Source organism: Somniosus microcephalus, chromosome 16 (genome assembly GCF_052327205.1).
Source record: "Somniosus microcephalus isolate GS21.2 chromosome 16, FLI_Smic_1.0, whole genome shotgun sequence".
Lineage (NCBI taxonomy): Eukaryota > Metazoa > Chordata > Chondrichthyes > Squaliformes > Somniosidae > Somniosus > Somniosus microcephalus.
The window spans coordinates 50510189-50798546 of record NC_141002.1 but is presented as its reverse complement, the minus strand read 5'-3'; the positions used below and the strand labels follow the sequence as shown (position 1 = coordinate 50798546).

The following is a 288358-nucleotide window of genomic DNA, read 5'->3' as shown; positions in this document are numbered from 1 at the left end:
TGTGCACAGGCCTGTTGGCCCTCCCCCCTCTGGCCATGTTTGCCACTCTCTCCCTGCGTCTCTGATGCCTCCGATTCTGCAGGTGCAGGACGATGCCCCAAATCAGTGCAGCCCCCATAGTCTCTTCTAAATCGATGCAAGGAAGGTCAAATCAAAATGAACCAGCAAAGTACTGCTCAGTGCCCAAAACTACTTCACACAACGTTGAATCTCTCCAGAAGTCTCTCTCGCTCTCTCTCTCTCTCTCTCTCAGAATGCGTGGTGCAAAAATGTCGCTGACAAAAAAAGGCAGGAAGCGGCTGCCTTTAAATAGCGCTCCCCCAGTCCCTTCCCGACTGCAAAACGTTCCCCTCTACCTGTCGTTCCTAGCGGCAGGTGGAAAGGCAGGGGGCACCACTCAATATCCGGTCCTGGGAGCTACCAGGGTGTTGCACGCTTGACTGTGGGCGCAGGAGATCGTGGCGGTAATGTTTAGCGCTGCCACAAAATGTCTGGTCAATTTTGCGAGCAGCGCAAACATCGCCGTGCCCGGGCGCTAACGGGAGGAGCTAATCAACTGAATTTTCCCCCCTGTATCTTTAGTCATGCAGGGAGCTCTAGCTTTGGATGCCCTTCATTTCACCCTCATGGGAATGTGTCTCGTCTGTACCTAAACTATCTCCTCTTTGATGGCCTCCTATTGTTCATTTACTGTTTTACCTGCCAATCTTTGATTCCAATCCAGCTGGGCCAGATATCTTGAAATTAACCTTCCTCCAGTCCAATATTTTCACATTTGATTTTCATGTTACAGCATTTAGAAAAGGAAGAGGAGGTGGCCAGGGATAGATCTCTAGGGGTTTCCAGAGATGACAGTGCAGGAGATGGAAGAAAGGCCATTGCTGGAGATGCACTGTAAGAATTTAAATAGATAGGAATGAAATCAAGCAACTGCAGTCCCACGGAACTGCATGATGGTGCAGAGGCATTCAAGGTGAACGGTATGGTCAGCCATATCGAGCATTGCAGAAAGAGGGATAAATACACTATGGTCACAGTCACAGAGAACATCATTCATGACGTTGGTTAAGGCATTTTCAGTGTTGTGAGAAAGGCGGAAGCTGGACCTACCAACGTCACCAATTCATGCTATCTACATTCACAACTGCCACTGTCATCAATTTCTCCTGCTCACATTTGTAGCTTTTACTGTTACTAAGTCACGCTACCTGCATGTATTTTCTACCGTCACAATTTCACACTACCCACGTTTGGATTTCTGAGACAGCTGCTCTGAAAGCTGACTTTTATGCCTCTTCTTTGCAAATTATAATAAACTTACGCCGCAGCAGTCACACTAACTGATTCAAATTAGTTTAATTTTTAAACTAAATTGATAAATTTACAATCACAGGTGTGATCAACCACGTCAGAGCATTACCAAATAGCATCAATACATTTGCCTCACTTTCTAAACAGGGTACATAGCTTGCAAGATGTGTTACCACGACAACACCACACCTCTCAGAATCTACAGATGACGGATTTGTTAAAGTCAACGATTTTAACACTAAATTATTCAAAGCCATAACGCCTCAGCAATATGGAGTGTGACTGACTCACCCGTTTAAAGACAAGTCTCACTGTATCACCATCAAACAGTTCGAGCCTCATAAAGGGCAATGGTCAGAAGCTGTCTGGCAATTTTGTTCCTGCAACATGCATTCTGGGCTTTGGTGAACGTCATGCTGCATTTGCCACAGTGCAAGCTAAGTGAAATGGTTTTCAGTCAGTTATATCTTTATGCAGTGTCTTTTTTTTCAGTACAGACAACTAATAAAACCTCAATCGCTCTACCAGTACAATGCCCTTTAATATTGTGCAATTCCAAGCCAATTTGGGATTCCTGTCTCTTTTCACTGCATGATGAATCTGCAGATTCTTAATAGCTGAACTTCATAGTCACACCCTGTAATATCAGTATTTTCACTAGCTTCTAATTTCAATAGTTTAATCCTAACACTCCACTCCTTCAATTAGTTATGTGCTTTTAGCTTATCCGATAACTTTTTTATGTTTATTTGAACCAAGTACATTTGTGCTTTTTTTATGCTCCAGCACATTATTTCCTTCTTTTTCTGGATCAGCGAGGCCACCTGGTCATTTCACTTTACCTATCTTTTACTCTCAATTCCTGACAATTCCAGTTTACATTCATCACAATTCCTGTTTCTATTCTAAGCAAACAGCTTAACCCTCTGTCTGATCAGTCCTGTACAATTTCCTCTCATCCCAAAAGTATCCAGTTATCTAGAAGGTCAAATTCTCCTGTCTGTAACGTTTTAGCAACCACTTAGTATTGAAGTTAGTTATCTTTCTCATCCCCTCATCGCATATAAATAACATTCAAAGCAATCTAAGCAGACTCAAATCAGACCTATTTTAACTACAGGCAGAGAACAGGCAGGCAGCAGGCAGAGCACACTTGCTGCCCGCCCGTTCTCGCCAGGTTGAGGCCCAAGCCATTTTGAGGCCTGAGCCTCAGTTGCATGCCGCCAATCTGCGGGCACTAGGTGGGAGCCTGTCTGCAGCTCGCCAGCTGGGGGAGGGCAGGAAATCGGTGGCTTACAGGCTCAGCCAACTGACAGTCGGAGCCTGGGGAGGAGGTGGTGCTGGGGGACGGCCTTTGATGGGCCAGCAGCAGCCTGGAGTTTTTTCGTTGCCCCACACAACCTGGGCTGTTTGTGAGCAGCCTCCAGCGACCCCTTTATGGACTTCTGGTTCAGCCACTCACTGTTTAGTACAAATGGGAAGAGCAAAACATACAAACAATGTGGGACAGGTAAAGACCATCTGGTCCACACAATTGCGCTACCTTGTGTGTCACAATATATACACTCCACCCTACCCGTGATCTCCTGGGAGAGGCAAAAAACCAGATCAAAAAACCCAGGCCAATTTGGAGGAAAAAAATCTGGGAAATTCCTCTCCAACTCATCTAAGCAATCAAAACTAGTCCAGGAGATAACCCCAATCACTACTTCTGAACACAGCGGCCTAGATTTTCAGTGTGCCATGAGGCGGGCTTCTAGGCGGGCGGGGGGGCAAAAATCCCGAATTCGGGGGTCCCGACACCATCCTGCCCAAAACCCGCCTCCACGTAAGTTTCAGAGGAGGCGGGTACCCTCCCCGCACTGGGACCCACCGACCCGAGGCGGGAAGGGATTAGTGCCAATTAACTGCCTGTTAACAGGCAGTTTTTAGCCTAATCCCTATTTTGAGGGGTGTCGTGTGGGATTCCCGATGGCTCCAAACCACGCCAGGTTAGAGCAGGTGGGCCGTTGGGTTGAAGGACTTGGAGGGGTCGCGAAATCGGTGTTCAGGTGAGTGATGGGTGCATGAGTGCAAAGGTAAGTGTGTTTGGTGTGTCTAAAGTGTGTAAAGAAGTTTAAATTACCTGTACTTACCTTAACAGCCTTTCCTCCTGTAGGCGTCGGGAGTCCATCACTCAGCCGGCACTGAAAGCAAAATGGCTGCGAGCTGTCAAAAGTGACAGCCTTCAGCTTTCAGTGTCGGTGAGAATTCTAACTGAGTCTGCGTAGAAGGACTCAGGTTAGAAGTCAGACTGTCAGTGTTTGACAGCTTCAAACAGCTGTGAAACGCTGATATTTCATCTGTCAACACCTCTTGACAGATGAAATTTCAGTCTGTGACGTCACCTGTTACCAGGTGGCCCTTAATTGGCCTGCTGAGCCCGCTGGGCGGGCTCAACAAGGTCAATCAAGGGAAAATCGCGTTGATTGGCCGGACGTCGATGTAGGCGGGACTAAAACCCGAAAGTTGTAGTCCCACCTCCTTCCCGACAGCTTAATGAAAATCCAGCCCTGCGTGTCTGCAGTTTAGGTGTTATCTCTAGTGCTCTGGAATTGCCTCAATATGTAAACCTCACTCAGAGACAAAACAAAAAGGATCACTTGGAATGTAAGTGATTCTGTGCAGAATAAGTGCGCCGCAGACATGACCTTGGGGTTGTCCTCGAATGGATCTGCTCAATCAATTGAGTAACAGTGGATTTGTGATGTTTTGAATAACATTTCACAAACATCCTGCTGCAGATTAAAGATCTCTAATCATCTTATCTCTTCTGTAGCAGAGTTTTATTGCACGAGCAATGATGAATCTGCTCGGTAAAGCTTTTCAGCTTTCTATACATACCCCTCCCTCACTTCCTTAATCATGATTATATTTTTCCTATAAATTAAGATTTTTTGTAATTATATTTACTTGTCAGTTTTCCCCTGTGTACACGAGTAAAGCGCAACAAGATTGAGTCAAAGAAATTCTTCTAATATTGGTCTGATCAATAAAGAGATACAGTAGTTCCACTCCGCCGAGACTGACATACCTTTTAAACCACAAGTGCCACTTCTACTATTAAAATTAAAATTGGCAGCTTGCTGAGGCTGATTACCTCCCATGTAGGGTCATAACACTTTGCCAATTTCAAAACCAGGGAGAGCAAGAACTGGGGTGCATGTTGGATCATACTCAAGTTCTGATAGTTCTTTGCTGCTGATGAACAGGAATTGAAAACCCTAATTATGAATGGCCCCCATTGCATAAACACAGAAATAAATAGAGTGGGGTAGGGAGACTGACAGATTTGTAGTTCTATTTCAAAAACCAGAACAAAGCTTTTGATAACCGGTTTACATTTTAGAAATTTTCAGTAACCAGGATTAGCCCTATCCCCACAGAATATGACAAATGAAATATTTTATGTCTGGGTTAGATTCTGTATCGCTGGCTGTAATACACAGAGGGTTAATATTGGTTGCTGTAATACACAGAGGGTTAATATTGGTTGCTGTAATACACAGAGGGTTAATATTGGTTGCTGTAATACACAGAGGGTTAATATTGGTTGCTGTAATACACAGAGGGTTAATATTGGTTGCTGTAATACACAGAGGTTTAATATTGGTTCCTGTAATACACAGAGGGCTAATATTGGTTCCTGTAATACACAGAGGGTTAATATTGGTTCCTGTTGCCTATTTCTGCAAATAAACATTCTGCTCTGACTGGTTTAAGACAAATTAACTTGCTTTGGTTTATGTCCAACAAAGGGGAGTTTAATATGCTAATGTTGATTGAATGCAGACTCATTGATGTTGCTCTGTTGAATGGTGTCTTTGATAATCTGTCTGGACAATGTTAAATGCTGGCCATCACAGGTAATTCAAATCACTTGATTCAGATCAATGAAATGAGCTATCTCATTCAATTCCAAATATTCAAGGTGATTGCCATCCTGGATCAATTTATGGTGAGAGATAGCTCAGAAAAAACATCTTTGTTGTTTTCTATACATCGAGAAGAGTGGTGAAGTGTATAATTACTGCAACACATACAGAAAATTGTTCAATATCAAATACAATGTTGGTTCATAGCCTGAGCCTCAATCTGATAGATTATATATTCAATCTGTCTACCAAAAATGAGAAGATTCACATTTTTGCACACAAACTGCAGTTCAGTGAAAAGGATTTGTTTGACCCGTGACTTTCTATTGTTTACTTAAATATTGAACGGGTGCAGATGCACTCTGGTTCATATAAAATAGAAGGTGTGGGAGTGTTGGTGAGGCTGAACTAAAGCAGAATATCTAGTGTAAAACCCAAAGTTTTAACAAGGAAACGAAACATGTGCTATTAAGTTACATTTTCAAATAGGATATGATTCTCACGCTATGTCACACTGATATTTGTTCCTAATTATCCTGGAATTTTATAGTTAAATGAGAATCTGCTGAGCCACACAGCTGTTTCATCATCCTTCACTATAGAATCATAGAAAGTTACGGCACAGAAGGAGACCATTTGGCCCATGGTGTCTGTGCCGGCCACAGGATCTATCCAGCCTAATCCCACTTACCAGTTCTTGGTCTGTAGCCTTGTAGGTTGCTGCACTTCAAGTGCATATCCATGTGATGAGTGTTTCTGCCTCAACTACTCTTTCAGGCAGTGAGTTCCATATCCCCCACCACCCTCTGGGTGAAAAAAGTTCTCCTCAACTCTCCTCTAATCCTTCTACCCATTACTTTAAATCTACGCCCCCTGGTTATTGACCCTTCTGCTAAGGGAAATAGGTCCTTCCTATCCACTCTATCTCGGCACTTCATAATTTTATACACCTCAATCCAGTCTCCCCCCAGCCTCCTCTGTTCCAAAGAGAACAACCCCAGCCTATCCAATCTTTCCTCATAGCTAAAATTCTCCAGTCCTGGCAACATCCTCGTAAATCTCCTCTACCCTCTCTAGTGCAACCACATCCTTCCTGTAATGTGGTGACCAGAACTGTACGCAGTACTCTAGCTGTGGCCTAACTAGTGTTTTATACAGTTCACGCATAACCTCCCTGCTCTTATATTCTATGCCTCGGCTAATAAAGGAAAGTAGCCACCTTATCTACCTGTCCTGCTACCTTCAGGGATCTGTGGACATGCACTCCAAGGTCCCTCTGTTCCTCTATACTTCTCAGTATCCTCCCATTTATTGTGTATTCCCTTGCCTTGTTAGTCCTCCCCAAATGCAATAATATACATTTTAGACATATCTGAAAACTGCCACCTATGATTAAATTGCATAATACTTTTGATTGAAAAACTTAAATTTTACACTATACAATAATTTTAAACAATTAATTGGCAAAAAGCAAGTTATCATTTACATGCATGCATCGCAACACAGAAAACAACAGAGCACGTGTGGCAGAACATTCTAGAAACTGAAAATACTGGACCTGGAAAAATTGTCCCATGTCAGTTATTATATGTTTTTGCCTCTGTGTTTTGTGTATGAGGTTAAAAATTCGCCCCCCTGCCCCCCCTTCCCAGTCCCTTGGTCTCTCCGGGATACACACAATATGCAACTGAGTGAACAGGTCAGCAAACAGTATCAGGACCTCAAACCAGCATAGCAGTGACACAGAAACAACCTTCTATAATCATTCACTTGGAGGGTCCCCATTATCAGCAATACTTCCCCACAGTAACATGGCTGAGTTCAATAACTCGGAAGCATGGGGCAGTAGGGATCCATCCACCTATGAGACATCCCTGCTTTAAACATTTTAATCTTCGGCCACTGGGTGGCCCGCTCGACAATGTAGATGACCCTATCCCTCAGACGACACCTCGGGCTTTGGGCATGGATGCACTTATGTCACACTCCACCGGTCTTTCACTGGCGGAGCCTAGCTGATTGGAATTTCAGCCTCACGCTCTTTGGTATACACACTATAATGTCTGATAAACACACTCAGAGCAAACTCACATCTTTAAAAATAAATACCAACAATTTATTTCAGAACTCTGCAGATTTTGTTTTTCTCGGTTACTGTAATTGGCATCCCAAAGGACTGTGTGTTACTATCTGGATTAGAAAATGTTTGATTCTGAGATTCAATGGAGAAACCTGGCCACTTCAATTCATTTTTTAATTATTATTATTGAGGATTGCCAGGTTTTTGCCATGACCTCATTTCTTAAAGAGCAAGGCTATGGAAATGATGAGATTTATGGATCTGGCCAGCCAGTCGTACTTTAGGATGACAGCCCATCAGTTTGCCTGTTGTATGGCACGTCAATGCAAACAGCACACTGTAAATTTACACACTAGTCCCTGCTGCCAGAGCCAAGCTGTAGCTGTGGATTTCAATTTGTAGCCTTCGCCCCCAGATTCTCATTCAGATAAAATGGCAACAGTGGCTCGATTGAATTATTTGTACAAAGCTGTTCTGAAGTGGCTAATTGTTTCCTAATTCTTCTATAAAATTGTGGTTAAATCATAGTAGTGTGCACAATTTTGGCATCTCATTATAATAAAAAGATATTGAAACCGGGGAAAGATGCAACATAGATTCACGAAGATGATGATCCCAGGGAAGAGATAATAAGAGTTATAATGAGAGATGTGAAAAACTGGGTATTGATAGTGTTCATTAGAGCAGAGTAGTTAGGAGAGGATCTATAGAAGTGCTCAAAATTTTGAAATGGTTTGTGAGGGTTAATAGCACAATATTATTTTCACTGGTCAGTAAGCCATTATAAAATCACAGAAATCACAGAAACCCCACAGTGCAGATAGAGGCCATTTCGGCCCATCGAGCCTTCACCGACACATATCCCACCCGATCCCCATAACCCCTACACCAACACATATCCCACCCTATCCCTGTAACCCCACGTATTTAATCCCCCTAACACTAAGGGTCAATTTATCATAGCCAATCAACCTAACCCGCACATCTTTGGACTGTGGGAGGAAACCGGAGCACCCGGAGTAAACCCACGCAAACACGGGGAGAATGTGCAAACTCCACACAGACAGTCACCCGAGGCCGGATTCGAACCCGGGTCCCTGGCGCTGTGAGGCAACAGTGCTAACCACTATGCCACCGTGCATAAAGGGATGTGTAAATTTAAGATTAGTACTTGAAGTGTAAAAGGGGAAGTTAGAAGATCTTTTTTCATGCAAAGGGTTATTAGAATATGAAATGCATTACTGCAAGTGGGTATTGAAGTTAAGATTATCACAACATTTAAGAAAAAATTAAGGATACGGTGGAAGAGCAGGGAAATATGATTAGAGTGGAGCTAGTCCTGGTACTGACGCGATGGGCCAACTAGGCTTGGCAACCATCCAGGATTGTCTTGGAGTCTCCGTCAATTAAAGATTAATCTCCTGGACACTAATAAATTTTAAATTGAATATCCCTGACTTCCAAAAAAGGAAATAGTCTTTATGGTTTCACTGTATCAAAACTTTTCATAATTTAAAAAAACTCTTAAATCTCACCCCAGCCTTCTCTGCTCTAGTAGAAATAGTCCTAGTATCTCAAGCCTCTGCTCATAACATATAGTGAGAATATAATACAAGGGCCTGACAACACCTTCGTAAATCTATACTGAATGCACTCTATGGCTTTAATGTCATTTTTATAATGGAACATCCAAAACTGCACACAGTACTCTGTGGCCTAATCAATCTTCTGTGTAAATTCATCATGACTTCATTACTCCTGAACTCTATGCCCCTATTTATAAAACCTAAAATTCTATTGGCATTTTTGTGGCTTCATTTCCCTGCAATTACATTTTCAAGGAATTATGTATTTGAACTTCCAGGTCTTTCTGTTCATCCACACCCTTCAAAAACTTTCCATTAAGTATATACTCTGAACTGTCCATCTCTATCTCTATCTAAACAATTTGGTGGCTTGTAATTCACACCAAGAATTGTACTATTCCATTTTTATTTCTTAACTCTATCCCTATAGATTCTGTCTTAACGTAACCCCCAGGACATCCTTGCATTCTAGCGCTGTGATAGAATCCTTCATCCCTTTCTTCCCCTCCCTATCTAAGAACACAAGAAACAGGAGCAGGAGTAGGCCAATCGGCTCCTCGAGCCTGCTCCGCCATTCAATAAGATCATGGCTGATCCAATCTTGGCCTCAACACCACTTACCCGCCATCTCCCCATACCCCTTGACTCCCTTGTAGTTCAAGTGTCTGTCAATCTCTGCCTAGAATATATTCAATGACTCCGCCTCCACAGCTCTCTGGGGTAGAGAATTCCAAAGGTTCACGAACGTCTCAGAGAAGAAATTCCTCCTCATCTCCGTCTTAAATGGGCGACCCCTTGTTCTGAAACTATGCCCCCTAGTTCTAGATACCCCCACTAGGGGAAACATCCTCTCAGCTTCCACCCTGTCAATCCCCCTCAGAATCTTATATGTTTCAATAAGATCACCTTTCATTCTTCTAAACTCCAATGAGTATTGGCCCAACCTGCTCAACCTTTCGCCATACATCAACCCCTTCATCCCAGGAATCAACCTAGTGAACCTTCTCTGCACTGTCTCTAGTGCAAGTATATCCTTCCTTAAATATGGAGACCAAAGCTGTACACAGTACTCCAGGTGCGGTCTCACCAGCGCCCTGTAATCATCTCTCCTGCAAATGTTATAACCAGAAATATTAAGTATCCAACCCTGTCCAAGCTTAAGCTACATCTCCATTGCAGCTACTAAATCATATTCCTCTATAATGATTCATGTTTAAAATTCTCCAATTTTGTTTTGAATGATTTGTGCATTCAGTGATACACCACTCAATCATGATTCCAATTTTTGGGCTCATTGATCTTTATTCCTTTTCCTGGCTCTCATTTACTTTTGAGAGTCTTTGCCCTTCTACAATAGTGTTTTTATTTTTCATTATCTCGCAGCCTGTTTCTTTCCTTTTCTCCTAACTATTTTGATCATTATTTATTTCAGCTAATGCTTTAGGCTTCTATCCCAATAGCTTTACTAATCCCTCAAACATAGACATTCCACCATCCCTGCCATATTAATTTAAATTGTCCCCCACTGCTCTATTTATCTGCTCCGCAAGAACCTCAGTGCCATTTTGGTTCAGATGAAGGCTGTCCCTTTGGTATATCCTCTTTTTTCAGAAATCGCTTTGATGCCCCAAGAATGTGAATGCTTCACTCCTACACCAGCTTTGCAGCCACACATTAACCTTCCTAAACTTTCTCTCCTTAATTTGTCTATAGCGTAGCACAGGAAGCAATTCAGAAATGACCACCCTTGAGGTCTTGTTTTTAATCTAGTGTATAACTATCACTCTCCCATTCTTGTAGTCCACCTGCCTCTCACCCCCTTGCCTAGTCTCGTTCCCCATGGTGCTGCAGCGTTGTTCAGGACCACCCATCTCTGTCATTGTCCGCCTCATACTTGTTCAGCCCTATGTGTTATAGAGTCATACAGCACAGAAGGAAGCCATTCGGCCCATCATGCCTGTGCTGGCTCGATGAAAGAGTTACCAATTATTCTCATTCCCCTGTCCTCTACAGTACAGTTCCAATAACTCGGGGGTTTGCTGCACTGGTGAGTCCAGTCTCCCTCTGTGCCCCTGCAATGGTCACCCACTACTCTATTTCTACATTATTCTTGTATCCTGAACTGTCTAGCATTGCCTCTTGGATGAGAACATTCTGGAGAGTATGATCTAGAAACCTCTCTGATGCTGCTGAGCGTGGGCAATGGCTACTCAAGCACAGAGATCCGGGGTTTCTGTGATTCTGTGTGATTCAATTTTCCGACACAGTTCAAATGCGCTGCTCCTGGATCCACCGAGAATCCAGATGGCTCACAGCCCAAGTACACCACAAGTGTCTCCTGCACTGCCACCCAATGTTAGGGTTAGGGAGACCAAATGCAGATTGGGTGACTGCTTTGCGGAACACCTCCGTTCAGTCCGTAAGGATGACCCCGAGCTTCCGGTCGCCTGTCATTTTAATTCACCGCCCCATTCCCACTCAGACCTCACTGTACTCGGGCTCTTGCATTGTTCCACGGAAGCTCAGCATAAGCTCGAGGAACAGCACCTCATCTTCCGATTAGGCACTTTACAGCCTTCCGGACTCAATATCGAGTTCAACAATTTCAGATCATGCCCTCGGCCCCCATTACATTTTTACTTATTTTTTATCCACACCTTTGTTTTGGCCCTTTCCCCCCACCCTTTTTTTCTCTCCCACATGGCAGCTGTCTCCCATTCTGCCAGCGCATTTCACACCTAATCTAGAGCCGTCTTTTGTCTCCACTAGTCCTATCACCATCTCGTCTCGTTTTGAATACCTCTTAGTGTCTCTTCACTTCTCTTTTGTTCTCTCCCAGCCTGGCCTCTTAAATCTATTTCATTTCCTGTGCTTTTCCAGTCTTGACAAAGGGTTTGACCCGAAACGTTGACTCTATTTTCTCTCCATGGATGTTGCCTGGCCTGCTGAGTTTTTCCAGCATTTTCTGTTGTTATTAAGTACTTTTGGAGTGTAGTCACTGTTGTAATGTGGGAAAACCAGCTCACACTTAAGGCAACAAATACATATCTTTAAACAGCTCCCAGTATTGAATGGCTAAAATGAAATTTAAATTCAAAACACAGTAAAGTTTATAAGTAAAATGTCAATACTTATGTCCCAATCACTCCTGCTGAGGCTAAACTCCGCACTCTTCTAGCCTCCCACACTCTCCATTGGCTTCTTACAGCTTGGGATTGCTCTGACAATATACACTTTTCACAGCAAAGAATGACCTACAGCTACAATTTCTCTGAACTGAAAACTGTCTTTGTCCAGCTTGTTCTCTCCAATTTTCTAACTGTTTTATCTTCTGGGACCTTATTCTGTTCTGCAATGTTGCACACAGCGTCTGGTATCTGCAAATAATCTCTTGGGTTGCTTCATTTACTAATCTTCTGCTATCCCCATTTACTTGACTTCCCTCAGCACTTGTCACCATATCATGACAGCACTGTCCCCAATTGTCCTGCTCCAATGGCTAAAGGTTTGCTCTTGGGGTTGAATGCTAACCCGGCTATGTCACAACAGAGAGTTTTTGCATCTCTTCACCCATCTACTGTAACTGGCTTCCTTGTGAACATCCCACAGCAAACACACCTCAAGGTCTCCACCTTAGTTATACTTCACTTGTTTCTCTTTTTTGTTCTATTTCTCCCATTTCCCCTTTTAGTTTTACTTTTTCTCAATTGTCCCCTTTTAATTTAATTCTAACAACTGTTCTCTTTGCCTTTGAATTCACTCAGGTGCTCTCTTTTTTGAAGATTATCTTCTGCCTCTGCTGCCCTTTCTTAGATTTCTTTTAGTGATCCTTTCTATCTTAATGCAGAAAATAAGGTTTTTAGAGCACAATGTTAGAAAGTTCCTCATTTTAAATTGCACTCTAGTTTTTAATATCAAACGCATTTCAAACTGGGAGCCTTGGGATTTGAAAGTGGGCAATAATCAAACAAATTGATTCTGTCTAACCCTGCAACGGTCACCAGGTCTCCCAGTATCAAATTCTCCTGCGACAGCTGCGGATCTCATTCCATTCAGTCACACTGGCATTTCCAATGAAACTTTAATGCACTGTCACAGCATATTGTGCAAATAGGATGGGACACTACATTTACTTTCTTGAGCAAAACAATAGGAGTATTCGGGAATGTGTCATGCCTCGAATAAAATACACAAGCCAAGTAATAAACAGGACAGACATATGGTTCCACCGCAAATACTGGGACCTGCAATTTAACCATTTTACAATTGAATAAACAAGAGCCCACCCAAGACCTGCGTCCCATCCAAAATTACCGTGCAGATGCGGGATTTAAAAAAAATTAAAATAAATCCTTATTTCTTCAATATTTTCAGTCCTCATTAAGGTTCCTGTATCAATCCTTTGGTGAAACACTAGGTAAGTAGGCCGCTCAAAGATTTTGAACAACGCCTCGTTGTCTCTCCCTCGAAATACACATGACGGCAGTGTGGGAAATCACAGTAGAGCAATAACCACGAGACTGATCCTTAGGTCAGAGGGCTGAGTTATGAGGAAAGATGGGAGAAACTTGGGATTTTTCAGCTTTGAAAGGTGGCAACTGAGAGGTGACCTGAGATACTTTAGATGGTAAACAGTGTGGAAAAGGTGAATCCAGAACACTACTGTTCAAATTCAAGCTTCCTCTCAACACGTTTAACTCATGCTTACAGTAAAAAGGCAGTTTCTATAAGCAAACCTGTGTCTCCTAGGAGCATAAACTTGCACTCTCATGTGAGTTGAATGGGATATTGTGTCACACGACTAACATCTATCCTATTCGCAAGGTTTCATGCATGAGAGACCATGAGCTGCCCACCCCAAAAGGCAGTGAATAGCACGCTGTTAGACCATGATGTTCAGGCTAAATTATGGTGTGTACTCTCAGTATTACATCTACAAATCCCGGAACAAAACAGGCAGCAATCACTTGTTCCCTGGGAGCTGATACTGATAAAGCTCATCTAGGTGGGGACTCTGCCATCTGCGGCATCATTTCCTTGATACAACACCATAAGTCATCAGGACCCTTCAGTCAATCTCCTGCCATCAAATCTAATGGAAGCTGCAAACTCAACAGATAACAGAACTCCATTTATCACTTTGGTACAAATGATCTTACTGTGTCTCAGCAACTGGTGTCACAATTATGGATTCCATGATTTTTTCATTGCTTTTTTTCTGGTTCTATATTCTGTTTTCTTTCTACTATCTCTCAGGGAATTTTTAAAAGAATCTTATTCATTAATAGTCCCCCCAACTGATACATTCCAAATGCGTAAAAAAAAAAGACTTCCATTTATACAGTGTTTAATCTCATCATTAAACAATCTCAATGAATTATTTTCTGGAGTGTTATTTTTATAGGCAGATGAGAAAGTGGATTTTATCACACAATGGTAATCAGGAGCACCTGTCAGGCGAACTGCAACTAAACCATGAACCATGCCCATCGGCACTGAGACAATAAACAACGTGAAAAGGCTGCAGTCTTGAATACAAACCATGGTGCCCGTAAAATGAACCTGTTAAATTATTGATTCGCTGCTACATTATGCATTAGAGAGGCACAGCTCTCTAATATCGTGTCAACCCCCTTCTTTCATCTTCTATTCACAAGAAGATCACATTGTCCTTGGAAGTGCTCCATTCATATCAGAGCTACAGCAGTGCACGAGTATCTGATAGGGAACAGTGGGAAATTAATTCATTAAGTGATGTAGGAAGATGTAGTCCATAAACCCCAGTGGTTATCTGGTACCTTGCAGTCAAGGTTACCAATTTTTGCCTATCTAAACGGGATTGGGCATTTGGCATGGGTGAAATGAAGGCTGATTGTGCATGTGCCTTCTTCTGTGGGTCCACTTACACCATGGGATGGATTTTGCGGGGGGTCAGCGGGCGCGATCGGTGACGAGTCGGGTGAGAAAGTGTTTTTTTTCCCCCAGCGGGTCGGGGCCTCGTTGTGAACCTGCCACCCCGCACCTTTCCCGATGTCGGGTCTGTCAGCGCTGAGCAGACCCGACACGCAGCAGCGAGATCACACCGGGGGACCCAATTCAGGTCATTAGTGGCTTGTTTAGAGCCATTTAAGAATGAATTTGAACTCGCCTTCTGCATTTCACAGCTCGCCCACGGGGTCCACGCTGGTCGTGGACCACATCTGTCAAGCTGAGGTGGAAATTCAGTGGCCATTGAATCAGCTGTTGAGTTGACAGCTTCAAATGTACAGTGAAAGCTCCCACCTTACAGAGATACCTTCCCTCAGCCACAAACTCTTCCTCACAACAGATTCACCATGCTGCAAGTCTTTCCACAAGTCTCCATCCAGTCTGACCTCATTACCTCTCTCACCATTGACAGATCGCTTCTGTCATCTCTACTTCACCTGCCATCTATTCCATCAGCATGCGTGCCGTTTATAATCTTTCACCTTGGTCCTTAAAATTCCACCAAGATCAGCCCCAACAACAGCAGCACCAGGCACACCAGCAGCACCAACAACACCACCACCAATCTTCAACGCAGTCACCAGAACAGAGGGCATCAGCACCCGACTACACTGCTGCCCGGGAGGCCAGGGATGGCCTCACCATGTCTAGATTTACTTCACTTGACACTGTACACCCTGGCTGCCACATGATGCACCAGGTTGGCACCACCCCACACCAACACCATAAAGCATCCCTACAATGCCCAAGCCATTCCTTTCACACTCATCACCAATGGGGGGGGGGGTGGCAGAGGGGGTACCGTTATGTCTCACCATTCACTGCAACTCACTAAACCACTTCCAATGGTGCACTCAAATCTGTCCAAGAACGCAAAGTGTTGAAAATAAAGGTTTCAATGTTTGACACCACATTAACAGAAACTTCATATGAACATTGCATAAAACACCCAAGTACTGTAGGGAAGGCAGAGTGATGGGGATGTGATGAGAGGCACAGCAAGGTGAGGTTGAGTGTGGCTTTGTACTAACATTTCATGATTTACTGAGATCATTGAAACGTTTGCAGCACTGCACCCAGGTCCGCCTGACCACATTCCTGCTTGTGCCCTCCTCTGCAATGTGCAACCAGGCTGTCTTGGTCTCCTGGGGAGGTCTCTTCCGCCCATGGGAAGGGAAGAGGACCTCCCTGTGTGCTGAGACTCCCTCCATAAGCATATGGAGGGAGTCATGGGAGAACCTGAGCGCAACCCTGCACCTCTGTGCAGTCATTGTCAGTGTTTGCAGCACCTCAATGTTGTAGAACACTGACAGCACAAACGTCAAAATAAAATTGGCCCCATGGTCCCTTTAAGGAAACCTGCTGATGACGCGTCATCAAATGACATCACCAGGCCGGCTTCCTCTAATTGGTTGGGAAACGCGCTGGGAAATGCATTTCAGAGGCCGGGATGGAGACAGTAGCAGGGTTGGGGCCCGCCATGGACCCGCAGAGGTTCATAAAATCGCAGCCCATGTCTCTGATACTCACACATCTATAATCTTACATCTGCAAGCACGTCCCATCAACATTTTCCATTATAAATTCCTAGGTCCACATTTATAATGGAAACTGCCTATGTAAATTGGTCACTCTAATTACACCCTCCCTCAAGTAGTGGCATTGCAGTTTCCATTGTAAATTCTTATGTCTCCATTTAAAATGAAAATATAAAATAAGGACAGAATAGGAACATAGGAATAGGAGAAGGCCATTTAGCCACTCGAGCCTGTTCCGCCATTTAATGACATCATGGCTGATCCGTGACCTAACTCCGTATACCCGCCTTTGCCCTATATCCCTTAACACCTTTGGTTAACTAAAAGCTAGCAATCTCAGATTTAAAATTAACAATTGACCTAGCATCAATTGCCATTTGTGGAAGAGAGTTCCAAACTTCTACCACCCTTTGTGTGTAGAAGTATTTCCTAATTTCACTCCCGAAAGGTCTGGCTCTAATTTTTAGGTTATGTCCCCTAGTCCTAGGTTCCCCAACCAGCAGAAATAGTTTCTCTCTACCTACCCTATCTGTTCTCCTTTATATCTTGAAAAGTTCAATCAGATCACCCTTAACCTTCTAAATTCCAGGGAATACAACCCTAGTTTGTGTAATCGCTCCTCGTAATTTAACCCCTGGAGTCTGGGTACAGTATCATTCTGGTAAACCTACGCTGTGCTCCCTCCAAAGCCAATATATCCTTCCTAAGATGTGGTGCCCAGAACTGCTCTCAGTACTCCACCTTCTCAAGGGCAATTAGGGATGGGCAATAAATGCTGGCCTTGCCAGCGACACCATCCCAGGAACGAATAATTTTTTTTTTTTTTTAAAAAGGTGTGATCTAACCAGGGCTTTGTACAGCTGTAGCATAACTTCTACTCCCTTGCATTCTAGACCTCTAGATATAAAGGCTAGTATTCCATTAGCCTTTTTGATTATTTTCTGTACCTGTTCATGACATTTTAATGATCTATGTACATACACCCCCAAGTCTCTTTGGACATCCACTGTTTTTAGCTATTCACCATTTAGAAAGTACCCTGTTCTATCCTTTTTAGGTCCAAAGTGGACGACCTCACATTTGCCTACATTGAAATCCATTTGCCACAGTTTTGCCTACAGACTTAATCTATCAATAGCTCTTTGTAATTTTATCTACACTGCCTACAATGTCCCCTATCTTTGTGTCATCTGCAAACTTGGCTATGTGGCTTTCTAGCCCATCATCTAAGTCGTTAATAAACACAGTGAATAGTTGAGGCCCCTGCGGGACACCACTAGTCACATCCTGCCAATTAGAGTACCTGCCCATATCCCTACTGCCTGTCTCCTGCTGCTCAGCCAATTTCCTAACCAGGTCAATAATTTGCCTTCAATTCCATGGGCTTCTACCTTAATTAACAGTCTCTTACGAGGGACTTTATCTAATGCCTTCTGGAAGTCCAATAAATAACATCCATAGACATTCCCGTCATAAAGAATGTAGGACTTTAAAATGGGGACTGAATTACGTCTGCATGAACCAATCTAATTATCCACCGCCCTTTAACCTAGCTTCACCTGAAGATTGCAATTGGTCTGAACGTGACAGGAAATCAAGTCATAAATACTTATACATTCACATATACACACACAAAGGAGCGCCACAGCAATTTACATTTAAAATAAGAAATGCCCCGAGGTGCTTCACAATGGATAAAGGTAGAGGAATAGATACCAAGCCATGGAGAGAGGGATTAGGACACGTGACCAAAAGCTTGGTCAAAAAATGGGTTTTGGGAAGATTTTTAAAGGAAGAAAGGTTGAGAGGCAAAAGGATTTAGGGAGGGAGTTCCAGAGAGCAGGACAAACCCAGCTAAAGGCTCTGCCACCCAACTGGGGTAAAAAGAGTGGGGCGGGAGGGGGGGGGGAAGATGTACAAAAGGTCAGTCAAAAGAAGGATGGAGGAGGTGGCAGGGAAAGGGTGGAGTGGGGCCATGAAGGAATTTAAATATGGGGACAAATATTTTGAATGTAATAATTTGGGAGACAGGTAGACAGTGTAGATCATCAAGTGCATGGGCAATGAGTGAGCAGGACTTAGAATGGGACAGGATATGGACGACTGCATTTTGGACAAGTTGTAGTTTTGGAGAGCAGAGCAAGGTATGCCAGCAAGGAGGATATTACAGGAATTGAGTCCAGAGGTAATAAAAGCATGGATAAAAGTTTCAGTGGCAGAGGGGTTGAGGTAGGGATGGAGATGGGTATTGTTCTGAGGCAGAAACTATGTCTACATTCAAGATTATAATGGATGGATAAATGAAGGAAAAGGGATATGGGAATAGGGTGGGTAAATGTGATTAAAACTATTTACTCCCATGGAGGGTAAACGTCAACACGGATTGGTTGGGCTGAATGACCTTTTTGTGTGTTGTAACTTTATATATTTCTATGTAGGTGGAAATAAGTGATCTTAGTGATGGATGGAAGATGGGGTTCGAAGCTCAACTCTGGGTCAAACAGGATGCCAAGGTTCTCATGGTGTGGTTCCACTGGAGTGAACATACTGCATACAGATGTACATTGATACACGCAAACATCCCCACTAGGGTATACATATAGACAAACATACCAGCACACAAATGTTTCAAGTACACATTCACACAGGTATGTACATCCATACATCAACACATACAGAGGTATACACTCACAAACACAAAATCGCACACCTGCACGTTCCACCATGTAGACACAGGCACACTGCTCATTTGCCAGTTTTGCTAAAAGATTTGCGCCCGGTTTACTCTGCTGTTCAAACTTTAACCTCTCCATAAGGAAGCTTTATCAGCTCTTAGAGACAAAATGGTGAAGTTCAGTGTAACAAATGTACACTTTTATTTTGGGGGTGAGGGAGGAGGAAGTTGATCAGACAGTTCTACTCCGCAGAAACAAACTTACTGTTAGAGAGAAGCAGGAATCAAGAACAGTGACATCTGTCATCCAGAATGTGTGGGTCTTCAGCTGATTAAGAAGTGGTGGTGGTTAACAACATGCACTTGTTGACATGGGGGCGGGCTCTTTCAAATTAAAAGTATTCCATCCTTGTAGATGAGGTTAAAAAAAACTGAAAGAATTCCTACATTGTAGAAAATAGCCAAGTTAATTTCTGCTCACCAGTTTGTGTCCCAGACACATAACTACCACCATTACTAAATTAAGGCACTGTATACAGCTCCTGTAACTGAGTTTGCAAGGTCAAAACAGCTAATAAGTAGACTTCAAAGAGTCATCAACCTGGAATATTCTACTCCCAGAATGCTCATAGTATGAAACAGGGAAATTTCTGCATTTTATCTCACAGTGAAATAGCAAGAAGTAAATTGGAAGTAGTCATTTCTTACCCAATTTCTCGGTGGAGGCCTGGAGCTGAAATGTCAGGCCAGGGTTGATTGATCTAGAAATTAATTTGGGGACATTGACTATATTTTTAAAAAAGCAACTAGAATAAAGCCTAAGTACAAGTGGATACGAGAGCTGGGAGATGTGTGAGCGCCTACCCCACTATGGTGCAATTAATTAAGGATGACTGGCAGTTCTGATTTTAGAGCTTTTGCACTGCTCAAGTCTGGGAAGCTGCCCCAAAGGCTTCAGTTCGGCCTGCAGATCTGAACGCCAAGGCTGGACTGGAAATTGATATCCATCACATACAGCATTGTGAAAGTCGACAAAAGACTTTCATTTATTTATCAAACTAGAACACATTCTATAAAGGGCACTTTAATCCTTGTTTATTGTTTTTAAGTATTGTAATTTTTAAATGTTATATATTTAAATATTGTAATTTTTTTCTTCCAAGAGTGGCAAGAAAGTGGAACTTGTTACCACAGGGAGTAGTTGAGGCAAATAGCATAGACGCCTTTAAGGGGAAGCTAGATAAGCACATGAGGGAGAAAGGAATAGAAGGTTATGGTGATAGGGTGAGATGAAGTAGGGTGAGAGGAGGCTCATGTGGAGCATAAATGCCGGTATAGACCAGCTGGGCCGAATGGCCTGTTTCTGTGCTGTGGACTCTAATGTAATGCAGTATGTAGTCTCAATATCTTGCTGCTTCTATGTATTGTTCAATCTGTAAACAAATCTATTACTTTTTAGGCTATATTCATTGATCTGTCGGCATGATGGGGAACATGATTGGTATCCCATGTGATATCCAGTGATCGATACTGTAACTAGGGAGTAACCATTAATCCTGGGCACACAATCTCAGATGCACCACATAAAAGAACACAGGTTTTGGATGATAGGAGATGTTAGTTTGCTTATAGAAACCACCCTTTTGCCATGAGACAGAAATGGTGGAAAAAATGCACACTGTGTCAGTTCAGATATAAAAATTCATTCTCTCCCAAGGAAACCAACTATCGCTGTAATCACAGCTCGTTTTGTGGATGGGGCAAATTTAAAAGTTTCTCTCGACGTGAAACGGGATCTATATCTGAAAATTTCCTTCAGGCAAGGAAAATAAGTTTAAACACACAACATAAAAAAACATGGTGTACAACACATCATTTTTATAGCTAAAGAAACAGAACAATGACCAGTCTGCACATTAAAGGCAGAGTTCCTGGGGTGAGAGTATCCATCCAGGCATTTTCTTGCTTTTAATTTAAACCATCTGGGGGGATGTTATATCCGCTCAGTCCTCCTCATTATCAGACTGACAATACAGATCCTTGTGGATTCAAATTCTGTACATCACCTTCAGAATAATTCACAACTTGATCGGTGTAGATGCTCCCCTGTCCATTATTTTAATAAAGTCATTAAGCCACTTAAAATAATTAAGAATAATGCAGAGAGGAATTTCTACCAGTTCAAGTTGTACAAATTGAACAAAAAAAAGTGAAACTGTGGATAATGAAGAGAGAGCAAAGTGGTTCTTTCACCAGTCTTTCTGCACGAGGTATTCAAAAATACTTCATTCTTCCTCAGCCTCGTCCTTTATTTTCACATCTATATGTTTGTAGAATCTCCAAGCCTTCAGGTTGCAGTTTTTCAACATGGTACCAAGCTGGTTCCCCGGACCTACCTCATACGTGTCTGGAAAATCAGTCCCCTGTGCTCGTTCATACATAGCATGCATAGTCTGTTCCCATTTTACTGACGATACCAGCTGTTTCACTAACAGTTGCTGGATGTGTTTACTGTGCATGTACTTTTTGGCATCCACGTTGGAGTAGACAGGTATCAGTGGTTTCTCGACACTGATTCTCCTCAGGATTTCACGGAGCGGTTGAGATGCCGACGCCATGAGGCGAGTGTGGAAGGCACCGCTGACCGGCAGCAGTTTGGTCCGCAGGAAGTGAAACTTTCGGGAATTCTGCTGCAAAAATTCAAGAGCCTGTGTAAAGAAAAAAATATTTTTTGAGTCTCATCAATGATGGAGACTTTACCCAGAATTCATTATTAACACTCGAAGCAGCCACCCACACCTGGATTAACACACTTTTAGGCAGAGTATTTAAATCTACTGAAATTCAATGACGTCATCCACCAATCCCCTCAAACTAGTAAATGCACTGTGTGAAATTGTAGAGGAAAAACATTTCTAAAGAGGAGGGGCAAAGGGCATCACAGCTGAGCCTTGTCTTTTCTCCATCTAATGTCCACACCTGCACTGTCCACTGGCGGTCACTGGACAGTCATCAGGCGCAGGAGCCATGGCTGATTCTCCTCCCTCTCTCATTGTGGCCGAGATCATCTAACTCAGCACTGGTCAGAGATTGAACATGGGGCCTTCCAGCTCTGCATGACTTGCACGCTTGTAATGCTTGTGAGAAACTGAGTAAAAGATTACATAAAAAATATAATTGAACTCGACTGAGTGTTGTGAGTGAACGATGAAACTGAACAGTTACGATGAAGAGTAGCAGCATCTGAAAAGGCAAATGGAATGGAACTACTAATTTTGACTCTGAAGCAACCTAGTCATCCTGGTAAAGTGAAGGACAGGTTATTCTACATTTGGAAACAGAGATGTGAAATGACACAATTAGCAAGGCCATTGATTCTGTGTGCTCAAAAGTGTAAAATATATAAAAGTAGAATGACAGAAACCTCCACTGTAGTAGCTTAACCTAACGGCAGCATAGTGTTATGTTATGGGACTAGTAATCCAGAGACCTGGACTAATCATCTAGAGACATGAGTTCAAATCAACTGGGGAATTTAAATTAAATAAATCTGGAATTTAAAAAAAAGCTAGTAAAAAAGACCATTTCATTACCAGATTGTCGTAAAAGCCCATTTGGTTTACTAATGTCCTTTAGGGAAGGAAATCTGCCATCCTTACCCGGTCTGGCCTATATGTGACTCCAGATCCAGCAATGTGGTTGACTCTGAACTGCCCTCTGAAATGGCCGAGCAAGCCACTCAGTTGCCAGCTCGCCACCACCTTCTCAAGGGCAATTAGGGATGGGCAATAAATGCTGGCTTCCCCACCGATGCCCACATCCAGTGAATGAATAAAAAAAAATAACGGGCCTGGTGCTTTGGACTACCATCAGAACCTGTCAAAAACTCCCTGGAAATGCGATTCCCCTTCGAACAAAACTAATACACTTAGCAAGAGCAAAACATTCCTTAACCCTTACTGATTTTGCCAATAGTGTTTTTTCTGATGCAATACCTTTTCACTGCCATCAGATGGCAACATTGCATCGGGTGGCGATTTATATGGTTTTGTTTTTACAAAGAATGCCTAATTTCATTTTTAGATTTCTTTTTTGGGGGTATGAAATCTTTCTGTTCCCACGTCCCTGGACAGGTCTCACTGATCTGATTGGGGAAGCAAGCCTCTGCCACTGTCCCTCTGCCAATGGCCAGGTTAGTAATGGTGGTGCACTCAGCGGTGAGGACGTGTCCTGCGCCTGTCCTGCTCCATTCAAGTACAGTAACTAGTTAATGTTACCGACAGTGTCAGTGAAGGCACAATCAAAAGATTGGATTATCGTGACCAAGAAAGGCAAAGCGGATACATTGGGGAGTTAGAGTGTAACACGGGCATTGTAAAAGTTGTTTTTAAAAGACATATTTGTAAGCTTTTCTCTCAAATAGAAGGGCACAATAATCATCATTGTGAAAATTACTGCTCGACCCTTACTGTCTCTGCAATTCATTAGATGCTGCAGAATTGTGCTTAAATACTGCTTTTCTTTGTGAATCGAAAGATTTAAAATGTCCAACATATTCTTCTTAAATGTTTCAGTCATCTAATGTGCTAAAAAAATTATAAAATTTCATAACCATATAATAACTTGATGCTTCCTTGGTCCAAACACAATCTTGAAATATTACTTGGTTGTCTCTTTGTTTGCCCTTAAACCTACACTGACATTTGAGGAAGAAGGTCCATTTAAGGTTCTGATTGAATCATTTTTAATTTCTATGGGATTCCTCTAGAAGAAAAAGCCCGTCTTCCTGCAGCTACTGTAAAGGGCATCATTGCTCACCTGTAAATGTCCGGCAATCACGCGCCCATTGGGAAAGAGGTAGTTAGCCACTTCACACACAGGCTCCTCTAGTCTCAATGACTTGCAATGCTCTCGAGCTTCCAGGCAGGCATAGTTATATCTGGCTTCCGCTCGCCCCACAACAGACAACATGCCACTGGGAATGGATTCTGATGCCTCCTGCATAGCCTCTGCTCGCACCTTCACTGCGTAGAGAGCTGTGGTGGAAAGCAGTGCTGGTGAACAGGGTTTCCGTTTCTAATCGTTCGCTCTCATTTTAAGATGACATTTGTCCGATTTCACCAGTACATTTAGTTAATCAATCTTGAACGCAGAGGGGTGTATGTTGGGTGGGTCTAAATGTTTCAGGGATTGTAGAAGACCATTGGTACTTACAGGGCAAATATTAACAGGAACACCAAGTCAAATATAAAAATGAAAGCCAGGACAAATATAAAGAATATAGTAAAGCTACAAAAGGAGATGCGAAAGGTTAAAAGGGAGTGCCAGGTAAAATTAAGAAAAAACATAGAGGGTAACAAATGCCCTTTCTATAAGCGCATTAATATTAAGAGTGTCAAAATCTGGGTAGGGCCAATATGCGAGATTGTGAGGATGGTAGATATTAAATAAATCATCGTCTCAGTTTTCAGTGGATATTGAGATTGTAAAAGCATCAGAGGTGGGTGTAAATCGGGTAGTGGAGGCTATTATTTAAAGAGAACTGGTAGTGAAGAAGTTATTCAAACTGAAGGTAGACAAATCACAAGGAGCTAATGGTTTATATCCAAAGATTCTGAGGTACCTAGGATCTGTGTAGTGTAGGGTCTGACTATGGCGTTCCAAAATTCTATGCCTGCATTTATATAGCGCCTTTCATGACCTCAGGACCCCCCAAAGCACTTCACAGCCATGAAGGACTTATTGAAGTGTAGTTACTGTTGCAATGTAGGGAAATACAGCAGACAATTTGTGCACAAAGTGTCCCACAAACAGCAATGAGATAAATGACGAATTAAACTGTTTTAGTTCTTTTGCTGGAGGGATAAATGTTGGCCAGAACACTGGGAGAACTCCCCTGCTCTTCTTTGAACAGTGCCATGGAATTTATTTATATCCACCTGAGAGGACAGGTGGTACATCTGATGTTAAAACACTCCACCAGTACTGCACTGGAGTGTCAGCCTGGATTATTCGTTCAAGTGCTGGGGTGGGACTTGAACCCACAACCCCTTGACTCAGAGGTGAAAGTGCGACCACTGAGCCAAGGTTGACACTTAAAAGAGGACCCGAGATGGCAAATGTGACTGCTCCCTTAAAAAAGAGACAAGAATAAGACAGGAAATTATAGGTTAATTCAGTTGTTAGTAAACTACTAGAGCCTACAATACAGAATGAAATTACTAAACACGTGGTGAAATAAGAGTTAATCGGAGCTAGTCAGTACAGATTTCTAAAAGGTTGGGCTTGACCAACCATAGAAATCTTTGAAGAAATGAGAGCAGATAAAGGAAATGTAATGGCTGTAGTTTGTGAATTTTCAAAAGACATTTGATAAGGTACTACATAAGAGATGTGGGCAAAAATATAGCACATAGAATCCCCGCCCCTCCCCACCCCCAAATTTTGTTCAGTTCTATTAACTGCCAGTTACAAGTTCTGTTGAAGGGTTCACACTTGAAACTTTCACCTGCCTTTTCTCGGTGTAGCTGTTGATGGGCCTGATATGCATTTCCAACTTTTCCATTTCTATATCATATTTCCAATTTTTTAAAAATGTATATTGGCCTGGAATTTGAGGTCAGCGGCAAAGCTAAAGCCATTCGCTGCTGGCCCTGATGTAAGCGTCACACAAAGATCTCGCGACGGGGGCAGAGCACAGCCAGTCTCGGAGCAGTGAATGACTGACCCCAACTTCAGGGTTTCCACATTAGGCTGCGCATGCGCTAATTCCTGACGTTGCCGTCAGCTTCAAAGGCAAAATGGCGGCGAACGCTGTCAGTTCACCGTCATCAGGACGCAAATTCCGAGCCATTGCATTAGATCATATTTACAAAACATATACTAAAGAAGATCTTGTGGCAGATATTCTCTTCAGTCACTCATCTGTATTCTGACATTCTGAACCAAGGCAGGACTCCTCCTGAACATTGTGAATGGAATCTCGTTAATGCACCACTATGAGTGTGTTGGATCTATCTTTCTTAGCCTCACCTTCAGCAAACTCCATTGCTCCTGCAAAGACCAGGGCCGCAAACTCTCCCACACTGAATCCTGCAGCTCCAACACACTTCTCGATGGCCTAAATACACAGAAAGACAGTTGGAATCACTTAGCAACATTAAAAACAACAGCCCACAATAGATGCTGCAGCGCAAGTTAGATATCTACAGTGTCCCAGGTCCAAAATTAACTGCTAACTTTTTTATATTGCCAATTGGGATGACAATTGTCATCATCAGTAAGAGTTAATGGGCCAGAACTTCGGGTCCCCACGGGGGAGTACGCGCTGGGTACTCACGCGTAGGCCCAACGAAAGTGCCGGATTCGTGCATGCGCGGGAAACCGGAACTTCCGTTCCCTTAAAGGAAGGGGTTCACAGGTTGAACGCGTGCGCCGGAGAGGCAGCGCGTACGCCTGGAACTTCCGTTTTTTTTGCAGGTTTCTCCGGAGCTACGCTTTTAAAAAGCAGTCGCAAGGCCTGCTTTTAACAAGGTAAGTGGCGAATTAAGTAAAATTAAAACATTTTTTCCACAGGTTTATTATTTTTAAATACTTTAAAGAAAGATAAGTTTATTTTTAGCCCCGTTAGAAACTGTAATTAATTCTTTCAAAAATTTAAATTATTGTTTAAAATAGTTATTTTATGTAATTTATAGTTATTTTAAAAACGTGATTTAAAAAAAATTATTTGAAGTTTTAGTTATGTTTTGGGGCTGAATTGTATTCATAGATTTGACAGGTCTTCCTGTCAAACCTATGAATATAGATTCCCTGCTACCATTGGCTCTCCATGGCCCACATGATCCCAGGGGACGCTTCGAGCTAACTGCGCCCCTGGGATACACAAGCACTGCGCGCCGGCAGTTGGAGGAGGCCCAGGATCGGAATCCCACGCGGGCCCACAGCTCAACGGCCGGCGCGCTAGGTAAGTGCAGGTCGGAGGCTTGCACCTGTGGAAAGCCTCCGACCCAAATTTCTGGGTCATTATACAGGAAACTTTCTTTTATCCGGCATGGACGGGACCGACGTGGTGCCGGTTCATCAAAAATTCCGGATAACCGAACGCTATAGTAAAAGATAGGGAGAGCCGACAGCTCCGTATAAAGCAACAAACCCTGTTGCTTAGCAACAACTGTAGAACAATGAACACAAGTTTCAAGCCTGCAGCCACACCCTTGCACAGCACAGATGGAAAAAGGCAAATAAATATGAAGTAAAACCTACTCCTGAATTTTGCCGGTTAACCGACATTTCCAGTTATTTAGGTGCCGGTAAATCGAAAGTTTCCTGTAAGTGCCCCCTTTTTAAAGGGGCGCAAACAATAGACTGTAAATCATCAGTAAAACAAAAGGAAACTTAACAAATTAAAGTAATATGTGGTTGGCCATGTTGATGATGCACTCCAGTCCTTCCGGTGTCCACCGCACCAAAGGCCTCAACCGTACCGGCGCCAAAATTAACTGTTATTTCCCTTACAAACTAAAAACAACTGACCATCGCCCCATCAGTTCGTAAATCAACCCAAACTCATGATTCATTTGTCTAGGTGGCACTGAGCCATACAGAGCAGCAAAGGCCCAGGATTAATCTCCAGCCCTGTCCTCAGTTAACTGATCTCAGCTGAAGTGGCAACAGAAAGACTACAACTGTCTTTAGCAACTCGGGCTAAGAAAGGGGAAAGAATTAGCTAGAGTTCATGCTCCTGATTGTTCTTCAGTAATCCTTGCTGAAAAGTATGCCAGTGGCATTGAGTGTGGGCAGGATCAGGCTTAGCTGTGACGTTCATCACAGTTGAATAGCCTGGGTGGCACTCATAATCTAGACTCATACGTGAAGAACAGCCACTTGAGCGAGATACCCGAGGGAGCATGTGGGATTATACCCAGCAAGAAACACTGCTTTCAGGAGAAAAGGGGGCGAAAACTGGCTGCCTGGGCAACACGTTAGAGAGATGCAGCACGGACCAGGAAGCCAAACCTTTCTCCTCCATCCAAAGACAGCGAGTTGTTGATCTCAGCCAGGTTCACATAATGCACAGCAGGAGGAGGAAGAGGGCCATTTATGTTGCATTTCTACAGGATAGGCTGACTACTGAGTGGCATTTGTAAAGATGCTACTGACACCTGTGCCTGTGTTCACACTAAACGCAATCTCAATGTGGGGCAATACAGAGATGATAAATACAAAAGCACAAGTTTCTCAAGCAGGGTAAGAAGGAAGAACCCCACAACCTTGCATACCCTGCCCGCCTGTAATGTGTGTGCTCCTGACCTGAAGCATGTTAAATTACGGGACAACTTCAACAACTTGCATTTATACAGCACCTTAACGTAGTAAAACATCCCATGGTGCTTCACAGGAGCGTTATCAAACCAAATTTGACACTGAGCCACTTAAGGAGATATCAGGACAGGTGACCAAAAGCTTGGTCAAAGAGGTAGGTTTTAAGGAGCATCTTAAAGGAGGAGGAGAGAGGTAGAAAGGTTTAGGGAGGGAATTCCAGAGCCTACACATAGGCAGCTGAAGGCATGGCCACCAATGGTGGAGCAGTTAAAATCGAGGATGCGCAAGAGGCCAGAACTGGAGGAGTGCAGAGATCTCGGAGGGTTGTAGGGATGGAGGAGGTTACAGAGATAGGGAGGGGTGAAAACAATTTTAAAATCAAGGCGTTGCTCAACCAGGAGCCAATGTAGGTCAGCAAGCACAAGGATAATGGGTGAACGGGATTTGGTGCGAGTTAGGATACGGGGGTGATGGGTGAACGGGATTTGGTGCGAGTTAGGATTCGGGCAGCAGAGTTTGGGATGAGCTCAAATTTATGGAGAGTGCAAGGTGGGGTGTCGGCCAAGAGAGCACTGGAATAGTGGAGTCTGGAGGTAACAAAGGCATGGCTTTCAGCAGCAGATGAGCTGAGGCAGGGCCGGAGATGAGCGATGTTATGGAGGTGGAAGTAGGCGGTCTTGGTGATGGAGAGGATATAGGGTCGGAAGCTCAGCTCAGGGTCAAATAGGTCGCCAAGGTTGCGAACGATCTGGTTCAGCCTGAGGTTGTGAAAGGCGCTATATAAATACAAGCCTTTCTTTTTTCAGTGAGAGGGATAGTTAGTGGCTAGGGAACAGAGTTTGTGGCAGGGGCCAAAGACAATGGCTTCAGTCTTCCCAATATAAATTGGGAGAAATTTCAGGTCATCCAATACTGGATGTTGGACAAACAGCGTGACAAATCCGAGGCAGTGAATGACCTCACCACCACCTCCATCGAACCCTCCACTGCCTCGGATTTGTCACGCTGCTTGTCCAACATCCAGTACTGGATGAGCAGAAATTTCTCCAATCAAATATTGGGAAGACCGAAGCCATCATGTTTGGACCCCACCACTGTTAGATCCGTGTATCTTAATGTTTGTCCTTCAATAATCAGACAAAAGACTGCAGGGCACGATCAACAGGTGTTTACTGAATGAGGGTTCAAACTGCAACTGACTGTACAGATCACTACTCAGGGTTTATATACAGGTGTGGTCACTGCCGGTACTACAGGATACAGGAGCTGTAAAAAGTAGTTCTCCCCCTTAAAGGTACATACATTACAATTCCTCCCCTTTTAGATTAACAGTACCATAACACTCATTTAACAATTAAATATCAAACTAATTACAATTAACACTTTTAACATGCAACATTAACTGAAAATAGTCTATTTATAAATTCAGTCTTTGGGGAGGCTTCCTGATTCTTTCTGGATAACGCCTTTCCCGAGTGTCTCGCTCTTGGTGCGGAGGCGATTCTAACACCCTGTCGTCAGTTGATTCATCAGCTTCCAATGCTATTGTTTCTGAGGTAGATGCGACCTGTACGTCGGGTTCCTCGCCAGGTACGTATGGCCGAGACATGGGGTTGACTCGTTCCTGTGACTCTAGGATCTGGTCAGCATGGCGTCTCACAATGTTCTCCCCAACATCCACTGTGTACATTAGTGGCCCCTGCCGTGTGCATATCGTCCCTGGTTGCCATTTCCCTGTTCGGTAGTCGCGGGCCAAGACTGGTTGCCCTACATTGAAGCTCCTTGTCGGCTTCTCATTGATGTGCTGGAATTGCTTACTCTCAACATCTCTTCGTACATTTGGTCTGAGCAAATCCAGACGAGATCTCAACCTTCGGTTAAAGAACATCATGGCCGGGGCCTGGTTGGTGACAGCCTACAGAAATGCGACACATGCAAACAGGAAATTGTCCACCTTATGCTGCAGTGGAATGTTGTCATCGCACATGGCCTTTACTGCTTTTTTAAAGGTTTGTACGAACCTCTCAACCAATCCATTTGTGGCTGGATGATACGGGGCGGATGTGTAATGCCTTACCCCATTCCTTTTCATAAATCTTCAAAACTCTTTGGACACAAACTGTGGTCCGTTATCAGAGCAAATCTGCTCTGGCAAGCCGTTCCTGGCAAAAATGGTCCGTAGGACTGCAATAGTTTTCTCCGTGGTGGTGGAGGACATTTTGATCACCTCAGGCCATTTCGAGTGCGCATCCACGGCTATTAAGAACATTGAGTCCATGAATGGACCAGCAAAATCAATATGCACCCATTGCCATGGAGATGAGGGCCACTCCCATGGGTGTAGAGGGGCATGTGGTGGTGCATTTTGGACCTTCTGGCATCCTGAGCAGCTCTTTGTCAGGTCCTCGATTTGCTGATCGATCCCCGGCCACCACACATAAGCCCTAGCAAGGCTTTTCATTTTCACCCCTCCCAGATGACCTTTGTGAAGCTCATTGAGCACTCTCTCCCTTAACTTGGGTGGAATTACCACTCGGGATCCACACATCAAGGTCCCCTGGCATACTGACAGCTGTTCTCTTCTGGATGAGAATGCTGGCAACAGTGAGTCGCCATGTGCTGGCCATCCCTTCGCCGTCAAATCATATACCCGAGACAGTGTCGGGTCATTTCGGGTCTCCTTCTCTATACCAGCGTTAGTTACTGGCAAGCATTCAATTATAGTCGAATGAAATATTGCGACAGGATCCATTGCTGGTGCTTCCTCCGCAGTAGGCAGTGGCAGGCGTGATAGCCCATCAGCGTTTCCATGCTGTTTCGTGCCCTTATACTCGATTTCATATTGGTGCGCCCTTAGAAAAAGGGACCATCTTTGTAGCCGTTGCGCAGTCATCACCGGAACGCCCTTCTTTGGACTAAAGATGGAGACAAGTGGTTGGTGGTCAGTCACCAAGGTGAACTTCTGCCCATGCAGATAGTGATTGAACTTTTTCACTCCCCACACTAGGCTGAGGGCCTCCCCGTCAATCTGGGCGTAGTTACGCTTGGCTGAGGTTAGTGACCGAGACGCAAAGGCTACTGGCCTCTCCGAGCCATCCGGGAATTTGTGCGACAGCACCGCTCCAATGCCATAGGGTGATGCATCACATGCCAACCGAATTGGTAGTGCTGGGTTGAAATGAGCCAACACCTCTTTTGATGTGATCAATGCTTTGCTCTTCTGGAAAGCTCGTTTACATTCGTCACTCCACTTCCATGGTACCCCCGTTTGCAGTAGGGTGTTCAGTGGGTGTAGTACGGTAGACAAATTCGGCAAGAACTTATGGTAGTAGTTCACCAGCCCGAGGAACGACCTCAGTTGTGACACATTTTCCGGTGCTGGAGCCTTGACTACTGCCTCAATCTTTTCAGGGGACTTATGTAACCCCTCTTTATGAATAACGTGGCCACAATACGAGATCTGCTTCTGGAAAAACTCGCATTTGTGGCGATTAGCTCGGAGCCCATATTCCTTCAATCTAGTGGCCACCTGCTCCAGGTTGGCGAGGTGATCTCTCATTTTCACCCGTGACCAGGATGTCGTCCAAATAACACTGGGTCCCTGGAATCCCTTGCATGACTTGTTCCATTGCCCTTTGCCAAATAGCCGGAGCTGATGCTACCCCGAACACCAGCCGGTTGTATTGGTCGAGACCTTTATGAGTGTTGATCGTGAGGTACTGTTTCGAGGCTTCTTCTACCTCCATTTGCAGGTACGCCTGGGCCAGATCAATCTTAGTGAAGCATTTCCCTCCAGATAGCGAGGCGAAAATATCTTCAATCCGCGGAAGTGGATATTGTACAGTGTGAAGGACTGGGTTCACTGTCACCTTAAAGTCCCCACAGATGCGAACCTTCTTTGGTTCCCCAGGCGTATTACTCAACGACCTCTTCATTACAGGAATGATGGGTGTAGCCCACTTGCTCCAGTCCACTTTGGACAGTACTCCTGAACGTTCCAAACCTTCCAGCTCTGCTTCGACGGCTGGGCAGATTGCATAAGGTACCGGTCTGGCCTTAAAAAACTTTGGGCTTGCATTTTCCTCTATTTTGATCATCGCTGTTATGCCTTTTAGTGTTCCAAGTCCCTGCTGGAACACTTCTTGTGCGTCAGTTAGCATTTTTGACAGTCGTCCAGGTGTGACGTCGTCATCCTTTTTGGCATCTACAGTCAGTGCTTGTATGGAATGCCAATCTAGCTGTATCTTCCGGATCCATTCACGTCCTAGTAGTGGTGGTCCTCCATCTGGCAATACATATAGGTCCATTTTTGGTGTTTTACATAGATACATAGATACATAGAAGATAGGAGCAGGAGTAGGCCATTCGGCCCTTCGTGCCTGCTCCGCCATTTAATGAGATCATGGCTGATCCTTTAATTCAGTATCCCGTCCCCGCCTTCTCTCCGTAACCCTTAACCCCTTTTGCCCGTAGAAATATATCTAATTCCCTCTTAAATATATTTAATGAGCTGGCGTACACTGCCCTCTGTGGCAATGAGTTCCACAGGTTCACCACTCTCTGAGTGAAGAAATTCCCCCTCATCTCTGTCCTAAATGGTTTAGCCCTTATCCTTAAATTATGTCCTCTAGTTCTGTTCTCACCCGCCAAGGGAAACATTCCTTCTGCATCCAGTCTGTCTAGACCTGTCAGAATTTTATACACTTCTATGAGGTCCCCTCTCAATCTTCTAAACTCCAGTGTGTACATCCCTAAACTACATAGTCTCTCCTCATAGGTCATTCCCGCCATTCCTGGTATCAGCCTGGTGAATCGCCGCTGCACCCCCTCCATGGCAAGAACATCCTTCCTCAGATGAGGCGACCAAAACTGTACACAGTACTCGAGGTGTGGTCTCACCAGTGCCCTGTACAGCTGCAGCAAGGTATCCCTGTTCCTGTATTCTAACCCTTTTGCTATGAAGGCCAGCATACCGTTTGCCTTCTTGACCGCCTGTTGCACCTGCATGCTCGCCTTCAGTGACTGGTGTACAAGAACACCCAGGTCTCTCTGTACTTCCCCCTCTCCCAATCTATTGCCATTTAAATAATAATTTGCCCTCCCGTTCCTGCACCCAAGGTGGATAACTTCGCACTTGTCCACATTATAGTGCATCTGCCATTTATCCGCCCATTTCTTGCCGTTATATATAATGTTCACCCTTATTTTTCCTTTGGGGTAGACTTTTTGCCCCGTGTACGTCTTCAAGATAATCTTTGTATCTCTCAAGAGTATATGTGAGAATAGCCGCTTGTAGTCCCTTCGGTTTATGACTGTTAGGGCTGATCCTGTGTCCAATTCCATTTTCACTTGGACTCCTGCTATCTTGAGCGTGACCCAGATAGTTTGGTGATCCTCCGTTTTGATCACATTATGTAGTTTCAGACAACCCAGCTCCTTGCTTCCGGAGTCTGTATCACTCTTCTGTTCGTCTGAACTACTCTCCGTCACCTTATGTACCTTCTTGTACTTCTCCTGTGGAGATTTCTTGCTGCTGGTTTTCTCTCCCGACCTGCAGACTCTTGCTATGTGTCCTACTTTTCCACACTGTCTGCACACTTTGTCCTTGAACCAGCAATCATTATGGTCGTGTGTTGTGCTACCGCAGCGATAGCACTTCACTGTTCCGTATGACATTTCATTTGTGCCATATTCTTGCGGTCGCTGTTGTATCTCTGCAGCACCCCGTGCTGCTGCTTCGTGTGATACTGCAATGCTGAAAGCCTTGTCCAGCGTAAGATCCTTTTCTGATAGAAGCCGTTTCTGGGTTCCTTCACTTTGAAGCCCACACACAAACTTGTCCCTTAAGCATCTGCTAGTCCCGTTCCAAACTGGCAGTGTTTCGATAGCTTGCGCAGTTCCGTTAAATACTCAGCATTACTTTCATCTTTATGCTGGTTCCTTTTGTGAAACTTAAATCTTTCTGTTATCAGCAGCGGTGTGGGGTTTAAGTGGTCCTGTAGGATTGGCACTATGTTTTCAAAATCCTTTTCTACTGGCTTCTCTGGGGTTACTAGGTTTCGTAGTAAGCCATACGTTTTTGCACCCATTGAATTCAACAATACCAGCGGTTTCTTGTCATCTGGCACTTCATTCGCCTTGCCGTATACTTCTATGCGTTCGACATATGTCGTCCAATCTTCGACTTCATTGTCGAACGCTGTGATACTGCCACTCTTCGGCATTTTTGGGTGTGGTTAGACTGGCTTAAAATGGCGTCTCACGCGCTTTCCTTTCTTCCCCGCTGCGGCTTAAAATGGCGTCTCCCGCGCTGCTGCCAACGCCGCTCTCGGCGGTCCTCGTGGCAAATGGCGACGCCCTGTGGGTTTTGTGCGCTGCTGCCAATGGCGCGCTCTGCGGTCCTCGTGGCAATGGCACCGCTTCGCGTTTTCCTGCGCGCCTCTCTCCCCCGTCGGCGCTGCTCAGCCCTTGAACACAGGCTGCGCTCTGCTCTCTCTCGTCTCTCTCCCCGTTGATGCCGCTCGGTCCTGAACACCAGCTGCGCCCTGTGCGCTCTGCCCTCTCTCTCTCCCCCCCCATCGACGCTGCTCGGCCTTTTTCTGTGCCGCTCGGTCGGCTCTAGCTGCCGCTGTCCGGGAAGGGTCCGCGCAGTACCTGTTGCCAGCCCGTTTCGCTGGACCACCGTGACTGGAAAGCCAAGCCTGGCTCTCGACAGCCTCCCCTGCGATGCTCAAATCTCCGCTGGATGACTGGGCGGTTGCCCGTGGTCAACGCCCGTGCTTCTGGACTCGGCCTTCTTCCACTGTTCTCCAGGAGCGAATCCCTGGGAGGTGATGCAGAGTTGCAGGTAGGTTCGAATCTGCTCGTCGCCAATGTTAGATCCGTGTATCTTAATGTTTGTCCTTCAATAATCAGACAAAAGACTGCAGGGAACGATCAACAGGTGTTTACTGAATGAGAGTTCAAACTGCAACTGACTATACAGATCACTACTCAGGGTTTATATACAGGTGTGGTCACTGCCGGTACTACAGGATACAGGAGCCGTAAAAAGCACGATGCGGTCTCCTCTACATTGGGGAGACCAAACGCAGATTGGGTGACCGCTTTGCGGAACACCTCCGTTCAGTCCGTAAGGGTGACCCCGAGCTTCCGGTCGCCTGTCATTTTAATTCACCGCTCCATTCCCACTCGGACCTCACCGTCCTTGGCCTCTTGTATTGTTCCACGGAAGCTCAACGTAAACTCGAGGAACAGCACCTCATCTTCCGATTAGGCACTCTGCAGCCTTCCGGACTCAATATCGAGTTCAACAATTTCAGATCATAACCTCGGCCCCTATTTCATTTTTTCTTGTAATTTTTCCACTCCTTTCCGCCCCCCCCCCTTTCCTTTTGTTTCTCTCTCACACCTGGCAGCTATCTTTTGCCCTGCCAGTACACTTTACACCTAATCTCAGCCTATTACCATCTCGTCTAGCTTCTAATCTCTTTTACTTCTTTTGTTTCTTTTATTCTTTTGTCCGATCGCAGCCCTGCCTTCGATCTAGTTTCTTTTCTTTCCAGTTTTGAAGAAGGGTTCGACCCGAAACGTCAACTCAAATTTCTCTCCACGGATGTTGCCTGACCTGCTGAGTTTTTCCAGCATTTTCTGTTGTTATTTCGGATTTCCAACATCTGCAGTATTTTGCTATCGTAGCTGTAAAAAGTAGTTCTCCCCCTTAAAGGTACATACATTACAACCACAAACTCCGTTCCCTAGCCACCACTCCTGCATCAATGTAGCCTCCTGTAAATGCTATGTTGAGTATGGAGGTACTATCTGTGTGAAAACCAGTGCACCATTTTCCTCTGAATGTTAAATCGAAAAAAAAGTGTTACTGGCTTATTTGGTTTCTTGAAATAAAATGTAAAACAGTAGTTTATGGCAAAACAAAACAGGGATTTGGAATACCCTAACACAGCTTGTACTCACTTCGGGGTTGTCATGATGCAGCATTTCCACCGCTGCCAAGGACGTGACAAAAACGGCCGGCTGACAGTGAACAGTTTTATTTAACTCTCCCTGCGGCCCATTGACACACAAAGACAGCAGGTCGTAGCCCAGAATCTTCTCGGCGGCCGCGAACATTTGCCTGACGTTGTGGTATTTCTGGAGACCTTTGCCCATCCCGACAAACTGACTGCCCTGCCCGGGGAACAGGAGCAGCGAGGCCTGCCGGGGGCGGCACTTGCCGGGTTTTTTAGCCCGAGTGTCCTGGCCGATTGGTGTTAACATTTCCGCGATGTCTGGGGGAGCGAGGTGGCCGGGGCCGGGGCCGGGGGGCGGCTGTGGCGAGGAGGCCGAGAGTTGTCTGCAGCGAGTGGGGCCCGTTCGAGCCGCGGCTCCCAGCCAGTGCCTCCCATTGCAGCCAAATGCACCGAGCCTCATGTTAACGAGCAGACTGAGCTCCCGGAGGCTGCACGGGGAAGTCAAGCAGCATTTGTGGTGGGGAGAAGACAAGCTTCCTGCAGACGCTTCTCTTGCACTTCACACTGGAACCCGCTCAGGCCCCAGCGGGACATGTGTTCACAGAGACACAATCTGTCACACTCATGGGCACAGCGGAAAGCAAGCTTGGAGCAGCTTGGTTCCTAGGGCTGAACGCGAAGTCTTTCAAACACTTAAAAGAACAGCACCACTCCTCCAGATCCTTTGGAGAAAATTGTCTCTGCTAACAGCAGAAATCCGATTGAATATTGAGTCTGCTAAAATCCCAGACCTCTTTCAACCTCAGCCTTAGCTATTTTGACACCAGTACTAATCGCCCCCCCCCCCCAATTAACTGTCCTTTACACCGGCCCTTATTAAATGTCACCTTCCATTGTTCCTCTATTTATATATTTAGTCGAACTCATTTTGTAGTTCGAGTTGCCCCAACAGATTCAACTGTCCCTTCCTAGTTTGGCATTATCTCTGATTTTCACTAATTCGCTTTACATTTCTAATGTAAAAATTGTTTTAAACTGTAGGGTTCCTAACACCCACTCTAGCCGCTCTCTCGCACTTGGCACCTCACCTCCACCTTGGCCTAACAAGTATTTGCTGCTTTCTACCCTTCAAATATTTTGCAAGTCAGCAATCACTTAGGTTATGGTAACAACAACAACTTATATTTATATAGTGCCTTTAACATAGTAAAACGTCCTAAGGCGCTTCACAGGAGTGTTATAAAAACAACTTTTGACACTGAGCCACATGAGGATAAATTAGGGTAGATAACTAAAAGCTTGGTCAAAGAGGTTGGTTTTAAGGAGCCTCCTAAAGGAGGAAATAGAGGTGGAGAGGTTTAGGGAGGGAATTCCAGAGCTTAGGGCCTAGGCAGCTGAAGGCACAGCCACCAATGGTTGAGCGATTAAAATCAGGGATGCTCAAGAGGCCAGAATTAGAGGAATGCTGATATCTCTGGGAGGTTGTAGGGCTGGAGGAGGTTACAGAGATAGGGAGGGCTGAGGCCAGGAAGGGATTTGAAAACAAGAATGAGAATTTTAAAATCAAGGCGTTGCTTAACCGGGAGCCAATGTAGGTCAGCGAGCACAGGGGTGATGGGTGAACAGGACTTGGTGTAAATTAGGATACGGGCAGCAGAGCTTTGGATGAGCTCAAGTTTATGGAGAGTGCAAGGTGGGAGGCAGCCAGGAGAACATTGGAATAGTGGAGTCTGGAAGTAACAAAGGCATGGTTGAGGGTTTCAGCAGCAGATGAGCTGAGGCAGGGGTGGAGTCGGGCAATGTTCCAGAGGTGGAAATAGGCGATCTTAGTGATAGCGTGGATATGTGGTCGAAAGCTCATTTCATGGTCAAATATGACACCAAGGTTGCGAGCAGTCTGGTTCAGCCTCAGACAGATGCTAGGGAGAGCGATGAAGTCAGTGGCTAGGGAACGGAGTTTGTGGTGGGGACCGAAGACAATGGCTTCGGTCTTCCCAATATTTAGTTGAAGGAAATTTCTGCTCATCCAGTACTGGATGTCGGAGAAGCAGCCTGACAATTTAGAGAGAGCAAGGCAGAGGTTACGAGTTCATATTCCCACAATGGCAAATTGTGAAATTGAACTCAACAAGTCTCCTCATTTTAACCATGTAAATTGCCAGATTGCTGTAAAAAAAAAACTGGTTCACAATATCCAATCTGATCTACGTGTGTTTTCAATCCCACACTGTATGGTTGATTGTAAATGGCCCCAGTGCAACTAGGATTGGGTAATAAATATTGCCCAGAGAACAAATTAACAAAAAAAAGGCACAATATGTTTAATTAACATGAAAAAGTGTGGTTGTGTAAACCACTCACAGGAATAAATGTTTTGCTTAGCCTCTAAGAAACAATTCTGACCAAGAGGCTCCACCCAAACACTAACATGCCTTCTGACGAAGGGTCATCAACCTGAAATGTTTCTCTCTCCACAGATGTTGCCTGAGCTGCTTAGTATTTCCAGCATTTTCTGTTTTTATTTCAGATTTCCAGCTTCCGCAGTATTTTGCTTTTGTCTAACATGCAGGAATGACGTATGAGGATTGGGCTTGTACTCACTGGAGTTTAGAAGAATGAGAGGGGATCTCATCAAAACCTATAAAATTCTGTCAGGCCTGGACAGACTAGATGCAGGAAGAATGTTCCCGATGGCGGGGGAGTCCAGAACCAGGGGTCACAGTCTAAGGATAAGGGGTAAGCCATTTAGGACTGAGATGAGGAGGAATTTCTTCACCCAGAGAGTGGTGAACCTGTGGAATTCTCTGCCACAGAAGGCAGTGGAGGCCAATTCATTAAATATATTCAAGAAGGAGTTGGATATATTTCTTAAGGCTAAAGGGATCAAGGGATATAGGGAGAAGGCAGGGACAGGGTACTGAATTTGGATGATCAGCCATGATCTCATTGAATGGCGGAGCAGGCTCGAGGGACCGAATGGCCTACTCCTGCTGCTATCTTCTATGTTTCTATGCCTTTGCTCTTTTCGGATGTTGACCAACCTGCTGGACACTCTCATTTTGTTTTTGTTTCAGATTACCAGCCATTTTTTTTTTAACGTTTCATCAAATTCCACAAAAAGAGAAACCTAGGAAGGACACACTATTTACTGCTATCGCGTTCTTCTTTCCTCCCAGAAACAGTCGTGGGGTCTGTCACTGAGGACCGTGTTAGTTGTAACACTCCGTGTCGTCACTTCCGGAGGAAGTGGGCCCTGGAAACTGCTCTATGAGTATCAGCGGGCGGACCGCGACTCCAGGGAATGACGGCGAGGTGGAGCTTGGAGATTCAATCCAGCGGCGGGACAGATGCGGACAGCTATGAGCGGGGCGGGCCCAAGATGATTGACAGCGCGTGCGGGGGGCGGGCCCAGGATGATTGACAGCGCGTGACGGGGGCGGGCCCAAGATGATTGACAGCGCATGACGGGGGCGGGCCCAGGATGATTGACAGCGCGTGCGGGGGGCGGGCCCAGGATGATTGACAGCGCGTGACGGGGGCGGGCCCAAGATGATTGACAGCGCATGACGGGGGCGGGCCCAGGATGATTGACATCGAGGGGCGGGGCGAGTTCAGGGTGATTGACAACGAGGAGCCTGGCTTTTGAAGAGTGAGTTGCAGCTGCTTCTTCTTAGGCAGACCCTCTGAACCGAGGATGACTTGCTTCCACATTAAAAATGAGTTTGCAGGTGACTGATGAGTCCAATGCGGGACCTACAATCTCTGTCACAGGTGGGGCAGATGGTGGTTCAAGGGGCGGGTGAGTGGGGTGCTGAGTTGACGTGCGCTCCTTGTGCTGCCTGCGCTTGGCTTCCGCTTGCTCCCGGCGAAGAGACTCGAGGTGTTCGGCGCCTTCCCGGATGCTTCTCCATCGGAGCTGATCAAGCGTGGTCAAAGCTTCGATGCTGGGGATGTTGGCCTGAGTAAGAACACTGACGTTGGTGCGCCTATCCTGCCAATGGATTTGCAGGATCTTGCGGAGGCAGCGTTGGTGGTACCTCTCCAGTGCTTTGAGGTGCCTGCTGTACATGGTCCATGTCTCTGAGGCATACAGCAGGGCGGGTATCACTGCTGCTCTAGACCATGAGCTTAGTGCCGGGTTTGAGGTCCTGGTCTTCAAACACTTTCTTCCTCAGGCGACCGAAGGCTGCACTGGCACACTGAAGGCGGTGTTGGACTTCGTCATCGACGTCTGCCCTTGTTGACAGTAGGCTCCCAAGGTATGGAAAGTGGTCCACGTTGTCCAAGGCCTTATCGTGGATTTTGATAATCAGGGGGCTGTACTGTGTGGCGGGGCAGGTTGGTAGAGGACCTTTATCTTACGGATGTTTAGTGTAAAGCCCATGCTCTTGTACGCTTCAGTGACGGTGTTGACGATGGTTTGGAGTTCGACCTCCGAGTGAGCGCAGACACAAGCGTCGTCTGCATACTGTAATTTAATGACAGAGGATGGGACGACCTTGGATCTGGACTGGAGGCGACGGAGGTTGAACAGTGATGTGCCTCAATTATTCCGAGACTCGAAGTTAGCAGAACAAAAGTAAGGCTTTTATTAACTTAGAACATAACACGTAAACTAGAGAGATGTCTTCCTTCAGGAGGCTGATGCCCGACTGAACTTAGATTACAAAGGAGCCAGGTATGGGCGGAGCCCTGCACACAACCAATTCCAGCACATTCCAATACATAATACATGAGGACTGGGGGAAGGGAAAAGACACAGAAAGCAGGCAGTTACAAGACACAGAAAACAGGCAGTGATGAATGGAATATATTTCATCACAAACAGTTTCCTGTTTATTCTGTAAATTAGCTCCACTCCAGTGGGGAGCTTACTGAGGGTGAGATGGAGCATTGTAGCAAGGAAGACCGAGAAGAGCGTTGGTGCGATGACACAGCCTTGCTTGACCCCGGTTCGTACGTGAATTGGGTCTGTGGTGGAACCGTTGGTCAGGATCACGGCTTGCATGTCGTCGTGAAGTAGGCGGAGGATGGTGACAAACCTTTGAGGGCAGCCGAATTTGAAGAGGACACTCCATAATCCCTCATGGTTGAGAGTGTCGAAGGTCTTTGTGAGGTCAAAGAAGGCCATGTGCAGCGGTTGATGCTGTTCCCTGCATTTCTCTTGTAATTGATGTGCATTGTAGATCATGTCCATTGTGCCCCTTAGTGGGCGGAATCCACATTGCGACTCTGGGAGGAGCTCTTTGGCCACTGGGAGAAGGCGATTGAGGAGGATTCTTGCGATGACTTTCCCTCTGGCAGACAGCAGGGAAACTCCTCTGTAATTACCGCAATCGGACTTGTCACCTTTCTTGAAGATGGTCACAATTACGGCGTCTCTGAGATCCCCTGGCATGCTCTCCTCCTTCCAGATAAGAAAAATGAGTTCATGAATTCGCCGCCATGCTTTAGTGCCTCGGCGGGGATTCCATCTGCTCCTGAGGCCTTGTTGTTCTTCAGTTGTCGGGTGGCCTTTTCAACCTCATGCCGGAATTTGAAGAGGGTTTGAGTCGCAGCTGCAGCAGAAAGATCACAGCAGCAGCGCGTATAGTGAGAGGGTGAATAGGAATCATGCTTCACATCCCTCTGGTAAGAGCACAGACACTGAAGTCTGCATTTTAGCTCTTTATGCAAGGGTTGCACTTGTTGAAAATATCACGCATTATTCTACACTTAGGCCTAGAATTCAGTTGTTTGCGCCATCCACTAGCGCCTTAGGAGGAGGAGAAGTGGGGCGCTAAGCGGCTAGCGCCCGGGCGCAGTGCGATCTGCGCCTCTCGCGAACTTCAGTTAAGATTTAGCGGTGGCGCAAAACCTTTGCGTGCACTCAGCTGCGCGCGCAGATCCTGACGTCATTTCATGGTGCAACGCCCTTTGTGCACCCCGAACCGGAAATTCAGTGGCGCCGGCCTATTGTGCGCCTGGCACCCCTAGCGACTGGTAGAGGGGAACGGTTCCCAGTCGCTGCAGGACACAGGGGGCGCTAATTAAAGGGGACTCCTCCTGCAGTATAAATGGCAGCCATTTTGCACCACTCCTTCTTTGTGAGAGACGGATCTTTGGAGAGAGACAAAGGTAGAGAGCTTTCTGGTTTGGCTCAACACTCGCACAGGTACTTGTGGCTTCAGGCCACAGCTTTGCACTTGTCTTTAACTTCAGTGTCATAGCATTGATTGGAAACATATAATGGGGGCTGCAATGGGTGGAAACGTTGGGCTTCTCCATTGCATTCAAAGGGCTCAGAGACGCCGTGAGAGAGTGCCAGTCATGGTCAGACGGAGAAGGGCCAACAGACGTCGGCAAAGGAGGCCTTACCCACCCAGGGTATACCGCCAGCAGTTCTCATATCTGAACATGTCTGAGGAGCAGTGTGTTCGGAGGCTGCGATTCAGAAGGGCGGTGGTCACTGAGATCTGCCACCTGCTTCGCGGAGATCTGCAGCCACAGCTGAGGAGCAAGACGTCTCTGTCGGTGGCAGTGAAGGTGACGGTGGCTCTCAACTTCTATGCCACTGGCTCCTTCCAATCCGCTACTGGGGACATTTCCAACATCTCCCAGTTTGCGGTACATTGCTGCATCCGCCAGGTGATCAATGCCCTTTTCAGAAGGAGACGTCAGTTCATCTCCTTCCCCATGACCGTTGACAAGCAGCAAGAGCGTGCAATGGGCTTTGCAGCATTAGCGGGCTTTCCCATGGTGCAGGGTGCCATTGGCTGCACGCATGTGGCTTTGCGGGCACCTCTAGAGAATGCCGAGGATTACCGCAACCGGAAGGGCTACCATTCGCTCAACGTGCAGTTGGTGTGTGACCACAGGCAGCTCATCCTAGCTGTCAATGCCCGCTTTCCAGGCAGCAGCCACGATGCCTTCATCCTGCACCAGACTTCTGTGGCAGACATGTTCGAGGCCCAGCCTCATCCACGAGGATGGCTTCTCGGGGACAACGGCTATCCTTTGTGCATCTGGCTGATGACCCCGCTCCGTGCGCCCAGCACCCCTGCTGAAGAGGGATACAATGACAGCCATCAAGCAACCAGGAACATCATTGAGCAAACAATCGGCGTGCTGAAGCAACAGTTCCGCTGTCTGGATCGTTCCGGGGGAGCCCTACAGTACTCGCCTGAGCGAGTCTCCCATTTTGTTGTCGTGTGCTGCATGCTGCACAACCTGGCTATCCGCAGGACTCAGCCACTGCCAGCAGACATTGGAGGACCACCAGAGGAGGAGGAGGAGGACCAGCACAGGAGGGAGGCAGAAAGTGCAAGGGCCGCCCGTCGGCGGCTTATTGCAAGTCGGTTCTAGGCCCCCTCTCAGGGAATGGCTTGTGCCAATGGCAGAAGATGAATGTAGCCGCTCCACAAGCCCTCAGCCGAGCAGGACAACCAGGACTTCCAAAAGAAAGCATGGACAGTGCGATTTCAGAAATTTTTTACTGTGATACCTCTGTGCCCTTCCCACATGACAAACTAATGGAGAGAAACCCCCCCCAAAAACAAAAATACACCAGTCTCGGCCTTTACAAGTAAAACAAATATACCAGTCTCGGCCTTTAAATATGAAACAAATACAGCAGTCTCGGCCTTTATATATGAAAAAAATACACCAGTCTCGGCCTTTATAAGTAAAACAAATATACCAGTCTCGGCCTTTAAATATGAAACAAATACACCAGTCTCGGCCTTTATATATGAAAAACATACACCAGTCTCGGCCTTTATAAGTAAAACAAATATACCAGTCTCGGCCTTTAAATATGAAACAAATACAGCAGTCTCGGCCTTTATAAGTAAAACAAATATACCAGTCTCAGCCTTTATATATAAAACAAAACATTTGGCCACACCTTCTACTTTTTCCCCTGCGAGGGTGATCCGTTTCGCTTCTGTGACTGGCCCCTACCCGCCCTGCAGCTCCTCCTCAATGGGACCCCAGTGGCTGCAGCAAGGCTAGGGGAAGGCTGCTGAGGGTCAGATGGTGAGACGGCAGATGCCCTTGGGGGTCGGCCTGGACCAGCTCTGGGCCTGGAGGGGCCGGCTGCTGACTGCTCCAACTCTGCTTGGGCGGCAGCAGTCTGTCCAACAGCTGGTGGCAGCTGCAATGGAGGAGTGACAGTGTTGGCTGCAGGAATGCTGCCAACCTGACAGATCACAGGCACTCCCTGGTCGGCTGATATATTGGCACGCGCACGGGCCAGCACTGCAGCATGCGCAGCAATCTGCTGAGGCACAGACTGCTGGGCTGCTGCAGCACAGCGAGTACCCCGGCGATGCCTGGCCGATCCAGCGAGTGTGGCAGCAGTTAGTGCCCGTGTGGCCCTGGTCTGTGTCTGCATGACAGCAGCCAGTGAATGCACGGCACAACTGAGCACTTGGCTAGAAGCTGCCTGTGAAGCAGTGAAGTCCTGCTGACTCCTAGCCTGTGCTGCCGCGACGTCCTGCAGACTCCTGGCCTGTGCTGCACTGAATTGTTGCAGATTTCTGGCCTGTGCTGCACTGAATTGTTGCAGACTCCTGGCCTGTGCTGCCGCGACGTCCTGCAGACTCCTGGCCTGTGCTGCCCCGAATTCCTGCACACTCCTTGCCAGTGACTCTATGGAGTCAGGCATCCTTGCCACTGCAACCATGAGCTCAGTGTGCCTGCGCTCAGCCTGGGCGCCCATTTCCGCTAGGAGCCGCACCTCCTCTGCGCTCACCGTAGCAGGACTGGAGGCCGCATTCACCCTCCGGGGAGAAGGCCGCCGAGCTTCCCCACCCCTCCCGCGTTGCTGCAGCCCACAGGTCCCCGGAGCTTCACTATCCTCCGATCCTTCCCCCCTGCTCCCCTCCAGGGAAGACGTGTCACCATCATGGCCATGGGCTGCCTCGGCTGAGGGTGTCCCTGATGGGCTGGCTTCCTCTTCCTCCTCCTCTATGTCTGACTCGGACACAGTGCCAGCTTGAGGGGCCGCCTCCTCACCTGGCGAGTCACCATCTGAAAGCAGGGAGGCACAAGAGTTGCTTTAGAGTGAGGACAGGGCGTCAGCGAGGGAGGCATGAGTGCTGCTGTGCACTGCATTGGTTCGATAGTGGCAAAGGATGCGGGTGTGAGGCGCAAGTGGAAAGGGAGAGGTCAAAAAGGTGATGACCTTACCATTGGTGCCCAGAACAGGGTCAACATCTCCAGTGGTGACAGGGCCACTCAGCCGGCCTGCCATGATCCGCTCCACTCGCTGCTCGAGGTCGCTCAGCTGTTTCAGGTCAGGACGGCCACCCCCGGTCTGTCGCTGCTGTCTTCTGTTATGCGCCAGCTTGGCCTGCAAGAGAAAGGACCGCCTCTAAGTACAGTGTCAAGCCCTGATCTTGCCCGCACTGCCTCCCATGTTCGATTAGCCCTGACAGTGTCAAGCCCTGATCTTGCCCGCACTGCCTCCCATGGTCGAATAGCCCTGACAGTGTCTAAAATCCTGAATGCGCGTGCTTTTCATTACAGTCCCATAGCTGCTGGATGAGAGCTGGCCATTAGGGCTTTCAGACCCGTTTGGCCATAAAGTGAGGTGCACATGCAAGGATGAGGAGGATACTGGAAAGGGTACTCACCCTGAGAACCCGAGTGAGATCGTTGAATTTTTTCCGGCACTGGGTTGGTGTCCTGCCAACCACGCTGTTGGACGTGACCCTGTTTGCCACATCCCTCCATGCTTTCCGATATTCGGCGGGCAGCGGCCTCCTGCCACCCTCAGGGAAGAGGATATGGCGCCTGCGGTCCACTGCGCCAACCAACAGCCTCAGGTCACCCTCGCCGAAGCGCTGCGCTCTCTCCCTGGCGCTCTCTCCCTGGCCTTCTCTATTCTGGGCGTGGAGCTGTTCCAGAAGCAGTGTTCAGGCCTTGCCTTAGGGCTGCAGTGTGCAGGGCGTGGCAGCCAAGCAATTCCACCCTCCCCCTTTAAGTGCTGACCGGCACCTGACTGTCTGCCCTCAATGAGCAACTCGCCACACCTGCCTTCGGTGTTTGCGCCCCGGATCGCCGGCTTAGCGCCTAATGATAGTCGTGCATCGCCTGCTTTAGCACAGCAGCAACCTCTTGGGGCGATGCAACTGAATATCGGCGAAGGTGGCGCTAAGTTGCGCCGGGCGCAAAAGTTAGCGAACGCCATGCTGTAGCGCCCCAAACGTGGCTATACTGAATTTCTAGGCCTTAGTATTTTAAGTAAGTTTATGTAAGTGTGCCGCTGGGAATCCCTCCCAGTGTGTTACCCTATCAATGGGTTAAACTGTGCCCCCAATTCACAGTACCTCAGTTATATAATTAACTGAACATTCAGAAAATTGCGCAGCTTTTGAAGTTGCGTAACTTTCCTCGGAGTGATCTGTAATTGGTCAACTTCGGCAGCACCTGTTCTGTTTTACAACATAAAGTTCGTTTTATTGCAACTTCTCCAGTTCACTTACACAATGCAGCCCCATCCCACTTACATAAAGGATCCCAAACCCTGCTATCTGAATTGTAGCCTCTTCAAGTATGTGTAGATTATGGGAGGGAGTACATACTGTTTTGGGAATACTTCTGTGTCTTGGTATAGAATAAGCCAGAAATCGGTGTTATAACTGTGTGAATTATTTCATGCTAGGGGTTGGAATGGTAACTTTCCTAACTCTGCTATTTGCCAGAGGATGTTGCTCTTGTTATTGTATGCATTGCAGTACAGGTCTTCTGAAGCCATTCAACTGTTCTAAAAGTGAGCCACCGTCCCTAGCTCAAACTCCTATAAAATAATTCATATAACTACTAGGCACAGATTTAATATATATGTTCCATAACAGTCTTATTGTCCCCTAGTTGTACCCAGCCCATCATTAGAAACTATTTGTTTGTATATTATCTGGCCTTAATTTTAAAGGTCTGAATCAGATCCCCTCTAAGTCTACATGCGCGTGGAGCATAAACACTGGCATAGATCAGTAAAGTATCTCTCCAGCAAATCCAAACCCAAGACATGAAGCCTGTCTCCATAGCTCAATACATTTAGGTTGGGGTCATCGTATTTGCCTTCGCTCATGATGAGTGATGGCAAGGCGTGAGGTTGGCTCTCGGTGAGGGGCAAGAACCCCTATTCACAGTAACTCACATCATATAATTAACTGAAAATACAGAAAATTGCACAATTTATGAAGTTGCGTAACTTTCCTCTGAGTGATGTCATTGAGCTGTGCTCGTTCTGTTTTGTAACATAACTCAGGGCGAATTTGAGTAGCAGATGCAGCAGGAAGATCACAGCAGCAGTGCGTACAGTGGGAGGGTGAATAAGAATCGTGCTTCACATCCCTCTGGTAAGAGCCCAGACACTGAAGTCTGCATTTTAGCTCTTTATTGCAAAGATTGCAACTTTGTTGAAAACATCACGCCTGATTCCAGCTGTTTGGTTTTGAATTTAAGAAACTACAACGTATAAGTAGAGAAGTCGCCCGGTCCGGATGGGATACATCCTCGGTTGCTGAGGGAAGTAAGGGTGGAAATTGTGGAATCTCTGGCCACAATCTTCCAATAATCCTCAGAGGACTGGAGGGTTGCAAATGTTATACACCTGTTCAAAAAAGGGGAGAGGGATAAACCCGGCAACTACAGGCCAGTCAGCCCAACGTCAGTGGTGGGGAAACTTTTGGAGACATTAATGCGGGACAAAATTAATTGGCATGTAGAAAAATATGGGTTAATAAATGAAAATCAGCACAAATTTGTTAAAAGCAAATTGCGTTTGACTAAGTTGATCGAGTTCTTTGATGAAGTAACGGAGAGGGTTGATGAGGATCGTGAGGTTGATGTTATGTATATGGACGATCAAAAGGCATTAGATATAGTGTCAGATAATAAACTTGTTAGCAAAATTGAATGGGATTAAAGGGCCAGTGGCTGCATGGATGCAAAATCAGCTACGGGACAATGGTTCTGATCGGGAAGGGCGGTGGAAGCAGATTCAATAGTAACTTTCAAAAGAGAATTGGATAAATACTTCAAGGGGAAAAAAATTGCAGGGCTATGGGGAAAGAGCAGGGAATGGGACTAATTGGAGAGCTCTTTCAATGAGCCAGCACAGGCGCAATGGACCCAATGGCCTCCTTCTGTGCTGTATCATTCTATGATTCTATGATAAACTTTGATTAAAGATGTGCGCATTACTTTTACACTTAGTGTTTTAAGTGAGCTTATCTAAGTGTGCCACTTGGAATTCCTCCCAGTGTGTTATATAACTTTCCACAGAGTGATTTGTGATTGGTCAATATGGGCTGCACCCGTTCTGTTTTGTAACATAAGATTTATTTTATTGCAGCTCCTCTAGTTCACTTACACTAAGCAGCCCCACCCAGTTATATAAAGGATCCCCAATCCTGCTATCGGAGCTGTAGCCACTTCAAGCGTGCGTAGATTATGGGAGGGAGTATATATGTGTTTTGGGAATACTTCTGTGTTTTGGTATCGAATAAGACCAAGAGCTGCTCATCAGTCAGCTGAAGGAACCAGGAAGGTTCTTAACCTGAAGATTAGACAAGTGGTTCCTGTTACAATATCTTATTGGTCTTGTCATTTTTCAGAGCTGTTGTTGACCCGTTTATAATTTTTGATTGAAATAAATTATGTTCTCATCTTATGTCACATATGAGCAATTTAAGAAGCACAAAGTCTATTTCATAATCATAAAAATAAATGTTTAACTTTTCAAAAAGGTAAAGCCTGAGTTTAGGATCTATCTATTCATTAGTATGTTGCAACACAACCGAGGCTGACGCCCTATATATTTCACACCCAGTAAATAATTAATGCAATCAATTCAAAATACTGTTTAACTGATTCAGAATGTTTTGTTTGGCTAGTTATATCCTTTATTCTTCTGTTCCCTTTCATACTGATATCGTGTGTGGATAGGGCCACTAAACACGGCATTCAAAGAGCAGCACTTCAGTCACAGAAGAGAGGGCTGTGGCTTGTGAAAGATCAGTTGGCCAATCCCTGGCCTGTTAATATCAGAGGAGTGACATTTACCACTGTAAAGTATATCAGCATCTAGAAAGGACAAAGACACTTAGAATCGTTCTTTAATGCTATTCGGAATAAATATATGCATCGCTGTTCTAGCTGTATTTCCTGATGTAAAGTCTGTTTTTTTTCTTTTGCTCAACAGTATTCTTCCCTTCTCTTCTGAAGACATCGGCTCCTTGCTGGAGGTCAGTTCCACGTGTGATAGGTGCCCTCCACCCATATGAGGATTCCTCATATGCAAACCTGGACAGTGAATGTTAGCAGGCAGCTCAACCATAATGGTGGGGGGGGAGGAGAAAGTGGGGTGGGGGGGTGGGGGGGTGGGGGGGTGGGGGGGTGGCGGGGTGGGGGGGTGGGGGGGTGGGGGGGTGGGGGGCGGAATAGCCAGCTGACAATCACTGTCATCGGAAGATAAATGGTTATTTTAAGGCAAGCTCCAGAATTGAATAACCAAGTTTTACAGTAACAAGGGTATCAGATGGACCCCCATGACCAACATTACTCCTATACGTTAGTCAGTATCCTTGTGATGAATGGAATGGTGTTACATAGAAGTTGAGTTGCAAGGCAGAAATTCACTCAAGCAATTAAGAAGACATCTTTTGATCTGTGTTTTCCCCTCTTCCAAAAGGAACCCCACATTACTGGAGTTTATTTGCCAAATAATCTGTTCCTCCACTACCCAACAATGGCTTCTCTTCCTGCTACCTCTGGAGGCCCCCAGCCTGGTCAAAGAGTGTTGGCTAGCTATTAATCTAGGGGGCATCAGAGTGAAATCCTGTCTTTGCCTGACATTCACACAACTTTATTTTCCAGTAAGGGTTACTAGAGGCATACTGGACAGCTGGCCTTCATCTTTGGCTAGGGAATGGGAAACCTGATTGATTTATTTCCCCCCACTCCCCAAGGGGTAGAGGCCAACTGTAGTCCTCAAGCTGCCACTTTTGAGATCAGCCAACTGTACACAGAACAGAGGTCAAACCTGGTGTCTTCCTTGTCTGCATGGCTCAATTCCACACAGGTGGTACATTTACCAATGAAGCCATTGGGGAGCGCCCTTTGAACTGAGCTGTTTTAACATGGCTGGTTAGATTATTGCTGTGGGCCCTTTGCATAGGCTCACTTTAGTTGAGTAATGGTGATGGATAGAGGAAGTACATTTGTAGTACCTGTAGTAGCAATTCATTAAATCAGAGTTATTTTTGTGACCTATTCAGAGATACCTTAACAACAGATTAGTATAATTGGAAAACATATTTTAAAGATTTTTCCTAATTGATGGCAGTTGAAGAGAATATTCAGTTTACTGCAGAAACGGACCTTCAGCTGGTCCTTTTTGATACTAAAAGGAAATTTGCCACATTGTTGCGAATAATGTTGGATTGTTAGAACGGAACATGGTTACAAAATATATTCAAGAAGTTCTGAACCCTGTGTAAGGTGCCATTGGATATAAAGACAGATAGTAAGAGTCTTTATAGTTATATAAAAAGAAAAAGGGTGGCTAAAGTAAATGTTGGTCCCTTAGAGGATGAGACCGGGAAATTAATGGTGGGAAATATGGAGATGGCAAAAACACTGAATGAATATTTTGTATCAGTCTTTACAGTAGAGGACACCAAGAATATCCCAACACTTGACAAGCAGGGGGCTATAGGGGGGGAGGAGCTAAATACGATTAAAATCACTAAGGAAGTAGTACTTGGTAAAATAATGGGACTCAAGGCGGATAAATCACCTGGACCTGATGGCTTACATCCCAGGGTTTTGAGGGAAGTGGCGGTAGGGATTGTGGATGCATTGGTAATAATCTTCCAAAACTCCCTGGACTCAGCAAAGGTCCCGGCAGACTGGAAAACTGCTAATGTAACACCCTTATTTAAAAAGGGCAGTAGACAGAAGGCTGGAAACTATAGACCGGTTAGCCTAACATCTGTGGTAGGTAAAATTTTGGAGTCCATTATTAAGGAGACAGTAACAGGACATTTGGATAATCATAATTTAATAAGACAAAGTCAGCATGGTTTTATGAAGGGGAAGTCATGTTTGACAAATTTGCTGGAGTTCTTTGAGGAAGTAACATATAGGGTGGATAAAGGGGAACCAGTGGACGTAGTGTATTTAGACTTCCAAAAGGCATTTGACAAGGTGCCACACAAAAGATTATTGCTTAAGATAAAAAATCACGGGATTGGGGGTAATATTCTGGCATGGATAGAGGATTGGCTATCTAACAGAAGGCAGAGAGTTGGGATAAATGGTTCATATTCAGACTGGCAATCAGTAACCAGTGGTGTTCCGCAGGGGTCAGTGCTGGGTCCCCAACTCTTTACAATCTATATTAACGATTTGGAGGAGGGGACCGAGTGTAACACATCAAAGTTTGCAGATGATACTAAGATGGGAGGGAAAGTAGTGAGTGAGGAGGACATAAAAAACCTGCAAGGGGACATAGACAGGCTAAGTAAGTGGGCAGAGATTTGGCAGATGGAATACAATACTGGAAAGTGTGAGGTTATGCACTTTGGCAGGAAAAATCGTAGAGCAAGTTATTATCTTAATGGCAAGAAACTTGAAAGTACTGAAGTACAAAGGGATCTGGGGGTCCTGGTGCACGAAACTCAAAAGGTTAGTATGCAGGTGCAGCAAGTGATTAAGAAGGCTAATGGAATGTTGGCTTTCATTGCTAGGGGGATAGAATATAAAAATAGGGAGGTATTGCTTCAGTTGTACAAGGTATTGGTGAGACCGCACCTGGAATACTGCATACAGTTTTGGTGTCCATACTTAAGAAAGGACATACTTGCTCTCGAGTCAGTACAAAGAAGGTTCACTCGATTAATCCCGGGGATGAGGGGATGGACATATGAAGAGAGGTTGAGTAGATTGGGACTCTACTCATTGGAGTTCAGAAGAATGAGAGGCGATCTTATTGAAACATATAAGATTATGAAGGGGTTGGATCGGGTGGATGCAGGGAGGATGTTCCAGATGATGGGTGAAACTAGAACTAGGGGGCATAGTCTTAGAATAAGGGGCTGCTCTTTCAAAACTGAGATGAGGAGGAACTACTTCACTCAGAGGGTGGTAGGTCCATGGAATATGCTGCCCCAAAAAGCTGTCGAAGCTACATCGTTACATAAATTTAAAACAGAAATAGACAGTTTCCTAGTAGAAAAGGGAATTAAGGGTTACGGGGAGCGGGCAGGAATTTGGACATGAGTCTAGGTTCGGATAGGTCATGGCCCTGTGGGTAGCGGAGCGGGCCCAGGGGCCGTGTAGCCTGATCCTGCTCCTGTTTTCGTGTGTCTAATGCTGTTAGATTCAGGAGATAGTCCTGTCATAGTGGATTGGCGGTTAGGATCAGATCAGCCATGATCTTATTGAATGGCGGAGCAGGCTCGAGGGGCCGATTGGCCTACCCCTGCTCCTATTTCTTATGTTCTTATGTTCAGCAGTAACCACAAATTCAAATTCTTCACTTAAAAATCATCCCAGTTGCTAAATTGGAAAGATGGGGGGAAAAACACAGACCAACAATCCGATTCCTCCCTTGAAAATAGAAGATTAAGAGTGCAAAATAGCAGCACAAAGATTTTAATTAAACATTAATGCTAGTTAATCCTGTATTTATTTGTGTTTTTATGAATTGTCTGCCTGTGGGCATTACTATTGTTTTGTAAAGAAAAAGATGGCTTTGTTCTAAGATTTGAAGACTTTCTTGTAAACGTTTAAGTCATTGGATATATTTATCTCTCTCAGATTAGCAAGATGCCATCAACTTGGGCACATGCATTTGGTTTCACTGTATTGCCACATGCTGGAGGAATTTTTGGTTATCAATCAATCCAGAAAGGAATTACTGGCTGGTATGCAGCTCTCAAAAAGCCATCTTGGTGCCCACCTAACTGGGTGTTTGGCCCTGTGTGGCTAACATTATACACAGTCATGGGGTACGTAACCGTTCAATCGTGCACTGTATTTTCTGTTTCTTTTAATGCATTTTAACGACATAAGTATAAGTTACATTAAAAATTGAAAAGTTGCAGGTTCCTAAACATGCTGTGTCTGATGTTCATGACTGACGGTTAAATGAATTGAAACTTACATTTCTTCTTTAAGTATGAAAATGTATGCTGTTGGTTTGTGCTTTCCTTCTTTATGCTGATTTACCCATGCTTTAAATTTGGACGTTTGGAATGAGATTATGAGGATACTTGGATGTAACTTGACATCGGCAAAATGGGCGCACCATCTGGCACAAATTCGGGTCACATTGCCAGGCTGCGCCCACGAAGGAAACTCCAGGCCACTAACTTTAAACAACGGAGCCTTTGGAGCAGCTCGGAGTCAAATTTACAAGATCACATTCTTGTTGGTGGCCTCTGACCACAAGCGGTCACATTATGCATTTTATACATGCGCACACAAGCTAAGGAACATTATGAAACGGTCCAAACACGGGATTCTTCTTTTCCAACCTAATCATTAACTGGTAGATTTGCTAAAACAATTCTTGGCATCAGCCTTAGCTCAATGGTGGCACTCTTGCCTCTGAGTCAGAAAGTCATGGGTTCAAGCCCCACTTCAAAGACTTGAGCACATAATCTAGGCTGATACTTCAGTGCAGTACTGAGGGAGTGCTACATGGGCGATAGTGCCATCTTCTGTATAAGACGTTAAACCGAGTCTTCCCTCTCAGGGGAACATAAAAGATCCCAAGGCACTATTTCGAAGAAGAGAAGGGGAGTACACCCGGTGTTCTGGCCAATATATATCCCTCAAACAACACCTAAAAACAGATTATCTGGTCATTATCACATTGCTGGTTGTAGGACCTTGCTCTGTGCAAAATGGCTACTACATTTCAACAACAACAACTTGCATATCTGTAGTGGCTTTAATGTAATAAAACATCCCATGGCGCTTCACAGGAGCGTTATCAAACACAATTTGACACTGAGCCACTTCAGGAGATATTGGGACAGATGACCAAAAGCTTGGTCAAAGAGAGAGGTTTTAAGGAGCGTCTTAAAGAAGGAGAGAGAGGTGGAGAGGTTTAGGGAGAAAATTCAAGAGTTTAGGGCCTCGGCAGCTGAAGGCACGGCCGGCAATGGTGGAGCAATTAAAATTGGAGATGCACAAGAAACCAGAATTGGAGGAACGCAGAGATCTCAATTGCTTTTAGGGCTGGAGGAGGTTACAGAAATGGGGAGGGGCAAGGCCACGGAGGGATTTGAAAACAAGGATCAGAATTTTTTTATTTCCTTGCAAAACAACAGTGACTGTACTTCATTGGCTGTGAAACACTTTGTGACATCGTGAGGTCATCAAATGCCCTATAATAATGCAAGTTATAGAAACATAGAAGATAGGAGCAGGAGTAGGCCATTCGGCCCCTCGAGCCTGCTCCGCCATTTAATGAGATCATGGCTGATCATCCAAATTCAGTACCCTGTCCCTGCTTTCTCCCCATATCCCTTGATCCCTTTAGCCTTAAGAAATATACCCAACTCCTTCTTGAATATAGTTAATGAATTGGCCTCTACTGCCTTCTGTGGTAGAGAATTCCACAGGTTCACCACTCTCTGGGTGAAGAAATTCCTCCTCATCTCTGTCCTAAATGGCTTACCCCTTATCCTTAGACTGTGACCCCTGGTTCTGGACTCCCCCGCCATCGGGAACATCCTTCCTGCATCTAGTCTGTCTAGTCCTGTTAGAATTTTACAAGTTTCAATGAGATCCTCTCTCATTCTTCTAAACTCCAGCGAGTATAAGCCCAATCGACCCAATCTCTCTCCATACGTCAGTTCTTTCTTCCTTTTCCTTTTCTTTCCGATAGAGCCTGAAACTCCTTTTTATTTGGGACAATTGATAATCCTGGACCATTCCCCAGATTATTTAATAATAAGACTGCGTTTCATCGGTTCTCAGCCAGGTTGACAGATGGAGCTTTTTGGAGAAGCAAGGTTTACGATTTCTGGAGATGAGGAAATGCAAAAGTTGCTGAGCTCACTTGCTTCACAGCATTTAATTGCCGCCTACATTATGTACAATTCTGTGGCCCAAAGCATCTTGTCGCTGGGGATGGAAGAACTTGTGGAGGCAAATTAGTACTAGAAAGGTGAAACAATGAAATGTATCATTTTTTCCATCCTGCTAAAAGTATATATAAAGGACTAATCTATTTTCAATGATGCATTTATATACTTGAAAGATACTTCCATTTTAACACTAAACATGTACCCTGAAGATCAGAAGAAGTAATTTACTGTACTGTACTAGCTGCAAAGTTACCAATTCACACCCATGAAATTGTTTTGATAAATTAAATTTTTACTTTATTACTGAATCTTGCATAGGTTTGCACCAGTCAATTAAACCTTGCAGGCTCTGTAAATGTATTACTTTTAGCATTGAATACATATATATTTGAAATCCTAGCACATTTTTCATTTCTTAGTAATACTGATCTGACAGGTTGTACAATTGGTGCATACTTATTGAAAGCAAATGCTATGCTGTTTACAATGGCAAAACCAGTGACAAATTGATGCTCAGGATGTGTAAATGTTCTGGATGGAATAAATCAATGTTATTAGCCTACTTGTACCAGACAAGAAATTTGCGGATTTACTATTTATCAAAATGCTCATCTCAATTCGACAGTGGCTCAGCAGAAACATGATGACAGTGAGGCACTACGCTGCCATTGGTTTGTCAGTTAAATGACACAAATTGATGCAACCTCCATCGCCTCGGGTCAGACTTCAAGGTGAATGTGTCCGTCCTTTTGAAGGCTATTCCACTAGATTGAATAGAGGGAGCCCTGATTGACAGTAGAATGATGCAATCACAAGCCCTTTTGTCTTTGAATGTACAAGGAAAAATGGTAATGAAAAACCTGACAACCCAGTCAGCATGAAGCACAGCTGGGACAGTTTGGCAGATGTGTCTAATGGACGTTACCCTCCCCCTCTTCCCCACCCCTCACTTCCTCCCCTGCAGTTTATAACTGTGGGTGGTCAGTGGCAGGTAGTGTAGGACATTGCAAGTGACACCCAATTGTGGAAAATCATTCATGGTCCTGATCATTATAGTGAGCCAGCATTAGTATTTTGGACTAACTTTATTGTATTCTGTTCTTCTCAGCTATGGCTCTTATCTGGTGTGGAAGGAATTGGGTGGATTCACTGATGAAGCATTGATCCCACTTGGTTTATACGGAACCCAGCTTGTTCTCAACTGGGTGTGGATTCATATTTTCTTTGGGGCACACAAAATGGGATTGGTATGTATACAGAGACACTGCCGTGAGGAAAAAATGATCGACCATTTTTCCTTGCTAGTATTCTTCCTCTTCTGAAGGTATTGACTTCTTGCCAGGGTACAGTCCGTGGACACTTTTCATGCTCTGCTACCTTGCTTAAATGATCATTATTCACTGCAGAGCTTTGGCAGGCAGTGTTGGTGGCATATTTGACAGCAGGGAGCACCATAGTTAAACCCAATCTTTTTCTCCATTTTTCATCTCTAGCCAGGGATGCTAAGGGCCACCCGTAATACAGCCCTGTTGATAATAGTTAACTCAGCAGAGATTAGGGAATCTTCCCAAGTCTGTATGACTCAGCTACTACCAGATAAATTCTGAGCCACTCCTCCCATATTTTATTTGCTAAGAAGCTTGCATTGAAGCACTGGCTGGTCTTGCATCCTTCCCCCCACCCACCCCACCATGGGTTGCTTGCAAGTTGCCACCATTATTTTCTTCTTATAGGCAAATTGGATATGAGGCTGTCAAGGTTAAGGGTATTTCCTTGTGTTCCCGCATCATTTTAATCCTAAGTCAGAATTGTTGCACTCCCTCCCCGACCCCCCCCCCCCACCCCAATCCGAAAACAGTAAAAATAATTTACCTGAATTCAGGTAACTGTCAGACAGAAACCCATGTGGAGAGCTGTGGGTATGAAGTTGTAGCTCTGTTGTGTAGCCTGTTAACAACAACAGCCTGCACCACCAGTACTGGACTTCCACTTTTCAACCACATGCTCCGAGAGAAGTCCAGTATACAGATGAGTGGTGCAAATCCCAAGTTCCTGGCCCAAGCTGCGTAACGCCCTCAGACTTGTTCCTGGCAAGTTCCTGGTCCAAGCTGCGTAACGCCCTCAGACTTGTTCCTGGCAAGTTCCTGGCCCAAGCTGCGTAACGCCCTCAGACTTGTTCCTGGCCCCATCAGCCCAGTCTAATATTAGAAAACTGTTTTCAAAAAGATTTTCTTCAGAGCTCAAAAACTGTTTGTTTAAGAGGCAAAAGGACATCTTCTAATTAAAAAGTAAAACCTTGGCCCACACGAAGTTTGAAAACTTCGCTGACCGTCTGAAAAATAGAGCAAATATACGTCCACAATGCTGGTCAGTTTATCTACTGAAGAAAACCATTGCTCTTGACGCTCTCAACTCTGAACCATTGATTACACTGGATTGTTAGGCTGCGTGCCAAGACACCTTGGGCAAATCCTCTCATGTCTGTGATGTCTCCAGTAGGGATGGGATACCTCTGCCTGCTTGATATAGCATGCTGGAGATAGTGGCGTAACTTAGGGCAACTTGAGAGCAGACAGACTACTTCAGCTGGACAAATGATATTAAAATGTATCTCTGTGCAGCATGAAAGTGATTTAAAATTGAGGTCTGGAACATTCTATCCTCATCAGTTTGAGCCTGAAGTTTAAAGAGTGAGATTGCGCTGTGGAGTACAGGGAAATTTAGGATTTGATTGGTCGTGGTGTTTATGAACTGTTGGCCTAGTTGTGTTGGATCGTGCTATGTAATTTAGGACCAAATTCCAGTGGTCACTTCCAGGAAATAAATATTTACACTGATCTCAAAGCTGTGCGTTGTGTTGTTACAGGAGCTCCCATTTGCGCTGACCATTTCATTGTTGTTGCAGGCTTTTGTTGAACTACTCTGCATTTATGGTGCAGCAGCAGCTACAACTGTGACTTGGTATCCCATCAACAAAACAGCTGCCTATCTAATGGTTCCTTACATGGCCTGGTTGACTTTGGCTTCTGCTCTTAACTACTGCATCTGGAGGGACAACAAGGATAAGGAAGACTAGAGCTGTTCATTACTGTGGAGCACCTGGAATCCAGCCTGCCTATTAAATTGGCAAATGGAAGGAAGAACTTTGTGCTCCTCTTTCTCATATCTAAAGAATTTTAAACGCTGATTAAAACCTATTGTTTATACCCACTTCTCAATTGTTTTGGGGTATTTTATGGCATTTCCCAGAAAGAAAATTAATCGAATATGACAACAAACGCACTTGCAGTTAATCCTGAAACTGCAACATCAAGGGAATCTTCAAACTCTAGTGGGTTAACAAAACACTCTATATTAAAATGACGTTGGGGCTAGACTTAGGACATAGCTGGAATTACTGCCTCCTGCTAACTCATTCTGGATTAAATATGTAGCACAGTAATTTCACTGCAGTATATGGGCTAGGCTTTGCTAATGTTGGGAAGTTTATACTGATTATTAACATTTGAGAAGTGTTCCAAACAAATTGTGTGATTTACTTAATTGACTTCATTTGCAGAAGTTAATTGTTTTTGAGTTGATATGTTCCATCACTGATGACGCATCTGTGCTTCCTTTATAAGTGGTTGCACTCAATAGAGGCCTTGGCTACCTAGCTTCCTGATTTAATGTTGCAGCAAAGGACGAAGGCTCTGTACATGTGGACTAATGGGTGTAACCAGTTGTCTCACTGCTCTGTGCCTGGTGTATTGAAGTTTCAATATGCTGCAGCACCATTGTGTCCCATAGAAGTCGTACACCAACTTATGTTGAGATCTCTCAAATAACATTACTTTTGGTTTTTTGAATAACTTGTCTTCCAATAATTTATTTTAAATATGGCTTATTAACATTTTTGTTTGTTTGTGGGTGAGCAACTTTTAAATTCTAAAATAAAATTTAACAATTCGGATACTTTTCTATGGATGCCATTGTGCCAAATATGTGTCAAGGATGAATCAGTCCTTAATCAACAGCAACATAACAGTCACTGCACCCCAAATGTAATTCATTGTGTAACTGCATCAAGATGTTTTAATGATACAATAACATTAAAGTATTTTCTCTCTGGAAGAGTCGTTGTATCGTGATTCAGTATGGGACCTAAGACTGATTTTCCTTTAGCCCAGGGCCAGAGGCTGTGGAGAATTGTAAGAGCTGCGTTCTCTTTCATTTCCTTCCCCATTACTCTGGGTGAGATCAGATACTTGAATACAGAACATGAATCAAACTTGACTTGTATGGCTCAACAACAACAACTAGCATTTATATAGTACCAGTAACATAGTAAAAACGTCCCAAGGCGCTTCACAGGAGCATTATTTGGCACCAAGCCACATAAAGAGATATTAGGAGGCGGCAGAGCATTTGAGTCTGGGACCACTAGGGGGATCTTATAGCATAGTTTATAACCGCATATGAAAATGAACAGCTAGAGGCGAATGTTTTATATAAAACAATAAATTATGAAACACACAATACTTTGCAAAAACTGATTTCAGTGACGTAGGACTTGAAGAGCACAGGCTGGATATTGATAGTCTATGCTGTTTGCTGCATTTCTTTTCCCAAATTGTGGTGTTAGATGAAGGATGTTATGTTACTCCTCAAAATAATAGGATTCACAGCATTACAGGTAGATATTCCAGATTAAGTATGTAATTATTATTCACAATAATTAAACATACACTTAGCAACACTTATGGCAAAACCTTGTGAATACACTGGAGAATTCACACGTTAACAGTTTTGAACGCGAGGATTTTCAAACTTATGGTCTTACCGAGTTCTGAGATATCTTCCCCCAGCACCCACTCTTTTATACTCTTTGTTTCAGCACTACCTAATCTTCCTTTCATGTCCCATATCAATAACTTCAGTTTTACACATCCTGATTGATCTATCAATCAAATCTTTAGGCTGAAGAAAATTACAGAAATTCATGAACTATCAAAAGCCTTCTAACCATCTGTGAGGGTGTTACTTTTCCATCACCCTAGGCTGTATCCCTTTGATAGATGCTGCCTTCACATGCAGCTGTTTATATCTGATCAATACAACCCTTTCCTACCACCTTCATCTAACCATCATAAAAATGGCATTAATCTCCTGTGTCCGTGTGAAGTTGAAAGATGAATAACCTACAAGATGCCATGTTATCGGCACACACACTCAGGCCTCTAAACTCTCAAAGACTTGTTACAAGTTAGTTACAGGACCGGTTTATATCAAAGGGATAATCAAACTGCTAGTGAGATCAGCTACAATTTGGCACGTTCTCAGATGCTTCTTCTCCACTTTGTGCGGTCTTGGGCCAGGGATTCCCAGGTGTCAGTGGGGATGTTGCACTTTTTCAAGGAGGCTTTGAGGGTATCCTTGAAGCATTTCCTCTGCCCACCTGGGGCTCTCTTGCCGTGCCGGAGCTCCAAGTAGAGCGCTTGTTTTGGGAGTCTCGTATCGGGCATGCGGACGATGTGACCCATCCATCGGAGCTGATCGAGCGTGGTCAAAGCTTCAATGCTGGGGATATTGGCCTGAGCGAGAACACTGACGTTGGTGCGCCTATCCTGCCAATGAATTTGCAGGATCTTGCGGAGGCAGCATTGATGGTACCTCTCCAGTGCTTTGAGGTGCCTGCTGTACATGGTCCATGTCTCTGAGGCATACAGGAGGGCGGGTATCACTGCTGCTCTGTAGACCATGAGCTTAGTGCCGGGTTTGAGGTCCTGGTGTTCAAACACTCTCTTCCTCAGGTGACCGAAGGCTGCACTGGCACACTGAAGGCAGTGTTGGACTACGATGTCAGTTTACAGAGGTTATCACCATAATACTCAATAGTATAAATGTAACTCAAACACCTGTTGTTTACAAGTTAGCCAGTAAAGCAGCTGCTTCTAACCAGATGGCTGAGTTCAGAATTCAGGGCAGTCTGTCATTTCAATCTACCAACTGCAGTTTGGATTGATTGCTGTCTGACCTTGCCTAAGTTGCATAGCAGCTGTGCACTCCATCCCTAAGAGGAGAGTGAAAAAACAAAATCTTCACTGCTTGCAACTCATCAGCTAATTATGGACTCCATAGTGAAGTGAGGGACTCTGGTCTGAATCCCACCTCACCAGATGATTGAATCTGATAATCACCAATGGCCAATTACTGCATCTTACATCAGCTGAGGGTTGTCTTCTTCCCTCAACACCCCTCTCCCCTGCTGCCATTGTTTCTCGTTGAGGTAGAAACCTTTGCAGGGATACAGTTTTATGGGTGCTTGCATCTCTATCATGGCAACACATAATAGAAAGAAAGAAAGACTTGCATTTATATAGCGTCTTTCACGACCACCGGACGTCTCAAAGCGCTTTACAGCGAATGAAGTACTTTTTGAAGTGGAGTCACTGTTGTAATGTAGGAATACAATACATCTATTGTAGCACAGAGTACCTGCAAGTACCTGACATGGTACAGTCTCATTCCAGGAACTCCAAAAAACAATTCGGCAAGATGAGGATGTGGCTCTTTAGCAATTATAACATAAATGCATTTATATTTTTCAAACTCCTTTCATTTTTATCATTGTCTGTCTAGGAGACATAAAAAATATTCTTAGCTGCCCTGTCCACTGTACGTATGGTCAAAGCGGTTAATAATCTGAACATTTTTAACTGATGCTTTTTGACCAGCCCCTGGAAATTAAGGATGAATTCACTGATCTTTTCACTCCATGCTGGAGGTTTGTTATGAAGTTTAAGGCTATGCCTACCATCTACTGAAAATAGTCTTGCTTGCCTGTTCAAGAAAGTAAAGACGTCCAGTAATTTTTTTAATATATGCATATACATTGTTACAATTATTTTGTTCCATTTTTTAAAAATCACCATTCTTGGCAGTCGGCCAATGGCCTTCCATCTTCAAATTACCAAGGAATATAAAAAGAAATATTAAAGTGTTCTATAGACACATAAATAACAAAAGGAAAATTAAAGTAGGGCTAGGGCCACTAAAGGATGAGCAAGATAAACACACAGGTAATGACAGAGAAATGGCAGAAGTATTGAATAACCACTTCAGTTTTTACTAAAGAAGGTAATGAAATGGACACGTCACTAGAGGATGAGCTTAAAAAGTATATTAATACAGTTAGGATAGAAAGGGAGAAAATAATGGACAAACTAGCAAAACTAAAAGAGGATAAAAGCCCAGGTCCAGATGGTATGCACCAATGTATACTCAAGGAGCCTAGGGAGGAAATAACAGAGGCACGAGTTTATATATTATGTAAAACTTATATAGAAGAGGGGATAATGTTAGAGGTGGCCTGAGAGAGGTCTTTAAAATTATGAATGGGTTGGACAGGGTAGATGTGGAGAGAATGTTTCCACTTGTGGGTCATAAATACAAGATAGTTACTAATAAATCCAATCGGGAAATAAGGTGAAATTTCTTTACTCAGAGAGTGGTTAGAACGTGGAACTTGCTACCACAGGAAGTGGTTGAAGCAAATAGCTTAGGTGCTTTCAAAGGAAAATAAATGAGTACATGAGAGAAAAGGGATTAGAAAGATATGCTGAAAGGCTGAGATGAGGCAGATGGAATAATAATAATAATAATAATCAACTTTATTGTCATTGTTAGTGCACAAGTGCAGTACAACGAAATGTAGGCTTGCGGGTCCCGAGAGTGTACATTTAGATTAAGACATTTAAACATTCAACATTCATTTGGCTTGTAATACATTAACATAAACATAATAAAGTGCATTGGCAGATGTGCAGGCTTTAGAGTTTATTTGTGGAGTTCAGTAGGATGACAGCCCTGGGAAAGAAGCTGTTCCTAAATCTGGTCGTTCGGGTGCGAATGCATCTGTAGCGTCTCCCAGATGGCAGGAGGGCGAACAGACTGTGGCTGGGGTGGGTAGGGTCTTTGATGATGGTCCGTGACCTCCGTAAACAGCGTTTCTGGTAGATGTGCTCTATGGTCGGTAGGAGACTTGAGTGAAGTACAAACACCAGCACAGACTAGCTGGGCCGAATGGCCTGTTTCTGTGCTGGGTATTCTATGTAATTCTATGTAACTATTAAGGTCAGAGTAAATGGGCCATTTGCTGAGCCATTTGTTCTCACAATGTCCCACATGGTTCAGCCCTCAGGCTATCTGCCATTCAGTAGTCCTGTGCAGAATTGATTGATCATCAGTCCCTATTAACTGGGACTTAAACCTACCACTAAAGGGGAAGTGACTTTATGGTTAAAGGATTTCATCTCTTAAGCTTAATGCTAAGGGTTGGTTTGTACAGATAAAGGACTAATGACCAAAAAAACCTCAGTGAATAATTGCACATAAATTAACCTGTAGAACATCAAGGCAAGTTAGAATGTATAACAATACTCTTCAAGACATAGATTAATCACTTATGAATTTCCAAACAGCATGATGTGATCAGGATTTTTGATTCTTCATTTATCTCTGCCAGTGCAGGGTCTATCCTTACATCCCAAGGTCTGACTGCTACCCGTTTTATCACCCTATCTGTTTCTGTGATTTTTCGAGATCCTTTCAATCCAAAATGATTTCTGTCCTAATGAAAGCATTAAGTACGCAAGTGTTTTAAAGAGAGAATGAGAAAGATTTTGTTCTTTCATAGTTAATTGACTGACCTCATTAAAAAACCATTACAGGTGTTTGGTATTTTTTTTTACCAGTTTTCTTCTGCCTTCCCTTGTAGGCTGCACCAGCTGTGACTGGGAAGGAATAACCATGTGCACCCCATTTCCAAACCATCTCCAGTGTCCCTCTGAATCCATTCGTTTGGGGTCAGTTTTGCGATTTTCTCCAAATGTGTGGGGGTCAACTTGGCAGCACTGAGCACTTCTCCCAGCGGCAATGTATCTTGGTGCTGTTTATTTCTAGCAAATTACCTGAAATGTATCATTTGTGTTTGATGTCTAAGTAAGTGCATAGCACAACAGACGATGCATCTGTTGTACATTTTAAATGCAGTTTTAATACATTTAGCTTCATTGTATTAAAACATTGGGAAAAATAATTTGTTCTGCCAGATATCAGCAGCAACATGCTGCGTCACTGATTGTATCATTATGTCATCTCTGTGAGGCACATTGTGAGGTACATTGTCAGAGGAACATTGGTCCTTTAATGAAAGTTCAGCACAGGGTTAATCCCTGAGAACCAACTAAGGGTGTATCTGGGCCCAGCGTGGTGTATCAATGTATAGGTGACAGCACTCCACTGCAGAATGATAAAATATGGACAGATCTTGGACTGGAATAAGGAACTGGTTATATTCCTGGAAAAGGTTCAAAGGAGGGCCACTAGTTTAAGGCACCGAGTTACCAAGACAGATTTGGAGAGCTGGGGCATTTTACTTTGGAAAAGTGTAGACTTTGAGAAAATATTGAGGGAATGACGTATAGGTCATTTTCCTCTCTGCTACCTGCTTTAAGTCCTAGAATTGCCACTGATGTTCCACCAGCCCAAACATGGTTGGTGACTTAGAATAGCTCAGGATCATCGCCAATGCTCGATGATCTGGAAGACATTTTAACTGTTGTGTTTGTTCTGGGATCCTGTTTCAGGAGCGTGACCTTCGTGCACTGTTCTCATAGAGACTTGAAAGACCCAGGTCTGTGATTAGTTCAGTGACCTCACAGCAGCAATAGAAACATTACAGTTGCACTAAAGAGGGGGAAGGAAAAAAATCAGCCAACACTACTGCTCTGATTAGTACTGGAAGCACATGCATGTGGACATCAGACGAGAACAGCATCAGACTTAGATATAATATCATGTCAACGCTCACTGTGTAAGATCAAACATTTAGAATGACCAATTGGAAAGCTGCCAGTATCCAAAGGGCTGTATCCCAGTGATAGTTGATGCCTTCAGGGGTGATAATTGCAGGGAAAATGTGTATATTTGGGGAATGTCATTTGAGTGGGTGGCAGGGTGTTTAGGTACATAATGAGGAATATATTCTGTTAGTCACTCATTCGATATAATTTGTTACTTTCCCAAACAGGAATTTGGCACTATCAGTATCACAGCTCCATTTTCCAAACTGGTAATAATAAAGGCTGATGGTCAAAATACGTAGAAAATTTAAAAAAAACATAAATTTTGAGTCTCTTCCCCCCTCCACCCAGAAATGTGTTTTTTTTTTTTCCTGCCTTCTCTTTCTAAATATAGAGAGAGCTGGATTCTGCACTTCTGCCTTTCTCTATACATTTAATGGTGGTGGAGTTCCCTGCTGGACACACAGCAACATCTGCCAGTCTCCAGCAGTTTCAGGCATGTATCCAAGATTCAGCATTGAGGATTCAGCATAGAGAAGAGAATCTATTTGTCTCCGATATACACACCAACATTTTAGCAATGAGGTAGAGACTGTGCAGGATTGGGAAGGCAGGGCACCAAGAGGAGGAGAATGAGCAGAATTGGCAAGGTTCCTTCCTGTCATCTCATATTGTTTCCAGTAGTTGTCTTTATCACTGTTGGATGAAACACAGCACAGCAGAACTGGACATCCATAATGGCAGGGATAATGCAAAGCTCAGTGAATGAGATTGTTGAGTTTGAAGGTGCAGTAATAAATGCAGAATAATCTAGCTTTTAATATCAGACCATGAAATTAGTATCTAACACATCATTACTTTCCTCTCATTTAAGATTTACCACTAGTGATCTCTCACTCTCTCTTTAGACCTTCCTGTGTCATACTCCATTTCCTGGCAGAAAGCATGGTCAGGAAATCTGCTTGCCTGCTTCTGTTAATGCTGCACTCAATTTGGCACAATAAGAACATTAAATAAGAACATAAGAAACAGGAGCAGGAGTAGGTCATTCGGCCCTTCGAGCCTGCTCCGCCATTCAATAAGATCATGGCTGATCTTCTACCTCAACTCCACTTACCTGCACTATCCCCATATCCCTTGATTCCCTTAATATTCAAAAATCTATCGATCTCTGTCTTGAATATACTCAACAACTGAGCCTCCACAGCCCTCTGGGGCAGAGAATTCCAAAGATTCACCACCCTCTGAGTGAAGAAATTTCTCCTCATCTCAGTCCTAAATGGCCGACCCCTTATTCTGAGACTGTGACCCCTGGTTCTAGACTCCCCAGCCAGGGGAAACATCCTCCCTGCATCTACCCTGTCAAGCCCTGTAAGAATTTTGTACGTTTCAATGAGATCACCTCTCATTCTTCTAAACTCTAGAGTATATAGGCCCATTCTACTCAATCTCTCCTCACAGGACAACCCCCCCCCATCCCAGGAACCAGTCTGGTGAACCTTCATTGCACTCCCTCTATGGCAAATATATCCTTCCTTAGGTAAGAGAGGAGCGGACCTGGGATAAAACAGAGAGAGCAGCGGCGGCGCTGGCACTATAGCGAGGTAGCGCGAGGAACTTTAAAAACAGAAAAAAAAAAATCAATGAGTGACATCACAGGGCAGCAGGTAGGTGATTGGTTGGTGAGTAGTATAGTTTTTTTAAGCCTCTAAGTTAGGGAAGTGGGTTAAACTCCGAGCTAGGAAACTGTAACTTGCTATTACTTTACTGAATTAGTAACTTAAACTAGATAAACCAATTAATTAATAAAACTAAAATTGATTGAATTAATAAGAATAATTAATTAACGAATCAAATAAATAAAGACAGTTAGTTAGACATGGCAGGGCAGGTAGTGTGCCGTAACTGCAGCATGTGGGAGTTTGTGGAGACCAGCGAGATCCCAAACCATGTTTGCAGAAAGTGTCTGCTGCTCAAGGAACTTCGGCTCAGAGTTGTTGAGCTGGAGTCTGAGGTGCAGACATCATGGGGCATGAGGGAGGGGGGAGAGTTAACTGGAGGCAGTCACACTCCTTAGATTAAGTAGTACTTTAGAGTTCGTCAATAGTCAGGGACTGGAGGGTCTGACTGCGAGTCAGGAAGGTATGGGGACCCAGGATGTAGTTATGGAGGAGCCTCGACCCTTCACTTTGACCAACAGTTATGAGATACTTGCTACCTGTGGGGATGAGAGCAAGGACTGCAGGGTGGATGAGCAAACAGACCATGGCACAGGAGGCCAGTCAAGTGGGGGGAGTGAAAAGGAATGTGGTAGTAGTAGGGGACAGCATAGTCAGAGGGATAGATACTGTTCTCTGCAGCTGCAACCGGGAGTTCTGAAGGTTGTGTTGCCCACCTGGTGCCAGGGTTAAAGACATCTCCTTGCGGCTGGAGAAGAACTTGGGATGGGAGGGGGAGGACCCAGTTGTCGTGGTCCATGTAGGAACCAATGACATAGGTAGAACAAGGAATGAGGTCCTGCTGAGAGAGTTTGAGGAGCTAAGTTCGAAATTAAAACGCAGAACCTCACAGGTAATAATCTCTGGATTGTTACCTAAGCCACGCGACAATTGGCATAGAGACAAACAGATTAGAAGGTTAAGTGCGTGGCTCAAAGAGTGGTGTGGGAGGCAGGGGTTTCAATTCATGGGGCACTGGCACCAGTACTGGGGAAAGAGGGAGCTGTTCCGTGGGGATGGGCTCCACTTAAACCGGGCTGGGACTAGTGTCCTGGCAAATTGAATAACTAAGGCGGTAGATAGGGCTTTAAACTAATGAAGAGGGGTGGGTGAGAGGATTCAGGAAAAGGTACATTCAAAAGCAGTAAGAGAAATGTCAAGACTGTAGAGCAGAGTAGTGATCTGGGTAAAGATAAGCAGAGTGAGTCAGGAAGGGACAGAAAGATGAATAAAGGTAATAGGGCATTAGTAACTAAAGTGACATCAGGGAAAAATAGAAAAAAGTTAAAGCTAAAGGCACTATATCTGAATGCATGGAGCATTCGCAACAAAATAGATTAATTAATAGCGCATATAGAAATAAATGGATTTGATTCAATAGCCATTACAGAGACGTGGTTGCAGAGTGACCAAGGTTGGGAACTAAATATTCCAGGATATTTGACTTTTAGAAGAGACAGGCATAATGGAAAAGGAGGAGAGGTAGCCCTGATAATAAAGGAGATATAAAGACAGAAAGGATTTTGGCTTGGAAAAACAAAATGTAGAATCAGTTTGGGTGGAGTTAAGAAACAACAAGGGGCAGAAAACACTAGTGGGAGTCGTCTATAGGCCCCCCTAACAGTGGTTGTAGTGTCAGGCAGAGTACAAATCAGGAAATTAGAGATGCATGTAACAATGGTAATACAGTAATCATGGAGGACTTTAACTTTCATATAGACTGGGCAAACCAAATTTGCAGAAATAGTGCAGAGAAAGAGTTCATTGAATGTATTCAAGAGTTTTCTAGATCAGTATTTCAAGGAACCTACGAGGGAATTGGCTATTTTAGATCTAGTACTGTGCAGTGAGACAGGGTTAATTAATAACCTTGTAGTAAAGGAGCCTCTATAGTGAGCAGTAATCATAATATGATACAATTTTATGTTGAGTTTGAGAGTGATTTAGTTAAGGCCAAAACTAGGGTCCTAAACCTGAACAAAGCAAACTACGTAGGTATGAGGGCCGAGCTGGCTAAGGTAGGTTGGGAAATTAGATTAAAAGATATGACAGTAGAAAAGCAATGGCAAACATTTAAAGAAATAATTCATAATTCGCAACGAATATACATTCCCTTAAGGAATAAAAACACCACAGGAAAAATGGTCCAACTGTGTCCAGCAAGAGAAATTAAAGATAGTATTTGATTAAAGGAAGAAGCATATAATGTTGCCAAAAAGAGTAGTAAGCCTGAGGATTGGGATGATTTTAGAATTCAGCAAAGGAGGACCAAGAAATTGATAAAGAAAGGGAACACATAAAAACAGACTGTAAAAGCTTCTATATGTATGTAAAAAGGAAAAGATTAGCGAAAGTAAACATGGGTCCCTTACAGGCTGAGACAGGAGAAATTATAATGGGGAATAAGGAAATGGCAGAAAAATTAAACAAATACTTTGTGTTCAAAGGATTATTACTAGTTGAGGCTTGTAATAAGGGAACATCTATAATTATGGGGGATTTTAACTATCATATTAATTGGACAAATCAAATTGGGCAGGGCTGCCTTGAGGATGAGTTCATTGAGTGTATTAGGGATGGGTTTCTTGAGCAGTATGTAAGTGAACCGACCAGGGGGCAAGCAACCTTAGATCTGGTCCTGTGTAACGAGACAGGATTAATTAAAAATGTCCTAGTAAAGGATCCCCTTGGAATGAGTGGCCATAACATGGTTGAATTCCATATTCAATTAGAGGGTGAGAAGGTTGGATCTCAAACAAGCGTGCTAAGCTTGAATAAAGGAGACTATGAAGGTATGAGAGCGGAATTGAGTAGAGTGAATTGGGAAAATAGATTAAAGGGTAAGACGATACATGATCAGTGGTGTACATTTAAGGAGTTATTTTACAACTTCCAAAAAATATATATTCCACTGAGAAGAAAAGGGTGTAAAAGAAAAGACAGCCATCCGTGGCTAAGTAAAGAAATTAAGGATAGTATTCGACTAAAAACAAGGGCATATAAGGTACCCAAATCTAGTGGGAGGATAGAAGATTGGGAAGTCTTTAAAAGACAGCAAAAAATAACTAAAAGATTGATTAAGAAAGGGAAGATAGATTATGAAAGTAAATTAGCAAAAAATATAAAAACAGATAGTAAGAGTTTTTATAGTTATATAAAAAGAAAAAGGGTGGCTAAAGTGAATGTTGGTCCCTTAGAGGATGAGACCGGGAAATTAATGGTGGGAAATATGGAGATGGCAAAAACACTGAATGAATATTTTACATCAGTCGTTACAGTAGAAGACACTAAGAATATCCCAACACTGGACAAACAGGGGGCTAAAGGGGGGGAGGAGCTAAACACGATCAAAATCACTAAGGAAGTGGTACTCGGTAAAATAATGGGACTCAAGGCGGATAAATCACCTGGACCTGATGGCTTACATCCTAGGGTCTTGAGGGAAGTGGCGGTAGGGATTGTGGATGCATTGGTAATAATTTTCCAAAACTCCCTGGACTCGGCAATGGTCCTGGCAGACTGGAAAACTGCTAATGTAACACTCTTATTTAAAAAGGGCAGTAGACAGAAGGCTGGAAACTATAGACCAGTTAGCCTAACATCTGTGGTAGGTAAAATTTTGGAGTCCATTATTAAGGAGACAGTAACAGGACATTTGGATAAACATAATTTAATAGGACAAAGTCAGCATGGTTTTATGAAGGGGAAGTCATGTTTGACAAATTTGCTGGAGTTCTTTGAGGAAGTAACATATAGGGTGGATAAAGGGGAACCAGTGGACGTAGTGTATTTAGACTTCCAAAAGGCATTTGACAAGGTGCCACACAAAAGATTATTGCTTAAGATAAAAAATCACGGGATTGGGGGTAATATTCTGGCATGGATAGAGGATTGGCTATCTAACAGAAGGTAGAGAGTTGGGATAAATGGTTCATTCTCAGACTGGCAATCAGTAACTAGTGGTGTTCCGCAGGGGTCAGTGCTGGGTCCCCAACTCTTTACAATCTATATTAACGATTTGGAGGAGGGGACCGAGTGTAACATATCAAAGTTTGCAGATGATACTAAGATGGGGGGGAAAGTAGTGAGTGAGGAAGACATAAAAAACCTTCAAGGGGACATAGACAGGCTAAGTAAGTGGGCAGAGATTTGGCAGATGGAATACAATACTGGAAAGTGTGAGGTTATGCACTTTGGCAGGAAAAATCGTAGCGCAAGTTATTATCTTAATGGCAAGAAACTGGAAAGTACTGAAGTACAGAGGGACCTGGGGGTCCTGGTGCACGAAACTCAAAAGGTTAGTATGCAAGTGCAGCAAGTGATTAAGAAGGACAATGGAATGTTGGCTTTCATTGCTAGGGGGATAGAATATAAAAATAGGGAGGTATTGCTTCAGTTGTACAAGGTATTGGTGAGACCGCACCTGGAATACTGCGTACAGTTTTGGTGTCCATACTTAAGAAAAGACATACTTGCTCTCGAGTCAGTACAAAGAAGGTTCACTCGGTTAATCCCGGGGATGAGGGGATGGACATATGAGGAGAGGTTGAGTAGATTGGGACTCTACTCATTGGAGTTCAGAAGAATGAGAGTCGATCTTATTGAAACATATAAGATTGTGAAGGGGTTGGATCGGGTGGATGCAGGGAAGATGTTCCCGATGATGGGTGAAACTAGAACTAGGGGGCATAGTCTTAGAATAAGGGGCTGCTCTTTCAAAACTGAGATGAGGAGGAACTGCTTCACTCAGAGGGTGGTAGGTCCATGGAATATGCTGCCCCAAAAAGCTGTAGAAGCTACATCATTACATAAATTTAAAACAGAAATAGACAGTTTCCTAGAAGTAAAGGGAATTAAGGGTTACGGGAAGCGGGCAGGAATTTGGACATGAGTCTAGGTTCAGATTGGTCATGGCCCTGTGGGTAGCGGAGCGGGCCCAGGGGCCGTGTAGCCTGATCCTGCTCCTATTTCGTGTGTCTAATTCTGTTAGATGCAGGAGATGGTTCTGTGATAGTGGATTGGCAGTTAGGATCAGATCAGCCATGATCTTATTGAATGGTGGAGCAGGCTCGAGGGGCCAATTGGCCTACTCCTGCTCCTATTTCTTATGTTCTTATGTTCTTATCAGGTGTATTCCCCAGACGTTCACTTTCAACTAAACTTTGAGGTAGCCAAATCCAAAAGACGCTTAATTGGGTCTAAAGGTCTAGACTATCTCTCCCTAAAGGAAAGGAACAACCTGAAGATGTTACCATCCTCCAGATAGCACTTTTAATAAGTTTAGCTAGATTGTAATGTTCCGGATATTATGAGGGTCCGGAAAACTCCCCCAGAATTCTGCAACTTCACACCAAAGAACGTACAGAGATTAAGTTCACGAGTTTGATACAGAAGTACTATGTGAGACAATTCTAAAACTATAGATTTATTAAAGAACCAACATGTAATTTACAGTTGGTGATTGAATCGCAACATTAACAGTTCCAAATACAAAAAGCTTACAATTCTATTATCAGTGATCCTTATTCTCAAATCCTACCTTCGCTAGTTTTACAGTTCTTAGTTTATTCCAGGATATCCACCAAAATCAAATACAATACAATACCTTGATCCCCGAGATACAAAGAGTTGAAGACTTACACAGCTTGCCTCTGAAGCCTGAGAATCGCTTTGTCCCTTTACAGCCAATCTATCATCCCATTTGAAAGTTCAATTTTTATACCCTTTCTCAGTGGTATTTCCTTTGAGGTTTTCTGCTGATGTAAGCTAATTATCTCTATTCATTTTTCTGCTGACCCCTGCTATTTTTACAGTTAGATCAGCTTGTAGCATTAAGAATTATGTCTCTACCCTTAGGTGTTTGAAGCCTATCATAAAAAAGTGTGGAGCAGGTGCATCTATTTGATGTCATTCTTACCAAAGTCTTCTATGCAATTCTTAAGTCACCTCAGCTGGTTGCAACACAGACTCGTGTCTCCTGTGTTTCATTTGATGTCATTTTTATGAAGGCATATGTTTCTTCTTTTATGTGTTTCTTTCCAAAGTGTTGGTTTAAGACATCTTAACAGGGTATACCATTGTGTTCTTTCCAAAGCTTCAGACTACCAGGAACCTCCAGTTTCAATAAGGTTATTGATTCAGTGTCAACAACTTATCTTATCTCAATAGCCTGTATGCTGTTTACAGCTTCTCCATTATTAGGTTTTTAGATTTTCAAGCCCAGTTTGTCATGTTTTAATAAAGTCAGGATTATTTTATAGAATGGTGTATTTTTCTAAATAGGTATATTGCTTATTCCTTCACAGTGTCTGTCTTCATGGAAGATGCAAAAAACCTCTGGGAAATAATGGAGAACCAAGGGTCTAACGAGAATGTGGAACTGAAAGAAGTTAGTGTTAGTAAATAATAGTACTGGAAAAATGAATGGGACTGAAAGCCAATAAATCCCCATGACCTGATGGTGTACATCCTAGGGGTTTAAAAGAGGTGGCTATAGAGATAATGGATGCATTAGTTGTCATCTTCCAAATTCCATCGATTCTAGAATGGTTCCCGCAGATTGGAAGGTAGCAAATGTAACCCCACTACTTAAGAAAGGAGGGAGAGAAAACGGGGAACTACAGACCAGTTAGTCTGACATCAGTAGTAGGGAAAATGCTAGAATCTATTATTAAGGACGTGGTAACAGGGCACTTAGAAAATAATAATAGGATTGGGCAGAGTCAACACGGATTTATGAAAGGGAAATTGTGTTTGACAAATCAGTTAGAGTTTTTTGAGGTTGTAACTAGCAGAATATTTAAGGGGGAACCAGTGGATGTGGTGTATTTGGATGTTCAGAAGGCATTCGATAAGATGTCACACAAGAGGTTGTTAAACAAAATTAGGGCTCATGGGATTGGGGGTAATATACTAGCATGGATTGAGGATTGGTTAACGGACAGAAAACAGAGAGTAGGAATAAACGGGTCATTTTTGGGTTGGCAGGCTGTACCTAGTGGGGTACCGCAAGGATCAGTGTTTGGGCCTCAGCTATTCACAATCAATATCAATGATTTGGATGAGGGGACCAAATGTAATATATCCAAATTTGCTGATGATACAAAGCTAGGTGGGAATGTAAGTTGTGAGGAGGATGCAAAGAGGCTTCAAGGGGATATAGACAGGCTAAGTGAGTGGGCAAGAACATGGCAAATGGAATATAATGTGGAGAAATGTGAAGTTATCCATTTTGGTAGGAAAAATAAAAAAGCAGATTATTTTTTAAATGGAGATTGGGAAATGTTGGTGTTCAGAGGGACCTGGGTGTCCTTGTACACAAATCACTGAAAGTTAGCATGCAGGTACAGCAATTAGGAAAGTAAATGGTATGTTGGCCTTTATTACAAGAGGATTTGAGTATAAGAGTAAAGACGTCTTACTGCAATTATATAGGGCCCTGGTGAGACCACACCTGGAGTATTGTGTACAGTTTTGGTCTCCTTATCTAAGGAAGGATATACCTGCCATAGAGGGAGTGCAAGGAGGCGCTCAAGTGTGTCTGACGGTGACTGCTTTCCAATCGTCCGTCTGGGAAATCATGTCTCTGGGGCAACATGAACAGCTTCAAGAGCTCAACATATGGGGAAAGTGTAGTCATGAACCGCTGTCCTCAATCTGTGCCACTGTATACTGGAGCACCAATAAATAGCTGATTCCAAAAACAAAATTGAAGGGTTTTAGTGCAACTGGGAAAATTATAGCATTGTATTCTGCACAAATCAAAGGTTGCCATTGGAACTTTAGACACGCATTGTGAGTCATTGACATATCTACCTCACTACTGCTGTTATTTCAAGCTGTACTACACATCAACAGGAGTCCAGTGACATCATCCAAAACTGAAGAGGCCCGGAGGAAATCTTTATTCGGAGATCCCTGCACTATTTCAGTGTGCCGGGACCTCACATTAAAATCAGGCTGTTTTGTTTGCTGAATTGATAGAAGTGTCAGCTTGAGCTCTTAAATAACAAACAAGAAAATGACTATGCACGGTGACAGTCTGCAGTGTTAACTAATCACCATCCTCAGCCAATATATATATATCTTTGTTTCAGACTAACCATCGTTTGATAAGCATCAGCTTTTATTTTCCTCATTTGCATTTACAAACACATTCCACTGTGCTGTGTTGCACAATAAACTATTACTTTAATATGTTTGTTTGTAAATCAGCTTTTACTGATTGTCTTGTTGTATTTTAAACTCACTACTTGAGGAGGAAGGTGTATCCATTTAAAGGGAGCCATGTTCATTTCAAATGTCTCGTCTAAAGTACCTTGCATTGACACAGAAGTATCAATGCATGAAAAATGCCCACCGACCAATATAGCTTAAACACAAATGCTATTTGCTAAATCAAGAATCAGATGTACACAGCATTAAATCTGACATCTCTGCAATGAATGTGCATTATAAATTAAATGGGAAGTGCTGCTATGGTTGGTAGCACTCTCACCTCTTGAGTCAGAAGGCTGTGGGTTCAAGCCACACTCCAGAGCCTGGAGCAGAAGATCCAGACTGGCACTCCAGTGGCGTGCTAAGGGAGTGCTGCACTGTCGCAGGTGCCATCCTTCGGATGAGACGTTAAACCGAGGCCCTGTCTGCTCTCAGTTGGCGTAAAAGATCCTGTGCACTATTTCAAAGAAGAGCAGGGGAGTTATCCCCGGAGTCTTGGCCAATATTTATCCCTCAACCAACATCACTAAAACCGATTATCTGGTCATTATCACATTGCTGTTTGTGGGAGCTTGCTGTGCACAAATTGGCTGCCACATTTCCTACATTACAACAGTGACTCTACTTCAAAAGTACTTCATTGGCTGTAAAGCGCTATGGGATGTCATGAAAGGCGCTATATAAATGCAAGTCTTTCTTTCTAATCAGATTACAGCATGAATGCCCTTCTTAAGAGTGCAGAGTAGTTCATCAATTCAACAACTGATTCATCAGGTGTGATTTCAAACAGTGTTTCTATTTAAAGGAACACCACCATTCTGTTGGACATATTCTAATAGCTAAGCCCTAAAGTCAGTGATGTTGGCTGTCAGTTTAACGCAGGGAGTAAATAATATTGAGGTGTGAACTTTGAAATGAGTTTCCATCGACCTGCCGCCCTTGGTTTTTACTCAAAGTTATAATATTAGTTCAGAAAACAAGTGACATTACAGCGGCCCATATTGCAAATGCTACAAACCTGGTCAAATTCCCTTTTAAGTGTAAATCACTTTCCAGCCTCCCACAATTTAGTTGATACAAGAATGAAGTTTATGTAGCATGCAGAAGAATTCCTCAGTAGTATGAGTGTTATCTGACTTATGATATATTCAAAATAACATGGATATCAATTTGCACCTGTGGTTCCTTCCTCATCTGATCTGTGCCATCAGTCGAGGTGTAGTCCTTCACCACAGCCTCCTCAGGATTCTCCTGCACCTTCTAATGGTCATTGAGAAGAACTGGCAGAGGCTGGGAGCAGGTCACACACCTGCCGTCTTGTACAGGATGCCACGTGTTTAGTGGGAAAAGAATAACTTGGCTGGCACCTTGTCATCCTTTATATATTGTCCATGCTTTCAATAATATTCTTTCATCGCCAAGAAATGGTGCTGAATACGACACACTGCCGAGAACTCAAACATTCTTTCAAAACGACGTCAATTATGTTGGTTGTTTGTAAACATGATTTGTTTGTTTGATGGTGCTGAACACATCAGCTGCTCGTGCCTTTTACTTCTTCCAAACCCTGCGTATTGGAAGTCCACTGTTTTACTCCAGCTTCTGTTGCTGTTTCAGGTGAGCCATCCTCTTCATCTACAGTGAAAAAGGCTGCGGAATCAATATAAGCTTGGGGCAAAAAGAGAGGTGGAGAATGAAACATACATGAGTGAGATAAAGAGAATGGAGATCGGAGAAGATAAATTGACTGAGGTAAAGGGAGATGGGGAGCAGTCTGACTGAGAGATAAGGAAGATGGCAGAGAGACTGACAGAGGGCTCGGGCAAATTAAAGAAATGGACTAGGTAAAGGGGAAGAGGAACTAAGGATGGTACTCCAGATCATTGCAGAAGACCAACAAGTATTGAAATTCATAGCAAATCCCAACATTGAATGCTGCTTTTTAAACAGTTAGCAAAAATTTAATGACCCTGTCATACAGGATTAAGACCTGTGATTCTGAATGTGAGGTCTAACCCAGAACTGATCACTGATAAATTCTGCCACCCATTACCTCTCAGCCAATCTGCTTTATACATATTTCTTTGATGTCAAGGAAAACAGAACATTTCATGCCAACTTATTGTCTGACCCCACATCAATTAGGTTTCTTCTTGCTTAAGTTTAAACATGGAAGAGTCTGTAACCTGCAACTGACCTACCAAGTACCAAGATGAGTTGCAGGAGGAACTTTCAGAAAGGGGAGTAATGTACAAATATACTAAAAATAAATGAATGGTCGGGGTGAATTACGGGGTTCTGACTTGTTTTTTGCACTCCTACAAACCAATAGTATCTGTGGAATTTCTCTCATGCTCATTTGAAGATAGGAATTATATTTGCTGTTCGCCAGTCCTCTGTTACTATTCCATTTTCTATTGAATGTTCATATACAGATACTGGTGCCTCTGATGTCTCCTCCCTAGTTTCTTTGAGTATCTGCAGGTACAATCCATCTGGACCTGTGACGTCGTCTTCCTCAAGTTTGTCTAGTATCTCCTTTCTTTCTATCCTAACTACTGTACCAGCCCTCTTTCACTTCTTCTGCTGTTGTCATTTCCTCTTTGTTGGTCTCTTCAGTGAAAACTGAGTCAAAGTATCTATTCAGTATCCTTATCATTCATCTCCTGCGAGTTTATTTTACTCATCCTTTAGTGGCCCTGTCTCCATCTTAATTCTCACTTCACACTTTCAATAATAATTGTTTGGTTTGCAATTGTAATGACTAAAACATTGCTGAAAAATACGTGATCATTTGATCATACTTATTTTTTTAAGACCTAACCCGGTAAAGAAAAGCCAAGTTATTCTTTTCCCACTAAACACATGGCATCCTGTACAATACATTTGGTGAGTTGGTATTTTTCTAACAAAAGTAGAGAGTGTCCCACTAAAAGAACCAGACCTGGAGACTTGGCCACACTAACGTGAGTTTTCAAACTAAAGTGCACTCCTGATACATAAAAGTTTTTTTTTGTGTTAAGACATCTAATTACCCAACAATTCAAATTAAGCAACGTAACAACGAAGAGGAAATTGCAAGCTAAAAAAATTTGAATTATTTGATCATTTTAATTAAGAAACATTGAATTCCGAGAAGTAGACTGTACAAATAATAAATTTAAAGATAAATCTCAGGGTTGGGTGAGTTTATTAATACAGGTCCTGACAAACAGCAAGTCTGTCTGAGGAATGGTTGATATTTCAATTTGACACCATTAAAGAACCATTGGTGTTTCAATTGTACAGCTTGTTACTCTGTGTTCTATTAAAATCTTGCGTAAGGTATATACTTCCTCTCCAAAAATCTTAGTTCTTGTCATCACAGCTTTTTTCACTCTTTTGTGTCAACATTTCCCTGTTTATATTTAACATTGAATTCCCGTTAATATCACAATTCCTCACAATCCTGCCTTTGCCCACTAGGTGGCTCTACATTAAATGTCTCGACTCTCAATTGCAACTGCACTTGGGTGACTTTGTCGTCTTCTTCGTAGGCAATCCCTCGGATGACTTGCTTCCACACTAAAAATGAGTTCTCAGGTGACTGATGAGTCCAATGCGGGACCTACAGTCTCTGTCACAGGTGGGGCAGATGGTGGTTGAAGGGGCGGGTGGGTGGGGTGCTTGGGTTGACGTGCGCTCCTTCCGCTGTTTGCACTTGGCTTCCGCTTGCTCCCGGCAAAGAGACTCGAGGTGTTCGGCGCCTTCCCGGATGCTTCTCCTCCACTTTGTGCCGTCTTGGGTCAGGGATTCCCAGGTGTCGGTGGCTTTGTATTTAATTCACAAAATCACAAGATAATTACAAGTGAGGAAGGCCATTTGGCCCATCTTAATTCTTCTAGCCAGAGAGATCTTAATCCCCCCACCCCACCTTAGCATCTAATTGTTTCTTAAATGACTCCAGGGCTATCGCTTTCACTGCTCTATCGAGAAGCTTATTTCACATACTGATCAATCTCTGTGTGAAGAAGAATTTCCTGATATCTGTCCTAAAAGTACCCTTCTGTAGTTTGAACCTGTGTAGCCCAGTTCTTGTCTGGGTTTATTATTTTTTTTAAGATACCTTTAACAACCTTTCAGATGCCCCCTTTTGATGCTGAAAAGTCCAATTTCCTCCAGTCTTTTCTCACACCTCAGACCTGACCCTGAGGATTAGTCTCCGAACGTTGCACTGCCTCCAATGATTTCCTCCAGTCTTTTCTCACACCTCCGACCTGACCCTGAGGATTAGTCTCCGAACGTTGCACTGGCTCCAATACTTGAATGTCACTCTTGCTTTTTGATGACCCAAACTGGTGACAATTTTCAAGGTGTAGTCTGGCCAGAGCATTATAAAGTTTGATCACCCCCTCCCTCTGACTTACATTATACTGTAATTCTACATCCTTTTGATTGCTGTTCTGCATTGGTTCGGCATGTTTAGCACTCAGTCTACAGAGACTCCCAGATCTCTTTCAGCTTCATCCTTAGCTATTTCAACAGCATTTATGAATACACACCTCAGCTATTTAATTTCTTCCTATGTGTAGTCCTTTACGTTTATCTGAATAAAGTTTCATCTGCCATTGTTTTGCCCACTTACATATCTTATCCAACTCATTCTGTAATTTCTCAGCTGTCTCTTCTGATTTCACTGTCCTTCCGAGTTTAGTACCATCTGTAAATTTGACCACTTTGACTTTCTGAATCAATGGAATTCGCGTAAATTATAAACAGTAGTGGTCCTCGGCCTGAGACACCCTACTCAGTACTGAATCGCAATCTGACATAACTCCTCTAATGAATAGTCATAGTTTCCCATCCTTCAAACAGTTTCTTATCCATTCTCAGGGCTTAATTTGTGTGGAACTTTGTCAAAAGCCTTTTTGCAAGTCGAGCTGCACCATGTCATTGGGCTTCCCACATCCCACTTGGGTTGTCACTTTCTCAAAGGAGTTGAGGATTTTGGTTAGGCTTTCAGAATCCATCCCGGCAGCTTTTAACTGGGTTATTGCTGTACAGATGTTCTTCGTGTTTACTCCTGATAAATGATTCCATTATTTTACCTGGAATGGAAGTAAGGCTAAGGGTCTGTAGTCGCCTATGTTTGTTTGTTACCCATTTTGAATAATGGGCACCACATTGACCGGTTTCAAATCTTTTAGTACCTTTCCAGTGCAGAATGACTCCCAATGAATGTCACTCTCACAAATTTCCAATCTCTTTCTCCCAAATCAGTTGTCACCTTATTTTCTGGTTCCAAATATTAATATCTTCACTTTATATATTATTTTTCAATATTTTTAAACTGGAGTCATACCTGAGGCAAAGAAAGATCGTTTTGGTGTTAGAAGTCAGAAATCACAGCCCCTGGAGATCACTGCAGGAGTTCCTCAGGGAAATATCCTCAGCCCAACCGTCTTCAGCTGCTTCATCAATGACCTTCCTTCTGTCAGAAGGTCAGGAATGGGGCTGTTGGCTGATTATACCACAGTATTCAGCTCTATTCACAACTCCTCTGATAATGAAGCAGTACATAACTAACCTACAACAAGATCTGGATAACATCCAGACTTGGCCTGATAAGTGGCAGGCAACATTTGCACCACCTAAGTGTCAGGTAAGGCCCATCTTGAGCAACCTCCTCTTGACCGTCAAAGGCACTGTCATTGGTGAGTCTTCTACCATCACATCATGGCGGCCACCACTGACCATCCATATTAACACTGTGGCTACAAGACAAGGACAGAACCCGGGTACACTGTGACACATGGCTCACCTCCTGACCCCCTCAAAGTCTCCCCTCCATCTACAAGGCTGAAGTTAGGAGTTTAATGGAATACTCACCTGGATGGGTGCAGCTGGAACAAAACTCAAGAAGCTCGACACCATCCAGGATGGAGCAGTTCGCTTGAATGGTGCTCCCAACACTGGACTCAATATCCACCCCTCCAACACTGGTACACTGTGGCTGCAGTAGACATGTTCTACAGGATGCACTGCAGTAACTAACCAAGGTTACTTCAACATGACTTTCCCCTTCTGTGATTTCTACCACCAAGAACAACAAAAATGGCAATGTTGTGGGGACACCATCACCTTCAAGTTTCCCTTCAAGTCACACACCATCCTTATTTGGACATATCTCACAATTCATTCATCTCTGGGTCAGAATCTTGGAATTCCCTACCTAACACAATGATGGGAGTAACATTACCAGAAGGACTGCAGTGGTTCAAGGTGAAGGCCTACCGCCATCTTGTTAGGGTAACTAGGGATGGGCAATAAATCCAGCATCACCCACATCCTGAGAACAATTTTTTTTAAATGTCCTAATGTGAACATGAACCCACGACCTTCCAACTCAGATATGAGTTCTACCAGTATAAAAGGCCATCCATAGTTGCTAGCTGCTAGGGTAAAGGTAAAATATAATTTAAAAGAGGTCACTAGCTAGATTAGCAGGAATTGCTCTGATTGCTGTGATTAACACCATAAATGCGTTCAAAAAGGTGCAACTACACATAGCGGTGAGGGCAATTCTTCCCCTAGTTAGGAAGCTGAATTACCACCAACCAGTAGACAGTGTGAGAAGAGGGGGAGAGAAATTAGTTTTAATAACCAACATTATTTAAAATTTCAAAAAAAATCTTTTATTTCCAAAAATCATGATTATACACAACTTAGCAATTTCACAGAAATCATTAACCCCTTCATCCCAGCATCAATAAAGACAATACTACACTGTACAGGTACAGTTAAAAACAAATAAATTCTACAGTAATACAAAGGGCTTTGATTGAAAGCATCCTGATACCAGTAATGGTTCTTCCAGGCTTCCTAGATAATTTAAGTACCCAAAATGTGTTTGTAAAGTACTTAATTTTCTCACATCTACATTCATAGAAAAATAAATTCTGATGAGTTTTGTGAGCTATATTTAAGACTCATAATTGAGGTACATGGCTACAAACACAGTGCAGCAAAAATGCCCCTGTATCCTGCAGACTCAATCAAGTATAAATACAGGTGCACAGTTAATTTGCATCCAAAGTATCAAGTTACTTTTGTACAGAAAAGAAAAAAGGAGACACAAGATATTTTGTGCACTATCACAGTCTGCACCAAACTATAGCATCAACTCAGCAAATTATTCTGTCTGAAATAGGTTTAGAATTGTACTTCACAAATAAACCTGAGGAAAAGTGAAAAAGTTATCCCGAGGCTGCAACACTTGATTCCACAGTCCTATGTCAAAAAAAACAACTGAATTAACTCCCTTCATTGCAGTTTATGTACATTTACTTCAAGATGTTCCTGCATCTAAAATGAGGCTAAAACACAGCTGTGTAACTTAGTTGTCAAACACAACCATGCCAAGAAACTATAAGGCATCAATGTAGTCCTACTGCTAGCACCATGCAATCAAAAGGTATACTGATTTCACTAAATATATATGTGGGTGCAGACTCTTCAAAAGGTGTTAAAAATGGAAACAGTAACAATATTTATGTTGGGAATAAGCACAAAGAAAAATCATATACCCAACCGTACCAACTGAATTGGTAATAAAACTGATCGAGAAGGATGAATCTTCTCTTGTTTATTTTAAGTATTTCCAAGAGCATTAAAAAGTTAAAAATTTGACTGTTAAACCTTCCCTCCCCAAAATTAGATGGTCACAAATAGGGAAAATTTAGCTCATCCTAGAACCTTGGTGCACAACATTTTAATCCATTCCATTGAAAGGCGTAGCTTCCATAGTGTTAGCAAGTTATTCATCTCTGATAATAAAACTGATGGCTCGGATAGGCTCATGAGGTATTTCAGGTGAGCCAAAATCAAACTGTGCAGCCATTTAACCTAAGATTTGAGCACAGCACAATCCCAAAAAATGTTGCCATTGTTTTTAGTCTAACACGGCTTCACATATCCTCCTTACGGAAAAATCACAGCCTATTTTTGCTTTATTGTACCATAGCATAACTCTAGTTTTAGACCCTAACATATTGGGATCATTGCATTTCTTTGAATAAAAAAATATAAAACATTTTGTTAGGAATTTTTCACCACTTACAAACTTAAGTATTGAGAGAGGTTCTTTATAACATTTTTCCTAGGTTGAAGATCACAAAACCATTGCTTAGTAGCCTGAGTAATTGGAGCAGCATTCCATTGTCTTCAGATACATTTACACAGGGGACTGTACTCCATTTGTTTTTGGATAGGGTCATTCAATCCTATGACTGGATAAAGTGCATGCGAGCCAGGACTTCCTACAGTCACTGTTATGTCACTTTTACTTGTTTCCTATTCCACATTCCACGTTTGGAGTGGTAGTAATGAAAGAAGTTCCTCATATATAACCGCTCCACTTCCAACCCAGCCTGGAAAATCCTATGAATAATAAAAGGTAAACAACATCGCATTAAACTTGCAAAAATCACAAAGTCTGATGTTTTGGTTTTGGTGAGTGCAGAGATTTTATTGTTGAAGTAGTGTTTGCAAGCATGGCAAATAGTTAGAAAATAATCCAAACAATAGCAAGAGCAAATCCCCTGCCCAGTTTGATGAAATTTCATTCGGAATTCAATTTACTGACAACACATCACTTCTTGCAGATATGCACAGCCCATTCAGAGTGTGCCCATTTCTGAAAGGCAATAATAAAAGCTGGCTGAAATCTAACAAAATGTTTTTAAATTGGCAAAACAAGTTGGTGTTCATTAAAAGAGAGATAATGCCAAAAAAAAAACCATTCTCCCTTGCCCTCTCTCTGATATCCAGTGGGGACTAGGGAAAGAAGGGATTCAATATTTTGCAAAAAATAGTGCATTTCTTCTTGATGGGACTAAAGGTAAAAGTTATAGCTTTCCTCGATGGCTTAGTGAGTAAATTTCTAATGTGGAGTTCAGCCACACAGATCAGGCGGGTCCCAGGCTTGATCCCTGATCTTTGAGGTAGCCAGTTTGAGCTGGGACCATTTTGTTATTTGCATTCCTGGATCTGGGAGGAAAAACATAGCCAGGCTCTCTACTCCTGATCAGTATCCAATGGGCACTGCTGAAAATGTGCATGTCTGGACATTGTAGAAGAGTAACGTCAAGATTGGCCAAGATGGCTCCCACACAACGTTCCCTCTAATTTTTATTTGCACTGAGCGGGCCACGAACTCCTGAGCGTGAGTTTTTCTGTCCACGGGCAAATTTATACAACAACAACAACAATTTCAACAACAACAACTTTCATTTACCTGAGCCAAATGAAATGATTCTGCATCAGTGACTTCTCTTGTTACGTGTTTAGTAATCGGAACAGCCTCTTAAAGCTTGGTTTTGTTACACACATAATGCGTCTCCCTCACTAAAAAACAGTTGATTCTAACTTGAAGTCAAAATTGATACAGATCTCGTACACCTTTAGCCGCACGTATGCCTTCCTTGCTCTTATCTGCATTAACAGAAAGGAGATAGCAGAAGCCATTTTTCTGAACAAGCAAGGTCACTGTGAAGCAATCGGCAGCTCTACTTGTTAAGAAAGGACAGTGGGAATAGAATACCACACAGTTCTTCAAGTTAGATTCAAGTTTAGTAACAATTTTTGAGATTTATGAGAAACGCTGCCTTTTGGTTTCAGGATTGGTTTAGAATGCATTCTGTGCAATAGGTAGCTGCAAATCAGTTTTACTATTTTAAAAACGTGTTTCCCCAAGAAGATTTGGCACGCACTCGGTTTTTAAATGTACAATTTTGTTTTATTTACCGTGTTTGGCTTTTAAGCAAATCTTTCAACTCCCCCACTTTTTTTTTTGGCTAAAAAAGGAAATCGATTGAAAGGGGTGAAGCGTTTTAAGTGCAGGTTGGGGAGAGTTGAAGTTGTCGTGCGCTTAACCCGAGCAGGACAGCCAAGGGTCGGGTCTGGGATTGTTTAAACCATATCCTAGCAACCGCGCACACCCTGAGCAAGCTCGTGACTGCTAGGGAAGGATTCAAAGACAATCACAGACATTGCTGCATGCTGCCACTCTGCCCTGATACAACGGTCACTCAAGTCTCTGGCTCAATCCTCTCTAAATTGCACCACAAAGTAACATATTGAATAATAGAATAGTACAGCACAGAAGGAGGCCATTCGGCCCTTCAAGTCTGCGCCGACTCTTTCAAAAAGCAATCTAGTTAATCCCACTCCCCCGCTATTTCCCATATCCCTGCAATTTTTTCTCTTTCAAGTATTTATCTAATTCCCTAATTCTTAAAATTAGAGCTAGGCCATTTAGGAGGGAAATCAGGAAGAACTTTTCCACACAAAGGGTAGTGAAAATCTGGAATTCTTTGCTCCAGAAGGCTGTGGATGCTGGGTCAATGGGAGCTTTCAAGACTGAGGTTGATAGATTTTTGTTAGCTAAGGGTATCAAGGGATATGGAGCTAAGGAGATGAGGCATGGAACAGCCATGATCTAACTGAATGACGGAGCAGGCTCAAGGGGCTGAACAGCCTACCCCTGTTCCTATGTTCCTAATATTTGCAGCAAATGATAGACCATTGAACTAGTCCCTGGTTAAAATACACATTTGGTACTTGCACACTACAAAACTTCAGAACGCTGATGAAAGGACTCGCCTGAAACATTAACCTGTCTTTTTCTTTCAGACACTGATGTGGTTTTCCAATTTCGGTTTTCCAATTTCCAACTTTTGAGTTTGTTTTTATTCTCTCTCATCAATATTTTGTTATTGTGGAGGAACAGGACAGCACAGTGCAGGTGAGGCCAAGCTGGGATTCACGGCAGCGAGGCTGGGAACTTAAGAGGTAAAGTACCGAGAGGAACAAAATTTTAAAATTCAGACGAGGAAAAGCGTGGGTTACTGTAGTGATGGCAAACCAACCGCAGTGATTAAGCGCAGAGGGATTTTCAACAGAATGGATGTGCAAGGGATGAGGGGAGGGGTCAGGTGAGGGAAAATTTAGAAGTCTAAAGAGAAAGGTCAGGAAGGGACAGAGAGTTTAATGGTAGCCGTGCAGCAGAGAATAAGGTCAAAGCAGGGAATAACGGTAAAAAATTTAAATGAAAGGCTTTTTATCTGAATGCACGAAGCATTCGTAACAAGATAGACGAACTAGTGGCACAAATAGAGATAAATGGGTTTGATCTTATAGCCAATTCAGAGACATGGTTGCAAGGTGGCCAAGGTTGGGAACTAAATGTTCCAGGGTACTCGACGTTTTGAAAAGACAGGCAGAATGGAAAAGGAGGGGGAGTAGCCCTGATGATAAAGGATGACATAAGGACAGTAGCGAGAAAGGATCTCGGCTCAGAAGATCAGGAAGTAGAATCAGTATGGGTGGAGGTAAGGAAAACACTGGTAGGAGTAGTATATAGGCCCCCTAACAGTAGCTATACCGTTGGACAGAATATTAATCAAGAAATAGTAGAAGCTTGCAACAAAGGCAATGCAATAATCTTGGGGAACTTTAATCTTCATATAGACTGGACAAATCAAATTGGCAAAGGTAGTCTGGAGATCGAGTTCACGGAATGCATTCGGGACAGCTTCCTAGAACAATATGTCATGGAACCAACCAGACAACAGGCTATTTTCGATCTTGTATTGTGTAATGAGACAGGGTTAATTAGCAATCTCATAGTAAAGGATCCTCTGGGGCACAGTGATCATAATATGATAAAATTAACGTGAAATTCTGAGAGTGACTTGCCTAAGTCCGAAACTAGAGTCTTAAACTTAAATAAAGACAATTACATAGGTATGAGGGGCGAATTGGCTAAGGTAGATTGGAAAAATAGATTAAAAGGTATAAGCAGCGGTTAGCATTTAAAGAAATATTTCATAATTCTCAACAAAAATACATTCCATTGAGAAACAAAAAACTCCACGGGAAAAGTGATCCAACCGTGGCTAACTAAAAAACTTAAGGAAAGCATTAGATTGAAAGAAGAAGTTTATAATGTTGCAAAGAATAATAGTAAACCTGAGGATTGGGAGAGTTTCAGAAACCAGCAAAGGTTGACCAAAAATTGATAAAAAGGGAAAAAATAGAATGAGAGAAAGCTAGCAAGAAATATAAAAGCAGAAATATAAAAGCAGATTGTAAGAGTTTCTACAAGCATGTAAAAAGGAAAAGAGTAGCAAAAGTAAACGTTGGTCCCTTAGAGGCTGAGACAGGAGAAATTATTATGGGGAATAAAGAAATGGCAGAAATGTTAAACAAATATTTTGTATCTGCCTTCACAGTAGAAGACACAAAAAGCATACCAAAAATGGTGGGGAACCAAGTGTCTAATGAGGGTGAGGAACTTAACATAATTAATATGAGGAGAAAAAGCACTAGAGAAACTAATGGGTCTAAAAGCCAACAAATCCCTTGGACCAGACGGCTTACATCCTAGGGTTCTAAAAGAGGTGGCTGAAGAGATAGTGGATGCATTGGTTTTGATCTTCCAAAATTCCCTAGATTCTGGAATGGTCCCAGCGGATTCGAAGGTCGCAAATGTAACACCGGTATTCAAGAAAGGAGGGAGAGAAAAATACAGGGAACTACAGGCCAGTTAGCCTGACATCAGTCGTTGGGAAAATGTTGGAATCCATTGTTAAGGAAGTGGTATCAAGTCACTTAGAAAATCATAACATGATTAGGCAGAATCAACATGGTTTTATGAAAGGGAAATTGTGTTTAACAAATTTATTAGAGTTTTTTGAGGATGTAACTAGCAGGGTAGATAAAGGGGAACCAGTGGATGTAGTATATTTGGATTTCCAAAAGGCATTCGATAAGATGCCACATAAAAGGTTATTATACAAGATTAGGGCTCATGGGGTTGGGGGGTAATATAGTAGCATGGATAGAGGATTGGTTAACAGACAGAAAACAGAGAGTAAGGATAAACGGATCTTTTTCAGGTTGGCAGGCTGTAACTAGTGGGGTGTCGCAAGGATCAGTGTTGGGGCCTCAGCTATTTACAATCTATATTAATGAACCAAATGAAGGGACCGAGTGTAATTTATCCAAGTTTGCTGACGATACAAAGCTAGGTGGGACAGCAAACTGTGAGGAGAACACAAAGAGTCGGCAAAGAGATAGAGATAGACTAAGTGAGTGGGCAGTAAAGTGGCAGATGGAGTATAGTGTAGGGAAATGTGAGGTTATTCACTTTGGTAGGAAGAATAGAAAAACAATATTTTTTTTAATGGTGAGAAACTTTCAAATGTTGGTGTGCAGAGAGATTTGGGTGTCTTCGTGCAAGAAACACAGAAAGCTAGCATGCAGGTACAGCAAGCAATAAGGAAGGCAAATGGCATGTTGGTCTTTATTGCAAGGGGGTTGCAGTATAAGAGTAAGGAAGTCTTGTTACAATTGTACAGGGCCTTGGTGAGGCCACACCTGGAGTACTGTGCACAGTTTTAGTCTCCTTATCTAAGGAAGTGTAGGCATACACAGACCCTTAATTCTTAATTTTGATATATATTGAAATGCTTTGCCAGGCCGAAAGGTTTTTTTTCCAAAGTGAAATAAAGTTGTCACTGATAAGGGACATGGGATTTGCTTTGATAGACAACAGAGATAGGCAGCACGGTGGCATAGTGGTTAGCACTGTTGCCTCACAGCGCCAGGGACCCGGGTTCGAATCCGGCCTCGGGTGACTGTCTGTGTGGAGTTTGCACATTCTCCCCGTGTTTGCGTGGGTTTCCTCCGGGTGCTCCGGTTTCCTCCCACAGTCCAAAGATGTGCAGGTTAGGTTGATTGGCTATGATAAATTGACCCTTAGTGTTAGGGGGATTAAATACGTGGGGTTACGGGGATCGGGTGGGATATGTGTCGGTGCAGGCTCGATGGGCCGAAATGGCCTCTATCTGCACTGTGGGGTTTCTGTGAGATAAACAAACCCCCTTAGTTTTGCAGACATCGTGTCTCTGATGACATTTCGGAGGTTAAAGGGGAGAAGTCAAACCTTTGAAGTTTTGGAATGCAGAACACGACGTAACTCATGAACCTAACCAAGTGGTTTTCTGCCACTTTTGTAAACTTTAGGAATGAATGAACAATTTTAGGCTGTGATAAGGACAACTAATGGATAGCCACACAGGATGTGTGAGTGTAAACGTTTGACAGCTCAAACAGCTCAGACCAACATTAAAGGAACATTTCACTATCTCTGAATGATTGATTTACTGCAAAAGGCAAGGAAAGCTGTATAAAACACGGTGGCTAAAGAATATCGGCACTGCAGTCAGAAGGTGGTGGTTTGGCCAGTCATCTCGCCTATGAGGATCAGGCTGCAGTCGGAAGGAGGGGCCTGGCCAGTCTGTTCGCTTACGAGGACCTACAATCAACGCTGGACTGATCATCGGCGAGTAGTTGTATGTATGATTTCTTGTACTTGTAATATTATTGGTGAACTGCTCGAATAGTGATTGGGGTTTTGAATCTGTCTTAGGAACAATAAAAAGACAGAACCCGTGTGTCTGGTGTAATTTCTCATAAGTCTCAAGTCTGAATTCTATAACCTGATGGACGGGGCGAGGGGTAATTCCGCATGTCTTACACAGAAGGATATACTTGCCTTGGAGGCGGTGCAACGAAGGTTCACTAGACTGATTCCTGGGATGAGAGGGTTGTCCTATGAGGAGAGATTGTGTAGAATGGGCCTATACTCTCTGGAGTTTAGAAGAATGAGAGGTGATCTCATTGAAACATACAAGATTCTGAAGGGGATTGACAGGGTAGATGCTGAGAGGCTGTTTCCCCTGGCTGGAGTGTCTAGAACTAGGGGGCATAGTCTCAGGATAAGGGGTAGGCCATTTAAGACTGAGATGAGGAAGAATTTCTTCACTCAGAGGGTTGTGAATCTTTGGAATTCTCTGCCCCAGAGGGCTGTGCATGCTGAGTCTTTGCGTGTATTCAAGGCTGAGATAGATAAGATTTTTGGACTCTAGGGGAATCAAGGGATATGGAGGTCGGGCGGGAGAGTGGAGTTGAGGTCAGTGATTAGCCATAATCTTAATCGGCTCGAGGGGCCGTATGGCCTACTCCTGCTCTTACTTCTTATGTTCTTATGAGGTGGTACTTATCTCCGCGGTACATCAACAAAAGGAGACTGCATTGTTTTGTAGTTTTATACTCAAAAGCAGTTTCTAAAACTCATAGGGAATACTATGGTGGTAGAGCAAATACTTTACACAAGCCACGTAAAGACTTGCAGGATTAAAATTGATTTTACACCATTAATAGAAAACTATTACAAGTTGCACATTTATAAAATGATTCGTGTACTGCACAACGCTTGTCTTGTTAACGTCAAAGCTGTTGATTGAGATATTTTATTTTGTTGAACATTACTCACACTGCTTGTAGCAATAGGTGGTTTGACACTAAATTAACTAAATGGATTTGATCTTGTGGCTGAGACATCCCAACGCAGCTACTTTAGAAAACGGCATAAAAATTATTCTTTTTTGGAGGAGCAGCCTGAGACTTACTGAAAGAGATCGAGAGACGAGGAGGGGAAAGAGAGAGGGTGGGGGGGGGCGGGTTGAGAGTAAAACCCATACAATCCGCGCAATCCCTGGGAATCTGCGGAGCTGGGGGGTTTCAGCCACCTTTACTGCCCGAGGCGTTCAGAGTCAGCGCCAGATCCTGTGCGGCTGTACAAATATTTATCCCAGATTATAGTTTCAGACTAACCGACCAAGTAATAATATTGTTCCCATTTCTTTTTATAGAAAAAACCCCAAAATCACGTATTTAATTTTTTAAAAGTTTTTTTTGGGGGGGAAAGTGGGATTTTATAAATAATCCTTTCACCTCACTGCAAAATCAGAATTCCACTGATTGAAACCCTCCACCATTTAAATCAGGCGTCACAATTTTTCCACAGGGCTATTACAAATAGTTTGTAAAGTTGATGGAGTTTTAAAATCTGATATTGGGAGCTGGGTTTGCGTTGGAGGAGCAGCCCGAGACTTACTGCCGGCACTTTTTGCCGAAGCGGCTGCTCTCTGGGCAGCAGTGTTCTCAGTAAAAACGTCTGGCTTTCAGTCTATATTTTATACATTTGCATAAAGAGCCATTTGCTCTAACTAAACCCACGCTTCTAGAGCACAACACTCCTACCTGGCCATGACCGAGAGCGTGTTCACCTCCTCCAATCCAGACACACTGACTGCACTACGCAAGAGCTGAAAGCCAATCAAATGAAATTCTGCCCCCCCCGCCCCCCCCACCACAGCTGCACTTTATCCTGGGCTCTCCGCAACCACTCGCCCATTGGCTATTGGGCCCCTCTCCCCGCTCCAGCTCTCAACTGTGTGAGGCCTTTGAATTGGAGTGCACGGGACCTTGCAGATCAGTGCATCTTACAGGGAACATAGCTCCCACATTCAATGAGCTTGCCCAATACTAACTTTTTCAGCTTTCATAGGAACATAGGGGGCGATTTTGCCAATGGGGGCGCGTTGGAGGCGGGACTGCTGCTTGTTGGGTCGTTGTCCCGCCTCCATCGACTTGTGGCCAAACTACGCTATTTTTCCTTGATTGACCTTTTGACAGATGAATTGTCATCATTTGACAGCTCTGTGAAGCTGTCAAACACTGACATTCTATTTTGTTTGATGAGTCCCTGCATTCAAGACTCATCAAACCACTTTCTTTAGCAGAAATTAGATGGTTGTTGCATTGGAGAATGCAGCAGCCATCTGTCATCTCTGCCAGTGAGCTGCGAGACTCTCCGCATCCCCAACGGTTGAAGCCTGCAGGAAGAAACAAAGGTAAGTAAACATTTTCTATCACCTTCCACTCACCTCACATAATTACCTCTCCACACTTGCACCCATCACTTACCTTCACAACGCACTTTTGGACCCTTCCGACCCCCGCAGACCCACTGCTCGCCTTGATGACCCTGGCGGGGTTCCACGACATCGGGAAACCCGTGCCTCTGTTGGAAAAATGGGGATAATCCTCTTAACTGCCTGTTAACTATCTGTTAACAGGCAGTTAAGTGGCTGTAATCCCCTTCCCACCTCCAGGAGACGGGACCCGGTGCGGGTCGGCTACCCGCCTCCTGGGAAGATGGCACGGAGGCGGGTTGGGCACCCGCCCCCAGATTCTGCCATTTTCCCGGCAGTCCCGCCTCCCCAGGGCTGGCAAGATCGCGCCCATAGGAACAGGAGTAAGCCATTTAGCCCCTCGAGCCTGTTCCGCCATTCACTGAGATCATGGCTGATCTGTGACCTAACTCCATTTGCCCCATATCGCTTAATACCTTTGGTTAACAAAAATCTATCAATCTCAGATTTAAAATGAACAATTGACCTAGCATCAACTGCCATTTGTGGAAGAGAATTCCAAACTTCTACCATCCTCTGTGTGTAGAAGTGCTTCCTTACTTCACTCCTGAACAGTCTGGCTCTAAATTTTAGGCTTTGTCCCCTAGTCCGAGATTCCTTAACCAGTGGGAATAGTTTCTCTCTATCTACCCTATCAGTTCCCCTTAATATCTTGAAAACTTCGACCAAATCACCCCTTAATCTTCCAAATTCCAGGGAATACAACCCTAGTTTGTGTAAGATGGTAAGAGGGGAGAACTGAAAATAAAATGAAAGGAGAAATATAAAATTAAAACCATGGCTTTTTGCTGCCATCCTTACAAACACTCAGTAATCATTTTTATTTGATTTAAAATCTTTTACCTATCCAGCAGTTCCCAGTCTTCTCCTCCCCAACGGTCACGGAATTCTTTCGTATTCATCCCACCAATCCCAACAAGATCCGATTTGTAGATTCCTAGCAAGCCAAAGCCATTCATTTCCCAGTATCCTAGAGATTATAAATGAATCAAATATTAATTGTTTCATCAACTTATGCTACTTGTCTGAAGTGTACTTTAGCATCTGCACATTGGGAAAAGAATCAGAAATTAACAAATTAAACACTCTAGACCAATCTTGTTTGCTTGATTTGTTATCTGAACCACACACATATGATCAAGCACATACATCCTACATGCCAACCATCAACCAGTTGAGAATTCAGAAAGGAGAATGATCTAGTTTGTCAACCTGAGAATAGGTTCTTCTTTTAAATTCTTAGTAATCACTTTGCCGCCTATTATAGTACCAGTATCAGTTTTCGGTCTTACAATTAGCATATCTGAAAATTTTATGTTAAGAGAACACCCCAAAATAACCAGCAAAATCCTCGATTAATTTCGAAGCAATAACTGAAGTTACTTATTGTTGTCACTTACCATCAGGTTCCTGTGGTGAAGAGCCACAGTTCAGTCTCATTACTATTGGGGCAAATGCCATCTTTCCTTCCACACAATGTTTTCTGATGCTGTCTATTATGCTTGGAGGAAAGTATATGTGCAGATCACACAGGAAAACAATGCTGTGGTCATCCTGAAATGAAGAATAAGGAAGACTTGAAGAAACACCGATGACTTCAGTTTCACTCTAACCCAGCAATGCAGAGTCGGGTACCGGGTTGTCTTGAAAGAGTCAACTGTTTCTGCACTTTTGACACAAAGGTAGATTTCACAAACAAGCACTCCTGGTGCAGACCTTCGTGTGCATATTGGAAATTTGGGTGCGAAGATCAGCATATCCCACAAGATTTTCCATCCATTAAAATTATTTAAAAGTCTTCCCTTCACCCGAATTCCCGATTTACATTCCCGTCGCATGAAGCACTGAACTGCCAGCGCTAATTTGTAAAAAAATTACCCCATAATCCACTTTACTGCGGCTGAACAGCATCAACATTGTCACTAGGGTTTCAGTAAAGTCCAAATACAGATATGTGAAACCGTCATGCAGCTGTGTATTAAGGCATTTTTCCAGCAAGATTTCAGTAAAACATGATGGGTGCACAAACACAAAGAGATTTTGCCTTCCAAACTGAGAAGGAACATTTTGAGCGACATTAGGATGAAGTAGCAGTGGATACAGGTGTGTCAGGAGTGATGGACCAATGCAAGATGATGAATTAAGAGTTTTATGCAAGAAGGGCATTGGCATGTAGATAATCCTGTAAGAGTCGATGACGGGTTTTGCGTTACTGTTTTTGTCTGAGTCAGAGGAGGTGCCAGGCTGTGTCTTCAGTTTTGTTATCTTCCACAAAATCTAAATTTTTAAAATTTTGGTAATCATTTTTTGGAGCGTGGTGTGATGCGACTGTCCTTCTGATCTACCCTCTCTTCTTCCCTTGTAAGTCATGTCAAGCAGCTCAGCCAATTGAACACCAGACTTGGGCCAGGAGATCTTCGAATCTTTTACCCTTACACGTTGGATTAAAAAGTACCTTTCCTTGGCATGGAGGGAGAAAAATGGAGCCTTCAGGGACTAAGCATTGCTTGCCATGCCGTAGGGCATTCGTGTCTCAAAAAATCCAACCTCCACGAGTGATCAATTACTCTTTCTCATCCCCGTAGGCAGATGCCTAATTTTTGCTCGTCACGTCAGCAACCCGGAGAGCCATAAATCAGTGTGTAGGGAACAGTGAGCCCATATCTCATCATCCTTATTTCCATGCACTGGTACTCAATTTGCTGTCACTGTGCTATCCCCAAAATCTAATTTGATTTAAATGACCTCAGTGATCGTGAATAATGCCAGGCTGATATAAATATTTTTCCCTTAAATGGTTATTATATTTTTTATATTAAAATATTTTGCATACAGTATGAACACTGTCCAAAAAAACCTTATTTCCTCACATTTTTGAGTCACACTTTTTATTTCAACATTAACATTGAAACTCCCTATCTAAACATTTATAATGGAGAAACCATATTCCCTATCTAAAGATGTAGGGGGTGATTTTGTCAATGGGGGCGCATTGGAGGCAGGACTGCTGCTTGGCGGGTCGATGTCCCACCTCCATCGATTTGTGGCCAACCCACGCTATTTTCCCTTGATTGACCTTGTTAAGCCCGCCCAGCGGGTTTAGCAGGCCAATTAAGGGAAAGCCGATTACAGAGTACGTCAACGTATGACATTTCATCTGTCAAAAATTTTTGACAAATGAATTGTCATCGTTTGACAGCTCTCTGAAACTGTCGAACACTGACATTCTCTGTAGTTTGATGAATTCAAGACCTCATCAAACCTCTTTCTTTTGCAGAAATGAGATGGTTGTTTCATTGGAGAATGCAACGGCCATCTGTCATCTCTGCCGCGGAGGTGCGAGACTCTCCGCATACCCACCGATTGAAGCCTGCAGGAAGAAATAAAAGGTAAGTACCCTTTTTCTAACACTTTCCACTTACCTCAGATACTCACCTCTCCACACTTGCACCCATCACTTACCTCCACAGCACACTTTTGGACCCCGCAGACCCACTACTCGCCTCGGTGACCCTGGCGGGTTTCAGAGCCTTCGGGAAGCCCGCACTTGTGTGGGCAAAATGGGGATAATCCTCTTATCTGCCTGTTAACTACCTGTTAACAGGCAAATAAGTGGCACTAATCTGCTTCCCGCCTCCAAGGAGATGGGACCCGGCGTGGGACGGCTACCCACCTCCTGGCAAGATAGCACAGAGGCGGGTTGAGCACCCGCCCCCAAATTCTGCCATTTTCCCGGCAGTCCCACCTCCCCAGGGCTGGCAAGGTCGTGCCCATAGACTTTTCTCTGAGTTAGTCACAATATAGTTGTCGGCATTCCAATAGTGGTGGTGCTGTAGTACTCCTCTCATGCCACTCCCAGCTACTCACCTTGTCCTGTACATGCCTTAACAAGTCTGCAGCCTCTGCTTCGCACAAACTCTACTTCTGGATAAGTTTTCCATTTATCAAAGTTAAAATTAATTTCCAGCTTGTGCTTGAACTTTAAAATTGCTTTTAAATCACCTGTGTAGTGTTTCTTGCTACCCTGCTGCTTCTGTCAGCCCTGGCTGCAGCCCAATATGTCTCCAGCTTTGCCCCACTTCAGTTTTCAATTGTCTTCAACTTGCCCTGTTGCTTCCATCAGGCCTAATATGGTCTTCTGTCTTTGTCAGCCCAGACCCAGGCTCTGGTCCTGGCCAGATTGTGGCATGATTCAGCCTTGCTGCCTTTGCCAGCCCAGGTCCTGGCCTGATCTATCTTCCCCTCTTGTTGTCAAACTTCTCCACATTATGGATCCTCCTCCACCCTTGTTGTGGACCTCTCTCCCTGCTGCCGCCCCCTCCCCCTCCCCCTTAGACCTGTTACAATGTGCAGCCAGTTGTGATTTGCCCACCCCCATTATGGATATTCCCATCCCCATAGTAACAGGATTCTGGTCTACTCTATTTTAAAGAGAGTTGACATCACATTTCTCTGGAACAATGGCATTACAAGTATGAGGGTAGGTGTCTGCTATTGATGTCCTGTGTGCAATATCACAGGATATCAACTGGTATTAATTACACTTTTAAAATTACTTCAGGGTGGGGACACCTAATTTTACTGTTAGGCTGACTAGCCTGTAGTTTCCTGGTTCATCCCTCTCCCGTTTCTTGAATAGTGGTATAACATTAGTAACCCTCCAGTACTACTTCTGTATCCAATGAGGATTGAAAGATTGTGACCAATGTCTCTGCTATTTCTATCTTTGCTTCTTTCAGCAACCTGGACCAGGTGACTTACCAACTTTTAGTAATGCTAATTTTTTAGTATGACTTCTCTGTCTATTAATATCCTGTCCATAACTTCCCTCTCCTGTTTCAGTGTAACCTTCATATCATCCATTTGATTTGTGAAGACAGATGCAAAGTACTCATTCAATACTTATGCCATGTCCTCCGCCTCTACATGAAGATTTTCCTTTGGGTCCTTAATAGGCCCAACTCTTTCCCCATCAAGCCACTTACCCTTTATATGTTTATGAAATATTTTAGGGTTCAATTTAATGTTGCCTGCTAATCTTTGCTTGTAACCTCTCTTTGCCTCCTGTAATAACTTTTTCAATTCCCTCCTATATTTTCCACAATCTTCCTGGTTATTAACTTAATCTTGCTCCTGACATTTGACATAAGCCTCCTTTTTCTGTTTTATTTTAACTTTTATTTCCTTTGTCATCCAGGGTGTAATAGCTTTGGATGCTCCACAGTTTCCCTTCAAAGGAATATGCATTGTACCTGAACTATCTCTTCCCTGAAACCCCTCCATTGCTCCGTCACTGCTTTACCCTGCAACATCTTTTCCATCTACCTGTGCTAGATTCCTTAAGTCACTGAAATTAGCTCTTCTCCAGTTGAGCATTTTTACATTCGATATTTTCTGGTCTCTTTCCATAATTACTTTAAACCGAATTATGTTGTGGTCACTGCTAGCTAGATGATCTCCTACTGTAACACACTCCACTTGTCCTACTTAATTTCCCTAAACCAAATCCAACAATGCTCCTTTCCATGTTAGACTGAATCATAAAATGGTTACTGCATGGAAGAAGGCCATTCAGTCCGTCGAGCCTGTGCCGGCTCTCTGCAAGAGCACTTCATCTAGTCCCACTCCCCCGCCCTTTCCCTGTAGCCCTGCAGATTTTTTTCCTTCAGGTACTTATCCAACTCCCTTTTGAAAGCCGTGATTGAGTCTGCCTCCACCACTTTCAGGCACTGCATTCCAGATCCTAACCACTCGCTGAGTAAAAAAGTTTTTCTTCATGTCGCCTTTGGTTCTTCTGCCAATCACCTTAAATCTGTGTCCTCTGGAGACATACTGATCGAGAAAGTTCTCCTGTGCACATATCAGCAATTCCTCTCCTTCCCTACTCTTAGCACTATGTTTTTCCCAGTTTGCGTTAGAGTAATTAAAGTCTCCTAATGTTACTATATTTTTGTTACACGCCTTTAAAATGTGCCGTCAAATTTGCTCATCTATCTCCTTCGCACTGTTTGGAGCTCTATAAATAAACTCCCAACAATGTAACAGCTCCCCTCTGTTCCTCAACTCATGCCAAATAGATTCAGTCCTAGAACCATCTAGTAAATGCTTTCTATTTAGAACTGTAACATCATCCTTAATCAATACTGTCACACCCCCTCCTCTTTTTCGTTCTCTATCATTCTTGAATACTTGTTAACCAGGAATATTAAGAACCCAATCCTGGCCTTGTTTGAGTCATGTCTCTGTTAATGCAACCACGTCATAATCCCATGTAACAAATTTGTGCCTGCAGCCTATAACCTTATTAGTTACACTACAGACATTGATGTACATACAATTTAATAACTTCTTTGTCACTTTTGCTATTTTCCTCAATCTGGTCCCTGCAATTTTGGGGATATTTCTAATTTTACTGCTGTTTATATCTCTGTCCTCGGATCTCATTTCTGCTCGTCTCTGCTAATTTCTGGTTCCCCTCTTGCTTCTTTTCCTGGTTTGTCTTTCTTACTTCTTCTTCTGCACTTCACTGATATAAAAAAAATATACAGTGCATAAAGAAAATATACAGTGCATAAAGAAAGGCATAATTCTGCCCCGTGGGCTAGCTACTGAACGTCCTCATCCATTTAAAGTGGCATTGCCAGCTGAAATTATAGAAACATTATGGATACTTTGAGACACATCATTAGGAAGTTATAAATGATTGAAAATGGCATGTTTCGCTTTCAACCCAGTTTTACACGTGACTGCTGCCCTTCCTCTAACTCCTGTACATATTTCAGGCAGCTTGCCATGTGGAATATATTGAACTGATATTACAGAATAATCTTCTTGCACCCCCTCGGCGTGATAAATACATCAAACAGGAACATTGTTTAAGAACCATTGTAGTGTCACATACAACTTTCTTCTGTGTTCCAGCTGGAGTAAGTAAGAGAAGGAAAATGCCACTGGTTCCAAATAGGAACAATTCTTAAGCATACCATCCTGAAAAAAGTTAAAACTCCACAATCAAGTTCTCCACCGGGTTTGAAAAATAATCACTGGCATGCAGCACAGAGCAAGAATTCTGCCCACCATGAAATTATTTAACTAAACAGCTTTTGCTGCATGTGAACTTTAGTCTGTAGTTGGAGAAAGTTTGTTGAAATGCCCTCCCTCTTCAATTCATGAGATAATTAACACAATAACAGGAGATTAATGAGGCATGAGTAAAAGTATTAACAGGAAGTCTTGCAGTACTGAAAGAGGGAGAGTTCTGGCAGTAATGTAACACTTTGGGCATCTACTGTACGCAGCTTCTCAAATCCAACCTTGCACATGATTTAGATTGTGTCCCCTGGGCCCTCGGAGGCAGACTTCAGTATTTCCACATGTTTGCTAATTATTCAGCTTGCATAAACAGTTCCTCCACTTATGACTCAAATAGTTTATGTCTGGACACTTGCCACTTTTATGAGTGGGAATAAACATCCATTTCCAATCTCTGCTACTGGATTTGGTATTTGTTATTATGTCACAGCACATCAACTATCAAAACACTACTTCAGAACAAGTCATTTCTGCCAGTTTGAAACTTATTAGGGTTAATCACCTCATGTCAGCAAAAAGCACTACAAATTATGCATGATGCACCAATACAATGAGGAGATTGCCCATTTACTTTAGTGATTGCAGCAGAACCTTATTCAATGAGAGACTGGCTGTTCCTCAGTAACTACAGCATTAGCCTGTTTTATTTGACTGGAAAAGTCACTCTATCCAATACAGAACATACTCTGGCCCACTTCATAGTGGGACCACTTGCAAGAGCACTGCAGTTTCAGAAAGTTGCATGCATATTCCAATAGAAATTCTCTGGGTTCATTTATAGAAAATGTTTTCCAAGGAATTGGAGGTACATATCTCTACACCGAATGGATGTTCACTCAAACTGATTGGGGCCGAACTTACTCGGCCGTTCTGTTGGACTCCCCTCAATAACTCTGGTGGAAGAGCTTGGAAAAAGGCTGGAATCCTGATATACTGGGTGCTGACCGGAATTGGGATTTCCCGATTGTCTCTCTCTGCCCACCCCTTCCGTGGCCATTGAGGTAGATCGGCCAGGTTCAGAGCAGGGACTCCCTAGGCTGGGACAGGGGACCAAAGCGGGTAGGGAATGGGTCTCTTGCTGGGCGGGGCTTGGGCACCTTCATTCCCAACAGCAGGCAGGCTCCAAGGTTTCCAGCAGCGTGGGGCAGACGGGCACTCGAGTTGTGCCCATAGTGGTGCAGGCACTGGCCGGCCCCATGCAAATGAGATGCTCTCTAATTGACCCTGCAAATCTGGCGGGCCAGCACTGGGGGGTGTCGGTAGAGGCATTCCTGGCATAACTTTATGACGGTTTTTAGCTCCTGTATCTCTTTGTCGGGTGATTGCGGCAACACTAGTAGCAGAGGGAGTGGGCCGGACCGTTTGGGACAGTGCAGGGGACTGAAGCAGGCCTTTGGGGCTGAGGCCCAGCTAAACTTCAAAATGAAGCGGGAGAGAATACTGAGGGGGCAAGGGCTTGTCATGACTGACTCCAACTGCAGCCTATTGTAAAAGAACTATCAGCATAATTCCAATTCAGTTTGCCTACTTATAAAAAGCTTTCACCATATTGCAATTTCACATTTTAAAATTGCAAATTTACAAAAGCAAAAAGAATCTGTGGCAGAGGATGCCAACCCCTGCACTAATTATAAGTCTTAAAACCACACACAATTTAAAAAACATGAACTTAAATAATGATGCTTGCTACGTTTAGAATACCTGAAAACATGTAGGTATACATGTCCCTGATAAACTCTTAGTTTGATAGGAAATGTTTTGCTTGCATCAGGATTTCTAGAAACTGTAGGCAATAGTCAACTTATTACTACAATCCATTTAATTATTTGCTCAATAATTAAATATAAAGAGAGGCCAGTTGACAGTGAGACAAACTTAGAGAGGCCGCAAGTGATAGAGAGCAAGACAGACAGCAACTGAAATTGCAACAGAAGAAATTCTTTTAAATAAAGTGATTTGATTTCTACAACATATTGCTGTTATAGATGAAATTTGACAATGGATGAATATTGCCTAATGTGTTGTGCATTCCACTTTTGGGAGAAAATAGGTGAAGATCTTACACAGGTCTTACCTGAGCATTTTGCTCGGTTCAGGGAATTCATACAATAGGAAGTGGCTTGGTACACTGGAATAGATGTTCAGATCAGGCACATGTTTATCTACCATTGACCAGACTACAGTAACACTTTCAACATTTTGATACATTTTAAGAAAGTTATTCTTCCTTACCTTTATTAGATCTATTCCAGCCTGCAGACCAGCTGAGCGCTCAAAATTCCCCTCAAGTTTCACATATTGATACCTGTCCACAAAGCATGAACTTGTGTCAAGAGGCGTGCACATTTCAGCTCTTGCTTAACTACACACTTGTTCAAGAAAAAAGATGTTGGCTTTATTGAGTCATATAGATAAGGAGAATTTTGTTGCTGCTTGAGTTGAGCGATATCAGTGCTGAACAATGGAACATTTCTTCACTTCAGATAGGTAGCATCAAAATCAAGCACACCCCAAGGTTAGTTATTAACCAAATGCAGAGTAAAGCTCCAACAATGTGTCTTAACCCCAACCTCTAAGGAGTGCCCTATGTTACACTGAAGTGTTTTTTCCCCCCCACTTGTGACACCAGCCATGCTTCTGGGAATGAGATTAGCAGTTTAACACCAACTTGTGTCAAACTCATGGATCTGCACCAAGAAGCAGCTGGTCCAGATTCAGTTTGTGCAGGACCTTGCAGCTAGCAGAGAAAGAAGAGCTTCATCACATGAGCATCAGCTACATCAAACCCGGGTCCCAAAGGTGAAGAAACAATGTTTTAATCCACTGTTCCACTCGGTTCCCCTCTGGTAGGAATGCTTGGAGATTAAAATTTATGGGAAGCATAAAAGTGCATAATGTTCACATATGGTTAATGCAATAGCCAAGGGGAAGCAAGTATCCATGATGGAAATATATTATAAGACAGTGAACTATAGAAGTGGCACAGTGAACTTCATAGTAATGTTGTATGATGGAGTCATTAGTGGTAAATCTAATCAGAGTTCCCCTTTATGTTTACAGAGAAGACTGTAAAGTAGTTCTCCGTTTACATATTAGTCATATAAAAATATTTATTAATTCCATAAGGTCGTAGTCACTCAATTAGTAGGCAACCTGCAGAGCTAGTTTTTATATCATTATTCCAATTTTATTAACAAAAAAGTCAAAGCTTTTTGCGTCATGTTTTTAAGGAAAAAGGAAGAAAGCTACAGCTACCTGGTCAGCATGCTACGTTTCAGGGCTTCTTCAACATCCATGTCTGTACTACTGTAATCAGTGATGATGACATTGAAGTACTCATCCCCAGTGGCTCTATACAACTCTTCCATATCAAAGATAAATTGCTGCACCCACCGAGCTTGATTTTTCACTGTAGGAAGAATGCAGAAATTATTATAAACATTTACTGGTAAATATCACCAAGTTCAACAACGGCAAGCATATTCCCTTCTCAACCTCCAATGCCCCTCCCCACTCACAAACCATTTTTTACTCTCTTTTACTGGAATCCTGGAACATTATACACTTGAACCTTTTCAATGCCAAACCTATATTTAGATTTGAAAAAAAAATGTACTGAAACTGAATACCAGTGTTGCCAAAAAAAGACATACTTCAGTTGGAATATTAGCAAAATCATAACAATTTTCAATTTGTGTTGTTCCCCATGCATTTCAACCCACCGCCTTCCTGTGTGTCAGTCTATCCCTCAATTAAGAGGCAAGGATATGTCCCCATTCAAGACCTCTGTTAATCCCCTTGAGCTGGTACATGTTGACTCATTGTCCATTTTCCATCCCTCCACTTGGCGTGTATTTAAATCCTGAACTCACTTGTGATGGAATGGTGAGGAAAAACCACATTCTCATCACTCTGCCGTGCACAAACTTGGGTGCGACTGGACAGCCCTAATTATCATTAGTGGAATAAGAAATCTTCAAAACGGACTTAACAGCAAAGCACAGGCCTTTTACATAATTACGATAGGCTGTTGTGTGATCAAAAGTAGTTCTGAAAAGTTAACTCCATTTCCCCAAATTCAACTCTAAGCTAAGAAAAACCAAGTTTATATTGTTTCATAAACAGCTATATATCACACTTTTGATGGGTTGCTAGTTCTGGTTTTGTACAATACTGCTTCTTTCACTGAAGAATTGGAACACACTACCAATTATACTACGGTCATTAGTTTAACAATGGCAATTTGGGGAGGGGAAGAAAAGGGATAGAACAAGTAGTACAGGGTGATTATAGAGTTCTTATATTACACTTGTGCATATTAAGTTAAAATGAGGTATCCAAACCACTTGAGAAACAGTCTTGTTTGGATAAATAAATCATTTGTGGTGCTGATTGGGTATCAAGTCAAATGTTCCACTGTTTGAACAATATAAATTCAACAGGATGCTGGCGCACACGCAGCATGCTGGGAGCTTCAGTCAGGTTGGTTAATGGCCAGTTGGATAATAAATAGTATTAATTGCACCAATATTATTGCTGTTATTTAAAAAATGAGAGCCACATTCCTTCCTTGCCCCTGAAATAAATAATCTGAATACGGCTATTTTCTCAGCATATTGTGCAACATACAACTGTGCAAGAATGCAACGCTGTAGCCATGTGATGTGGTTTAGTGTTTCTGAAGTCAATCTATTAATGCATAAATTTTAATATTAAGTAGTCAATGGGTGTAGCCCTACATAATATTCCTCCATTTAAAATCAAGGGTGACTGCTCCATAACATTTAACTAAACTATTTAAAATATTAGTTGATTCAAAATCTAATGAGATGCTAAGAGCCATAGTCCTCATTATTGATTTCTGAAAATTGCTATCAGAGCTCTCTTAAAAATGATACCCCCTCCTCCGCATGTACATGTTAACATACAACTTTACCTGGAACTATAAAGTGTACCACAGCATTGCGCTGCCATTTGAATCCAGTTGGTGTACACAGCATAATCTTATCTTGATTTTCCCTCAGTTTCCGACCTCTGTGCCTGAAAATGTTCCTCATCTTCCGTTCATCATCACCATCCATGTAGTAGCCATTTCTGTTGAGGCTATAAATGTACTCCGATAATCGCACCAGTGCTTTTTCATTCACCAACAGTTCAAGCTCCAGGAGGTATCGACTTCCATGTATGCGATCAAGGCGCTTTTCAATACTGACTAATTGATGAAGTGTATATATTCTGTTACCAAATAAATAAATAATTCTTAGAATGAACACTATAAACATGCTTCATTTAACTTCCAATAACTTGTGCTATCCACCTTCCACTTTCAATATTATATTGTTAATGTTTTAACTTAAGCTTCTCTTACATCTTACTGGACAGATAGAAACAACAATGACATGTTAAAAAGAGATTTAAGCTTTCCTCCAAGCTCATTGGCTTGCAACATTGCAGCAACTTTAAGTTCAACACAAGAGAAATTGACCCTTAGTGTTAGGGGGGATTAAATAAGTGGGGTTACGGGGATAGGGCTTGGGTGGGATGGCTGTCGGTGTAGGCACCGGGTGCTAGGGTTTGGATGATCAGCCATGATCTCGTTGAATGGCGGAGCAGGCTCGAAGGGCCGAATGGCCTACTCCTGCTCCTATCTTCTATGTTTCTATATTTAAGAGGCACATTTTCCACATTTAGCACCTTAACCTTAATTTTAGACCAGGTCCACCAGCCTGATGGTTCCAATTCCCACACCAACAACTTTCTGGCCTCACTGAGTTATACTATCAACCTGAGAAGCATCAGTAGTTAAAAATAACACTATTAACAAATACAACAGTAACAATTTATATTTTGTACACTTTTATTTGTATAATTACATTCTATGTTTAGTGTTTATCCAGAGGGCATCACACCTCAAACCTCAAAAGTCTATGTAGGGTGTACACCTAAAGATTGGCTTTTTTGTCATATGGGGGGTGATTTTACCAATGGGGAGTTTTTGGAGGCGGGACTCCCACTTGTCAGGTTTCAGTCCCGCCTCCATCAGCTTCTGGCCAACCAGAGGGATTTTCCCCTGATTGACCTTGTTAAACCCGCCCATTGGGCTAAGCAGGCCAATTAGGGGGAAGCCAGTTGCAGAGCACGTCAACGTATAACGTGTCATCTGTCAAGAATTTTTGAAAGAAGAAATGTCACCGTTTGACAGCTCTGTGAAGCTGTCAAACACTGACATTCTGTGTAGTTTGATGAGTCCTTGTGTTCAGGACTCATCAAACCTTTCTACTTTGCATAAATCAGATGACTGTTGCATCGGAGGATGCAGCAGCCAGTCTGTGATCTCTACAATGGAGATGTCGGGGACTCTGGCTCCACAGCGGCTGAAGGCTGCAGGAAGAAACAAACGTAAGTTAACATTTTCTAACACTTTACACTCATATCACATACTTACCACTCCACACTTGCACCCTTCATTCACCTCTACAGCGCACTTTCAGACCCCTCTGACTCCCGCAGACCCACTGCTCGCCTCTTACACCCTGGCAGGGATCCCCCAGGTCGGGAAGCCGGCATTTCAGGGCACAAAATGAGGATAATCCTATCTTCTGCCTGTTAACTACCTGTTAACAGGCAGTTAATAGGCTTTAATCCCTCCCCGCCTCCATGGAGACGGGACCTGGCGCGGGACTGCTTACCCCCTCCTAGTAAGAGGGCACGGAGGTGGGTTGGGGGCGGGTTGGGCACCCGCCCCCAAATTCTGCCATTTTCCCGGCAGACCTGCCTCCTCGGGGCTGAGAAAATCGCCCCCATGGATTTAAAAAAGCAACCTGTTCACAAAGCACTATCTATCAAGCAAACCATGCTTCAGCCAATCAAATACCATTATAATCTCTTGATATATTTTTCAATCAGCACATGAGCAATGGGACATTTTCTGGGGACAGTCCCTGGATGAGGGACTGTGTCCCCAGGCAAACAATGTTCCGGAACAGTCCCCAGTTCAGGGAACTCTTCCTCGAATATGCATGGGTTCAAATCAAGAGGGACGTGACTCCGAGCTGCCCTACGGTCGGTCAATAAAGTGCGGCGGGGCGGGTTCCGATTGGTGGGAGGGATGTCAATCTCCTGTTTTCAACCAGTAGAAAGGGTGAAATCATGGAGGAACTCTAGTTTATGCAGAGATCGTTCTCTGTGTCCGCAGTACGTATGCTCCACCACCACCCCTGATTGTCCTGTGAAATTCGGTTGAAGAGAAATCGGCCCCGGGGCCAAAATGTCCCAGTAATGGGGGCCGCCGGTAACTGGACTAATGAGCGGCGGCTGGAGCCGGGCCGTGTGGATGTCCCGGGAGCTGGAACAGAGCGCGCTCGGCGGCCTCAGATGGTGTGGGTGTGTGTCGGACTGTGAGGAGCTGGTGATTGGGGCCTTGGATGGTGTGGGTGAGTGTTGGACTGTGAGGAGCCGATGATTGGGGCCTCGGATGGTGTGGGTGAGTGTCGGACTGTGAGGAGCCAGTGATTGGGGCCTCGGATGGTGTGGGTGTGTGTCGGACTGTGAGGAGCTGGTGATTGGGGCCTCGGATGGTGTGGGTGTGTGTCGGACTGTGAGGAGCTGGTGATTGGGACCTCGGATGGTGTGGGTGAGTGTCGGACTGTGAGGAGCCGGTGATTGGGGCCTCGGATGGTGTGGGTGAGTGTCGGACTGTGAGGAGCCGGTGATTGGGGCCTCGGATGGTGTGGGTGAGTGTCGGACTGTGAGGAGGGGGAGGAGCCGGTGATTGGGGCCTCGGATGGTGTGGGTGAGTGTCGGACTGTGAGGCGGGGGAGGAGCCGGTGATTGGGGCCTCGGATGGTGTGGGTGAGTGTCGGACTGTGAGGAGGGGGAGGAGCCGGTGATTGGGGCCTCGGATGGTGTGGGTGAGTGTCGGACTGTGAGGAGGGGGAGGAGCCGGTGATTGGGACCTCGGATGGTGTGGGTGAGTGTCGGAATGTGAGGAGGGGGAGGAGCCGGAGATTGGGGCCTCGGATGGTGTGGGTGAGTGTCGGACTGTGAGGAGGGGGAGGAGCCAGTGATTGGGGCCTCGGATGGTGTGGGTGAGTGTCGGACTGTGAGGAGGGGGAGGAGCCAGTGATTGGGGCCTCGGATGGTGTGGGTGAGTGTCGGACTGTGAGGAGGGGGAGGAGCCAGTGATTGGGGCCTCGGATGGTGTGGGTGAGTGTCGGACTGTGAGGAGCCGGTGATTGGGGCCTCGGATGGTGTGGGTGAGTGTCGGACTGTGAGGAGGGGAGGAGCTGGTGATTGGGGCCTCGGATGGTGTGGGTGAGTGTCGGACTGTGAGGAGCCGGTGATTGGGGCCTCGGATAGTGTGGGTGAGTGTCGGACTGTGAGGAGGGGAGGAGCTGGTGATTGGGACCTCGGATGGTGCGGGTGAGTGTCGGACTGTGAGGCGGGGGCGGAGCCGGTGATTGCATCTAGCAGATGTTGTGAACGGCGGGCTGCATTATTCAGCTGGAAAGTTCTGGTGCTGCTTTTTGCAGGTTCAGTTTGCATCATAATAACAAAGATTTTTGCCTTGCTATGCTGAGCAACCTACATTTTCCATCCTGGCACTTTGCTGTGCTGCCACCCTGTGGCCGCGATTTTGCTGGCGCTCAGAGAGCGGGTTCCGAGTCGGGTCCTCTGTCAAAATTGAAATGATTGACCTGCTCTGAACCCGCCTCCATATAAATTTCCAAAGTGTCGGGTCTGCGATTTCAGAACAGACCAAGCACCAAGCAGCGAGTGAGGCATTTAAGGTAGATATATGCTTGTTACCTACTATTTTGCCAGCCTATTTCTATTTTCCCACTTTCTTAACAAGGTTCCCGTCGCTCGGGGATCATGTCAGGTAAGTAGGTCGGGTTCTCTATGTCTCCCCATTGCTGTGAATAGGTGACAGCTGCAAAAGTGGTATGAAAGTTAACATTTCACACATGTTCATGTTCCAATGTCAGGAGCTTGAGCCTTCAGGAGTTGGAAGATACTTTTGAGCTTTATGCAGTTTGGAAGTGTTTGGAGTAAACTCTCAATCCACTGTCATCTCCTTGGAGCAAGCTCTCTCACCACTGACAGATCACTTCTATCATCTCAACTTCAGCTGCCATCTGTTCCAGCAAAATCAGTGCCCTTGAAAAAATCTCACCTTGGTCCTCTGAATCCCTCCACGATCAGCCCCAACACCAACATCACCAGGCACACCAACAACAACACCAACCTTCTCCGCCATCACCTGATGCTCCACAGGACACAGGGCGTCAGCACCTGACCACATTGCTGCCTGGGAGGCCAGGGATGGCATCACCATGGCCAGATTTACTTCAATTGATGCTGTATACACTGGCTGCCACATGATGCGCCAGGTTGACATCACCCCACACCAGCACCATAAAGCATCCCTACAATGTCCAAGCCATTCCTTTCACATTCATCACAATTGGGGGGGGGGGGAAGTTATGACTCAACATTCACTGGAACTCACTAAGACACTTCCAAAGGCGAGCACAGATCTGTCCAATAAGGTAAAGTGTTGAAAATATAGATTTCAATGTTTGACAGCACATTAACAGAAACTTCACATGAACATTGGCTAAACTACACAGGTGCCTACCCTTGTGTGTTGTTAGTTCGTATGATTGCAGTAGGATGAGGGTGAGTGTGAGGGGTGGCTAGTGAGATGGGGAAGTGATAATGTAGATAGAGAGGGATGGGTGGAGGTGCAAGGTAAGTTGGTGTGAGTAAGGATGTGCAGGAGTAGGGTAGGGAAGGCAGAGTGATGGGGATGTGATGAGTGGCACAGCAGGGTGAGGTTGAGTGTGGCTTGGCAGTAACGTTTTGTGATCTGCTCAGATCATTGCAAGGTTGGCGCCACTGCAGCCAGGTACTCCTGACTACATCCCTGCTTGTGCCCTCCTGTGCAATGTGCAACCAGGCTGTGTCGATCTCCTGGGGAGATCTCTTTCGCCCATGGGAAGGGAAGAGAACCTCCCTGCGTGCTGTGACTCCCTCCATAAGCATATGGAGGGAGTCATGGGAGAGCCTGGGTGCAGCCCTGTGCCTTTGTGCAGTGCTTGTCAGTGTTTGCAGCATCTCAATGTTGTAGAACACTGACAGCACAACTGTCAAGATCAATGTGGACATGGCCCCTTTAAGGAAACTGGCTGATGACGTGTCATCAAATGACGTCATCAGACCCACTTCCTATTAATTAGCTGGGAACCTCACAGGGCGGGCTTAACGATCCCTATTAGCCAAATAATCACTTGGAGAGTGCGGGCTGCAGGAGGCAGCGGGCTGGGACCGCGACACCGACCCGGCCTCGGTTGGCAAAATCGCGCCTGTGTGTCCCCGGATTCGGTTTAGAAAATATGGTCACCCTGTCAGAAGCCAAATGTTCAAATTACTGAAATTTTTCAAACTACTTTCATTGGCCATGTTAATTATTGACTTGCTACTGTGCACAGTATTAAAATTTGTATCATAATAAGCACACAAAAAAATTTAACAATTTTTCTTCTGGCCCCATCTCATCAGTTTTCCAACAGGAAGAGGAAAGAGTACAAATCAAATATATCCCAGTAAGTAAAAACGGGAATGTATCCAAGGCTGGGGCTCCAGGCTTTGAGAGCTTGCAGGTCAGATAATAAAATTGATCACCAGGACAAATATAAAGAATACAGATTTATTTAGCAGGATCCTGAGGGAAGCTATGGAAGAACTAGTGGAGGCTCTGACATTTTCCAAACATTTTTGTAAAGGAAAACTGTGCCAGAAGTCTGTAAGTAGCCAAATGTGGCACCTTCTCTTGAAAAAACACAGGCATAAGGCCAGGAAATTATAAGCCAGTTAGTTTTACTTCAGTTGTCAGCATTTAAACTATTAAGAGTCTATAATACAGGATGAAATTTATTAAGTACTTGGAGAAACAAATTAATCAGGACCAGTCAGCAGATTGCTGTAATGCTGGCTATGCATGACCAACCTCACAGAATTCTTTGAAAAAATAACAGAGGATAAAGAAAATGCAGTGGGTGAAATTTACATGGATGATCAAAGAGCATTTGATAAATGATTATCACATAAGCAATGTATGGCAAAGATAACGGTACATGGAATTAAAGAGAATGTGGTCAAATGCAGAGAGAGTTGGTTGGAGGTCAGAAGGCAAAGTATATGGGTAAAAGGTCGTTTCTCAGACTAGAAGGATGTTCCACAGGGGTCGGATTTGGGCCCACTCATTCTTACTGTACACAAATTATGATCTGATCTTAGGAATAGAAGGAACAATATCAAATATTGCTGAAATGGGGGTGGGGGGGGTATGGTAAATGGAAATAGGGTCTGCATAAAATTGCCCATCCTGCTAGCCTATCTATTTCCTCTGGCAGATAAATGGCATGTGACGTTCACTGTGGAGAAATGTGAGGAATACATTTTGGAAGCATGAATAGGGAAAGAAATACTGTTTAGATTTGTTATAAATACCCTCTAATTAAATAATGTTACATATGGTTGGTTGATTCCTATGACCCCCCCCCACCCCTTGAGTACGGGATAGCCTTTTCAGATGACAATATATTTTTAATGAAAAACGAATTTTGCAATTGTTATACTGAATACAATTAGAGGTGTACAGAGCATTAGATTAGCTCAGTTCTACACATTTGCTGAAAAAATTGCATGGCTGGAATTGTGATATTTTATGCGAAAAGTGGGCAGGATGCAAAGAAATTTGCTGAAGGGTTTCTGGAGCATATCCGGAGTGATTTTCTCTTGAACAGTCGTAATGTTTCTCATATAACAACCAGTCATTGTCACACTCATGTATGAAAACAAGAATGCAGGTCATCGCTTACCCTTTATGCTTCTCATTCAGCTTCCTTATATACATTTCTACTACATCTAGAGCCTCTTGATCTTTCATCAGCAGGTTCCCAGACACATTGCACCGAAGATCAATCCAGTCTGACCTTAAGGCATGAAAGTCCATATTGTTTACTGTGAAGGTCTGCTCCCAACTGACTGCTTTGTCATACACATGTTGATAAGAAGAAATATCCTCTGACATTTCCTCTTCATCCTCCTCTTCTATTGCCAGCTTATTGTTAGTTACTGTATCCATAGGAGAGATACGTCTCAATTTTTCCCCCTTTTTCCCATACTCTTTCAACATTTCTTTGATTTTACCCTTTGTTCTTCCGAATACTGCAACATTTTTCTGTTCAGTATAGTCGTATTCTTTCACTCCCCCCATCTTATTTGCAAGTGATCTAATTTTGTCCGACTGCTCTTTTACTGGCTGCACCTCCTTCATGGACGGAAAATACATGGGGATTGTTGGTCCTGGATTCTCAGCACCATTATACATTTCATTACTTTGACCATGAACAGATTTGTTTGTGCCTTTGTTTTGCTTTTCAGCATGAAGGACTTCCTCTTTCAGCTTGGATGGTGACTCCAATTCTCTACGATTCCTTAACAAATCAGTTCTCCTTTTATTGTCCATTTTGTTCAGAAAAGTACCATTATTTCTGTTCACTTTTTGTCCTGACAAGGTAGATGGTTGTTGGGCATTCATTTTCCTCTTTGGTTTTTGAACAACCAGTTCTTCTCGTTTCTCTATTAATCCACGAATTTGTCTCTCGGGAAACTGAAACCTACCAATATTTTGGTTAATATCTAGGTTTTCTCCCTGAAAAACATGCCGAGCAGCAATGCTGCTGTCTTTAGCCTTTTGCCTCACAAAGGATTTTGCTGATTGTCTTTCTAACCCATTATCTGATGTTGCATACTTCTTTTTTGAAAAATTGCGGGAGGTCTTGGCTGTTTTTTGATTCAGCAAGTGGGTGCTCTGTACATTTTCTTCAACAGAAACAGTTTCATTGTTCCTGCCCTTCATTCCTTTGCGCTCCGGAACTCTCTCAGTTAGTCTAGAGTCTACAGTCTTATTAAGATCCAATGCATTACCACTAGGTTTGTTTTCCATAACATAGAACAACTTTCTTCTCCTCTTAAAAGCATAGTCATCGTAATCATCTCCATAGTCTTTTACAGTGACTTCTTGCTCTCTGCCATGTGAGTTTGCGAAGTGATTGGGCTTCTGGATGTTGGATGTCTGTTTTTTTTGACTTCCAGCTTCCTCAACATTCTTTTGGTTTTGCTCCTGGAATGCAGCTTTTGGATCCACTGGTTCTTCCTCTTCATAGTCATATTCTTCCTCTTCTACTCCAGCATTGTCCCCCAGTCCTTCCTCTTTTTTCCCGTTCTGCTTATTTGGCTTTCCTGCAAAAACCAGCAACAGCAGCTTATTTCATTGCAACTCTTTGCATACTGCAATGAAGATTTTCATTATTTTTTTAAAAAGCAACTATAAATTGGCTTATTAATTCAGTTGCTAACTATGACAGGGACAATTATTAATTAGTTTTACTGTCTAAAGCTGTTGAGCAAGACTATGTTCTAAAGTGGGATTTTAGTGCAATGTGATAAATTTCAGATTTTTGGTAACTATGAACAAGGTAGCTAAGGAATAATAATTGAACTTTGCCTGATCAAAATGAATCTCACTATTATCACTTACATCCTTTAACATTCCATTGAAAATATAGGAGACCATGGTTAATAATTAGTGCAGACTGTGTAAGAAGAGTGGAACATTGACAAGTCCACTATATTTAATAGTGCCATTAAAGCACTTTAGCAGGTGCAATATCCTCCATTTATTTCTGCCCCTGCTGGTTCTGTTTAGAAAATCAGGATATGTTATATATATTTTTTAGGGGAGGGCTACAGTTGGGAGAGGTTGAGAGAAGGGCAACATTTGCCTGTTCAAAATGCTGGATCTAAACCTGGGAACAAAATAGCTTCAATCAATAGGTTATCATATCCAGCTGTCAATGCATTTTGCCTTTGACCAGTGAAGAGCGATGTGTACTGTCAGAAACTTGGCTCATGGGTGACTGAAGCCTCCCTGCCTGGCTATGCCTTATACCACCTGCCCTGCCCAAAGCACCGTGGCGGTGGTGTGGCCCATATCACCATATCTCACCTTGGTCTCTCCCCCTATCCCTCTGGCACCTTCTCCTCCTTTGAGCACCTCACCTTGTTTCCTTTAAAATCCTCATTCTTCACTGCTGGCACAAGGCCCCACACAGACTTTCTCACCGAGTTATTCTCGCTCCTTTTCTCCCTCAGCCTCTACACTGAGCGACTTCTCATCCTCGGTGATTTCAATCTACATCTTGCCCTCTCGCCTTTGAATTCACTGCCCTCCCTTAACCTCGCCCTCCATATATACTCTCCTAGCCATATTCACGCCACCGTTGACCTTGCTATCTCATGGTCTCTCCTTTCCCATCGTCTGGATCACAGAAAAGGCCATTTCTGATCACGTCATTGAATCCCTCACCACTCACATCCCCCCTTCCCCCTTGCAAACCCACTTCCTCTGCCTCCTGGAAAAAACTCTTCCCCCAAGTCACTTAGTGTCGCACTTTCAAACTCCCAATTGTCTAGCCTTTGGTCCTCCATTCTCCACAACAATTCTGCAGCTGTTGATCTGCTCAATCACACCCTCATCTCCGACTTTATTACCCTTGTCCCCATAAAACTCTTACACTCTCCCAACCTGCTGTTCCTCCCAGAATATCTCTCATCTTCACTCCTTTAAGACCAAGGGGTGCAGACTTGAATGTATATGGTGCACAACTGGTTTAGCCATTTATTGCTGGATCTGGCTGGTCCACATCAACCACTATCGGGCCATGCTCTCCTTTGCCAAAATTGCTCTACTCCAGGATCATCCTGAAATGCAAAATTAACCTCCCGCTTCTCCATTACCAACTGTCTCCTTAAACCCCTCTCCCCTGCCTGCTCCAACCTCACCTCCAACAATAAGGCCAGAATGTTTCCCTAAATAAAGGGTGGGTTAGGAGCGTGGGAGCAGTTAAAGTGTTAAAAATGGGATTCCCGACCTGATCCCACCTTCAACCCGCCCACTTCCGGTTTTAACGGAGGTGGGACGGGGATGGGCGACCAACCCGCTCCCAGGGGGCGGAACGTCAATTTAAATATTAAATAATGAGGCTGGCAGCCTCTTTTTTCACCTCCATTTTGAATTTAGCTGCATGTGGACGGGTTTCAATTTGTGAAACTGGCAGTTAAACCAAGGCGGGGACTGCTGCATCCAGGAGGTAAGTGGCTTTATACCTACCTCCTGGATCCAGGGACCCTGCCTAACCCACCCTCTGTGATCGGAGACCCTCCGCCATGAGGCCTCTGATTGTCTCCCTGGGCCTCTCACACCATCTCACCAATGCTGCCGGCCACAATCCTCTGGTGGCTGGCCCCGATCTTCTATCTCTCCCCCCCCCCCAGCAATCCCACCCTCCCGCGACCCTCCCCTGCCGATCCCCGCCCCCTCCCAAGCCAGCCGATCCCGGACACCACCTCCCCCCTGCGATCCCTCACCCAAACCGACCCCTCGCTCGCTGTCTGCAGCTGAGGCCTACCCGCCCACAGCCAACCTCTCAATCTGGCTGGCTGCGGGCGGGAATCCCGAGGCCTCACATGCAAATCAGGCCCTGCCGCTAAAGTCGGCAGGGCCTGCGGGAAGCCCGGCCTCCCAGGTTTCCCGCCCCCAACCCGTCTACCTGGAGAAAATTCTGGCTTAACTGCGAGGAGCTCATGGACTTCTTCGTCACTAAGCTTGAGCGGACAATGCTGCATTCCTCCCTTCCTCTTGCCCACCAAGCCAAGCTTCCCCCAAGATTCTCATCTGCCCTAGCCCTGAACCTGCATTTTTCTCTCGTTTCTCTTCCATCTTCCCTTATGGGCTCTCTGAGCTTATCTTGTCCATGAAACCCCTGTACTGCTCTCTCTCAACTCTATACCCTCTATACTATTGACCACCAAAATACCCTTCCCGGCTAGCTGACATTGTAAATGTTTCCCCTCCTCAGGTACTGTCCTCCTTCCTTTCAAATCTGTTGCCATCATCCCAAAAAACACACCGTTGACCCCCTCTGTCCTTGCAAACGACTGCCTCATCTCCAACCTCCATTTCCTCTGCAAAGTCCTTGACATTGCTGTCGCCTCCCAAATTCACGACAATCTTTCCTGCAACTCCATGCTGAATGACATGCTCTGTAACTTGTAACCATGGTGTTTATCCCTTCACATCCTCTCGACCTCTCTACAGCTTTTGACATGGTCGACCACGCCATCTCCTACATTGCCCAGCCGAGTAGGACTGCCCTCTCCGGGTTCCACTCTTACCTATCCAGTCGTAGCCAGAGAATCTCCTGCAATGCCTTCTCTTTCTGCCCGCACACCATTAGTTCTAGAGTCCCCCAAGATATATATCCTTAGCCCCATCTTTATTTTTTATCTTAATGCTGCCCCTCAGCAACATCATAAACTGACGATACTCAGCTCTACCTCACCTCCACTGCCTCTGTATTGTCACACTGCTTGTCTGACATCCAATCCTGGATCAGCCACAATTTCCTCCAATTAAACATTGCACAGACCAAAGCCAGTCTTTGGCCCCAGTCACAAACTTTGACCCCAAGCTGGATTTCTGACCCCATATACTCTCTATCACAATGACTGACTATTTCCATCTCTGTAACATCACCCAGATCCACCCTTGCCTCAGTCCATCTGCTGCTGAAACTCTCACCCATGCTCTTATTACCACCAGATTCGACTATTCCACTGCTCTCCGGGGTGGCCTCCCATCTTCCACCCTCCATAAACTTGGGCTCATCCAAAACTCTACTGCTGTGTTCTAACCCGCACCAAGTCCCACTTAGCCATCACCCCAGTGCTCGGTGACCTACATTGGCTCAGTCACCAACACCTCAAATTTTAAATTCTCATCCTCGTGTTCAAATCCCTTCACAGCCTCTCCCCACCCTAGTTCTGTAACGTCCTCCAGCCATACAACCCTCCAAGAGCTCTGCTTTCGTCCAACTCTGACCTCATATGCACCTCCCACTCCATAAAGACCCTCCTTAATTCCTACCTCTTTGACCAAGCTTTTAGTCACCCCTCCTAATAGCTCCTTCTTTGGCTCAGTGTTATTTTTTGCCTGATTACACTCCTGTGAAGCACCTTGGGACATTTTCCTATGTTAAAGGCGCTATATAAATGAAAGTTCTTGTTGTCATACTACAACTTGGTTACTGATGGTCACCATAAATGTAGCTGCTGCAGGAATGGCTTACTGCATAGGATTTCAAATTGGGGTCCCAGGAACTCACGTGTCTGTGAAGCAATCTCAGGGGACATCTGTATTTTATTTTTTAGAACCTATCCAGCGTTTTTACGTTTTTGATGGGCATTTCACCGTTGCTGTAAATTATTTTTGTGGAAATTTTTATTTTGCTGGTTGTAGATTCATAATTACCAGTAAAAAGTAATGGAAACAAGTAGTGTTGAGTAAAATTCCAACAACTATGTTGGCATTACTCACAGCACACGGAGCCACAGATCAAACAATATAAGGTTACCTTCACCTGCTCCTATCCAGAAAGGATTTTCATTCTTTTCTTTGTTGGCTTTTTGTGGTGTATCCATTTTCATATATCTATAGAATCCAAATCTGTTGGCAGACATAGCATTAATTATAACATTAAGCCATAAGACAGTTAAGTGAAATCAATGACTTTTTAACATGCTCTTAATGGTTTGAAGTATGTTATTAGAATATGGACAAGTTTTCTAGTCATCATTTAGAATATTTAGAAAATTACTAAACAAAACCATAGTTGATACCCTTTTACTGTCATTTCATTAAAGGTTCCAATTATTTCTAATAGACTTGCCCCAGACATTTTTATATTATTCACTTTTGAGTTTATCATTATGCTCAATAGTGCCTACAACATAAATTACTGTCCTTCGAGTCTCATTCCCTCCTCAGATCATCTACAATTTGGCCTGTTATGGATTTCACTCAACCTCCAAAAGGAGAAATCCAACTGGGGAAACCTCTAAGAAATTCTGTGAATTTTCTCCCAACCCCAGAAGGTAGAAACCCAAAGGATCCTGAAAATTAATCCTAAGGCCTGAAGGCAGCTTCTGCGGAGAGGAGGATGGGAAAACAAATCAGAATGTACGTTCTCATCCACTGACATAAAGCAACAGCCAAATCCCTGAATTACATTTTCATCACAAAAATTCCCACCTATATTTTCATTACATTTAATTCTTCATTTATTGAGTTATCTCCTTAATACATAGTGTTGTACGGTCTTACCTCTCCAAGTAATAGGCATTCTCATAATAAAAGCATTTGTTTTCTGACTCCATGTGCGTTAGCCTTGTATAATCATTGGGGTATACGTAAGTCAGATGAACCTTGAATTTAAAAATGTTAAATCGTTACTAAATAGAATGTACAGCACAGAAACAAACCATTCAGCCCAATTGGTCCTTGCCAGTGTTTATGCTCCACACCAGTCTCCTCCCACCCTCTTCATCTCACCCTATCAGCATATCCTTCTTTTCTTTTTCATGTGTTTATGTAGCTTTCCCTTAAATGCAACTATGCTATTTGCCTCAATTACTCCCTGCGGTACCAAGTTCCATATTCGAACCACTCTCTGGGGAATGAAGTTGCTCCTGAATTTCCTATTGGATTTAGTAGTGACTACTATTGGTTTAAACAGCAAACTGCACAAGTGTACCATTGCACTCAGAATGTTTCATCTCTCAAACAGATAATGCATTAAATTGATTCTTGCTCGCAGTAATTTTGGTATACATTCATATTCACTTGTGTATGTTCCACAGAATTAAAGGAATATTGAGGGTAATTTTCAACTTTACCACCTGGCTGAGGGGATCACCTGAAATCAATGGTTAAAAATCAGGTGGGTTCTACAACGGGTGGACGATCTGCTCAGTCAGATTACTGCCCAGCCGGTGAAGTTAGCAATTACCCCCATTGCTTCTCAACGGCAGCTGGCGCTGGTAGAATCACCAATGTTGTGGTTATACCACCAAGATGGGCCGTTAGGTACCACTGAGTTGCACTAACAAGGATGCTACAATTGACCTCAATGTCTTCAGTGGGGAAGAAAGGTCAGTCATGGTTCCTGTCCTGTTCACTATCCATAGACATGGTGATAAGTTCCATCTACTTGCACCAAAACATAAAAATGCCTCAAAGTGGAAAGCTCTACGCATCACAAAGGCCACAGGGAGACAATCAAATGACCACAGGAGACGAGCAAAAAATGTACACCTTTCTCCTCTTTCGCTTGTCGTTCACTTCTGTTTCTCTCTCTGCATTTCCATTTTAGGTATTTTTCTTTCTCACTTCATAGCCACTCTGGTTGTGGAATTTGCAAGTGTTGCTTCTTGCTGATGGACTAGGACAGCCCCACTCCCATAACAATCTTTTGTTTTCTTCTAGTCTCCAGCAAGAAAGGTGCCAAGGACTGCCACAGTGTATATATCTAAGAGATAAAGGTCCTCTGGCAGTAGAGTGGGAGATCATGAGCTTCTGAGCAAGACCCCTACCAAATTTGGTAAGCCCCATCATTTGTGAAGAACGGCTACTGGGGTGAGCCACGACAGGGTTACCAGCACTTGGAGAAGTAGAACCCAGCATGAGTCACAGTCTACAGACAGGCTGGATAGAAAAAGGGGAGGAAATTGGAGTGAGGTGGAAATTAGAACAAAACATTTTAAAATTCTTTTTTAAGTGTTAGAATTATAATTTGCAAACTTTACTGCAAGCCACAGTCTGGTTCAGCCTGAGACAGTGACCAGGGAGGGGGGTGGAATCAGTGGCGAGGGAATTAAATTTATGGCGGGTGCCGAAGACAATGGCTTCAGTCTTCTCAAGGAAATTTCAGCTCATCCAGGACTGGATGACGAAATTAATTACTGCGATGTAGGGTTGTTGTAGATGGATAAATTAAGGTGGGCCAAATGGGCTTCTTCATCTGTAAGTACGTTATGAATCTTGCAATTTTCTCATTTCAGAAATAATTGTGGATGTATTACACAAGGTAGCCACAAGATGGGAGTGTTATGTTTTGCTGCCAACTACCATATTGACTCGAATCAATTTCTACAGAAAAAATAAAAATAATAGCAATTTGCAGCCACAGACAGCTGCGATAAGAACAGAAATTACACAAATCTGACCATGGTAATTGCCAGAAGCAAAGATTTGGGGAAAACATAATGGGTCGCAACAATTCAAATTTGATCTTCTAAAACCAGTAAATGACAGTTAATTCTGAATTTGAACTTTCAGAGACTTCAGCATCAGGCCCAGCTTTCTTGAGGATTTCCATTTTTTTTTTTTTTAAAACATGCTCCTCCAGTCATCTTCACCATTAATTTATCCCAGCATAGACCAGAAGTAATTGCCAAATCAATGAGCTGAACGCTTGCAACTCTTACATAGATGAATGAGCATCACAAACAATCTTTCTCAACAGTTATTGATTTGATTGTCTTAGTGTTGAAGGTACTATAACTCACGACGTGTTAAGTCATTGCCTTTAACGGCCTGCAATAATTGAACTGTCACTCGTCTTTTAGGTGGGAAATAAAAATTCTGCAAGGGGTGATGTGATCAGCTAAAACAACGTATCATTTTGATGATATACACCAGTTCACTGAAAAATACAAAAACAGACTTAGGACAAAAATACTTTCCCCAGAGAGAATCCTGCTCAGGTGTTGTGATAATGATGATTTGCCTCCTCTAATAAAGTTGTTTATCTAGTTCACCAATATGCCAAGAGAAGCTAATCTTTTAATGAGGCCAGGATGACATACACTGCTAAAGGGTCTATTCCACTTTGTGCTGAGCATCCAGAATCACTTCATTTCGAGACCAGGAGATTAAAAGCATCTCACGTGGTGACTGATTTGCTCTGAAGCCACATTGATTGACCAGATAATAGAGATGCTCCAACAGTTTTCTTTCACTATAATTTCCACAAAGTTGGCAGTTAGGATACTATCTGCAGTTACTGGAGCATGACTTTGATTTCTTAGTCATGATGTTTAGTGCTTTCCACTCAGAAACTGAAACTACCGAGTCAGAGGAGCAGCTAATATCTTGGATCAGGCTTTGAAAAACTGAGCACTTCCACCAACAAGGCCAGCTGCTTCTTCACAATTAAGAATTTGAAGGACTCGCTTAACCGTGTTGTGCCAGATCTTGATGCAGTTGAGTGGTCTGCTGATGGAACCTTCAATTGCAGATGTCCTTTTCACAAAAAATGTGCCTTAAAATTAGGCAATTTGAATAGTAGCTCTTGATCACTCAACACATTTGTATGAAATTCTTTCTGTTACTTTAGCAGAGGTACAAACCCATTTATTCTCAATGTGCCTCCTCTTCTTAAAAAAAGGTACAATGCGGTTGGGCTTAATGTTGGAAACAGATATGACTGTCTTTACAGTCCTTGAATTGGTACCTCTCATGCTAATAGCAAGGTTTTTTCCAGAAAACCATTTGGTAGGGAGTTAAGTGTCCTTGTTCTTTTAGTTAGCCAATCTTCCACTCTGCCGAAGTATTTGAATATTTGATGCACAAGATGTGGCATTCTATAGTTGTCGAGAGAATTTTCTTGGTCTTAGCACAGATGTAGTCTGGATCCTTGAGTGGTAGAGCTAACAACCGTAGCTGTCCAGGCTGTCAGGCTTGTGGCTACGTAACTGCATCATCTGGTGAAAAAATTGGCTTTGGGAAAGCGCTTGACAAGATAAGACACAGCACTTTACTGCAGTCAGACCATAAACTAAACTTGAGCCTCCTTTCCTGTTCAGAGTTACTGCAGCCACCACAAACGTTTGCATACCAGGCAGGCCATCACCATGCCAAAGAATTACCTGACGTTATCATGCCCAAGTTTTTTTCTTCCAAATTCCTTCCATCTTCTCTTGAAGGTTCTGACTTGCTGTCATCCAGTACCTCACCCAAGTGAGCAATTATGAGATTTTCCAGAGGTACTGTCCTACAGATGAACCACTGCACCAATGGCAAATTTGCCTTTTCACGTGGTTCATTTGGGTGTTAAAGATCCTATGGCTTGATTCTCCCAGTGTCCGAACCAATATTTCTCCTTTGACCAATACCCCCAAAAAATTAACTAATTATCTTATATTAGTTTCAATCGCCTAGATGGGTCGGAGAGGAATTTCCTAGATTTTTTTCTCCCAAATTGGCCATTGGGTTTTTTATCTGGTTTTTCGCCTCTCCCAGATCACATGGGTTCGGGAGGGATGTAGAGTGATAGTAGATTTGAGGTTAGGATCAGATCAGCCATGATCTTATTGAATGGTGGAGCAGGCTCGAGGGGCCGATTGGCCTACTCCTGTTCCTATTTCTTATGTTCTTATGTCTGTTTGTTGGGATCTCGCTGCGTATAGGCTATCACCGTTACCAAATTAATAACAGTCATTGCACAAATTCACTGTATACAAAGCTTTCAGAAGTTTCTGAAAGCCATGATAAGGCACTATAAAATGCATGTTGTTCTTTTGTTTGGTTACCATTTTGTAACTCCAGCCAGAAAGTGTGTTTGTGAGTGAGGGCATAATCAGACTCATCATAGTTGAAAAGTCCATCAGGGCTCACTGCCTAGATTCGTACACAGTCACTAGGGTGAGGAACCAGAGGGCAGTGAGTGCCTGTGAAATTGTACCACACAGTATTCTGCAAAGTACTGCACAGGAGTGCCAGCCTCTGATATGTGCTCAAGTCCTGAGTTGAAACTTGAAGTCATGATCTTCTGACTCGGACACAAAAGGGCTACCAAAGGAGTCAAATTGACAACAATGAGAATGGGAATCCTGGATGATTTTCCCCTTCCTAGCCTGGTGTGCTGAGATCAGGGACAAGTTATAGAACAGTGAACAGTGTGAGGAGCTCTGTACCAAGCACCCGCATATATTGCCAATGAGGAGCTCAGCCAACTGTAAATAAACTATGAAATTAAAATGCCCCGATTGGCATTACTGTCTCTAACATTCCTCATTTCATAAAATTTATGAGTAAATCATGCAAAGTTCCCCCTGTTCCCACAAGACATACTCCTGCTATCTGCCCAGGGGTCAGTGTGACTTCTGATTTGAAATTATCAATCTGTAATGAATTATAGGCAACTTGTGCTTCAATTTAAGTTTGTTAGCAGAGCAATATAATTTTCACCTCATCAGTGTGGACTGCAATATGCATCATCCAGTGATTTCTATGATGCATTGCTAAGATTGTTAATGTCCACGTGAGTCTTGCCAGCACTTTTGTTCGATAACCAGTGTTCTGGCGACCAGTGGTAGCAGTGCCAACAATAACTACCTTAAATCTCTTTTGGATGGTTTCCCATTGTGCTGCTGGTGCCAAACCAGGAAACTATTCAGAGAGTGACTATCAACAAATTTTCTGAAGCACAATTTTAAGTTGCTTAGGAAATGTTTTGACTTGGGGTTGTACAAGACTTTGTCATTGTGTGACCGGGACACGTGCAGAATGCAGGAATGGATGGAATAAAGACCAGCAGCCACAGGATAGATTTCAAGCAAAAAATGTGATAATACAGGGCATAGTTATTGAAATTAAACAGAACTTATGCTACTTTGAGATCTAGCCACAGAACCGAAAACCAACATTCTTAGGAGATAATAGCAGGCTTTTCCTTGATCTATTCTGATTCAGGTGATGTGTGCCAGGTTAAAAAGTGGTACATTTATCATTTGCAATACTATGCTAAAAGGTTTCAATACTTTATTACAGAAACCAATGTAACAGTTTTTGAATATCACGGTTCAGTTTGACAACCTGGGAAATTAACAGGGGAACGGTATTATAGTGGTTATGTTACTGAACTAGTAATCCAGAGGCCTGGACTAATAATCTGGAGACGCAAGTTCAAATCCCACCATAGGAGTTGGTGAAGTTGAATTCAGTTAATTAAATGAAAAACAAAAAGCTGGTATCAGTAATGTGACCATGAAGTCATCGGATTGTCGTTAAAAACCCAACTGGTTCACTCATGTCCTTTAAGGAAGGGAACCTGCCGGCCTTACCTGGTCTGGCTTATGTGTGACTCCAGACCCACAGCAATGTGGTTGACTCTTAACTGCCTCTGAAATGGCCTAGCAAGTCACTCAGTTTTATCAAACCACTACAAAAAATTACAATGCAACCGGACCGACCACACGGCATTGACCTAGGCATCGGATTTGGACAAAGACACATTCATATTCAGAGAGCCGACCCCGCAAAGTCCTCTTCACTAACTTCTGGGGTCTTGTACCAAAATTGGGAGAGCTGTCTCCCAGACTCGTCAAACTACAGCCTGACAGTCATACTCACAGAATCATACCCTTCAGCCAACGTCCTGGAGTCCTCCATCACCATCCCTGGGTATGTCCTGGAGTCCTCCATCACCATCCCTGGGTATGTCCTGGAGTCCTCCATCACCATCCCTGGGTATGTCCTGGAGTCCTCCATCACCATCCCTGGGTATGTCCTGGAGTCCTCCATCACCATCCCTGAGTATGTCCTGGAGTCCTCCATCACCATCCCTGAGTATGTCCTGGAGTCCTCCATCACCATCCCTGGGTATGTCCTGGAGTCCTCCATCACCATCCCTGGGTATGTCCTGGAGTCCTCCATCACCATCCCTGAGTATGTCCTGGAGTCCTCCATCACCATCCCTGGGTATGTCCTGGAGTCCTCCATCACCATCCCTGAGTATGTCCTGGAGTCCTCCATCACCATCCCTGGGTATGTCCTGGAGTCCTCCATCACCATCCCTGGGTATGTCCTGGAGTCCTCCATCACCATCCCTGAGTACGTCCTGGAGTCCTCCATCACCATCCCTGGGTACGTCCTGGAGTCCTCCATCACCATCCCTGGGTATGTCCTGGAGTCCTCCATCACCATCCCTGGGTATGTCCTGGAGTCCTCCATCACCATCCCTGGGTATGTCCTGGAGTCCTCCATCACCATCCCTGGGTATGTCCTGGAGTCCTCCATCACCATCCCTGGGTATGTCCTGGAGTCCTCCATCACCATCCCTGGGTATGTCCTGGAGTCCTCCATCACCATCCCTGGGTATGTCCTGTCCCACCATTAGGACAGACCCACTGGAGGTGGTGGCACAGTGGTATATGGGAGAGAGGGAGTGGCCCAGGGAGTCCTCAACATTGACTCTGGACCCCATGAAGTCTCATGGCATCAGGTTAAATATGGGAAAGGAAACCTCCTGCCCTCCCTCAATTGATGAATCTGTACTCATCCATATTGAACACCACTTGGAAGAAGCACTGAGAGTAACAAGGACACAGAATCTACTCTGGGGTGGGGAACTTCAATGTCCATCACCAAGAGTGGCTCGGTAGCACCACTACTGACCAAGCTGGCCGAGCCCTGAAGGACATAGCTGCCAGACTGGGCCAGCGACAGGTGGTGAAAAAACCAACGCGAGGGAAAAACCTACTTGACTTCATCCTCACCAATCTGCCTGTTGCAAATACATCTGTCCATGACAATATTGGTAGAAGTGACCACCACACCATCGTTGTGGAGATGAAGTGCTGTCCTCACACTGAGAACAGACTCCATTGTGCCAACCCCCATTGTGTTGCGTGGCACTACCACCATGCTAAATAGGAGAGTCAGAACAGATCTAGCAGCTTAAAACTGGGCATCCAGGCACTGTGGGCCATCCGCAGCAGCGGAGTTGTATTCCACCACAATCTGTAACCTCATGGCCCAGCATATCCCTCACTCTACCATTACCATCAAGCCAGGGAACCAATGAGGAGTGTAGAAAAGCATGCCAGGAGCAGCACCCAATGTACTATAAAATGAGGTGCCAACCTGGTGAAGCTACAACATGTGCATGCTAAACAGTGGAAACAGCATGTTATAGACAGAACCAAGCAATCCCACAACCAATGGATCAGATCAAAGCTCTGCCATCCTGCCACATCCTGTCATGAATAGTGGTGGACAATTAAACAACTAACAGGATGAGGAGGCTCCATCCTCAATGATGGCAGAGCCAAGCACGTGAGTGAAAAAGATAAGATTGAAGCGTTCGCAACCATCTTCAGCTAGAAGTGCCGAGTGGATAATCCATCTTGGTCTCCTCCTGAGGTCCCCACCATCACAGAACCCAGTCTTCAGCCAATTTGATTCACTCCACATGGTATCAAGAAATGGCTGAGCGCACTGGATACAGCACAGGCTATGGGCTCCGACAACATCCCGGTTATAGTGCTGAAGACTTATGCTTCAGAACTAGCCGCGCCTATAGCCAAGCTGTTCCAGTACAGCTAAAACATTGACATCTAGCCGACAAATTGAAAATTTGCCCAGGTAAGCCTGCCTACAAAATGCAGGACAAATGCAATCCGACCAATTACCAGCCCATCAGCCTACTCTCAATCATCAGCAAAGTGATGGAAGGTGTCGTCAACAGTGCTATCAAGGAGCACGTACTCACCAATAACCTGCTCACGGATGCTCAGCTTGGGTTCCGCCAAGACCACTTGGCTCCAGACCTCATTACAACCTTCGCCCAAACATGGACAGAAGAGCTGAATTCCAGAGGTGAGGTGAGGTGACATCAAGGCAGCATTTGGCCGAGTGTGGCACCTAGGAACCCTAGTAAAATTGAAGTCAATAGGAAATCGGGGGAAAACTCTCCACTGACTGGAGTCATACCTAGCACAAAGGAAGATGGTTGTGGATGTTGGAGGCCACTCGTCTCAGTCTCAGGACATCGCTGCAAGAATTCCTCAGGGCAGTGTCCTAGGTTCAACCATCTTCAGCTGCTTCATCAATAACCTTCCCTCCATCATAAGGTCAGAAGCGGGGATGTTTGCTGATGATTGCACAGTATTCAGTTCCATTTGCAATTCCTCAGATATAGAAGCAGTCCGTGCCCACGTGCAGCAAGACCTGGACAATATCCAGGCTCGGGCTAAAGTGGCAGGTAACATTCGCGCCGTGCAAGTGCCAGGCAATGACCATCTCCAACAAGAGAGTGTCTGACCACCTCCCCATGACGTTCAATGGTATTGCCGTTGTTGAGTGCCCCACCAGCAACATCCTGGGGGGGGTCACCACTGACCAGAAACTTAACTGGACCAGCCACATAAATACTGTGATTACAAGAGCAGGTCAGATGCTGGGTATTCTGCGGCGAGTGACTCACCTCCTGACTCCCCCTCCAAAGCCTTTCCACCACCTAACAAGGCACAAGTCAGGAGTGTGATGGAATACTCTCCACTTGCCTGGATGAGTGCAGCTCCAACAACACTAAGGAAGCTCGACACCATCCAGGACAAAGCAGTCCGCTTGATTGGCAACCCATCCACCATCTTAAACATTCACTCCCTCCACCACCGGCATACCGTGGCTGCAGCGTGTACCATCTACAAGATGCACTGCAGCAACTCGCCAAGGCTTCTTCGGCAGTACCTCCCAAACCCGCGACATCTTCCACCTAGAAGGACAAGGGCAGCAGGCGCATGGGAACACCACCACCTCCAAGTTCCCCTCCAAGCCACACACCAGCCTGAAATATATCGCCGTTCCTTCATAGTCACTGGGTCAAAATCCTGGAACTCCCTCCCTAACAGCACTGTGGGAGTACCTTCACCACACAGACTGCAGCAATTCAAGGTGGCAGCTCACCACCACCTTCTCAAGGTCAACTAAGGATGGGCAATAAATGCTGGCCTTGCCAGCAGCGCCCACATCTCGTGAATGAGTAAAAAACAAAATCTGGCCTTTTGATTAATCTTATTAATATATCATCTCAATACTAAAAAATAATGTTCTGAAGACTTTTGACCAAGGCACTTGGCTTGATTAGAAAAAGGGATGAACAGGCTGACAAAATCTAAGTTTGAAATATACTGTTTAGCAGAGGAATGGCTGGCACCATAGAGAACAATTTTGCTGGGCATTTAGAAACTAAAAACTGACCCATATGTATTCAATTTCAAATCTGGCTTGGTTGGGATACAGTACAAAAAGGAGCACTAGAAACCCAGAAGTGTTATCTAGTTCTGACAACTGATTGCTGCTGTTTTTGTGGATTTTTAAAATCTTCCCCAATATTGCAGCCTATTTTTCCCAACATAAATTATATATTTGCCTCAGTGTCCTTGTATAGGGAGAGAAAATAAATCATCCAGAGTTTCCACTCCTGGTTGCTATTGAGTAACTCCTGAAGGAAAGTGCCTGTGTGGATGTTAGATGAGGGCAGGAGTGGGTTCAACTATGATGCCAAAGGGTGAATTGCCTGCAAACACTGCCCAAGCTCGAACATTAAGATGGCCACCAAGTACTGGAGCGTGGATGGCATTTGCGGAGCTATGCTGAAGCATAAGTCACTGCTTTCAGCAGAGCAGAAAAATAGGAGAAAACCAAAGAAAAAAAAAAAGATAAGGATGTTGTTTCTTCTTAAATATTAATGAGCAAAAGCCAGTTTGGGAAATACAAAAAGCTAATTTGTTTGGTGATTTACAGTTCTACATTTCAGATGACCACAAATGGTTGATTCAGTTTAAAAACTAAGATGTGGTCAACTTAGCAGCTAGTGTGCCTGAGCACAAGCACACATGCAAACGTATGCAATGAGAGTGTGTAACCTGTGATATTTGGATGACCTCAGGATGCTGGTTTACATGTTTAATGCATAGAGATTAATTCTGGCTCTCTTTTAGAATTCTCAATGAAACTGTAGCTGTGTAGTGAGATTTGTTTTCAACTGGCAAGCTGTTCTGAATTGAAATCAGGTCTGAAATAATTGGATTTGAAACTTAATGTTAACAGTCTGATCTGAATACACTGTTTTGCCTTCAGTAATCCCCAGCACGTCCAAGAGGACATAATTGGGCAACAGCATGATTAGCAAACTGGCTTAGACTAAACTGCAATATTAACAGCACAGTGGTTAAGAACAAATTAGTTCTCGATTAATGTGATCTGAAGCTGATCGCTCATGTTGGAAAAAAACACAACCAAATGGTTAGCATTACTGACCTAGTACATCTTCATTAACTCTGCCTAAAGAAACAGAAAAAGATGCTTACAAACTGTAATCCCTGGTAACGGAGCAGCGGGAACCCTTTAATTATATAGCTGGGTCTGTAGACACAATCAGGCAGCACTTGGTGCACATGGGACTCATCAATTAGAGGTACTGAAACAAGAATGAACAAAAAAAAGGTGAGGCAGAAGATACACAACAAGCTCTGTTGTTCTCTGCTAAAAACAGGGCTATAATCTTATTAGTACGCAAGTCTTAATAAAATCCTAAGCGAATTTAAAACAGGCATTCTGTCATGATTAATTCATTTATCCTTTCCCCCCCCCCCAAACTTGAGGTTCACTGTTTTAACTTAATCAATAAAAAGATGCTGCATCAGCTGATATAAAATGTAAAAACGAAATATTCATTTCTTCTTTCACAATAGAAATCCACGTACTTAATTATATCGCACAAGTGTTTTGACCTGGACTAAAAACACACAGGATAAGAGAAATTAGTGAACTGAAAACAGTCAAAGTTCCTTTTAACCTCTCCGATAGAGGAACACACTGGTGGTTTATAATACAAATATATGCCATGAACGAACACAATTGGATGACTAACAAGCTGAAGGTTGTTTATGGCATCAATCTCACTCAAGCATAACTATTACAAACAAAGAGCAGGAGTTGTGTATGACACTTGGTGATTCTTTTTTACAAGTGATTACGTGAAATACAAGTTGATTTGCAAGAATTATTTTTGATCTTTATAAATCATCATAGAAACATGTTATTTCATTGGTGTATACTCCACTAAATCACGGTATGCCTACCATGGGCCATCATTTTATAGTACTCTTTGGAAAGGTCTCAAATGAAACAATCCAGAAAAGCAAGTTAATTTGAATTTAAATGAAAGAATGATCAGCCCCAAATTAGACAGTAGTGAGCACCTTCTGTACTCAGATAAGTACAGAGAGTACAATTTGATATTTTGGCTGAAGCAGGTGCTTTGTACATATTTATTTGAGATTTGTCTTTGCTTACATAAAAGGTCCTTGTTTGGAAAATGATTTTGAACACATTGAAAGAATGACTTGTTCACGCTATGAAAAACAGGAATGACCAGTATTTGATGTTGGAGCCTAAATTTAATAAATATGTATTATATCGTAACAGAAAAAATTGATTTGCATTTAAAAATGATGTATACAAATATATGAGACCAAAACTACACTTAAAACCGCTTGCATGCACCCGAGTGGGAGCATCTTTATGTTTGATACAAGCCATTCCTACTTGGTGTGAGTGGACTTAAGCTGGGATTGTCAATTAAGACTATTAATGCAACTGTTCCTTAACACAGGTGAAAACCCTAGATAACTCAAGAGATTATAGAGGGCTTTTATCTGCATTAAGGAGCATGCTTAAGCACTGCCACCATTTTGAAAGCCTGCTGTTAAACAACATTTTATTGCTTCCAACTAGATTTCATTGATCTCCAGACAGCACCAGGTATCTTTTCTATTAGTCCAGGAATGTGGTCAGGATAACGTGCCTGCCTTACCAACAACAACATCTGTAGAGAAATCTTACATTGAAAAAAGCTGTCACGAGGGTCGGGCTTCAGCATTTCTGCTGGATGGTCTCGGTCTGGATGTGTGTAACCGTAATTCTTTTTATGGCTCGCTACAGACTGTGGAATGTGCTGTACCTCGTTTAGTTTTATTAACGACTCATCTGGAATGGAAAGAGAAGACTTTTTTTTAAACTTCACAAAAGAATTCCTGATTAAAAAAAATAGCACAATGCCCATGCTTTCGTTTCTCCTTTATTTAAAAAGCACTAAATAATCGACTAATTTAGCTTGCTGCCGTTTGTTGAAATTCCTTTTGAATGTTAACTCTGCAAATGGTAACAGTGAGAGCAGAGTAATGGCCTGTATGGACTATTTAAAACAGTAAAATAAGCAAGCACAAATCTATTCATTACCAATAACAAATGAATTAAGAATTCATTTCAACTCCCATTCATAGTTTAAACAGTTATTTTCTGGATAAAACTAAAGAATTGCCAGGTGTGTAAAAGCAGTCACAATTTATTTCTATAGATAGATCTCAAGTCAGGCTATGGGGCACATTGAGAGGTTTTGGTCTCCTTTTATATAACTTTCCCTTCATTGTTGCCTCCCTTACATCCTCTACTGGTTCTAATAATCTATAAAAATACTAAATAATACAAATAAGCATAAGTAAAGTGTGTAACTTACTAATATAAAGTGAAATATACTTAGAATCAATAATGTTGAATTTAAGGCCAGTACTGTGGAGTCGCCACTAAGAGAAAAAAAAATAAATGTGATAATTACATCAGTGACAAATGGCACTTTGACTTTTTATTTCCCCCTCCAAATTCAGTATTGAATATTATTGAATTCAGCCCAGCCTGCCTCTGCTGTATTGAGCTGCCTGCCAGAAAGGTGCACAACTTGCTGATTTTCCTACTTTCCCACCTCGGGGCAGTGGCTAGTCTCTGTTTAGTATCTCCCCACAGGAAACAAACCTGTGCTCCCCATTACCCGAATGCTACTGTACCACCACGGCTTCTCAACAGCCACATTCAATGGGGCCTGTAAAGCTGGCTCCTGGTACTGGGGCTCCCCTCCCATTAGGCCACTATTCTTAAATTTCAGCAGGTGACTGGTGCTTCTGTAGCTAACCATACAGCATGGCCAGGTGTCAAAGCATAGAATCATACAGTACAGAAGGAGGTCATTCGGCCCATCGTGCCTTTGTTGGAGCTGTCCAATTAGTCCCACAACCCTGCTCTTTCCCCATAGCCCTGCAAATTTTTCCTTTTCAAGTATTTATCCAATTTCCTTAAACAGTAAACTCAGTTTTACATAATGCTCTGTTACCAAGTTGCAACAATCATACCACTTACAAAACAATTTAGGTTCATAACCAAAACCTTTGTTCCATTTAGCATATTTAATGGCAGTGTACCCAAAGTATATCTGAAAACGAATCTGTTCCTATAAACTTGGAGGGCCAGCCCTGACATCCAGTGGCGTCATGACTAATGTGGGAGCCTAAAGTAGCTCTGGACCCCAGTGTCAGTTCCTGGCAGGAGTCGCCCCAGTGGAGCTCAGAAAATCACTGGGCAGCGTAGCAACAGCCTGTGGACCATGGACCTTAGGAGAGTGGCTAGAAAATCACTAAATAGCCACCTGCTGCCCCCCCCCCACCACCCAACAAATACTGAGCTAGGACCCAGGAACCACCACTCCCTTCCCTCCCTGCCTCTTCGCCCCTGGTCCGTTGTGACCCTAGCCAGGGAATCCAACAGACAGCCCAGAGATGCCTGCTACAGCTTCCCCCAATAACCCTGTGCAAGGAGAAACTGAGAGTGCACTGGCTCTCTTGATGCACGCTGGCAGGATCAGCAAGTGCTGTTACAGCTGATTCGCTGGTTTCTGGCCATTGAAACTTGCTGTTGGAGATACCAGCAAAATTCTCAGCAGGAAGGCTGACTGAAGGGCAGACTCTGCCTGCCAGTCCGATTGCTCTAGCTGTTTTCTGTGCTCCCAGCCATCTGAACGACACTGGGAGCCTCATACTTAAGAGGTAAGCATTAGTGCTGAAATATGCTTACATCTGAAAATCCAACTGGAAATCCAGGGAGTCCCTTCAAAATGAAGCATGTGAACTGCTCCTTCATTGGAAGACGAAGGACCTTTCTTCCTGAACAGCTGAGGAGGTGCCCCTGCACCCCTACTGAACGAATAGGAGAACAAAGACTGCTCCCAGCAAATGTAACTACTTTCCCTAGAGAGACCAAAAGATCCCAGTATAAGACCCTGCTGTCTGAGTACAGGCCCAAGACTCAACAAAATCAGACTACCTGATGCCCGCCCTGGAATCACTGTAGCACAAATTCCAACCCCATCCTTAGAGGACTAGCTCTACAACCTTCAAGCAAGCTAAATCTTGAGACAATGATAAGACAAGCCTAACATGAGACCTCCGCCCCCACCCACCCCTGCCCGAGGGACCTCAGGGACCCAAGGGCAGAAGTCACAAAACTAATTGAAAACTTCCTCACAGCCATCCAGACGTTTGCACAGAGCTCCACAATGCAAATGCCCAAGCAGAACAGCAAATCAAGAAACTAGAGACCCATGTCTTCAAAGATAAGATAATGGCAATGCAAACCCAAATTGCCTACCTACTAGAAAAGGATGGGGAGAAGGCCCCAAAAATCATGGACCTCAACAACTGGGGGCGTCACAATAATATCCAGATCTTTGGTAGTCCATAAGGCCTGGAGAGGAATGGACCAATCCACTCTATTCAGGAGACCCTCTGATCCCTCCTGGGCTTGGACAATAGGGAGGACCTGACACAAGAACAATCTAATACACAAGCCCAAATGGGCAGAGATCTAGGTTGCCCGAGGTCCTCTGTAATCCATGTCCTCAACTTGCAGAAAAGGGTTGATAATGCTCCTGGACCACAGCCACGAGTGAAATATGCTTCCAAATCCAACAGATCTCAACCTTTGCAGACCTGTCCATCAAATCCCTACGCTAATGTAAAGCCTCTGACAATATCAAACTTGTCCTCTGAAACCAAGGTATCAAGTAAAAGATGACATATCCTGCAGGCACAAAATCCCAATGGATGGCGTGAAAATCCTATCCAACACCCAGAGTCGATCCATGACTTCCTACAAAGCAGGAACGTACTCGTCCTGTTGCCCAGGGAACCCTCTTTCCCACCCATCCTACTATTAGGTGGCAATGACAACCCTAAGAGGGAAGAAGAAACACACCCAGGAACCATCTCAAGGACTGAAGAGAACGTTAACTCATCACCACTATGACCAGCTCAAAGCACACTCCCATAATGGCACAATCAGCACCTAACCCTCCAGTCAGCAGAATGGCACTCCAAGAAACTACCCACCACAGTCACCCAGCAGGTCTGTGCACATTGCCAAAAGGCCAAAATCAATCCCACTCAACCACACCACCAAACTTTTGGGAGGGCTTTTATCTCATGGGTTGCAAATTGGAGTCTCAAAGGGAGGTGGGAATGGAAAGAGGGCAGAAAACTTCTCTCAAGTATAGTTCGATGGTAAAGTATACATGGTAATGTAACACATGAGAACATTACAATGGATCCCAGGGAAGGGGAGAGGCACAGCACAGCAGGAGACCTAAACTGTGCCTTCCACCTGCAGTGGGGCAGGCTTGCAGGATTCATTGGTTGCCCAGGGCAAATGGATTTGATTTATAATCACCTGGAAGTTTTTTTTTCATAATAATATTTCAATCTTATTTTAAGCACACTTAGAAAAACAAAAATTGTGATTAACAGCCATGTTTAAATGGACATTTCATTAATCTCAAACATTTCAATAATCAACCAAGCAGGAAGCTGTGTTGTACTGCACAAGCCCCAGCTTTGCATCAAAGCTTCAAATTCAATACTATTACAGATATTAAGTATAGCAAAGAAACTATTACAAATTACAGGAAACTTTCGAATAACCAGCCACTAAATATCCGGAATGCTCTGGCAAAATTCAGGAGTCGGTTCAGATAACTTTTTTCTCTTTTAGTTACTTTTTTTTACTCATTTGTGGCTGTGCAAGTGTGTAGCTGAAGCTGTTGCTAAGCTACAGAGACGCTTGCAACTTGTGCCGATTGTTTTGAAGCTGTTGAGGGTTTGTTGCTTTAGACGGAGCTCTGAGCTCCGTATGTTTTAACTATAGCGTTCGGTTATCCGGCATTGTTGATGGACCGGCACCAGGTCGGTCCCGTCCGTGCCGGATACCAGAAAATTTCCTGTATAATGTATTAGACAATGATTTTTTCAAAGTTGAGTGAATGACTAAATAACAAACACTTACAGCAATTTCGACATGGTCTGTTCCCTGGGCATTTTGCTTGTGCAGTACCTCAAAGTAATATTTCTTGGAGGATAACAACCTGCAGATAGGAAATAGAAAAGAATACATGACTCTGTAGCCACAAGCCAAAAATAAAAAACTCCAACAAGCAAATAACTGTTCTGAGTATTGATACTAGCACATTGTATGTTAATCCTTTAAAGTTATACAATAATTGATTGCTAACTTCTTCAGTAAATCACAACATGGGGATCTTTTCTCCTGTATTGAAGGCTATGACTCAAATTGGGGTAAGCTCCATTGTATCCAGCAATTTTCCGTTTCTGAACCTGGACAAAATGTGTCAGCAGGTCATGTGTCCACAGCTGAAGTCCATACAGATGCACTGTTAGAACAGTCATGTAGTTAGGTTGTACTTAACAGAGCTGGTTAACTCATTCCAACTCCATTCATTAGTCACTGCACGCCTCTCCTTGCAGCTCTATTGTTTTGTCATTTCATGTCCCTTTTCCAACTTCTTCCATTTCCCCTTCCAGCTCCATTAATTCAAATGCTGCCCAGGCCAGCCTACTCCCAGCTCCATCATTTCTTTATTTAATGTCCCGATTACCTGAGGCCGGCAATGAGACAAAGACGATGGAGCAGAAGCGAGGCGGGGGTTGCTGTGGACAGGAGACCCGTGAGTCAGAGGGTAGAAAGGCAAGAAGAGGAGGTGGGGTGGGGAAGGAAGGATTTGAGGTTTTCTGCTAGGAAGAGAAGAATTTGAAGGTGGGGGGGGACTATTTTTAGCATAGGTTGTAGGTTCAAGTCCCACTCCAGAGACTTGAAAACAAATATCTAGGCTGACACTCCAGTGCAGTGCTGAGGGAGTGCTGCACTGTCAGAGGTGCCGTCTTTCGGATTTGACTTTAAACCGAGGCACCGTCTGCTCTCTCAGCTGGATATAAAAGATCCCATGGCACTATTTCGAAGAGGAGCAGGGGAGTTATCCCTCGTGTCCTGGCCAATATTTATCCCTCAATCAACATCACTAAAACAGATTATCTGGTGATCACCACATTGCTGTTTGTGGGAGTTTGCTGTGCGTAAATTGGTTGCCGCGTTTCCTCCATTACAACAGTGACTACACTTAAAAAAAATACTTCATTGGCTGTAAAGCACTTTGAGACGTCCGGTGGTCGTGAAAGGCGCTATATAAATGCAAGTCTTTCTTTTTCTTTTGCTAAATAGATATAAAATCAAATGTTTTTTAAAAAACTAAATGGGTATATGATGGTGTTGCTAATGGTTTGATGATTTTCTTTCTGCTCGTGTCTGTATTCGTTCTTTACTCATCTCTTTCTGTACTTCTTTCTGTGTGGTATTCTGTGTTTCATTTCTTTCCCTCTTCTCTTCTGTTTGGGGGGGGTGGGGGGGGAGTTCTAGTGGGTGGTGGTCCAGAAATGGAGCTGGTGAGGGCAGTAGGCAAGTTTTGGTTGGCGGGGAAGAGAGCTGACCAGGGGTGCAGGCCAGCTTTTGGTGATGGGTAGTAGCGTTACAGTGGTCCAGGGTAGTCGCAGAAAGTCACATGAAGAGGATGGTATTCGACTCCCATTGTGTGATGTGTGATGCCATAGTTGCACCCCCTCACTCCCTCGCTACAGCACAAAAAGTGGGCCAAAAACATGACAACAGGAAGTCAAGTGGCACAGACAGGAAGTGCGCGTACACACACACATTCTTTAAAAATAAACATAAAAATAGAAAGGTATTTATAGGTAATTTACATGCAGAGGACTCTGGCTTACTTTGTACACCAGCATTAAATGTTTGTGCTGATTTTAAATACATTACTTTACATAGATGTACTATCTCGACAGATCATTGATCAAGCTATTCCCCATTTTTTACCACTCAAGATGTGCTGTCTCCTAGAATCACTAGCAGCAGACAAGCACTGCCATTAGATTAATCTATCAGCACATAATTATATTCTCCATTGATTACTTGTTTAAACCTGGTCAGAATTCAATTTGAAAGCGATCTTAAGTGCTTTTAGAGTCTATGGTAAAACAATTTATTTGGATGAACTCAATGTTTTTCATAGGAGAAACCAATTCTCGTCACTCTGTACAATAACTATTCACGAGAAGCTGCTATTCCCCTTCGAGCTACAAATAGCATTTGAGCAGCTTTATTCACTTCCTCGCTCTCTAATCGAGTTATATCAGTTTTAAAACTACAAGGATAGCAAAAAAAATAGGTGCTGGAAATCAGAAAAAAAACAGAAAATGCTGAAAACACTCAACAGGTCAGTCAGCATCTGTAGAGAGAACAGACATTTTAATGCTCAGCTGTCTACCCTTTATTAACCATTATCCTCTAGGGACAGAACCTCATTAAATTAGTAAACTTCTTCTTCTGTACAGCATGCTTTAAAGCATTGTCATTTTACACAGTCCAATTACAGTCATTTTCTCCTCATCCCTCACCAGTTATACCTTGTTCAATCATGGTTTTGTATTGTTAATTCCAAAACCAGCCATAGGATTTTGGGAGTCCCAACCAAGGCCACTCTTAGAGCCTTCTGACCCAGCCAACCATTTTCCACTCCTCCACCTGTATCTTTTACCCAACAATATTGGCCCAAAATTTGCGAGTGGAGGCTTCCGACCAGCAAACAATCGACCCATTTACCTGGTGGCCCAGGAGGTACGGAGACTCGCGATCCTGGGCCTCTCCGGGTACGCGCGGGCAGAGGCCCACGTCTCCCAGGGTTATGTGGTTCGCAAGCGCCCCTGGGATCACGTGGGCCGGCCCAACCAATAAAAGGGAATCCCCATTCATACTTATGGGAGTTCCGTATGTACGGATCACTTAAAAAATACACAAACACATGAAATACATTTTTTTAAATTACATATTTAAAATTAATTAAAATGCCACTTAATTAAACATTTTAAACGAAAGTTTAATTTTTTGAAAAAAATGTATATACTTTAACAGGGCTAAAAATAAACGCACCATATTGGACAGGGTTTTTAATGTATAAATGAGTGATAACATTTTATTTTTCTATTTTTTTAAAACTCTTATGCTGGTAAAAGCAGGCCTTATGCCTGTTTTCACCAGCCGTAAGAATTTCATGGGCATTCAGTGGGCGGAAGTTGGGCAAATAGCGCAACTCTCCACCCGCAGCGGCCCTTCTCCCAGGGATGCGGAGGATCTGTCAGGAAGATTCGTGACAGATCGCAAGTGCCGGGTTTTAGCGCACGTGCTTCGCATGCCTAAACCCGGAACTTGCACGGCCCCTACGGGCACATACACACCTCGTACGCACCTGTAGGGGTCACAAAATACAGCCCTTTATAGTTAACAACATGGTCAGATTTTAACATTTTTACCTATTTGGCATAAGAAGGTTAAATTTGAGTTAATTTACACCAAGATGTTGCTATTAAGTGAAGTTCAGCACACAAGGGCTTAATTCCCCACAACAAGCAAACATTTGGGATATGGTGATTAGGCCTATTAGAGGTGGCCAGATAAAGGGGCTGAAAACCTGTGGACTATCGAGCTCAGCATAAGTGCTGGGATCCGCCTGCAGTGATCTCCAGCACTGACCCCGCCAAAGAATACTGAGTCAGAGGGAGGTCAGAATGAATCCCATGCTTCAGACCTGATGGGCCAAATGGCCTGTTTCTGTGCTATAACATTCTATGTCCCATGACTTCTGTGGCAACAATGTGCTTGCAAGTCCTGTGCCCTGATACCTGGTAGATTGAGAATATTGCTGAGCCTTAGGGGGCGATTTTGCCAGCCCTGGGTAGGCGGGTATGGAGGCGGGACTGCCGTGAAAATGGCAGAATTTGGGGGCGGGTGTCAAACCCGCCTCTATGCCATCTTCCCAGGAGGTGGGTTGCCGTCCCGCGTTGGGTTCCGTCTCCTTGGAGGCGGGAAGGGATTAAAGCCTATTAACTGCCTGCTCCAAAACCCGCCAGCTCAGCGAGTCGAGTACTGGGTCTGCGGGGGTGCAAAAGTGTGGTGTGAAGGTAAGTGATGGGTGCAAGAGTGTAGAGGTGAGTATCTGAGGTAAGTCCTAAGTGCTTTTAAAAGTGTACTTACCTTTGTTTCTTCCTGCAGGCTTCAGTCAGTTTCTATGCGGAGAGTCTCGCACCTCCGTGTTGCAGATGAGAGATGGCCATTGCATTCTCAAATGCAAAAAACATCTCAATTCTGTAAAAGAAAGAAGGTTGATGAGGTCTTGCATACAAGACCTCATCAAACTGCAGAGATTGTCACTGTTTGACAGCTTCACAGAGCTGTCAAACGATGACAATTCATCTGTCAAATTTTTTTGACAGATGAAACGTCATACGTTGACGTGCTCTGCAACTGGCTTTCCCTTAATTGGCCTGCTAAGCCCGCTGGGCAGGCTTAACAAGGTCAATCAAAGGAAAATAGTGTGGCTTGGCCACAAATCGATGGAGGCAGGACTGAAACCCGACAAGCAGCAGTCCCGCCTCCATTCACAAAATCGCCCCCTTCGATTCTGCTGTAGATCAGACAAGTACAGATGCTACTCAGTAATTCAGTGCAGCAGAGGTTGCAAATGAACAGTTTATCAAATTATTGCAGTGTATAATAGTTATTGGCAGGTTGCTGCCCCGCCACATACTTCGGCAAAAACATCAAGACCATGGGTTTGGCAAGTGCTTACCGACTGCTCTGGTCAATGGCACCAATTTTGTGAAGACTTCACAGCTTACTACAGGAAACTTTGTGTTATCCGAAGGCTAACTGTCCGGAATGCTCGAGCCACCGGCAAAAATCAGGAGCCGTTTTCGTTAGGTGTTTTTTCTTCTCGTTGCTTTTTTCCTCAACAGTCAAGCTCTGCAAGGTCTGCTGAAGTTGTTGCTAAGCTACAGAGATGCTTGGACTGTTTAGAAGCTGTTGCTAAGCAACAGGGTTTGTTGACAGATACGGAGCTCAAAAGCTTCCGTGTCTTTCAACATTAGAGCTGGAGTGTCTGGCAGTTTTGAGGGAACGGCAACAGCTCGGTCCCGTCGGTGCCGGATAGCACAAAGTTTCCTGTATATGGAAATTGAAGCGGGCCAGTCAATCCTCTCTCAAATATAACCTTCTGTTGATTTTGGATGTTTTCATACCCGCGATATACCGTGTGCAACATTTATGTGAAAGTATTGTATTGTAAAGCAATAAAGCAATATTGCGAAATATGCCATCCACATATATTTCAAAACTATTTCAGGTAAATAAATTCACAAATGTAGATCCACCAGCACAGCAAGCATGGCCGCTTTTCATTAAAGTAAACAAAGGTAGTATTTTTTTTTTTTTTTTTTTTTTTTTTTTTTTTTTTAAGGGTTAGGCTCTCTAATTTCACTTTTTCTCCAATCTTCCTGCCCCACACACTATCTAAGGCTGAGCTGGCAGGTGAATTATCTGTACCTTGGCCTTTGCTGACGTTATTCAAAAACTAGCTACTAGAACGTATAGAATGGTAAATCTGGAAGATGACATTCCTTTGGGAATGCCCTTGGTCTGTAATGGGCTGAGAGCACCTGTGGGATTGCAGGTATGAATCTATGCCCCATGTGGTGCTGTGCATTTCTGCTGCGTCACTGCACTCCCAACATAACATTGTTTTTCAACTAACAGAAATAGCACACGTAGGGGAATATGAATATACAGGACTGGAAAAGGTCACTCTGGTTCATCTGGCCAATCCCATTTTCTAGAAAATATCATATTCTAGGATACCTGTCCTATCTATCTGTCGATTTTTTTTCCGGGTACTTATCCAACTCTCTCTTGAATTTACTATACAATCAACTGCCACTTCCTCCATGAGCAGTCTATTCCATAGTCACTGTCCTCTGTGTAAAGTTGTTAAATCTAAACTGTTTTTTCATGCTTCCTCTTCTAAATCTATATCTCTTGTGGAATCTGTGGCTATGTTAAACATATTGATGTTGATCTTGACTATATCCTTTAGAATCTTGAATACTTTTTTCAGATTACCCCCCCCCCCCCCCGCAACAGTGATGAAAGTCTCCCTTTTGGGGAACTCAGAGCGTCACTCTCACTCGAGAGTTTGATTCAAACTCAACTCTCACAGTTGGGACACCCACATTCTCCAAGTGCAGCTATCAAACCATCCTTTGTTAGAATTCTTTTGAAAACTGATTTAATTAAGAATATATTATATGGATTTACAGAGCAGAAACAATAATTATGTAACAAAAATTCCAACAACTTTTACATCTCATCATTTTAATTATACCATTTTACAGTTTGTAAACTGCTATTACTGTAAAATAACCTGTGCTGGCAATAGCCAATTAACCATACAACATTTCTGTTATGGAAAGTAGCAAAATATTATTTTAAAATGCAGCCTGTGAAAGGACAGCAGCACTGTAAAAGAAATTGGCTATAATAACAACAGAAAACGCTGGAAAAACTCAGCAGGCCAGGCAACATCCGTGGAGAGAGAAACAGAGTCAACGTTTCGGGTCGAAACCCTTCGTCAGGCTGTCTGGTTTCTGAAAAACTAAATATTCCTAGGCAGCAACAATAGGAGAGAAATGATTTAACCAGTTGAATAATAATACACCTACTGTGTGGGCTTGGAGACTTGACTGTGAAATTTTCCAAATTCTCCTGGGGCTGTCCACTCCTTACCAGTCTACATTGGAAAACAGGAGAATGTTAACTTGGTTTCTGTTTGCATTCACATTGTTTCAATGTAAATGGGACACTATTTGCCGGCACAGACACGATGGGCCGAATGGCCTCCTTCTGTGCCGTAAACTTCTATGATTCTAATGATATGGCATTCTTGCTTAGCTGAACATAAAATCCATTCATGTAAAGAAAGTGTAGACTGTTTAGAATTTCCTGATTTGCAATGGTGAACTGCATGGACTGGACAACCTGGGCACATACATAGGGCGCCAAAATCCAAAAGTCCCAATCTCATGACGTAGAAAATCTCACGAGATTTTGCTATTTAGATTTAACTGAGCATGTCTTTTTGCATAATCAGTTTCAGCAGTGTCCTTATCAGATGCTGCCCAGTGCTGTGGTGCTTTGCCATCATCCCCTCTGATCAGATCTCCCATGGCCTCCTACCACACTACTGATGACTCCCATGGCCCAAGTCTGATATTGATGCCTGTACTCTCTGATGCACTCCCATGGCCCCCTGCATCAATGGCCCAGAAATTTGGGTCGGGGGCTTCCCGCGGGTGCAAGCCCCCGACCTGCATATACCTTGCGCGCCAGCCGTTGAGCTGTGGGCCCCCGTGGAATTCCGATCCGGGGCCTGCTCCAGCTGCCGGCGCGCAGTGCTTGCGTATCCCAGGGGCGCAGTTAGTTCGATGTGTCCCCTGGGATCACGTGAGCCATGGGGAGCCAATCGGAGCAGGGAATGCTCCATTCGTAAGTCTGACAGGAAGACCTGTCAAAACTTAGAAATACTACGGGCCCCATAACATCACTAAATCTTCAAATAATTTTTTTTTTAAATCACATCTTTTAAATAAACTATAAATTACATCAAATAACTATTTTAAACAATAATTTAAATTTTTGAAAAAAATAATTTTATTTTCTAACGGGGCTAAAAATAAACTTACCTTTCTTTAAAGTATTTAAAAATAAAAAACCTGTGGAAAAAATGTTTTAATTTTAATTAATTCACCACTTACCTTGTAAAAAGCAGGCCGGGAAAACCTGTAAAAAAAAACAAAGTTCGATGCGCATGCGCAGCCTCTCCCGCGCACGCGTTCGACCTCTGAACCCCTGCTTTCAGGGGAACGGAAGTGCCGGTTTCCCGCGCATGCGCAGTGCATGCAGGAAACCAGCACTTCCATTGGGCTTACGGGTGAGTACCCCCGAATGGCGGAGCAGGCTCGAGGGGCCGAATGGCCTACTCCTGCTCCTATCTTCTATGTACTCACCCGTGGAGACCCGAATTTCTGGGCCAATGTCTCCCATAAACCCCGCCCCAACGCCCAGCAAGAGTTTTTCATTAACTTAAAAGAACCCTTTTGGCAGCATTTACATTGTTATTTGCTATTTCTAACTCGGAATTTGGTTTGTGTTGAATTTTATTTTTGCAGTTCTTAGTTTCGTATTGTTATAGTGCACAGCAATGCAGTTAAGAAATTAAATTAGCAGTAGATGCTGTGGCTAGTTTTGGACTTGTGTGAGAGAGATGTACTTTTTCCCTTTTGCTGGTCTTTGTGTTTTGAGGGAAAGGAGGTATTCTGTAAATGAAGCTTCTTGTAAATATTTTTCTACATTGCAGCTTTGCCACAACATTTGTAGCACAGCAAACACAATCCTGCAGGGGACATTATGTGAAGAGCCAAAGCAGTTTACATCTCCAGTGCTGCAAATAGACCAAGGCACTGTGTGTGGTTACCACTCCCTGATGTCAACACATCACTAGTGTCTGTTGGCTGGTTATTGTACAGGCCGTCAAGACACCAATATGGATAAACGTAAACAGCTCAATTTCATTCTGTGCCTAGGGCTAAACAAGCGCTTAATCTCGGCCTGGGAGCATACATTGATATCATACCTTTCCAACTCTAGCCAGAAGTGTGACATTTGAAGGGTTGTCATTCGTACTCAGCCAGAACTCAGAATTATCATCGGAGGCCACTGCAAACTGAAATTCACCTGAAACATGGCAAAATAATTCATTAGTTTTCTGGAAACACTTACTGACCCCTGAATTTTTCCCCCTTCTCTCTTGAAGCCATTCACTTAGGTGTGATTCCACAGGTGGAATCAACTCTCATGCACCTTGGCAAAGTGGCCCCTTTTTACATATGAATCTAGAACCTAGACAGTAAGTGTATGCAGGCTGTTTGACTTGGGGAGGAGAGGAAGTTACCACAAGTGGATCCAAACACGTGCGTACTTACACACACAGCGCAGGTCATTTGCTTGTGATCAGGAACACTTCTCCCTAGCATAGAGATACTGTGACCAACTGTAATGTCCCTACGCTAAGAACAGATCACTGTGCACCAAACAGCATGATCTTGAGACTATCATGGTCTGTAGGCCCAATACCACACTATATGGTGCATGCATTCACCGAGTCCTTGGAGAAGCAACTCTCAATATTTTTTGAATGCATTTTGTTTCTCCTCTATAGATCTCTCAGGACATACCTCTACTAATAGGGAAGTCAAATAACTTGTCCCCAGGCCTTTGCCAATGCCACTTTTCTGCTGATTGTGAAACGGTGTGCAAAAAAGATCCATGACAATTCCAATTATTTCCTTTCTCTTCCTGTGGAGAAGTAACTAGCCCTCACTCCTGGGGCATAGCCGAGACTCAAACTCACTGTGTGGTAAATCATAGGCACAAACCCACATTCTACCATCATATGGTACAGCACCTTGGAGCACTAATGTATAGTGCCAGTGTATTTCATTTTGTTTTGCAAAAATTGATCAGTTCCAAGATGATAGTTTTGTAACATATGTATTATCTGAGTTTATTACTGGAGTGTCATCTTAGCTCAGTTGGTAGCATCTTCACTTCTGAGCCAGAAGGTCCTGAGTTCAGACGCTAGTATAGAATTACATAGAATATACGGCACAGAAACAGGCCATTCGGCCCAATCAGTCCATACCGGCATTTATGCTTTACTCAAACCTCCTCCCATTCTTCCTCATCTAACTATCAGCATAACCCTCTATTTCCTTCTCCCTTATATGCTTATCTAGCCTCCCTTTAAATGCATCTATACTATTCACCTCAACCACTCCCTGTGGTAGCAAGTTCCACATTCTCACCACTCTCTGGGTAAAGAAGTTTCTTCTGAATTCCCTATTTGATATCTTGGTGACTATCTTACATTGATGGCCTCTAGTTTTGCTCTTCCCCACAAGTGAAAACACTCTCTCGGTGTCTACTCTATCAAAACCTTTCATAATTATAGTCTTGAGCATGTAATCCGGGCTAACATTTCAGCGCAGCACCAAGAGAGAGCTGCATTCATTCACTGCGGTTTGTGGGACCCTACTGGCACAAATTGGCTGTTGCCTTTACTATGCAACAACAACTTCTGCACATCAAAAGTAATCCTTTGGTTTGAGATCACTTCAGGACATGAGGCAGTGTGTAAATGAAAGTTCCTTCTTCTTTCAAAATATCAACATATACAGGAATAAAATACACATTTTTGAGGAGTACAAATTTTCTTTTCTCTTGTGTCATGGCCAGGAATGGAAAAAGCTTTTATATTTTATCCCAGTGTCAGCACCAAACACTCCAGCATGAAGAATAGTGTCAATCAAGAGGAGGAATAGTATCAATCAGATGCAAGATGCTTTGCTCCCCCCGAAAACATTAACTGCAGTCACCTACAAGATATATCTGAGTAGAAACACCAACATATAGTGAACTACAGGCACATTTTGTACTGTGGACTCAGAACCACCAATATCAGGACCAAGACTACTCAAATTCATTTCACTTCAGAGCGTACTGCCATCAGGGAGAGGATAGTTTACACATCAGTCAGGAATTAGTTTGCTCAGAGAGGTAAATTGTCTGTCTCCTAATATATGGCACTGCTGACTCTATTCATTGTGGGGTTGTTTGTTATTTAAATGTTTCCTTACTGTGGAAGCAGCGGATGGTTTCCTTTAGTCTGTGAACAATTTAGTTAAGTGAAGGAATAAAAAGAAGCACTTTATAATATCTCACTGCCCTTCATACGCTGAATTACTTTTCTTTTGAAATGCAGTGGCTGTTCTTGTATAGACAAACACACCAGTCATTCTTTGCCAGCAATGTCTCTCAAAAAGCTGCCTGTTTAAGAGATGACTCTTTAAATCAAAGTAGCCACATAGGTTTCACAGAAGAGGCCTGAACAAAATATTTCAGGGATACCACTAACCCATAATTAGCCAAGAGTGTTTTTATGCTAATCAAGATTTCACTACGATGGTTTGCCCTTCTGGAACTTAAATTATATTACTCATAATGACCAAGCAAAACATCTATTTGACAGCAGGAAATCTTCCAACTTTTCTGCTTAAGAATTTTCAAACAGGTTTCAGGTAGCATGGTGTTATTTTGTTTGTAACTGCCATTTGAATCCAGTTCAGACTGATTAACATCATGCTGCGCAAATGGAATAACCATGTGTATCATCCCAATGTTAAAAAGGTTGCTAAAAAGTAATCCACTTAATAAGTTAACAATTTAAAAAGATTATATTTAGAATACATTATTATTAAAGATTTTTGATTTCAATTGATGGCCCAAAAGGAGTAAAGAATTATACAATTTTTATTCAAGGACAGAGATGTGCTCGAGTCACTCGTAAGTTATTAGGTCCTCTTTCATCCATAAAAATAGAATCTGTTTCATTTCTATATTCTGCATCCTCTTTTACCCATGAAACTGACGTTCTTCATTTTCTCCTCTCTATTCACCTCAATGTATCCTGATCAATCTGAGAGGGACAGGGCAGCTTGGCTGCCAACTTCACCACAACCCATCTCACTAAACAGGTAGTTGTTGGAAATATAGTTCAAGTGCAGCATGGCAGATTCTGTAGAATTCTCTCTAAACGCCTCGACCACCTTTCCAAGCCTGCTTTGCTTCCTAGCCACACTTGTCCTAAAGGTCAGACAATTTCAATGCCTACTGGTTAAGAGTCATGCCTCTTGTGCTGCTGTGATACTCAGAATGGAAGCTCAAATTTACTACAATCAGATAGTCTTACAGCAGTGTGTTCTTGCTGCATTACTAATGTGTTATTTAAGGAGTACAACATAGGTCAGTGGAAGGCCAAACCCATTCCCTCTGTATTCTTTTATTTAAAAACAATTATCTTTCTGTACATTGCAAGTGGCAACACAGTATAATGTTTATGAAAAAACAATGCTGATTTCAGAAAATGCGATTCTTATTATGGTGGTGGGGTGAGAACCAACAAAGCTAAACAGAAAAAGCCACTTACTATCAGCGTAGGGATGGATATAGCCAAATATCCTCAGCCCGTAGTTGGTCCATCTTGGTGCCACCGCCAACTTCTTGACCACAGTCCGTGTCTAGAAAAGTTTTATGAATCGCAATGAAAGCTGCAATCAAATAATATTTAGCTTCTCTTAGTTCCTCCCCATCTACGACTTTACACAATTATTCCTGTTTTGACATTTACAAAACAGGAATATTAAATCAGAAAAAGTCACTAGTGCGCATAGTCTATAGGCCTCCTAACAGTTGCAACTCTGTTGGTTGGAGTATAAATCAGGAAATAGTTGGGGCTTGTAATAAGGGAACAGCTATAATCATGGGGGATTTTAACTTTCATATTGACTGGACTAATCAAATTGGGCATGGCAGCATTGAGGACGAGTTCATAGAGTGTATTAGGGACGGGTTCCTTGAGCAGTATGTAACTGAACCAACCAGGGGGCAGGCAATCTTAGATCTGGTCCTGTGTAATGAGACAGGATTAATAAAAAATGTCCTAGTAAAGGATCCCCTTGGAATGAGTGACCATAATATGGTTGAATTCCAAATTCAGTTTGAGGGTGAGAGAGTTGGATCTCAAACCAGCGTACTAAGCTTAAATAAAGGAGACTATGAAGGTATGAGAGTAGAATTGACTAAAGTGGACTGGGAAAACAGATTAAAGTGTAAGACGGTACAAGAGCAGTGGTCTACATTCAAGGAGATATTTCACATCTTTCAAGATAAATATATTCCACTGAGGGAAAAGGGGAGTAAAAGAAAAGACAGCCATCCGTGGCTTAGTAAAGTAATAAAGGATAGTATTCAACTGAAAACAAGGGCATATAAATTAGCCAAATCTAGTGGGAGGATAGAAGATTGGGAAGCATTTAAGAGCTTGCAAACAATAACTAAAAGATTAATTAAGAAAGGGAAGATAGATTATGAAAGTAAACTAGCAAAAAATATAAAAACAGATAGCAAGAGTTTCTACAGCTATATAAAATGAAAAAGGGTGGCTAAAGTGAACATTGGTCCCTTAGAGGATGGGACCGGGAAACTAGTGGTGGGGAACATGGAGATGGCAAAGACGCTGAACAAATATTTTGTATCAGTCTTTACAGTAGAAGACACTAAAAATATCCCAACACTGGACAAACAGGGGGCAATTGGGGGGGAGGAGCTAAACACGATTAAAATCACTAAAGAGATGGTACTCAGTAAAATAATGGTACTTAAGGCGGATAAATCCCCCGGACCTGATGGCCTACATCCTAGGGTCTTGAGAGAAGTGGCGGTAGGGATTGTGGATGCATTGGTGATCATTTTCCAGAACTCCCTGGACTCAGGAAAGGTCCCGGCAGATTGGAGAACTGCTAATGTAACACCCTTATTTAAGAAGGGAAGTAGACAAAAAGCCGGAAACTATAGACCAGTTAGCCTAACATCTGTGGTTGGCAAAATGTTGGAGTCCATTATTAAGGAAACAGTATCAGAGCATTTGGATAAACATAATTTAATAGGACAGAGTCAGCATGGTTTTACGAAGGGGAAGTCATGTTTGACAAATTTGCTCGAATTCTTTGAGGATGTAACATACAGGGTAGATAAAGGGGAACCAGTGGATGTAGTGTATTTGGACTTCCAAAAGGCATTTGACAAGGTTCCACACAAAAGATTACTGATCAAGATAAAAAAATCACAGGATTGGGGGTAATATACTGGCATGGGTGGAAGATTGGCTATCTAACAGAAAACAAAGAGTTGGGATAAATGGTTCGTTCTCGGGCTGGCAATCAGTAACCAGTGGTGTCCCACAGGGATCAGTGCTGGGACCCCAACTCTTTACAATCTATATTAACGATTTGGAGGAAGGGACCGAGTGCAACATATCCAAGTTTGCCGACGATACAAAGATGGGAGGGAAAGCAGTGAGTGAGGAGGACATAAAAAACCTGCAAAAGGACATAGACAGGCTAAGTGAGTGGGCAGAGATTTGGCAGATGCAATATAATGTTGGAAAGTGTGAGGTTATGCACTTTGGCAGAAAAAAATCAAACAGCAAGTTATTATCTAAATGGAGAGAAACTGCAAAGTGCTACAGTACAAAGGGATCTGGGGGTCCTGGTACATGAAACACAAAAAGTTAGTATGCAGGTGCAGCAGGTGATCAGGAAGGCCAATGGAATGTTGGCTTTTATTGCAAGGGGGATGGAGTATAAAAACAGGGAAGTCTTGCTGCAGTTATACAGGGTATTGGTGAGGCCACACCTGGAATACTGCGTGCAGTTTTGGTTTCCATATTTAAGAAAAGATATACTTGCTCTCGAGGCGGTTCAGAGAAGGTTCACTCGGTTGATTCCAGAGATGAGGGGGTTGACGTATGAGGAAAGGTTGAATAGGTTGGGACTCTACTCATTGGAGTTCAGAAGAATGAGAGGCGATCTTATCGAAACATATAAGATTGTGAGGAGGCTTGATCGGGTGGATGCGGTGAGGATGTTTCCACTGATGGGTGAGACTAGAACTAGGGGGCATAATCTTAGAATAAGGGGCTGCCCTTTCAAAACTGAGATGAGGAGAAACTTCTTCACTCAGAGGGTAGTAAATCTATGGAATTTGCTACCCCAGAGAGCTGTGGAAGCTGCAACATTAAATAAATTTAAAACGGAGATAGACATTGTCCTAGCAGATAAGGGAATTAGGGGTTACGGGGAGAGGGCAGGGAAGTGGACATGAGTCTAGATTCAGATCAGCCATGATCCTATTGAATGGTGGAGCAGGCCCGAGGGGGCGTATGGCCTACTCCTGCTCCTATTTCTTATGTTCTTATGTCTGTGTGGGTCAGTGTTGCAAGCACAGTGTTTTGCCAAAAAGCAGGTAAATCTGTAGTGCACTGGGTAATTTCACATTCTGAATTAGTCAAAAGGACAATAGCCACATGATTTGTCATTCCAATTAATTTTGACTTCTTTTCCCAATCTTGTCTACCTGAAATTAAAGCATGTAAGCAATCCAGGGGAAGAAAAGACACTTGCATTTCCAGGGGATTAACACTCTCCTCACCACCCCTGCCCAAACAACCATGGAATTACATACTACAAATGGTTTTGCTGTGCAGTCTGCCAATTTTGCATGTTTTGTTCCCCCCCCCCCCGGTACTTTCCCTTATTACTCTTGGTTACATAGGAACAGGGGTAGGCCATTCAGCCCCTCGAGCCTGTTCCACCATTCAATTAGATCAGGACTGGTCGGTACCGCAACTCAATGTATCCACTTTTGTTCTATATCCCATGATACTCTTTCCTAACAAAAGTCTTGCGATCTTAGTCTTGAACATGTCAATTGACCCAGCAGCCACAGCCTTTTGGGGGCAGCAGGTTCCAGATTTCCACTACCCTTTGTATAAAAGTGCTTCCTGCTTTCACTCTCGTACCCCTCCCTCAGTTTAAATAACCTCACTAACCTGCCAGGAATCAGGAGGAATTAACCAGAGAATCTGCTTGATTATGTAATTCACCCAAATTGAATGTTGTTGGAGTTGCACTCATCCAGCAAGTGGAGAGTATTCCATCACACTCTTGACTTGTGCCTTGTAGGTGGTGGAAAGGCTTTGGGGAGTCAAGAGGTGAGTCACTCACGGCAGTGTACCCAGCCTCTGACCTTCTGGGTATTGTTACAACCCTTGATTATATTACAGCTTTTTAAGATACAGGAATCCCGCCCCAACCGCGGTTTTGCCATACGCGGATTTCCAGTATACACGGTTTCCTCTCTGTGACAACTTTTGCCAACCGCAGCAGTGAATTTTGCGTATACGCGGTTTTAAATTTAGGATTAAGGTAAATAACATGATTTTATTGCTTTTATATTCTTTTTAATGTGTTATTTGAACATTTATACTGTATTTGACAACCGCGGTTTTACGAACCATGGGGGTTTTCAGGGACGTATCCCCCGTGGTTGGGGAGGGATTACTGTACTCTGAATCAAGTCTTCATGTGAGATTAATCATTTCAGCCCCACCCCAAAACAATTCTAATTGCATAATTTACTCTAATAAGCCATTTACACAACATATATTGCACTGATGCAAAATGATTTCAGTGTACTTTGGTGTAGGGTTGCTGATCTAAGCACATTTCTTATTTTAGCACGTGATGCAAGACCATTTCCAGCAACTGGTGCAAAGCCAGGTTTAAAATAATCCCCGGGCTATTCAATACAACGTTTCACACTTCATTTGAAACATTTAAATATCCTGTCAGCTCTTCACTAACATTAAAACTTAACCAGCATTGCCGCAAATGCACAGAGCTCTGCTTTGCCTAACTGAAGAATGATGTGGCGCTGGCAGTAAAACCTGGGTCTACCACTTCTGAATTCTTCCAAACAGTTACTAGTACCAATGTAGTGTCAAAAAAGAAACTGCAGCAAGCAATAGATAACTTGAAAAGATTCCAACGATTCCAAATGACTGCAAATATAATGATTGATCCCAACTTCTTCATAGCAGCTTAACTACAGTAGATACTCACATGTGGAAACAGAGGGAAGTGAATATTTTTCCTGAGCTGATCAACAGAGCCACCACACCAGTCTTCAAATATGTGCAAATTTGCTTGACCCATGAACTGTACAAGAGAAACAAATTAAATGAATTGATTAGTGCATAGTACAGCGTTTGTACTTTTACATTATTAACCTTATGAATGAGAAAAGGATCTCCACTATGGTACTCTATTTCCTCTGCTTGCAATCTTGGCCGACACTTCAGGGCACTGAAGGAGTGCTGCATTGTAGAGGGAATGTCTTTCAGATGAGATGATAAACTGGGGTCCTATGTATCTGTTCAAGGGGAGGCAAAAGAACAGCAGAATTTTTCAAAAAAAGAGTACGGAGTTCGCAGTGTCCTGGCCAATATTCATCGCTCAACTAACCCATTAATTGGTCATTCAGCTCATTGTCGTTTGTGGGACCTTGCTGTGTGCAAATTGGTTGCCACGTTAGCCTATACAACAGCAGTGACTAAGTTCAAAAGTAATTTATTGACTATAAAATGCTCTGGGACATTGTGAGACTGTGAAAGGCGATATATAAATGCAAGTATGTTCGTTCTTAACTACAGAAAAAAATTGTTTCCTTCCCTAGTGGGACATTATAGGTACTATGTAATTCAAGTTGGTTCATTCTTTCTTTCTAATGCACCATGATCACAGTCACAGAGGATGTGATTCATGGCTTCTACGAGTGTCGTTGTGATGCTAAGAGGGTTGGAAACTGGATGGGATCAAACAGGAGCTTTGGGAGAGAGGGTCGTGGAGTTGGAGGGCAACAACATTTAAAAGAAGGGAAGTTGGAGATGGGACAGTAAATTAAGAGGAGTGGGGTGGGGAAGAGATGGTAGTGGTTTTTAAAGAGACAGTGCCTGAAAAAAAGTAACGAGCTGCTGATATCAATTAGCATGGGGGCTAGGAAAGGGAGTTGAGTGATTAGGAGTTGATTAGATCTCTGTGGAGTAGATCCTAACAGCAAGAGGTGGATCTTGTGGATGAGATACATTTGGAGGGCAGGAGGAGAGATGGGGAGAAACCTCAATAAGGCAGAGTTGCAGATTAGCATGGGGAAAAGGATAGGGACTGGGGGGAAGGATGCTGTGCACTGGTCTTGATTTTTGATATAAAAGGTATCCATGAGCATCTGCACAGCTCACGCTGAGCACCATGGTAAGTCACCAAAAAATATAAACAAATTTGCAATAGTTTTTAGGGCACAGAGCATTGGTGAACTAATGTGCTACATCACGGAATAGTAGAATAAATTTATACCTATGATTTGTCTCACAATGAATTCCTGATTTCAACTGGGTCATCGGGAAGAAGTCTTTGGGCAGAGGCAAATCCGGAATAGACGGTGGGGAGAGTGAAGGGGGAGGATTCCCTTTTATATTTCCTATGCTAGGGAGATGAAAGTAAGTCAGTGCAGGATCTGAATATGGGCCAAATGACACAGCAAGTTTTTGCTTATCTTCTATCTTAACAGCTGGTTGCAGAGTATTAGAGGCAGATTCCAAAGCATGCCAGTTACATATTATCTTGGCTGGAAACTTGGCTGTGGACCAAAAGAAGGGGAATATAACTGGGAAAAAAGGTGCTGGGAGAAGGTGGGGGAAGAAATAATAATCGCGAAAACATGGACAAGAATCAACACCTATGTAAATTATAGCAAATAGGGAGTACAATTTCGAAGTTTGCAGACAAAACAAAATTTGGCAATGTAGCAAACAGTGAGCAGGATAGTAGCAGACTTCTGAAAGACATAGACTGGTGAAATGGGTGAACTGATGAGAGGCAATATAACCTAAGTTGTACTATTTTAGGGAGTTGCAAAAACAGAGGGACCTGGGGAGGTGCATATTCACAAATCTTTGAAGGTGGCAGGGCAAGTTGAGAAAGCGGTTAAGAAAGCAAATGGCATACTTGGCTTTGTAAATAGGGTCTTTGAATACAAAAGCAAGGAAGTCATGCTAAACCTTTATAAATCTCTGGTCCAACCTCAGCTTGTGTATCGTGTGCAATTCTGGGCAGCACTCTTTAGGAAGGATGTCAAGGCCCTGGAGAGGCTACAGAGGAGGTTTGCCAGGATGATACCAGCGATGAGTGACTTCAGTTTTGTGGAGAGATTGGAGAAGCTGGGATTGTTCTCCTTAGAGCCGAGAAGGGGAGACCTAATGGAGGTATTCAAAATTATGAGGGGTTTTGATAGAGCAAGTAGGGAGAAACTGTTTCCTCTGGCAAGTGGGTCAGTAACCAGAGGTCATAGATTTAAAATAACTGACAAAAGAACTAGATGGGAAATGAGGAGAAATGTCTTCAGTTCTTAAGATCTGGAACGCACTACCTGAAAGGGTGGTGGAATCAGATTCCATAGGAATTTTTAAAGGGCAATTGGACATGTACTTGAAGAGGACTAATTTGCAGGGTTATGGGGGATAAGCTGGGGTGTGGGACTAAATTGGACAGCTCGTTCAAAGAGCCAGTACAGGCACAATATTCTATTCTAATACTGGTGTGCTGGGCAGATCTTCAAAAAAATGGCCAAACGATTTATAATATGAGCAGAATGAATGATTACTGTTGTCAGCAAATGCTTCCAAAACTGACAAATCTCTTCCTGTTTGTATTTTCTATGCAATGAGTCGAGACAAATGTTTAAAATTAAAAAGCTGTCATTGCTGTGCAACTTTATGATATCCAAATGGATTTTGTGGAAATGGACTATTTTAAAAATAAAATTATATTTAGGCCTTCCCCCATTTCGGACAAATGCTATTTGCTTCCTTGGGATGGCTTGCCTGTGGATATCTTGCTAGGATTTCAAGACAAACGCCCACTCAGGAGGAATACCTTCATGTACTCGGGTGCCTATGAGTCAAGATTTTTGCATACTCACTAATATGTGTGACATCCTTAATTTAAATACCTCATCACAACTTTTTTCAGGGCGTGCACACTTTTTTTCATCTTCTCCCTTTGGTGCTTCCCCTCATATCCAACAGGAGCAGTAAATGGCTTGTTCCAGGCCACCAATGCTTTTTTCAGCCCAGCCAGCAGGAGACACATGAGAGCAGTCCAATGGTCCTTTTGGCTACCTAAGTCACTAAACTCCAAAATTAATTTGTTGCGTGAAATGCTTTGAGCCATTTCAACATGATATGATGTTGTAAGTTCAGGTATTTGTTTCAGCTTTCTTCATCCCCCTCACAAGGAGATGACTTGTCTCCTCCACGTACATCACTGCAGCTGGGATTGGGTTAAACTCAACAGGATGGGAAATGCCAGCTACATCCGAGAGTGCTGCAGTGCTGCATGCTAATGCACTCTAATCACAAAATAATCTTATATTACCTAGATTTTGGCAAAACTTTTAAACGCTTTAGGCTACAAAACTACTTTTATATGTGCCTGTTTAGGCCAGAATCCAGTAGATTGAAATCTGTGAACAAGCTCCCACTGTTGCCACTAATAAGGGCTCATAGGGTTGGGGGTAAGGGGGTAAGATCATGGATAGAGGATTGCTTAAAGGGCAGAAAACAGAGTAGGAATAAACAGGTCATTTTCAGGTTGGCAGGCTGGAACTAGTGGGGTGCCGCAAGGATCAGTGCTTGGGCCCCAGCTATTTACAATCTATATTAATGACTTAGATGAAGGGACAGAGTGCAGCGTATCCAATTTTGTTGACGATACATAGCTAGGTGGGAAAATCAAACCCGAACCCGCTCCCAACCCGCCTCCAACCAATCTTCCCGGGAGTCGGGTACCTGATTTGCGCAGGGACCTGACTCCTAGCGATGGGAAGAGGATTATAGCCACTTAACTGTTAACAGGCAGTTAAGAGGCTTTTTCCCATTTTGAGACTTCTGCTGCGGGCTTCCCGACGTCGAGGAATGATGTGGGTCTGTTGTTATGTTTGTGTAACGATAACAGCTGCAGAAGTGGTGTGAAGGATGCAATGGAACACTGGTGAGTATCAGAGGTAAGGAAATGTTGGGAAAGTCATTTTTAATGTGTTTAGATTTTTCTGTAGGTGACAAGCTTTGAAGTGTTTGTGTGGCCTCACCTAATTGGGAGAAGTGACAGATCACTTCTGTACCCTCACCTGCAGCTGCCATCTGTTTTAGCCTAAGGAGAGAGTCATTGGAGAGCCATGGGGCAAGGGCTCACCTTTGTATAGTGATTGTCAGTGTTTGACAGCACCTCAACGCTGTCAAACACTAACAGATTATCTGTCAAAAATAAAATGGTTGTCACTTTAAGAAAGCCGACAGATGAAGTGTCATCAACTGACATCATCTGACACTGGCTTTCCCTTAATTGGCCGGCAAGCCCGCAGGGTGGGCTTAACAAGTCCAATCGGGAAAATAGCGTCTGTGCGTCGGACGTCGCTGAGGGCGGGACTAGAACCCGGAAGGCAGCAGTCCTGCCCCCAAATCCTGCCTAAAGAGTCTGCAAAGGGATATAGACAGGTTAAGTGAGTGGGCAAAAACATGGCAGATGGAATGTAATGTGGGGAAATGTGAGGTTATTTACTTTGGTAGGAAGAATAGAAAAACAGAATATTTTTTAAATGGTGAGAAACTATTAAATGTTGGTGTTCAGAGGGATTGTACACAAAACACAGAGAGTTAGCGTGCAGGTACAGCAAGCAATTAGGAAGGCAAATGGCATGTTGGCCTTTATTGCAAGAGGCTTGGAGTACAAGAGTAAGGAAGTCTTGCTGCAATTATGTGGGGTGTTGATGAGGCCACACCTGGAGTACTGTGCACAGTTTTGGTCTCCGTACCTAAGGAAGGATATACTTACCTTAGAGGGGGTGCAACAAAGGTTCACTAGATTGATTCCTGGGATGAGAGGGTGACCATATTTTCTAAACCGAATCCGGGAACACACAGGGTGGGAGCACAGCAAAGTAGCCAGGACGCGTTTCAAGAAAACCGGCATGACGACTTTGTTGCTTCTGCTAGTGGAATACGTGTAGAGACAACATCATTTTCACTTTACACCGAATCTCGAATCTTGCGTGTATTCTAGCAATAGTTCTATACCATCTATACTCGTCCCCGAATACCCTAACTTCTAATTTCTCAATTTTAAATCTGTTCCAAACAGACTGAGATTTTCCATATAAGGTGTGAAACACTGTCTCAGAAGGTTTCAGAAACCTCTTCCCAGTGGGAGAATTTAGAGGTTGCCTTATTTCAATAAAAAAAACACGATGCACCATACTAATCTGAGGTAAAGTAAACCCACTCACCCACCAGCTCTCACCTCACCCTCAGCTTCTCCCGCACATTTCAGAGGTTCTACTCTCCGGCCAGTCACTATTGGCCGAAACACAGGTCAGGTGACTCAATCCCCCAGAGTGCATTGTGGCCCAAGCTATCAATGGGGCCTTTTCTTGTGGGAAGGTGGGGCTGCCATCGTCGCTTCCATTCAACCGGCTCCTGGAATCCATTCCAGAGCTCAAACTGGGCGGCAAAGGGCCAAGAATCTGCCCCCAGGGTTTCTGTACATTCGCGTTTAGTGAAACAAAGCCTCTATACCGGGTGAGTTTTCTGAACCAGGAACTCTTCTGGGGACATTGTTTGCCTGGTGACACAGTACCTAATCCGGAGACTGCCCCAGAAAACGGGGACCTATGGTCAGCCTACCCTATGAGGAGAGATTGAGTAGATTGGGCCTGTATTATCTGGAGTTTAGAAGAATAAGAGGTGATCTCATTGAAACATACAAGATTCTGAGAGGGCTTCACAGGGTAGATGCTGAGAGGCTGTTTCCCCTGACTGGAGAGTCTAGAACTAGGGGTTATAGTTTCTGGATAAGGGGTCAGCCAATTAAGACTGAGATGAGGAGAAATTTCTTCACTCAGAGGGTTGTGAATCTTTGGAATTCTCTACCCCAAAGGGCTGTGGAGGCTCAATCATTGAGTATATTCAAGGCTGAGATAAAAATATTTTTGGGCTTCTTTTTTTAGACTCTAGAGGAATCAAGGAGTGGAGGTCGAAGATCAGCCATAATCTTATGGAATGGCGGAGCAGGCTCGAGGGGCCGTATAGCCTACTCCTGCTCCTAATTCTTATGTTCTTATATTTTTCATACCAACTCAATTATTCCAGTAGCAGTAGTATAGGTCAAATGAAAAACTGGGTCTACAATTCTGCTCCTAGGAAAAGGAAGCTACTTTGGTAAAGCCAAGGAACTAGTTTATGGATGCCTGTCACCAGTACAAAAGTGGCTAAGAAATACTGAGATCAGGCATTTTTTCTCTCAGTTGTGTTGGTGTTTGTAGTGTTTCACACTGTGAGATGTCCAGTGCACAGCAATGCCAGTTTTTAATTGTAAAGACATTGTTCAGAACTCATTATCAGAGGCAGGTGCTTACAGAAAGAGAGAGAGAGAGGAAGAGCTTGGAGAAGTCACCTCTGGCTGCTCCCATGTGGCTAGTTGTACAAGCTTGGACAAGATCCTCTACCCAAACTCTCGAGGGAGAAAAATAAGTTTTTAGAAGACTTACATTGAGGATGAAATAAAATGCTTTGAGCATCAACACTTTAAGAATGACTGCTTAGCAACAAAATGTGATTTATTTCTATTCTTCAATTAGAACAAATCTCAAATTAATGCACATCATACTCTTCCACTGCTCTGAAGTCAGTCAGTATTTTTTTTACTATGCCTAAGTTTTCCAGGAAATCTGGGTTGACCTGAGTTTCCATTTACTTGCTCATTTTATTACATAGCCTCAGCTGCCAGGACGCATCATGAATTGCTTCTTTATTTTTGCAATCTCCCACACACATTATTACATCATTGCACTTATAATTGTAAGAAACCGTACACCGATGGACTATTGTAATATACAGTACAACTGTGATGGCCCCCCTGCTGGATTCTCTCGGACTCTCTGGTGGGGACTCCCTGGGTGCTTTTTATAATTAGTTTAAGGCCTTCCAAAGTGTGACTGAGAACCCCTGCTGTAAATAAACCACAAAGGCACATAACTGAAAAAAATAAACTTAACAAAATCAACGATTGTCTACAATGACTAACAGATTTTCCTCCCCCTTCAATTTCAGCTGAAATACATAACCAGAACTACACTGAATTCCGACCAAGTATGTAATCTCCAACACAGCGGCCAAATATTCTCAGGCGGCAGAAATCTGTTTTTCAAAGCTTCAGTGGATTTCATTTTGTTTTACTTCAAAGATCACATAGTCTATAAAATGTGTACAGCAAATAACTACCGTCAACACAGTTGCTGTTGCTACATATGACTCAAGTTAAGTGCAGCTAGTTATTTGAAACCCTTGCACCTGCCACTATTCATCATCTGAGGTTAGTGAAAATCTCTGCTCCATCGTTTCAATGAAAAGGACCTACTAATTTTGTACTGTAATTCCAGATTCTATTTAAAATAGGTGCTGCATGAGGCAAATTCACCATAAACACCATTTCTACAATTAGGTTCTGTTAATAGTTGTACCTAAAACAGAACTAAACAGAAATCTCTAGGGCAAAAACAAAATGGTAAAACAAGCACATAGGTCAAAATACTACATTTTCCATAATACTCTAAAACCCAGTTTTTTTCCTGGAAAATAAGGATGGTGGTGAGATTATCTTTCTAATCTCTAAAACCTAATGCAGCATCTGAAAGATATCAAGCAAATGACTACTGTAGTACAGCAGGAGTGTTGCAATAGCAGCAACATTGAATTCTACTGAGCAGTTCAGCCGTTTTGGACACAGAGCAGAACAGCTGTTGGAGGGTGGGAGAAAGGAGGAAAGCACATTAACGAGTAATTCTATAGCACTCCTCATGTTTAGGAAGATGTGGGAATTCTTTCTGAAGGCGTTTATTCAAACTTATAAATGGTCTATATATCAGCCAAGATAATCAAACATCCAGGAAGGGGGTGGCGGGGGAATGAGGGGAAGAGTATAATTTCAGTGAAATGATGAACGAACCGACTTCTCCCACTAAGAAGTCCAAAGCATAATTATTCTGGGTAGATTATTCCAAACAAGTAACTCAAATTCCCCATTGTGGGCTATAATTTCCTCTATTAATTTTAGCAAAAATATAGATGTGACTATAAAGTGGGGAAGACCATCCTATATTCACATCTAATCTTTTGCTAAAATTAGCAAATGGAGCAAAATATAGCCCTATTAGAACTAGTTTAAGTGATCAAAAATGGTGTTATGGGCGTCCTTTCCCTGCTGAAGTTAGCTTTGTGGGTAAAAGCTCCACAGAGTTCTAGATGTTGGCCAATAACTGGAAGAACCACACAAGCTGGATAATACAACACTCTGTCAATCTAATAAAAAAAAGTCGCTTCCATCTGGAGTTTTGTATTTTGCCTGAACCAATGTGACCCCAGATTGCACCTAGTGTTGAAGCAGTAAATTAAACTGGCTTTTATTCCTATGCAAGATAGGGCACTCTCCAATTAACTGGTTATACTCCTTCTGGTATGAATGCAGGAATGCTATTACCTTACTTACAATGGTCAATCTGGATGCCGTCAAAATTCATTGCGGATGGGCAGTAGTACAAAAGAAACCATATAGCCCATTTGTGTACAACCAGTAGAACGTGACCAAGATGGGGTTATTCAATAGTCCTAGCTTGCACTGGTAGGCAAGGCTTGCCATGACATGTGCATTAGAGTGTATTATCTTACATACATACAATCAAAAACAATTCATTTACTGCTTCAGCGTTAGCTGCATGTCAGAGTGACCTTGTTCCAGTTGTAAATCAAACAGATGGCAAGTGTACTTGTTTAATTAAATTGATGAGGGACGTTGCATTATTTACAGCATCTGTTGCCCACCCAGTTCTTGGCCAACAGCTATAGTCATATGGCACCATTTTCCTTCAAAAGCTAAACATTCAGCAATATGTAGGTGTAAACAGTGGCTCTGATGCATTCAGTAAGGTAAGCTGCAGGTTTAAAGCTAGAGATTACTCTGCCATGAGACCGTAGATTAATTTCAGTGATGTCAACATCCATCACGAGTTCCTTTGGAGCTGTCCCATTGGTTCAGTGGGTAAATTCATCACCTGATGTGGTACCATGCAAACCATAAAGGTTCCAGGTTTAATTAGCCAAACTCAGTTGGCTGGCAGTGGAGTTCTACTATTCTTCCTGGTTTTCCTGAGCTGGGAGAGGAATAACCAGGGTTCCCACTTCTGATGCGATAGCAAAATACTGCAGATGTTGGAAATCCGAAATAACAACAAAAAATGCTGGAAAAACTCAGCAGGTCAGGCAACATCTGTGGAGAGAAATTTGAGTTGACGTTTCGGGTTGGACCCTTCTTCAAAACTGGAAAGAAAAGAAACTAGATCGGAGGCAGGGCTGCGATCGGACAAAAGAATAAAAGAAACAAAAGAAGTAAAAGAGATTAGAAGCTAGACGAGATGGTAATAGGCTGGGATTAGGTGTAAAGTGTACTGGCAGGGCAAAAGATAGCTGCCAGGTGTGAGAGAGAAACAAAAGGAAGGGGGGGGGGGAAAGGAGTGGAACAATTACAAGAGAAAATGAAATAGGGGCCGAGCTTATGATCTGAAATTGTTGAACTCGATATTGAGTCCAGAAGGCTGCAGACTGCCTAATCGGAAGATGAGGTGCTGTTCCTCGAGTTTACGTTGAGCTTCCGTGGAACAATACAAGAGGCCAAGGACGGTGAGGTCCGAGTGGGAATGGAGCGGTGAATTAAAATGACAGGCAACCGGAAGCTCGGGGTCACCCTTACGGACTGAACGGAAGTGTCCCTTCCCTTCCTCGACTTCTCCGTCTCCATCTCTGGGGATAGGTTATCGACCAATATTTACTACAAGCCCACTGACTCCCACAGCTACCTGGACTACACTTCCTCCCACCCCGCTTCCTGTAAGGACTCTATTCCATTCTCCCAGTTTCTCCGCCTCCGCCGTATCTGCTCCGACGACGCCACCTTCCACACCAGTGCTTCAGACATGTCTTCCTTTTTCCGCAACCGAGGATTCCCCTCTACTGCGGTCGACACTGCCCTCGACCATGTCAGTTCTATCTCCCGCACTTCTGCCCTCACCCCTGCCCCTCCCTCCCGGAACCACGATAGGGTTTCCCTTGTCCTCACCTTTCACTCCACCTGCCTCCACATTCAACGGATCATCCTCCGGCATTTCCGCTACCTCCAAAGTGATCCCACCACCAAACGTATCTTCCCCTCCCCTCCCCTTTCAGCATTCCGCAGGGACCGCTCCCTCCGAGACACCCTAGTCCACTCCTCTATCACCCCAAACAGCCCTTCCTCTTCGCCTGGCACCTTCCCGTGCAAGCGGAGATGTAACACCTGCCCCTATACCTCCCCCCTTCCCACTGTCCAGGACCCCAAACACCCCTTCCAGGTGAAACAGCGATTTACTTGTACTTCTCGCAATCTAGTATACTGTATTCGCTGCTCACGATGCGGTCTCCTCTACATTGGGGAGACCAAACGCAGATTGGGTGACCGCTTTGCGGAACACCTCCGTTCAGTCCGTAAGGGTGACCCCGAGCTTCCGGTCGCCTGTCATTTTAATTCACCGCTCCATTCCCACTCGGACCTCACCGTCCTTGGCCTCTTGTATTGTTCCACGGAAGCTCAACGTAAACTCGAGGAACAGCACCTCATCTTCCGATTAGGCAGTCTGCAGCCTTCCGGACTCAATATCGAGTTCAACAATTTCAGATCATAAGCTCGGCCCCCATTTCATTTTCTCTTGTAATTGTTCCACTCCTTTTCCCCCCCCCCCCTTTCCTTTTGTTTCTCTCTCACACCTGGCAGCTATCTTTTGCCCTGCCAGTACACTTTACACCTAATCTCAGCCTATTACCATCTCGTCTAGCTTCTAATCTCTTTTACTTCTTTTGTTTCTTTTATTCTTTTGTCCGATCGCAGCCCTGCCTCCGATCTAGTTTCTTTTCTTTCCAGTTTTGAAGAAGGGTCCAACCCGAAACGTCAACTCAAATTTCTCTCCACGGATGTTGCCTGACCTGCTGAGTTTTTCCAGCATTTTCTGTTGTTATTTCCCACTTCTGATTGTTACTGGAATATTTCTGGACATTAAAGAATAACAAGAGCAGGCTGATTGTGATGCTACAGTCAAGTAGCTTACCAACACTTACTGCCCAGATCTGCATAAAGAGAATGATCACCAATGTTCCCTGTTGGCTATGGGCAAATTACTGTCCAGAGTGATAATGAGCTGTAGAACCTACGAAAAGTATGCTCTCAATGCCAAGTTAGGGTGTTAGAGCCCTCAGTGTCCTTAGATAGAGAAAGATACTGAATTAGGCTTCTCAGTATTGAAAAAAATCAGACTGGGTTGTGATGTTCGATATAGTGGGATATCTGCTGAGCTAATTGTGTGAAGTACAGCCACATGGATAAGGCACAGGAGGGTGGCTGATGCTTGTGGAACTGTTTTGTTCCCACCCGCAGGAAGATGTTGAGCCCGCATTATAGGATTCCTAATTTGCATCCCCTTTCACTATATTAATGGAGGAGCAGCAATACAGAACAGAGGAAAGGAGACTGAGGCAGCATTTGAGAAGTATGTATTCCACAAGATATCATCCCTCCCTTCCCATGGAATTTACAGACCACGCAGATCTCATGGAGATCTCAGTGAGGAACATTGTACGAGAAGCGAACGGTTCACAAAATATGCCAGGTTTTGCCCGAAAAGTTACTACCACAAAATTTCTCTGCCACTGGCTCCTTTCAAGCAGCCACATGGGTTCATGAGGCCTGTATAAAATTACCCAGGTGCTATACAGACATGTATTCATCCAGTCATTGGCAACTATTCTTAAGGAGAGTTGGAGTTCATTTAATTTGACATGACAACAAGGTGGCAGCATGATGGTGCCTCACAGTTTTTATCATGGTGCTGGTTTTCCCAGAGTGTATAATGAAATATTAGGTATGCTTGTTGCATTTGTGCTCCTAGAGTAAACCCTCTGAACTTTCTGAATAGGAGTCCACTTATTGAACATTCAGAGAATGTGTGACCAGCGACAAAGAATTCTCCACATGAATGTCAAATTTGTTGGACATGGTCACAATGCCTTCGTCCTCAGCAATTTCAGCTTCCCTGATCTGTTCAAGAAAAGTGAAGCGATGCAGGCTTTTGGGTGATGAGGCATACCCCTTTCTGCCATGGATAATGATCCCTTGGTGAGTTGCAAGAACAGAAGCTGAGGAGCTCTATAACAAGACATATGCTTCTACTGGACTTGTCGTTTGAGTGAACTCTAGCAGTCTTAAGGGGGGGGGGGGGGGGTGAGCTTTCATTGTCTGCATTGATCAGGAGGGGCTCTGCAATATGCTCTATTAACTACACACAGTGATAGCTTGATGTGCTTTGCCACCGAAAATGGCCTGGACATGGAGATTCCTGGGGAGGTGGCCCCAACTGCTTTGGAGGCAGAAGCATGGTGTGGAATATCAGGAAGATTGTCACTCAAAAGGATTCCTCAGTACTGGCTCCAAGGGGGAAATTGGAATGCAACTAATCAATTAAGTCCATTTAACTGTCTCCCTTTTTCACCACCGTCCTTATTTCCTTTCCCTTGCCTTAAGGTCAAGTCCAATTCCTTCAATATAGTACACATCACAGCACCAGCATTAGCTCTGTAATGTGCAGTATTCTTCCTTCAGTCAACTGTTTTTCATCTGTAACAATAGTGAATGCATGAGATGAAGATTCACACATTATGGATACCCCCTAAGTGGTGACAAATAGCTGATATTAAAGATCTGCTGGAAGAATCCTGTTGAAGTAAGGTGGGTTTTTAAGCTGCTGCAAGCAAACTATCCTGGTAAGAGCAGATGGCAACATATATTGCAGGAGGAAGTGTTAGTGAACCCCTGAACCACAGTGCAGTGAAGGAAGACTTGAGCAGTAAATATTAGTGGGTGCGCAATAGCGTGGTGCCCATGGAGTCCCAGAAAGAAAAGAGACACTGGCCAGAGTGCTACCTTGCCTGCTCTCATCGGGTCATTGAGCTTTTCCCCTGCACTGGTCTGCAGTTCTGGGTTGGTGAGGGGACACACCACTGCCTCCCTGCACATGGCATGCAAGACACTTTGAGGCTTCTTCCCAAGAGCACCAACCGTCTTTCTCTCCTTTGCTGCTGTTCACCTATAAGCGTCTGAAGGTTATACTCTGATGTTTTGTGGGTTTTTTTGATAACGCTCCTGTGAAGTGCCTTGGGATGTTTTATTAGGTTAAAGACGCTATATAAATAGAAGTTGTTTTCTGCATCCTTCCAATGGACTGCTCCCATCTTTGGGTCCCTCTGGCTGCTTCTCCAGTTGAAGATATTCCTTAAAAGCTTCATAAAACCTCCAAGGAGCTATTTGTTGTTAATACTGATTTTAAATTCACTCTGGTAGGATGTTCCCAACGCACCTGCTGCTCCAACAGCTCGCTGCTGCACTCCTGTAAATCCCAGTTTCTAAATGCATAACCTGAAATTTCTACCTCCTCCCTCCAGCACAAAGCACCCATGTTACATGAGAGTTTCACTCCAGCAATGCCAATTGATATTTAAGTGATCTGCTCCTGTATGTAACGGCAGGGGACTGTTGGACAGAAGTCCCAATTGCAAAGCCCTTCTCTGTTGTGACTGGGTTTAAAATCACTTTTATGAATCCACATTTAACTCCATTTAGAATGTGGTCTGGTGGAGGCAAAACCTATTATGGAGAAGCAAGCCCTCCTATAGACTTAGGGTAGATAGGCAGTTTGCTTTATTCTGAAGTTAGTCAATTGAGATAGTGGCTCAGAATTGGATTTGACGAAAGGTCATCAACCTGAAACATTAACTTTGTTTCTCTCCCCACAGATGCTACCTGACCGGCTGAGTATTTCTAGCATTTCCTGTTTTTGTTTCAGATTTCCAGCATCTGCAGTATTTTGCTTTGGTGTAATTGGATTCGAGTCTTGTATCTGTCAGGAGACAGTTAAGCTAGAGCCTGCCAGCTACCTTTGTACCTTTCATTTCAAAGGCCTGTGAAACTTGGACTCAAGCAACCTGGTCTGCATGGTGGGAGATGTCCCATAGTCATGTTAAGTGCCCCTTGACATCACCCAAAGACATGGGGTCAGCTTCCACATGCATGCTGATAACACCCAACTCTACCTCTCTCAACTCCTCCACTGCCGCTGTACGGTCAGCCTGCTCGTCCAACATCTAGTCCTAGCTTAGCTGTAATATCCTCCAATTAAACATTGGAAAGCATGGTCTTTGACCCCCACCATAAACAAACACTGTACCCTCACCGGGCCACTGTCTCAGGTTGAAGCCAACTGTTCGATACCTCAGGTGATACATGTGACCCAGTGCTGAACTTCCAACCCCATATCCTGTCAGCACAAAGACCGCCTCCGCTCATTCAACTTCCTGCTGCTCCTATCCTATTCCACACCAAGTCCCACTCTCCCATCTACTCCAGTCTCTGCTGACCTAAATTGGCACCTGGGTCCCCCATCGCCTCCAAGAGAAAGTGATTTATTAATGACATGTAGATACAACCGTCTCTCCCGGTTTCAGCAAGATAAGAGTCACACAGCTAAAGGCTTGGTGTTATTCAGATAAAATGTCATGTATAGGTTTTATGCTATGCTGGTCCAGATTCCAAGAGAGATAGAAAAGTGTTAGCTCTTATTTATTTTTTGTATATCCAAGGAGTTGTAAATTAAACATTCTATGTTCCAGTGAATTTTAATAAACGTGACTTGTAGTTTATAACACTCAAATCATAGGGTTTGATAGGACTGTTTATTTTTCTGTTATCTGACGACTAGAAAACATGAGGGACCATGTCAATTCAATGATCCATTTAATGATCCAGTTACAATAGCAATGATTTTTGTTCCACAGCTGAGCAGCGTTACATCACCAAATATTACACATAGGAAGGGAGAACACATTTATATAGTAGCTTATCACATCCTCAGGCCATCTAAAAGTTCTTTACAACCAATATATTGCAAGTGTAGTTACTATATTTATGTAGGGAAACATGACAGCCAAATTGCACATAGGAAGGTCCACACACAGCTAGTCAACTAATGGCCAATTAATCGGTTTTGGTCATGCTGGTTGAAGGAGGAATATTGATCAGGATACCTAAGGAAGTTGCTTGCTTGCTTCCTTCCCGCCCCCCCCCACCCAAATAACACCACTATTTCTTTTACATCCTCCAAAGCAAGCAAGACACATTAATTAGCATATCATCCAGAAGATAGTGCCCTCTAACAAGGTTGCACTGATGTACTGGCCTAAATTACATGAAATCCAATGAACTTACAATCTTCTGATTGAGGCAAGAGTACTGCCATTAAGCCAAGTTAACACTTGGTAAGTTCATACTCTGGTTCATTGGGACCAAGGTCTCACTTAAGGGAGTGGTCTCTGGGGTGGAGAAATATCTGGATGAAGTTTAAAAAATATAACCACTCTTTGGTTGCAAGAATAACCCAATTTTCCAAAACCCTGAAATAAAAACCACCACCAGTATAAACTATATGGCAGGTAGATGTTCGTTCCCCGCTACAGCAGAATCAAGCGCATTCCTAATACAAGGACAAAATCTGCTATAAATAGTGCACATTATCTTATCCCATAGTAACTACACGTCTCACCCTACTGTGGGCAGGCAACCATCTCACCAGGGTCATTGGTGTCTCAGTGATTGTACCACCATCTAAGTTGCATTGTGAGAATGCTCAGATCACAGTTTAAATAGAAACTGGGACTTGCACAATTATAAGCATATATAGAAGTTAAAATGTGTTACTAAGCTGTTGCATGATCTTGCAGGTCAGAAGCTGTCAATATTGTAAGCTTCACTTCTGTGGTTTATTATCAACATCTGCACCAATTGGGCATATCAGTCTTCAAGCCAGCCAATCTATTTATACTGTGGCCCATCTCACCTCTGATTTCCACACTTCAGCAAAACTCAATTCATCATTTTCTTGCTGGTGGTTGCTGTCAGGATCCTGAAACAAACAATATTCATCCCAGGTTTTACATTCACAAAATTCAATACAAACTAATACATCTTGCATGACACTGTGCACAGGTAATGCATGCTTATCCAGATGCAGCTGCAACCCCAGTGCCCTAGAGCAGCGACTGTGCTGCATTAAACTGCTGGTTTAAGGAACAGATCATAACTAAGTATGGGCAGTCCTGTACGTTAAGATTTTGAGTGATCCTTTTGGTTTTTCTTTTGTAAATGTGTTTAGTGTTATATAGGAGCGTTTGGATTGAACAGCATGGTCATGAAAATGTATTACAAAAGCAAAAAACTGCAGATGCTGGAAATCTGAAATAAAAACAGAAAATGCTGGAAATACTCAGGTCAGGCAGCATCTGCAGAGAGAGAAACAGAGTTAGCGTTTCAGGTCGACAACCTTTCGTCAGAACTGGAAAAAGATAGGACAAATTTTAAACAAGCGCAGGGGCAGGGAAAGAGGGGAGGGGAGGAAAGAACAAAAGGGAAGGTCTGATAGGGTGGCAAGCAGGACTGATTAAATGACAAAAAGTACAACGCAAAAGGAGATGGTAATGGGACATGTAAAAACAAAACAAGGAGGAGTAAAAACAAAACAAGGAGGAGTCTAGAAGAGTTGTAAATGGAAATGGCAGAATCATCAACAGCTGCCATGTGAAAGAATAAGGGCAGAAGTTATGGTCTGAAATTGTTGAACTCGATGGTCAGTCCAGAAGGCTGTAAAGTGCCTAATCGAAAGATGAGGTGTTGTTCCTTGAGCTTCGTTGGAACAGTGCAAGAGGCCGAGGACAGAGAGGTCAGAGTGGGAGTGGAGAGGGGAATTAAAGTGACAGGCGACCGGAAGCTCAGGGTCACGCTTACGGACTGAACGGAAGTGTTCCGCAAAGTGGTCACCCAATCTGAGTTTGGTCTCCCCAAGTGTAGAGGAGACCGCATTGTGTGCAGCAAATACAGTATACTAAATTGCAAGTAGTACAAGTAAATCGCTGTTTCACCTGGAAGGAGTGTTTGGGGCCCCGGGAAGGAAGGAGGTAAAAAAGGGCAGGTGTAGCATCTCCTGCACTTGCATGGGAAGGTGAGGGTGTGTTGGGGTGATTCAGGAGTGGACCAGAGTGTCGCGGAGGGAGCGGTCCCTTCAGAATGCTGAAAGAGGAGGGAAGCTATGTTTGGTGGTGGGATCACGCTGGAGGTGGCGGAGGATGATCCGTTGAATGTGGAGGCTAATGGAAAGGTGAGGACAAGGAGAATCCTGTAGTGGTTCTGGGAGGGAGAGGAAGGAGTGAGAGTATTAATTGTTTGGTATCATGATAGCTGGGTCCTTGCTCCTGTCGTGGTAACAGTTTTGAGTAAATCAAAATTGTTAACTAAACAGAATAAGTCAGAGGATGTGATGTTATTAGAAGAGGGGATTATACAATGTAAAATTCTTATGATATCCAAATACAAAACGCCATTAATAACTGAGCTGAATTTTCCTCTGGACAACCACCCATTTTCAGGCGATTGTGAGGCACAATAAATGAGTAGCATGCAACGGTGTAGTATGCTGCTACAATCCCACTGCAAGAAATGGCCACCAAACGCCTTCTCTTCAAAAAAAAACCCCACTAGTCTTGACTGCCCGCCCCATAGAAATGGAGGCAGGTGGGGATAGCCAAACAATCCCTCAATTTGCCCCAATGACTCCCCTAATCAGATGTTAGGAAACACTGCCACTATACACAAAAGTGATATGAGCCGCATGGCAGTATCCCGGAGGCAGATAGCTCATGGAGGATGCCATTGTTGCTGAAGCTTTTGCTAGTTTGTAGAACTTTACTGGGGCATCAATTTTGTTGCTAAGCATTTTGGAGTTTCACTGAAGAGTTCTCTTGATGATTCAAGTGAATACTGGACTAATTTATATCATGGACTGGGGAAATGGAATTCCTTTCTTCCTGTGTTACAAGGAGGAGGACGAAGAAATGGAAGAGGTTGCATTAGAAGACACTTGTTTCCAACACGGTGATACCTACCCACAGGAAGGGTCTTATTCCCTGCTGTACAATTTCAGAAGGGTGCTCTTCCCTGGACACGATTATGGGGTTAGGCCAGTTGCTGGCTGAAGACTGCACTCCCCCTTCAATGTAGAGCACAGCATTATCTGCAGCAGTGAAAATTGTTGTGTATGTACCTTTAAGAGAAGAACTGATTCTATACTGCTGTACCGGCAGTGACCACCCCTGTATATAAAGCCATAGCAGGCTTCTGTATTTCAGTCTTGAATTACTCTGTTCAGTAAATACCTGTTTTATTGTTCTCCTGCAGTCTGAGTATTATTGATCCTCAGACACTACACTGGCGACGGGCAGGTTTGAACTCAACTGCAGTACTGCATCACCTCACGGGGATCTTTTCCCTGAAGAGAAGCTTCTTGGAGGTCGAAGTCAGAACGGCAGGCGTCGACCGCGGGCAACTGCTCAGGGATCCATCGGAGAGTTGCAGGGGAGGTTGTGGAGAGCTGGGCCTGGCTCCCCAGTCGAGGTGTTCCAGCAAGTCGTGCTGGTAGCAGGTAGTGCGCTGACACTTCTGGACTGCGGCGGGCTCGATCGAGCGGCTCTGCAAAGGGGCCGTGCAGCGTTGTCAGGAGGAAGAGAGAGGGTGGAGCGCACAGGGCGCGGTCGGTGCTCAAGAACAGGGCAGCGTGGAGAGGATAGAACGCGGGGAAGGAAAAGTGAGACGCGCCGAAGCCGCGGGTCGCCGCCATTACCCTGTAGAACGCTAGGAGCAGCAAGGGGAAGAAGGAAAAGCGCGGGAGGCACCATTTTATTCCACTGGGGAAGAAAAAGCGCGGGAGGCGCCATTTTAAATCACCCAAGATGCCGAAGAGTGGCAGTATCACTGCTTTCGACAACGAGGTAGAAGACTGGACCACGTATGTGGAAAGAATTGAAGTGTACTGCAATGCCAAAGAGGTGGCCAATGGAAAGAAGGCGTCGGTATTATTAAATTTGATGGGCGCGAGAACGTACGGCCTATTGCGGAATTTAATTACCCCAGCTAAACCAATGGAGAAAAGTTATGAAGAGATTGTTAATATCTTACAGGAACACCTAAACCCTACACCGCTGCTGATAGCAGAAAGATTCAAGTTCCATAAAAGAAACCAGCACAAAGATGAGAACAATGCTGACTATCTTACGGAACTATGCAAGTTATCAAACCACTGCCAGTTCGGAGCAGGACTGGCAGACACCTTGCGGGATAAGTTTGTCTGCGGGCTCCAGAGTGAAGGAACCCAGAAACGACTACTTTCGGAAAAGGACCTGACGCTAGAACAGGCTTTCAGCATGGCAGTATCCTACGAAGCAGCAGCACGGGGAGCTGCGGAAATACAACAGAAACCACAGGAATACAGCGCTAACGAAATGGCGTATGGAGCAGAAAAGTGCTATCGCTGCGGCAGAACAACCCATGATCAGAAGGACTGCTGGGTTAAGGACAAAGTATGCAGGCAATGTGGGAAAATGGGACACAAAGCAAGAGTCTGCAGGTCGGGAAAGAAAACCAACACTACAAGAACTACGAAGGAAAAGTACAAGTAAAGACATTGACAGACAGTCGTTCGGAAGATCAGGAGAGTGATAAGGACTCCGGGAGCAGGAGACTAAGTTGTCTAAAGTTACACAACGTGATTGCAAAGGAGGATCACCGAACCATTTGGGTCACCCTCATGATAGCAGGGTCCCCAGTAAAGATGGAAGTGGACACAGGATCAGCCCTAACTGTCATGAATCGACGAGACTATGAGCGGCTATTCTCACACATACCCTTGAAGGACACGTCCATTGTATTGAAGACATACACGGGGCAAAAAGTCTACCCCAGAGGAAAAATAAGGGTGCCAGTTGAATACAACGGCAAGGAAACACAAACTGTATCTATATATACTACCAGATGGAGGACCACCATTATTGGGACGTGAATGGATCCGAAAAATACAAATTGGATTGGCATTCCATTCAGGCGCTGTGACTGATAAAAAGGATGATGACGTCACACCTGGACGACTGTCAAAAATTTTAACTGACGCGAAAGAGGTGTTCCAACAAGGACTTGGGACTCTAAAAGGAGTAATGGCAACGATAAAAATCGAAGATAACGCAAACCCAACATTTTTTTTTTTTTTTCTCTTTAAGGCCAGCCATTGAAGCAGAGCTGGAGAGTCTGGAGCGTTCGGGTGTGCTGTCCAAGGTGGACTGGAGTGAGTGGGCCACACCCATCGTTCCTGTAATGAAGAAATCATTGAGCAGCACGCCTGGGGAGCCGAAGAAGGTTCGCATCTGTGGGGACTTCAAGGTAACTGTGAACCCAGTCCTGCACACAGTACAATATCCACTTCCACGGATAGAAGATATTTTCACCTCACTATCTGGAGGGAAACGCTTTACAAAGATTGATCTGGCCCAAGCGTAGCTACAAATGGAGGTGGAAAAAGCGTCTAGGAAATACCTCACGATAAACACTCACAAAGGCCTTTACCAGTACAATCGACTGGTATTCGGGGTAGCATCAGCCCCGGCTATTTGGCAGAGGGTGATGGAACAAGTCCTGCAAGGGATCCCGGGGACCCAGTGTTATTTGGACGACATCCTGGTTACGGGCGAAAATGACAGTGAACACCTTGCCAACCTGGAGCAGGTGCTCACGAGATTGCAGGAATATGGGCTACGAGCCAACCGCCCCAAATGCGAGTTCTTCAGGAGACAAATCTCGTATTGTGGCCACATGATTGATGAGGAAGGGTTGCATAAGTCGCCGGACAAGATTGAGGCTGTAGTCAAGGCTCCAGCACTGGAAAATGTGTCGCAACTGAGGTCGTGCCTCGGGTTGGTGAACTACTACCATAAGTTCTTGCCGAATTTATCTACAATTCTGCACCCACTGAATGCCCTACTGCAAACTGGAGTAACATGGAGATGGAGTGATGAGTGTAAGCGTGCCTTTCAGAAATGTAAATGCCTAATCACTTCAAAAGTAGTATTGGCCCACTACAATCCAACACTACCGATTCGGTTAGCATGTGATGCGTCTCCCTACGGCATCGGAGCGGTGCTGTCACACAAATTCCCTGACGGTTCAGAGAGGCCAATAGCCTTTGCGTCGCGCTCATTAACCTCAGCCGAGCGTAACTACGCCCAGATTGACAGGGAGGCCCTCAGCCTGGTGTGGGGGGTGAAGAAGTTCAATCACTATCTGCACGGGCAGAAATTCACCCTACTGACTGATCATCAGCCCCTGGTCTCCATTTTCAGCCCAAAGGGCGTTCTGGTGATGACGGCGCAACGGCTGCAAAGATGGTCACTTTTTCTAGGGGCACATCAGTACGACAGAGTACGACATAGAGTACAAGGGTACGAAACAGCATGGAAACACTGATGGGCTGTCGCGCCTACAGTAGAGGAAGCACCTGCAGTGGACCCTGTTGAGATATTCCATGCGACCATAGTCAAATGTCTACATGTTACAAACTCAAGTATAGAGAAGGAAACCCGAAATGACCCGACACTCTCTCGGGTCTATGATTTGACGGTGAAGGGATGGCCAGCACATGGCGACTCACTGTTGCCAGCATTCTCGCCAAGGAGAGAACAGCTGTCAGTGTGCCGGGGGACCTTGATGTGTGGATCCCGAGTGGTAATTCCACCCAAGTTGAGAGATAGTGCTCAATGAGCTTCATGAGGGTCATCTGGGAGGGGTAAAAATGAAGAGCCTAGCCAGGGCGTTTGTGTGGTGGCCGGGAATCGATAAAGAAATCGAGGATATGACCAAGAGATGCACAGGATGCCAGAAGGTCCAAAACGCTCCACCACAGGCCCCGCTACATCCATGGGAGTGCCCCTCATCTCCATGGTAACGGGTACACATTGATTTTGCTGGTCCATTTATGGACTCATGTTTCTAATCGCTGTGGACGCCCATTCGAAATGGCCAGAGGTCATCAAAATGTCCTCCACCACCACAGAGAAAACTATTGCAGTCCTACGGACCATCTTCGCCAGGAATGGCTTGCCAGAACAGATTTGCTCCGACAATGGGCCACAGTTTGTGTCCGAGGATTTCCGGAGGTTTCTGAGGAATAATGGGGTGAAACATCTGCCCCATATCATCCAGCCACAAATGGATTGGCTGAGAGGTTTGTGCAGACCTTTAAAAAGGCAATAAAGGCAATGCATAATGACGACATACCACTACAACACAAGGTGGATAATTTCTTGTTCGCTTACCGGAATGCGACACATGCAGTCACCAACCAAGCTCCAGCCATAATGTTCTTCAACCGAAGGCTAAGATGTCGCCTGGATTGGCTCAAACCAAACATAAGACGAGATGTTGAGGATAAGCAATTCCAGCACATAAATGAGAAGCCAACCAAGAGCTTCAAGATAGGGCAACCAGTCTTGGCCCGCGACTACCGAACAGAAAAATGGCAGCCAGGAACGATATGCACACAGCAGGGACCACTAATGTACACAGTGGACGTTGGAGAGAGCATCGTGAGACGCCATGCTGACCAGATTCTAGAGTCACAGGAACAAGCCAAACCCATACCACGAGCAGGTGCACCTGGTAGGGTTGCAAAATTCTGGGAATTTTTGAAGAGGAAACTTTCCATGGGAATTTAGAGTTTTTTTGCACTGATGGTTTTTGTCTCTGACCCTTATATTATCTTTGTCGTCAAAATAGACATACTGTTCCATACAAATAAAAACAGGCTTTCAAAACTTTATTTAGGTTATAATTTTGAACTTTATTGAACCCCCACAAAAAAGACCCATCTAAAATAAAATAAAAAGAGCGTCAGCTTATTTAGCCTGTAATTTGTCCTTATTTTGTCCCTGAGTCTTCTACTCCTCATTGCTCCTCCTGATTCTCTGACTCTGGCGTGTCCATTTCCTCCTCTGTGTCAAGCTGTGTGGTGGACACTTCTGTATCTGGCTCAATAAGTTGTAGGTTCGCCCGGATAGCCACCAGTTTCTCCACTCTCTCGTTAGTCAGCCTGTTGCGCACCTTTGTATGCGTATTCCCAAAAAGTGACCAGTTTCGTTCAGAGGCCGCTGATGAAGGTGGGATTTGGAGTATCACTGATGCAATAGGTGACAGGGCCTCAGATGCACAAAGTCCCTTCCACCAGGTATGTGCACTGATATGCTTGCATGATTCCCATATCCCATCCCAATTCCAAAGACCTTGCTTGGTAGAGAACTTTGCCCACATCCAGATTGAGATGGTGTGAGAGGGTAGAAATCACACTAAGCGCTGTTGATCTGTTCTCCAGAAAGTATTGGTCTCCCAACATGCTTTGGGTCCAGCATGTATGCTGCAGCATGAATCGGCTTGACACAAAATTCTTGACGCGTCTGTATGAATTGAACAATTGCCTTCTCCTCTGCTTTGAGCAGCAGGGATGTGGGTAGGGCAATGCTGATTTGTTCTTGTAAAAAGCCTGAGAACATCTGACAAGACAGAGTCATCTCCTTCAATCTGAGCAATTGCAGATGCTACTGGTGAGAGTAGTTTAAGGCTGCTAACCACTCTCTCCCAAAACACATCATCCAGCAGTATTTTCTTGATGGTGGTTTCCATATCCCCAGACTGGGATATTGCCATTTCTTGCAGCGACTCCTTACCCTCCAGAAGGCTGTTGTACATTATGACAACACCACCCCATCTAGTGTTGTTGGGCAGCTTCAGTGTGGTGTTCTTGTTCTTTGTCATTTGCTTGGAGTTGTAGGTTGCTGCAACTACCTGTTTTCCCCTGACATACTTAACAACTTGCTCGGCTCTCTTGTACAGTGCTTCCATGGTTCTCAAACCCATGATGTCCTCGAGGAGCAGGTTAAGCCCATGAGCTGCGCACCCAATAGACGTAATATGAGGGTAGGCCTCCTCCACTTGAGCCCAAGCAGCCTTCATATTCGCAGCATTGTCAGTAACTACAGGTAGACTACCCTTTATCCGGACTTTCGAAAACCGAAACCCTCTAAAAACCGAAGGTTTTTTCGGTCAGCGTAAGTCGTGCGCACGACATGACCAGAGTGGCGCACGACTTACAGGCCTAGCCGGATAAGGGATAGTGTAGCATTTTTCGCACTTCTGAAAACCGAAATCGCTCAGCGTAAGTGTACCAGCCTTTATCCGCACATCCGAAACCAGAAAACCTCTGAAAGCCGAAAGTGGAGCAAAGCATGACTTCTGAAAACCGAAATGCGCACGACCACGACCCCCGCCGACCCCCAACCCCCCCCGCCGTACCCCACCCCCGCCGACCCCCACCCCATTTCGGATAAGAGATAGTGTACCAGCCTTTATCCACACATCCGAAACCAGAAAACCTCCGAAAGCCGAAAGTGGCGCAAAGCATGACCCGACGCTGCCGATGCTTGACCCACGCAGGTGTTATGCTGCTGTGTGATATTTGCTGCTCTCCTAGATATTTGCTGGCTTTTAACAATTTGTGAAAATGCTAAAAAGAGCTGCAGATACCCCAATGGGTAACAGTGAGAAGCAGAGAAGGAAGCATCGCTCATTATCGATATCGCAGAAAGTGGAGTTATTGCAGAAGCTTGATCGTGGTGTGTCTGTGCGACATCTTACTGAAGAATATGGTGTGGGAAGTACCACCGTATATGACTTAAAGAAACAGAAAGACAAGTTGTTGAAATTTTACACTGACAGTGATGACCATAAACTAATGAAAATTAGGAAAACATTGCATAGGGCAAAAAATGAAGATCTTGACCGTGTGCTGATTGAGTGGATTCGACAACGCAGAGGTGAACGTGTGCCACTGACTGGTTTGATGGTCATGAAGCAAGCTAGAATATACTATGAAGAACTGAACATTGAAGTTGAGTGTGAATATTCAGAAGGTTGGCTACATAAATTTAAGCGGCGTCATGGTATAAAATATCTGAAAATCTGTGGTGAAAAAGCTTCTGCTGATCATGAAGCAGCTGAAAATTACATAGATGAGTTTGCAAAAATATCGGATGAAAACCTCGGTCCTGAACAAATTTACAATGCTGATGAAACAGCTCTGTTCTGGCGCTACGTTCCTAGGAAAACATTAGCAACGGCTGATGAGAGTGCACCAGCAGGTTTTAAGGATGCTAAGGACAGGTTGACTGTTCTTGGGTGTGCCAATGCTGCAGGCACACACAAGTTAAAGTTGGTAGTGATTGGAAAAAGCCAACATCCGAGATGTTTGAAAGGTGTATGCAATTTACCTGTGCATTATTATGCGAGCAGGAAAGCATGGGTAACCAGAAGAATATTTTCTCACTGGTTCAATAACCACTTCGTACCAGCGACACGAGCTCATTGCAGGCAAGTTGGACTGGAAGAAAACTGCAAAATTTTATTGTTCCTGGACAACTGCTCCGCACATCCCCCTCCTGAACTTCTTGTGAAAAGTTATGTTTTCGGCATTAACTTTCCCCCTAATGTGACATCTTTAATACAGCCTTGTGACCAAGGAATTTTACACTCCAAGAGCAAGTATAAAGATGTTTTTTTGAACTCTATGCTTGATGCAATCAACAGAGGCGAAGGAATCCAAAGCTTCCTGAAAGAATTCAATGTTAAGGATGCCATTTATGCAGTTGCTAATGCTTGGAACGATGTCGACAAACCAACATTAACAAATGCTTGGCACAGACTTTGGCCTTCAACGATGTTTCATGAAGATGGACCTGCAGATGACGAGTTTGAAGGGTTTCCTGTCAGTCAGGAGAAGATGATGATATCAAACCTCCTCACTTACGCCAAAGGTTTATCATCCGAAAGTGTAAATACGTTAGAGGAAGCTGACAATCGAAGAAGTGCTGAACATTGACAATGATGCACCTGTTGTGAATTCATTGAGTGATGGGGAAATTGCTGAAATGGTGTTAAATAAAGACAAGCATGAGGACAGTAGTGATGATGATGACATTGTGAACACAGGTGAAAAAATCCCCATAGACGATATGGTGACAATGTGTGATCAGTTAATTGCTGGCCTTGAAAAACGTGCATTTATCAGTGAGCAAGAGATTATGCAAGTTTACTCAATTAAAGAGAGACTGCTTAGACAGAAACCAATGTTAATGAGACAGATGACACTGGAAGAAGTCTTTAAAAAGGCCGTCTGTCGTAGTTATGCTTCATCACTTGAGAATCCTGTTCCATCTTCAGATGTCCAACTCCAACCTGATGACAATGATGCCAACACTGATGTACCCTCTTCTCCAAGATCCTCAAGCCAGATGTAATGCTGCTTCATCACTTGAGAATCCTGTTCCTGGCCCATCTTCAGATGTCCAACTCCAACCTGATGACAATGATGACAACACTGATGTACCCATCTTCTCCAAGATCCTCAAGCCAGATGTAATGTACCTTTATTGCATGGTTATGTACAGGTATTTAGCTTAGTTTGTACCTGTACATGTTTGAAGTTTTACTGAATGTTTTCCTTACAAATAAAAACTGTACTACAGTATTTATCCCTGTAACTACAGTATTTATAGTCGTTATTTATCCCACCCTTTTGGATAAGGGATAGTGTATCCTTTATCCGCACTCCCGAAAACCGAATTACCTCTGAAAACCGAAGTGTTTTCGCGCACCTTCCGAAATTTTCCTAAAACCGAAACACGGCTGGTCCCGAGGTTTTCGGATAAAGGATAGTCTACCTGTACTGCAAAGACCTTTTGTGATCCAAGATCGTTGATGACCGCTTTCAGCTCATCAGCAATGTATGTGTCTGTTGTCCTTCGTGTCTGTGCTCTTGAAGAACACTGGAAGAGGAGTGGAGACGATGTAGTTTATGATGCCCTCCCCTCGTACATTTGACCACCCATCTGAGATAACTGCAACACAGTCTGCCATCGCTATCGTTTCTTTGAGCTTTCCTTGGACTCTGTTATACTCAGCCTCCAGCAAATAAGTAGACAAAGCATGTCTGGTGGGAGGACAGTATGCAGGGCGAATAACATTGAAAAATCTCTTCCAGTACACATTGGCTGTGAGCATGAGGGGTGAGCCTGTTGCATATACAGCTCGAGCAAGGCACTCATCTGCATTCTTCTGGCTATGGTTATCCATTGTATCAAAGAACCTTCCAAGTGGGCCAGGAGTTGCTGATAAGGAGCCTGATGCTGAATGAGAACCATCATCTTCTTGAATGGAAGCAGAGGAACTCTGGGCTGACTGCTGTGAGCTTTGAGTGAAGTTGTTGCATTTGGATAAATGCTGCTGCATCTTTGTGGCATTCTTTACATATGGCTTTCTACAGTGTTTGCACATGTACACAGTCTTTCCATCTTTAATGCCTGGGGTAAAATCCTTCCACACATCCGACGGTAAACGTGGCATTGTTCTATGCAGAGAAATAAAGGGCATTCATCTCTGTCAAACTGCGGTCGATCAGCACGATTGCAACAGGGAGTGTACATTTTTGCTGATGCTCCATGTGATGGAAGCATGACCTGTACACACATGACGCTACATCACCAATAGTGTATTATTTTGTATATTTTAAATTGAAGGACAACAGAGTTCAACAAGTAACTGGTTTATTTGGTATAAAGTCCGATTTACTTACTGCATCATCACAACATCAGCAGAAAACAAAATGACTTCCCTCAGGACCCCTAACCTGGATCTTAAAAAAACTATAGCAGTCTTACAGATGCCTGCAGGCCAATCACAATTCGATATGCAAATATTACAAATAGAGGGAGCTAATCGCTCATCCAACCAATTAGGACACATTTGTTCACAGTCACACACAAAACTTGTAATTATTAAAACAAGCCAAGATAAACATATATTGATTAAGAAATTCCTTAATAATAAAATTACTAACAGAGATGGAATCTTAAAGAGAGGACCTGTGGAAAAAAAAATACAAAAAAAACAATATTATGCTAGCATGTGCTTTTTTGGGCAAAATTCCCAAGCTAAACTTCCCATGGAAAATTTCCAGAAATTTACCGGAAACTTTCCACCCCTTTGCAACCCTAGCACCTGGTAATCAACCCGAAGTACAGATTGCATCTACCTCAGAAGCAGTGGTATTGGAAGCTGACGAACCAGCCAGAATCAACTCCGCCGCAAGAACAGGATACTCGAGAAAGGCGCTATCCAGTCAGGATCAGGAAGCCTCCTCAAAGACTGAACTTATAAATGATTATTTCAGTTGATGTATATAGTAGAGAAAATTGTAATTAGTTATTATTTAGTTGTTAAATGAATGTTATGTACTGTTTATCTAAAAAGGGAGGAATTGTTGTGTATGTACCTTTAAAGAGAAGAACTGATTCTATACTGCAGTACCGGCAGTGACCACCCCTGTATATAAAGCCGTAGCAGGCTTCTGTATTTCAGTCTTGAATTACTCTCCAGTAAATACCTGTTTTATTGTTCTCCTGCAGTCGGAGTATTATTGATCCTCTGACACTACAAAAATGACCACTGGATCTTTCCAGGATGCAGTTTACCACTATTTAAAAAAAAAAGTCATTGATGTTTTCTAGTGGGCCTTGCACTTCATTACCTTCTCAATGGAACTTGCAAAAACAAAGGGAGCAAGCAATTCAATATAGACTGGCAGGGTTCTCACAGGAGCAGGCAGAAATTATGGTACACTATAAAAGTGATTACACTTCAAAAATACTTCATTGGCTGTAACGCGCTTTGGGACATCTGGTGGTCGTGAAAGGCGCTATATAAATGTAAGTCTTTCTTACACAGGACCTTCAAAGCACCATACAACAATCCCCTCAATTTCATCAATAGAAAAGGCTTTCATTCTATCAACATCCAGCTTGTTCTGACGATGGGTCATCGACCTGAAACATTAACTCTTTCTCTCTCCACAGATGCTGCCTGACCTGCTGAGTGTTTCCAGCATTTTCTGTTTTTAATCCAGCTAGTGTCATGCAAATCATATCTTGCATGTTAACACCCATTACCCGAGAAGCTATCATGATGCTTTGATCATGCAACAATCCACCATACCAGTCTTGATTACTCAAAATCATGCATCAGGATGGTTGACCTAGTAATCAAGAATATCCTCTGCAGTCATGACTAATCCCTCCAGTACAACATCTGCAGAGTGGGAGAACAAATAGAATGAAGCCCAAGCAAAAAGAGAGAGCAGATAAGTGTTGCAGATGAGTGTATTGAACTCCTCCCACCTATCCATCATCTGAACCATGTGTGTGGGAAACCATCACTGTCTGCACGAGATTGATAATAAAGACTAGACACCTAACACGTAGTCTCTTCAACCAAGGACAGCTATTTCTCCACCCTCCATGAAGGAGCAGCTCATGCCCCTTCTTCCACTCCCAGGTCCTCATGTTCACTTGTGCTCAGTGCTTCAGCCTGTGAAAACTCTTCTGATTCAAACGACTTCATCCAGAGTGAATATCTCTGGCTGGAGCTGAAGAGGCAAGATGCCATGACTGAGTTGGTAACGATGGGGCAGGACTTGCACAGCTACTGTTCTAACTGGTTTTCCTGTTCCTCCAAGAATGTAAAACACAAATGTTTCTATATCTGTAAATAATCACATGGCTCTCTGTTGTATTTCTGCTGCAGTGGAACTGTGGCAATCATTAGAAACTGTGCTCGAGGCATCAGCCTTGGCCAAGTGGTCGCACGCTTACTCACGAGTCAGAACACCGTGGGTTCAAGCCCTACTCCAGAGATGAGCACCTAATCTAGGCTGACCACAGAGGAGCAGAGTGCTGCACTGCTGTAGTGCCATCTTTCAGATGAGACGTTAAACCGAAGCCCGACCGGTCCTCTCAGGTGGACATGAAAGATCCCACAGCATTATTCAAAGAATAGGAGACTTCTCACAATGTCGTGGTCAACATTTATCACTCAATCAACATCACCACAAACCGATTAACTGGCTATTTATCTTGTTGCTGTTTGTGGGACCTTGTTATGCGCCAATTGGCAGCTGCGTTTCCCTCCATTAGTGACTACACATCTAAAGGACTTAATTAGCTGTGAATGCTTTGGGACAAGAGGCAGCATATGAAAGCAAGTTCTTCTTTCTGACTACCCACGAGTACCATGGGTGATGTACTAGTGTACATCAAAAAATATTTCTTGCAATCTGAATGCAAACACAAATTAGTTTAGAGGTTACCGGAGTTGAAGATACATTTTACTTCTGAAATTTTTTGTTCAATAAAAGGAGGACCGTTAGAATTTTGGCCAGGAATAGGGGGCAGAGAGAGTACCTCTATACTGCAATCCAGCATGCCCAGGTAGAGTTGGATCAGCTGATAGAGTATAGACTGCTGTTCCAGCCTCCCTGTCCCCAACTCACAGCAGTTGGGACAGCATAACATTTCTATTGTTCAGAACAGGAAGACTGGCTTGGACAAACTATTAATCCAGTCAGGGAGAGAGCTGGATTAACCCTGGGTTATGTAGTTTCAATTTAACCCCTTGAAATTGTTGGGTTGAGTAACTCCTGCAGGTATGTCTGTCCAGCTATGTAAGCAACATGAACACAAACAAAGATATTCAAAGGGCAGAGATAAAGCATGACAAAAGAATGATGATTTATTTTTAGAATTGCTTTTTTGACAGTGTAGTAGTGATAAAGTTTGATTTACTGTCAATGATTACTTCTTGACCCAGACGTACAGCTATACGTTTGCAAAGAAGTGCTGTCGTCTAATTAACCTCACATTTAATAATCCTTCAGAACAAGAAATCAGCTGCAGTCCTAGATACTGTCCTTTTGATTTTATTTTTGTTAAAAAAAAAGTAAAGCTCTAAAAAGGTTGGTATGACAGTTTCATGCTGTAATGAACAGGATGGAAGATAGGCCTACAAAGCAATGAAAAAAATGAGGAATCTGCTCATCTGCTACAACAGTTGAATACATCAAGCATTACTATACATAGCCCTTAAGAGGCTATAAAAGTTAGAGTCTTCTGTATGCTTCTTCATTCATAAATAGCAAACAGTCAACAGGGAAGAGGAATTAGCAAATAACCGCTCTTTTTAAAAAATGTTTATGGGATCAGGGTGTCGCTGGCAATGCCAGCATTTATTGCCCATCCCTAGTTGCCCTTGAGAAGGTGGTGGTGAGCCGGCTTCTTGAACCGCTGCAGTCCGTGTGGTGATGGTACTCCCACAGTGCCGTTAGGTAGGGAGTTCCAGGATTTTGACCCAGCAACGATGAAGGATCGGCGATATACTTCTAAGTCAGGATGGTGTGTGCCTTACAGGGGAACTTGGAGGTGGCGTTCCCATGCGCCTGCTGCCCTTGTCCTTCTAGGTGGAAGAGGTCGTGGGTTTGGGAGGTGCTGTCGAAGAAGCCTTGGCGAGTTGCTGCAGTGCATCTTGTAGATGGTACACACTGCAGCCACGGTACGCCGGTGGTGGAGGGAATGAATGTTTACGGTGGTGGATGGGGTGCCAATCAAGCGGGCTGCTTTGTCCTGGATGGTGTCGAGCTTCTTGAGCGTTGTTGGAGCTGCACTCATCCAGGCAAGTGGAGAGTATTCCATCACACTCCTTACTTGTGCCTTGTAGATGGTGGAAAGGCTTTGGGGAAGTCAGGTGGAGAGACACTTGCCACAGAATACCCAGCCTCTGACCTGCTCTTGTTGCCACAGTATGTGTGTGGTTGGTCCAGTTAAGTTTCTGGTTAATGGTGACCCCCAGAATGTTGATAATGGGGGATTCGACAATGGTAATGCCGTTGAATGTCAAGGGGAGGTGGTTAGACTCTCTCTTATTGGAGATGGTCATTCCCTGGCACGAATGTTACCTGCCACTTATCAGCCCAAGCCTGAACGTCGTCCAGGTTTTGTTGCATGCTGGCACGGACTGCTTCATTATCTGTGGAGTTGTGAATGGCGCTGAACACTGTGCAGTCATCAGCGAACATCCCCATTTCTGACTTTATGTTGGAGGGAATGTCATTGATGAAGCAGCTGAAGATGGTTGGGCCTAGGACACTACCCTGAGGAACTCCTGCAGCGATGTCCTGGGGCTGTGATGATTGACCTTCAACCATCTTCCTTTGTGCTAGGTATGACTCCAGCCAGTGGAGCGTTTTCCCCCCGATTCCCATTGACTTCAGTTTTATTAGGGCTCCTTGATGCCACACTCGGTCAAATGCGGCTTTGATGTCAAGGGCAGTCACTCTCACCTCACCTCTGGAATTCAGCTCCTTTGTCCATGTTTGGTAATTGGCCGCGTTGGATTTGTCCTGCTTTTTGTGGACAGGACATACCTGGGCAATTTTCCACATTGTCGGATAGATGCCAGTATTGTAGCTGTACTGGAACAGCTTGGCTAGAGGCATGGCTAGTTCTGGAGCACAAGCCTTCAGCAAGATAGCTGGGATGTTGTTGGGGCCCATAGCCTTTGCTGTATCCAGTGCGCTCAGCCGTTTCTTGATATCACGTGGAGTGAATCGAATTGGCTGAAGACTGGCTTCTGTGATGGTGGGGACCTTAGGAGTAGGCCGATATGGATCATCCACTCAGCACTTCTGGCTGAAGTTGGTTGCAAATGCTTCAGCCTGGTCTTTTGCACTCACGTGCTGGGCTCCACCATCATTGAGGATGGGGATATTCTTGGAGCCTCCTCCGCCCCCCGTTAGTTGTACGACTGGATGTGGTAGGACTGCAGAGCTTTGATTTGATCCGTTGATTGTGGGATCACTTAACCGTGTCTTTCGCATGCTGCTTCCACTTCTTAGCATGCATGTAGTCCTGTGTTGCAGCTTCCCCAGGTTGGCACCTCATTTTTAGGTACACCTGGTGCTGCTCCTGACATGCTCTTCTACACTCGTTGAACCAGGGTTGGTCCCCTGGCTTGATGGTAATGGCAGAGTGAGGGATATACCGGGCCGTGAGGTTACAGATTGTGGTGGAATACAATTCTGCTGCCGATGGCCCACAGCGCCTCATGGATGCCCAGTTTTGAGCTGCTAGATCTGTTCTGAATCTATCCCATTTAGCACGGTGGTAGCGCCACACAACACGATGGAGGGTGTGCTTAGTGTGAAGAAGGGACTTCGTCTCCACAATGACTGTGCGGTGATCACTGCTGCCAATGCGGTCATGGACAGATTGGCGAGGACGAGGTCAAGTAGGTTTTTCCCCTAGTGTTGGTTCACTCACCACCTGTCACAGGCCTAGTTATGTCCTTCAGGATTCGGCCAGTAGTGGTGCTACATTGAAGTCCCCCACCCAGAGTACATTCTGTGCCCTTGCTACTTCCTCCAAGTGGTGTTCAACATGGAGGAGTACTGATTCATCAGCTGAGGGAGGGCGGTAGGTGGTAATCAGCAGGAGGTTTCTTGACCTGAGTCAACCCTTCGTTAGAGTCCCCGGCTCGAAACGTTGACTCTGTTTCTCTCTCCACGGATGGTGCCTGACCTGCTGAGTGTTCCCAGCATTTTCTGTTGTTCTTTCAGATTTCCAGCATCTGCAGTATTTTGCTATTGTATGCATGCCAAATGCTTTGCAAATAAAATATAAACACAAAACTTATGTCTGGATTTGTTCTTCAGGGAGATCACAAAAATTGTGCAGTTTTGAGAAATATAATCTTAGCCCCCTTGCAAGAAAAAAAGTGTCAAAAGCCAAGTTAGAACTCAAGTCTTGCCCTCTGCCAACACAAAGATTTCCTACTTTGTCCCTAATCGGCCCCACCATTCTATCCTTTTACTTTTTATATGTTAACTATTTTTGGGTTCCCTTTTATATTAGCTGCTAATCTTTTCTAATACTCTATGCACTTTTTCAATTTCCCCCTGCACTCTAAGCTGCCTGGTTTTCTATTGATGTGGAGATGCCGGTGTTGGATTGGGGTGGACAAATGTAAGAAGTCACACAACACCAGGTTATAGTCCAACAGCTTTATCTGAAATCACAAGCTTTCGGAGCGCTGCTCCTTCGTCAGGTGAAGTGAAGAGACGCATATAGACACAGCATATATAGTCACAGAACACTGCCAGATGATTACAGGTAATCTTTCTAACTGCCCTTTATCAGACCTTGGCAGAGAGATAATCACAGCAATCAAAGGTGTGAATGGTGTCCAAACAGGTCAGTCAGGAAAACATTACATCAAAGAACAATGAGGTGGGGTCACAAGGGGTCAAATGTTGCAGATGCTGGGGTCTGTAAAAAGAACAAGCAAAATACAATATAAAACAATTTTTTTTTTTTTTTTTTTGCTGGAATTCACAGCAGGTCCGGCCGCATCTGCGTAGAGAGAAGAAGCCAACAACGACTCGAGTCTGGATGACTACGTCAGGTGGGGTTACATGCAGCGTGCCATGAACCCAAGATCCCGGTTGAGGCCGTCCTCATGAGTGTGGAACTTGGCTATCAGTTTCTGCTCGACAATTTTACGTTGTGTGTCTCGAAGGCCGCCTTGGAGAATGCTTACCCGAAGATCGGAGGCTGAATGTCCTTGACTGCTGAAGTGTTCCCCGACATGTCATCGATGACGACGAACACCTCGCTAAGGCCATCCCCTCGCCTCCACTACTCGCCCTCAAACAGACCATCGTTCGCAGCAAATTACCCAGCTTTCAGGAGAACAGCAACCACGACACCACACAACGCTGCCATGGCAACCTCTGCAAGAAATGCCAGATCATCAACACAGATACCATCACACGTGAGGACACCACCCACCAGGTACATGGTACATACTCATGCGACTCGGCCAACGTTGTCTACCTCGTACGTTGCAGGAAAGGATGCACCGGAGCATGGTACATCGGCGAGACCATGCAGACACTGACAACAGACGAACGGACACCGCACAACAATCGCCAGGCAGGAGTGTTCCCTCCCAGTCGGGGAACATTTCAGCAGTCAAGGACATTCAGCCTCCGATCTTCGGGTAAGCATTCTCCAAGGCGGCCTTCGAGACACACAACGTAAAATTGTCGAGCAGAAACTGATAGCCAAGTTCCACACTCATGAGGACGGCCTCAACCGGGATCTTGGGTTCATGGCACGCTGCATGTAACCCCACCTGACGTAGTCATCCAGACTCGAGTCGTTGTTGGCTTCTTCTCTCTACGCAGATGCGGCCGGACCTGCTGTGAATTCCAGCAACAACAAAAAAAAAAAGTTTTATATTGTATTTTGCTTGTTCTTTTTACAGACCCCAGCATCTGCAACATTTGACCCCTTGTGACCCCACCTCATTGTTCTTTGATGTAATGTTTTCCTGACTGACCTGTTTGGACACCATTCACACCTTTGATTGCTGTGATTGTCTCTCTGCTGAGGTGTGATAAAGGGCAGTTAGAAAGATTACCTGTAATCATCTGGCAGTGTTGTGACTCTATATGCTGTGTCTATATGCATCTCTCCACTTCACCTGACGAAGGAGCAACGCTCCGAAAGCTTGTGATTTCAGATAAAGCTGTTGGACTATAACCTGGTGTTGTGTGACTTCTCACATTGGTACAGAATACAATAGAAAAGCAGACATGTCAAACCTTTTTGTTTTATTTTAAACTCCATTTCCTTTTTCATCCAGGGAGCTCTAGTTCTGGATGCCTCATCGTGCCACCTTATGCGAATATGCTTGGTTTGTACACAAAGTACCTTCGCCTTGAAGGCTTGCTAGTGATCATTTACTGTTTCCCTGGCCAATCTTTGTTTCCAGTGCACCTGTGCTAGAACCCTTAAAATCACTGAAATTGCTTCTCTTCCGGTTCAGTATTTTCACTTTTGATTTTTCTTGGTCCATTTCCACAACTGCTTTAAACTTAATTATATTATGATCACTATTACCCAGATGTTCTCCCACTGCAACACATTCCACTTGCCAGACTTCATTTCCCAGAATGAGATCTAGCATGGCTTCCTTCCTAGAAACCTACTGATTAAGAAAATGCTCCTGTAGACATTTTAGGAATTCTTCACCCTCCTTGCTCTTTATTCTTTTTCCCCCCCCCCCCCAGTCAATATTAGGGGAATTGAATGGTTGAGTGATTATAATCAGAGCTGCTCAAGAGGGCAGAATTAGAGGAGCGCAGATATCTCAGGAGGGGGGGGGGCAGGGGGTGGAGGAGATTACAGAGATAGGGAGGGGCGAGGCCATGGAGGAATTTGAAAACAAGGATAAGAATTTTGAAAATCGAGGCATTGCTTAACCGGGGACCAATGTAGGTCAGCGAGCACAGGGGTGATGGGTGACCGGGACTTGGTACGAGTTAGGACACAGGCAGCTGAGTTTTGGATCTCGCAGGGTAGAATGTGGGAGGCCAGCCAGGAGTGCGTTGGAATAGTCAAGTCTAGAGGAAACAAAGGCATAGATTAGGGTTTCAGCAGCGGATGAGCGGAGGTAAGGGTGGAGACAGGAGATGCTACGAAGGTGGAAATAGGTGGTCTTAGTTATGCTGCAGATGTGGTCGGAAGCTCATTTCAGGGTCAATTATGACACCAAGGTTGCGAACAGTGTGGTTCAGACTCAGACAGATGTTAGGGAGAAAGATGTAGTCAGTGGCTAGGGAACGGAGTTTGCAGCGGGGACCGAAAATAATGGCTTCGGTCTCCCCAATATTTAATTGGAGAAAATTTCTGCTCATCCAGAACTGGATGTCAGACAAGCAGTCTGACAATTTAGAGGCCGCGGAGGGGTCGAGAGAAGTGGTGGTGTGATTGAGCTGGGTGTCATCAACATACATGTGGAAACTGATGCTGTGTTTTCGGATGATGTCGCCAAGGGGCAGCATGTAGAGGAGAAATAGGAGGGGGCCAAGGATAGATCCTTGGGGGGACACCAGAGGCAACGATGCGGGAGCAGAAAGAGACATTGCAGGTGATTCTCTGTCTATGATTAGATAGATAAGAATGGAACCAGTCGAGTGCAGTCCCACCCAGCTGGACGACAGTGGAGAGACGTTGGAGAAGTAAGGAGTGGTCAATCATATTAAAGGCTGCAGACAAGTCAAGAAGGACAAGGAGGGATAGTTTACCTTGGTCACAGAACCAAATAGATTCAGTCTTCGACCCCTCTGGTACATCGTCCCGCTGTTGAACTGTAATATTGGGCTGAATTTTTACCTTCGCATGTGGATGGCAGCGGGGGAATCATGTTGGGAATTCGGAAGTGGGAGGGGTGCGTTTTGCAATGGCTTTTTAAAGAAGCCACTGTAATTGAATCAGACTTTCGGGTTTCCCGACCAATTGTCCAGCGCGAGTCTGATGAAGTCACGGATGACTACTTCAGCTGAACTATTTAAAAAGGAGCAATGCATGTGTGTCACTTGACGGCTGGTGGAGGTGGAAGTCAGGTTGAGAGTGAAGGGAAATAACAAAATGCTGGAAAAACTCAGCAGGCCAGGCAACATCCGTGGAGAGAAAATAGAGTCGACGTTTCAGATCGGATCCCTTAGTCAGGTTTTGACCTGAAACGTTGACTATTTCTCTCTCCACGGATGTTGCCTGGCCTGCTGAGATTTTCCAGCATTTTCTGTTATTTCGGATTTCCAGCATCCACAGTATTTTGCTATCGTTGAGAAGGGAGTTGGTTGTGCTCTAACAATTTGACCAACTCAAACCTTAATTATTTAGGCAGAAAGCAGTCGCAAGATTCAGTGATGCCTCCTTGGAGCTTGGAGATATTACTCCAAGGATTCAGGGCCCACAGGGGCATCCTTTTTCCTGCTGATGGGAGGAGGCGGCCAGCTGTTCAGACAGTGATCGGAAATGGTGGACATGTTGAATAATTACTGTGTGTCAGTACTTAGAGATATAGCATGCCAGAAATCCCAAGGAAACTAATATTGAATCAGGGACAGCGGCTCAATAAAATTAATGTAAGTAAAAAAAATGAAGAAAATAATGGCATTAAAGAGTGACAAATCCCTAGGACTAGAGGGTTTCCATCCCAGGGTTTTAAAGGAAGTAGGTGAGCACATTGCAGATACCCTAACTATAATCTTCCAAAGTTCTCTCGATCCAGGAACTGTTCCTTTAGATTGGAAAATTGAGCATGTCACTCCACTATTTAAAAATGGAGAGGGGGGGGGGGGGGGGGGGGGGGGGTGAGAGGAGGAAAGAGAACCGAGGAATTAATGACCATACACAAGGATAGTGTGCCTGAACACCTTGAAAATTTTCAATTGATCAGAGAGCCAGCATAGATTTGTGAAAGATAGGTCATGCCTAACAAACCGGATTGAATTTTTGAGAGGAGATTTCTAAAGTGGTGGACAGGGGAATGTCTACAAATGTTATTTATATGGACTTCCAGAAGGCATTTAATAAACACCCACACAAGAGACTGTTAAATAAGGTAGAAGCCCACAGAATTGAAGGCAAATTATTGACCTGGTTAGGAAATTGGCTGAGCGGCAGGAGATAGGGGGTAGGTACTCAAATTGGCAGGATGTGACTAGTGATGTCCCACGGGGATCTGTGTTGGGGCCTCAACTATTCACAGTATTTATGAACGACTTAGATGATGGCAGAGAAATTCATATATTCAAATTTGCCAATGACACAAAGATAGGTGGAATTGTAGGCAGTATAGATGGAAGCACAAAATTACAGAGGGATATCGACAGATTAAGTGAATGGGCAAAACTGTGGCAAATGGATTTAAATGTAGGCAAATGTGAGGTCATCCACTTTGGGCCTAAAAAAGGATAGAACAGGGTACTTTCTAAATGGTGAAAGGCTAAAAACTGTGGAGGTCCAAAGAGAATTGGGGGTCCAGGTACATAGATCATTAAAATGTCATGAACAGGTACAGAAAATAATCAAAAAAGCTAATGGGATGCTGGCCTTTATATCTAGAGGGCTAGAATACAAGGGGGTAGAAGTTATGCTGCAGCTGTAAAAAACCCTGGTTAGACCACACCTGGAGTACTGTGAGCAGTTCTGGGCACCACACCATAGGAAGGATATATTGGCCTTGGAGGGAGTACAGCGTAGGTTTACCAGAATGATACCCGGACTTCAAGGGTTAAGTTACGAGGAGCGATTACACAAATTAGGGTTGTATTCCCTAGAATTTAGAAGGTTAAAAGGTGATCTGATTGAAGTTTTCAAGATATTAAGGGGAACAGATAGGGTAGCTAGATAGAAACTATTTCTGCTGGTTGGGGATTCTAGGACTAGAGGGCATAACCTAAAAATTAGAGCCAGACCTTTCAGGAGTGAAATTAGGAAACACTTCTACACACAAAAGGGTGGTATAAGTTTGGAACTCTCTTCTGAAAACAGCAATTGATGCAAGATCAATTGTTAATTTTAAGCCGGAGATTGATAGCTTTCTGTTAACCAAAGGTATTAAGGGATATAGGCCAAAGGCAGGGATGTGAAGTTGGGTCGCAGATCAGCCATGATCTCATTGAATGGCGGAGCAGGGTTGAATGGCCTACTCCTGTTCCTATAAAAAGGAACAGTGGTAGTATGGGTATGAAAAACGCATGGCTGGAGATCACTGATGAAGTGAGCAGCAGGAGTGTTGTTGGCAGGACTTGGATCCATTGTCAGAAATGCTTTAACAACCTCATGAGGTCAGGAAAGGAGAGTACAATGCCACATTGACCTACATCCCGATATGTCACCCCAACCCCTCACTGCCTTCCCAAGCCTACTGTTGCACTTCAGTCCTCACACCAATGCAATGTAACACCTCTCCCTCGGTCACTCAACAGATGTCGCCCATCCATCCCTTCCAATCATTCTATGACTCTCACGCAATTGTCTCTCGTTTCCCTCCTTGCAGGAGAAGAGAGCACAGAACACCCGGGAGAGGCAACTAACTGGTGGTGGCCCTCAAATCACACCACTCACTTCAGCAGGGGAGGGGGCCCTGGAGCTGAGCTGCTGGTGGTGGGAGAGAGGGGGATCTCCCAGCTACCTGGTGACAGAATTAAATATTATACAGTCACATGGCATACAAGTCACTCATTGACTTGATGTCAGCAGCCAGTGAAATATGATCATGTGCATAATGGCAACTTAAAACATCATAACAGTTCTAATTCCCTGGTGTCTCAAATCACATGAGCAAGAGCAGATGGTGGAGACAGGACAGCAAGTGAAGAGCCCTTGGAGGGCACAGGATGTACCAAGCTCTGCTCAGCAGGACAAAGATGCTGAACCTCAGGGACTGTTGACAAAGCGGATGATTCTGGAGGAGCAACAGAAAATGCGGGAGGCTCTGGCAGCTTTTCCAGCCGCGATGTGCTTGATCGTAGTGAGAATGGAGCATCCATCTCCAGCATGTCGTCACAGGCCATGTCTATGATGTGTTTGTCCATGGAAAGGGTGGCCATCTGCATGGAGCATTAAATGTGCCATTCAAACAAGTACATGCTTACTGTGAACAACAGCTTTAGACTGATTGCAGCCATATCTAGCATGGATAGAAACCTAGAGTTGGCCATTCATTGCCCGACTGATGTACAGCAAGGTGCTCGCCAGCTCCTTGCTAGCAGAGAAGTGCGGGTGGCCCATGCGAGGGATGATAGCAAGACGACACATGGAAGTGGGGACTCTGCTCAAAGTGCTCACACTTCTCCCCCATTGCCTCCCCTCAGTCAGAGCCCCACATGCTGCTTCGTATCCTGATGGCACAGGTGCAGAAGGAGCAGCCTTTAGCAGGGCCCTCACAGGCTCCAAAACCCAGAGCACGTCTACCAAGAAGTGTCTAAGCAGTCAGAGCAAGGAAGTGAGCAGCCTGACTTCTCTGCTGAAGCCACAGGGGTTGCATGGCATAGGAGTTGTAGGCAGAGCGCAGCATACCACGTTGATTCTGGAGACCCTGGCTGGTGCATATTGAAGGGCTCCTCCAGATCTGTCCAGGCATCTGAAGCGCATCTTCAGCATCTCAATTGCTTGCTCTATTAGACATCTCGTCGTCATTTGGCTTTGATTGCTGCGCTCTTCGGCCTCATTGCTTGGCCTCCTTGAGGGTCTCATCAGCCACGTCTTCAGTGGATACCCCCTAGTCTCCAAGCTGCCAGCCGGTAAGTCTGGTTGGAGGTGCGAAGAGCTGAGGGAGGGTGGACTGGTGCAGGATGAGTGAATCGTGACAGCTCCCTGGGAATCTGGCACACACATGCATGATCATCTTTTTGTGTTTGCAGACGAGCCACACATTGATGTGGAAGCTCTTACGGTGATGTGGGGTGCCTTGTTGGCCACATGTGCAGTTGATGCGCTGCACCTATGGGAAGTCAGCCAGAGCCGCAAAGCCGAGCGCCCGCTCAGCCTGACTGGCTTAATCAGTGGCAAAGTGTACATAAGTGCCTGACATGTCAAACATGGTGGTCACCTGGGTGATGCATTTATGGGTGGCTGACAGAGATCCTGCAAATGTCTCCTGCAGATCCCTGAAAGGAGCCGGAGGTGAAGGCAAGGGCGGTGGTGACTTTGACAGCCACTGGTAACACGTATCCACCAGGCCCACTTGGCAGGTCTTCTTCCAGCAGGCTACAAATGTCTGCCACAACCTGACGCGATAGCCTGAGCCTCCCGAGGAACTGGTGTTCAGTCATGCCCAGGAAGCTGCTCCTCTACCCTGTGTTGGGGGGTAATCACCTCTGGTACAGTGTACCCCTGTGCTGATCCCCTCTCGTGGAGCAAGTTGATAAGGCGGCTGCTACTGCTCCTGCTAGTGTTGCTGCTGCTGGGGCTTATCTTGGCCCTCATCTGAGGCCAAAGTTGAAACAGCATAAGTGGCACCCAGGCTGATTGGTCTCCACTTTACCTGTGATATCCGGAGGCACAATCCTCCAAATGTAGTGAGAGTGACTTCAAAAGTTGTAGAAATCACCTGCAAACTCCTAAAAGCAAATCCTCAGCACAAATGGTGTAATTTCCCTTAGGCAAGGAAGCAGGTGAGAGATGAGTTTGAGAGATTTTTTTTTCAAACTGTCATTTGTTCAACTCCCACAATTGCTGCTGTGCTCTCACCTTACTTTCACTGGCGAAGTTCAGCAAGCCCAAGAATCCCGTGGACAGCAAGTAAAAGCTGCAACGTCAGGTAAAAAAGGCTGTTAATAGCCCCTTAGTCACAGTAACAGGTCACCCGCCTCTTCAGCAGGGGGTCTCTGGCATGCTGACTAACGCGCCCGGGTTAAAGGCGGAAGTCAGCTTCCCAACACGCTGGCAATTTTAGTGCTTTTAACTGCCCACCCGCTCGCAAACCTACACACTCTTCAAAGTAAAAATTCAGCCTATTATCCTTGATCAATAGTGCCATCTCCCCCTGTCTTTTTCCCTTCTCTATCCCTCCTGAATACATTGCATCTAGGAATGTGTAGTTCCCATGTTTAAGCCAGGTCTCCATTACAGCCACTATATCATAACCCAATGTGGCAACTTGCACCTGTAACTCAACCACCTTATTTGCAACACTCCTTACATTAACACATCAATTCCCAACACCATGCTAGTTGGCTGCTTTTTTGCCTCCATCTAATTCCTGCTCTTTCCACACTATTTTGTTCGGTTGCGGTTTGCCCCTCCTAGTTTTAGATGCACCTCGTCTCTCCTCTGGGCTGCTACGTCCTGGTGTCTCTCCCCGTGCCAAGTTAGTTTAAAGCCTCACCCACAGCAGGAGTTAACCTCCCTGCAAGTGCATTGGTCCCAGCCCTGTTTAAGTGCAACCCATCCGGCTTGTACGGGTCACTCCTTCCCTAGAAATGGTCGCAATGCCCCAGGAATCTGAAGCTCTCCCTTTCTGCACCACTGCTCCAGCCATGCATTCACCTGCACTAAATTCCTGTTCTGTACTCAGTAGCACGTGGTACTGGGAGTAATCTAGAGATCACCACCGGAGGTCCGGTTATTAAATCTTTTTCCTAGCTCCAGAAACTCTCTGTAGGACCTCAACCATTTTCCTACCTAGGTCATTGGTTCCAACATGGGCCACGACTTCTTGCTGTTCCTTCCCCTCAGAGCCCTGCACCCAGAGATATCCTTTACCCCGGCACCAGGGAGGCAACACATCATGCTGGGCCCACGCCTGTGGTTGCAGAAACGACTGTCTATCCCGCTGACCCAATCCAGATGGGATGCATCCTAGGTTGCAGAGGGAAGCCAAAAGGTGAAGATAGAAGAAACTCTGACCACAATCTTTCAATCCTGTTTGGATATGGGAGTGGTGCCAGAGGACTGGAGTATTGCAAATGTTACATCCCTATTCAAAGAAAAAGGGTAGGGATAAACCTGGTAACTACAGGCCAATCAGTCTAATGTCAGTGGTGGGAAAACTAGTGGAGACCATTTTCAAGGACATTAATTCTCATTTGGAGCAGCATGGGTTAATAAGGGCCAGCATGGATTTGTTATAGGCAAATCGTGTCTGACTAACCTGAATGAGTTCTTTGATGAAGTAACAGAGAGGGTTGATGAAGGTAGTACAGTAGATGTTGTATATATGGACTTTCAACAGGTATTTGGTAAAGTACCACATAACACTTATTTGGAAAATAGAAGCACGTGGTATTAGAGACAGTGGTAATTTGGGTACGTAATTGGCTAATGAATAGGAGGCAGAGTAGTGGTGAACGGATGTTTATCTGACTGGAGTATGCAGTGGGGTTCCACAGGGGTTGTTATTAGGACCATTGCTTTTCTTGTTATATATAAAAATGACCTGGACTTTGGTATAAGGAGTACAATTTTGAAATTTACATATGATACAACACTTGGCAGCGTAGTAAATAGTGAACAAGATAGTAGACTTCAGAAGGACATAGACAGACTGGTGAAATGGGCAGACAGATGGCAGATGCAATTTAATGCAGAAAAATGGGAAGTGATGCACTTTGGGAGAAACAACATGGAGGTTGTATAATCTAAGTGGTACCATTTTGAGGGGGGGGGGTGCAAGAGCAGAGGGACCAGGTAGTAAATATTCAAAATCCTTGAAGGCAGCAGGGCAAGTTGAGAAGGTTGTTGATAAAGCATATAGGATACTTGGTTTTGTAAATAGGGGCACTGAATACAAAGAGAAGGAAGTCATACTAAACTTTTAGAAATTACTGGTTAGGCCTCAACTGGAGTATTGTAGACAATTCTGGTCACCACACTTCAGAAGTATGTCATGACCCTAGAGAGGGTAGGGGGAGGTTTACCAGGGATGAGGGACTTCAGTTACGTGGAGAGATTGGAAAAGCTGGGATTGTTCGCCTTAGAGCAGAGAAGATGGTTAAGGGGAGACCTAATAGGAGGTATTCAAAATTATGAGGGGTTTTGATGGAGCAGGTAGGCAGAAACTGTTTCCTCCAACAAGTGGATCAGTAACCAGAGGTCAGAGATTTAAAATAATTGCCAAAAGAACTAGAGGGGAATTTAGGAGAAATTTCTAGAGGGTTGTTAAGATCTGGAACGCACTACCTGAAAGGGTGGTGGAAGCAGATTCCATAGGAACTTTCAAAAAGGCAACTGGACATGCACTTGGAGGACTAATTTTGGGGGTTATGGAGCAGAAGCTGGGGTGTGGGACTAAATTGGACAGCTCTTTCAAGAGCCGGCACAAGCATGATGGGCTGAATGGCCTCCTTCTGTCCTGTAAAATACTTTGATTCTAACTCATGAGTTTAGATGCTCCACTGATTTTTTATGCCAGGTGGACATTTGCCAATCTCCCCAGCACATCTGGCATTTTCTGCTGGATGTGATGTCACATCAGGCAAATACATCTGGCCAAATATTGTAATATAGGCAATGGACAGGAATACATATTTCCCATTGGTTGTGCCTTAGCAATACTGAGCTGGAAAATATACCTGTTCATCCCTAGAGTCCAGTTTTGCTAGGGATGGTTGATGGGGTGTTTAAAAATGTAAATCTCTGGAAAGCTGGGATACAGTGTTTTTTCACAAAGAAAGTTAGAAAAGAAAATATTTATTTTAGACAGCATAGAAGCACCTGGCCATGCCACGCAGCAGCAGGTCTGCCGCAGTCAATCTACCTCTACCTCAAAAATGCAAATGACACTGACCCCAGGAAATTGGCCATGGTTTACGGCACATCCACATGGCAGATGGAGTTTCCTCCTAGCAAAGGATGTGCCCAAGAACCACAAAAGTGGAATACTCCAGTCAATACAGTATATCCAGAAACAGAACAAAAGTATAAGGTTGTGTAGCAGAAAATGTTAGGCACGTGTCAATTTTTTTTTTTTTTTTTTTTAAATAGCAGAGATGCTCAGTTTCATTTTACTTTGGTGTAGCATTGTGTGGTGAATAATTAAAGTCATAGAATGATACAGCATAGCAGGAGGCCATTCGGCCCATCGTGCCTGTGCTGGCCCTTTGGCAGAGCAATACAATTAATCCCACTCCCTTGCTCTTTCCCCATAGTCCTGCAATTTTTTTCCCTTCAAGTACAAATCCAATTCTCTTCTCAATGTTACTACTGAATCGGCTTCCACCACCCTTTCAGGCAGTGCATTCCAAATCACAACTTGCTGGGTAAAAAAACGTTTCCTATGTCGTCACTGGTTCTTTTGCCGATCACCCTAAATCTGTGACTTCTGGTTCCGGCCCTTCTGCCACTGGAAACAGTTTCCCCTCTTTTACTCTATTAAAATCATTCATGATTTTGAACACCTCCATCCAATCTCCCCTTAACCTCTCTGCTCTATGGAGAACAACCCCAGTTTCTCTAGTCTCTCCACATAACTGAAGTCCTTCATCCCTGGCACCATTCTAGTAAATCTCTTCTGCACCCTCTCCAAGGCATTGACATCCTTCCTAAAATGCAGTGCCCAGAATTGAACACAATGCTCCAGCTGAGGCCTAACCAGTGTTTTACAAGGGCTTAGCATAACTTCCTTGCTTTTGTACTCTATTAATAAAGCCAAGGATCCCATATGCTTTTTTTTTTAAATATAAAACAGCCTTCTAAACTTGTGCTGCCACCTTCAAAGATGTGTGTACATACACCCCCGGTCTCTGTTCCTGCACCTCCTTAAAGTTGTACCATTTAGTTCTGGCTACCTCATTCTGCCAACCAAAATGCATCACTTCACAATCCTTTACGTTAAATTTCATCAGTCATGTGTCTGCCCATTTCACCAGTCTATGTCCCACGGAAGTCTGTTACTAGCCTCCTCATAGTTTGTAAATGATCTGAAATGTAGTAAACATTTAAATTATGCCCCGTATACCAAAGTCCGGGACATTAATATACATCAGAAAGAGCAATGGTCCTTATATCGATCCCTGGGGAACACCACTGTATACCTCCCTCCAGTCTGAAAAATTACCGTTCACCACTACTGTTTTCTGTCCCTTAGCAAATTTTGTATCCGTGCTGCCACTTTAATCCTATGGGCTTAAATTTTGCTAACAAGTCTATTATGTGGTACTGTGTCAAATGCCTTTTCAAAGTCCATATACATCAACCGCACTACCCTCATCAATCCTCGCCATTACTTTAGCAAAGAACTCGATCAAGTCTGTCAAACACTATTTGCCTTTTAACAAATCCGTGCTGACTTGCATTTATTAGTCCATACTTTTCCAAATTCCAATTAATTTTGTCCCGGATTATTGGCTCAAAAGTTTCCCCACCACCGACAATAGGCTGACTGGCCTGTAGTCGTCGGGTTTATCCCTCTCCCCTTTTTTAAAAAAAACAGGGGTGTGACATCTGCAATCCTCTGGTCCTCTGGCACCATCCCCATATCTAAGGAAGATTGGAAGATTATGGCCAGAGCCTCAGCAATTTCCACCCTTGCTTCCCTCAGGACCCTTGGATGCATCCCATCCAGACTGGGTGACTTTTCTACGTTGAGGAAGTAAGTCCTCTTTATTTTTACTAGCTACTGCCTCCTCCTTTACTGCTACTTTGGAAGCATCCTCTTCTCTAGTGAAGAGAGATTCAAAGTACTAATTTAGTACCTCAGCCATGCCTTCTGCCGCCACAAGAATCTCAGTTTTGGTCCCGAATCTGCCCCACCTTTCCTTTGACTATCCTTTTACAGTACTAAATAACAACAGAAAATGCTGGACAAACTCAGGTCATGCAACATCCGTGGACAGAAATTTGAGTTGACGTTTCGGGTCGAACCCTTCTTCAAAACTGGAAAGAAAAGATAGATCGGAGGCAGGGCTGCGATCAGACAAAAGAATAAAAGAAGTAAAAGAGACAATAAAAGGTATTAGAAGCTAGACGAGATGGTAATAGGCTGAGATTAGGTGTAAAGTGTACTGGCAGGGCAAGAGATAGCTGCCAGGTGTGAGAGAAACAAAAGTTTTGGGTCCCCTTTTATGCTAGCCGCTAATCTATTCTCATACTCTGTCCCATTTATTTCTTTTTTAGATCACCTCTATATTCATTCAGTTTGGTTCTCTACTGTATTATGAACCTTACAATTGTCATAAGCCTCCATGCGGTCTCATTTTAACATCTATATAGCCTTAGTCATCCAGGGATCTCTAACTTTGGATGCCTTTCCTTTCCTCCTCATGAGAATGTGTCTATTCTGTATCTGAAGCACCTCCTCTTCGAAGACCTCCCATTGTTCAATTACTGTTTTGCTTTAAAATGTTACACAAAATCATTCTGGCAAAAGTAACACTTTTTACAAAGATCAATTTACAAAGATTTCAAGACAATACTAGGCAGTTGATTTCCCAGTCATGCAAAAGCTCCAGCAAGTTAATCAAGCAACAGGTAAACAGTTGAAAAACTGTATGAAGTGTTCCAGGCATTAGTGGGGGGGGGGGGGGGAAGAGGGGTTAATGGGGCAGGAAGGTTGTTAGAGATAGGGAGAAGTGAAGTCATGAAGAGAGGGAGGGGTGAAGCCATGAAGAGATTTAAACATAAGAACGTGCATTTTAAATTGGAGGCTTTGTGGAACCTGGAGCCAATGTAGGTCAGTGAGCACAGGAGTGATGGGTGAGCAGGATTTGGTGTGGGATAGGATATGAACAGCACAGTTTTGAATGAGCTGAAGTTTACAGAAACCGGAGACTGGTCAGGAGAGCATAGTTGGGTCTAGAGGTGACAAATGCATGGTTGACTGTTTCAGAAGATAGGCTGAGGCAGAAGATATTTCGGAGGTGAAAGTAGACGGTCTTTATGATGAAGAGGTTATGGGGTCGATTAGGACACATAACCCAAAACAATGGCTGGGAAGTGAAATGGAATCACTACCACGGGTAGGAAGTTTGTGGTGGGGGCAGAAGATGATGGCTTCAATCTTCCCAATGTTTAAATGGAGGAAATTGCAGCTCATCCACGATTGAATGTTGGATAAGCAATCTGACAGCAGAGAGAGATCAGACAGGTGATGGAGAGGTAGAGCTGGGTATCGACACTACGTGTGGAACCTGGCATCCGATGACTTTACCAATGGGCAGCATGCAAATGAAGGAGGACTCCAAAGATAGATCCTTGGAGGACTCGAGGTAATCGTGCGGGGGATGGGAAGAGACGTCATTGCTGGAGATGCTCTGATTTACAATTAAATAGGTTAACAGTGGAACTACATGAGAACTGTCTACTGAACTGGACAACAGAGCAGAGATGTGGTCAAAGGCTGCAGAAAATGCACCATGGTCATACTTTCTGTCAGAGTGTGACTTTGATTAGCACCGTATCAGTGCTATGACAACAGGGGGAAACCTGATCAAGATATTCAAACATGGAGTTGCAGGAAAGATGGGCATCAATTTGGGAGGTGATAACACAATCAAAGAGGTTGGAGAAAGGGTGGTAGTTTGCAAGGTCAGAGGTCAAGGGTGGTGTTTTTTTTTGAAGATGGGGTGATGAGTGGTTTTGAAAGGGCGAGTACCCGAGGAGAGCAGCCATGTAGAATGTTAGCCGGCAAGGGAGCCAGGAAGAGAAGTTAGGTGGTCAGCACTTTAGTGAGAATGGGGTCAAAGTAGCAGGAGGTAGGGCTCGTAGACAAGATGAGCAAGGAGAAGACATGAGGGGAGATAGGAGAGAATTAGAGCAGGAGGCAAGATCATTGCTAGGGTGTGCAAAAGGGTTGGGGGGGGGGGGGGGGGGGTTGTTATGTGGAGAATCAGCAGAGGCAGCTAATGGATGATTTCAAGATAGCACAAGACTATTTAGATCAAAATCCAACTTTTTAAGCCAACCAGTTGTAAAATGATTGTGCCCACCAGTTGGGGGGTGACCGAATATAAGGAAGTTGATACATAGGTGCGTCTACATGACTACAATAAATTTACCAACTGTTTAGCCGAATCCATTTTACCTCAGGCCAGCACATCCTAGAACTACATCAAGTGGTTTAATATGGATCACTGAAACAGTACTATAGATATTAATGAGAAATTCCTGTCATTCATCTTCCTTTATTCTACACACAATTCAAACTTCTTTAAGTGTTTTAGGACACTGGTGTCAGCGGCAAACCAACGGCGCTCGCCATTCATTACACTTAGAATTGCCCACAGACTTTGTGGGCTTCGGAGTGGCAACTTATCATCGGGTGTCTGAAACAGTGCGGCACCCTCTTCAAGGGATCTGGGACCTGTGTGAACAGGACAAGCAACAGTGTGTCTCCTCAACCAAATTGAAGAATCCAAACTGAGACATGCAGAGTCTAAACCAGAAAGTGAATTAGAGGGAAAGGTGGGATTAAGAGAGGAAAAAAAAAAGTAAAAATTTGATTTTTTTCAAATCTCCAATAATTAAAATCTGAAGGAATGAGACTCCACACTGGTAAGTTAATTTTCAGTGCCAGAGAGCTTGTTTGGCAGTAATTCAGACTTACCACGCAGTTAAAAATTCACTTACACTTGAATAGACAAACCCTAATTTTCTCTGGCACGTTTAGTGGGCAAGTACCACAACTTACGCACTTGCATGTATTTCAATTCCAAATCTATCGGCGAGGTACTGTCATAGCACAGTTTGTGGAGGAGCAGGGTAAATCAAACAGCACCTTCCAGGTTTCACTGCGCATGTGTGGACACCACAAGTTGCTGTCCGATTTATTCTATAATAAATGGTGAGCACCGATTGCCTCATCATTATTTTTACTGCAAATTCCAGGCCAATGTGTTAGCATTAACCCAAAGTATTTAACATCTATACACATTTCATAATTCTCAAAGGCTGGGAAAATCACCAGCTAATATACAAGAATTCTCACTGTGTTCAAGGCAGGTATAATGGTCTCAGATTGTAGTTAAGAGCAACTTAAATGACTTTACACTGGAAATAGGAAAGGACTTTTATCATGTGCTCCTGTGTAAAGGTTTGAAAATACTCAGGGGAGATGTGGTTGATGAATTTTAGGCTTTCTACTCTAGCCAACAGGTTTGTTAGAAGAATAAGTGAAAAAAAGACTTCAATTAAATCTTTGGCAGAGGGCAAGTGACTTTTCACCAGGTATATGTTGGAATAAAATGACATCTGAAATTCAGTCAGTGTTCCCTACTTGGATCTTGCATTTGAATCCCAATAAAGGTTTACACACTCAGTCGATAACCTGTCTTCTGGTTTTAAAGATGTTGACTGACCAATGTATTTCCAGCTTTTATTTTAAAGCGATATCCCTTCTTTCCATTTCCAACCAGTACACCGTCCTAAAGCAGTGTGTAAAATGTATTAATTGCTTGAAACATTTGCTCTTGCAGGGGACGGAGGAGAAAGGATACAACTATGGCCCTTTAAAACTGTCAATACAGAATGCTGCAAATGTAACTTCTTGGGGAATGAAAATATCCCAATTGGCCTTCATTAATCTTTGGAGCATAAACAAATGTTGGGCTATTTTGAGCTTGCTCACTTTTTAAAAAAAAATCTAGCAAGAACCAAATTTAAAAAAGTGACCCATCACAAATTAAAAACATATAAACTTTATTTTTCAAAATGTGATGAAAAGCCTATTCATCACAGATATATACACCCAAAGAGAATGATGCAAATTATGATCAAGAGGAAGCATCTCCAAATAAACTGTATAACAATATTAGGATTGGTTTCAAATATCATGGTCCACTACATCATTTTAAGATAGACAACAGTATACAAGCCACTGTCATAATATGGAAGCAGAACAAAATGCAGCTCAAAAACAAGTCACCAGAGCCATTGCCCATTAAATGGATATCATTCACCAACCAGTGAAATCAGACAGATAAAAGAAACTGTCAGTCATCCAGCAGGAAACAGTTTACATTTGGAAATTCCAAGTGATCAACTTTACTAGTAAGATGATTCTTTGTAAGGAAGCTAGTGGAACTAGTAAGAGAAAAGGCAAAGATAGACCAAGCTACCAATACTTCATCTATAAACATACTCGAGTGCATGAGTACAGTGATTAACTAATGATCTTAGTTAAATGCCAGGTGACTCAAATGTAACACCCCTAGAAGAGTACACCCCTACCCACCACCACCTCAAATGTCAAACTGTTTCTCTCCACATATGCTGTCTGACCTGCTGAGTATTTCCAGCATTTTCTGTTCTTATTTCAGCTTTCCTGCATCTGCAGTTTTTATACTACACAAACTTGCCAATGGATGAGTCTTTTCTGTCCTTGATGCAGAAGTCGGGCAAATAGTTCTTGACAAGCAGTAGACAAACTACATTTAATTGATTGATTTTCATATGTATATTATTTCGAATTTCATCAACACTAGAAATATTACAGCAAAAAGACCATGAAGTTCTAGATGAACTCGTTGCGATAGTCAGTTATTTATAATCTATATCAATGACTTAGATGAGGGGACAGAGTGTAATGTATTCAAATTTGCTGACAATACAAAGTTAGGTGGGAAAGTAAGTTGTGAGGAGGACGCAAAAAGAGACTACAAAGGGATATAGACAGTTTAGGTGAGTGGGCAAGAACATAGCAGATGGAATATAATGTGGAGAAATGTGAAATTATCAACTTTGAGGGGGGGGGGGGGGGGGAAAAATAGAGAAGCAGAATTTTTTTTTTTTTTTTTAAATAAATAGAGAGATTGATTGGGAAACACTGGTATTCAGGGGGACCTGGGTGTCCTTGTACACAAATCACAAAGTTAACATGCAGGTACAGCAAACAATTAGGAAAGCAAATGATATGTTAGCCTTTATTACAAAAGGATTGGAGTATAAAAGGTAAAGCAGTTTTGCTGCAATTATATATTGTCTTGATGAGCCCACACCTGGAGTACGGTGTACAGTTTTGATCCCCTTACCAAAGATATACTTGCCTTAGGAGGGCAACAAAGGTTCACTACACTGATTCCTGGAATGGGGGAATGCCCCATGAGAAATTATTGAGTAGATTAGGCCTATATTCTCTAGAGTTCAGAAGAATGAGAAACATACAAAATTCTTAAGGGTCTTGACAGGGTAGATGGTAGGAGGATGTTTCCCCTGGCTGGAGAGTCGAGAACTAGGGGTCACAGCCTTAGAATAAGGGATCGGCCATTTAGGACTGAGATGAGGAGAAATTTCTTCACTCAAAAAAGGGTTGTGAATCTTTGGAATTCTCTACCCCAGAGGGCGGTGGATGCTCATTGAGTACATTCAAGACAGAGTTCGATAGCTTTTTGGATACTAAGGGAACCAAGGGATATGGAGATAGTACAGGAAGGGAATGGCGATAGATGATCAGCCATGATCTTATTGAATGGTGGAGCAGGTTCGAAGGGCCAAATGGCCTACTCCTGCTCCTATTTCTTATGTTTTTATAACAGGAGTGCATGGTGTAAATTCTCAGTAAAAAAAGCGCAATTGTTACCCTGTAGCATGCCACTCCCATTCAGGACATGCAAAAGTTTGCAAGTTTTGGATCAAAGAGGAAGCAAGTTTAATTCATTGTGAAAATGAAGAAAAAATGTTTGGGCAAAAACCTGAATTGTAACAAGTACCTCAGCTCCACAGAGCCATGATCTCCCTCAGCTAATCTTGGAAACTGATCAGGAATGTGTTTTCCTGTTTTGTCTCTGCAGAGTATTAATTAACTAGCAGTGAAGTAGTATCAGCTGGTACCAGTATAGGGAGGGAAGGGAAAACTCGAGCGTAATCAGTTTCCACGAGACCACTGAAAGATTCCCTTTGGTAATGCCACTCTAAAGCAGCAATAGTACACATAACTAAGACCCAAGAGTGATTACATGGACACATGGAGGGGAGGATAGAACTGGGCTCTGGTGACGTCAGTCTGCCAGCACTAAACATTCGCACATGAATAATGACCAGGGTAACAAACCCTGACATACTAAAAAGGTGACTACATGTGCAGCTGTACCCTACTGAAGAACTCCGTGAGAAGAGAATGCTAACTTCCATACAGCAAATGAAAGAGGTAATTTTATTTTCTCTTTCTATGGGGAAATATCTGGCTTCCACGTGGCAATTTCCCATAGCAGCATGATTGAGATTAGGAGCTCACCGTGTAAGGAGCTGAAGAATGGGAGCCTGTGTCCCATCACTCTGTGGCTCAGCATGCTAGCCGAACAAGAACTTATTTCAGACTCTGATCCCCAGCATAAAGTTAGTGAGCAATATTTCCACTCCTTTAGCGGTTGCTTGAAGTTGCGGTTACTGATCTAAAAGAGGGAAATTATGACAAAGTCTAAACTGAAGAATTAAGATAGAGCTCCCTAGTGGTGTGGCGACAGACGCCATCAAAATTCTGCTTTATTTTGTTGAACAGCATGTGTGGTATGGGGTTCAGTTCTTGTTCTGTGTGGAGTTACATCACCTGAGTTGCACTGGCAAGGAGAGGTTACAAGTTTGCAAGATAAGGGAAGGGTAGGGAAATTAAACTAAGAAAAACAGCCAAAGGTTACTCCTGCTGGTTGCTAACCAGTGACTCCTGATGGAATGTGTGTAGACAATGGTGAGGACAGGGTCAGGTTAGGCAGAGAGGTCCATTCATTGTCTAAAATAATACAATGAAAGCTGGCCACTTGGACGTGATAGAGGGCTGCTGGCAACTCTACCACCTGCCAATAACTAAAAACAGAAGGCCACAAAATAGCTAAACACTCAGTTAATAAATTGTAACCCACAGAATTAACTTAAAACCCATAAAAATACACAATTCCACAAGAGCAACAAGACTTTTTAATATTGATCACTAACTTCCTGACCAGGAAAAAAACTCAGACACATGTTTCACACGCTGCTTTTCGCTGCAAGATAAATAAGGTGATGCTGCTCCCTCCAGAGATTACAAGAATCACCCCTAATGAGATGATTTTCACCATCACCGTCAGAGGCAGCAGCACCCTGCAGTGGTAATGCAAGCATCTTGGAGGCACCCTCTTTTCTGGCTATAAGCAGCTGAATGGTTTTCCCTCACTAATGTTTGTGCAACTTCTCCAGCTAATAACTGGGGAAAGTATAGTAGTCGTAAAAAAAAAAATGGAAACCATGAAATAGTCTAATGAAAATACAGCATTAATTACCACAGGCTTACCTCATTCGCTGCCTCCTCCTTTCTTTGGTTATAGTATTCCAAGTCCCGATCAACACCAGGCACTTTGTTACGTTGTACATAGGATTGTTTCTTCCAGTTTCTGAATTCTAAAAAAATACAGATGTGAGTCAGTACATTGCAAGTTTGGGAAGAATGACAAAATAGCAAGAAATTAAAAAGGTAATAAAATGTCAGACTACTTCCTTCCTCAGACAGACAACAGGTATGTAGGAATTAGAAATGTGTTGCTGACAAATATAGAAAATATAAAAACATTAAAAAAAATATTAAAAATAAATAAATAAATAAAAATCTATTTGGCCCATTGACACTCCTTAAATCTTCCATCATAACATCCAACTGTATTTTGAACACCACAATGTTTCCCCCTCCTCCAATTACCGTGCTAAACAGATCAATGAGTAAAGAAATAACAGAAAATGCTGGAAAAACTCAGCAGGTCAGACAACACCCGCGGAGAGAAATTTGAGTTGATGTTTCGGGTCGAACCCTTCTTCAAAACTGGAAATAAAAGATAGATCGGAGGCAGGGCTGCGATCGGACAAAAGAATAAAAGAAATAAAAAAGACAATAAAAGGTATTAGAAGCTAGACAAGATGGTAATAGGCTGAGATTAGGTGTAAAGTGTACTGGCAGGGCAAGAGATAGCTACCAGGTGTAGAGAGAAACAAAAAAAGGGGGGGGGGGGGGGGGGGGGGAAGAAAAGGAGTGGAAGTTTTTTCCTGTTAGCTGTTTGAAATCTACTACTTAAACTCATTTTCTGCTGTCTTGGTCGACTTTGAAGTAATAATCCGGGTTTACTATTTTCTATACAGTATTTCAATTAAATGCTACATCAACACCTTTCATTCCATTAAATTTAATTCATAAATTCATAGCAGATAGGAGCAGGAGTAGGCCATTCGGCCCTGCTCCGCCATTCAATGAGATCATGGCTGATCATCCAAATTCAGTACCCTGTCCCTGCCTTCTCCCCATATCCCTTTAGCCTTAAGAAATATATCCAACTCTTTCTTGAATCCTCCACCGCCCTCTGTGCCAGAGAATTCCACAGGTTCACCACTCTCTGGGTGAAGAAATTCCTCCTCATTTCTGTCCTAAATGGCTTACCCCTGGTTCTGGACTCCCCGGCCATCAGAAACATCCTTCCTGCATCTAGTCTGTCCAGACCGGACAGAATTTTATAGGTTTCGATGAGATCCCCTCTCAATCTTCTAAACTCCAGTGAGTATAAGCCCAATCGACACAATCTCTCCTCATACGTCATTCCTGCCATCCCAGGTATCAGCCTGGTGAATCTTCGCTGCACTCCCTCCATGGCAAGAACGTCCTTCCTCAGGTAAGGTGACCAAAACTGCACACAATCACAGAATCACAGAAACCCCACAGTGCAGATAGAGGCCATTTCGGCCCATCGAGCCTGCACCGACACATATCCCACCCGATCCCTGTAACCCCCTGTATTTAATCCCCCTAACACTAAGGGTCAATTTATCATAGCCAATCAACCTAACCTGCACATCTTTGGACTGTGGGAGGAAACCGGAGCACCCGGAGAAAACCCACGCAAACACGGGGAGAATGTGCAAACTCCACAGACAGTCACCCGAGGCCGGATTCGAACCCGGGTCCCTGGCGCTGTGAGGCAACAGTGCTAACCACTATGCCACCGTGCCGCCCGTACAGTACTCAAGGTGCAGTCTCACCAAGGCCCTGTACAACTGTAGCAAGACATCCTTGTTCCTGTACTCGAACCCTCTCGCTACGAAGGCCAACCTACCATTTGCCTTCTTAACCGCCTGCTGCACCTGCATGCTTACCTTCAGCGACTGGTGCACAAGGACACCCAGGTCTCGTTGCACTTCCCCTTCTCTCAGTCTATTGCGATTTAAATAATAATCTGCCTTCCTGTTTTTGCCACCAAAGTGGATAACCTCACATTTATCCACATTATAGTGCATTTGCCATGTTTCTGCCCAATCACCCAACCTGTCCAAATCATACTGGAGTTTCACGACATCCTCCTCACAGCTTACCCTCCCACCCAGCTTTGTGTCGTCTGCAAATTTGGAGATATTACATCCAATTCCCTCATCCAGATCATTACTATACTAGTCACTGCCTGCCACTCGGAAAACGACCCGTTTATTCCAACTCTTTGCTTTCTGTCCGCCAACCAGTTCTCTATCCAAGTCAATACCTTGCCCCCAATCCCATGTGCCTTAATTTTGCACGCTAATCTCTTATGCGGGACCTTATCGAAAGCCTTCTGACAGTCCAAATACACCACATCCACTGGTTCTCCCTTATCTATTTTACCAGTTACATCCTCAAAAAATTCCAGTAGATTAGTCAAGCATGATTTACCTTTTGTAAATCCATATTGACTTTGTCCGATCCTGTCACTGCTTTCCAAGTGCTCTGCTATTACATCTTTTATAATAGACTCTAGCATTTTCCCCACTACCGACGTCAGGCTTATCGGTCTGTAATTCTCCGCTTTTTCTCTACCACCTTTTTTGAATAGTGGGGTAACATTAGCTACCCTCCAATCCATGGGTACCGTTCCAGAGTCTATCGAGTTCTGGAAGATGACCAGCAATGCATCTACTATCTCTAGGGCCACTTCCTTAAGTACCCTGGGATGTAGACCATCAGGCCCTGGGGATTTATCAGCCTTCAGTCCCATCAATTTTCCTAACACCATTTCCCTACAAATACTGATTTCTTTCAGTACCTCCCTTTCATCAGACCCTATGTTCCCTGGCATCTCTGGGAGGTTATTTGTGTCCTCCTTTGTGAAGACAGAACCAAAGTGTGTATTTAGTTGGTCTGCCATTTCCTTGTTTCCCATTATAAATTCCCCTGATTCTGACTGTAAGGGACCTACGCTTGACTTCACCAATCTTTTTCTCTTCACATATCTATAAAAGCTTTTTCAGTCAGTTTTTATGTTCCGTGCTAGCTTACTCATTCTATTTTCCCTTTCTTAATTAATCCCTTTGTCGACTGGTCTAATCTATCCTCGTAGCTCATGCAGACAGTTGGGATCAGCTTGTTCTATACCCTTTTGTGATGCAAGTATGTTATTTTGTAGCGCAGTAATAAAAACGGAGCAGATTATTCCACGGGTGCATTCACACATACAGCCTTAGCTTCATAACCAACACTACAGTTAAAATGCAGCCTGAATCTGGAATCGGAACTTGACCTCCTAACAATGGTGTACAGTGGAATGAAGAGTGCATTGCTCTACTTTATTCTGGAGTCAGCTCAAGTATTAACTGTACAAGTGTAGTAGGGGTGCACCACAAAGCTAAACTTGTAGAGTAAATACATCCTAAAGTGTGCACTGATTAGCGCATTGTAAATGTACACTTTACTGCTCTGGCCATATATCCTAGCATTCTATTAACTTTTGCTTCACCACATTGAAAGGGATATGTCTACCATTAATTCCAGTCTATTTCTAAGTTTCTGTGCGAATTCAGTGCCATTGTACAACTATGCCTCAATTTAAAAAAATTTAACATTTGTCAATATTGAATTTAATTTGCCATGCATCTGCTCAATTTCATAACCAATCTGAATCCTTTTGCAAATCTTTTGCTGTATCCACACCCTACTTTTGTGTTCAGCAAATTTGACCAATTAGAGTTAATCGTGCATGCACGTTATTTACGTAGATTCAAGAAAAAGGGTCCAGGCATTGACCACTGAGGCTCCTCTCAAGACTTCAGGTTGGCATTACCCTTTGTGGTTTTCCCATTTTTAAAAAACCCAGCAACTTATTCAAAGCCATGTTCTACTTTAGAGACCTGTGACTTATAGTTTAGCTTTATTAGAAGTCTTTCAACCAGGGAACAGGCTATTCTGGATCTGGTACTGTGTAATGAGAAAGGGCTAATCAATAATCTTGTGGTAAAGGGGCCTTTAGGGACAAGTGACCATAATATGATTGAATTTTACATTAAGTTTGAGTGATGTAGTCAAATCTGAAACTAAGGTCTTCAATCTAAACAGAGGAAACTACAAGGGTATGAGGGACAAGTTGGCCATGGTAGATTGGGAGACTACACTAAAAAAGGTATGAAGATGGACATACAACGGCTAATATTCGAGGAAATAATGCATAATTTGCAACAAACATATTCCTCTAGGGCATAAAAACCCAAAAGGAAGTGATCCAACCATGGCTAACAAAAGAAATTAAAGCTACAGTAAACTCTTGTTTAAACAGCACCTAATCAACCAGAATTCTTTAATAACCGCCAAAATAGATAACTGGTAATCTTGCCGAATCCATCCATTTTTTGTTTATCCGAGTTCGAGTTTCCCGCGGTGGCCGAGTTAGTCGCTGGTTTCTATTTGTGTTAAAAATTGCCTACCTCTCCGTTATACGGAATTTTTAATCAACCGACACCATCCCGGGCCCATCGGTGCCGGATACGAAAGAGTTTACTGTAGTATTAAGTCAAAGGAGGAAGCTTATAAAGTTTCCAGAAAAAGCGGTCAGCCTGCGGATTGGGATCTGTTTAGAAATCAGCAAAGGGGGACCAAGAAATTGATAAAGAAAGGGAAAATGGAATATGAGCACAAACTAGCGAAAATTATAAAAACGAATTGTAAAAGCTTCTATGTGAAAAGGAAAAGACTGGTGAAGGTAAATGTAGGTCCTTTACAGTCAGACGGGAGAATTTATAATGGGGAATGAGGAAATGGCAGAGAAATTAAATAAATACTTTGTTTCTGTCTTCACGGAGGAAGACAAAAAACCTCCCAGAAATACGAGAAAACCAAGGGTGTGGCGAGAATGAGGAACTTAAAGAAATTAGTTAAAAAAACAGTACTAGCAAAATTAATGGGACTAAAAGTCGATAAATCCCAAGGACCGGATGACCTACATCCTAGGGTTTTGAAAGGTGGCCACTGGGATAGTGGACGCATTGGTTATCTTCCAAAATTCTATAGATTCTGGAACGGTTCCTGCAGATTGGAGGATAGCAAATGTAACCCCGCTATTTAAGAAAGGAGGGAGAGAGAAAAACGGGGAACTACAGACCTGTTAGCCTCACATCAGCAGTTGGGAAAATGCTGGAATCTATTATAAAGAATGCAATAACTGGGCACTTAGAAACGAATAGTAAGATTGGGCAGAGTCAACATGGATTTATGAAAGGGAAATCCTGTTTAACAAACCCATTGGAGTTCTTTGAGGATGTAACTAGTAGAGTAGATGAAGGGGAACTAGTCGAGATGTGGTGTATTTGGATTTTCAGAAGGCCTTCGATAAGATCCCACATAAGAGGTTGGTGAACAAAGTTAGGGCACATGGAATTAGGGGTAATATACTAGCATAGATTGAGAATTGGTTAACGGACAGAAGACAGAGTAGGGATAAACGGGTCTTTTTCAGTGGGGTACCGCAAGGATCGGCGCTTGGGCCCCAGCTATTCACAATCTATATCAATGATTTGGATGAGGGGACTAAATGTAACATTTCAAATTTGCTGATGATACAAAGCTAGGTGGCAGTGTTAGTTGTGACGAGGATGTGAAGAGGCTTCAAGGGATCTCGACAGGCTCAGGTGAGTGGGCGAGAACATGGCAGGTGGATTATGTGGATAAATGTGAAGTTATCTACTTCGGTAGAAAAAACAGAAAGGCAGAGTATTTCCTAAATGGTGAAAGATTGGGGAACGCAGGTGCTCAAAAAGGGACCTGGGTGCCCTTGTACATGAGTCACTGAAAGTGAATGTGCAGGTGCAGCAAGCCATTAGGAAGGCAAAATGGTATGCTGGCCTTCATTACAAGAGGATTTGAGTACAGGAGTAAAGAAGTCTTACTCCAATTATATAGGGCCTTGGCGAGACCACACCTGGAGTACTGTGTACAATTTTGGTCTCCTTACCTAAGGAAGGATATACTTGCCATAGAGTGCAACGAAGGTTCACGAGATTGATTCCTGGGATGGCGGGACTGTCGTATGAGAAGAGATTGAGTAAACTAGGCCTGTATTCTCTTGAATTCAGAAGAATGAATGAGAGGGGATCTCATTGAAGCATACAAAATTATTACAGGGCTTGATGGGATGGATGCTGGGAGAATGTTTCCTTTGGCTGGGGAGTCTAGAACCAGGGGCCACAGCCTCAGGATAAAAGGGTAGGCCATTCAGGACTGAGATGAGAAGAAATTTCTTCAGAGGGTGGTGAATCTTTGGAATTCTCTACCCCAGAGGGCTGTGGAGGCTCAGTCATTGGGTATATTCAAAACAGAAGTCGATAGATTTCTGACTAGTAAGGGCATCAAGGGATATGGCAATAGGGCCGGTGAATGGAGTTGAGGCAGAAGATCAGCCATGATCTCATTGAATGGCAGAGCAGGCTCAAAGGGCCGAATGGCCTGCTCCTATTTATGTTGTGTGTAAGAAAGCATTCTTAGTGTAATTCAAGTCTATAACTATATTTCTAGAAAATAGTAATTTAATATTTCAACGACTAACTTCACTGCCATTTTCGGGTTTAACTTCCTCCTTAATGTCTTGATATTGGTAGACATTTTCAGTATTATGCCAAGCATCTTCAATTGTCTCGTTTGCATTTCTAATTTCATTTTACCTTGCTTTTAGCATGATCCTACACTCCTCCCAGAGTTCATAAACATACAAAAAAGGACAGGAAAAGACTAGCTGGTCCATCAAACCCATCAGACATGGTGCAACCTACACACACCATCAATCTCCGTCAGTCACACAATCTCCTGGGAGAGGCAAGAGAGAAAAAAACCGTAGGCCAATTCAGAAAAAAAAAACGGCTCTCCCTCTCTGGTTTTCAAAAGCAATCAAACAAGTTCTCATCTTTCACCCCCTTGTGCTTTATTTTTTTTCTCTAATTAATTGGTCTATTCTTTCATTTGAGAGTTGCTGTTATTATGTTGGAGTGAAGGATAATTGCTGGGAGCTACACTTGACTTCCAATCCATACCACACCCAAAATGGGAGTGCTTGATATTAATAGGTACGATGAATGAAGTATCCCTTGAGGACTCTACAGAAAAACAATGTTCACACAGTCTCAGTAAATGAGATCCATCTCTCCAGCAAAGACAAATTCAGCCGACTAAACGACAGTGCGGTTCGATCAGACAGTAAAGGAGCAGCAGCTGTTCTCCTGAAACACTGCGATCTGCAGCTCTGGTGCAGTTTGTAAACTGGAGTGTGTAACAGCCAAAGTTTACAAGGAGTGCCTCCAAGCGCTAGGTCTAGTCTGTTTTTCCCCACCAGGGACTTCAAGTATTCAGGATGACCGATTTGGGAACAACCTGCAGATCCTGGGGGACTTCAGTGTAAAACAGTTCATGTGGGGCAGCAGACCATCAGTGCTGCAGGCGAACAGCTGTGGGACATAACCAAGGACCTGGGCTACAGCATCTTAAACCGACCCCCCACCCCAAAGTCCACCGCAGCAACTTCAACTCCATGACTCCACTGTAGCACCAGTAATGGCTAGCATGTGCAGAGGTTCAAGGGTCAGGGAAGACGTGGACAGTGATCATCTGCCAGTTCTGTTTACACTGAACTTTTCTGCTAAATCTGACTGCCCAGAACACTTGGCTAGGACTACAAAAAAAGCACTCTGGGCTGCCAAAGTGTTTACACCCAATAGTCACTATTGCAATGTAGGGAAATACAGTAGCCAATTTGTGACAGCAAGGTCCACAAACAGCAATGAAATAAATGACCATGGTGGCATTGGTTGATGGATAAATGCTGACCAGGAAACCAGGAGCACATCCCTGCTCACCTTGGAAAATTGCCATGGGATCTTTTACAGTCACCCAAGAGAGCACTCCCATTTTGATTTAACATCTCACCTGAAAACGACACAACCAACAATGCAACAATCCCTCAGCACTGCATTGAAGTGTCAGTCTTGATTATCTGCTCAAATCTCTGGCGTGGAGCTTAAACCTTCTGACTCAAGCCATCAGTGAACCAAGACTGGCACTTTCAGCAGAGAACAGCAAAATCAGCAATACTGGTGCAGAATCCTGGCACTAAGACTGCTATGATGCCTGAACACATCACTAAACTGGGAGGAACTAACTACATTAAAGCATCACTCAACGAGCCAAATACATCAGTTAACCATCTGCAGATTAAAATTTGGCAACTTCTCAAAATCAATGCTGAGAAGCAGTGGGATTTTTTCCCTACAAGGTTGAATAAGGACAAGGTTCTAAACTACTCTGGCAAAAAATAGTTACAGGGCACAGCACAGTTCAAAAACATATTGGCACTGCATTCTGGGCTACAGTGCAGAGACAGGCTCAGAAAATGAAAAGTTTTTCAAAGATTGCCTTTGCACTGACCATACCAAACCAAGTCACAAGGAATTTGGACAGCAGGTGGAAAAGGAAGTGGAAGATTGCATCCACTCTCAACCCAAACTTGCAATCTTTGAGCAAGTAATGGAGAGGATAATGCACTGAAGAGAAATCCAATCAATAACTGCTACAGAATTCCAGTTGTGTCTAAGGAGCACACAAGAGTCTCAGGAGAGGATGGAATCATCAAATGTTCTTGGGAGTCACCCAAACTCTTCAAGTCATCAGTGCTGGGCTACTTCGCGAGATGCTGGAAGTCAGCCATGATCACAATGATCCACAAACCAGGCAAGTCAGTCAGTCAGTCAGTCAGTCAGTCAGTCTGTTGAACTGCCTGGGAAAGCTGCTGGAGGCAATCACTTACCATCTCCAACATCATCTCAAGACAACAATGACATTTTCTAACTCAGGCCAAGCTGGGTTCAGAAGAGGAAAAAGCACCAGCAATGGCTGCCAGAGCACATTCTCCGAGCCTTTAACAAGAAAGGAGTGCACATTGCAGTGTCAATGTTGAGCTCAGTGGGCTACAAAATGCCATCTCTGAATGAGACCTGCTCGTCAGCTGGTGCAATTACTATCTAATGTCCCAGCCAAGTGTGCAACCGGTGTCAGAGTGGGCACAAGAATCACCACCCGATTCTTTCCAGTGGCAGGAATTCCCCAGGGCTCTGTTCTCAGCATACTCTGGTTTCTCATTTAGGTCAATTCTGCTGAACCCCACACAATCTATGCTCTTCGCCTAAAAGAAACAAGTACATGAAACAGCAACATGAAGATTGAGCAGTGTCAAAATCAAATCAAGACCAGTCGATAGCAGAAGTTCCTGGACATAACTTTCCAGAGAAATATGGCTTGGACACATCAACATCATCACTGCTAGGACAGCAAAGAGGACACAAAGAATCAGATACAGATAGGCTAAGTGAGTGGGCAAACATTTGGCAGATGGCGTATAATGTGGGAAAGTGAGGTTATCCACTTTGGTAAGAATAATAAAAAAGCAAAATTATTTAAATGGAGAGAGATTACAAAAAGCTGCAGTACAGAGGGACCCGAGGGTCCTTGTGCATGAAACACAGTTAACATGCAGGTACAGCAAGTAATCAAGAAGGCAAATGGAATGTTGGCCTTTATTGCAAGGGGGTTGGAGTATAAAAGCAGGGAAGTCCTGCTACAACTGTACAGGATATTGGTGAGACCACACCTGGAGTAGTGCGTACAGTTTTGGTCTCATTTAAAAAGGAGGGATATACTTGCATTGGAGGCAGTTCAGAGAAGGTTCACGAGGTTGATTCCAGAGATGAAGCGGTTGACTTATGAAGCAAGGTTGAGTAGGTTGGGCCTACACTCATTGGAGTTTAGAAGAATGAGAGATGATCTTATTGAAACATAAGATACTGAGGGGGCTCGACAAGGTAGATGCAGAGAAGACGTTTCCTCTCATGGGGGAATCTAGAACTAGGGGGCAGAGTTTCAGAATAAGGAGTCGCCCATTTAAAACTGAGATGTGGAGGAATTTTTTTCCTCTGGGGGTCGTAAATCTGTGGAATTCTCTGCCCCAGAGAGCTGAGTAAGCTGGGTCATTGAATATATTTAAGGTGGAGATAGACAGATTTTTGAATAAGGGAGTGAAGGGTTATGGGGAGCGGGCAGGGAAATGGAGCGGTGCCCAAGATCAGATCAGCTATGATTGCATTAAATGGCGGAGCAGGCTTGAGGGGCCAAATGGCCTACTCCTGCTCCTATTTCTTATGTTCTCATGTCATCAGCCAGGCTAGTCCAATTGTGCAGATCTATAGAAAGAAGCAGTCAGCCCCAGAACTTTTCAGATTATATAAAGCCCATCTCTGGCCAATCCTGTAATATGGCCACTCAGCTTGGTGTACAGCCAATCAACCAAAGATTGAGGCTACAGACAATCCAGAACCAAGCAATAAGGGCTGAACATCGCCACCCATGCTTCATCTGCTCTGGGTGTCAGCTGTGGTTCAGTGGGTAGCACTCTCGCCCGAGTCAAAAGGTTGGGGGTTCAAGTCCCACTCCAAGCTGACATGCCAGTATAGTACTGAGGGAGTGCTGCACTGTCGGAGGTGCCGTCTTTTGGATGAGACGTTAAACCATGACCCGGTCTGCCCCCAGGTGGATGTAAAAAGATCCCATGGCCACTATTCTGAAGAAAAGCAGGGGAGTTCAGCCCAGTGTCCTGGCCAATAAATTGTCCCTGAACCAACACCTAAAAATAGATTTTCTGGTCATCATCACATTGCTGTTTGTGGGAGCTTGCTGTGTGCAAATTGACTGCCATGTTTCCTACATTACAACAGTGACTACACTCCAAAAGTACTTCATTGGCTGTAAAGCACTATTTGATGTCCTGAGGTTGTGAAAGGCAATTTACAAGTGCAAATCTTTCTTTTAAAAACCTATCTGCACGACATCTGTGGGCTCCAAACAATGAAAGAAAGGTTTCTGAAGCTATGGGAGAGGTACCTATAGAAGGTAAGGATTAAACCGTAATCATCACAGCTGATCCCAAACAAATACGATTTGGTTGGGATTACGGAAACGTGGTTCAAGGAAGGCCAGGACTGGGAACTCAACATCCAGGGGTATTTGATATTCAGGAAAGATAGGCAAAAAGGAAAGGGAGGTGGGGTAGCATTACTGGTTAAAGAAGGGATTAAACACAATTGTAATGAAGGATATTAGCTCTGATGATGTGGAATCTGTATGGGTAGAATTGAGGAATAAAAAACGTTAGTGGGAGTGGTTTATAGACCTCCAAACAGTAAGGCGGAGGTTGGGGATGGCATTCAAAGAGAAATTAAAGAAGCGTGCAATAAGGGCACAGCAGTCATCATGGGTGACTTTAATCTACATATAGATTGGGCCAACCAAATGAGTAACAATACTGTGGAGGAGGAATTCCTGGAGTGTTTACGGGATGGTTTCCTGGACCAATATGTCGAGGAACCAACCAGAGATCAGGCCATCTTAGACTGGGTATTATGTAACGAGAAAGGATTAATTAGCAATCTTGTTGTGCGAGGCCCCTTGGGTCGGAGCGATCATAATATGATCGAATTCTTCATTAAGATGGAGAATGAAGTAGTTGACTCGGAGACTAGGGTCCTCAATTTAAATAAAGGAAACCATGATGGTCTGAGGAGCGAGTTGGGTAGGATTGATTGGGGAATGGCACTCAAAGGGTTGATGGTGGATAGGCAATGGCAAACATTCAAAGACCGAATGGATGAACTACAGAATTTGTTCATCCCAGTTTGGCATAAAAATAAAAAAGGTGACCCAACTGTGGCTAACAAGGGAAATTAGGGATAGCATAAGGTCCAAGGAGAGGGCATATAAACTGGCCAGAAAAAGCAATAACCCTGAGGATTGGGAGCAGTTTAGGATTAAACAAAGGAGGACAAAGGGATTAATTAAGAAAGGGAAAATAGAATGAGTGTAAGCTTGCAGAGAACATAAAAACTGACTGTAAAAACTTTTATAGATATGTGGAGAGAAAAAGATTGGTGAAGTCAAGCGTAGGTCCCTTGCAGTCAGAATCAGGGGAATTTATAATGGGGAACAAAGAAATGGCAGACCAACTAAATACATATTTTGGTTCTGTCTTCACAAAGGAGGACACAAATAACCTCCCAGAGATGCCGGGGAACATAGGGTCTGATGAAAGGGTGGAACTGAAAGAAATCAGTATTTGTAGGGAAATGGTGTTAGGAAAATTGATGGGACTGAAGGCCGTTAAATCCCCAGGGCCTGATAATCTACATCCCAGGGTACTTAAGGAAGTGGCCCTAGAGATAGTAGATGCATTGCTGGTCATCTTCCAGAACTCGATAGACTCTGGAACGGTACCCATGGATTGGCGGGTAGCTAATGTTACCCCACTATTCAAAAAAGGTGGTAGAGAAAAGGCGGGGAATTACAGACCGGTAAGCTTGACATCGGTAGTGGGGAAAATACTAAAGTCCATTATAAAAGATGTAATAGCAGAGCACTTGGAAAGCAGTGACTGGATCGGACAAAGTCAACATGGATTTACAAAAGGTAAATCATGCTTGACTAATCTACTGGAATTTTTTGAGGATGTAACTGGTAAAATAGATAAGGGAGAACCAGTGGATGTGGTGTATTTGGACTTTCAGAAGGCTTTCGATAAGGTCCCGCATAAGAGATTAGCGTGCAAAATTAAGGCACATGGGATTGGGGGCAAGGTATTGACTTGGATAGAGAACTGGTTGGCGGACAGAAAGCAAAGAGTTGGAATAAACGGGTCATTTTCCGAGTGGCAGGCAGTGACTAGTGGGGTACCGCAAGGATCGGTCCTAGGACCCCAGCTGTTCACAATATATATTAATGATCTGGATGAGGGAATTGGATGTAATATCTCCAAATTTGCAGACGACACAAAGCTTGGGGGGGGGGGGGGGGAGGGAGGGAGGGAGGGAGGGAGGGTGGGTATGCTGTGAGGAGGATGTCATGAAACTCCAGCACAATTTGGACAGGTTGGGTGATGGGCAGAAACATGGCAAATGCACTGCACTAATAATATGTGGATAAATGTGAGGTTATCCACTTTGGTGGCAAAAACAGGAAGGCAGATTATTTGAATGGTAATGGTTTGGGAGAAGGGGAAGTGCAAAGAGACCTGGGTGTTCTTGCACACCAGTCGCTGAAGGTAAGCATGCAGGTGCAGCAGGCGGTTAAGGCGGCAAATGGTATGTTGGCCTTCGTAGCAAGAGGGTTCGAGTACAAGAACAAGTATGTCTTGCTACAGTTGTACAGGGCCTTGGTGAGACCACACCCTGAGTATTGTGTGCAGTTTTAGTCGCCTTAGCTGAGGAAGGGCGTTCTTGCCATGGAAGGAGTGCAGCGAAGATTCACCAGGCTGATACCTGGGATGGTAGGAATGACGTATGAGGAGAGATTGTGTCGATTGGGATTATACTCACTGGAGTTTAGAAGATTGAGGGGGGATCTCATCGAAACCTATAAAATTCTGTCAGGCCTGGACAGACTAGATGCAGGAAGGATGTTCCTGATGGCTGGGGAATCCAGAACCAGGGGTCATAGTCTAAGGATAAGGGGTAAGCCATTTAGGACTGAAATGAGGAGGAATTTCTTCACCCAGAGTGGTGAACCTGTGGAATTCTCTGCCACAAGAGGGCAGTGGAGGCCAGTTCATTAAATATATTCAAGAAAGAGTTGGATATATTTCTTAAGGCTAAAGGGATCAAGGGATATGGGGAGAAGGCAGGGACCGGGTACTGAATTTGGATGATCAGCCATGATCTCATTGAATGGCAGCGCGGGCTCGAAGGGCCGAATGGCCTACTCCTATCTTCTATGTATCTATGAGGAAGGACAGAGCCCACCCGGATACATTTGCAATTCTGCGCCGTCTGTGGGTCCGCAACAGCTGGCGCACTTAAATCCATGCACCAGTTAGAATGGACTGGTGCAAATTCCAAAATATCCGATATGATTAGAATGTGCAAATAAACCCTCTGCCATCCTTAGCAAGCCCCCAGTGTTATTAGTCTGAAGTGGCCCATTCGAGCTTGGATATCCTGCACTATGAACTCTAAATACCAAAACATATTTAACAGCAGTAGACAAATAACTTAAGTACCAGTTGTAATAATCCTAAAGGACTGGATGCAGCTCCTCTCAGCCCAAGGGAATTTGCTAATACAAGGCAAAACTCAAAGTTCCCTGGAAGAAGAGTGGGCGTGTGTGCAGGAAAGCAAAGTACAGGAAACTGTGCTATCCAGCACCCACGGGATTGAGCTGCTGCCATTGCCTCAAAACTGCCGGACTCTCCAGAGTTAATGTTGAGAGATACGGAGATTCTTATTTCCGTATTTGACAACAAACACTGTTGCTTTGCAACAGCTTCTAAACACTCGGGTGTGGCCCTAAAGCTCTGTAGCTGAAGCTGTTGCTATAGCTACAGACCTTGCACAGCATGACTGTTCAAACAAAGCAAAAAAATAAATAAAAAATGGCTGCTGATTTTTGCCGGTGGCTCCAGATTGCCGGATAGCTCACCTCCGGATAGCACAAAAAGTTTCCTGTACTGTTGTTGATTATTAATGACACTGTTTGGTATACATAACTGTATTTTGTATTTTTTCTGGAAGCAGTTCAAGACCATTATCTGGTACTTACATGGGTCTTTACATAGTATAGCAAGTGGTCTAATAACACACCAGTCTGTCAAGGAATTTAACTGTACATTGTGGCATCAAGGACAAAGTATACTGGATCATTTATGAAGATTTCAAAAAGATTTTTCACATATGCTTCAAGCTGGGAAAAAAAAAATGTATATTTTTCCTGTTCAGTAATAATAATGAACAATCACTGGTGATATGGGTCGTGTTGTAATACTCACACCAGCGGTCAGGCAGCAAATAATGTCAAATTACATCTCCAGCAGATGAAGAGCTTTTATGAATGTGAAATGTCAGTTATATATTACAACATGAGGGAGTCTAACTACTGGAGTTTACCAGTGAACATTTCATTTTAATAACCTGCCAGCCCCCTCAAAAAAACCTTGAAAATTGATGGACATATTTTTCCAGTTTCTTGTGAAGCACTGAAACCACAATATTGTTGATATTTCACTCCCAAAGTGAATTTAAAAAACTTAGCTGAAGCTTCAATTTGTCACAAGATAGATTTCCAGTTTAAAAACTGTAGCTACCCAGATAGGCTTAAAAAGCTGGGCCCATATTCTTTACAGAAGCAATGGAGCGATTTGATTGGAGGTCTGTAAAATAATGATGGGATAGACTGTGCTCCAATTGACAAATTATTTCAATTAGATAGGTTGGGTGAGGACGGGGGTCATATTTATGTTACGCAATGGTAAATTAGGTTAGATGGTAGGCAGTTCTTCATTTCCCAGGGAATAGTAGTCCTATGGAACAAGTTGATGGCTTGTGTGATGCTAATTTTCTGTACCTTCAGGAGCTGGACTGGTTCCTGGTTGGGGCAGAGATCATGTCATACAAAAAAGGTAGATGCCAAGTCATGATCAATGTGATTTCTTTGGTCAGTTTTGATTAATCTCCCCCTGCCCATGGCGCAGCGAGAGAGAGCGAGAGAGAGCGAAGGAATTTTCCAGGTTAAATGGTTCCAGGTGGGTAGAGAGTGTCTGAATCATGATGCACAACTACTGTATGGGACAGGGTAGAGGGACCAGCTGGTCTTTGACATTTTCATATTTCCTCTGGATCTCAAACTCAGTCAGCAAAAAGCTGTGGCACTGACTAACTGCTACGCGAACATGGCAGGACAGACACGAGCTAATCCAGGAAAATTTGAATGCTTAAAATAAAATATATGAGAGCGGTCTGCAAAAACAAACTCTACAGTCTTATGGCTTTTCAAGTATTAATCTTTCTATAATGGCACCAACTTCTTTGACGGAGCATTTTACTCATCTGCCATGATGCATTTTTTTGATACTCTAAAATGATCAGATCTGCAACTATTTACGACATTATCTTGTAACCCATTCCTTAAACACAATGAAACACTCAATATAAATGAAGAAATCAATATTTTAGCAACAATTCATGATGCTGTGTGCAATTCACAGAAAAATATTCCTTGGTATGGCCTATGAGTGATGTGCATCCTCCGTACACTGCATAGTAAAGCCCAACTTAGCCTCTGGTTAAACCACCGCTGACCAGGCACATAATATCGTAATGTAGAAAAGCATTCTGCTGCTCCCACACCTTATAAAGCCCTAGGACTTGTACCACTGCATCAATTCATTCTGATCTAAAGCTTTATAAAAAAAAAGGTATGCAAAGGACCAAAACAGGAAAATAAAATAAACACATCAGCTGGGGGAAGTGGATGCCTAAAATTCTATACAGTCTACTCCTGTTAATTCAAAGTTACTGTTTGCTTGAAAAAAAATTGTCCAGCAAGTTAAAATTAATCACTTAAATACAGCGCAGGAGCCTTTGGTCCACAATTTCTATTTAAATTAACAGAATACCAAATTCCTTAATTTGAATTAATAAAGGAGTGGACTGTACACGAATATCTTATAAGTAAAATGAGAGACCCTGGCTGGAGGGGAAGACTATGATATCATCTGCATCACAGAAACCAGATTCAACAATTAGGTAAACACCCAAAAGAGACATTACTTGGCAGAGATAGAGAGAGAAAAAAATACTGGGAAGGGGTGTAGCCATGGGAATTTTATTGCAATACTGATGCACTTATTTGGTCTGCTGCAGATGCAAACTCAAGAGCTTTAGGCTTAGGAGAGTAATCTATAAATAGTTGTGGATAGCTCACTGAAACCAGCAGCGCCGTGTGCTGCAGCAGTTAAAGAAAACTAACCAGATCTTTGTATATATAGATAGAATGAGTGATTGAAACAAATCCCAGAAGGCGATAGCAAATCTGTATAATGTACTATTACAGCCAAACCTAGACTGCGGTGTACAATTCTGGTTGTGATACTACAGTAAGGATATTCAGCCATTATGGGAAAGAATGGCAATCAAACTGATATTTAAAGCATTTGAACTCCTGCTCTTCCTAGCCCCACAAGAACATTTTAACATAAATTACGAACTTACCTTTACGGGCCTCTCCTGGCCCTGATCCAGTCCCTGCTTAAGGCCTATTATTCTCAAGAGCGATTTGTACTCTGGGGGCTCTTTCCTTTATTTTTGGCTGTTCTGTTACTGACTTTGCCACTTCAGTTTAAGGCGACACTATAGAACACAGATTTGGCAGTAGGGCAACTCTACCCAAATGAGGAACGTAACCAGGGATTTTAGTTTTGCAAATTTTCGGTTAAATAGCTTGATTAAGTTTGTCCAAGGGGAGCCAGTTAGAACTGGAAATGGAACAGAGTTTCATGTACCCATTGTTGGTGTTAAACACTCTTAAGTAACACACCCATTATCTGCCTCAATATGCAAAACTCTTAATATTCCACAAGTTTGCAGTGAAAATCCCCCCCCCCCCCCCACCCCCCCAAATCAGTCTCCTTGGGTGATCGGAATCAGATTGCCCATTTAGTGCAAAAATAAAGGTTGAAACTGCCTGAAGTTATTTTACACAAGATCCTTACAGCGAACTAAAAGTGAACTCCTCCCCTCCGCTCTTTCCTTCTACCGGCTCTTCCCTCCATATTATTTCCATTATTCCCTACCTCCTAACCTAAATTCAAATTGGTCCAACTTCCCATATGCAATAGAACGGGAGATTGACTAATATTAAAAACTGTTTCTCTGCATGTACTTCCTGTGTATAAAACCTGTTGTCACTCGAGTCAATGGATTTCGTGCCATGTGCACTATTGAGCCAGTATGGAAGCTCCCAAGTTCAATCTTTAGTCTCTGGTGATTCAGCCAATCTCAGCAAATTTGGCACAGGGATGCTGCATTTGTTTCAACACTTGTCTGGGGAGTGGGAAAAATTATTCAGGGATCTTGTTCTCGATTGCTATTTCAAGACCCCGATAGAATGTGTACACATGGGATGCTCCAAGTTAGAAAGGATCAGACTTGGATAGGATACCTCCAAGGTCAAACAGCCAACACGATTCAAACTCACACCAGGGTTTGGGAGATTTCAAACAATTACTGATGGGTGGTGTTTTTACTGGAGTGGCATCAACGAGGGTCTTGTGCTTTCTGTGGTACATGCAAGTATAAATGGCCAGTCCGACTGTGACCAGCAGTGGAGACACTTTTTCATGAGCTTCATGATCGGATACGTCCTCTGGCGGCATGCTGTACACAGAGCTGCTTTGATATCAACGTGCTTGCATCATAGTGCTAGATATCAGGACACAAATTTCAACATCAATTGCAAGAACCCCTCCTCAGTACCTCTTACCTTATTCTGCAAATGTGTTTAAAAAGACAATACCGTTTAATGTAGTTTTATATTTAGCAATGTGGAATCAACAGAATTCTAATATTAATGTAATCTCCTGGGAGAGGCAAAAAGATTGTATGGCTGCGACTGGGTGGGTGGGTGGAGGGGGGGGTGGGGAGAAGAGGGTAAAGGAGGTTGAGGAAGAAATTGCTTGGTTGTGATGCTCCGGCCATTATGGCGTGGGGCAAGCTTAGTGGACCAGCTGAGCTTTCCCTGCCCATTTATGTTCATAATCAACATTCCATGGAGGGCCAACAGATCAGTAAAATAGGACAACTGCTAGTGCAGATTAAAATTAAACTGGGATTCTGATTGGCAGAGAGTTTGGTTGCATTCATGCTAAAAGCTAACATTAGTTTAAAAGACTGTAGGGCTGTTTTTTTTAATGACAGGAGGTTCCTCCCCATCCCAGTCAATCTACCAAAGGAATAAATATTCCAATGTACTTGACACTGCCAATAATTAACTCAAACCTGATAAATTAACAAGGTGCATCAGCTCTTTGTCCTATTCTGAAGTATATCCCGTCAGAGTAGCTGATGTGAAAACAGACTCAACAGCAAAAACACTTTTTTAAAAAACAAAATTACAAAGCAGATTTGATAACAAGAAGCCTAGTTTAAGTAGTTACTTTGGTTTTTTTTCTCCAAGTTCACACCACAGCCAGGTTGAAGATAAAATTGAACGATGTTTGCTGGTTAAATTAATGTGTTATGGACTGAAATTTAAGTGCAAAATGTTCATTAAGCAGTACAAATGTGATACACAAGATGAATAATGAGGTATGCCAGGCTTTAAGCTACCGGCAACACTAAAAAGTAATGAAAAAAATTATGCCTTACTCTGAAGCTGCCATTCCTTTCATTGTTTGTTATTTTTTTTATTTTTATAAAGGGTGTATTAAAAAGATTGATCGCGCTCTCTTTCCCTGTGGAGATAGACAAGAATCTAAAACTGCATCTTGATTTTATTCCCATCCCCTCCTTAAAATAGTCTCTCCTATATTATGTAAATAAAGATGCTTGCTTTATTCCGTCATACTTCTCCCTCAAGAGGCAATTTCCTTTGACCTTTGTGATAATACTACTGAAGAACTTTAGCACACAGAAATACACTGCTGTAAATGAGGCATACTCCAGATCACGAGCAAGAACAGGTGGTGGTTAGTGCTAAATGAATCATTTGCATTAAGCACTTACTTGTTTGCACCTTCTATACGCAAGAGTTTCAAACTTCTAGTTGTGCCAAATTGTGGGTAATTTAGCGGTACAAGCTCATGTTCACTGGGCACTGCAGAGTATGCCCAAGGCAGTTTTTTGTTTAAATAACTAGGGCTTTCATTTGAAAAAGACAGCTACCTTTAGCAGAGAAAAAACACACTCTGGCAACCCGTTGCGATGGGATTATAGTGGAGGGAGCCAGAAGGTGTGGTGTAATTTTGCATTGATTGGGTTTATTTGAGAAGTATATTCTGAACTTTAACCTGTCCAATCATTGTGAAAGCTGTAATTACTTTAGAGCTGCAGGCAACCCAATCCATTAATGTACTGTGCCAAAAAGAGTGATGGAACCTGGGTGTTCTCCTTCAATTTTCCACAATGAATTTCTGATCTCAGCCAGCTTGTGAGCAGAGGTATCGGTATTTTTCCATTTCTGCCAGCACTAAACCGCTCAACATAACATTCATTAACTTCACTTCTACGGTTTCAAAAAAAGGACCCGATATCATTCTGTATAAACTAGCAATTCCATAACTGATTGAATTTCATTTTTCGCCACTCCGCTCAAACATTCCTGATCTAAAATATACTTCTTGAAAGATTTGATGGCTATTTAAATAAAACCTGCAGACATACACAATTTGAAATGACTGAAAATAGCCTGCATGCACTCAAAACAAATCAGCAGATTCATAAGTATCTCCCACCTCCTTTCCTACACCAGATGTTCACTTCTGCAGACACAATACACATGGAGACTAACCCCTGGAAGATTTTGTCCCTTGTTCCACCATTTCACAAACAAACACTCTGTATTGAATAAAATAGACCTGAAAATAAGCAAACCATAGGCAGTGGATCCAATTAGGAGAAAAATATGCATTTTCTCCTAGTTTGGCCATGTTGCATAATTACCAGCCTTTCACAGTTACTGCAGCTCATCAGCTAGGGCATCAATGATGCACAATTCTAAAACATTCTGCCAGGCATCTTTGGTTATGCTCATATCTCTCACTCTACAAGGGCATTTGTTGCCTAACTGTTGTACAGTAGCGATTAACAATGTAAAATCAAAGCAGCACTAAGTAAATAATGGATTAACTGTGAAGGGAAGGAAAATAGTCAGCTGGCCAGTGCTACAATATTGAAAGGCACACAACAGAAAGCAATTTTTCAAGTTTAAAAAGTCTACCTTGCTCGCTCTTATTTCAAAAGTACTTAAACCGCCCAGTCTACAGATCAGATATAAAAGCTTTTACACAGAGGCAGATAACCAGTTAAGTATACATAGCATTTAAAAATAACAAGAACATTTACTAGGTAACTGCTGGGGAATGCATGTAGCAGCCAAGTGCTTCAGTGGTATTAACAAATGTTAAATGGACATCACAACTGTTTGATATCCACTCTGCTACCAAACCAACAGTTTCCTTTTGCTTATTTGGATTTTACATTTATTAAAAATTGTACACTACTATTGAAAAATAGAATTGCATCATTTTACTCCATTAAGTATTTTGTTCATTTATTTAGTGTAACGAAAGAGTTTTGGTTTTGCCTCAGTTATATTTTTTATCTAAGTCTCTCTTTGCCCCTCTAATTGTTTTAATTTATTTCTGCATGTTCTTATATTTATCCCAATGAATGCCTTCTCCTTTCTCCCTGATTTATAGGAGGTAATTTTTCCTCTTTATTTCACTTTTAACTGGTTTGTTAACCCATTTAAGGTCATATTTGTTTAGTCTGAGTAATTGATTCTAGGTATGTATTTAAAGAAGATCGCTTTTACAGTATATAGCCTCAGGATGTCCCAAACAGCCAATGAAGTACTTTTTGGAAGTGTAGTCACTGTTGTAATGTAGGAAACAGTAGCCAATTTGCTCACAGCAATATGATAATGACCAGATAATCTGTTTTTAGGTGTTGGTTGAGCGATCAATATTGGCCAGGATACCGGGGAGAACTCCCCTGCTCTTAAATAGTGCCATGGGATCTTTTTTGCCCAACCAAGAGAGCAGATGGGTCTCAGTTTTTTTTTTGGGGGGGGGGGGGGGGGGGTTTAAATATAGAAATATACAGCACAGAAACAGGCCATTCAGCCTAACTAGTCTATGCCAGCATTTATGCTCTACTCAAGCCTCCTCCCATCCTTCTTCATCTAACTCTAAGCATAACCCTCTATTCCCTTCTCCCTCATATGCTTATCTAGCTTCCCCTTAAATGCATCGATACTATTTGCCTCAACTACTCCCTGTGGTAGAGAGTTCCACTTTCTCACCACTCTCTGGGTAAAGAAGTTTTAACGTCTCACCCGAAAGACGGCACCTCCTACAGTGCAGCATTCAGTACCGCACTGGAGTGTCAACCTAGATTGTGTACTCACGTCCCTGGAGTGGGACTTAAACCCCACAACTTTCTGACTGAGGCAAACATGCAAAGTGCTACCAATGAGCTGCATCCTGCATTCTCAACATTATGCCTTCAAAAGATGTTCCACTTGTCCTGTACTGTGACGTTATTAAACAACCTCCAGGTTGAATATCCTAGAGACACTCCCTGTCTAGTATTACCTATGAAGAATGACCATCTGGACAAAGCACTGCAAGGGTCCCAGCACCTACACTTAACCAAAAGTCAGTGCCTTCAGGAATGTAAAAGGAGCTAAGTTTATAGTATTACTTATATTGGCCCAGAAATTCGGGTCCAAACGCATGAGTGCACACGGGGTACTCACGCGTGGACCCGATGGAAGTGCCGGTTTCTTGGATGCACGGGAAACCGGCACTTCCGTTCCTCTGAACGAAAGGGCTCAGAGGTCGAACGCGTGCGCGCGGGCGGGTGTCTGCGCGTGCACTTTGAGCTTGTTTTTTTTTTTTTTTAAACCGGTTTTTCCCGTGAGGGTAAGTCTTCAGATTTTAGAAATGTAAAAACCAGGCGTAAGGCCTGCATTTTAAAAAGGTAAGTGGTTAATTAAAATTAAAACATTTTTTCCACAGGTTTATTATTTTTAAATACTTTAAAGCAAGGTAAGTTTATTTTTAGCCCTTTTTTTATAAGTTATTTTTTTAAATAGTTATTTAATGTAATTTATAGTTTATTTAAAGAGAGTGACGATTTTTTAAAATTTATTTGATGGTTTACTACTATTTTGGGGCCAGAGTATGCATAAGTTTAGACAGGTCTTCCTGTCAATCTTATGAATGGGCTTTTCCCTCCTCCGATTGGCTGCCCATGGCTCACGTGATCCCAGGGGAACGCATTGCACTAACTACGCCCCTGGGACATGCAAGCACAGCGCGCCGGCAACTGAGCCAGGCCCCGGAGCGGAATTCCACGGGAGCCCAGTGTAATGCATGTAATGTATATATACACCTTAAGGGAGAGAACTACTTTTTACAGCTCCTGTATACTGTAGTACTGGCAGTGACCACACCTGTATATAAACCCAGATTAGTTCTAGAGTAACCCTCATTCAGTAAACACCTGTTGATCGTTCCCTGCAGTCTTTGTCTGATTATTGAAGGACACAACATTAAGATACACGGATATAACATTGGCGACGACGCAGATTCGAACCTACCTGCAACTCTGCATCACCTCCCAGGGATTCGCTCCTGGAGAACAGTGGAAGGAGGTCGAGTCCAGAAGCACAGGCGTCGACCACGGGCAACCGCCCAGTCATCCAGCGGAGATTTGAGCATCGCAGGGGAGGCTGTCGAGAGCCAGGCTTGGCTTTCCAGTCACGGTGGTCCAGCGAAACGGGCTGGCAACAGGTACTGCGCAGACCTTTCCCGGACAACGGCGGCTAGAGCCGCCCAAGCGGCACAGAGAAAGGCCGAGCAGCGTCGATGGGGGGGAAGAGAGGGAGGGCAGAGCGCACAGGGCGCAGCCGGTGTTCAGGACCGAGGGGCGTCAACGGGGATAGAGACGAGAGAGAGCAGAGCGCAGCCGGTGTTCAAGGGCCGAGTAGCGTCAACGGGGGAAGAGAGGCACGCAGGAAAACGCGAGACGCTGCCATTGCCACGAGGACCGCAGAGCGCGGCATTGGCAGCAGCGCACGAAACGCATAGGGCGTCGCCATTTGCCACAAGGACCGCCAAGAGCGGCGTTGGCAGCAGCGCGGGAGACGCCATTTAAAGCCGCAGCGATGAAGGAAAGCGCGGGAGACGCCATTTTAAGCCAGTCTAACCACACCCAAAAATGCCGAAGAGTGGCAGTATTACAGCGTTCGACAACGAAGTCGAAGATTGAACGACATATGTCGAACGCATAGAAGTATACTGCAAGGCGAATGAAGTGCCAGATGACAAGAAAGCGCTGGTATTGTTGAATTCAATGGGTGCAAAAACATATGGCTTACTACGAAACCTAGTAACCCCAGAAGCCAGTAGAAAAGGATTTTGAAAACAGTCAATCCTACAGGACCACTTAAACCCCACACCGCTGCTGATAGCAGAAAGATTTAAGTTTCACAAAAGGAACCAGCATAAAGATGAAAGTAATGCTGAGTATTTAACGGAACTGCGCAAGCTATCGAAACACTGCCAGTTTGGAACAGGACTAGCAGATACTTTAAGGGGCAAGTTTGTGTGTGGGCTTCAAAAAGGTGAAGGAACCCAGAAACGGCTTCTATCAGAAAAGGATCTTACGGTGGACAAGGCTTTCAGCATTGCAGTATCACACGAAGCAGCAGCACGGGGCGCTGCAGAGATACAACGGAGACCGCAAGAATATGGCACAAATGAAACGTCATACGGAACAGTGAAGTGCTATCGCTGCGGCAGAACAACACACGACCATAATGATCGCTGGTTCAAGGACAAAGTGTGCAGACAGTGTGGAAAAGTAGGACACATAGCAAGAGTCTGCAGGTCGGGAAAGAAAACCAGCAGCAAGAAATCTCCACAGGAGAAGTACAAAAAGGTACATAAGGTGACGGAGAGTAGTTCAGACGAATAGAAGAGTGATAGACTCCGGAAGCAAGGAGCTGGGTTGTCTGAAACTACATAATGTGATCAAAACGGAGGATCACCAAACTATCTGGGTCACGCTCAAGATAGACGGAGTCCAAGTGAAAATGGAAGGGACACAGGATCAGCCCTAACAGTCATAAACCGAAGGGACTACAAGCAGCTATTCTCACATATACCCATGAGAGATACAAAGATTGTCTTGAAGAAGTACACGGGGCAAAAAGTCTACCCCAAAAAGGAAAAATAAGGGTGAACGTTATATAGAACGGCAAGGAAACACCAAAAATGGACCTATATGTATTGCCAGATGGAAGACCACCACTACTAGGACGTGAATGGATCTGGAAGATACAGCTAGATTGGCATCCCATACAAGCACTAACTGTAGATGCCAAAAAGGATGACGACGTCACACCTGGACGACTGTCAAAAATGCTAACTGACGCACAAGTGTTCCAGCAGGGACTCGGAACACTAAAAGGCATAACAGCGACGATCAAAATAGAGGAAAATGCAAGCCCAAAGTTTAAGGCCAGACCGGTACCTTATGCGATCCGCCCAGCCGTCGAAGCAGAGCTGGAAGGTTTGGAACGTTCAGGAGTACTGTCCAAAGTGGACTGGAGCAAGTGGGCTACACCCATCGTTCCTGTAATGAAGAGGTCGTTGAGTAATACGCCTGGGGAACCAAAGAAGGTCCGCATCTGTGGGGACGTTAAGGTGACAGTGAACCCAGTCCTTCACACTGTACAATATCCGCTTCCACAGATTGAAGATATTTTCGCCTCGCTATCTGGAGGGAAACGCTTCACTAAGATTGATCTGGCCCAGGCGTACCTGCAAATGGAGGTAGAAGAAGCCTTGAAACAGTACCTCACGATCAACACTCAAAAAGGTCTCTACCAACACAACTGGCTGGTGTTCGGGGTAGCATCAGCTCCGGCTATTTGGCAAAGGGCAATGGAACAAGTCCTGCAAGCGATTCCAGGGACCCAGTGTTATTTGGACAACATCCTGGTCACGGGCGAAAATGACACTGATCACCTCGCCAACCTGGAGCAGGTGCTCACTAGATTGAAGGAATATGGGCTCCGAGCTAATCGCCACAAATGAGTTTTTCCAGAAGCAGATCTCGTATTGTGGCCACGTTATTGATAGAGGGATTACATAAGTCCCCTGAAAAGATTGAGGCAGTAGTCAAGGCTCCAGCACCGGAAAATGTGTCACAACTGAGGTCGTTCCTCGGGCTGGTGAACTACTACCATAAGTTCTTGTCGAATTTGTCTACCGTACTACACCCACTGAACACCCTACTGCAAACGGGGGTACCATGGAAGTGGAGTGACGAATTTAAACGAGCTTTCCAGAAGAGCAAAGCATTGATCACATCAAAAGAGGTGTTGGCTCATTTCAACCCAGCACTACCAATTCGGTTGGCGTGTGATGCATCACCCTATGGCATTGGAGCAGTGCTGTCGCACAAATTCCCGGACGGCTCGGAGAGGCCAGTAGCCTTTGCGTCTCGGTCACTAACCTCAGCCGAGCGTAACTACGCCCAGATTGACGGAGGCCCTCAGCCTAGTGTGGGGAGTGAAAAAGTTCAACCACTATCTGCACGGGCAGAAGTTCACCTTGCTGACTGACCACCAACCACTTGTCTCCATCTTTAATCCAAAGAAGGGCGTTCCGGTGATGACTGCGCAACGGCTACAAAGATGATCCCTTTTTCTAGGGGCGCACCAATATGAAATCGAGTACAAGGGCACGAAACAGCATGGAAACGCTGATGGGCTATCACGCCTGCCACTGCCTACTGCGGAGGAAGCACCAGCAGTGGATCCTGTCAAAATATTTCATTCGACGATAATTGCATGCTTGCCAGTAACTAACGCTGGTATAGAGGAGACCCGAAACGACCAGACACTGTCCCGGGTATATGATTTGACGGTGAAGGGATTGCCAACACATGGCGACTCACTGTTGCCAGCATTCTCATCCAGAAGAGAACAGCTGTCAGTATGCCAGGGGACAGTGATGTGTGGATCCCAAGTGGTAATTCCACCCAAGTTAAGGGAGAGAGTGCTCAATGAGCTTCACGAAGGTCATCTGGGAGGGGTGAAAATGAAAAGCCTTGCTAGGGCTTGTGTGGTGGCCGGGGATCGATCAGCAAATCGAGCACTTGACAAAGAGCTGCTCAGGATGCCAGAAGGTCCAAAATGCACCACCACATGCCCCTCTACACCCATGGGAGTGGCCCTCATCTCCATGGCAACGGGTGCATATTGATTTTGCTGGTCCATTCATGGACTCAATGTCCTTAATAGCCGTGGATGCGCACTCGAAATGGCCTGAGGTGATCAAAATGTCCTCCACCACCACGGAGAAAACTATTGCAGTCCAACGGACCATTTTTGCCAGGAACGGCTTGTCAGAGCAGATTTGCTCTGATAACGGACCACAATTTGTGTCCGAAGAGTTTCGAAGATTTATGAAAAGGAATGGGGTAAGGCATTACACATCCGCCCCGTATCATCCAGCCACAAATGGATTGGCTGAGAGGTTCGTACAAACCTTTAAAAAAGCAGTAAAGGCCATGTGCGATGACGACATTCCACTGCAGCAGAAGGTGGACAATTTCCTGTTAGCCTACAGAAATGCGACACATGCAGTCACCAACCAGGCCCCGGCCATGATGTTTTTTAACCGAAGGTTGAGATCTCGTCTGGATTTGCTCAGACCAAATGTACGAAGAGATGTTGAGAGTAAGCAATTCCAGCAGATCAATGAGAAGCCGACAAGGAGCTTCAATGTAGGGCAACCAGTCTTGGCCCGCGACTACCGAACAGAGAAATGGCAACCAGGAACGATATGCACACGGCAGGGGCCACTAATGTACACAGTGGATGTTGGGGAGAACATTGAGAGACGCCATGCTGACCAGATTCTAGAGTCACAGGAACAAGTCAACCCCATGTCTCGGCCATACGTACCTGGTGAGGAACCCGACGTACAGGTCGCATCTACCTCAGAAACAACAGCATTGGAAGCTGATGAATCAACTGACGACAGGGTGCTAGAATCACCTCCGCACCAAGAGCGAGACACTCGGGAAAGGCGTTATCCAGAAAGAATCAGGAAGCCTCACCAGAGACTGAATATATGAATGGACTATTTTCATATAACATTATATATTAAATGTTAATTGTTAAGAGTATTATGGTACCGTTAATCTAAAAAGGGGAGGCATTGTAATGTATATATACACACCTTAAAGGGAGAGAACTACTTTTTACAGCTCCTGTATACTGTAGTACCAGCAGTGACCACACCTGTATATAAACCCTGAGTAGGGATCTGTACAGTTAGTTCAAGAGTAACCCTCATTCAGTAAACGCCTGTTGAATCGTTCCCTGCAGTCTGTTGTCTGATTATTGAAGGACAAACATTAAGATACACGGATATAACACCCAGAGTTCAACTGCCGGCGCGCAAGGTAAGTGCAGGTCAGGGGCTTGCACCCGCGGGAAGCCCCCGACCCGAATTTCTGGGCCATTGTAATTTTAAAATATCCAATCAATCAATCATTAAAAAAATGAAATCTGTGCTAGTGAAACCTGAAGCCAGACACTTCTCGGTTTAATTCCATGGGCAAATACAGGAATGAATGTGACTGCTGCAAATTGAGGTCTGCCAATGTAGAAACCTTCTGGTTTATGTGGAATCAGAAGCAGTCAAAGCAGCTTACTTTTATGGAATTGACTCACCGTGCCCTAGATCTATGATGGCATAGTCCTGGGGCGTCACTAATAGTATCACCTTGGAATCTGAACTGGCTATTTCTTCATGGCGGCTTGAGCATCACTTGAGACGTGGATTGATAGGATGTATGATCAGACTCACTAATTCAAACTGTACAAATTATCTTAACATAATAATACAAAATACCACACATCCCCACATCAGTGGGTCATCTTATTTGACTTCAACAATATAATTTCTTACCATTCTCTCCTGCATTCAAATAGTCATAACCTTTGCTGTCTGATGAGCGTGTAGCATTCAGTTTCAGAAACTTCCGACTGCCTGCGATTGCCTATTTTACCTCTCACTGTTCACAGCCAGAAAATGGTTCCAAAACTTTCCAACACAATGGGTGGCAGGTGCTTTTCAACTGATAGATGGTCTAACAAATGGAATACTTAACCCGAGGAAACATCAATGCTAGCTCATTAGCATCTTGGTGTCTTTTTTAAAAAACATATGATACTTTTACATTAAAAGTCTTAGCAGTATAGTGTATGTTTTCCAAAGCTAGTGTGGAAAAATGGTCAAATTCCCAAAACGTGAGTGTGATCATGAGTTTATTGTGCCTCTTCACATATTGCTAAATGCTCGAGAAAGAGTTGGGTGGGAACATGCAGCTGCAGTTTACTCAGCCCACTCCGTAGACCTGTCAATAGAGATGTGGCAGGAGGAATGCTACTCTTACCGGCAAGGGGGAGGGGGGCAGAGTTTAAAGGAAGCAACAAAAAAAAAACAGAAGCACATCATATTTTCTTTACAAAATCAGTGAGACTCAACAGCTCTGCTGCCTGTGCATCCAATCTGCCCAATGAGAATCATTTCCAGCAACAGCCTCACTGGCCCGTGATCAGGAGTGGAAACTGTAGTCAATGGCCTGGATTTTGCTGTGGAAGCAACAGTGAGGCCAACAACACTCAACGTTATTTACGTGAAAATCAGACAGCAACTTCCACCAACCGCACATGCACAGTTAAATGTGGAAACCCGGAAGCTGCTGTCCGAGACGCGGCACTCCTCCAAAAGCTTCCCAAAACGGCATCTCGCCATCTAGCCCCCCATCTAAATACATTGAATGGTGTGAAGTTGCTGTACTTACCTCAGAGATACGAACTAAACTCACCAGAAAAAGTTATGGCTTGCCTATTCCAGTGTAAGTACCCCTTTAAATGGTGTGGTAAGTCTTGATTACTGCCAAACAACTGCAGATACTGAAAATTAACTTTTACAAATGTGGAGTCTCATTCCTTCAGATTTTAATTGTGGGAGATTTACAACAAAAAAAATGTTCTTCCTGTTTCTTATCTCTCAATCCACGCTCCACTGAACCACTGTAGAAACTCATCTCTAATTTATGGTCAGATTCACTTTCCGACCATTTGCTTTAATCTTGGTATAGGTTGATCTCTCCTTTCTATTCTACTGAAAGTATTAAATAGCCTCTTTCTCCAACAGTTTAAAAAAGGCCGCGAGATAAATCTCGCCTTTTCATAGCTCATTTGTCAATTCCCTCAGCCAAATCAGAGTGCCTTTGGCAGCCAACTAATAGTGCCAGTGAGATACTCGGGTCTTATCATACGTTTCGGTTAGTTCCATTTGTACTGAACTTTAAAGGAGTCAGATAGATGGTTATCAATCTAGATACTTTATACAATAATAGAAAAGCACACAAAACATTCCCTCATGTTCTGGCCTTCTATCCCCTCCCCTTATGTTAATGGATGATTGGCATGGTCCTTAAAATATTGCCTCACAGGATTAGCCCAGTCACAGTATTTAACAGGCAAAATACTCTGAATTACTGTCTTCATTATATATTTTCATCAGTGATCCATTCAAAGCAGTTAACAATAGAGGACTTCAAGTAAAATATTTCAAAAGCACCAAACCTCAGAACTGAACAATGGGATGCGGTCACACAGAAGAATTCCACTGAACAAGGCAGGACTGTGGGGCTTACGAAACTATGCAATATGGATGGAGGAGGGGACAGTTACTTCTTAGTTTGTTCAGGCTGCAGTATGGATTTCAGTTGGGTTAGTGAAATGCAAAGAACAGAAAACGTTATTCTCCGCTGCAACCACATTCCAATGCACATTACATAATGGTGCAGTTGTAAACTGGATCACCAGCAAAGTTGCCCCCAAGAAAATGTCAGTCAAATGATTGCTGCAGAAGAATATGTAGAACAGATACATTTGTGGAATGTGATTATTTGTTCTTCGGTTTGTATACTATAGCCTTAAAAAGGCATTTTAAAGGGAACACAATTCTGACAATACACTCCAGATCAGGTAGAACTGTGTGTAGTCCTGAGAGAACATAGTGTGCTCTGTAACAGTCAGTGTCATTCTCCACCAGAGATCTTTCATTTTAAAAAGAAATTGAATCTCAAGTGACTGTTATTTCTCCCCAAAACAGCTTAAAAAGTTTAGCCAACTTGTCACATAGAACAAACCAAAGATTTTGCTTCAAACTTGTTAAAATCAAGCAATAGTAGAAAAGGACAATAATTAAGATATGCAATGAAACTTGAGCTTCATGTGAAAATCTGTGAAAAGATTTCCCAAAACAGAGGGCAACACCAGTCATAATTTACAAAAGGCATCAAACAATTTTGTTATCAATGATGATTAGCTCTTAACTGAAAATTTTGTATGGGAAATGTTTTTGATAGAGATTTTATCCAGGATAGGCTTGAAAATGCTTCCAAAGCAATTCCATTTTGTAAGAAATGGCTAAAAGAGTATTTTAGCAATTTGAACAAGAATTATTAAGTTGGCAATCAAACTGAAAAGGTTTGTTAGAGAAATAAAAATGTCAACGCTGGTACTTGAATGCTTTTTGGAGACAGAGTTGAAGCACATTGTTTGTTTGGGTCAAGAGAATTTTTTTTTTTTTTTTTTGCATCTGGCTATTCTTAACCTCGAGTGTCCTGGATATTAACAGTAACTGCCAATACGGGGCAGTATTCCAGTCCCATTGTTCCAGCAATGGCACTCACTTCAGGTGAGTAAAACTATTCACCTTAATTGTAGTTGAGGGGGGTCAAAATGCAGACAGACCCGAAAGGGATCAAGAATCTGATGTAAGGATTTAGATTAATTTAAGAAAAATATGAAAGCCGACAGTAAATGTGACCATTATCTATCCTGCAACATTTGTTTTGTCAGCATGCATCAGAACCCTTTCCTTTAGAAAACATACAAAATATGTCAGCTGAATGTAGACATGAGCTGGTAGATATGATTTTTCAGATGCCAGAAATTTGCAATTGTGCCTTCTAATAAAATCAACTGACCCCACCCCGATATTCTGGCACAGATTCTGCCCAACCCGCTGAATGTTTTCCAGCAGTTTTGGGTTTTATTTCAGATTTCTAGTATCCACAGTATTTTGCTTTTTTTATTTCAATTTTTGCCTCGTTTTTGCCTTTACCCCATCTCTTCTTTCCCAAAGCAAACTAGAGTTAATTTTGTGTCATAATTCCCTGGCGAGCAGTGGCAGCCTTGTGGCGCTCCACCAAAGTGTATTCACAGTGTACAAGTTAGGCTTTGAGGAGTAGGTTACATTAGCCTGATTCAGTTCTCACTTGGTACTTACACACATTTATAATATGGGAGGAAAAAGAGCGAGCGCCACTGGATGAAAAGTCAGGAAGGAAAGCCCTTCCTTGTTTTTACGCATGCCATCACTACTTTCCTTGCACAAGCACACGGAGGCAAATTGCAGTGTTCCTACCATCGCTGCAGCGAAGACCAGGTAACTCAGCATAGACTGAACCTGGGGCCTTGCTGGTCTGCATGACTCAGTATTATAACAAGCGATTCATTTGGCCATCTGGAAAATGTCTGGTGCCAAATTCAAACACAACCAACTTTTCAGCGGCTTACCAAGTTCCATGTTTGGAATTCTATTCTTCATCGTGACAAATAGGGGCCGAGGAGCTGAATCATGTGATTCAGCTCTTATTCATGACTAACAGCATAAACTCAAGATATACAATGTGTCTATGATCTAGGGTGAATGTATTTGCCAAAATAAATCAGAGAATCTTCTGGCTTTTGTGAAAGATACCTGCTTAAAAGAGAGCCTGATTTTAATCATTTTTAAAGCCAACATAATTCAAGCCCCCTGCAGAGTGGAATTTATGTGAGCAGTATTAAGTGCTATTTTGGAAATGGAGCCAGCTTGCAGAGGTGCTAGACCCACAAATTAGAGTGGCCATGGTGTAAACAGTGCATTAGGAACAGATACTTAAAAACCTATGCTACAATTTGGGTTAGGTGCAAATACACATTAAGAGGAACGCAGCATAAAACCAAGGCCCCTGGAATGCATTCACTTGTATGAAAACAGAACAATGACTACTTGCTGGAGAAGCTCCTCTAAATATTATTTTTATGCAGGCTCATTAACTGTATACAAAGTCCACAGAAATATCACTGTTGTTTTATCCACTGAAAACATTCCCTCTATTCCTGGATAATTGTTCAGGCTATATAGCTATGAATTACACTTTAAAAAAGTTGAAAATATGAAGTACATTGAATAGTCACTGTTCTTTGTCCAAGCTGTAGCTTTTGATCAGAACATTTTATTGGCAATTTCTTACAAGGGAAATTATAAGGAAAGAAATACTATTTGAATTTGAGTAATTGTTAACAGCATGTGGAACACCAAGGATTTCTCTCAAATTCTGATCCCAGATTCTCTTAATGGAAACAAAATTGTTGGATATTTTCATGACCCCACGCACCCCATTATCACTTGGATAAACTATTCCCATCCCTCATTCCCACAACTCAATTATAAAAAGAATATAGGCAAGAGTACATTTTAAAGCACCGACCCTGTAATTTTGGAGCAAAGAAGTTCCATAGAATTACATAGAACGTACAGGACAGAAAACAGGCCATTCAGCCCAACCAGTCCATGCCAGCATTTATGCTCCACTCGAGCCTCCTCCCGTTCTTCCTCATCTAACTAACTGTCAGCATAACCTTCTATTCCCTTCTCCCTCATATGCTTATCTAGCCTCCCTTTAAATGCAGCTATACTATTTGCCTCAACCACTCCCAATGGTAGCAAGTTCCACATTCTCACCATGCTGGGTAAAAAAGTTTCTTCGGAATTCCCTATTTGATTTCTTAGAGGCCATCAATATAAGATAGTCACCAAGTTATGCTTTCCCTACAAGTGGAAACACTATCATAATGTTCAAAATTGGGTGACTGCTATTGGGTCACCTCTCAGCCTTCTCTTTTCCAGAGAAAAAAAAAGAGACCCAGCCTGTTCATCCTCTCCTGCTTGTAAATATTTTTTGCACCCTCCCCAGTGCCTCTATATCCTTTTCATAATATGGCATACTATGGCAAGTGTGATCTAATCAAAGTTCAATACAAGTTTAGCATAACTTCTCTATTTTTCAATTCTATCTCTTATCTCTCTAGAAATAAACTATGTGCTTGGTTTGCTTTTTTTTTTATAAAATGGCTTATTAACCTGCATCGCTACTTTGTGATTTCTGTAGTTGTACTCCCAGATCCCTTTGCTCCTCTACCCCTCCAAGATCCTTATTTTCCAAGTAATATGTGGCCTCATTTTTCTTACCAAAATATTAACCCTAAACTAAACCTCACACTTCTGCATTGAAATTCATTTGCCAATTATGTGCCCATTCTGCAAGTGTATTAATGTCTTGTAATTTATTGCAGTATTGACAATCCTTCCCAATTTGACAATCCTTCGCAAATTTAGAAATTGTGTTTGATTCCAAAGTCAAATTCGTTAATATAAAATTGTGAACAAGTGATCCCAGCACTGATCCTCGTGGAACCCACTTTCCACCTTCTGCCAGTCTGAAAAGCTACCCTTTACCCCTACTCTCTGCTTTCTGTCTTGCAGCCAGTCAGTTATCCATTCTGCAGCCAGCTGGCTATCCATTTCACCAAGCTCTGCATTAATAGTGTAAATAAAGTTTGAATCCAAGTTAGAACTCATATTGGAACCAAGTAGAGCGAGACTCCCTGGAGGTGGTCCAATTCTGCTTCGTTTCACAGTCAATGAGGCCTGGACAGTGATTTGCACGTCACGGGGGCGATTTTCAATTGCTGGCCACCCAATTTTGCACCTGAAAAACTGGTAGCCAGCAATTGAAAAATTGGGGTGGGGTACATTAGCCACTTTAGACACCAAAGGTCCACCTAATGCAAATTTCAGGCAGGCCTGTAAATGGGAGAGTAGCCCATTTGCCTGAAACAGGTTGCTTTAAAATGGAAATGCAGGTCCTTTACCATTTGTAGGATCCAGATTACTTCAGGTACCATGGAGCCAGGGGGAGCAGGCTGCCAGCCCGTTCAATGACCACCCAAACCGTCAGACAGCTTAGTGTGGGAGCCGGCCAACTTCCCACCCTCCCACAGCTGACTAGCTGCAGCACAGCGTCAACAGCTCACCAGCGGCATTTAAGTGAGGCCCGGGCTGGCAAGAATGGGTGGGTGGTGTGGCCACTTTGTCAACTTCAAGCCTGTTACAGCCGGGAGTTGAAGAGCACCCCCCCCCCCGAAGTTAAACATTGGTGGGAGGCTAAAAGTGACACACCAATGCTGAACTTGTAGAGTGAATGCACCACAGGTTTAAGTTGGCAATGACAGACTGCTTGAGCATTGCTCTTAGTTTACAATACCACCTCTATCTTCACCACCCAGGAGAAACCACAACTGGCATTCCCCTCACAAATGTCCTTGCTAGTTTCTTCTTGTACCCACAGTATAAAAGAATGCACTATGAAAACAATAAATTAAGAATTTCACTTAAGAAATACAATAGTTTCACCTGGTCCCAGAGAAAGCATTAAACTGCAGGAACCCTGGCTGATTTTCTTCCCCCGCCCCCACCCCCCCAAGCCCACAGCACCAAGGCTAACTGTGGCCCCAGAAATCAGCACTGACTAGGGACTAAACCAGATATCTTCCTGGACTGCATGGCACAGTACCACATTGGATGGTATATTTACACATTCAGCACCACACAAATACATAAATTCGCACACAAAATTCAAACAGTTTGCTGCAGCTAGTGTTCATTAGTGGCTTCACATCTTTCTTACCAGAGTTCAAATAAAACAGCTGTTGCCACAGGATTTAAATACTTACTGCAAGCAGTCATGTGACAATGGCTATAAAGTCAATGGAGCAGATGTTGAAAAAAATTGACTGAACGACATACGCAGTTATTAATTCGCAAATCAGCCAGCAACTTGTGGCGAGGAAGAGATACCCCATGAATTGCGCACAAGTTGCTGACCGATTTGCCCTGCTCCACCACTCGTTCACGAAATCACCGTGATTTTCATTAAGTTGCTGCATTTGCACATTAATTGCCCATTAAACTCACCAGTTAGTCAAGTCTAATAATTAACAGCATAATACCCTTTTAACAACATTACAATTGTTAATAACTGTCAATCAACCTCTCTTGCCCAGAAAGTGAACAGTTATAAGTGTAAGAAGTCACACAACACCAGGTTATAGTCCAACAGCTTTATTTGAGTGTGGAGTCTCATTGTCAGATTGTGAATTGTTTGAGATTTTTTTTTTTTTTTAATGTCAAATTTAATTTCCTTTTACTTTTCCTGTGTCTCTTCTCTTTATCCAATCTTTATTTCTGCACCTGATTTGACATTTAATTCGCCCATCATATACCCTCCTGCTCAGTCAGTTCTCTGTACACATTCTCATTGGTCAATGAGATGCACTGTTGATCCGGTTGTTCACCAAGGTCCCAGATGTCCTGTTGCCCTCGCTGCGCCATTAGCAGCTCACACTTCCAGCAACAGTGTGGGCAAATTTTTTTTTAAACCTAAACATGCACAAACAAGTCTAATGGGGCAGACCGAGAAAAGTCCGGCTCCAGCAAAATCTGGCCCAATATATTTTACTGCAACCACAGAGAAAAGAATGACTAATTGGGAACAGAGAGCCAGTTTTTCTTCAATTAAACCAGACATTCTTCAATCAGTCCACCATTTTAGGACAACAAAAGATTTTAATTGCACTTCTAGCAATATCTTCCTTCCTTTGCACAAGGCAGCTGCCACGTTACTAAAGCAGAGTTCAGATGAACCAGTCACTCAGGCAAGATAGAAAGATAAAGCATGCTGGAAATTTTAAACACCATAATAGGTCAACTTGAAGAGAATGCAGATTGTTGAGCACATGTGGGTTCGGAGACATCAGCCAGAACAACAGACTCAGATCAGCTACTGCAATAGCAGTCAGTCATTCAAACCAAAAATAAACCTCTCCAAAATAAAAACTTACAAGTTGCAAGAAGCTAGCATAACTGCCCACTTACATCGAGTCCACAGCACAGGCACAGGCCGCTCAGCCCAACTGGTCTATGGCCAAGCCTCCTCCCACCACTCTTCATTCAACCCTAACAGCATACCCTTCTATTCCTTTCATCCTCATGAGCTTATCTAGCATCCCCTTAAATACATCTATGCTATTTACCTCACTTACTCCTTGTGGTAGTGAGTACCACATTCTAACCACACTCTGGGCGAAGACGTTTCTCCTGAATTCCTGGAGCACAGGTAGTACAGTGTACTACAACAACAACAACAACAACTTGCATCTATATAGCATCTTGAATGTAGTAAAATGTCCCATGGTGCTTCAGTGTTATCAAACAAAAATTGACACCAAGCCACAAAGAAATATTGGAGCAGATGACCAAAAGCTTGGTCAAAGAGGTAGGTTGAAAGGAGAGTCTTAAAGGAGGAAAGAGAATTACAGAGGTGGAGAGGTTTAGGGAGGGAATTCCAGAGCTTAGGGCCTCGGCAGCTGAAGACACGGCCGCCAATGGTGGAGCAATTAAATACCGGGGATGCACAGGAGAAAGACTTGCATTTATATAGTGCCTTTCATAACCTCAGGACGTCCCAAAGCACTTTACAGCCAATGAAGTACTTTTGAAGTGTAGTCACTGTTGTAATGTAGGACACACAGCAGCTAATTTGCACACAGCAAGCTCCCACAAACAGCAACGTGATAAGAACACAAGACGTAGGAGCAGGTGACGGTCATTTGGCCCCATTCAATAAGATCATGGCTGATCTGATCTTGGCCTCAACTCCACTTCCCTGCCCGCTCCCCATAACCCTGGACTCCCTTACCATTCATAAATCGGTCTACCTCCACCTTAAATATATTCAATGACCCAACCTCCACAGCTCTCTGGGGAAGAGAATTCCAAAGATTCACAACCCTCTGAAGAAATTCCTCCTCATTGCCGATTTAAATGGGTGCCCCCTTATTCTGAAATTATGCCCCCTAGTTCTAGATTCTCCCACGAGGGGAACATCCTCTCTGCAGCTACCCTGTCAAGTATATAATCACCAAATAATCTATTTAAGGTGTTGATTAAGGGATAAATATTGGCCAGGACACCAGGGAGAACTACCCTGCTCTTCTCAAATAGTGCCATGGAATCTTTTACGTCCACCCGAGAGCACAGATGGGGTCTCAGTTTAACGTTTCATCCGAAAGATGGCACATCCGACAGTGCAGCACTCCCTCAGCACTGCACTGGAGTGTCAGAATAGATTTTTGCTCGCAGGTCTCTGGAGTGGGACTTGAACCCACAACCTTCTGACTCAGTGGCAAGAGTGCTACCCACTGAGCCAGGCCAGAATTGGAGGAGCAGAGATATCTCAGAGGGTTGTAGGGCTGGAGGAGGTTACAGAGCTAGAGAGGGGTGAGGCCATGGAGGGATTTAAAAACACAAGGATGGGAATTTTTAAATTGGTGTTGCTTAACTGGGAGCCAATGTATGTCAGTGAGCACAGGGGTGATGGGTGAACAGGACTTGGTGCGAGTTAAGATATGGGCAGCTGAGTTTTGAATGAGCTTAAGTTTATGCAGGGTAGAACATGAGGTCAGCCAGGTGTGCATTGGAATAGTCAAGTCTAGAGGTAACAAAGGCTTGGATGAGGGTTTCAGCAGATGAGCTGAGGTAGGGGCAGAGTCGGGCGATGTTAGAGGTGCAAATAGGCAGTCTTAGTGATGGCGCAGAGATGGGGTCAGAAGCTCATCTCGCAGTTAAATACAACACCAAGGTTGCAAACAGTCTGGTTCAGCCTCAGACAGTTGCCAGGGAGAGGAATGGAGTCGGTGGCTAGGGAACGGAGTTTGTTACAGGGACCGAAGACAATGGCTTCAGCCTTCCCAATATTAAGTTGGGAGAAAATTTCTGCACACCCAACTGCTTGTGATGTACCTTGGGAAGTTTTGCCAGAAGAAAAGAATAACTTGCATTTATATAGCACCTTTCACGACCTCAGGACATTCCAAAACACTTTACAGCCAATGAAAAATCTTGAAGTGTAGTCACTGTTGCAATTTAGGAAATGCAACAGTAAATTTGCTCACAGCAGTGTGCCACAAACAGCAATGTGATAATGACCAGTTACCCATCCAACCATTTTAGGAAAATAAACGGATGGCCTGGATTTTACATGGCCAATGATGGCGTACGCGGTGCTCAGAATGACCCCACAAGTTCCAGGTTTCCACAGGCGCTGCGCATGTGCAAAAACCCGGAACTTGCAATGTCAAGTTTTGCATCCACTGCACAACACTTCATAGGCACACAGCTGGGCTATTTGCCCAACTACTGCCCGGAATGCCCACAAAACCCTAATGCCGTCTCAGCGCAATGGTTGAAGTTTTAAAAAGTTATTTTAATAGTTTAGGTAAATTTTGGCCGGTTTTAAAATGTTTACATTTATTTTGCAAAAAATTACATTTATTTTAAATGCTTAATTAAAGGGTCTTTTCATTAATTTTCAACGTGATCATTATTTTTATTTAATTAGTGTGAAGTCTCATTTATTTGGGGATTTCTACGATGCTTATGGGGATTTCGTATGTAAATTGCATCCCCATAAGCATCATAGGAATCCCCTTTTTAATTGGTTGACTGGGCACACGCGATCCCAGGAACGCTTGCAAACCGCTGGCGCCCCTGGAATCCGTGGGCCTTTGCGCAGGCGTACGCCTACAAGCCCTGAACCTGAGGGTTCCAAGACTTAAGATTTTATTTTTATTTATTTTATTTATTTAATTTTCAGTCCGCAAATTCAGGGTCGATGTATTCTTTCGTAATAAACCAGATGAAATATTAGATTTGATGCCATGGTTCAGGATCTTTTGACCAGTTACCTTTTAAAACTCAATTTAAAGTAAGTGTAAAAAAAAGTTAATGAGCTAACTTTGAGGTTGCTTACTCATTCAGCAACTTTTGTCTCCATGGCTGATAAATACCTCACACCCAATGGGCTAAATTTTAACTTTTGGCCGACCAACCAGCAGAGAGCACTGGCCGACTGCCCGTTTAGAGTCCCTGGCAATTTTGAGGCCTCAGCCTCATTTAAATTTGGCAGGCAAGTTGCGGGGCGTCAACCAGTCGTCTCTAGGCAGCTCTAGGCCTCAAGATCTACCTACATGTTTTTTACAAATAGTTTATTCTTTTGAATCTATTGACATCTCATCAACTGGCCAGATAAAAGATCACAGCAAATACAAATAAATAGATTTTCATAGTACATAAAGTTCTTCGGCAAAAAAAAGAAAATGCACACGTTTTTGTTAGGCACAGGAAAAGCTCTTATTAAAAACAGTTCCAAGTGCTCTGCAAAACAAAGATAAAAATGTTCTCAACTACTGGTGTAAGGCCAGTTGGCACTAACCAATTCTGGATTATTGAAATCAAAAAGATGTTTCTTTCACATAAGCAGTTGTCAACATTGGTTCCAGCTACAATAGTCACAGTAATAAAATAGTCACTGACATACCCACCACTGCAGTCGCTGAGCTCCTCTGTAGGACACATTCCTCAGTTAATCAATGTTGGGTACTATATTGTTACTTTTGCATTGATGCAAAGTGGTTGTGAGTGAAAAGTCACAAAGCAATCTTGACCTGCTGCCCAAACCTATTAAAGCCAAACAGTGCAAAAACCCCATCTCCCCTAACAACACAACTCTAGTCAGACATGAAATTGTTCGATCCCCTGGAAACTTTTAATACTGCAAATGGAATGTTTTTATGTTCGGAAAAAATGTGTGCCCACCACTGCTCTCTCCTAACATTACGGATTATTTGCCATTACGGATTATTTGCCAAGGGAGTGGAATTCTACACATGTCAAATCACACAAAGTTTTACTGTTGCTGCATCTCAGTGCTAGTCAGATTCAGATTTGTGTGTAATATAACTTTGGTCCAAGGATGCTGGCAGCAGCTTAACTTCAGGCTTTATTTTATTTCCACTCTCCAATCTGGCCTCACTACAATCTTGAGCATAGTTAGAAGATTTGTTTTTTTGGTCAAAGTTCATCTTCTGGAAGAGCAAAATGCAAATTAGGTAACAATGGGAGCATGCAATACATGCTCGGTAGGAATGTAGAAGCAGCGAAGGAAAGCAAAGAGCAGCAGCAACAACAAATATTTATAGAACTTGTATTTATATAGCGCCTTTAACATAGTAAAACATCCCAAGGCGCTTCACAGGAGTAATACAAGACAAAAAATTTGACACCATGCCACATAAGGAGAAATTAGGACAGGTGACCAAAAGCTGGGTCAAAGAGGTAGGTTTTAAGGAGCGTCTTAAAAGGAGGAAAAAGAGGTAGCGAGGCGGAGAGGTTTAGGCAGGGAATTCCAGAGCTTAGGGCCTAGGCAACAGAAGGCACGGCCACCGATGGTTGAGCGATTATAATCAGGGATGCTCAAGAGAGCAGAATTAGAGGAGCACAGATATCTCGGGGGGTTGTGGGGCTGGAGGAGATTACAGAGATAGGGAAGGGCGAGGCCATGGAGGGATTTGAAAACAAGGATGAGAATTTTGAAATCGAGGCGTTGCTTAACTGGAAATGGGAGGTCTTAGTTGTGTCGCGGAGATGTGTTCAGAAGCTCATTTCAGGGTCAATTATGACACCAAGGTTGCGAACAGTGTGGTTCAGCCTCAGACAGATGTTAGGGAGAAAGATGTAGTCAGTGGCTAGGGAACGGAGTTTGTGGTGGGGATCGAAATCAATGGCTTCGGTCTTCCCGATATTTAATTGGAGAAAATTTCTGCTCATCCAGAACTGGATGTTGGACAAGCAGTCTGACAATTTAGAGGCCGTGGAGTGGTCGAGAGAAATGGTGGCGAGGTAGAGCTGGGTGTCGTCAACGTACATGTGGAAACTGATGCTGTGTTTTCGGATGATGTCGCCAAGGGGCAGCATGTAGAGGAGAAATAGGAGGGGACCAAGGATAGATCCTTGGGGGACACCAGAGGTAATGATGCAGGAAGAGAAGCCATTGCAGGTGATTCTCCAGCTATGATTAGGTAGATAAGAATGGAACCAGGCGAGTGCAGTCCCACCCAGATGGATGACAGTGGAGAGGCATTGGAGAAGGATGGAGTGGTCAATCATGTCAAAGGCTGCAGACAAGTCAAGCAGGACGAGGAGGGAGAGTTTACTTTTGTCACAAATCACAAAGAATGCCATTTGTGACTTTGACAAGAGCCATTTTGGGACAGTGGCAGGCACGGAAACCTGATTGGAGGGATTCAAACAGAGTTGCAGGAAAGATAGGCACGGATTTGGGAGGCGACAGCGTGTTCAAGGACTGGAGAGGAAAGGGAGGTTGGAGATGGGTGGTAGTTTGCAAGGCAGAGGTGTCAAGGGTTCATTTTTTGAGAGGGATGATGACAGCAGATTTGAGGGAGAGGGGGACAGTACCTGAGGAGAGAGAACCGTTAACAATGTCAGCTAACATGGGAGCCAGAAAAGGAAGTTGGGTGGTCAGCAGTTGGTGGGAATAGGGTCGAGGGAGCAGGAAGCGTCAGCGGGAAACGCGAGCGGCGAGGCTTTAAAAGGCCCCCAGAGACCAGGTAGGCATACTAATCTCCAATCTCAGAGGGAGAGAAGTAAAAAGTAATCAAAGTGTGACGTCACCAGATAAGTGATTAGTTGTTGAGTATTTCTTTTTTTTCTTTTTTTTTTTTAAACTCTAACTCTGTGGTTTATACTTTCTAGGGTCGCTGTGGTGTAGCGGGGACTGTTGGTAAACCAGGGCCCTAAAATGTATCATTTATCTGTAGTGTAATTGGTGCGAGATTGATTTGATTTAATTTAATTGCAATTAATTAAAGGATAAGTCATGGCAGGACAGCCCGGCCCCGTTGTATGCTCCTCCTGCGCTATGTGGGAACTCAGGAACACTACATGTGCAGGAAGTGTGTCCAGCTGCAGCTACTGGAAGACCACATCGCGGTGCTGGAGCAGCGATTGGATACATACTGGACCATTCGCGATGCTGAGGACGTCGTGAATAGCACGTTTAATCAGTTGGTCACACCGCAGATAAAAGGTGGCACAGGCAGAAAGGGAACGGGTGACCAACAGGCAGGGTACTAGGCACAGGCAGGTAGTGCAGGGGTCCCCTGTGGCCATCCCCCTCTCAAACAGATATACTGTACCGCTTTGGATACTGATGGGGGTGGGGGGGGGGGGGGGGGGGAAATGGCTTACCAGGGGAAGGCGGCAGCAGCAGCCAACTTCCTCGCACCAGGGGTGGCTCTGCTGCACAGGACGGGAGGAGGAAAAAAAATAAAAATAAAAAAAAAGGAGGGGGAGAGCTATAGTAATAGGGGATTCTATTGCAAGGGGAATAGATAGGCATTTCTGCAGCCGCAAACGAGACTCCAGGATGGTGTGTTGCCTCCCTGGTGCAAGGGTCAAGGATGTCTCGGAGTGGCTGCAGGGCATTCTGGAGGGGGAAGGTGAACAGCCAGTTGTCGTGGTGCACATATGTATCAACGATATAGGTAAAAAACGGGATGAGGTCCTAAAAGCTGAATATAGGGAGTTAGGAAGTAAATTAAACAGGACCTCAAAGAAAGGTAGTAACCTCAGGATTGCTACCAGTGCCACATGCTAGTCAGAGTAGAAATAGAAGGATATTTCAGATGAATACGTGGCTAGAGGAATTCAAATTCCTGGGACATTGGAACCAGTTCTGGGGGAGGTGGGACCAGTTCAAACAGGACAGTTTGCACCTGGGCAGGGCCGGGACTGATGTTCTAGGGGGAGTGATTGCTAGTGCTCTGGGGGAGGGTTTAAACTAAAATGGCAGGGGGTTGGGAATCTGAGTGGGGAAACAGAGGAAAGGGAAACAAGGATAAAAGCAAAAGACAGGAAGGAGAAAAACAAAAGTGACAGGCAGATAAATCAAGGGTTTAAATCAAACATGGCCACAGTAAATAATAATTCTAAAAGATCCAAGAGCGTTAAAAAAACCAAGCCTGAAGGCTTTGTGTCTTAATGCAAGGAGCATTCGTAATAAGATGGATGAATTAGCTGCGCAAATAGAGGTAAACAAATACGATATGATTGGGATTACGGAAACATGGCTCCAGGATGGCCAAGGCTGGGAACTCAACATCCAGGAGTATTCAATATTCAGGAAAGACAGGCAGAAAGGAAGTGGGGTAGCACTGCTGGTTAAAGAGGGGATTAACACAATTGAAAGGGAGGGTATTAGCTCTGATGTGGAATCTGTATGGGTAGAACTGAGAAATACCAAGGGGCAGAAAACGTTAGTGGGATTGGTATATAGACCTCCCAACAGTAATGCGGAGGTCAGGGATGGCATTAAACGGGAAGTTAGAGAAGCGTGCAATAAAGGCACAGCAGTTATCATGGGTGACTTTAATCTACATATAGATCGGGCTAACCAAATTAGTAACAATACTGTGGAGGAGGAATTCCTGGAGTGTATACGGGATGGTTTCCTAGACCAATAAGTCGAGGAACCAACTAGAGATCAGGCCATCTTAGACTGGGTATTATGTAACGAGGAGTAATTAGCAATCTTGTTGTGCGAGGCCCCTTGGGTCAGAGTGAACATAATATGATAGAAGATGGAGAGTGAAATAGTTGACTCAGAGACTAGGGTCCTGAATTTAAATAAAGGAGACTACGATGGTATGAGGTGCGAGTTGGGTAGGATTGATTGGGGAATGTCATTCAAAGGGTTGACGGTGGATGGGCAATGGCAAACATTCAAAGATCGCATGGATGAACAGAATTTTTTCATCCCAGTTTGGCATAAAAAACAGAAAAGGTGACTCAACCATGGATAACAAGGGAAATTAGGGATAGCATAAGATCCAAGGAGAGGACATATAAATTGGCCAGAAAAAGCAGTAAACTTGAGGATTGGGAGCAGTTTAGGATTCAACAAAGGAGGACAAAGGGATTAATTAAGAAGGGGGAAATAGAATATGAGAGTAAGCTTTCAGGGAACATAAAAACTGACTGTAAAAGCTTTTATAAATAAGAGAAAAAGATTGGTGAAGTCAAGTGTGGGTCCCTTGCAGTCAGAATCAGGGGAATTTATAATGGGGAACAAAGAAATGGCAGACCAATTAAATATATATTTTGGTTCTGTCTTCACAAAAGGAGGACACAAATAACCTCAGAGATGTCAGGGAACATAGGGTCTAATGAAAGGGAGGAACCGATAGAAATCAGTATTGTTAGGGAAATTGATGGGATTGAGGGACGATAAATCCCCAGGGCCTGATAATCTACATCTTAGGGTACTCAAGGAAGTGGCCCTAGAAATACTAGATGCATGGCTGGTCATCTTCCAAAATTCAATAGACTCTGGAACAGTACCCATGGATTGGCAGGTAGCTAATGTTACTCCACTGTTCAAAAAGGGTGGTAGAGAGAAAACAGGGAATACAGACTGGTAAGCCTGACATCAGTAGTGGGGAAAATGCTAGAGTCCATTATAAAGCATGTAACAGCAGAGCACTTGGAAAAAAGTGACCGGATTGGACAAAGTCAACATGGCTTTACAAAAGGTAAATCGTGCTCGACTAATCTACTGGAATTTTTTGAGGATGTAACTGGTAAAATAGATAAGGGAGAACCAGTGGATGTGGTGTATTTGGATTTTCAAAAGGCTTTCGATAAGGTCCCGCATTAAGAGATTAGTGTGTAAAATTAAGGCACATGGAATTGGGGGCAAGGTATTGACTTGGATAGAGAACTGGTTGGCAGACAGAAAGCAAAGAGTTGGAATAAACGGCTCTTTTTCCGAGTGGCAGGCAGTGACTAGTGGGGTACCGCAGGGGTCGGTCCTTGGACCCCAGCTATTCACAATATAGATTAATGATCTGGACGAGGGAACTAGATGTAATATCTCCAAGTTTGCAGACAACAAAGAGCTGGGTGAGCTTGTGTGCTGTGAGGAGGATGCTGAGAAACTCCAGTATGATTTGGACAGGTTGGGTGATTGGGCAGATGAATGGCAGATGCAGTATAATGTGGATAAATGCGAGGTTATCCACTTTGGTGGCAAAAACAGGAAGGCAGATTATCTGAACGGCAATAGATTGGGAGAAGGGGAAGTGCAGAGACCTGGGCGTCCTTGTACACCAGTTGCTGAAAGTAAGCATGCAGGTGCAGCAGGCGGTTAAGGCGGTAAATGGTATGTTGGCCTTCGTAGCGAGAGGGTTTGAGTACAGGAACAAGGATGTCTTGCTGCAGTTGTACAGGGCCTTGGTGAGGCCACATCACTGTGTGCAGTTTTGGTCGCCTTATCTGAGGAAGGATGTTCTTGCCATGGAAGGAGTGCAGCGAAGATTCACCAGACTGAAAACTGGGATGGCAGGAATGACGTATGAGGAGAGATTGGGTCAATTGGGCTTATACTCGCTAGAGTTTAGAAGAATGAGAGGGGATCTCATCGAAACTTATAAAATTCTAACAGGACTAGACGCTGCAAGGATGTTCCCGATGGTCGCGGAGTCCAGAACCAGGGGTCACAGTCTAAGGATAAGGGGTAAGCAATTTAGGACAGAGATGAGGAGGAATTTCTTCACCCAGAGAGTGGTGAACCTGTGGAATTCTCTACCAAAGGAGGCAGTGGAGGCCAATTCATTAAATATATTCAAGAAGGAGTTGGATATATTTCTTAAGGCTAAAGGGATCAAGGAATATGGAGAGAAGGCAGGAACAGGGTACTGAATTTGGATGATCAGCCATGATCGCATTGAATGGTGGAGCAGGCTTGAGGGGCCAAATGGCCTACTCCTATCTTCTATGTTTCTATGAAGTGGGTCGCATGGACAAGATGAGGACGGAGAGGTCACGTGGGAGATTGGAGAGAAACTGGAGAAAGATATGGGTTCAGGGCTAGGGCAGGGGGAACCTCAAGGAAGTTTGGCCTGGTGGGTTAGAAGGAAGGGGAGTGGCAGAGGCAGCTGAACGAATGGTCTCAATCTTAGAGACAAAGAAGTCCATGAGCTCCTCACACTTGTTGTCAGAGGTGAGGGTTGTGAAGAGGGTTGTGAAGACAGGGGAGAGGGGTTTAAGACGGTTAGCAGTGCAGAATAGAAGCCAGGGTTTATCTTTGCATTCCAGAATGATCCTGGAATAGTCAGCAATTTATGGCAGATGGGAGAGCAGGACCTGATAATGCTTTATGTGGTCCAGCCAGATCTGGCTGTGAATGGCTAAACCATTGTCCACCATATCCGTTCAAGTCTGCATCCCTTGGATTTAAGGGAGCGAAGATGAGGGCTGTACCAGGGGGAATGGCCAAGGTGAGAAAATAATTGTTTTATTAGGGACTAGGGCATCAAAAGGTGGTGGTGAGGGTGTGCTGGAGCAGATCGGTAGCTGCAGAAATGTCATGGTGAATGGAGGGCCAAAGGGTGGACAGTTGGGATTTCATAAGTGCAGTTGTGAAAGTTTTTTCTGGGGCAGACACAGAAGGGTAGGGTAGGCGGGGGTGGGGGGAATGTGGGTGGCGAGCAATACGAGGAAGTGGTCAGAGATGGCCTTACCTGCGATTGATACGATGGGAGTAGCGAGGCCACGAGAGATGGCAAGGTCGAGGGGGTGGCAGTGAATATGGGTTGGGGTGTTTACATGGAGGGAGAGATTAAGGAAGGATAGGAGGCTCGTGAACTCAGGAGAGAGAGAGCATGATGAATTGAGATGGAGGTTGAAATCACCGAGAATGAGAAGTCGTTCGGAGCAGAGGCTGAGGGAGGAAAGCAGTGAAGGTATCTCAGTAATAACATTTTTATGGTACTTGGGTGGGCGGTAGAGAATGAGAATTTTAAATGAGGTGAGTGGTGGAATAAAAGGGAGATGCTCAAAGGAAGAGAACGTGCCGGAGGAGTAGGAGGACAGACCAAGGTGTGATTTGGTGAGGAGCCACACCGGCAGTCTGAGCGGGGCAAGTGGTATAGCCAGGCGGGGAGGCTTCATTTAAAGGCAAGGTGTCATCACCCCTCAACCAAGTTTCCGTCAAGGCCATGATGTCTATGTAATCATCCAGGATAAGCTCATGGATGGCAAGGGCCTTGTTCGCAAGTGAACAAACATTCTGGAGGGAGATGTGGAGAGGGTCAGTGATGGCTGACCTGCCAGCGTCCACAGGGTCAGTGCTGGGTGGGGTGGGGGTGAGTGGGACAGGGAGGAGATTGGCAGGATTAGCCCCTAGTGGGTGCACTGGGCAGGAAGGTCAGCAAGGAGTAGAATGGGACAGTTGGGGTTGATGCTTGTAAGGAGGCAGCAATGAGTGCCTTGATGGGCCCTTCATAGGATGCCAAGAGAGGCAGAGGGTAGCCGTGGGCTTGTCTAAGAGGGAGTCAAGCCTGGGACGGCGGCATGAGAGCAGGAAGGTCGAAGACTAATGAAGGACTGGGGTAGTGATTTGGGAGGGGAGAGGGAGATAAAAGGAGGCATGTTGACAGGAGAGCGCGGTCAGGGAGGGATAGATGTTTTTTTTTTTTTTTTTTTTTAAATTGGGCTGCAATACTCATTGGATTCGAAGTGCAAATAATGGAAGTATAAAATATTTGTAAGTGCCTGAGTGTGCTGTACTGTGGGCAAAGTTATCCATATGTAGCTCAGGCTTCACATGGTAACAATCCAGATCAGTGGTCAACAAAAACGCTATAATATTGTACAGCACTAAGTAAATGCTATTACAGTACTAAAATAGAAATATAGTAACTAAATTAGGGCCAGTTGTGGATTCATGGGCAGCTTACCAGCTCTGCACAAAGTACCAGATGTAAGCACATGGCACAGCAAGAATCTCCACTGCTAGGACACCAGCTACTGCATCCCAAAAACTGATTACATGATCGCCATATATACACCATATCTTGAAACTGTAACTGTGAGAAAGGGATGTTGAGCAATTTGTAAACATTGTTCCCATGCAACTTCCTTTATAAATTTACCTGCCTGCTTAAATTGGACCACAGAATGTACCACTAATGTGTTGTAACCTTTGATTTAAAAGGACTGAGGCAGTAACCAAGTTGAAAGGCACGGTGAGTAACAGGACCAGCACATTGTTGACAAACTGCTTGCCTCAATGCAAGCAAAATGGTTGTCAATGTCGTCTACCCTGGTACAGCAACAGTTCCCAAAACAAAAATTAGGGAAAACTTGGCAGAAGTGTACAAAACAACAGCAGACATATTGGGCCGGATAGTCCGATCCCTACGGGTGGCTACGCGCTGTGTACTCGCCCGTAGGGACATCGGAAATGCCGGTTTCAGGCATGCACAGCACATACGCTGGAAACCAGCATTTCCGATCTGTCAAGAATGGTCTTGACAGATCCTCCGGCTGCCCTGGAGAAGGGCCTCTGCGGCGGATAGTTCCGCTTTCTGGAGACCCTCCGCCCGCAGAAAACCCTTACAATTCATGCGCCTGGTAAAAGCAGGCATAAGGCCTGCTTTTACCAGGATAAGAGTTGAAAAAAGTTAATAATTCTCACTGATTTATCATTTAAAAATACTTCAAAAAAGTTTTTTAGCCCCATAAAAAACTAATTTTTTCAAAAATTTAAATTTTTGTTTAAAATAGTTAACTTACTGTAATTTCAAGTCATTTAAAAAAAAAATTTAATTTAAAGTTTTACTATGTTTTGGGGGTGATTTCCATTCATATATTTGACAGGTCTTCCTGTCAAGTGTATGAAGGGAGATTCCCTTCCGTGATTAGCTCCCCATGACCCACGTGATTCCAGGGATGCTGCAAACTACCTGCGCCTCTGGGATACGTGGGCCCTGCGCACCGGAAGTGTGCGCGTCCCGGGAGCCCTCAGGTAAGGGCGCAGATTTTTCCAGATCACAGTCCTCCACCCGCGGGAGGCCTGCAATCGGAATATCTGGGCCATTGTGTTTGTTTTTGGCTCAGACACAATTTGGTGGTGGCAAAAAAGATATGGCATGGCCTGCAATTTCTTAAACTACACCAAGAGAATGAGCCTAAACACTGGCTTGTAAGACATGGTCTGTCAGAGAGGAAACAGCAACAACAGAATGAATGCAAGAACAGAAAGAAGTTTAGGGTACAGCTATAGTTTAGGGCGGCACGGTGGCATAGTGGTTAGCACTGTTGCCTCACAGCGCCAGGGACCCGGGTTCAAATCCGGCCTCTGGTGACTGTGTGTGGAGTTTGCACATTCTCCCCGTGTTTGCGTGGGTTTCCTCCGGGTGCTCCGGTTTCCTCCCACAGTCCAAAGATGTGCGGGTTAGGTTGATTGGCCATGATAAAAATTGGCCCTTAGTGTTAGGGGGGATTAAATACGTGGGGTTACGGGGATAGGGCTTGGGTGGGACGGTTGTCGGTGGAGGGACCGGGTGCGAGGGTTTGGAGATCAGCCATGATCTCGTTGAATGGCGGAGCAGGCTCGAAGGGCCTGATGGCCTACTCCTGCTCCTATCTTCTATGTTTCTATAAAAGCTAATGTTGGTGTTGCTGGCAAGAAGTAACATGGAAAAAGACTTGAAGGTGCCTTGAAATATATATCCTGCCATGGCTAAGGGTCTCCTGTTGGCTTTAATGGACTTGTGCAAGGTGAATGTGGACTGGTTGATCCAGACCCCAGTGGGTATGAGCCCACAACACAAAGCTGCCCCTGATTCAGCACTAATTTGCAATCTTAGTCAGAGAGAGGCCATAAAGATGGCTGATGCAGGAAGTAGGAAAATTCACACAAGTAGGGGTGCTCTTCCAAAGCTGATGCCAAGGCACATTGTTGGGGCAGAGCAGATGAAGCTTTACTTTATATCTAACCCTATTATACACAGCCTCAAGTAATTGGTGCTAAATTTGGGTTGTTTTATATCCCACTGCTATCATCTCTCACCTTGAACACAAAACTCACCAAAATATTTCTAAAAAACAGAAAAGCGCGCGCACAAAATACTGTTCCAGTCTCAAATTTTATAGAATCGTAGAATAGTACAGCACAGGAGGCCATTCAGCCCATCGAGTCTGCGCCGGCTCTTTCGAGGAGCAATCCAGCTAGTCCCACGCCCCCATATCCTTGCAATTTTTTCTCCTTCAAGTATTTATCCAATTCTCTTTTGAAGGTTACTACTGAATCTGTATCTACCGCCCTATCAGGCAGTGCATTCCAAATCCAAACCACTCGTTGTGTAATAAAAGTTTTTCCTCATGTTGCCTCTGGTTCTTCTACCAATCACCTTAAATCTGTGCCCTCTCGTTATCGACCCTTCAGCCATTGGAAACAGTTACTCTATCTAAACCCCTCATGATTTTAAACACCTCTATCAAATCTCCTCCTGGCTTTCTCTGCTCCAAAAGAGAACAACCCCAGCTTTAGTCTACCCATGTAACTGTAATCCCTCATCCCTGGAACCATTCCAGTAAATCTCTTCTGTACCCTCTCCAAAGCCTTCATGTCCTTCCTAAAGCGTGGTGCCCAGATTTGGACACAATTGCTCAGAAATTCCGGTCGGATACGTCCCACGGGCACAAGCCCCCGACCTGCACTTAAGAAGCGCGCCTACCGTTATGCTCTGGGCCCGTGCTGAGTTCTGTTGCTGTGCCTGCTCCAGCTGCCGGTGTGCAGTGCTTGCGTATCCCAGGGGCAGTGTTAGTTCGCAGCGTCCCTGGGATCACGTGGGCCATGAGGAGCCAATCGGAGCAGGGAATCTCCATTCATAGAGATAGAGATCAGCCCCTTAAAACCCAAGTAAAACTTCAAATACATTTTTTTTTTTTTTTAAATCACATTTTTTATAAATAACTAAATTACATAAATTAACTATTTAAACAAAAATTTAAATTTGAAAAAAATTAAAGTTTTTAACGGGGCTAAAAATAAACTTACCTTTCTTTAAAGTATTTTAAAATGATAAACTTGTGGAAAAAATGTTTTAATTCTACATACTTCACCTCTTACCTTGTTAAAAGCAGGCCTTGCGCCTGCTTTTCCACACGCAGCTGCTAGGGACTTACCCGCACTGAAAAACCTGTGAAAAAAGCAGAAGTTCGATGTGTAAGCGCTGCCTCTCCGGCGCACGCGGTTGACCTGCGAACCCCTTTCTTCGAGAGAACTGAAGTTCCGGTTTCCAGCGCATGCGTGAAACCGGCACTTCCGTTGGCCCTAGGGAACGGAAGTTCTGCCCCAATACTCCAGCTGGGTCCAAACTAATGCTTTATATAGGTTTACCATAACTTCCTGACTTGTGCCTCTATTTATAAAGCCCAGGATCCCATTATTAACTTGTCCTGCCACCTTCAAAGATGTGTGCATAAGCACCCCCAGGTGTCTGTTCCTGCAACCCCTTTTAAATTGTACCATTTAGTGCGTATGGTCTCTTCTCATTCTTCCTACCAAGATGCATCACCTTACACTGTTAAATTTCATCTGCATTGTGTCTGCCCATTCCACCTGCCTGTCTGTCTGTCTGTCTTGAAGTCCATTACTATCTTCCTCTTCAGTGAGGAAAGTTAATCATTCAATGTTAGCGAACAGTTGCATGACTACTTCCTCTACACTGGCATCACAGACACAAAACTGTATCAAAAGATGTGGGGTACTAGAGTGTTGTTAAAAAAGGTAATTTAAGGTTAAAAGACGACACCGGCAAACACCATTCCCCTCCCCTTGCAGCATTCCAAAGGGACTGTTCCCTCCAAGTCACCCAGGTCCACTCTTCAAAAACCCCCTCCCTATCCAATGGCACCTTCCCCTGCAAACAGGAGATGCAACACCTGCCCTTTCACCTCCTCCCTTCCCACAGTCCAGGGCCCCAAACACTCCTTCCAGATAAAACAGCAATTTATTTGTACTTTTCAATTTAGTATACAATATTTGCTGCTCACGATAGTTTCCCCTACATTAGGGAGACCAAAAGGTGATCGCTTTGCGGAACACAGCCGTTCAGTCTGCAAGCATGACCGAGCTTCCAGTTGCTTGTCATTTTAATTCTCCGCCTCACTCCCATCTCTCGGTCCTCGGCCTCCTACTATTCTAATGAAGCTCAAGGAACAGCACCTCATCTTTACAGCCTTCCGGACTCAACAATTTCAGATCAGAACCACAGTTGCCATTTTTTCCCCAGACAGAGGTTGCTGATAATGATTCTGCTTTTGTCATTTTCAGCTCCTCTGGACACATCTTTTGTTTCTTTTAAATCGCCCCATTACCACCCCCTTTTGCCTTGCACCATCATCCTTTTTGTCATTTAATCTCTCCTGCCTTCCACCCAATCACAGACCTTCCCTTTTGTTCTTGCCTCCCCTCTCCCCGCCTCTGCACTTGCTTAAAACCTCTTTCCTCGGAACTGAAAGTTTGAGATGCAAGGTCATCGATCTGAAACATTAACTCAGTTTCTCTCGCCACAGATGCTGCCTGACCATTTTCTGGTTTTATTTCATTTATATAGTGCCTTTCACATCTCAAAAACATCTCGTATATAAAATCAATTACTGTAGTTTGAGTTGCAGTGACTTACCCAAGCAAACAACAGCTAGAGCCCACAAACAGGAATGAGTTTAAGGTTAGGTAATCTGTTTTTAGTGGGGTTGGCCGAGGGAGAAATGTTGATCAGTACACTAAAATTCAGTGCTTTTTTTCAAATAATGACCTAGGATCGTTAATCTCCACCTAAACCATTAGAAATGAGGCTTCAATTTAGCATTTCATATGAAAAATGGCATCTCCAACATGCAGCACTCACTCAGTTACTACTTCTTTGGAGTAACGTCCAAAATAATGCACTCAAGTTTGAAGCTGGAGCTTGAACTCAAGCTCCACGAGGTAAGTGGGAAACCAGCTAAGCAAAGTTGATGCGATATAGAACATGGGAAACTATGCAAGTTAATCTCCCCACCCCCAATCTCAGTGGGTAAATATACCATGCAGTATGGTACTTAACTGCACAAACCAGGAAATCTTAGTCAACCCTTGATCCATGTTGGTAATCTGTTCATTATCCAGTGACAATCTCACCCCATCCCCAACAGAAGTGCATGCGTCAACTTCTGGGCGAGGACAGAATTAGCCTTGCCCGTGATCCGGATTTCTCTCACCCCAGCAGCTAAATAGCCATCAGCCCAAGTTTATACTTGATGTATCAGAGGGCTGCCAATGGCCACTGAGCTACCCCAGCATGAGCTTCTACATTCAGGACAGATGGGGCAAGGGTAATGGAAAACAATACACACACAATCTATGTTCATCTGAACTAAAGCAATTTAGATTTGTCACATTGTCTGCAGGGATATTGCCTGTCCTTCCCCCACCAACTATAATACTTATTTCCTCCTTTTGACATTCCAATCTTAAAAATTGCAAATGTGTAGTTTAATAAAGAGAATTCTTACAAAGCCTTCAGCTTTCCTAAGCCTATTTTGCAGAGACAATGGTTTTGTTATGAACCATTTTACACAGGTGTCCATTTCACAGCAACAGATTCCAAACCACATGCAAAACATTCAGTGTCAACAGAAGTGACATTCAGCAGGTATTCTACACAAACATGGGACAACTACAATGGGACATGTAGCCAGAGAGACAGTTCTCCAAATACAGGAAACTCTCGCTTAAACGGCACCTAAATATCCAGAATTCTCTATTAACCGGCAAAATTCTCGCTCTGAAAACAACACCTCAATAACCGGCAATGTTGCCGAGTCCAAGTCTCCAGCGGTGGCCGAGTTAGTCAATGGGGGTAGTTCTCCAAACTGCCACTACTCGGCCTCTTGGCGCTATCGGAAGTCGGAGCACCTCAAAATCCCTGCATCAGGAGTCAGACTCTCCCGCGCTGCCGGTAGTCTCTTCTGATCCGCCATTTTACAGGGGTACGGTGTCTCCCACGCTGCTGGTAGTCATTGGATTGCATTATGGAAATCCCAAAAGTTGGTCCAAGCAAAAGGAAGAGAGAGAGTGGTGTTAACTTTAAAACAGAAAATCGATATATGCCAATGACTAGAAAGGGGAGAGAAGCGTATCGACATTATGAATGAAATCAAAATCGGTTCGTCAACAATCTACGACATCAAATCGCAGAAGGATAAGCTGCTCAAGTTTTATTCAAGCTCGGAGACATCTAAGAGTGTAGAAAAACGGCGTACGCTTCGTAAGCCTAAGCTTGAAGAACTGGATACCATGCTTTAACGAGTGGTTGTCTCTTTAGCATGGGTCCGGAAATCAGAACACCCTCTGAACGCTAAATCGAAAAGGCGAAGGATTTCTACGCAAAGATGGAGCTCACTGACAAGTGTACTTTCTCTGAGGGATGGCTAACGTGCTTCAAGGTACGGCACGGGATACAACGACGCGATATTCCTGGGGAGAAGAAATCAGCTGATCACGACGCCGCAGAAGAATACTGCGATTATTTCAATCGGATTGTGCAGCAACATGATTTGTCGCCAGCACAGCTATACAATGCCGATGAAACTGGCTTATTTGAGGTTTTTGCCAGAATCAACGCTTGCTGGGGCTAGTGAGGCTAATGCTTCAGGTTACAAGAAAAATAAAGATCGTGTAACCGTGCTAACATGTGCTAACGCTGCTGGATCACACCGGGTTAAACTTCTCGTCATTGGGAAGTATAAAAATCCCTGTGCATTTAAGAATGTGAAGCACTTACCTGTTGAGTACAAAGCTCAAAGAAATGCTTGGATGGATAAGGAAATCTTTTCAAATTGGTTCCATCACATTTTTGTTCCATCTGTGAGGGAACATTTCTGTAGACTAGGGAAACTTGAAGATAGCAAATGCATTTTATTGCTTGATAATTGTAGAGCCCATCCACATGAATCCAAGTTGGTTTCAGGAAATATTTTCACCATTTATTTGCCACCAAATGTAACTTCTCTCATACAACCCATGGACCAGGGCGTTATCCAAAATCTCAAGTGTCATTACAAGACTTCCTACGTAAACTGATAAGCCAAGATGACAATACAGGTATTCAGGCATTTCAGAAGGAATACAATCTTAAAGATGCCATCTTTAATGTTGCATGCTCCTGGAACTTGGTGAAAGGTCACACTTTGAGACAAGCCTGGCACAAATTGTGGCCTTCTGTAATGTTTGCTGAAGGTTCTTCAGAGGAGGAATTTCATGGGTTCAATGTTCGTCCCAAAAGGACTACAGTAATGGAAATGGCTGGCATGGTGAAAAATGTAGGCCCAGCAAACCCTCCACGTCACCTCAGTGAAAGTGATATTGAGCAGTGGGTTGATGCAGATAGCATATGCATAACAGCAACTTCTAAGTGATGATGAAATAATGGAGAATGTTTTGAATCCAAAAAAAAGAAAAAGGAAAGTGTGATGGAAAGTGAAGAGGATGAGATTTCTGAAGCGAACAAGATTTCTTGGGCTAAAGCTGCAGAAGATTTTGTTTCATTACTTACATTTGCTGAAAGGCATTCTTGCTATTCTGCCCAAGAAGTTATGCACCTCCATATTCTGCATTCCACCTTTCTACAAAGAAGGCAAGAGTCCACTAAGCAATCAGGCATCCGGGACATGTTTAAGAAAGCTTCCAAAAGAGGTGAAGCAGTGGAAGTGCCTGAAGAATCTGTTGAAGTGCATGATCCTGAGGACCCAGCTGGCATGGATATTCCTGATGAACCAGTTGACTTGGAATAAGTGTAGTCAACCACTGTACTTTATACTGTACTGTAGTCATTTAATTACTTAACAGTAAAACAAAAAACTTAGAGTTATGGATTACCCTCAACTGGCAGTACTGTACTTAATCAAGCATCTTTCACCATCCATTTAACAACATTCTGTAGGCGAGTACCCAATTACTGTATACTGCACATTTTTTTTATTTTTCTTTGTTTAAAATAGCCTCGGTAGATAACCCTCTCCATCATCCAGAATTTTTGAAAAACCGGCAACACGCCGGTCCCGTCGCTGTCGGATACCAAAGAGATTCCTGTAACTGGCTGAGAGGCAAGAGTGGCAAATGTGCACAACCCTCATCTCCCAGCCATTTTTAATGTTCGAAATTCCTGAAGGTTCAATCAATTTCCCTGCTTTTTTAAACAAAGTCAAGCTAGAGACCACAGAACAGAAAATACTATACCTTAAACTGACTTTTTAATACATAGCCAGATACATCTAAAACTATCAATCCCACCTCCTCACTGTAGTTCAACAGAAACTGACAATTGTTTTAAAGTAGAAATGGCTGCAGGACCTTCTACTATAGCATAACTAATCACCTATGGGTTACGATAATCTTGGCTAGCTGCTAAGGCAACTGGTATCAAATGTCATCTACAGAGTACATCGAAACTGGATAAATCTTTGGCCTGGATGCATATACAGTAGAACCAATTGTCTGAAAAAGTTCAGGACTTGCAATGTTCTTAATAGCACAAATGAGAGAAGACAGCATCAAGAAGCAAATACTGTTCCAAGTTATTTGAAGGTTATAGTTAGAGTTTGCATGGAAGTTAAAAAACCGGTTGTAGAGTATACTAGGAGTTCAGATTAAAGAATGGCTTGCTGCAGGGGACTTCACAATTACTAATTACAGGGGAAAGCACAATGGGATACCCAAGGCAAATTTCACAATGCCTTGTGAAACTTCATATTAAATAAATGGTTAATCTAAGAGAAACGCAGTCTTTTATTTCAGGTTAACGTCAAATGGAGTTTTGGCTGGGGAAATGTGTGGTGGTGAGGTCCAGTAAGTTTCAGATTTCCAGCCAGCAGAAATAGTGTTTTAAATTGTGCCAGCTAGCTGGGAAGCAGCGTGTTGAAACTGCAGCTAGTTCCACAACATAAAAAGTAAGCGGACAGCAAAATACTGCGGATGCTGGAAATCCAAAACAGAAAACGCTGGAAGAACTCAGCAGGCCAGGCAACATCCGTGGAGAGAAAAACAGAGTCAACGTTTCAGGTCAAAACCCTTCGTCAGAACGGAGGGAAAAAAAGCAGGAAATGAAACAGATTAAAATGCCAGTATGGGGGAGGGGATAAAATGGGTTTAATCAGAATCGGTTTCATTTCCTGCTTTTTCCCCTCAGTTCTGAAGAAGGGTTTTGACCTGAAACGTTGACTCGGTTTCTCTCTCCACGGATGTTGCCTGGCCTGCTGAGTTTTTCCAGCATTTTCTGTTATTATAAAAAGTAAGCTTCTGTTTTAAAGTTTATGTAGAGAAAACGTGAGTGGTATATTTATTATTTTATGTATCAAGAACAGTGACTATGATTTTTTGTTTTGTACTGTATACTGTTCATTTGCCCATCTTATTTAAAATAAAACCATCTGTTAGTTTAGAACCAGAGTCTCAGTTTAATAGAGTGTATATCCTGTCTGCTGTTCAAAGGGAGGATAATTCCAATAACTGGTGTGCAGATTAAGCAATCTCTATTGTAATCTCTGGGTCTCGCTGTTGTTCATCTAGATATTACGCTGCAAAGGGGACACAAGGTCGACTTACAGGATAGGCCAAAGACTGTGAACCTAAGAAACTATCTAGTGTAAAAACCCAAAAATATGACCAACTCCTTGAGGGAAAGAAAAAACACAAACATTTAGTTGTTGAAAATTCTTCATGCATTTAAAAAAAAGTTAACAGGTTAGCTAGGCCTCTCATTCAGAAGACTATGCTCCAAGATGACATATCCATTCCATCTCTCACACAAACCAATAAATGTGGTTGTAACCTTAATTTTACACAACCAATATAAAGCAAGTGCAGAGTCTTCAATTAAATAGTTTGAAACCAGCTCAGAACTTAGGAGCACGAGTTCCTTTCTGTTAAGGATCATAAAATTGAGCGTTCTTGTGCATTAGAATAATTGTGAAGAAACATATTGTATTTGGCATTCAACCCATGAGATTTGTGATATGATCAACAAATTTCTTGTTAAAAATTAAAAGTGGGAACTTGCCTCAAATATAGCATAACGTAGTCAGATATTGGTATTATCTACTGACAAGCCTCCTAATTTTATTTCCAATCTTTTATATTGCCTGTACTCCTGACATGCAAGCAGCTCTGCTGGGTACCCCAACAGAAGGCATTTGTTTCCACAATAGCTCATCATTGTAGGAATAGATCAATGAGGGAGAACCCAATATTGCATATGTTAAATTGATCGCAGACTGACTTCTGGCACAATTAAACCGTGTTTGATAGCTCCATGCAGTTTACTGAACTGAAACAAATGAAGTAAAATTTCCCAGAGGCTCCTAACCTACATACCACCAAATATGTACTTTAACCATGAAGCTTACTAGTTTTACAGATTCCCAAATTACACCAGTGGGTCTGTTGTTGGTGGCAACCTTCTTCAATGTTTACTGACTACTTCAAAAACTAAATTTAGGGATCTCCTCTTCTACCCCCCTCCCCCAACAAAAAACACAGTAAAGCTGCAATTTCAATGCTCGTCATATTTGGGTAACCAATAACGGAGGCTTGCTGGTGCCTTTGCCAAATGACCTTTCTTCATGGATGAGCCTAAACCTTAAGCGTTGACTGGCTATTAACAGGCCCTTTCCCAAAAACCAGATCCAAGTGACTTCAGCAGAGATTATGTTTTAACTTCACAAATAGTGGATATTTTTAATGTCACATGTGGCTGTTCCACTGATAAGCAAACATTTTTTTTTTTTTTTTTTAAACCCAAGGTCAGTTTCATTTCATGCCACATGCATCCGATTGAAAAGACTCCAGGGGAGAAATTGAACATTTTTTCCCCCCATTTTTATTTAATTTTTTTTTTTGTTTTTTTTTTTTGAAGGTGTATAATGAAGGTTGGCGAGACCAATTTCAGGTCACTATCTTCCATACCCAATCTCCCCTGGAAGTGCACTGGCTGCCAAATTGGAAGACGACCACTTCTAGGTGTGCTGGGCGCCCGCCTGAATAAGGCGTTCTGCAAATCGGACCCAGACTAAAATCGGATCGCAAGTAGATGGAGTTTGCACTGTGCATGCTGTACTCAGTTGTATAGTCTTCAGCAGAGACCGCTTCAAAAAGTTAAGAATTTAATTTCTGTGGAGCTAGCCTCCCTCACCCCACAAAAATACCACGGGCCTGCCCGCTGACACAGCTCAATTTTACGACCTGGGAAAGAAGGAAAATCTCATTCTGTTTAATTTGTGAGCTGGTTTGAATCATTGTGATCAAAGACTCCACACGCTTTAAGTTGCATTTCTAAGATTAAGCTGATAATCATCTGGGAAGACATTAGCTCGGAGAAAATGTGTGCTTTTGAGTCGACAGTAAAAAAAAATGTTTGGAGTCAAAGAATCTTGGGCTTAATTTAGAAATCATAGCACTTGTTTTAGGCAAAGGCAACAATTTGCAGAACAGTTTTTCAAAGCAAATCTTAAAGTATAAGCAGGAATTTACGAGTAGTTATCCACAAGTATTTTTTGCATCCTGAGGGATTATATACTTCACTAGATCTCACAATAAATCAATATTAGTTAACAGACAAATAAATTTCCCTTATCCAGCAGCTAATGTAGATAAATAATGCAATACATTTTAAGACAACAGTTTTTATGAATACAAAACAGCAATTATAGGAATCAGGTGCCTACTGCTTAGAATTGAATTAACCCAGGATGGCCACGTCACATAAAAGTTGTATGGTATGGTCACAATTTTGCCGCAGTACAAAGACTAAGAATTATTATCTAAAGCAAAAAGGGTAAATCACCATGCAATGTATTATTCAAGCATACAGACCAAGGAGGCTCCCAAGATTGAGCCCTGCTTTGTGCAGAGAACATAGGAACATGGGTAGGCAATTGAGCCCCTTGAGCCTGTTCTGCCATTCAATGAGATCGTGGCTGATCTGCGACTTAACTCCATATACCTGCCTTTGTCCTATATCCGTTAATACCATTGGTTAACAAAAAGCTAGCAATCTCAGATTTAAAATGAACAATTAATCTATCAGTTGCCATTTGCAGAAGAGAGTTCCAAACTTTTACCACCCTTTGTATGTAAAAGCGTTTCCTAATTTCACTCCTGAAAAGTCTAGCTCTAATGTTTAAGACTATGGCCCCTAGTCCTAGAATCCCCAACTAGTGGAAATAGTTTCTCTCTATCTACCCTATCTGTTCCCCTTAATATCTTGAAAACTGCAATCAGAATACCCCTGAACCTTCTAAATTCTAGGGAATACAACCCTAGTTTGTGTAATCTCTCCTCGTAACATAACCCTTGAAGTCCAGGTGTCATTCTGGTAAACCTACGCTGCAATCCCTCCAAGGCCACGACACAAAGCTGGGAGGACGTGTGTGTCGTGAGGAGGATGCAGAGAAACTCCAGTATGATTTGGACAGGTTGGGTGATTGGGCAGATGAATGGCAGATGCAGTATAATGTGGATAAATGCAAGGTTATCCACTTTGGTGGCAAAAACAGGAAGGCAGATTATCTGAACGGCAATAGATTGGGAGAAGGGGGAAGTGCAACGAGACCTGGGTGTCCTTGTGCACCAGTCACTGAAGGCAAGCATGCAGGCGGTTAAAAAGGCAAATGGTATGTAGGCCTTCAAAGCAACAGGATTCGAGTACAGGAGCAAGGATGTCTTGCTACAGTTGTACAGGGTCTTGGTGAGACCACACCTTGAGTATTGTGCGCAGATTTGGTCACCTTATCTGAGGAAGGATGTTCTTGTCATGGAGGGAGTGCAGCGAAGATTCACCAGACTGATACCTGGGATGGCAGGAATGACGTATGGAGAGAGATTGGGTCGATTAGGCTTATATTTGCTAGGGTTTAGAAGAATGAGGGCTCTCATTGAAACTTATGAAATTCTAACAGGACTAGACAGACTAGATGCAGGAAGGGTGTTCCCGAGGGCAGGGGAGTCCAGAACCAGGGGTCACAATCTAAGGATAAGGGGTAAGCCATTTAGGACTGAGATGAGGAGGAATTTCTCCACCCAGAGTGGTGAACCTGTGGAATTCTCTACCACAGAAGGCAGTTGAGGCCAACTTATTAAATATATTCAAGAAGGAGTTCGATATATTTCTTAAGGCTAAAGGGATCAAGGAATATGGGGAGAAGGCAGGGACCGGGTACTGAATTTGGATGATCAGCCATGATCTCATTAAATGGCAGAACAGGCTCGAGGGGCCGAATGGCCTACTCCTGCTCCTACCTTCTGTGTTTCTATATCCTTCCTAATGTGTGGTGCCCAGAACTGCTCACAGTACTCCAGGTATGGTCTAACAGAGGACAGTGTGCAAGGAGCAGTGTGTGAGGAGCAGAGGACAGTGTGTGAGAAGAGGAGAAAAAAAGTCTAAAAAGATAGGAGGCAGGGGCAGAATTAGGCTTACTTGTGATGCCCCCACCCAAGGTAAAGAAAAATTAACAATGCTTCTGGTCTTGGCAACAGTGGCCACAGGTGTGGTACAGGAGGACAGCTGATTCCAGAGAATCATACTTCAGCCACTAATGGGAGAAAAGTGCAAGATTAATAAAAGCTAAAAGACCAATTGCAGAGTGTGCCAGCAGTGCATGCGTTCCTCTCCATGTGCTGAGTTTTTACTAGCTGTTTTGGAGAGATGCCACATACAACCTAGGCGAGAGAGAAGAATATCACAGCAGTATGTGAAAGTATCCGAATGAGAGGAAAAATAAAGTCATCTTGTATCAGGATGTAGAGTGGGAGTGGCAAAAGACTGCAAGTAGGTCACCAACCCAATCCGTGTTAGGCCATAGGTGCAGTTTGTGAGGGGGCGCCTATACTGTACTAGGAAAAAGAAAACACTAGCTCACCTACTGCTTGTTAGTTGCTAGTGTCCAAATTAGAGCTAACTAGGACAAGGAGATGACACTTAAGTGATACATAAAAACAATTAAAAAAGGACAAAGGAGAGTTCAAATATGTATTTTATACATAGAATGATGTTTAATCTGTTAAAACAAAACAAAATTTGTCTAAAAATACAAGTAGTACCCACTTATGTCAAACTTGTTTATGTCGACAATCAGTGGAAAAAAGTGCAATTTTTATACAAATTGCATAAATTTAGTATATGGAGTGCCACAGCAAGACAAACCAAATGAATGGGATATATAAACAGAAAATGCTGGAAATACTCAGCAGATCAGACAGCATCTGTAGAGAAACAGAGTTAACATTTCAGCTTGATGACCTTTCATCAGATGAATGTGATGCTTTTTGTATTCATATAATTCCCGTGGATAACAGGCACTTATTTGAAGGCCATCTATCAGATAAAGGTCATGGACTGAGCAATAATAATCTGTACAACCTACAGACACAGAGGCATCAAGATGACCATTTAGGGGTGTTGTTGAGGACCACAAATATACATTGTTTAGGTTTGGCAATATTATAGTTGCTAGACAAAATTCATCACATCTTTAACTTAAATTGAGTTTTCTGATCAGAAAAGTAGGTTTCATCCGGCAGCTGTTGGGGTTACAGGAAGTGTTCTTGTGATAAATCATTAGCATGTTAAAAGACTTTGCTTTCTTCAAAACTGTACTTCAGCAGTAAATCAGAGAATTCAGAAGATAGTCAATAGCACGGCTATAGACATAGGTTTTGAGGAGGAGATTTTTCAAGGTGAGGAGACTAGGAAGAAAGGGAACCCAGTTGCTGAGGCACGATAGTTAAAAGCTCCCCCACAGAGCAGAGGATTGGGGGGGGGGGGGGGGGGAAATGGTGTAACTGCATAAATACTAAGGCACGAGACCTTGGTATTGAAAACAAGGAGAAAATTTTGAAGTTACTGCATTGTGCCAACAGGAAGTCAACCAAGGTCAGCGCAACAGGATAAAATACAGTGGCGTTCTGGAGAAAGTTGGAGTTTGCGTAAGGTAGCACTTGGAAGGCTGATTAGGCCAGCATTTGAAAAATCAAGTGCACGAAACAAGGATTACAGCAGGCATTTGGGGTGAGGTAGATCGTTTTGTGATGGTGGAAGCACGTGTTCTCGATGGACTCTGGGTTGAGCAAGATACTTAGGTTCACACTGTTCGTGTCAGCCTGAGTAAACTACCAGGAAAGGGGGAGAGAGTCCGCTTCAGAGGTGCACAATTTCTGGCAGAAATAAAATGGGACGATTTCATGCATGCCAATGATAAATTCAAAGCGGAAAATCTTTCAAAAATAAAAGCGGAGACACACTTATTGCTATCTGAAACTATCATTTTCTAGAAATCTTATATCCATCCTGATGGCAAGCTATAGAGAAATCCACATCAAACTTAATCTGTTGCAAAGAAGCAAGAAACCTACAAACTTAACAAAAAGCAACTTGCATTTATATAGTGCCTTTTAAGATAGGAATACATCCCAAGGCACTTTACAGGGACACTATCAGACAAAGATTGACACTGATTGAAAGGAGTTTTTAGGAGTGACTAACAGCTTGGTCAAAGAGGTTTTAAGGATCTTAGAGAGAGGAAATTCCAGAGCTTAATGCCAAGACAGCTGAAGACACAGCTGCAAATGGCATGGCGAAGAGTGGGAATGCATAAAAGGCCAGGGTTGGAGGAGCACAGAATTCATGGAGAGTTGTAGGGCTGGCGGATGTTAGAGATAGGGATGGGCGAGACCATGGAGGGATTTGAACACTAGGATGAGATTTTTAAATCTGAGGCGTTGGTGGACAGAGAGCCGATGTAGGTCAGCGAACACAGTGGTGATGGGTGAACGGGACTTTGTGCGAGGTAGGTTACGGGCAGCAGCGTTTTGGATCAGCTCAAATTTATGGATTGTGGATGATGGGAGGCTGGCCAGAAGAGCATTGGAAGAGTCAATTCTGGAGGTAACAAAAGCATGGATGAGGGTTCCAGCAGCAGATGGATAGAGGCAGGGGTGGAGATGGGCAATGTTGTGGAGGTGGAAGTAGGTGGTCTTGGTGATTGAGAGGATATAGGTTCAGGAGCTTTGCTCAGGGTCAAATTAGATGCAGAGATTAGAAACAGTCTGGCTCAGCCGGAGAAGGGGACGGAATTGGTAGCGAGGGAAGGGAGTTTGTGGCAGGGCTGAAAACATGGCTTTGGACTTCGAGAACACAGAGGCAGTGGAGGGATTGAGAGTGGCGAGGTAGAGCTGAATCATCTACTTAATGCCAAAGTACATTTGCTCTGAAGATATGTGAAGCTATCAGTAATCCCCAGGTTTATGACTGGAGCAGCACTAAAAGATCTACTGCTGATTATTCCAGATTTCTGCATTCATCCTAGAATACAGATCGTGTCTCAAAATGCTGTGTCAATGCAGAGGTATGCCCAGAATATCACTACAAGATTCACATGTGTGCGTGTGCGAAGAATATATCAATAAATCCTCGCAACTGCACTTCTTTTAAAGTCACTCAGAAAAAACCATTATTTCTCAATTCCTTAATACATGTCTATGACTCTATGAAAAATAAAGCGACAATATTAAAAGCCTACAGCTATAACCACAATAGGCAAGATATAGTGGCATCAGTATAGCCCAACAGTAGAGTCTGATTCCTGACTGTATGGGACAAGTGACATTCCTACACATGGATACTGCAGTAAATCATCTGCCTGCAGAACACATTCCTCTGCCCTTAAAAGCAGGCTGAAGAAAAATGCCAGTATACAATGCAGGGCATGGTCCAGCAGCCTGGTTGGGGTGACGGCAGGGGCGGGGGGGGGGGGGGGGGGGGGGGTGTGTGGAGGTGGTAGAAATGCTTTAGAGCTTGGAACTGACTGCAAGGAAATAGAAAGGCTGGAGACATGCTCTTTACTACATTGCAACTGTCAGAGACTCAGTGCCAGCTTGTAGATTAGAGCCGTGAGACTACCAGAAGAACAACAAATGCAGCAAAAGTTAGCAACTTGATGAACACAAGCAGCAAACTGATTTTTACTTCTTAGAGCCACCCTAGCACAGGAATCCAGGTGCTTAGCTAGCTCGACAGTGCACTTAAGAGCATTCATATTGTTGGTAAGTCAACTGTTGAAGGAAGGTTAAGAGACTTGCAGATTTAACAGTTGCGTAGATATTTTACAAGCAATGGTTGCCACCGAAGTCTCAATATTAATCAACGGGCAAATACTTGAATCTCAATGAAAGATAGAAAGTTTCACCACTGAAATATTCTCAACTGTAAACTAGAACAGAAAGACATGGTGGCACTCATTAGTTTTGGTGGCATTGCCTCAGCCTAGAAAGAATCAGTTTCAGAGTGTACACACCATAAATCATAAGAACGTTATACCCTAGAAATAATGTGTGACGTTTCCAAGCACCCGAGACTGTACATAAGGGAACAGAACATGATAGTAACTTGAAATAGGACATTAAGACAACCTACGTAAATGGCAGCTATTAAAAACTTTTTTTGGTGGGGGAGGAAGGACAGAAAAAGCAGATATACAGACCTGGAAACAGGCACAATATTTAAGTATCTTCATTACATAACAATATTTTGCCACTTTCCTCAGAGTTATACTTAGCAGCTCAATGCTGCCCAATAGGAAAGGATACTTTACTTAACAAGTGATCCAAAGTTTAATTCAACATCCAGCTGAGAAAAATTTACTAATTCGTTAGAAAAAGGTGTAGCACCAGAGGACTGGCGGATAGCTAACGGTATACCAATATTTAAGGGGGATAGAACATGTACAGCGAATTATAGACCAGTCAGCTTAACATCAGTGGTAGGAAAAATAATGGAATCCCTACTAAAGGAGAATAGAACATCTAGAAACAAAAAGTATAATAATGAATAGTCAGCATGGATTTCAAAAGAGAAAATCTTGCTTGAGCAACCTTATTGAATTTTTTGAAGAGGTAACAGAGAGAGAGTGTAGACAATGGTAATGCAGTAGATGTAATTTATCTAGATTTTCAAAAGGCCTTCGATAAGGTACCCCATAATAGACTGATGAACAAGATCAGAGAATGCGGAGTCACGGGACAAGTAGCAAAATGGATTGCTAGCTGGCTTCAAGACAGAAAGCAGAGAGTGGGAGTGAAGGGTAGCTATTCAGTGGCAGGTGGGTAGTGGTGTTCCACAAGGATCAGTGCTGGGACCACAGCTGTTCACAATTTACATTAACAATTTAGACTTTGGAATCAAAAACACAATTTCTAAATTTGCGGATGATAGCAAAGGCCATAAAAAAAGCAAACCAAGCACTAGGGTTTATTTCTAGAGGGATAAAATTAAAAAAGCAGGGAAGTTATGCTAAACCTGGATCAAACCTTCGTTAAACCACACTTGGGAGTAGTGTGTGCAGTTATGGTCGTCATATATTACTAAAAGGAGACAGAGGCACTGGAGAGGGTGCAGAGATGATTTACAAGGATGATACCAGAAATGCAAGGGTATACATATCAGGAAAGGTTAAACAGGCTGGGTCTCTTCTCTCTTGAAAAAAAAAGGCAGAGGGGTGACCTAATAGAGGTCTATAAAATTATGAAAGGTTTTGATAGAGTGGATAGAGAGAATGTTTCCACTTGTGGGAAAATGTATAACTAGAGGCCATCAATATAAGATAGTCACCAAGAAATCCAATGGGGAACGCAGAAGAAACTTCTTTACCCAAAGAGTGGTGAGAATGTAGAACTTGCTACCACAGGGTGTGGTTGAAGCAAATAGTATAGATGCAGTTAAGGGGAGGCTAGACAAACGAGGGAGAAGGGAATAGAGGGTTCTGCTGATAGATTTAGATGAGGAAAGACTTTAGATGAGGAAAGACTTTAGATGAGGAAAGAGGAGGCTCCAGTGGAGCATAAACACCGGCATGGACTGGTTGGGCCGAATGGCCTGTTTCTGTGCCGTATATCCCATGTAAATACTTCAAACTGTGTATAACCAGAATGCTGGTGTTCAGAAATTGGTCTACCATTTGTATACATCTGTCCAACTATTGCCCATCATTTACATACACAAAGTACTTCCCATCATTAAAAAAGGACACAATCTTGATTCCACTTTTCTACTTGCTAAGGGACCAAACAGCCCAGCACAAGGGTCCGAATCGCTAATTGTTTGTTCTCTCCACAGATGACTGACTGGCCTGCAATGCGTTTCCGGCATTTTCTGGGTTTTTTGTTGATAAATACATGCCTCTTCCCAACATGTACCCTGTCCCAATTCAATTTATTTTTAACTGCTGAAGATCATCGCTTGTTTTCCAAAACTGAAAGTGCCCCCTCTACAGCCACTCAATTGCCTCGCACACTACAAAAAAGGTGATCCAGGCAACAAAATGAAGACGTCTTTTTGTTCGACTGGTTACATTCATTCAAGTGATCTAAACGTAAACATTTAAGAGTATCCAAAACGTATAAAAATAGTTACACATACAAAGAAAAGTTAAGCAGGTAACACCGCCTCCCCGGAATCTTGGGAGATAAGTTGGTTAGTCTCCAAAGCAGAATATGTACTAGAATGCAGTAATTTTTCGAATTAAAAGCCTATTCCTACATTAAAAAAAAATCTCAACAGTAGGTTGACTAGCAGTCTTGTGTGTCATACGCCTTTCCCGCAAAGAGCGGGGGAACTACAATTGATTTTACCGACAGTAAAACTGGATTTCCAAGCGAAGTGTTTCCAGTTGAGAAACCAATCGGAGTACTTTCACTTTGAAAACAAAAATGTTTGCGTAATTAACGACCAAAAAAAACCAAGTGTTTTTTATTTTTTACATATTGCCCTCAGAGCTCAGACTTCGGGTTTTTTTTTTGCACTGGTCAGAATACGCAAGTCCATTCTCGGGATCGATTAACCTGACCGAAAAACTCCAACAAAAATCACACGTTGACCTGAAGGAGTGTGCGGATCCCTCCCGAGGGCTGGGCTTGGAGCCCAGACACAGTAAAACCACGCGTCTGCATTGTCCCATTGTATTGAACACAAGAAGCCAGCGGTAATGTGGGCACTCCGAGAAACTGCGATCGTTTCAAGTAGAACCCATTTTGCCAAAAAAAAGTCAAACTGTTTAAAAATAAATAAATAAAAATAGCAATTACGAGACTATTTAAAGACGTAATTTTCCACAGGGAATAATCGACAGCAAGGAGTTTATCCAGTCACGCAATTATTGCAACAATACGGTTATTTAAAAAAATGTATTTGCACGCCCAAGAATCCCGGACTAATGTTAAAACGCCAACAATCTTCCAACTGGTTCCGCTCCTTCCTTACCGCGGTGGGGCTTGAAGGCGCCGCTCCTCCTCCACTCACTCGAAGCGACGAACTCCAGGTAAGCTGCCCAAACTCCCAGCCCCAGAATCACCACAAACACCAGCACCTTGAAATGTTTCCGGATCTTCTTGATGGGAAAGAGGAGCATCATCCTCTTGTATATAAAAAAAAATATGTAATAAATATTTATAAATTTTTTTAAAAAAACCCTTTCTTCCTTGCTTTTGTTTGCAGCTTGTACAGGCGACGGCGGCGGCGCTGCTTCGCTCAGCTCGAGTTCCAACTCATTGTAACAAAGTGACCGTCCTCAGCCAGGGAGCAGCTCACTCACTCACTCTCTCTCTCTCTCTCTCTCTCTCTTCCTGCTGTTAATCACACCCCCATCTCACTACTCCCTTTTTCCCCCTGTCGCCTCTGCATTCACTCCGTGCAATATCGCCTTTCTTTGGAGGGGGAAAAAAATGGTTTGGAGAGACAATATTCCCCAACCCAAACACCACCCTGAATTGTACCGACGTCCTTCACTTCCCCCTGCCGCCAGAAGGTGGAGAAAAAGGAAACAAAAAAAAAATCACTGCCATCCCCTTTTAAAAGCGGCACCGTTTAAAAAGAGGTCCTTGCTGCGGGCTGAAGCAATTATTCTTGCATTACTAAAATCAGAACAAGTCATTCTGCTCACTGAAACTCATCCGTTTACTACATTAACTCTCATCATGGCATCTAAATTGTATTTTATAACCCCAATGTTTTGACCTCTCTCACCTTGGCTGGTAGATCATTTCAAACATTTAGCACCCATCATTATGTATCAATGATGGTACTTTAAGTTCCAATAAACCTCTAACAGGAAAATGATTAAGTCACGTTGATCTATTTCCGTTTTTTATCGTTGTTCAATGATCCAGAATTTTGACACAAGTTCAGGTGGTCGAGGGGGTCGTTTGGCTCGACTGCCCGCCTCTCTTCCGCGGCCATGTTCGCGCCCGGGTGGCCCTGGAGATGGAGCACGCGGTGTCCGCCGGCTCGCTCGAGCACTTTCGTGACCGGTGGGCGCCGCGGGGACTGAAGTGCATAATCGATTTGAATGACCAAATTTTAATTTAATTTGTTAAGTTTTATTTAAACGTTTATTAGATTTTTAGTTACAGTTTATTTGTTTAATGTATTTTTGGTTTAACACAAGAAGGCCTCTCTTCCGCGGCCATGTTCACGCCCAGGTGGCCCTGGAGATGGAGCACGCGGTGTCCGCCGGCTCGCTCGAGTACTTCCGCGATCGGTGGGCGCCGCGGGGACTGGAGTGCATAATTGATTTGGACAAATTTTAATTTGATTTGTTAAGGTTTATTTAAAGTTTAATTAGTTACAGTCTATTTGTTTATGTTTGGTTCAACCAAAAGAGCGCCTGCCTCTCTTCCGCTGCCACGTTCGCACCTGGGTGGCCCTGGAGATGGAGCACGCGGTTTCTGCCGGCACGCTCGACGCCTTCCGCGACTGGTGGGCACCGGAGGGATTGGAGTGCATCATCACCCCCGGCAACCAAATTTTAATTTAATTTGTTAAGTTTCATTTAATGTATTTTTGTTAAGTTGCAGTTTATTTGTTTTTGTGTGCACTAAAAGAGTACACTCAAAGAGTTGACACAATGTCAGTAATTCAATTATTCTTAATGGTTTGTCGCATTCAGCATTGTATAAAATTGTGCAACAATTGTATTTTTATTTACACGCCAAGAACCCTGAGTTAATGTTAAATACCACTCACTAATAATGTTTACAACTAGTTATGATCCTGCCCCATGCTGGGGCTTGAAGGCGTCTCCTCCACTCATTCGAAGCTACAAACTCCAGCCCCCAAATCACCACCAAAAGTCAGCACAGAGCTCAATGTTCTCCCATATATCTGTGGTTCTGTGTACTCCCAACTCCTTCATCCATCATGCATTGCTGCCCTGTGTTGACCGCACTTGCACCTTTAATGCCTCATCTACAAGTCAGTCACAAGCTGCTACACCATCTTTCCCCCAGATACAGCTCCCACCTTCACACTCTAAAGTCTGAGTGGATTGGGCACACAACTGATCCTGTCAACCACTGCCAAATGTGGACTGACCATGTCAAGCATTACTGTGCCCCCCACCCCTCCCACAACCAAATCCTCCTACTAATCCAGGACCATTCTGGAGAGAAAGGATAATCGATGACTCCTTCTCTCTGACAAACTATCTCCTCTCAAACTCCTTTCCAATCTCATTTCTAATGCCAAGTGCAAAAAGTTCATGAATTTCCTCATTGCAAACATTGAGACCATTCATGAAATTACCTCAGCTACTACCTTCCCATCCCCAATTAACTATATGCCCCTCACTCACTGTATCACTCTGAAGCTTTTCTCCTGCCTCCCCAATGCCTCTCCAAGTACATTTCCTCCCAAGAAATCTACATCCTGCAGCATTTATCCCCTCCCCACTCCTGACTGCTCAACAACCTTTCATGGTCCCAGCCACTAGCTGACATAAATGGCTTCATTATTCAGGCTCTGAGCCTTTCAAAATCTCTATCATTCTCCTCCTCAAAAGTCCCAACCTTGACCCATCTATCTGCTCCAACTACCACCCCACTTCTAATCTCTCTTTCCTCTCTAAGATCCTTGAACATGTGTTGTCTCCCAGTTCTGTGCTCATCGTTCCCACAAGTCCCTGTTCAAATCTCTTCCATTTCCACCCTGGCAGTGGACGGTCACTCTGGTCAAATTCACCATCAATATCCTCTATGACTGACCGTAGCACATTATTCCTTCTTGTCCTCCTCAATTTCTCTATGGCATGTTCAATCACACTGTATTGGCTCTTACACTTGTGTGTCCCAATGCAGCCGGTAAATCTCTAGCAATGGTATCTGCTCCTGCCCCCTCTCCCCCTTCATGTCCACCTCCAGAGTTCCTAAAGGATCCATCCTTGGCCCTCTCCTCTTTATCTACATGCCACCTCAGAATTTGGCACAGGGTCAATTTCCATATGTGTTCTGTGACACACAGTTTTAGCTCTCCACCATATTCTTTGACTCCAAGACCATCTCTGTGATGTCAGAGTGACTTTCTGATATTAACTCATGAAATGAGTCAGAATTTCCTCCAATTGAACATTAGGAAGACTGAAGCCATTGTCTTTGGCCAAAATCTTTGCACCTTTGCTGCCAAGTTTATCCCCCTCCCTGACTGCCCACGAACACTGAAGCAGGCTGTACACAGCCTTAGTATTCTGTTAACACAGAACTGAGCTTCAAACCACATATCCTTTCCATCAAGGCTCCTTACTTCTACTTCTGTAACACTGACCACCTCTACCACTACCTAACCCCCCTCCCCACCACTGCCAAAACCTCTATCCGCTCCTTTGTTACCGCTAAACGTGACTTCTTCAGTGTCTTCTTGCCAGCCTCCCAACCTCCATCCTCCATAAACTCAAATCATTAAAACTCCATCACCCACACCCTATGTGTGAAGAAGAATTGCCTAATCGAAAATTCACTTTTACTAGTTTGAGCCTGTGTCCCCCCCAGTTCTACTCCCGCAGTTTAAAGCAATATTGCAGGTTAACCTTTTCTATACCCTCAACAATCTTATGTACCATTATATGATCTCTCAGATGCCTCCTTTCGAGACTGAAAAGTCCAAGTGTCTCCGTTCTTTCCTTATAACACAGACGCTGACGCTAGGGATCAGTGCCGTGGCTCTTCTCTGCACTGCCTCCAGTTCTTGAATGTCTCTCTCGTTTCTTCAAAACCAGAACTGGACACAGTCTCACCAGAGCACTCTAAAGTCTGATCACAACCCCTCAGTTACTGTTTTGGCTATATTGTTCAACATCTTATTAGCTTTGTTGATTGCTGTTCTGCATTGGTTAGACATGTTCAGCGTTGAGTCTACTAAGACTCATTGGTCTCTTTCAGCTACATCCTTAGCTATTTCAATACCATTCATGGTATCATCTGCAAATTTGACTACTTTGCATGAAGTTTCTGAATCCATGTTATTTATGTAAATTCAAAACAGAAGTGGTCCCAGCACTGAGCCCTGAGGCACCCTACTTGGTACTTCCCCCCACTCTAATATAAGTCCTCTATCGAGTACTTGTTGTTTCCTACCCTTCAGCAAGTTTCTTATCCATTTCCATGGTTAAGTTCCCCCCACAGCTTTGATTTTAATCAATAGCCTTTTGTGTAGAACTTTGTCAAAAGCTTTTTGGAAGTCAAGCCCTAAACAATTCTGCCTCTCTACCTCTTTCTGCCTTTAAAAATCCTCTTAAAACTTATCTCCTTTACCAAGCTTTCAATCAACTATCCTGAACCTTCCACAAAGGCTCAATGTACACTAATTTTCTCCTGTGTGAAGCCACTCGAGATATTTTTCTATGATTCTGCCTTTCTTTCAGATTTCTCAATTTACTTTAGGAGCAATCTATATTGCCATAGCTGTGATCTATTCTCACTACTTTAAAATAAAGTTTGCTTCCTGAATTAAAGGAACATTCAATACCAGTGTTTATTTTACTCATCTTGCCATTGTTCTAGGAAGTGTTCTAAGACATTAATAAACTTGCAGAATGGGTGTGTAATTGGCAAATGAATTTCAATATAGATAAGTGTGAGGTGGTACATTTTGGTAAGAAGAATAAGGAGGACATATACTCTTTGGAAAGTAAGTGTCTAACTGGGATGGAGGAGCAGAGGGATCTGGGGGTACAGATACTAAATCACTAAAAATAGCAACGCAGGTTAATGAGGTCATAAAAAAGCAAACCAAGCATTTCTAAAGGGATAGAATTGAAAAGCAGAGGTTATGCTAAATTTATATAGAACCTTGGTTAGACCACACTTGGAGTATTGTGAACAGTTCTGGTCTCCATATTTTAAAAAGGATATAGAAGCACTGGAGAAGTTGCAAAAAAGATTTACTAGGATATACCAGAACTGAAAGGTTATATCTATCAGGAAACATAAAAAGAGAAGACTGAGGAGTGACCTGACAGAGGTCTTCAAGATTATGAAAGGTTTTAATAGGGTTGACGTAGAGAAGATGTTTCCACTTGTGGAGAAGACCAGAACTAGGGGCCATAAACACAAGATGGTCACTAATAAATCCAACAGGGAATTCAGGAGAAACTTCTTTACCCAGAGAGTGGTTAGAATGTGGAACTCGCTACCACAAGCATAGTTGCATTTAAGGAAAAGCTAGATAAACACATGAAGAAGAAAGGAATGGAAGGATTTGATGAAGATGGTGGGAGGAGGCTCGCGTGGAGCATAAACACTGGAATGGACCTGTTTGGCTGAATGGCCTGTTTCTGTGCTGTAGAAATGGCCTAGAAATTTGAGATCGCGAGAAACCTACCGGTGCCACTGCGAGACGGAGTTAACGGCTGCCAAAAATAATGGCGCTGGCAGGACCGGGATATTGGCGCTGGTTGCTAATTAACATTAGCCCAGCGCTAAACTTGCCGTGAAAGGCCATTTTCGTGGTGGTAGTCCTGGCAGGAGGCCCAATGCAGTGTGGCCGTAGCTTCATTGCAGAAAGAACTGCCTTCTCTTAAAGCAAGGCGGTCATTTTAGAGAGCAGTGCAGTTCCTTAAAGGGGAACTACCTTCTAAATTGAAAAAAATAAAAATCATTTAAAAATAGGCAGTTTTTAACCCTAACAGCTCAACTGCCTTCTGAAACAAAAACTTTAAAAAGAATTCCCAAATGGGAGTCTTTAGATCTTAAAGCTGAATTGCATTCCACACCTAAAAAATGGGAAAAGTGCTTCAACACTAATACAAATGGTTCAGCAAGCCAGGGCAGGGGCACCCAGGATCTCACACGCAACACTCCAGCTTTGGGCAGGGGGTCAACACTGCAAGAGAGGTCCTCTACCCACATGGGCCGAGAGGTCCTCTACCCACACGGGCCAGGAGGCCCTCCAGAAAGAACAATGTGAGGCCATATCATAAGGGCCGCCACTGCCAGCAGTGCCACCCCCACGACCTGGCTGCAGTGCCCAAAGAAGCTTCATTTCATCAGACCAGTGGTCAAGGTCCATGAATGCATCTTCAAAAGCCGTCTCCTACCAACTGCACCACTAGCCTCACACAATGAATGACTCCTGCCTCTGCCCCAACCACTCAGCTATGTATCAAACACGAGGCACACACCCAATTCTTAGCTTCACCATACCACCTCAGGGGACTCAGGGCAAGGTCTCTTCTGAAAATGTTGATTTTTGGACACTTTATTTGGTATGATTTTCTGCATTCCTGCATTTTATGAAAACTTTTTTAGCACTAGATTTGACATTTTTGTGTAATTTTCTTCCAGTGCACCTGTATCAATATCGTAGCTGCTCAGTTGTTACTTTAGTAACAAAGATGCCATTCATAACAAAAATTTCTTGTTCTTTACCCTCATATTGCAGTCCGATCACCACTCTGAGCTGTTCCAAATGTGCTTGTTGTGTAAACTAGGAAAACCTCGATCGTGTCCAACCAGTATCTGCTGTGCATAAGCTAACTTAGACCTCATTGGATGCTGGTCCAGTAACGCCTCAATTTAAAAATTCTCTTTTTTGTTTTCAGATACCTCCATGGCCTCCCCACTCCCTATCTCTGTAACCTCCTCCAGTCCTAGCACCCGCGGAGATTTCTCACTCATCCAATTCTGGCCTCTTGTGCATCCCTGATATTCATCGCTCCACCATTGATGACTGTGCCTTCAGCTACCTAGGGCCTAAGCTCTGGAATTCCCTCCGTAAACCTCTCTGCGTCTCTACCTCTCTCTCTCCTCCTTTAAGATGCTCCTTAAAACCTACCTCGCATGTCCTAATATCTCCTTATGTGGCTCGGTGTCAAATTTTATTTGCTAACGCTCCTGTGAAGCACCTTGGGACATTTTGCTACATTAAAGGTGCTGTATAAAGTTGTTGTTGTTGTTGTAAGTAATGCAAACAGGGCTTCAGGGGCTGAAAAAAATCTAATTTAATATATTGTAATCTGTACCTGATGTGATGACTGAAACTTAACCCATTGGAAAACATTTTGAAGCTGAAACTTGTACTGATAAAACTAAGAGTAAATTACCCAATGAGATCTTTGCTGAAATAGGAGACAAGTCATGCATAAAAATCCAGCAACAGACGTCATTCTTTCCAGCAGAGCATATAAGGTTTGCACCATTGTAACTCTCAACTTCCTGCAGTTGGGTGTTAATGTATGGTTGTTATCTTACCAACATCAATCATTGGTGGAGCTCTATCGTTAGCATAGAAGGAAAACTGCACAAACTGCACTCCTCATTAAGAATCACTATTTTGAATTTAAAAAGTGGTATTTTCATACAGAAAACATCTTCAAAAACAGCATAATTGAAAAAAATCCACAATCACGTGGAATGCCGCTATTCCTATTAGTAACTATTGCCATCTTATCTTATTTTTCATTCAGTTGGTTGAAAATGACAACTTCAGTTCACTGCAGTCTTGTAATTTCAGAAAATAAATTAAATCTATTAAGGTTATAAAGCTTACTCAGTTACTAAAATTTTTATGATTGCTCTGTTGGTAAATGCAGTGCCTGGACTGGCACTGTGCCATACAGATTAGGACCATGCATGATTCACTCATGGATCTGTGTTGAGCTAACTCATCGCAGCTGCAGTGATGAACACTACAACTGGCCTCAGCACTCCCGGGCTAGGGAGAGGAATAGTGTAACGATACCCTGGAGTCGCCACCTCCAGGAGAGGAGGGGTAAAGGGACCAGAAGAAAAAAAAATACTTCATCGATAAATTACCATCTATAATAATGATTAAGGAAATTAGGGGGAAAATTGGGTTGCTTTGCGTCTCCTGTTAGCGCCGGGGCGCAAAGCACCTAGCGCCCAGACGCAGCGCCGCTAACACCTCCCACAAAATTCAGCGGGAGGTTAACGGCGGCAGTAGCCGGTAGCGCCCCACGGTGCTGCGCCTCCAGTGATGACGTCATTGCCGTCAGGGTCAGGGCGGTGTTTTTGCGGCTGCGGCGGCGCTAATTAAAGGGCAGGTGCCGGGCGGTCATTTTTTTATTGGGCCGCCTGCCAGCTCCTGCCCCCTTTCGCCTCCTCACGCGGTGTGCCGGCCGCGATTGGTCAGCCCGGCACTCCTCTTGAGTTTTCCCGGCACCCCGCTCCCGGTGGCCCAGCAAGGCCCCGGTGCTCACTGTGCTAGGCTCCTCCCCTTTAATCAGGGGAGGGAGGCCTGTAATACCGCGGTGCTATGTGTCGACGCGCGTGGCGCTGTTGCACATAGCGGCACGATATTGAATGGTAGCGCTCCAGGAAGGAGGGGGAGCGCTTCCAGTAGCGCCCCATCTCCTGCTTGGGGCATTACCACTCAATTTACGATGCGGGGGGTGCTAACTTTTTCAGAATGCTAAAAGTAGCACCCCAGCGAAGTTAGCGCCCCAAAGGGGGTGCGACCGAATTTTTTCCCCATAGCCTATATTACAGTTCTTTAGACCAAATCATTTCATAGCCTACATTTCGTTGTGCTGCACTTGTGCACTAACTGACAATAAAGTTGATTATTATTATTAAACAGTTAAGCCCCTGGGGACGTTTTACAATGTTAAAGGCGCCATATAAATGCAAGTTGTTGTTATTCAACAATGAATACATGTGGAGATAAGGAGCAATGCAGTTTAAACAAACCATTTTCTGCAAAGTACAGTGTTATTACAGTTACATTTCATTCAAAATAGTTTGGAGGCTTTTGTAATTGTTTCTTTCTCTCTCCCCTCATTGTACGTTTGTGTTTTAAGATAGATATTTAGCAAGTTGGAAAGTTTGTATATTGAATTTATTATTGAAAACAAGTATTTTTATCTATGAATTGAAGTGGAAATATTTAGCTAATGATTAGGGATTTTTTTAAAAACTGTTAATATATTACAATTCTTCAGGCTTCCTATTTGTCATACCTACTTCCGGTTGTCACGATTTAGTAACATTTCCATGGCAATTAGTAGTTCGTCAGTAATACTTGAGTAATACTGATATAACACTCCTTTACATTTATAAAATATTAAAATCGGTACTTAGATCATGCACTCCATTTAAGAGATAGATAAAGCACCGCCAACAGGACTTCCAATGTTTAAAAACTCAGCAATTCCTGTCATACCATTAGGTCCAGCTGTACCACCAGATGGATTTGTACTGCCTCCCATTCTCCAGCAATGCCAAATACACTCTACCACCAAGGGGAGCTGCAGCTACTCATGAGTACAGCTACTCATTCCCAGCACAGCTACCACAACACTTCAGCTTCCCAGAGACAATACACCCACAACATATCAAGGTGAGCAGCTGGACAGAAAGTAGCACTCAAAGGAATAATTATAAACGTAGCAAGACAATGGAGGATACCTTTCAATGATTTCATCTCTAACATCCCTGCAGAGAATTTAAGCTTAAAAGGAACAGCAGAAAAGGAAATATTGAACACAGAGGTGAGGTAACATCAGAAATAGAAATTTAGAAGAGTAACAAAACAACAGGAAAATGGGGCAGAATTTTTCCGGCGCTCAGAGGGCGGGTTCGGAGGTGGGTCCACTGTCAAAATCAAAAAGATTGACAGCAAGGCGGTATTCTGCTCCTTGTGAGTTTCCCTCGTGCCGGTTCTACCTGCGCTTTGCAGACCCGGCACTAAGCGGCGGGTCATGCAATTGTGCTAGTTAAGAGGGTGTTTAAAGCAATTTAATCACAATTTTACCAGGTACAAATCATTTTCCCAAGTTTTCCACGGGTTCACGTCGCTTGGGGATCACGCCAGATAAGTATGTTGGGTTCTGAACAACTCTCCATTTCTTTGAATAGGTGACAACTGCAAAAGTGGTCTAAAAGCTACCATTTCACAGCTGGTCACTTTCCAATGTCAGAAGCTGGAGCATTAATGATTTGGAACCCACTTTCGAGATTTATACATTTTTGAAGTGTTTGGAGTAATATCTCTATCAACTGTCACCTCCTTGGAACAACCTATCTCAACATTGACAGATTACTTCTGTCATCTCAACCTCACCTGCCATCTATTCCATCAGCATCAGTGCCCTTGGAAGAATCTCACCTTGGTCCTCAGAATCCCAACACGATCAGCTCCAACACCAGCATCACCGGGCACACCAGCAGCATCAACATCCACACCAACCTTCTCCGCAATCAACTGATGCTGCACTGGACACAGGGCATCATCACCCATGCACATTCCTGCCCAGGACGCCAGCGATGGCCTCACCATGTCCAGATTTGCTTCACCTAACACTGTACACCCTGGCTGCCACATGATGCGCCGGGTTGGCACCACCCCACACCAGCACCATAAAGCATCCCTACAATGTCCAAGCCATTCCTTTCACACTCATCACCATTGGGTGGGGGGGTCATTGCCACTTACTAAGCCACTTCCACAGGTGCACACAAATCTGTCCAAGAACGCAAAGTGTTCAAAATAAAGATTTCAATGTTTGACAGCACATTAACAGAAACTTCACATGATCATTGGCTAAACCACCCAAGTGCCTACCCTTTTGTGTTGTTAGTTGGTATGCTTGCAGTAGGATGAGGGTGTGTGTGAGGGGTGGCTAACGAGATGGGGAAGTGATAATGTACATAGAGAGGGATGGGTGGAGGTGCAAGGTAAGTTACTGTGAGTAAAGATGTGCAGGAGCAGGGTAGGGAAGGCAGAGTGATGGGGATGTGATGAGTGGCACAGCAGGATGAGGTTGAGTGTGGCTTTGCAGCAACGTTTCGTGATCCACTGAGATCATTGAAAGGTTTGCACCACTGCAGCCTGGAACTCCTGATGACATCCCTGCTTGTATTCTCCTGTGCAATGTGCAACCAGGCTGCATTGGTCTCCTGAGGAGGTGTCTTCTAGATACATAGATACATAGAAGATAGGAGCAGGAGTAGGCCATTCGGCCCTTCGAGCCTGCTCCACCATTCAATGAGATCATGGCTGATCATCCAAATTCAGTACCCGGTCCCTGCCTTCTCCCCATATCCCTTGATCCCTTTAGCCCATGGGAAGGGAAGAGAACCTCCCTGCGTGCTGTGACTCCCTCCATAAGCATATGGAGGGAGTCATGGGAGAGCCTGGGTGTAGTCGTGCACCTTTGTGCAGTGACTGTCAAGTGTTTGCAGCACCTCAATGCTGTAGAACACTGACAGTACAACTGTCCAAATCAATGTGGACATGGCCCCTTTAAGGAAACCGGCTGATGACGGCTGATGCTTCCTTTTAATTGGCCAGGAACCTCGCTGGGCGGGCTTAACAAGCCCAATCAGGGCAAAATCACTTGGCGGAGGCAGAATGAAGACGGGTGCGGAGTTTGAGGCTGCTGTCTGCTCCGGCTGCACCGGAATCACCACGGCTGGCGAAATCGCGCCATGGTGACAGAGACTGAAAGCGGATGGTTACTGTCGCAACAAAGGGTTGTTAGTCCTTCAACAATAACTGCCACGTGATTCAGGCTCAAGTGGTTTATTCAACAAGGTTTAATATATATTGACTCAAAGGTGTTATAATACAACTTGACAAATAAGAAAATGACAAGCAAGTAATACAACCTGGTTCCTCGGCCTGGACTGATCATTTCCAGCTCTCCAGGTGGCCAGCAGGCTGTGAATTTCCGACCATCCCGAGAATTCTAACTTTCAAAGGGGGAAAGGTCTATCTTTATACTATTCGGCTGCCTTAGGCTGCACATACTCCCCTTTTCTTCTAGTCATAAATTATCCCAACATTCTAGCTCTGCTTTAGCTGACTATGGGATCGTGGTGGCCAATGTTCCCTCTAAATTTTTTGGGGCTGCGCAGCCCATTCAAAATTCCGCGCAAGCACGGTTTTTCCACTTAAAAGCCAGTGAGCTGGCTGCACAGGACCTCCAGAGCACTGCGTGGCCAAGTGGTCACACAGCGTAAAGGGAACATTGGCGTTGGCCTCATTCCCTTATCTTGGCTGGAGACACAGTCTGTACATCTCGGTAATGTGCAAGACTATGTTATCAAAGTACTAGTCATTTACTGCCGGCAAATGCTGCAAGCGAGTGCAGTTTCCCGTGTTGGGTATGTGGGTTCCTAGCTTTCTTATCTAGGTAAGAGTCTCTCTTGACCTGGGAGTTGCAGCTAAAGGGAACTTCAGCATTCTCTGTCTTTAAGCTTCCTTTGTTCACAAGCACCAAGAACAAGATTCAATCCCCACATCGTGATTGTCACTTGCTTGGTACATGCGAGTACTGTAGACTGCCTGATGTGGAGTGGCTTGGAAGGGTCTGGTATATTGTGGTAACCTCCACTTCTACAGGAAGAGCCATCCCTGAACCAGATGCTGTCTGCAGGACATTGCATAGGTTCACCCTACAGACCCTAATTGACAAACACGTTCATCAAAACAAAAGCAAAATTTTTGCCTGCTTTATAGATTTCCAGAAGGCTTTCGATTCCATCTGGCACGACGGTCTATTCTTGAAACTTATTGAAAGTGGTGTAGGGGGAAAAACATATGATGTAATTAAATCAATGTATACAAACAATAAATGTGCAGTTAAAATTGGAGACAAACAAACAAAATACTTCCCACAGGGGCGTGGTGTGACGCAGGGCTCGCCCATCTCACCGACACTCTTTAATATTTACATAAATTAATTGGCAAAACTACTTGAACAATCGACAGCACCCGGCCTCACCCTATATGAATCCAAGGTTAAATTCCTCCTCTATGCAGATGACCTGGTTCTGCTGTCACCAACTAAGGAGGGTCTACAGCAGAACCTGGATCTGCTAGAGTCGTTCTGTCAGACCTGGGCCCTGACAATAAACCCCCAAAAAACCAAAGTCCTTGTGTTCCAGCAAAGATCCAGACATCAGGGACCCAGAATAAATTTCACACTAGGAACAACTAAAATTGAACAAACTACTAACTACACATACTTGGGCTTAAAAATCAGTTCTACGGGAAATTTTCATCTGGCTGTGAATGAACTGAAAGAGAAAGCAAGAAGGGCTTTCTATGCCATTAAAAAATCAATCCATAAGAAATCCCAATTAGCATTTGGCTCAATTTTTAAATCAGTAATTGAACCAATTGCACTCTATGGCAGTGAGGTGTGGGGACCGCTAACACAACAAGAATTTGCAAAATGGGACAAACACCCAATTGAGATCCTACATGCAGAATTCTGTAAAAGTATCCTCCGGACTCAAAGGAAAACCGTAAACAATGCATGCAGGGTAGAACTAGGCCAATATCCATTAATAATTACTATCCAAAAAAGAGCCACCAAATTTTGGAAACACCTAAAAATGAGCAACCCCCACTGCTATCATTACGAAGCCCTGAAATGCCAAGAGAGGATCATAAAGAAGAATACCCTCAGTCAACTAGTCCTGGGACTCAGTGAAGTAACTACTAACACTACTAACAATAACCAGCCCCAGGACAGTGACATCGTAGCACAGAGAATTCGACCCAACACAATTGTCACCAAAAGGAAAAATATCTGTCATATTGGGCAGAAACAACAAAAACCCAAAACAAACTCAATTGCTACTTGGCCCTAAATAGACAATACAACATGGCTGAATACCTGACCACGGTAAAAGATAGCAAATTGAGAAAAACCTTGACTATGTACAGACTTAGTGAGCATAGCCTGGCTATCGAAAAAGGCAGACACAGACAGACCTGGCTGACAAGAGAGGACAGGATATGCTCTCACTGCAGTCAGGGAGTGGTGGAGACAGAGATGCACTTCCTCACAGCTTGTGGAAAATGTCAGGGCATAAGGGAGAATTTCTACCCAAAATTCACAAAAATATGCCCTGAATTCAGAAATTTGAATGACGACCAAAAACTCCCATACCTACTAGGGGAACAGAGAAATTGTGTAACCTTAGCGGCACACTATGTTACAGCTTGCCATAAACAGAGGGACAACCATTAAATCTAAGAAAAGAGTATATACAAATTATATGAATGTATATTTATACACTCAGGGATATATCTGTTTATACACTGTATGGATAGATCTGCGTTTATGTGTTCAACCATAAATGTTTTTCGATGCTTTGGCAACATAAGATGTACCTTGTCATGCCAATAAAGCGATTTGAATTGAATTGAA

General features: G+C 43.6%; 3 protein-coding genes across 5 annotated transcripts; 1 reads left to right on the top strand and 2 right to left on the bottom strand.

Annotated features, from left to right (window-relative positions):
* Nucleotides 1–20954: 20954 nt before the first annotated feature.
* Nucleotides 20955–37098, bottom strand: mcat (malonyl CoA:ACP acyltransferase (mitochondrial)). Its single transcript, XM_086009011.1, has 4 exons — nt 36390–37098; nt 26124–26211; nt 23910–24127; nt 20955–21799 (listed from the first exon to the last, which is right to left on the bottom strand). Exons 1-4 carry the CDS (start codon nt 36843–36845, stop codon nt 21377–21379), a joined length of 1185 nt encoding a protein of 394 aa, XP_085865137.1. The 5' UTR covers nt 36846–37098; the 3' UTR covers nt 20955–21376.
* Nucleotides 37099–47643: 10545 nt separating this feature from the next.
* On the top strand, nt 47644–59595 carry LOC147106160 (translocator protein-like). Its single transcript, XM_086009016.1, has 5 exons — nt 47644–47733; nt 49581–49623; nt 53201–53391; nt 56591–56729; nt 58388–59595. Exons 3-5 carry the CDS (start codon nt 53210–53212, stop codon nt 58556–58558), a joined length of 492 nt encoding a protein of 163 aa, XP_085865142.1. The 5' UTR covers nt 47644–47733; nt 49581–49623; nt 53201–53209; the 3' UTR covers nt 58559–59595.
* Nucleotides 59596–81916: 22321 nt separating this feature from the next.
* On the bottom strand, nt 81917–274892 carry b4galnt3b (beta-1,4-N-acetyl-galactosaminyl transferase 3b). 3 transcript variants are annotated; one of them, XM_086009008.1, is made up of 20 exons: nt 274171–274892; nt 205285–205391; nt 166766–166831; nt 150757–150852; nt 146223–146313; nt 142812–142912; nt 140842–140909; nt 134219–134297; nt 130572–130638; nt 129899–130042; nt 128362–128471; nt 117530–117630; nt 116781–116872; nt 111123–112548; nt 104174–104472; nt 102493–102646; nt 101470–101542; nt 93546–93699; nt 92989–93115; nt 81917–83680 (listed from the first exon to the last, which is right to left on the bottom strand). In XM_086009008.1, exons 1-20 carry the CDS (start codon nt 274319–274321, stop codon nt 83572–83574), a joined length of 3615 nt encoding a protein of 1204 aa, XP_085865134.1. In that variant the 5' UTR covers nt 274322–274892; the 3' UTR covers nt 81917–83571. The 3 variants fall into 3 exon arrangements, with proteins under 3 accessions (XP_085865134.1, XP_085865135.1, XP_085865136.1); XM_086009009.1 differs by lacking the exon at nt 166766–166831; XM_086009010.1 differs by lacking the exons at nt 140842–140909; nt 150757–150852; nt 166766–166831; nt 205285–205391; nt 274171–274892 and having other exon boundaries at nt 146223–146310.
* Nucleotides 274893–288358: the final 13466 nt, after the last annotated feature.

Excerpts from the sequence above, each read along its gene's own strand:
- LOC147106160 (XM_086009016.1), top strand. The coding sequence starts at position 53,210 with ATGCCATCAACTTGGGCACATGCATTTGGTTTCACTGTATTGCCACAT. Across the intron at positions 53,392-56,590 it reads ACATTATACACAGTCATGGG|CTATGGCTCTTATCTGGTGT; the intron begins GTACGTAACCGT and ends TGTTCTTCTCAG. Across the intron at positions 56,730-58,387 it reads GGGCACACAAAATGGGATTG|GCTTTTGTTGAACTACTCTG; the intron begins GTATGTATACAG and ends TTGTTGTTGCAG.
- b4galnt3b (XM_086009008.1), bottom strand. The coding sequence starts at position 274,321 with ATGATGCTCCTCTTTCCCATCAAGAAGATCCGGAAACATTTCAAGGTG. Across the intron at positions 140,910-142,811 it reads TTCTGGCTAGAGTTGGAAAG|ACTGGTAAGGAGTGGACAGC; the intron begins GTATGATATCAA and ends TTTCCAATGTAG. Across the intron at positions 93,116-93,545 it reads TTCACCACAGGAACCTGATG|GATACTGGGAAATGAATGGC; the intron begins GTAAGTGACAAC and ends TATAATCTCTAG.
- mcat (XM_086009011.1), bottom strand. The coding sequence starts at position 36,845 with ATGAGGCTCGGTGCATTTGGCTGCAATGGGAGGCACTGGCTGGGAGCC. Across the intron at positions 24,128-26,123 it reads AGCAATGGAGTTTGCTGAAG|CTCTCTACGCAGTGAAGGTG; the intron begins GTGAGGCTAAGA and ends TTTCCACCACAG. Across the intron at positions 21,800-23,909 it reads TGATTGCCGGACATTTACAG|GCTCTTGAATTTTTGCAGCA; the intron begins GTGAGCAATGAT and ends TTCTTTACACAG.